We start from the raw sequence: 281780 nt of genomic DNA, 5'->3' as shown, positions 1-281780 counted from the left end.
GCTTATTTGATAACTAATTGCTAAATAATCTTATATGCTTTATGTACTTTTCTGTATTATTTCACAACAGAAAAGAATCTACTCCCTACATATTTCAAATACCGCATTTCCATATCTAAATCATATATGGTATGTGAAAAATAACCAAGAACAGCTGCTATATGGGGCTGTTTTTTAACCACATGTGGCAAACTATGTGAATACAAAAAGTCAAACCTGGGAAGTCATAAAAAATTAAGAAATATACTATCCCTTTTTCAGCTGCCAATCTATAGGCTAAACTTAGGACAATGCCCTTAATCATTAAGAGATATAGGGAGGGGCATCGGTTCTAGTTCCTGCTGCTCCACTTCGGATCCAGCTCTCTGCTATGGACTGGGATAGCAGTAGATGGCCCAAGTCCTTGGGCTCCTGCACCCATGTGGGAGATCCGGAAGAAGCTCCTGGTTCCTGGCTTCGGATCAGTGCAGTTCCACCATTGCGGCCATTTCAGAAGTGAATCAACGAATGGAAGACCTCTCTCTTTCTCTGCCTCTCCTCTCTCTGTGTAACTCTGACTCTCAAGTAAAAAATAAATAAATCTTTAAAACAAAAAAGAGAGAGAGAGAGATAGGGAAAGGTTAAGATTGAAAAGCAAAGTAACAAACTTCATAATATGATTTCTAAAATTCTCACCATTTAGGAATCAATGGACATTGCACATAACAATGACAATCAATTCATTTAAAAAATTTTGTTGCATTTTAAAGTGTAAACATTTAAAAATAAATAGTAAGATATCCCAATTAGAGATGAATGCACACTCTCATCCCTATATGTATACGTGGTAAATTTATTTTACTTCTTATTTCTATTAATTTAGAAAATCTTAACTATAGTTTGTCAGAAGGGCAGCAATGTCTGGTCATGGTTCTATCAAATAGCTACGGATATGTACATAAAAATCTCATAGGTTCTCCCTTCAAAATACTTCGGAACCAAAGCATTTTATGTTCCCATCCTAGATCATCTAGCCATCATCACTTGTTCTGCCCTAGATTACTGAAACAGCCTCCCAACCTGTCTCCCTGCTACATTTGCTACCCCTTCACATTCCAACTTCATATTATCTTCAAGATGTAGCTGGAGTCATCTTGAAAAGTCAAGATCACGTCATTTTTAAAAAAAATTTTTTTTAAGATTTATTTATTTGAAAGAGTTTCACAGAGCAAAGAGGCAGAGAGAGAGAGAGAAAGGGAGAGAGAGAGAGGTGCTCCATCTGATGGTTCACTCTCAATTGGCTACAATGGCCGGAGCTGCGCCAATCCGAAGCCAGGAGCCAGGAGCTTCCTCCGGTCTCCCACATGGATGCAGGGGCCCAAGGACTTGGGCCATCTTCCACTGCCTTCCCAGACCACAGCAGAGAGCTGGATCGGAGGTGGAACAGCTGGGACTTGAACCAGCGCCCATATGGAATACCGGTGCTTCAGGCCAGGGCGTTAACCACAGCACTGGCCCCCATCATATCATTCTTCTTAGAATTCTGAATGCTGCCCATCTCACATCAGAGAAAAGGTAAAAATCTTTACAATGGCCCACCCAGGTTGTCTAATCTCTAATACCCAATTATCTCTCTCCAATAATTCTCCCTCCTATTCTTGTCATACTGGCCTTCTTGTTCCTCAAATACTCTATGCTTTCAACTCATGGCCTCTCCTGTTCTGTTTCCAGGCTGCTCTTACCCTGAATAGTTATACAGCTTACTCATTCAGAAGGTGACATTTGAATAAAGTCCTTCCTGACAACCCAGTTAAAACTGCAACTTTCTCCTGTGTACTTACTTTCTCCTTAGCATTTAGCATCATTAGTATACCACAGATTTATTATTGATTTTATTTCTTATCTGTCTTTCCCCTCTAGACTGTAAATTTCATGAAGCTAGGACTTATTTGGTCCATTGTTCTATGTTCAGCACCCTAGTCATGGAACAAGAAAGCTTCCATTTAAATATCTGTTAAACAATTAAATCTAATGTGGACCAGATTAGGAGAGAATTCTTCACTGTAGGATTCCTTCAATACTGTTAGATACTTCAGAGTACATGCAAATACTATATTCAAGGGTACTTCTCCTTTGGAGCTCCCCTCTTAACTGTTGCAGCAGCAGGTTTCTCACTTAAATAAATCTTGTTTTGCTCACTGTCACTGTCCATATGGAAATTCTACTTGAGACAAGAACCGAGATGCCCTTCTTTGTCCTGTAACACTGGCATCTCATATGAGTGCTATTTCAAATCCTGGCTGCCCCATGTATGATCCAACTCCCTGCTAATGCACCTGGTAAAGCAGGGGGAAGATGGGCCAAGTGCTTGGGCCCCTGCCACCCACAGGGGAGACCTAGATGGAGTTCCTGACTCCTGGCTTTGGCCTGACCCAGCCCATCTCGGACATTTGGGGAGTGAACTATTAGATGGAAGATTTCTTTCTGTCTCGCTCTCTCTCTCTCTGTCACTCTGCCTTTCAAATAAAAGAGAAAAATTTTTTGAAAAATGTTTTAAAAAACTTTATATAAAAAAGCTGTACATAGATATAATAATGGCCAGATGGCCTACAAATAAGATGACTTTGAAATGACAACAACCAAGACTAACTCCTATAAAATCACAGTCCCAATTATCTTCAAGGTCTCAAGTCTTGGCCTCAATCTGGGCCCATTTCTACTCTCTTAGGAAGTGTATTTCTGGGACTGGCGATGTGGTCTAATAGGTTAAGCCTCCCCTGGCAAAGCCGGCATCGCATATGGGCACTGGTTCAAGTCCCAGCTGCTCTACTTCCTATTCAGTTCCCTGCTGATGGCCTGGGAAAGTAATGGAAGATGGCCTATGTGCTTGGGCCCCTGTACCCACATGAGACCCAGAAGAAGCTCCTGGCTTTGGATTGGCCCAGCTCCAGAGGTTGCAGCCATTTGGGGAGTAAACCAGCAGATGGAAGACCTCTCTCTGTGTGCAATTCTGCCTCTCAAATAACAAATCTTTGAAAAAAAAAGTATATTTCTTTTTCTATAATAAACCTTTGCAGTTATTAAAAAAGGAAAATACCACATTGAAAATGAATATTTTAATCTAGAAGATACAATAAATACATTTTTAATCTACCCTTGTTGCATTTCATTTTAATTTACAGAATTCAAAAGCCATCTTAAATGTGCCAAATAAGTTATCAGTCATGCATATGTATTTTCAGAGCCACATGGTCCTTTATAGTCAGACCAAAATAACCATTATCTTGAAATACTTTGAGTACTTAGTTCATGTCAGTTTGGGGATTAGAGATACTGGCCTTGAGTTCAACAGAGCAATCTGGTTACAGATAAATCTTACAGCATTATATAACATAGCTGAAGACTTCAAGTCATAGAAGTATCTGAGATTGTCCTAGGAGAATATGAATAGTAAAAATAGAAAAGAAACAAGGCAGAAAACATGAGGACTACTAAAACTTATATCAGAGAGAACAGAAAAGTGTGAAGAGCTGTATCAGAGAAAATAGTGCCATGAGTTGAATAGGACTTGGCTCACCAACCACATGCAAAATTTGAACCCCAAACTCTTATGTTAATAATTAATGAAAAAAGCTGATGACTGATGGATAAGAGTGGAGGCTGGGACAGGCACTGTGGCATAGCAGGTAAATCTGCCACCTGCAGTGCTGGTATCTGATATGGATGCTGGTTTGAGTTCCAGTTGCTCCACTTCCAATCCAGCTCTCCGCTATGGCCTGGGAAAGCAGTACAAGATAGATGGCCCAAGTCTTTGGACCCCTGCACCTGCATGGGAGACCTGGTTCAGGAAGCTCCTGGCTCCTGGATTGGCACAGCTTCAGCTATTGCGGCCAATTGGGGAGTGAACCAGAAGATGGAAGACCTTTCTCTCTCTGCTTCTTCTTCTCTCTGTGTAACTCTGACTTTCAAATAAATAAATAAATCTTAAAAAAAAAAAAAAAAGAGGACCAGCATCGCGGCTCAATAGGCTAATCTTCCGCCTGCAGCGCCGGTACCCCAGGTTCTAGTCCCCGTCAGGGTGCTGGATTCTATCCCGGTTGCTCCTCTTCCAGTCCAGTTCTCTGCTGTGGCCCAGGAGTGCAGTGAAGGATGGCCCAACCCTGCACTCATGTGGGAGACCTGGAGGAAGCTCCTGGCTTCAGATTGGTGCAGCTCTGGCTGTTGCAGCCAATTGGGGAGTGAGCCAGAGGATGGAAGACCTCTCTCTCTCGCTCTCTTAAGTCTGACTTTCAAATAAATAAATAAATCTTTGGAAAAAAAAAAAAAGAAAGGACTGTTATGTCAACTAAAAATGGACAGTTGTGGGGAGTTAATGATAAAAAGCAAATTTTTCATTATCTAAACATTGGTAGAGTTTCACATCTTTCATCACCTGCACACTTTACAATTTCAAAACAAAGGCCAATAAATATGTAATAGAGGAATTTGTATTTATAAGAATATATTCATACATTGTGACAAGAGAATATTACTCCAACAACAAAAAAACAAGCTAAGTTAACTAAATAATGGTTTTATGATATATCAAAGAAATGACAAAAATTCTAACGAATTAAATTCTAAAAGTTTGGCGAGCACTATGGCATAGTAAGTAGGTTAAACCTCTGTCTGCGGCACCAGCATTCCATCTGGGTGCCGGTTTAAGTCCCTGCTGCTCCTCTTCCAATCCAGCTCTCTGCTTACGGCCTGCGAAGGCAGTATAAGATTGCCCAACTGCTTAGGCACCTATACCTACATGGGAGACCTGGAAGCAGCTCCTGACTCTTGGCCATCAGATCAGCCTAGCTCTGGCCGGTGTGGACATTTAGGAAGTGAACTAGCAGATGAAAGCCCTATCTCTGTGTCTTTCCCTCTGTCTGTAACTCTGACTCTCAAATAAATAAATCTTTAAAAAAAAAAAAAGATTCTAAAAGCTGATAAACCCTTTACAGAAGAGGCCCTCCACTACTCTCATCCCTGGTGCAGCAAACATGCACTGCACACAGAGATGAAAAGAAGCCAGGCTTTTAAAATTTTTAATGGTTACATGTAGGCCAGTATGGCAGCCTAGATCTCTGAGGAGCAGTGGGGATAAGGTTTAGTTGTCTAAAGTGCTAGATTAAGAATTACAAGGAGCCCCAAGCATGGAATGAGTCAGTACTCACCACCAATTCTCCCAATAGGTCTTAACTGAGTGCATAGGTAGCATGCTGAAGTTCAGGGATAGAGCAGCGAGCTGAAATAGATCCCTCTTGAAGTCTGTGAAATACTGGGCAGTCATCTTACAAAGGAGACTGGTAAACAGAAAGAAATTGATCTGAAGCACTCCCAGTTTTTTACCAAGAGCTTTGGATGAGGCAGGAAAGCAGAGAAAAATCCCTCTAAAGCTTTCCAGGCCTTCACAGGACGGAAAACTACTCCCCACAGGTGAAGGAAGGGCAGCAACAGCAGAAGGCAGGAAGCAGGACTAACAAAGAGAACCTAAAAAGTGACCTAAGAAGCTAGCAGCTGGGTTGCAAAACAGATCTCTGGAATTCTGTCAGTGCTCAGATCTCAAATTCTGCTGAAGAGAAAGTCTTAATTCTGTCCCAAAACACTTGAACCTAATGGTGAAGTATATAAAACTAAAGTGACAACAAAGGAGAATCAAGTTACTTCTAAATAAGACATTCAGTTTAGTGTCCTGATAATGGTAAATACTAAATAAATAATAAGTAAACTTCAGGCACTACTGTTGTTTTATATGCAAGTTGTCTGCTATACAAAGAATATGAGACATATAGAGATACAATCAAAATAAGCAGACCCAGAGATGGTCCAATGTTGGAATTACCTAACAGGAACCTTTAAATAACTATGATAAAATTTTAAATGATGCAGCAGGAAAAATGGACAACATGTGTGAAGAGGTGGGGGATTTCAACAGTGATGGAAACTATAAAAAAGAAATCAGAGGACAGAAAACAGTACACAAGAAACAGCTGAAAACAGTCATGAAGATAAACATCAACCAAACAAGTCTAAAAAGGTCAGATGAAGCCCAAGCAGGATAAAAAATACACTAGAGAAAGAACCTAACAAGATCACAGAGTGATATGGATCAAATGATCACCTGAAAGAAATGGCTTCAGTTCTTACTAGTATTTGTGGAGTCAGGGTCAAATCAATCTATTATCTAGACAGTCTGTTCCTAAAGAAACCAGGGAGATAAGTTTTAATTCTATATCTTGTGTAGCAAAGAATTTAGCCTTGGCCAAAGAAAGGTCTTGCCTTTGCCCTTGGCTTCTGGGAGGTAATCTACGTCATACCTGACAGGTATGTCCTTGTTTAGGGTGGAGCCAGACAGTCAAAGAAACAAACCATGTGATTTAGGGTGGAGGCTTTGAGTCCTGTCATATCCATCTGAATCCAACCTGGAAACTCAGTTTAACCCTGTGGGCAATCCATCAATCAGTGTCTATGAAATGAAGTTCCAATTTAAAAAAATCTAGATACTTAAGCTCAGATGACTTCCCTTGACTGGCAATAATGCAAAGTGTACTGTCATAAATTGATATCCAAGAGAGTAATGAATGCAATGAATGCTGTCTCCACAGGGAGACAACACCAGAAGCTCCATGTTTGGAAGCCCCTGGACGATGTTCTATGAACTCCATGAGTATAACAGAGTATGATAGAGTATGATAGAGCCATGAGTATAATAGATTTAATGAGTCCTATGTGTCCTTCGAGCAAGCAAAACCCCTAAGGGTGGTTTTGGGAATCCCTATTCCAACTTGCAATTAGTGTCAGAAGTGAGGGAGGTCTAATGGGAGACTATATCCTCAAACTTTGAAGTCTCACAAACTCTGAGCATATCTCCATGAAAGACTTAGGTTCAGTTAATGGTGAAAGTTAACCAAATAAGCAGGTCTAATAAAATGTAAGGAACCATCTATTTGGTTAAGTACATGTTTTACACAAGAGTCTTAAAAAAGTTCACGGAGGGGGCAGGTGTTTGGCCTGACAGTAGAGACAACTGTTGGGAAACCCGTATCCCATGCCAAAATTTTCTAGGATAGAATCTTGGCTCTGCTCTGATTCCAGCTTCTTGCTAATATTCAACCTAGGAGGCAGCAGGTAATGGCTCAAGTAAACCGGTCCCTGCCACTCCCATGGGAGACCTGGATGGAGTTCCTGGCTCCTGGCTTTGAACAGGCCCCAGTCGTGGTTGTTCCAGACATTTGGGAAATTTAACCAGCAGATGGAAGACTGATAACTCTCTCTGTGCCCTTTAAGTAAATAAAATAAAAAATTTTTAAATCCAAACTATTCTCCCCAAAAATAATTCTCCATCACCGATAAAAACTTTTATAATTAAACTTCATATACTTGGGGAAAGGAGAATATAATCCTTTACTAAATTATTAGGTATAATAGAAAGCCAAAAGTGGATTTCAAATTCAGGCATTCACGTGATCTGATTTACAGTGTTCAAAGATCCCTATTGCTTGGTGGAAAATACACACAAGAAAGCGAAACTGGAAACCAAGAAACCAGTTAACAGGTAACTGAAATAAAAAAGCCAGCAGGCAGTGACCTAGTCTAGGATGATACCAGGAGAAATGTAAATTAGTGATTTTACTCAAACAAGTAAACAAGCATAAATTTAGATAGGAAATTAACAGAAAACAATAATGTGACATAGAATGATTACCTGGAGGAACATTTTGTAACATTTATTTGAGAGGCAGACTGACACAGAGGGAAAGAGCTCCCATCTGTTGGTTCACTCTCCAAATGCCTGCAACAGCCACTGGCTGGGGCTGAACCTGAGAGTTAGAAACTCAATCTGGCCGGCAGTGCAGCAGCTCACTAGGCTAATCCTCTGCCTGCGGCGCCAGCACCCCAGGTTCTAGTCCCGGTTGAGGCGCCGGATTCTGTCCCGGTTGTTCCTCTTCCGGTCCAGCTCTCTGCTGTGGCCAGGGAGTGCAGTGGAGGATAGCCCAAGTGCTTGGGCCCTGCACCCCATGGGAGACCAGGAAAAGCACCTGGCTCCTGGCTCCTGCCATCGGATCAGCGCGGTGCGCCGGCCGCAGCGCACCAGCCGCGGCGGCCATTGGAGGGTGAACCAACGGCAAAGGAAGACCTTTCTCTCTGTCTCTCTCTCTCTCACTGTCCACTCTGCCTGTCAAAAATAAAAAAAATAAAAAAATAAAAAAAGGATTATGCTTTGTAAAAGAACTACAAATATATTAATTAAATATATACAAATATATATACAAATATAAATATATACAAATATATTAATTAAATATATCTCTCTCACTGTCCACTCTGCCTGTCAAAAAAAAAAAAAAAAAAAGCAATGACTACACTTTAGTCTAATGTACCCTAGCATTCGTTATTCTACCTTTAAACCTTAGGAGCAACATTCTGTACATAAAAGACTGATAACTATGGCCAAAACAAAGTGTTTGCATTTGCATATGTCTATCACTATATGTGTCTTGGAGCAGGACAAAGGAAGGAAGGATTTAGTCATGAGAGGTTCTTATGGGAAAGACATTTTGCTGACCAAGCAGTTTTCAATCTAACTCAAAATCCCAACAGTAGTACTACTTTGTTAAGATAAATACTGAACTTTGGACTACTTTACTGTTCATTCATTTCACATGAGTCAGTAGACATACTTTGACATTACCCCAGTTCCAACACGACAAGTAACAGTGAAGCTTCTGTGCTAAGTGATATGATACATGCTCGCAGGTTCATGTGGCTTACGTCAGTGAAAAAATTAAACTGAGTAGCAATAATGACAAAAACAAAAACAGTTCACAAACTGTTCTTCAAACTCCATCAATTTCTATGGCTAAAAGAGAACTCTTAATGGCACATGACATCAGCATTTGCATGAAGATAGTTTATATAAAAAAAATTAAATATAAATAAAAGGTTTACAAAAGGACAAGAGAAAGAAAAAAGTAGTAGCAAGATGGGCTCAAATATCAGACCTTCCTCTTATTTACTGTACTTTTATTTTTTAGATTTTTTTTTTTTAAGATTTATTTATCTATTTGAAAGGCAGAGCGGTAGAGGAAGAGAGAGAGAAATCTTCCATCCACTGGTTCACTCCCCAAATGGCCGCAATGGACAGAGTTGAGCTGATCCAAAGCCAGGAGCCAGGAGCTTCTACCAGGTATCCTACATGGGTGCAGGTGTCCAAGGACTTGGGCCATCCTGTACTGCTTTCCCAGGCCATAGCAGAGAGCTGGATCAGAACAGGCAGGATCCGAACCGACACCCATATGAGATGCCAGCACTGCACACAGTGGCTTTACGCCACCAAGCTTGCCTCTTAACTGTGTTATTTTAAGCAAAGTACTTAATCTCCCTTTGTCTTTAGTGTCCTCATCTGTAAAAGGTAGTCATAGTGTTTTCAAGGTTGAATAAAATTATACATATGTGTGTGTATCACATACACATATATAAAATGCTTACTATATAGACTGTTAAAAATACATATGTTGGGGGCCGGCGCTGTGGCATAGTGTGTAAGGCATCTCTGCAGTGCCAGCATCCCATATGGGCACGAGTTCCGATCTACCTCTCTGCTATGGCCCGGGAAAGCAGTGGAAGATGGCCCAAGTGCATGGGCCCCAGAACCTACGTGAGAGACCTGGAAGAAGCTCCTGGCTCCTGGTTCCGTATCAGCACAGCTCCGGCAATTGCACTCATCTGAAGAGTGAACCAGCGGATGGAAGATCTCTCTCTCTCTGCCTCTGCCTCTCTATAACTCTGCCTTTCAAATAAATAAATAAATCTGTAAAAAAAAAAAAAAAAAAAAAAGAAGAAAAAAAAAAACATATGTTGGGGGGCTGGTAGTATAGCACAGGTTAAGCTGCCACTTGCCATGACAGCATCACACAAGATAGTGCCAGTTTGAGTCTTGGCTACTCTACTTCTGACCCAGCTTCCCACTAATGTACCCAAGAAGGCAGCAAAAAATGGTCCAAGGATCTGGGACCCTGCCCCCATGGGGTAAACCAGGATGGAGTTCCTTGTTGCTGGCTTTGACCTGGCCCAGACTCGTCTGTTCCAGCCATCTGGGGGTATAAACCCCCACCACTCCCCACAACCCAGGCAATCCCTCTGCCTTTCAAACAAGTAAACAAATCTTTCCAAAAAATCACATATGTGAGGAGGCGGGCATTTAGCCTAGTAGTTACGATACCCATGTCCCACACTAGAGTATCTGAATTTGACACTGAGCTCCTGACTCCAGCTTCCTGCTAATAATGTCCACTCTGGGAGGCAGGGGTGATGGGTCACATAATTGGCTCCTTGCCACCCATGTGGGAGACCTGGATTTAGTTCCTGGCTTCCAGTATTAGTCCCTAAGCCAGGGGTCACTCTGGGCATTTGGAGAGTGAACCAGTAGATGGGAACTCTCCCCCTCTCCTACTCAAATAATAAAAATATAAAAATACAAATTTGGCCAATTATTGAAATAAACATCAATATGTTTCTACGATTTAAAAAAGCAGCTTATTGCCAACGACTGCTTCAAAAGACAAAATTAGTCATTAGGAAAATACAAATCAAAAACAATGAGATACCCCTTTGAATCTACTTGCATGGATATAGCTAAAAAAAAAAAAAAAAAGAAAAGAAATGAAAATGATAGCGGGGCCACAGGGGGCCAGCATTGTGACATAGCAGGTAAAGCGGCAACACCTGTAGTGCCAGCATCCCATATGGGCTGCTCCACCTCTGATCTAGCTCTCTGCTATGGACTGCGAAAGCAGTACAAGATGGCCCAAGTCCTTAGGCCACTGCACCCGCCGGGGTGAGGGGGGTGGGGGGACCAGAAGAAGCTCCTGGCTCCTGGTTTCAGATCTGCGCAGCTCTGGCCGTTGCAGCCAATTGGAGAGTGAACCAGTGGATGGGAAACCTCTCTCACTCTCTCTGCTGCTCCTTCTCTCTCTGTGTAACTCTTTCAAATAAATAAATCTTTTGTTTTTTTAAAGTGATAGCAAGGATACAGAGAAATTGGAACCCTTTTACTTTGTTGGTAGAAGAATGTAAAATGAAGCCACTTTGAAAAGCACTTTGGTATTGCCTCAAAAAATTAAAAACAACTACTCTATGACTCAAATATTCCACTCCTAGATATAAATCCAAAAGAACTAAAAACAGAACTAAAAACAGGGATTCAAATATTTATACACTAATGTTTCTAGCAACATTATTTACAATAGCCAAAAGGTAGACATGTCCAACAAATGAATATAAAATGTGGTAATATATTTAATGGAACATTATTCAGTCACAAAAAATTGACAGGTGCTGCAATACAGACAAACCTCAAAAACATTATGCTAAGTGAAATAAGTCAGACATAAAAGGACAAATACTGCATGACTGCACTTACATATAAATATCAAGAACAGATAAATTCAAAGGAAAAAATAGGTAAGTGTTTGCTAAGGGTTAGAGGGAAGGGGGAATGGTTAGTTACTCCTTCACGGGTACAGACTTTCTGTCTGCAGTGAAGAAAATCTTAGAAATAGTGGTGATAAGTTCACAACATTGTGACTCTAATTAAGGTCGTGGAACTATGCACTTAAAAATGATTAAAATGACAAATTTTGTGATATATAACCTACCATAATAAAAGTATCACAAAGCCATCATCCTGACAAATCTTCAGTTTCCCACTTCCAAAAAACTTAATTCTAGAACCCTGTGGTTTTGACAATGAACAAAAAATAGCTTGTATACATAAAAAACAAATAGGATAAAACCAGGTCCAGGGTCCACAAAAAAATTTCTTTATTCACATCACAATTTTTCTATAAACTTCCTAAGAAATAATTTACTTGAACAGGCATTAGGGCACAGTGGATAAAGCCGCTGGTTGGCACACCTGCATCCCACATCAGAGTGCTGTTTTGAGTTTGGCTCCTGTTTCCAATCCAGCTTCCTGTTTATACATCCTTAGGAAGCAGCACATGATAGTCCAAGTGTGTGGGTCCCTATCACCCATATTAGAGACCCGGATAAAGCTCCTGGCTTCAGCCTGGCACAAAGCCACTGTTGCAGCTATCTGGGGAGTAAACCAGCAGATGGATGATCCCCCTCACTGTCTTTCCCTCTCTCTCTGTAACTTTCACTTTCAAAATAAATAAATCTTTTAAAAATAAAATAAAAATAAGTTATTTTACAAAGAGGCCTCTTACTGAATCTCAAAAGTATGCTAAATCAAAGAATTCAGACTCAAAAGGTTGTATACCACATGATCCAATTTATATGACATTCTGGGAAAAGCCAAAGTACAGGGATACAAACAAATCAGTTGTTGCCAGGACCTTGGGGTAGACAGAAGAGATTAACTACAGAGGGACAGAAAGAAACTCTGAAATGATGAAAATATTCTAAATCTTAATTGTGTTGTTGGCAGTTATACAACCATCCTTGTTTTTTTTATAATTTACAAATCATACACCTAAAACAGGTGAATTTTACTACATATATAGCACAATAAGTATGACTTTAAAAAAGAATCCTAAACAACTGTAATTTCATGTCATGCTTTATAATAGATGCAGAATTCTAGTCTGGTAAATGTCATTATGAGATCTGGTTGGATGAAACTAGGCTATTCCAAATTTCTTAAAGCCAAAGAGTACCTTATTTCAACTAAACTGTAAAGAGATTTCAGAGCAGGTATACATTACAGTATGAATACGTAAGATTCGGTTTCCAAGCTCATATAGGACTTTATTTTTTTATATATATTTTTATTCATTTAATTGAAAGGCAAGCAGATACAAAGAGAGACAGATCTCCTATCCACTGATTCATTTCCCAAATGCCAGCAACAGCTGGGACTGATCCAGGCCAAAGCCAGGTGCCAGAAATTCATTCCAGGTCTCCCACATGGGTGATAGGGACCCAACTATTTGAGCCATTACTTGTTGCCTCCCCTGGTACTCATTAGCAGGAAGCTGGAATTGGGAACAGAGCCAGGACTTGAAACTAGGCACTCTGATATGGGATGCAGACATACTAAGCCCCAAATTAACCATTATCTCAATACCCACCTTTCATATAGGACTTTAAATACCAAGTCATAAGTTAATGGTACTCAGCTGAAACTTAATCCAATTAAGGTGTTTAGGAGGTGAGTCCAGTGGTACCTGAGGGCATACCCATAGAGGGTAGGGTCTAGGGAGAGGGTTGGTTATAAAAGGTGAGTTGAGCCTAGCCTCTCTGTCTCTCTCTCTCTGCTTCCTGGTTCACCATGTGATGGTTCCTTCACACAAGCTCCATTACTGTCACCCTGTGAGCCTCACCAGAAAGCTAAACCAATGGGCATGAGGCTCAGGTGGCCTTGGACTGTGAACTTCTAAAAACATGAGTCAAAATAAACTTCTTTGTTTTATAAGTGGTTTCTCTCAGATATCATGTTATAGTGATGAAAAACTATCACAAATGTACATAAAACATTTGAAGACAGTATTTTCCTGTTCCCTTAGACTGACATTTTCAAAACTCAGATATTTCTTTCTCCCATCAACATTCATGTTCTTTTCCTACCTCATCACAAAGTACTGATTTCCCTTTGTAGTTTCCTCTCACTCATTTCCCACTTTTCCATATTTTATTTGAGAGACAGACAGGAAGAGCTCCACCCCACAGTTCATTCCCCAAATGCCTGCAGCTGGACTGAGCCCATGGCCAGAACCAGGAACCATAGCCAGGTCTCCCACTTGGGTGGCAGGGGCCCAACAACTTGAGCCATCACCTGCTGTCTCTCAGTATCTGCACTGGCATGAGGCTGGAATCAGGAATCAAACCCAGGCACTCTGAGACAGGAAGCCAACATCTTTCTTTCTTTCTCTCTCTCTTTTTTTTCCCCCCAAACATAAAGTCTCTCACCTTAACAATCTTTTTTGTTATTATTTATTTTATGCATCTGAAAGGCAGAGTGACAAAGAAAGGACATCTCCTAGTTCACTCTCCAAATGGCCATAACAGCCTGACCAGACCAGAGCCAGGAGCTGGGAATTCATCCAGTTCTCCCACATTGGAGGCAGGGGCCCAAGGACTTAGGCCATCTTCTACTGCTTTACTAGGCACATTAGCAGGGAGTTGGATTGGAAGTAAAGCAACCAGGATTCCAATATGCGATGCTGGCGTCACAGGCAGTGGCTAAAGCTGCTGCACTATGATGCCCTCCTCAGAGATGCCAGCATCTTAACCAGCAAGTCAACTGCTAGGCCAAATACCCAACCCTCATTTTGATCTGTTTGCTTTTCCTTCTCATTGAACAACAGATCTTAAATAATATTCATTTTCTTTTTTTTGACAGGCAGAGTTAGTGAGAGAGAGAGAGAGAGACAGAGAGAAAGGTCTTCCTTCCGTTGGTTCACCCCCCAAATGGCCGCTACAGCCGGCGCACTGTGGCCGGCGCCCATCTGAAGCCAGGAGCCAGGTGCCTCCTCCTGGTCTCCCATGCGGGTGCAGGGCCCAAGCACTTGGGCCATCCTCCACTGCACTCCCGGGCCACAGCAGAGAGCTGGACTGGAAGAGGAGCAACCGGGACAGAATCCGGCGCCCCAACCGGGACTAGAACCCCGGGTGCCGGCACAGCAGGCAGAGGATTAGCCAAGTGAGCCGCAGTGCCGGCCATAATATTCATTTTCTTTCTGCTTCTACTGCTAGTTTCTTAGGGTAAACTGGTAATTTCTGTTTTTATAGGAAACTACTTTTTTGAGTAATAGTCAATTGCCATTAGGTTTCCCCATATTGCAAAAATTTTTTTAATATTTATTTATTTACTTGAGAGGTAGAGTTACAGACAGAAGGAGAGACAGAGAGAGAGGTCTTCTATCTGCTGGTTCACCCCCCAAATGACTACAACAGCTTTACCAATTCGAACCCAGGAGCCAGGAGCTTCTTCTGGGTCTCCCAAGCAGGTGCAGAGGCCCAAGCATTTGGGCCATCTTCCGTTGCTTTCCCAGGCCATAGTAGAGAGCTGGTTCAGAAGAGAAGCAACCAGGACTAGAACCGGTGCCCATATGGGATGCTGGCATGCAGGCAGAAACTTAGCCCATGCTACACCACAGTGCTAGCCCCTTGCAAAATTTTTAAAATCTATTTTATCAGCACTGTCTATACCTTTCTCTTCCCACACTCAAACTCCTTATCAAGTCCCTACTTACTTCACAAGAGGAACTAGCATTATATTGCTGCTCATTTATAGTCACCAGCCTCTATTTCAGCTCTTTGAAATACATATCTTCCATATAGACTAGATTAATAAAGCTACAATGAATTAATAGCCTGAGATAAGATTTCCTGAATCATCCACAGGCAAAAGCTCCTAATAGCAGAAAATAAGTATTATTTAATACAGAGTCCAAAAATCTGATACATAGTATATATCTTAACATTCAAATACCATAAAATATTACATGAAAAGTACATTGGGCATAGCATTGTAAAACACAGATTCAAGCAATGCCTCTCTTACATTATGCTAAACAAGTCACAATGTCTTTGGATCCCATTTTCCTTGCTCTATTTACTTCTCAGGTAGTAAGGTCTGGGGGTGCGAGGGAAGTATTAATTAATTCAGAATCATTAATCACGCAAGTATAAGAAAATTATTTATTTTATTATTGGCAGTCATAGTGCTTTTGTCTAAAACAAGCCTATAAGTTGTTTTTTAAAAACTAAGCTCAATGCACAATAAATAAAGTGAATCAACACTGTATATTATTAGCAGTATCTACAATCTAATTCTTGCATTATAAGACTAACCGTAGGGAGCCAGCACTGTGGCATGGTGGGTAAAGCTGCCGCATGCAGTGCTGGCATCCAATATGGGTGCCGGTTCAAGTCCCCGCTGCTCCACTTCCCATCCAGCTCTCTGCTATGGTCTGGGAAAGCAGTGGAAGATGGCCCAAGTCCTGGGGCCTCTGCACCCACATGGGAGACCCGGAAGAAGCTCCTGGCTCCTGGCTTTGGATCAGTACAGCTCTAGTTGTTGTGGCCATCCAGGGAGTGAACCAGTGGATGGAAGATCAATCTCTCTCTCTCTCTCTCTCTCTCTGCCTCTCTGTAACTCTGCCTTTCAAATAAATAAATAAATCTTTAAAAAAAAAAAAGACTAACTGTAAGCCTAACATTTAACAGTACGAATATTAAGTACACACTATCTGAGAGCATTCTCAAAGTTAAAAGACAAATATTTGCTACTAAGCCAACAAGCTCTTTCTAATCTATTGCAAGTGCTTTAAAATCATGTTTTTGCACCCAAATGTCTACATTTTAAAGAAAGCCAAAAGTAATTCACAATCCTTTTAACTGCCTAAAGTGTCTGTCATTCTTTTGAATCCATTATGCTAGAATCAACAGATTACAATGAGAAGTAAGGGTTTAAATATAAAAAGATGCATGAAATAAAAATATCAAAAATGGACTTATGATTAGAAACTTTTCTAGCCCCAAATAACCTAAACCCTACCAAGAGCAATATTTCCAAGTATGATTACAATATTCACACAAGGAACATCATGTATGAATAATAAAAAATTATACATTACCAGTAATACATTTCTCATAGGAGTTGCTTTTCCTTTTCAAGCAGGAACCAAAGATCAGAACAGTAGAATTTTCATACTTTAATTTTACATTGTTCACTACGGTAGGTATTAGCCACATGGTGGCTATCCTGAGTTGAGATGCGTCCCAAGTATTTAAAATACACATTCGATTTCAAAGACTTAGGGGAGAAATGTAAAGTCTCTTACATATGTGAATTCCATTCCTGGCTCATATAACGGTTCTACTGGACAGCAGTACATTACATATAGTCAAATCTTAAATAAGAAAACAGATACCAGAGGTAATAAGCAGTTTGCTAAATTATCTCACTGCTTGGTACCAGTAGGGCGAAATCTAGAACCTGATCACTTTTATCCACTCCATCCTCATTAATAGAAGGAATTCATCCTTTAAGCCTCAATTGCAGTATTATCTTCTTCATCACATCCACTTCCTCTCTATCTCCCATCATTTCAGCACTCTGGATCTACCACAACCTTTATAAGCCCACTGATATAATTTGTATGTTTGTCTACCCAGACAAATTACAGAACTTCTTCTATCCCATTCACTTTTCTATCCCTGGAACCCTTGTGGTGCCGGAATTCTGACAGGCCCTCAAGAACTCTAAGATTTTTCAGAGGGTTACATTTTAGCTCTCCTCAGGTATAACTATCCAATCAAATCACCCACTATGTGACTATACTGCACTAAAACACTATCATTTAACTGCCTCAAATTCTTTTTGGATTATGCTAAACTAATAAAATGGATCATTTATGTAATGAAAGCCACAAAAGTTTTTTCAAGTGCCTTACACTACTGCTGCTCCGAAAAGTTGGTCTGATGTTCTGATAAGGATTTGAGCTCTTGGGAAATTCAACACTCTGTAGGTGTAAGTTCACTTATCCAATGTGTTTATTTACAAAGTATACAACATTGTGCTAGATTAAAGAAAACTTCCTGAACATGAGAACTGATGCAGCAATCTTCAATTAGTCAAAAATTTTAGAGCTGTGACTAGGAGAGGGAAGGAACAAAGAATCATACACTTAACACGGTTAACCATAGAAAATTATAGTTCCTACAAATCCTAAATGCAAGCAGTTATTCCATGAAATACAAAAAAGTGAAACCTGTGAATAAATATATGCAAAGAAAACTTCAAGCAGCACACATACAAAACACAAATAGCACATAAAAACCATGTAAGAAAATCTGTTAATTTAGTCAACAGTTATGGAATTTGTGGAAGAAGCTCCGTATGCCCCCTGTACCAACACAAAATCACTTTGGAACTAAATTTGAGTTAACAAATACTAAGATCTCTACTCTTATTATGTTTTTCAGTACTCAAACACTGTCTTAATATTCAACAAGTCGATTATCTCCAAAAATCTGTTTACCACAACTAAGTCATTTCCATCTAATTTGCTACCATAAATAAGAGCCAACCATGCAGAGCCATGAAAGCAGCCTCTTGTAGACACTGAACCATAAGCCAAGGAGGCAAAGGTACAAAGTCTCTCCTGGACTCCGTGTTTCCGGCTGTCTGTGCAGCTTCCCCCTTTATGTCTTCACTACTAGCTTTCTTTTGCATCTTTTCTACTCCGTGGCTTTGATGCTCCAACAAATTAAACAATTTTCCCAACAGAGCTTTTCTGCCTGACACCCACTCACCTAGAAAGATATTAGTTAGGATCTCTCTTTAATCTTGTAATCGCGTTCAATGAGAAAGGCCTCGCTTCAAACATCTACCGTTCAAAGGAAAACTTTAATTTCAACTTCTACCAGGCCAACATAGGAAAACAACCATCCCTGCTCTCTTCCACCTTCTTTATCTCCATCTTTCCTCCTCACTTAGTTTTCTCCTTCTTCATTTCCCTCTTGAATCCCTGCTCCCCCCGGAAAAAATTCCACAGCTGGAGAATCTAGTTTCTAAAGCCAAACAATTTAGCGAAGATAATAAGTATGTGGTTTTTCTTCCTTCAATTATTTACTGTTCCTCCATCACTCAGAAGAGTTAAGCAAATATTTTTAATCTGACTGCCCACCCAGAAAGATGATGAGCTAAATTCACACTGAAATAATACTATTTTCCCAAGGCAAGTGGATTCGCGGCAAAGAAGAAAAAAAAAAAAAAAAAGGAAAGCAACAGGGAGGAGAGTAGGAAGTCCAGGGAGAAGAAAGAGGATCTTCAGTCCCCAAAGCCGGAGACCGGACAGGAGGTGAGAGAAGGGCCATCACTGAGTGTGCAGCTACACACTGGCCGGCACTAACAACCTGACCAGAGAATGCGACGGGTCCCGAAGGGACCGGGGCGGGGTGGGGGGTGGCTTCCCCTCCCCCTTTGGGACCTAACCAACCTCAGGCGCACTCCCGCCACCTACAAGAGGGGCCTGGTGGGGGCGCGGGCCCCTCGCACCTCCCGTGGGGCAGTTGCCAATAGCCCGGGTGGTGGCAAGACCCGGAGGGTGGTGAGTCGGGCTGGGCAGCAACAAGACTACGGGATGGAGGGTCAGAGGCGGGCACCCAGGGGACTGGGGGCCGCGACAAGGGATCCTCCCATCCTGAGATCCCTTTACAACCTCGCAGAGCAGGACCCGGTGTACCGGCCCCAGGCGCACAGACAGCTCCTCACCTCACGCCGCCTGAGCCTCCACCTCCACCACAACCGGAGCCGCTGCAGCCGCCGCCACGGTCTGAGCCATTTCCCTCTCAGCTGGCTCAGCCGCTGCCGAGAGCTTCGGCCGACACCGCGGCCAGCCAAGCACCGCACGTCACTTCCGGGAGCAAGCACCGCCTTCCGCGCCAAGCTTCTAGAGGATTGGCTGGAGAGGACGGCCTACCTGCGGTGGTGGGCGGGGCTAGAGCGCGCCCCCAGAGGCTTGAGCAGAACTCTGGCTCCGCCTGGGGATCGCCGGGCGTACCGTGGCCGTCCTCCTGTGCAGCCCCATCCTGGGCGAGGTGGCTCTGTGCACACCCCTAAGCGGCAACCTCTCCAGTCCGGCGTCTGAAGCCTCGCCAGCCGGCATACCCTATTGTTCCCGTACCCTCTGCTGGCGCCCCGCACCCGCCTCCATCCGGGCTGCGGCTCCCAGATTTGTGGTCTTGGCCCCAGGCCGCTCGGAGACAGTCAGTGATTGGAAGACTGAAAGGAACAGGCAAGACTTAAAATCGTTCGCTCCAACCTGCATTTACAGATTCCTTATGGTGGCTCTCGTGCCGTAGGGTGTGTAATTTAGCCCATCACGTGGGCCGTGCAAAGTGCTTGATAGTAAGTAAGGCGCTCTGTCGTCTGTCGGGTTTAATCCTCAAAACAGCCAGGTAGGGAAGGTAGCCCGACCGCGGTAACTCACTGCCAGACGGCTCATTTTCCATTACAAAACGTTTTCACATACAATCTCCATTATAATGATACCTTCCTCAAGCGAACTGAATGGGATTATGCTTGTAAAGCATTTAGCCCTCAAATGTTAGATTTAAAGATTGTATAACCGTGTGGGGCAGATAGGAAAATTACCCCCATTTTCAGATGGTTGAGGTACAATCAACGTTATGGACAGAAGTACGATTCAAATTCGATTCCCTTAGATAGTAAGAGGGTCTGTACCTCTCAGAATTTCAGTCTACCATGGTGGTCGCCCTTTCTCCCACTTTAGAGGTCTGTGTGTAACTAGTTTGTGTAGTGAGAAAACTCTTGGAGAAGTAAAAATTTACCTCCAGTAAATAACAGCGGGAAAAATCTGTTTTTTTCTTTTTGGGGTTGGGGTGGGGGTGGCAGTGTGGGGAGGCCCAGGAATGTGGAGTTGAGGGGCCCCTCTGGTCTCTCTCCCTGGAAATGGGGAGATTGCATGGAGTTTCTGTTACATGGGAGGGAAACCTAGAAGCAACAGTGTGGTTATTCCCTCTGGCTGTGACTAGCAGCTCCTGTCCACCACCCTTCCTACTCCTAGCTTTCCCCACCCCCACCCCACCTCCTGTACACACACACTTCCAAGCAAGCCTTACACACCCTAGAAGAATGTCCCTTAGGAATCCACTTAGTTCCACCGCATTGTTCTGCTTTATCTTCTGATCAAAGGAGGAATTTCTAGAATTGGCAGGCAGCTCTTTTACAAGATTAAAAGGGTGGTGGGAGGGGGCAGTTTATCTGCTCGCTAGTTCCTTAGCTTCTGCTCCAGAACTGAATGTGACTTCACCGAAGGAAGAGGCCTGAGAGAACACTGAGTCTTCAGGGTAGATTGACTGTGTTTTTGTATCTTTCCTATACTTATCAATGAGAAATATTTTCCCAAGGCCCCAGGAGCAGATGGCCCTAGTCCTTGAGTTAGTCCCTTGTTGCAGTTCTGCCTTCATTATTTTATTACAGCTTTTGAGTGGCCGGTGCTTAACAGGCTCTCATCGAGTAGAAGGGATCCAACTGGGGAAACAGGAAAAAAAGGAGTCTGGTGGTTTTCCAGGTTCGAAAAAAGCAGCATTCACAAATTGCTGGGTGTCAAGAATCTGAACAGGTGCCTGGCAATGGTTTATGAAGATGTATGTGTACTCTGAGACAAAGTACAACTGGAGCCAACTAGAACATAGCCGGCAACTGCTTCCCCTCTCTCTTTTCTCCTACTGGCTTCAATTTAACACTTAAAGATAGAGAAAGGGATTGAGAAGGAAGCATTACGTTTTAAATGTTTCAATCCTAAATTCCTCACAGAGAACTTTACCATAAATATTCCCAAACTTCTGCAAGTAGCAAATGAGAAATGGCCAATCTTCCTTTTTTTTTTTTTTTTGTTAATTATTTTTAACCACAGGTAAAAATGGTGACTGACATTTATTGACATTTATTATTTATTACTGACATTTGTTGAACAATTGCTAATGAAGTAGGCAGGCATACAGGTTAAAATTGGTCAGATTTGTGAACTGGAAGACCACGCCCCTGTGTGGCCTCACTCCCCTACCTGGCCACACCGGGGTGCCCACCAGCCAATCAGGTTAATTAACCACTCCCCTTTGGAGTGGGTTAAAAGCCTGGGGCACAGTGTGCTCGAGGCTTTTGCCCTGCTCTTCTTCCCTGGCCTCTTGCCGGGACAGGGCTTGCTGTAGCCCTGTGCCTCCAGGGCGCATGGCCTTCGGGCCAGGTGTTCTAGGCTTTTCCTGGCCTAGATGCTCATCCACAGGGCTGGTTCCTGGTGCTCGGTATGAACCCCTACTCACCTCTCTCCCCTAAATAAAGCTCTCACTCTCTGATGCACCTTTCTTACTAAATAAAAGCTTAAAACGTACCATGCTGCCGGTATTTAGAATTCTTCTCTAAATATTAGGCAAGAACCCTCTCGGGCTTACTAATATCGGGGATTTAGTAATAAGCCCATGGTGAAATCGTAAGGCACCCCAAATTCCGGTAGCGCATGTGACACCCCGGATAACATTTCTATGGAACTTTAAAGGACCACATTTCAGGGTAAATTTTAGGGGGTCTTTTCCGATTTCACTAAGGCCAGGCTCTCTTCTTAGTGTTTATGAGTATTATCTCACTGAATTCCTCCAATAACCATATAAATAGTATCTTTTTTCAATATTTATTTATTTAAAGGCAGAATTAAAGAAAAAAGGAAAGACAGAGAGAGCTTCCTTCCAGCGGTTCACTCCCCAAGTGGCTACACCAGCTGGGACTGGGCCAAGCCAAGGCCAGGACCTTCATCAGGATCTTCCCATGGCAGGGGCCCAAACTCTTGGGCCATCTTCTGCTGCTTTCCCAGGTGCATTAACAGGAAGCTGGATTGGAAGTAGAGCAGCCAGAACTCCAACTGGTGTCCATGTGGGGTGCCTGTGTTGCAGGCTGTGGCCTAACTCTCTATGCTACAAAAATTACCTTTCTTATATCCTCATTGTAGAGCTGAGGAACTTGAGGAACAGAGAGGAAAGTAACTTGCCCAAAGCCACAGAACTAGGAAACAACAGAGCAGGGATCCGAACCTGGGCCTGATTGCACAGCCCATGCAGTTTTAACCTTACTCTGCCCCCCACAGGCTAAGGATATCTTAAGCCCATTAATAAGTAGTTCTGTTCCTCTTTCCTTCCCCAATGCAGTGTCCCTACCCCAGTAGGAGGACTCTGCTGAGTATGATATTACACAATTTAAAACTTGTGGTCTTGGGGCCAGCTCTGTGGCACAGTAGGTTAATCCTCCACCTGCGGCGCCGGCATCCCATGTGGGCGCCCCTCTTCCAATCCAGCTCTCTGCTATGGCCTGGGAAAGCAATAGAAGATGGCCCAAGTGCTTGGGCCCCTGCAGCTGCATGGGAGACTGGGAGGAAGCACCTGGCTCCTGGCTTCGGAGGCACATCTCCGGCCGTTGCAGCCATCTGAGGAGTGAAGCAACGGAAGGAAGTCCTTTCGCTCTGCCTCTCCCTCTCACTGTCTGTAACTCTACCTCTCAAATAAATAAATAAAATCTTAAAAAAAAACTTGTGATCTTTACCCCTCAGAGTTTATCACCTAAAACAGTGTCATAGAGCATGACACTCAGAAAATTGATGAGAGGATGTGAAGTTTGTAGACGGAATAAGAAATGTTTGTCTTACAATTGATTCAGAAAAAAGAAAATATATTGATCCTCTTTCTTCCTTTCTTTTTCTCTTTTAATTTATTTGACAGCACGGCAGAGAGAAAGAGTTCCCAACTACTGGTTCATCCCTACAACAGCTAGCACTGAGCCAGGCCAAAGCCAGGAGCCAACAACCCACTCCAGGTGGCAGGGTCCCAACCACTGAGCCATCACCTGCTGCTTCCCAGGGTGTGCATGGAAAGCAGAGGAACCAGGACTTGAACCTAGGCACTCCTACATAGGATGCTGGAATCCAAGTAGCTTAATTGCTAGGTCAAATGCCCACTACGATATACTGCTTTCTATATGTCAGGCAATGTGTCCCGTGCTGGGAAGCAGTGGTCACCAAGACAAGGTGTCTGCTCTCTGGGAGCTTAGAGTCCCACAGGGGAGAAAAACATTTAACACCTAAATAAGCATTTAATCTCAATTGTGATAAGCAATGTGAAGGCAGGAAAGCCTTCCCAGAGGCAGTGACATTGAGCTGATACTGAAAGGATGAGTGAAGATGGGGGGAGATCACCCTAGGCCGAGGGAACAGTGTCTGCCAAGACTGGAGGGAGGAAGGCACAGGGTTCATCTGAGGAACTGAAAGGCCGCCTTGTTGTTGTGCTGGGAACGAGGGGGAAGTGCCGGTAGCTGCTGCAGTGAGGCCTGCAGCTCAGGCTGGGCCAGAGAGGCTGTGTGAAGAATTTAGGTCTTTATCCTAAAAAGAAGGAGGAGGGTTTTAAGCTCTCAAATGCTGAGAATGGCATTTTTAAAAGATTTCCTGGGGCTGGGGTGGAAATGGCTTAGAAAGGGGCTAGAGGAGGCTGTTCAGACTGGAGATTATTGCAACTCTCTAGGGAAGTGCTGGTGGCAACTGGAACTTTGTGAATAACATCGTAAATGTGAGAATACTTCAGGAAACTCTTGGCAAACTAGAATTAAAGAATAATACACATTTTCCATGAACTTTCGAAAGCACCCATCTGAAGCTGACTGAGGTACGGTTCCTTTCCTTGGAGAAAATCAATGAGGGAGAGCAGTCTAGAAGCAAAGGATTGTGTGTGGTGAGCATTACTTGAAATAACGCCCAAATAACTGGAGAGGCTCCAGGGAGAGAGAGCGTGAAGATGAAAGGTACATTACTGACCTGTTGCCACATTTACTCCAGAATGGAGCAGTGTAAAGTAACATTTACTATGTCACAGTTTCCGTGGTCCCACAATGCAGGCCTGGGAGCTTCTTCCACAAAGTCTCAAGAGGTTGTAGTTAGGTTGTCAGCTGCCTGATCTAAAGGCTTGACTGGAGGGAGATCCACTTCCAAGTTCACTCATGTAAATGTTAGAGGACTTTGCTGCCTCCTTGCATGGGCCTCTCCCCTCAGCTGTCTCACCAAACAGTAGCTGGCTTCCCTTCACGTGAATAACCAAGAGAGAGAGCAAGGGAACAAGAGTGTGGCAGAGAAAACACCCTTGGACAGAAAACATAGACTTTTATAACTTAATCTCAGAAATGATATGCCATCACCTCTGCCATACTCTATTGGGAGTCAATAAACCTGGTCTGTAATCAAGGAAAGGGAATTTCCAAAGGTGTGACTACCAGGAGGTGGGAAACACTGACGTTCATCCTCGTGGCTGCCATCCATCCATAGAGAAGGCAAACCCTTGAAGTGATTGTGTTGGAGTTCCCCTGGAGCACCTCAGGAGGAAGGACATTGCAGGTAATACCAAGGGCATGTGCAAAGATACTGAGGCATGACAGAATTCCATGTGTTCAGGGGTGTGCTGTAACCAGATGAGAGGGGCCTGGGAATATCAATGATTCAAATGAGGAAAATGTCATTGGTTGAAAAGTTGAGAAATTTACTTCATTGAATTCTACCAGTATACCTGCATCTTGGTGGGAAAAATGTATATCTAAGGATATTCATTGAAGCATCATCGTATTAGTTTGCCAGGACTGTCATAACAAAGTGTCACAAACTGGGTGGCCTAAACAAAAATTGTACTGTGTCACAGTTCTGGAAGATAGAAGTCTGAGATCAAGGTGACAGCAGGGGTCCTCTAAGGTGTGTAAGAGAAATATCTGTCATAGTTTCTCTCTTTGCAGATGATCGTTGTCTCCTTGTTTCTGGATATCATCCACCTTTCCTCTTTTCATAAAGACTCCAAGCACATTGGATCTGGGTGTACGTTAATGATTTTATTGTGATTATCTCTGTAAAGACCCTCAATAAGGCAATATTCTGAGATATTAAGGGTTAGGGCTTCAGCATAGGAACTTGGAGGCGAGTTGTACATTTCAACCCTTAAAAATCATCACGTAGGAAAAGAGTGAAAACAACAGGAAATAGATTAAATTGATTATAGTGTGTCATAAAATGCAATGCTATGCAGCTGTTCATAAGGAGAAAATTCCAATGTAGAAAAGATATATATAAAAAGATATATATATGTCTTTTAATAATTTTTTATATATATGTATATATACATATGTATATGTATATATATAAAAGATATATATAAAAAGATAAATATATATGTCTTTTAACGATTTGGGGGCCAGTGCTGTGGCATAGCGGGTAGAGCCGCCTTCTGTAGTACCTGCATCCTATATGGGCACTGGTTTAGGTCCTGGCTGCCCCACTTCTAATCCAGCTCTCTGCTATGGCCTGGGAAGGTGGTAGAGGATGGCAGCTCCAGCCATTGTGGCCAACTGGGTAGTGAACCAGAGGATAGAAGACCTCTCTCTCTTGCTCTCTCTCTATCTGCCGCTACCTCTGCCTCTGCCTTTGCCTCTGCCTCTCTGTAGAGTTACAAAGTAACACACTGATGCTAGCATGTTTTAATTGGAATGCTGAATGATCAAAAAAATAAAAGAAGGAAAAGAAAAAATATAGTACCAAGTAATTAGCCTAATGGTTGGCATATCTGGGTCCCAAATCAGAGTATGTAGGTTTGTTTCCTGGCCTTGGCTTCTGGCTCCAGCTTCCTGCTAATGCAAACCCTGGGAAGCAGCAGTAATGGCTCAAGTAATTGGATTCGTACTACCCACGTGGGAGAGCTGGCTCATGTTCCTGGTACTTGGCTTCAGCCTGACCCAGTGCCAGCCATTGTAGGCATCAGGGTCATGAAGCAGCAGATGGGAGTGCTCTCTAGCTCTAGCTCTATTTCCCCCTCCCTCTCTCTCTCTACCTCTAAAATGAAATGAAACATACCAGGTTTGTTTGGAAATGACATGAAGCAGCTCAGGATGTACATATAGTTGTACAGACTCAGAGGGCCTGGTGAAGGATGGCACCCTGATTTGTAGCTCTCACCTTATAAACCTGTTATAAAGTTGCAGTGGGTTAAGTTATCGGTCCTTCCAGAACTTGTGTCCAGAATTTTCTAGCATAGTTCTAATACTAGATTCAGTTGCGTTCAATAAACATGAAGGTCAGCCAGCATCTGGGCTGGGTACAAGGGAAACAAGATGGATAGAATTATGACCCTGCCCTTGAAAAGCTTTTAGGCTAGTCAGTGTGGAGACAGCATAGAAAAACACAAAAGAGAAACAGAAAATGTCAGTACGATGTTGGCTTCCCAGAGTAAGTAGCCCTGAGGAATGAATAGGAGTTAGCCAAGCAAAGGCGGAAAACCATACTTCAGGCAGAGGTTAAGAGCCCAAGCAAGGGTGCAAAGGCCTTAATGTGACTCCGGGTATTTGGGGATACGTGGAATTGAGATATTTGCAAAATGACAAGAGATTGAGTACATGACTGAAAGTCATTTAAATCTGTAGAGCTTTGCACATTCTTTCACATCAATATAGTAACACATTTGTTTTAACCCTTTGTCTTATGGTGGGTCTTGATGTTTAATGGAAAATAGTTACTATGGTTGACAATAATCTCTCCATTTTCTGAAATTGTAACATCTAATTACTAACTCAGCTTCATCCTTAATTACCTCTCTTAGAGTGTTTTCTAATCGTTTTGTAATTACAGCTTCCTTTCATCTACTGAGCTCCTCCTAAGTGTGAGGCATTGTGCTCAACATTACATGCATTATTTCATTTCATTCAAAGCCTCACTTTTTTAACCACTACTATCCTTAATTTCTCCCAGACAAGATCATTACCTCCCTGAGGGTGGAAACCAAAGCCTATACTGCATTTTCCTTTCTCACAGATTCCCTACGTAGTCTCTCCCCACTTAACTCCCCCACCCCAAGCATAACTTCCCACTCTTCCTTGGTCTTATACCCTCTTCAGCTTCTGCCCCCTTCTCTACTTTTTATTCTAACAAAACTCAAAAGAACTACCTATCTAATTGTTGACTCTTTCTCATCTCATTAGGGCTTTATCTCCTTTAAAAAACTGAAATGTCTTTGGACCGGCACTGTGGTGCAGCAGGTTAAAGCCCCTGCCTGTAGCGCTGGCATCCCATATGGGCACCAGTTCTAGTCCTGGCTGCTCCACTTCTGGTCCAGCTCTCTGTTATGGCCTGGGAAAGCAGTAGAGAATGGCCCAAGTCCTTGGGACCCTGCACCAGCATGGGAGACCTGGAGGAAGCTCCTGGCTCCTGGCTCTGGATTGGCTCAGCTCTGGCCATTGTGGCCATTTGGGGAGTAAACCAGCAGATGGAAGACCTCTCTTTCTCTGTGTCTCTATCTCTCTCTGTAACTCTTTCAAATAAATTAAAATAAATAAATAAGTAAAGATTAAAAAAAAAAAAAAAGGAAGTGTCTCTTAGCAAGTCAGTAATGACCTACAACTTGCCAGTCAGGTCCGCTCTCTATCCTTATCGTTCTGTACCATTCAGCAGGTTTTGAGTTTAGTGACCACTTCTTCCTGGTAGTGCTTAGTTCTCTAGGATTCCAGAATGCCAGGTCTCCCTAGTTTTCCTTCTGCCTCCTATCATCAGCTCCTTTCCCTGTATCAGACCTTCAGAAATAGGAGAGCTCCAAGACTTCATCTTCAACTTTTTTCCTTTGTTTATACTAACTAGATGAGCTCATCAAGTCTTACCATCTGAAGTACCATTCCTAGACCCATGATTATTAAATTTACATCTTCAGCCCCTGACTTCTTCTCTTAACTCTACACTTATGTAACTGTCTACTCAATATCTCCATTTAGATGATTGATAGACAACTCAAAATTAAGATGAGTACAATTTGAGAACTTTATCACTTTACACCTGTGCCCACTCCCCTACCCCTTCATCTCCCTAAGATTTACCCATCTTGGTGATTAGTACCATCGGTCAGCCCAGTTTCATAGCTGGATCAGGGTTCATCCACAACTCCTCTCAATCTCTCACATCCCAGTCAGAAAGTCTTACTGACTCCGTCTCCAAAATATAACATAAGGCCTAACCTGGCCATTCTTGCCATCTCACTCTTGTAACACCAGTCCAAGCCACCATCTAACTGGTCTTCCCACATTCAATTTTGCTCCCCCAAGTTTGTTTCCCATGCAATATTCGCACTGATTTTAAGTGGTAAATCAGATCATGCCACTAACTGGTTAAAATTCTCCAAGAACTTTCTGTCGATCCTAGAGTAAACCTTTCCTTTACTCACAGAGCCCAGTATAATTGATCCTATTGACTTCTATATCACTGTGGCTTTTGATCACTGTGTTTCAGACAACTGTGGCCTTCTTTCCAGTCCTGAACAGCTAAGACATGGAAGGCCAGTCCTGCTGTGATGACTTTGTATTGGCTACTGGCTGGCTCCTTTTTGTCCTTCAAATCTCTGCTTAAATATTAGTTCCTGCCAGTGCTGCGCCTCAATAGGCTAATCCTTGCCTGCAGCACCGGCACCCCAGGTTCTAGTCCCGGTCAGGGCACCGGATTCTGTCCCGGTTGCCCCTCTTGCAGGCCAGCTCTCTGCTGTGGCCAGGGAGTGCAGTGGAGGATGGCCCAAGTGCTTGGGCCCTGCACTCGCATGGGAGACCAGGAGAAGCACCTGGCTCCTGGCTTCGGATCAGCGCGGTGCACCGGCCACGGCGGCCGTTGGGGGGTGAACCAACGGAAAAGGAAGACCTTTCTCTCTGTCTTTCCCTGTCTCACTGTCTACTCTGCCTGTCAAAAAAGTAAATAAATAAATAAAAATAAAAAAAATATTAGTTCCTGAGAACTAATTCATCACCACTTGGTGCCTTTGTATTAAAGTACTTCAGAAAGTTGTGGAGAAACAGAATTAAAATATTAGTTTATTTTGTTGCCAAAAAATGGAATCTATGCATAATTTTATCACAATGTATTTCCACCAATTTTCTGAAAACCCCTCATCACTTTTTAAAAACTCTCCCTCCCTCCCTCCCTCCCTTCCTCCCTCCCTCCCTCCCTCCCTCCCTCCCTCCCTCCCTCCCTTCCTTCCTTCCTTCCTTCCTTCCTTCCTTTCTTTCTTTCTTTCTATTTGTAAAGCAGAGAGAAAGACAGATAAACAGAGATCTTCTATCCCCTGGTTCACTTTTCAAATGCTGGAAAAAGCCAGGCTGAGCCAGGCTGAAGCCAGGAGCCCAGAACTCAATCCCAGTCTCCCATGTGGGTGGCAGGGACCCAAGCACTCTAGCATCATCTGCTTCCCAGAGTGCACTTCAGTAAGAAGCCAGATGGGAAGCAGAGTAGCCCCGGACTCCAAACTGGCACTCTGATATGGATCGTGAGCATTCCAAATAGCTGCTTACCTTCTGTGCCAGATGTCTGCCCTATACACTTTATTTTAATGCTCTATGAAGCATTGCTCATTTCCTGAAACTTTTTCTTGTTTATTTTAGTTGTTTGCCTTCCCATATTAGACTGTAAGCTCAAGGACAGTAGGGACTTTGTCTGGTTCACCAACTCCTCTGCATTTAGAGCAATGGCAGGAGCAGAGCAGGAAGTTAATCATTGTTGAGTGAAATGACTTGCATTTATATTTAATACCTTCTCCTCCTGAGTTAAAATGGCACAGGCAACATTCACCTCTTAAAGGGTTTAGAAATGAGCATGAATATGAAAGACTTAAGTTATTTCAGTGGAAACCTGTTTTGTAAACCAGTGGAAAGAGCATTTGTATTGCTACTGAAGCTGTTTCTTTTTTTTTTTTTTTAAAGATTTATGTATTTATTTGAAAAGCATAGTTACAAAGAGAGAGACAGAGAGAGGTCTTTCATCCCCTGGTTCACCCCATCAAGTGTCCACAATAGCCATGGCTGAGCCAGGCTGGCCAGGAACTTCCTCTAGGTCTCCCACATGGGTAGCAGGATCCCAAACACCTGGACCACCTTCTTTTGCTTTTCACAGGTAATGAGCGGAGAGCTGGATTAGAAGTGGAGCTGCCGGGACATGAACCGGCACCCATATGAGATGCTCGCGTGGCACCTGATAGCCTTAACTGTTACGTCACAATGCCAGCCCCTGAAGTCATTTTTAAAGTTCAGTTGAAAGTTACTATGTAAAACATAAGTTTAAACTGGAAAATTTTCAAAGAACTATCAACTATTTCTTCTATGTGCTTTTAAAAAGGATATCTATTTTGTGCATCATAAAAGTAATATGTGTAGGCTGTGACTCCCAAAAGGAATAGCTAATGTGTTCTTTTCTTTCTTCTTTCCCATCCCCAGAAATATCATAAAGAAACAGCTGTGACAGGGATTCGGAAGAGCAGATAACATTTGTTTGGTGCTTACTGCATGCTAGACACTAAGATATTTAAGAGATTAATTCATTTAATCTTCACAACAAACTTATGAGGAATAATTCTGATTCCCATTCTATAGATAGGAGGCACAGAAAGGTTGAGCAATTTGCCCAAGTCACACAGTTAATAATTGGTGGAGCAGGGCAAGCCCATTCCAGTGCCTGAGCTCTTAATCATCTTACCATGCTCTCTGAAGGAATGGCATTTCAATGAGTCCGAATGTTTGTAGCCAGTTTTCAGTCCTTGCAGGACTAAAGGATTAAAGAGGAAGGTGAATAAGCAAAAAGCAAGCAAACAAGCACCACGGCGAGTATGGAGGCAAGTGTCAAATAACCTGGTGTTTTCATTTTTTACACCGTAAGTTCTTTTGGAAGTCAGATGAAGTATACAGATTCTCCTACGCAGAGTAATCTTTTCACATGCAGAGCTAAAATACAACTGGAAAGCAGTTATACTGAGATGTAGTTCTTAAAATATTAACTCAGTATGTGGTGTGTAATATATTTCTTTTTTATTCATATGTTAAAAATAAAAATATCTGGGATGGGCATTTGGTGCAGCAGTTAAGTCATCACTTGGGATTTCTGCATCCCATTTCAGAGGTCCTAGTATGAGTTTGGGCTCTTCTGCTTATTTTTTTTTTTAATGATTTATTTGTTTATTTGAAAGTCAGAGTTACACAGAGAGAGGAGAGGCAAAGAGAGAGGTCTTCCATCTGCTGGTTCACTCCCCAGATGGCCGCAATGGCCGGAGCTGCGCTGATCTGAAGCCAGGAGCCAGGAGGTTCTTACGGGTCTCCCACATGAGTGCAGGGGCCCAAGGACTTGGGCCATCCTCCACTGCTTTCCCAGGCCACAGTAGAGAGCTGGATGGGAAGTGGAGCAGCCAGGACTCGAACCGGCGCCCACATGGGATGTCGGCACCACAGGCGGTGGCCTCACCCACCACGCCACAGCACCGGCCCCCCCTCAAGTTTTTTTTTTTTTTTTTTTTTTTTTTTTTTTTTTTTTTTTGACAGGCAGAGTGGACAGTGAGAGAGAGAGACAGAGAGAAAGGTCTTCCTTTGCCGTTGGTTCACCCTCCAATGGCTGCCGCTGCAGCCGGCGCACCGCGCTGATCCGATGGCAGGAGCCAGGAGCCAGGTGCTTTTCCTGGTCTCCCATGGGGTGCAGGGCCCAAGCACCTGGGCCATCCTCCACTGCACTCCCTGGCCACAGCAGAGAGCTGGCCTGGAAGAGGGGCAACCGGGACAGAATCCGGCGCCCCAACCGGGACTAGAACCCGGTGTGCCGGCGCCGCAAGGTGGAGGATTAGCCTATTGAGCCACGGCGCCGGCCTCAAGTTATTTTTAATTGCTTTAATTTAGCCCAGAAATATCTGAGATATCTATTGGAGACAAAATTATGGATATTGCTAATATGACTATCACTTGTTGCTGCAGTTGTAAGGGAAAGAATTGCTAAATTTTTGTTAGAGGCTAGTAAGACTAAAGATGTGATTTTTTTCTTCATCCATCCTAACCTCCTGCATTCCCTCCATGGAATTCTTCAGGGGTTTAGGGTTGGAAGGATAGCTCTGTGGAGCCCTGGCTATGGATACCTGCTTGCCCATCCTAGGAGCAGTTTCTGGATAGACTCGAAGTACAGTGATCCTGTGTGTGGACAACAAGTAAAAGAGGAAATCCAGGCAACTGATCAAGATTTCCTGTGAAGAAGGATTCAGTGGTGTGGACTGATAATCCCTTCCCATAAACCTGATAACTGATGAGGGAGAATGGAAAAATAGATGAAATAAAATTTGCTTCCTAAGAGTAACTCTTTAAATGTATTTTTAACACCTCCCCAAATGCACCTGACTATTGGACAACATTTGAAAATGAAAAGCAGATTTGGAAAGCCCAAGATACCAGTGGATAGGGTCTATCTTGAGGATGCCAAATGAGAGGCAGGACTCCTAGATAGGATTAGCAAGCCTGATTCACTCTGCCACGCCCATCCCCCACTCCCCATTAGCTTCCGTTCTACTGAGGTTGAAAAATCAGAACAATTTCAGAGCACCTGTGGGACAATGCAAGGTGCCCAGAAACATGCTGAAGCTCTACAGTGATGGGAACGTAGATCAGCGGTGCAGGTAGTAACACAAATGTGGCGTCATGTGTAACTACAGTTTGACGAGTCAGAAGAAATGGAACCTGCCTTGTGCTGCGGGGAAGGCTTGCGTTAATAATGATAGCTAACACAGATTGGTGGCTGTGTGTCAGGCACAGTTTGAAGCACTTTATGTTAATGCTTAGAGCCATCTTATAAGTAAGCACTCTTAGAAGCTTCATTTTACAGGTGAGAAAACCAAGGCACAGAGAACTAGAACTATATTCTTGACTGTGTTAGTTCAGTGCTATGGTGACTGTATACTAGCTTCTGTGACCATAAACTTGGAAATCTCAATGGCTTACTCCAACAGTTCATTTCCTTCTTATATACACTCAATAAGCGGTTGGGTGTTACAGGACTCAGACTGATGAAAAATCATCTTCAATACAGCCAAGATGACTCTGAGGTTTCTTGCACCAGGCCTAAAGGTAAAATACGTCCAGTTGCACTGCCTAGAACTCACTTTCCGTACCTAGGCCAGGAAATGTAGTTAAACTGTGGAACCACAGAGAAAGGAAACAGTTTGGTAATCAGCCAGCCGTTCATTGTCTTGCCAGCAGATCAGATAACTTTGTGATTTCAAAAAGAAAGCTTCCTCCTTTTTCAAAATGTGCTCTTTCATGAACTGGAACCACCTTTAGATGAGCTTAGTGAAAGGTCTTTTGTTAGGAAGGGAAAGGTTATTTGTCTTGATGTTGTGGATGTCGTATTATCACCACTCAGCAGGCACTGAGTTTTTCTATGTAATTATTTTCAGAAAGCATGGCTTGAGATCAACTCTTGTTACATTCCAATGTTGTGTTTGGTGACTGGCCTCCACTATTTAGTTCACTGGTTGTCAAAAAAAATTACATAGCACATATTATCTGGAAAGTAAATTTCTTTTCCTAAATGTTTATTTGAAAGGCAGAATAAAAGAGAAAGAGCACAAGTACTTCCTAAATGCCTGCAACAGCCCATGGGACCAGGTCGAAGCCAGGAGCCCAAAACTCCATCTGGATCCCCATGGGGATGGCAGAAATGGAAGTAACTGGACCATCATCTACTGTCTCCCATGATGTTCCTCAGCAGGAAGCTGGAACTAGAAGTGGAGGCGGGTCTGGATCCCCAGGCACACCTGTATGGGATGTGGACTTCCCAAGTAGCATCTTAACCTCAGCCAAAAGCCTGCCCTTAAGGTAGTCTCTTAGCTACTTGGGGCTAGAATGACCTTGATGACACTTGTAAAGAAGAACTTTGAGCCGGCGCCGTGGCTCAATAGGCTAATCCTCCACCTTGCGGCGCCGGCACACCGGGTTCTAGTCCCGGTTGGGGCGCCGGATTCTGTCCCGGTTGCCCCTCTTCCAGGCCAGCTCTCTGCTATGGCCAGGGAGTGCAGTGGAGGATGGCCCAGGTGCTTGGGCCCTGCACCCCATGGGAGACCAGGAAAAGCACCTGGCTCCTGGCTCCTGCCAGGATCAGCGCGGTGCGCCGGCTGCAGCGGCGGCCATTGGAGGGTGAACCAACGGCAAAGGAAGACCTTTCTCTCTCTGTCTCTCTCTCACTGTCCACTCTGCCTGTCAAAAAAAAAAAAAAAAAAAAAGAACTTTGGGGCCTGACTCATCATCTGTCTTTGTGTTCAAATGGGTTCTGGTTTATTTTGCAAGGAAAATCTTGTGTTTGCACATATAAACTTCTTAGGCCCGTGTCCCAGTGATAATAAAATGGTTCTAGCTTTGAGCTATTGCACTATTAGATCCTCACTGCTCTGAAAAGATGGCAGTCTTACCTTTAGCTCCACTGGTTGTCAAAACAACTCTTCTATTCCATTCTAATTTCTTACCAGAGAAATATCTTTAAATTATTTACTGTACTGTATGCATCAAAAACTCAGGTAAAAGAAATAATATTCATTGAGAATTGCTTGAAGGATAATCAATCTCTTTCTCCAGATAATCTAAATATCCCTGATTTACAGCTATTATAGTAAGCTGTGTAGCTGGCTTGCCTCTAGTGCTTTATAGAATTGCTTCGGCTGAGTTGCTGTTTTGGTTTTATGCATTGAAACTAGTAATAAGAATTGGCCTAAGAATCTTCTTGTTGTATTTATTGTAGGGATAGTGTTGAGGATCTTGACCGCTATGTTATAGAGTGACTCATAATCAGAGAATATTTCTCTTGAGTCTCATTACTAGGGAGCTATATTTCTCTTAAGAATAACTTTAGGGGCCAGTACTGTGGCATAGTGGGTAAAGCTACTACCTGTGATGCTTGCACTCCATATTGGTGCCAGTTTGAGTCCTGGCTGCTCCAATTCTGATCCATCTCTCTGCTATTGTGCCTGGGAAGGCGGCAGAGAATGGCCCAAGTTGGGCTCCTGCACCCACATGGGACACCCAGAAGAAACTCCTGGTTCCTGGCTTTGGATCAGTGCAGTTCCATTTGGGGAGTGAATCAGTGGATGGAAGATCTTTCTGTCTCTTCCTTTTTCTCCCTCTCTCTCTCTCTTTGTAACTCTGCCTTTCAAATAAAAAGAAAATCTCTTTTAAAAAAGCTTCATTTTTGCCATAGAGAGACTGAATCTCAATGTTGTTCAGACTTCCTTACAGCTTTATCCCTGTAAGTTCAGAATCAAGTATACAGCTATGTATATGTTTAAGACTGTATGAGGTAACTTCAACAAGTTGATGGAAATAGACTTAAAAGATAAGCTTATTTTGGTACAAAAATATTTTAAATCCATGCATACATGGAATCTTTGGGAACTTCATGAAAAATACATATAATGAAAAAAAATGTGCATGGATTTCAAAAATATTTTGCACCAAAATAAGATCACCTTTTAATTTCATTTCCCCACCAACATTTTGAAGTACCTTGGTACCATATGCACTTTTGAATGCCATGAGAACAGCTGGCTTTAGCTTATTTTCCTTTTCTTTAGCTTATTGACTTCTCACCTCTACCCCAATTACTTAATTCATTAATTTATTTCATATTATGTTTCTATAAATGTCTTTGAATGCAGTAGATTCAATCCATATAAACAGTATGCTAGAGCATGTATTTATATGCATTTATTAATATATAAAGTGATGCTCAAGTATTTGGCATAAAAGATGAAAGATGTTGATCGAAATGTTTAAATACTGTTGTCGAACACTTTTCATATAAACAAGTTTCACATTGGAGTTTGTGTCTGTTTCTCTTATACTCAGCTGCTTCTAACATTTGTCCTCCCATCTCTGCTGCAAGCCTGCCCCACCCTTGCTCTTTCTCAAGCTGTTCTCCACTTCTTCCTGTACTTATTGCCAAGTCTTTCTCCAGGGGCTTCTGCACTTGCCTTGTTCTCTCAGCCTGGAATGTTCTTCCCTGACAGGTTCCTTCTGGATGGCTCCCCAGAGGCATCCTAACCCTAACTCCTACCCTCTCTAAGGCTGAGGCTTGTCTCCTGCCCACCGTACCTCATAATTCTCACTGCACCCTCTTTATTTTCTTCACGGACCCACATTCTGTTGTATTTTGGGCCTCCCCTAGCAGAGCATGAACTCCCTGTGGGCAAGCGCTATGTCGCTGGCTTTATCCCCCTTTCAGGATGCCTCAATGGATGGTTCTGCCCAAGAACTGCAGGAAACTCTTCTGGCTCTGCGACCCTATCGTTAATTCCCTCTTCCAAGCTGAATGTATTGTTTCTGACCAGTCTCAGCTTCCAAAAGCATTCATTCCTCTCTGTTTCATGTTTTGGGGTGGATTTCCTCAATTACATTATTAAGTTTTTAACTATTTGGCTAATGGATTAGAGGAAGACTGAAGGTAAAGGCAGTAAAATCTGGATTTCAGCAAGGATTTAAATAGTCTCTTGTGAAATTCATGAGGGTGTGATGTTCATGTGTGTCTGAAGACACTTGAGATTCAGTAAACTCAGAAAAAGGCCTTCTCAGAGCCTCCCTTATCTGACTAAAGGCAGAAACTGCTTGAAATTAGGCTACCATGAATCCTCCCTCTGGGGACAGTGTTAAGATCAGAAGAAGACAAAAAGACCACCCATACTTGTGAGCACAAATACTATCACAAACTTTCTTATCTCTTATTTGTGCTTCTGAAAACTCATTTGTCTCTAAAAAAAAAAAAAATTAAAAAAACCACCCATTTGTCTTTCCAATGAGAGTTTCCTTCCTTCTCCCATTCCTCTACTAAATTAGGTAGGTAAACCCCACATTCCAACTACCACTTGGAGTTCCTTTGTCTTTGGGCCTTCCTGCACAGGTAGACTGTCTTACTCTTATTAATGTATCATTTCTCAGTTTAATTTGCAGACCTCCAGCACTTAACCACCAGAGGGTAGAAGAAAAGCTTTTCTCCCCTACAAGGGCAGTGGTCACAGAAAGGTAAGAAGGGGAGGTAGAAAGGGAGCCTACATTTATTGAGAACCTTTTAGGTTAAGGAAAACAAGAACCAGTGAATGTGAGCCTTGAGGAGGTATAGTTAAATTTGCTAATGACAGAGACAGCAACAGTAGAATGAGTTTCCTTGAGTGGGTTATTTACTCAACAAAATGTACTGAGCACGTTTCATGTGTCACATATAATAATCCTAAGAACTAGGGATAGGGCAGAGGTAAGATTTGGTCCTTCTTCTCATGGTGTTGACAGTCTAGTGGAGGCTGGAAAGAATCCATTGTCAAAAATATTCTTTTGGGCCTGGAATCAGAGAGTCTAGCTCTGTGCCGAAGCTGGACTTAGGGATTAGAAAACGAGTGAGCATTTGTTGAGGGCTTGCTGTATGTAAAGCACCATGCTAAGCATTGTACACAACCTCCACTTTCTCTTAAGACCCTCAGATCCTTGAAGAAAGAACACTGTGGTGCTTTTGGGTTTTCCCAGAACTCTGAAAATTGCTGTGCACATAGGAGACACAGTCAACTGCTTATTGATATAATTCAAGTGACTGAATGATAATGGGAAATTAATAACACTTTTTTTTCTTAAATATTTTATTTATTTGAGAGGTAGTTATAGACAGTGAGAGTGAGAGACAGAGAGAAAGGTCTTCCATCTGCTGGTTTACTCCCCAAATGGCTGTAATGACCCAGAGCTGAGCCCATCTGAAGCCAGGAGCCAGGACCTTCTTCTGGGTCTCCCACGTGGGTACAGGGGCCCAAGGACTTGGGCCATCTTCCACTGCTTTCCCAGGCCACAGCCGAGAACTAGATCAGAAGAGGAGCAGTGAGGACTAGAACCAGTGGCCATATGGGATGCTGGTGCCATAGACAGAGGATGAACCTACTGTGCCACAGCACTGGCCCCTAGTAACACTCTTATGCTCTTAACACAGATGGTAAAACAAACAAATGAACAAACAAAGAAAACTACTTTATTGACATATCTACATTTTACAATTATCATCAAGCTGGACTTCCATGCAGGACTTCCTGGTCTGTAGTCCTGAACTTGGATTTCAAAGTCACACCTCTTCCTCCAAATACATGAGGTAACTGTCATTGTTATGCAGCTAGTCATTATAGGAATGTTGGATTATCTTAGCCACAGCTATGCCACCTGTAATAAGAACCTTGATGAAAGCGCTACATAGTATTTTAATTGTTTTATTTATTTGAGAGGAGGTAGCAAGTGAGCTCCCATCCACCGGCTCACTCTGTCAAAGCAAAAAGATGCCCCAAGTCAGGGCTGGAAGCCAGAGCTGGGGACCCAACACAGGCCTTCCACAAAGGTGGCAGGAACCCAATCACTTGAGCCATGACCTCTGTCTCCAAGGGTCTTCATTAGTAGGAAGCTGGAGCCAGATATCAGACCTACATACTCTGATGTGGGGCACTGCTGTCTTAACACACAGCTTAACTGCTCGATCAAACCTTTACCCCTAGATATGTAACAAAATTTTCCTGCCATTGTATTGATTTTTAAAGCACCATTTTAGGGGCCGTTACTGTGGCATAGTAGTAAACATTTTCTGTGTGATCTGCTTCAATTAAAAATCTCAAAGAGGGGTTGGCACTGTGGCGTAGGTGTAGCGGGTAAAGTGTTTCGGCCCTTGCAGATGGAAGACTCTGTCTCTGCCTCTCTCTATCTCTGCCTCTCAAATAAATAAATAAATAAATAAATCTTTAAAAAAAATTAAAAAGCACTATTTTACTTTAGACCCAGCAGGGGGAGTAAGGTCCATGTTGATTGAAGGCAAAACAAAAGCCAAAACAATTTTAAAAAGTTTAAAATTCCAAAACACTGAAAAAAATAATAGGGAGGGGGAGATTACTTTCTCAAAGCAAATGTCTTCTAATTTCTGAAGTATTAGTCCCTGAACTATCTTCTTTGAGACTTTTTAAAAAGATTTATTTATTATTTGAAAGGCAGAGAGGCACATCCGCTGATTCACTTCCCAAATGGCCACACGGCTGGAGCTGTGCCAATCTGAAGCCAGGAGCCAGGAGCTTCTTCCAGGTCTCCCACACGGGTGCAAGGGCCCAAGGACTTGGGCCATCTTCTACTGTTTTCCCAGGCCACAGCAGAGAGCAGGATTGGAAGAGGAGCAGCCGGGACTGGTCCCATATGGGACTGGTGCCCATATAGGATGCCTGCACTGCAGGTAGCAGCTTTACTCACTAGCCACAGTGCCGCCCCTCTTTGAGACTTTTTTTTTTTTTTTTTTTTTGGACAGGCAGAGTGGACAGTGAGAGAGAGAGACAGAGAGAAAGGTCTTCCTTTTTGCTGTTGGTTCACCCTCCAATGGCCTCCGCGGCCAGCATGCTGCGGCCGGCACATCGCGCTGATCTGAAGCCAGGAGCCAGGTGCTTCTCCTGGTCTCCCATGGGGTGTAGGGCCCAAGCACTTGGGCCATCCTCCACTGCACTCCCTGGCCACAGCAGAGAGCTGGCCTGGAAGAGGGGCAACCGGGACAGAATCCGGCGCCCCAACCGGGACTAGAACCCAGTGTGCCGGCCCCGCAAGGTGGAGGATTAGCCTAGTGAGCCGCGGTGCCAGCTCTTTGAGACTTTTAATTGAAGCAGATCACAACAGAAAATGTTTGTTTGTTGAGGCTCTTTACAGATAAAAAAAATGCCAGTATTCTATTTACTCATGTATCCATGTGACAAGCATTTCTTACTACCTGCCCTGCCTGCTGGGCTAGGATGGGAATGGGAACAGCCAGACTGGGAAGGGGCCAGACTGAAGATGGGCGATGGAGCAGCCAAGAGGAGAGAGTAGCTACCCTCAAAGAGGAAGGGACCTCTGAACTGGATCTTGAAGAATAGTTAGCATTCCTCAGACAATCACGATTGGAATTGGCATTGCAGACTATGGGTATAACACAAGCAAGGAACAGACGCAGTGTATTAGTACGGTTACAGATACTATAGGAGCATGGTTGAAGAAAAGTTAGATAATTCTGGAAAGGTAACCTAATGAAATGGGATTTATTTCAAGAATTTTGACATTATAGTAGGAACAACTAATATTTGTGTTAAATAAAAGTATCTAGTATTTAATAATTAGCATTTACCATGTCTCAAGTGCTGTTATTAGCATATGAAAGGTCTTTACTGATTTACTTCTTATACACTCTTTTATGCCCATTTTCAAAATGAGGAAACTGGAGAAAAGTGAGATTGAATAACTTGCCTAAGGTCACACAACTTGAGGAGTTAAGTCAGGAAGTCTGGCTCTGGAGTCTCAGCTACCGAGCTCAGATCTGCATGGTCTCCTTTAACCCTCGGAAGTCAGTACCATCACTGTTCTCATTTTGTTTATGAGGAAAGAAACACAAGGTTAACTCATTTCCCTAAGATCACACAAGTAGCAAGTGATTGAGAAAGGCTTTTTTTAAGATTTATTTATTTCTACTTGAAAGTCAGAGTTACACAGAGAAAGGAGAGTCAGAGAGAGAGAGAGAGAGAGAGGTCTTCCATCTGCTGGTTCACTCCCCAATTGGCCGAAATGGCTGCAGCTGGGCCAATCCAAAGCCAGAAGTCAGGAGTTTCTCCCATGTGGGTGCAGGAGCCCAAGCACTTGGGCCATTATGTACTGCTTTCCCAGGCCATAGCAAAGAGCTGGATCAGAAGTGGAGCAGTCGTGACTTGAACTGGCACCCATATGGAATGCCAGCACTGCAGGTGGAGGCATGACCCACTATGCCACAACGCTGGCCCCTGTAGTTTTTAAAAGTCTATTCATTTGAGATAGAGAGAGAGAGAGAGAGAGAGATCGCTCCTATCCACTGGTTCATTCCCCAAATGCCTGTAGCATTCAGGGCTAGGCTGGGGCTGGAGCAAGCAGACAGGAACACAATCCAGGTCTCCCATGTGGCTGGCAAAAACCCAGCTGCTTAAATCATCACTGTTGCTTCCCAGGGCCTGAATTAGTAGGAAACTAGATTCAGATTTTGGAATCAGGAGCCAGAATCAGGTATCAAACCCAGGTACTCTGATGTGGAATTTGGACATATACTTGTATCTGTAATTTCAACAGAAGTTGTCTAACTGCTTTTTGTAGAGGCTTTACTGATATACAAGGGGACCTCAAAAAGTTCATGGAAAAAATAGAATTAAAAGATAAATTGATTTTAATGCAAAAAAACTTTGAAATCCTTGTGTGTTTTTTCATAATAAACATTTTCTATGAGCTCTTTAAAGACCCCATGTACAGTACCCTCCCACAACATAAACGATTGTCCTCTCCATCACATCTAAGTGTACATTTATCTCAGTGCAGATTTCATTTGCACTTCTCTTAGTGAGATTGAACATCATCCCCTTTGTTTATATTGTTTTTCCTTTGGACCATTTAATCACATTTAATCACAACGTTTGACCGTTGTTGATACATATTTAGATGAACAAACGAGTTCAGCACCTGGCCCAAAACCTGCATGTGCTTTCTCAGGCACAGCTGTGGGCAATTCCAAAGGGTTTTCCCGGCAGGCCCCGCAGGGCAATGTTGCCTCCTCCGACCACATGTGTAGTTTCTGAAGGGAGCTGCGATAAAGACACAGGCCCTCTGGCTGACTATGGCCTTAAGCTAAGTGTGTGCCTAAGCCCTGAGCCTTCGTTCAGAGCTCTCTTTATCTGGGGCCTTTTTCAGGGGCCTCTGTAGAGCCAGGACTGGGGAGTGAGGAGAAACTCAAGGATCCTTTTCTCCACTCTGGCTCCACACTTTAATTCCAGACTCAAGCACATTTCCACTTCGAGCTCCCCTGTCTCCTGCTTCCCTTCCAGAGTACTTAACGTGCAGGGCTCCCCAGCAGTAAGACGGCTAGACTCCCATGACCTCTCCAGGTCTGGGTCCTGCCCTTTGGTGTTTTGTGGGGAAAATGGTCCCGGAGGAAGTCAGCACATTTTCCGGTTTTAGCCCCTTGCTTGTGCGTACTCTGATACTAAGTGATTAAAGGCCTGACAGATACCTTTGTTTTTAGCTTGTTGCTCCATAGTTGATGTCTAGGGACTTTCCTTCCAACTTTCTTAGCTTTAGGATTCCAGCAACTTTTACAAATTCTGAGCAAGTTAGAATTTCACGTGAAAAACATTTGACATCAGTTAGCTTTGGATGAATACTGCTGGAGTTCTTGGGATGGTGCATTGTAACCCTATTCATTCCCGCACATGCTCTTCACGAGGGTGCTATTCCCCATGGTTCTAAGAGTTACACCATAGCACAGTATGCTCATTACAGAATAGTTGGAAAATGCAAAAATGTGGAAAGAATGAGTCAAAATAACACCAACCCTTTCATATTTCCACAACCAAAGACAGCTATATTAACATGTAAAGAAATAATTTATGCATTTATTTATTTTCACTTTATTTGGAAGTAGGGAGAGAGAAAGATCAATTTTCCATCTGCTAATCTTCTGGTTCACTTCTCAGATACCTGCAATGGCTGGGGCTGGCACTGGGCCAGACAAAGCCAGGAGACTGAAACTTAGTCTGGGTCTCCAATGTGGGTGGAAGGGACCCAAGTCCTTGAGCCATCACCTACTGCCTCTCAGGGTGTATATTAACAGGAAGCTGGAATGGAAGTGGAGCTGGACTTGAATCAAACATTCTGATATGGAATACAGGCAGCCCAAAGGGGGATTCTTAACTGGCTGTAGCAAGCAGAAGCGCCACCCCACTTCCATTAACATTTTTATCTCTTTTCTTCCTGTTATGTCTTTTTAAAATAGAAAGCCTTTATTTAATAAATATAAATTTGATAAATACAACTTTTCAATTATAGCAGTTACCATTATGTTTTTAAACTAGATTTTGTGCGTATATTTGTTGTGATCATGTTGTAGATCCATTTTTATGTCTGGATTTTTAAATGAAAGTGTTATATAAGTGTTTTTCTAAGGGTTTATAAATTATTCAGAAACTTTTAAAATTATTTCTTAAATTTTTTATTATTTATTTTTATTTTATTTGAAAAAAGAAAAAGAGAGACAGAGACAGAGGCAGAGACAGAGACAGAGACAGAGACAGGAAGACAGAAACAGAGATCTTCTTTCTATTGGCCCATTCCCCAAATGCCAGCAAAAGCCGGGGCTACACAGAGATGAAGCAGGAGCCTCAGACTCCATCTGGATCTCCCAAGTGGATGGCAGGGAACCAGTACTCCAGCCATCATCTGCTTCCCACAGTGTGTGTTAGTGTGAAGCTGTATAGGAAGTGGAACAGCCAGAACTCCAGCCAGGTACTTCGTTATGGGGTACAGTTGTCCTGAGTGGGGAGGACTTACACTGCAGGGCCAAACACCACCCCAGAAATGTTTTTAAAATAGCTGCATAGCTGTTCCACTTGAAACCGCGAGGCCCGGCACTCCCCAGGGGATGCAGCCGAAGTCTCGGCCTGGTGGTGCCTGCAGCCCCGGGGCAGCAGTGCTGCCGGGCCGTCTTCCATCTCTGAGTTTCTGAGCCATGCTGGGCGGCCCCCGGGGGGCTTCTCCTCCGGGCAGACCGCTCAGGGGATGGCTGGAGGAGCCTCGTCCCGTCCCTGTAGGCCACACCTGTGCCGATGCCGCTGCACCTTTCTTGCCGGTACACACACTATGCCAAAAAAAAGAAAACCACGTTGCATTTTTGTATGACATTTTTGCTGTGAGATGTTCAGTGGGAGAAGGCATTCGCCGACTCCCTGGCTGCTCCTGGTGGTCTTCGAGGCCGACGCAGAGGTCTCCCTGCAGCAAGCAGGGGAGTGTGGGGTGGGGGGAGGTGAGGGCAGTGGCCTGGGAGAGAGCCTGGCCTTTGGAGACGCTAGAGTGCCCTCCTCTCCTCGTTAGCAGGGAGCCGAGGGTCCCGGGTGCTCGGGCACCGGTTCCTGTGACGGCTGGGCCGTGCAGGCTCGTCCCGCCTGCCACCTGCTTGGTCCCGAGCCACTTAGCATAAGACAAGTGTCAAGGAGCCGCAGGGCTCCCGCCCCGCGCATGTATCACATGGTGCCAAATTGCATTGAACACGCATGTGCACGTGCGGCCATGGCTGCGCACACACGCACGCGTGCACTTGGACACGTGCAGGGCGAGGGGGCTGGCCAGAACCCCTCCTGCCATTTTCACGACTCCAGGAGAAACTGTGCTTTCCAATACAGATCTATTTTACTACAGTTCACACGGCTGAGTGAGATTTTTATACTCTTGTATTGGTGGGCAGGGTGGCCTGTGTGGGGTCACGTGGTGCCGGATGGGTGCCTCCTGGCTTGCCGCGTCCATGTGGCCACGTCCCACGTCCGCTGCTGTCTTTCTCTTCTTCACGAATGGGTTTGCGTTCAGTGTCACGGGAGGGTGTGAGAGGCTGGACCTGGGGACAGCAGCCCACGTGTCCGGAGCTGAGCGTGCCTGGACCAGGGAGGACCATCCGACGATAGTGAGGACAGAGAAAAGTGTTTGTCTTAAATACGCCTCTGTAGTTTTCCTTCTGTACGAAGCATTAAACTTGATGGATGATTGCAAAAAAATAAAAAATAAAATAAAATAGCTGCATAAAGATAAAACACAAATGAAAACAAACAGAAAATACGTATGCAATAGCCCTTTCCATTTAAATATCAATCATAATTAATAGATCATTTCTTTGGGTAGCTCTTAATATTGTCATTTCTTTAAATTGTTACTGATTTTCCACCATTACAAATAATGTTTTGGTAGATAGTTTGTCATAAAACTTTGAACATCATTGGGAGTCTTTCCTTCAGATAGAATTTTATGTAGTCAAAGAGTATGGATGCTGTTAAGGCTGAAATTCAATTTTTCTTCAAGGATGCATAGTCAGAGACTGAAACTCTTATACCCAAATGATCATGACACTTTTGCCTCTATTGGCTGTATTTGAATACAATTTGTTACCTGTGATAGTAAATGAGAATTAGATCGTTAGCCATCCAGAGTCAATTACATAAAGTTCATGACAGAAAGGGAAAGTCTTGGAAGTGAACTGCCTATGTTTCTCTAGTATAAAAGTCTTAGAAGATGCTCAGAACAAAATGACTCAAATGCTACCAGAAAGATCACATAAGTGTAGTACTCAGCTCAGAAATGCTCTATCTTCTGGCACACGGTAAAGAAACAGCCTACTGGGAAAGCAGTGGAAGATGGCTCAAGTGCTTGGGCCTCTGCACCCAAATCAGAGACCTGGAAGAAACTCTAGGCTCCTTGCTTTGGATTGGCCCAGTTCCAGCCTTTGTAGCTATTTGGGGAGTGAACCAGTGGATGGAAGACCTCTCTCTCTGCCTCTGCCTCTCTGTAACTCTGCTTTTCAAATAAATAAATAAATATTAAAAAAAAAAAAAAAAGGAAAGGAACAGCCTGTGCTCTGGACCTCTTTTCATTCTCTCTCCTTCTTCCCCCAATACATTATCTATGGAGATAAGCCATTTGTTGAGCATGCGCTTTATCCATGGACCATTTCAGACTCTTTACACATGTTTTCTCATTCAATTCTTACAATAATCCTACATAGTAGGTGTTGTTATTATAGCTGAGGAAGGTAAGGTGTGAAAGTACAGAGGGAGAGGTGCAGATGGCATCTGCCCTGCCGTTCACCAAGCTGGCAGCACAGCACAAATAAAACTGGCTGCAAATTTGCCAAGAACTAGTGTCCCAAGGATGCCAAGAACCCACTGCAGCGACAGTGTCATAGTTATCCTTCTTTGAGTGGCTACACTTTTCCTACTCACTGAGAGACCTTGGTTTCTAAAATCATAAGCAAACAGAAAGTTTGAAATTGTCTCAGTAAAAGGGAAACATCCTACTTCCACTTAGAGGTTCTGAGTCCCTTTGCTAAATAGGGAAGCTGCCTTGATCTCCAACTTACATGCTGCGTTTCAGATAAATTTGGGACATAACATCCCATATCTGTCTTTACAGCATCCGAGGAAAACATCATCCTTGGTCCATCTCACATTAACCTGCTTATAAGTAGTCCCGCTTCACTCTGAACCTATTTAAAAATACCACTTCCCTCAATTATACCCGAATTCTGCCCTTTCCCTAGAGTTTTTGATGAGATGCCCCATTGCTCCTGTAGTGTAGGCTCTCGCTCATAGCAGTAGGACATTAACCTGCCTTTGATACCCATCAGCTTGTCCCTGATGTTTTAGCCTGATTGGGCTAGGACACATTTGAATCTGGGTTTTCCTATAGCTGGGTCTAACATTGCAACCCCAGGTTTAACTGGGTCTTACCTATTATGAATGCTCTCTAGCCACAGACTGTCAGGAACACTCCCATATTTGGCCAAGTCTGATTTATGACTCATTGCAGTAGAAAAGAACACATACTGGGGAATCATGGGTACTCAGTATGAACAACTCTCTCCTGCTAAAGGAGTCACTGAGGAGCTGAGCTTTGGTTGGGTGATTTGGGGAAGGATATAGAGAAGAGGAGTTTCACTTGGGATTGGGGGCTGTCTGAAAGCAGGAGCAGTTCTGTTTGGGTAGCTCAATACATCTTACCTAACAGGAAGGCAGACCACAGTGAGGCTAGAGCTGTGATTTTTTTTTTTTTTTGGAAAGCTTTTATTTAATAAATATAATTTCATGGGTACAGCTTTTTGGAATAGAGGAGTTCTTCCCCCCATACCTGCTCTCCCACCCCTACTTCCATCTCATTCTTCATTAAGATTCATTTTAAATTATCTTTATATACAGAAGATCAACTCTATACGAAGTAAAGAGTTCAACAGTTTGTACCCACACAGACACACAAAGTATAAAGTACTGTTTGAAGACTAGTTTTACGGTTAATCTATTAATTCTCATAATATAACTCATTAAGAACAGAGGTCCTACATGGGGATCAAGTGCACAGTGACTCCCGTTGTTGATTTAACAATTGACACTCTTATTTATGATGTCAGTGATCACCCGAGGCTCTTGTCATGAGCTGCCAAGGCTATGGAAGCCTTTTGAGTATACAAACTCTGACATTTCTTAGACCGGACCATAATCAAAGTGGAAGTTCTCTCCTCCCTTCAGAGAAAAGTACCTCTTTCTTTGATAGTCCCTTCTTTCCACTGGGATCTCACTCACAGAGATCTTTCACATAGGCCATTTTTTCCCACAGTGTCTTGGCCTTCCATGCCTGAAATGTAGAGCTGTGATTGTTAAAGCAACTTCCATCACTCATTAGGCAGGGGAAGAGTACATTTGATGTTTTGGGCTTGGACAGTGTTTGTGTTTTGTCTGTGTTCAGATATGATTATGGAGTGGTCTTATTCTTGTCTTGATCTGTCATGGTCACAGAGTGGCCATGTCTGATGCTGATGGCCTGTGCAATAGTTTATGGTCGATAGGAGGACATCAGAAACCAGCTGTGAGTGCCAGGCCTGTTCCCAGATGCCATCTGAATTCCCATCTATTCATGTGTGTATGTATGTGGGCACATTTGTGCATATGTATAAATGCATATCTATTAAAATCACTTGAAATTTCAACTCAAATTAAGACAAAAGCAAATGTATTTGGGATTTTTCTATTTAATTAGACATGGCACACACATTTAATTGGTTATGGGTTATATTGTGTTTTGTGTGTGTTTATAGTCATACATTTATTTTATTGAATATATAATAAATACACATGGTTTAGAAATATATTCTAAGTATACAAAATATCTTTTCTATTCCCATCCTTCATCTGTTTAATTCATATACTCCACCCCAACCTGATAGGTAACTACTATTATTAGTTTCTTATTTATCTTTCCAGAGATATTTTCTTTACATAGGCAACATTCCTACATAGGAATGTGACTATGTTCTCCTTGTTGCTCTTTTTTAAACTTAAAGAGGACAGGTAAACACAGTTTTTCATCTTGCTTTTCTGCTTTTTTTTTTTTTTAAAGATTTATTTATTTATTTGAAAGTCAGAGTCACTCAGAGATGGAGAAGCAGAAAGAGTCTTCTATCTGCTGGTTCATTCCTCAGATGACTGCAATGGCCGGAGCTGCGCCAATCCAAAGCCAGGAGCCAGGAGCTTCCTCTGGGTCTTCCCATGTGGGTACAGGGTCCTAAGGACTTGGGCCATCTTCTACTGCTTTCCCAGGCCATAGCAGGGAGCTGGATTGGAAGTGGAGCAGCCGGGACTCTAACCGGTGCCCATATGGGATGCTGGCACTGCAGGCAGTGGCTTTATTCGCTACGCCACAGCACCGGCCCCTTCATCTTGCTTTTCTACTGATGCATTTGGGAGATCTTTCCGTATAAATTTACGAAGAGTTTCCTCATTCTCAAGGCTGTTTTGCTTAAACAATTATTTAAAGATGTACAGTTCATCTGTTTTCAGTCTTTTGCCACCACAAAAAATCATTGCAGTGGGAGCCTTTGCACATGCATTATTTCATGCACAGAAGTGTATATTCTCAGAATAAGTGCCCTCAAGTGAAACTGTTGCCTCAAAAGGGCACGTATTTGTAACTTTGTGAAATACTGCCAACTATTCACTTTGTATTGGGTGATAAAAGTAATGTAGATGATTTAAAATATGCAGGAGTTGCATAGATTACACACAAATGCTGAAACATTTTATACAAAGGACTGAGTATCCACAGAGTTTGGTACCCGTGAGTGCCCTGCTACCAATCCTCCATGGAAACCAAGGGGGCACTGCCTTGGGAATTATACAGCATGTAGCCCTTTCAGATTGGCCCCTTTCACACAGTAATGTACACTTGAGGTCCCTCCATGTCTTTTCTTTTTTTCTTTTTTTTTTTTTTTAATTTATTAATTAATTTATTTTTTGACAGGCAGAGTGGACAGTGAGAGAGAGAGAGAGAGAGAAAGGTCTTCCTTTGCCGTTGGTTCACCCTCCAATGGCCGCTACGGCTGGCGCACCACGCTGATCCGATGGCAGGAGCCAGGTGCTTCTCCTGCACTTGGGCCATCCTCCACTGCACTCCCTGGCCACAGCAGAGAGCTGGCCTGGAAGAGAGGCAACCGGGACAGAATCCGGCGCCCCGACCGGGACTAGAACCCGGTGTGCCGGCGCCGCAAGGTGGAGGATTAGCCTAGTGAGCCGCGGCGCTGGCCTCTTTTTTTCTTTTTTAAAGATTTATTTATTTATTTGAAAGTCAGAGTTTCACAGAGAGAGGAGAGACAAAGAGAGAGTTCTTCCATCTGCTGGTTCACTCCCCAGAGGCCGCAATGGCTGGAGCTCTGCAGATCTGAAGCCAGGAGCCAGGAAGTTCTTACGGGTCTCCCAGATGGGTGCAGGGGCCAAAGGACTTGGGCCATCTTCTACTGCTTTCCCAGGCCATAGCAGAGAGCTGGATGGGAAGTGGAGCAGCCGGGACTAGAACCGGTGCCCATATGGGATGCTGGCACTTCAGGCCAGGGCGTTAACCCACTGCACCACAGCGCCGACCCCCTCCATGTCTTTTCATAGCTTGACAGCCCATTCATCTTAATGTGGAATAATATTTCATTGTCTGGATTACCACAGTTTATTTATCGTTTCATCTTCTTGATTTATCCTTTCGTCTTCTTTGCTGCTTCCATGTTTTTGCCGGTAGGAATAGGCTGCTGTAAGCATCCGTGTACGTGTTTTGTGTGGACATAAATTTTCAACTCATTCAAGTAAATATCAAGGATATGATTGCTGAATCATGATAAGAGTATGTTTAGTTTTGTAAGAAACTGCCAAACAATCTTCATTTTACTTTAAAGATGCATTAATTTATTTGAAAGGCAGAGTTACAGAGAGGAAGGGAGACACAGGGAGAAAGATCTTCCATTCACTGGTTCACTCTCCAAGTCTCCACAACCCCTGGGGCTGGGCCAGGCAGAAGCCAGGAGCCTGGAACTTCATCTTCTGCTGCTTTCCAAAGCACATTCAGAGGGAGCTGGGTTGGAAGCCAAACAGCTGGGACTTGAACCAGTGCTCACATGGGATGCCAACATTGCAGGTGGAGTCTTTTATTTTTATTTGATTTTATTTTATTAATTTATTTGACAGGTAGAGTTATGGTTCACCCCCAGACAGCCTCTACAGTCGGAACTGCACCGATCCGAAGCCAGGAGCCAGGTGCTTCCTCCTGGTCTGCCATGCGGGTGCAGGGACCGAAGCACTTGGGCCATCCTCCACTGCCCTCCTGGGCCACAGCAGAGAGCTGGACTGGAAGAGGAGCAACCGGGACTAGAACCCGGCGCCCATATGAGATGACAGTGCTGCAGGTGGAGTCTTAACCTGTTGCACCACAGTGCTGATTCCCAGTCTTCCAAAGTAGCCATACCATTTTACATTCTCATCAGCAATGAATGAAGAGTTGCTGCTCCACATGCTCACTAGCATTTATTGTCAGTGTTTGGAATTTTTGGCTATTCTTGTAGGTATGGTGTAGTAATATCTCATTGTTTCAATTTGCAATTCCCTGGTGATCATATTTTCATATGCTTCTTTTCCAACTTTGTGTCTGATGAGGTGTCTGTCTGGTCTTTCTGAGTTTTAAGAGTTCTTTGTAGGGCCGGCGCCGTGGCTCAATAGGCTAATCCTCCACCTTGCGGCGCCGGCACACCGGGTTCTAGTCCCGGTCGGGGCGCCGGATTCTGTCCCGGTTGCCCCTCTTCCAGGCCAGCTCTCTGCTATGGCCAGGGAGTGCAGTGGAGGATGGCCCAGGTGCTTGGGCCCTGCACCCCATGGGAGACCAGGAAAAGCACCTGGATCCTGGCTCCTGCCATCGGATCAGTGCGGTGCGCCGGCTGCAGCGGCGGCCATTGGAGGGTGAACCAACGGCAAAGGAAGACCTTTCTCTCTGTCTCTCTCTCTGTCCACTCTGCCTGTCAAAAATAATAATAATAATAAAAAAAAATTAAAAAAAAAAAAAAAGAGTTCTTTGTATATTTTGGATAATAGTCCTTTATCAGATATATCTTTAGGAAATATTCAAGGCTGTGGCTTATCTGCTCTCTCTCTCTTTTTTTTTTTTTTTTTTTTTTTTTTTTTTTTTTTGACAGGCAGAGTTAGACAGTGAGAGAGAGAGACAGAGAGAAAGGTCTTCCTTCCATTGGTCACCCCCCCCCCCAAAATGGCCACTACAGTTGGTGGGCTGCTCCGATCTGAAACCAGGAGCCAGGTGCTTCCTGCCCTGGACTTGGGCCATCCTCCACTGCCTTCCCAGGCCACAGCAGAGAGCTGGACTGGGAGAGGAACAACCGGGACAGAATCCGGCGCCCCTCCAGGACTAGAACCTGGGGTGCTGTCACCGCAGGCGGAGGATTAGCCTAGTGAGCCGCAGCGCCGGCAGTATCCCTTCTCCTTTTCTTGAAGGATGAGTCTTAGAGAGGGCATATAGCTGAGTGGTTAAGATGCTTACGTATCACATGGGAGAGCCTGGGCTTGATGCCCAGCCCCAGGCATGATTCCACGTTCCTGCTGAGAGGCAGTGATAATGGCTCAAGTATTCCATGCATGTAGAATATCTGCATTGTATTTTGGCCCCTGACTCCTGCCCTGGCTCAGCCCAGCTGTCTATTGCAGGCATTTTGGGAGTGAACTAATGGATAGGGAGGAGCTCTCTCTATCTCTCTCTGATTTTCAAATATTTTTGTAAAAGATTTGTTTATTTATTTGAAAGTCAGAGTTACAGAGAAAGAGGCAGAGGCAGAGAGAAAGAGAGAGAGAGAGAGAGTGAGAGAGAGAGAGAGAGAGAGAGAGATTGTCTATCTGCTGGTTCACTCCCCAAATGGCTGCAATGGTCAGGGCTGGGCTAGGTTGAAGTCAGAAGCCAGGAGCTTCATCCACATCCCCACTGTGGGTGCAGGGACCCAAGGACCTGGGCCATTTTTCGCTGCTTTCCCAGGTGCATTAGCAGGGAGCTGGATTGGAAGTGGAGCAACCGGGACTCAAACTGTCCACTATATGGGATGCTGGTACTGCAGGCAGCTGCTTTACCTGCTGTGCCACAGTGCTGGCCCCATCAAATAATTTTTTTTTTAAGTTTAGGCATGAGTCTTTTTTACATATGGTAAAGAGCTATTTCTAGTTCTTTCCTGTGAGCTGTTTGTTCAAATCTCTTGATGGCCTCATTTTAGAGCCATTGGTTATTACAGTTGAGTAGAAATTACATCTTTCTCGAGTTTCTATGTTCCACTCACAAATCCCTCCAAACTGGAGTCTCAATTCAAAATATCCTTTGATCTTTATGATATCTGGAAAGCTAATTCTAAATGAAATGGAATGTACTGGTAAAATTGTCTGTGGCGGGCCGGCGCCACAGCTCACTAGGCTAATCCTCTGCCTAGCGGTGCCAGCACACCAGGTTCTAGTCCCGGTCGGGGCGCCGGATTCTGTCCCGGTTGCCCCTCTTCCAGGCCAGCTCTCTGCTGTGGCCAGGGAGTGCAGTGGAGGATGGCCCAAGTCCTTGGGCACTGCACATGCATGGGAGACCAGGAGAAGCACCTGGCTCCTGCCATCGGATCAGCACGGTGTGCCGGCCACAGCGCGCCGGCCGCGGCGGCCATTGGAGGGTGAACCAACGGCAAAAGGAAGACCTTTCTCTCTGTCTCTCTCTCTCACTGTCCACTCTGCCTGTCAAAAAAAAAAAATTATATGAACAAAAAGTAAGATACATTGGATTAAGAACAAAGGCAAAAGAGTGATCAAAACTCATCACTTCCACATCAGGCATTTGGCTTATCACTTAAGATGCTACTTGGGATGGATGAATCCCATGCTGAAGTGCCTGGGTTCAAGTCCCAGCTCTGCTCCTGATCCCAGCTTCCTGCTAATGGGCACCCTGGGAGGCAGCAGGCTCAAGCACTTGGGTCCCTGCCACCATGTGGAAGACCTAGATTGAGTTTTCAGCTCCCAGCTTTCGCCTAGCACAGCCCCAGTCAATGGAGGCATTTGGGGAGTGAGCCAGCTAATAGATTGTGCATCTGCCTGCCTGCCTCTCTGCCTCTCAAATAAACAAATAATTTAACATCTCATCACTTCCTAATTATTTTGCTACATTTTACTATTATCTATGTTTTGGAGGTTATTTACCTCTACTTTATATAGGGTGGAAATCCTATATTGTGGTGTGCAGTAGTTGCACTTCTCCACCCAGTTCTGCACTCAGTGACAGGGCAAAATTGGCAATGATGGAAGTATTTATCCCTGCAAATGCTGCAGGTCAGGGCTTCCCTCGCTCTCTTCTATTCCCAGAAGGCCAGTTGTTAACCATTAACCAGCCCTGCTGGCATTGCTGATGCATTGGTTAGAGGGCAGGCCAAGCATATCACTCAACTGAAAACCAAGAGCACAGAGTGTTTGGAAATCTGACTCTAAATTGCTTCAGTGTGTTAGTTCTGAGAAGATGGAACTGAAACTTCAGCAAATTCTTTTCCTAGAAAGTGACTTTCGAGCACTGTATTGGCTGCATACCTTGGAGAAATCTTTGAACTCACAGCACACAAAGCAGCGCACCAGTCTCAAAGGATGTGTGGTTTGCACAGCCTGGGCCTTCAATATTTTCATCTCTCCACTAGGCAAGTTTTCCTATGCAGCCTCGGCAGGAGAGTGTGTCAGAGGGATGACAGTGTCAGCAGCTCCCCAGGGACCCTGCTGCCTCCGTTTCTCCAGGCCGCCCACCACTCTGATTAGGCAAGCTTACCAAGAAGATGCCTACTGTACAGAAAACCTTCTTTTCATTCCCTTTTTCACTTTCAGATCTCAAGTCACTCCCCTGTGATTGCTTTCTAGAATTGTACACGTTCTTTTTGCTCCCACTTTTGAAAATCTTAATGATGTATCTCTGTTTGATGAATTTAGGACTTGTGATTTTGTAGCCTAATGAGCCCAAATCTTGTTTTTCTTTAGTCTTTTGTGTTGAAAAAAAGATAACATTTGAGACAATTTTGAAGAAACTGAATGAAAGAAAAAGAGCTACTCCAGATTTTAACTCCATCCCCCATAAAACTAAAATACTCTCGATATTTCCTTCTCCAGTATTTGTCCATATGCACACCTGTTTTTAAAATAATAATTTCATTTTTGAAATAATGGCATATATTCTTTTTCATAGTCTTACCTGAAATGAATTTGTTAGGAAACATAAATATCACAGACACCAGGACTGGCATTGTGGCTAGCAGGTTAAGCAGCTGCCGGCAGCTTGGGCATTCCATGTGGGTGCTGGTTTGAGTTCCAGCTGCTTCACTTCCGATCCAGCTCCCTACTAAGGTACTGGGAAATCAGTGGAAGATGACCCTAGTGCTTAGGCCCCTGCACCCATGTGGGAGAACTGGAAGAATCTCCTGGCTCCTGACTTTGGTCTGCCCCAGCTCTGGCCATTGCAGTCATTTGTCTGCCTCTGCCTCTTACTCTGTGTAACTTCACCTTTCAAATAAAAAAATGTTTAAAAAAAAATCACAGTTTCCCTTCTAAAATGCCCTGTTTTTCGTGAAAAAAAAAAAAAAGTTACCTTATAGGGCAATAGAATGTAATATTTTGAGTCATCTTTTTACGGAATAGAAATTAATTGTATTTCTACTGAACAAAGTTCATATGCATTCACATGGACAATAATGATCTGCATTACCATCAGTTTTCTTTTCTTTTAAAAAAATTATTTATTTTATTTGAAAGTCAGAGATGGCCAGCACCATGGCTCACTAGGCTAATCCTCCACCTGTGGCGCCGGCACACCGGGTTCTAGTCCCAGTTGGGGTGCTAGATTCCTTCCTGGTTGCTCCTCTTCCAGTCCAGCTCTCTGTTGTGGCCCAGGAAGTCAGTGGAGGATGTCCCAAGTGCTTGGGCCCTGCACCCGCATGGGAGACCAGGAGGAGGCGCCTGGCTCCTGGCTTTGGATCGGCACAGTGTGCAGGCCGTGGCCGCCTTTTGGGGAGTGAACCAACGGAAGGAAGAGCTTTCTCTCTGTCTCTGTCTTTCACTGTCTAACTCTGCCTGTCAAAAAAAAACAAAAAAAAAAAAAAAAAGTTACAGAGAGAGAGGGAGAGGCAGAGAAAGTGAGGTCTTCCATCTGCTAGTTCACTCCTCAATTTGCCACAATGGCCAAGGCTGGGTCAGACCAAAGCCAGGAACCTGGAGCTTCTTCCAGTCCCCAAGTGGGTGTAGGGGCCCAAGGACTTGAGCCACGCTCCACTTCCTTCCCAGGCACATCAGCAGGGAGCTGGATTGGAAGTGGAGCAATCAGGACATGAACCAGCGCCCATATGGGATGCCAGCATTGCAGGCAGTAGCTTAACCCACTGGCCACAATTCCGGTCCTTACCATCAGTTTTCTACAACCTGACCTCCTGAAGAACTGTAAAATAGTTTTAACAACAGACAATCTAATATGCACATTCTATAGAACCCAATTTTCTTCAATTGGTTTTCTACACTGTACCAGCATACTACACTTAAAGGAGACCAATAATCCTTTTTTACTGATTTTCAAATCTTGGCAAGTTTTTCTAGATGCTTGTTTATGCAAGGTTTTACAATGTTTATGTGTTTAATGGCTGTACATTGTTCGAGTAATTTGAAGTACCCCAATTTTCTAATATACTCAACTCTTTCTTGTTTAGTATATTAGATGGTATTTTAGTATTTCATGTAGACTTTTAAAATTTATTTTTAAATTTTAATTATTTTCATTTAAAAGGCAGAGAGCCAGTATGGTTCGGGCTGTGCAGCCAATGAAGGTCTGAACACTGACTTTGGTATTTATTGTCTGGGTGACTTGGGATGAGTTGCTTAATTTCTATGTCATTTTCCTCATCTGCAAAATAGGAATGATAAGAACACAGTTAAATGAGATAGTTTAAGCAGACTGTTCTGAATGGCATCTGGCACATATAGTGTATGAGCCAGCTTTTGTCACTACAAATACGTGACTAACTTTGTAAATAGAAAAGGTGTATTCAGCTCACAGTTTTGGAAGTACAGGTCCAAGATGGGGTGGCTTCATTGGTTTGCCAGCAGACAGCTGTGGCAGAGCACGTGCAGAGGGTCTCACTGGGAGCCAGGAACAGAGAGAGCAGCTGGGCCCAACACAGGGTTCAACAGCCATGTCTCTCTCACTGCCTTCCAGGGCATGCCTCTAGCGAGCTGAGGACCTCTTCCTAGACCCAACTCCTAAACACCATAATTGAATTAGGTTTCCACCCTCTTACTACCATTAACTTAGGACTTTGGGATTTTTTTTAAAAAAAGATTTTATTTATTTTATTTGAGAGTTAGAGTTATAGACAGTGAGAGTGAGAGACAGAGAGAAAGGTCTTCCTTCCGTTGGTTCACTCCCCAAAGGGCCACAATAGCCGGAGCTACGTCAATCCAAAGCCAGGAGCCAGTAGCTTCTTCTCAGTCCCCCACGTGGGTGCAGGGGCCCAAGGACTTGGTCCATCTTCTACTACTTTCCCAGGCCACAGCAGAGAGCTGGACTGGAAGAGGGGCAGCCGGGAATAGAACCCATGCCCATATGGGATGCCGGTGCCACAGGCGGAGGATTAATATACTGTGCCACAGCACCAGCCCCGGACTTTGGGATTTAAACTGCTGCATGAGTCGGGAGCAAAGTCATTTTCTTTCTTTCTTTTTTTTTTTTTCATTTTCGTAAAGGTCTATTTCATTATTGGTGGGTAGTGCATTTAACAATTAAATACATTTAAATAATGTATAGGTGACTATGCAAAATCATTTCAAACCATGGCACATAGTAAATGCTTGAAACATTATTATATATTATATAATATATTAATATATCATATAATATACATATTCTAATGTATACAAAAACATAGGAGGCATTTTTTTTCATTCTTTTTTTTTTTTTATTTTTATTTTTATTTTTATTTTTATTTTTTTTTTTGGCAGTCAGAGTGGACAGTGAGAGAGAGAGAGAGACAGAGAGAAAGGTCTTCCTTTGCCGTTGGTTCACCCTCCAATGGCCGCCGCGGCCGGCGCGCTGCGGCCGGCGCACCGCGCTGATCCGATGGCAGGAGCCAGGAGCCAGGTGCTTTTCCTGGTCTCCCATGGGGTGCAGGGCCCAAGCACCTGGGCCATCCTCCACTGCACTCCCTGGCCACAGCAGAGGGCTGGCCTGGAAGAGGGGCAACCGGGACAGAATCCGGCGCCCCAACCGGGACTAGAACCCGGTGTGCCGGCGCCGCTAGGCGGAGGATTAGCCTAGTGAGCCGCGGCGCCGGCCTTTTTTCATTCTTTTAATTGAAAATTTTCAAACTTAAAGAAAAGTAGAGAGAATTGTTTAATGAGTCCCTGTGTGCTTACCCACTAGCTTCAACAATTATCAACATATAGTCTTATTTCAACTGTATACCCAACCATTTTGGGTTATTTTGAAGCAAGTCCTGGCCATCACATAGTTTTATTCAATAGGATCTCTGAAAGATAAAAACTCTTCTAACAGTGCATTAACTCATTTAAAGCATTTAAGTTTTTATTATTTATTTATTTGAAAGATACAGTGACAGAGAGGGAAAGACAGAGAGAAATCTTCTACTCGTCAAATGCCTGCAACAGCAGTTTGAGTTGGTCTGCAATCAGAAGCCAGGGACTTCATCCAGGTTTTCCACATGGATGGCAGGAACTCATGTACTTGGACTGCCATCCACTGACTTCCAGGTGCAGAAAACTGACTTGGAAACAGAGGTAGGACTTGATTCCAGGCACTCAGATGTGGAAGTCCTATGTGACAGTTTACTTTGCTGTACCAAAACAACCACTCCTTAACCCATTTTCACTAGGAAAATTAACTAAGGCTGAGTGAATTTTTAAGTAATATTCCCACAGCAACGTAGCTGGCAAGTGTTTGTACCAAAATTGAAATACAAGACTTTTTAATTTGGTTTCCTCTGCTGTTTACTAATATAAATATCTATGATCTGAAATTTAGGCAGCAAAACTCTCAATTCCAACAACAAATCTTAGTATATTAAAACTTATAAAGAAATCAGAACAGAATAAAACCATAGGCATTCAACAGCCAGCAGCAATAGACCCACAGATTAAATTCCCTTGGATTTATTTTTATTCTTGCTGAAAGGATTTATCTTGATCTTTGAAGTGTGAAAGCAGGGCATGAATTGTTCAGATTTTGTGCTTGGTGAATAACTGAGCAAAATGCCCTCCTCCCCCAGCTTCCCACACTAAAACAAATGCCTCAGCATTTGTGTGTGGCTTACTTCAGTTTCGAAAGGAAATGTAATATTCTTAGAAATGTGATCATTTAAGAAAGAGTATTCAGGCAGAAACTGCACGTGGAGAATTACAATTCAATTGCCTCAGACCATGAAAGCTTTAAACAACTCTTAATTGGTGATGATGAAAATGATAGAAATCACAGTGATGAGGCTGACACATGACACATGAACCACACTCAGAAGCAGGAAAACAGGTCACACATCTGCAAATAACAGGTTGTAAGGCAGCTTTGGAGCTTGCCTGAGGAAAAGGCCAGAGGGGTGGTGTTTATACTGCAGGCTCTAAAACCACGGGGCTTCGGAGCAGGCTCAGCTTCTGACCTCCCACTGCCAAGTGTGTGGCATTACACAAGTTACTCAACATGTCTGAGCCTCAGTTCCCTCATTTGTAAAATGGGCAGAGTAGTACCCCTGGCAAGGTGTTGCTGAAGACCGAAGATCATCTCTATGGCTGTTAACACAACACTGGGGGGACTTTCAGGAGATGCCTCCCCAACCTTGTAAAAATGAGAGACATAAAAACAGCTTTTCCGAAGCAGAAGCAGAAAATAGATGTGGGTCCAGGCTGGTAAGACTGTAAACGCCATAGAATGCTTTAAGGTCTCCAGAGAAATACGGCCATTTAGGAAGCAAGCAGGTAAACATTCCAGGTTCTCCCGGGAAGCGGAGGCAGCTCTAGCCTTCTAGGTGAGCCAATAGAGAGAAAGGAGGGCATCCAGCCTTCAGGTGTGTCTCTCTGCCGATGAACAGATTGGCATTTGGGGTTTGGCTCCTGTGCATTTTGGGTCGCCCAAGTCTGTCTGGCAGGCTCTGGTGATCCTGGGGTACTACCAAGGAAAGTTGGAGTCAGACTTTCTTAGACAGTGTTTTGAGCAGAGTTGTATTCCCTACCCCCTTAAATTCACATGTCAAAGTCTAACCCAAGTACCTTATACCATGACTGTATTTGGAGATAGGGTCTTTAAAGAGTTGATCTGGTTAAGACAAGGTTACGAGAGACCACAAGCCAATCTGATTGAGGCTTTACAAAGAGGAGATTAGGCCACACAGAGAGACACCAGGGATTCATACACACGGAGAAACATGTGAGGACACAGGCAAGGCAGCCAGAGAGGCCCCAGAAGAAACCTCGACACCTTGATGTTGGACTCCCAGCCCCTAGAAGTATGAAAAGTACGCATCTGCTGTTTAAGTTACCCAGTTTGTGGTGTTTTCTTATGGCAGTCTTAGCAGTCTAAGACAGACAAGGCTCACAGAGATGGCCTGGGTGGGGGATCTTACTACCATGTAGAATCAGATGAGTGGGTCTGAGGTGAGGCTTGAGGCTCTAACTAGCTCCAAGGCACTGCTGGTGCTGCTGGTCCTTGGAACACACCTGAAGCAACGCAGCTGCAGACAACCAGCAGCACTACCTTCAATAAGGGTCCAACAGTATTTATTACCCCCTCTGTTTGACTTGCTTCCTTTGTCTCTGTCCCTTTGTACCTAGTCAGGGGTCAGAATAGAGCTGTAATGGGTGTACCAATCTCCTCTCTATTTCAGGGCAGGTCTGGCAAGCGCCCTGGCTAAATAGCTGCTGGAGCAAGGTGTCCTTGACTGCATCTGAGAGAGAGGAGTGGATGAACACAGGTCCTCGGGGAGGCCCAAAGGCAAGGCAAGGAGAAGCTTTTCTTTTTTCTTTTTTTCTTTTTTATTTTTTGACAGGCAGAGTGGACAGTGAGAGAGAGAGACAGAGAGAAAGGTCTTCCTTTGCCGTTGGTTCACCCTCCAATGGCCGCCGCGGCCGGCGCGCTGCGGCCGGCGCACTGCGCTGATCCGATGGCAGGAGCCAGGAGCCAGGTGCTTTTCCTGGTCTCCCATGGGGTGCAGGGCCCAAGTACCTGGGCCATCCTCCACTGCACTCCCTGGCCACAGCAGAGGGCTGGCCTGGAAGAGGGGCAACCGGGACAGAATCCGGCGCCCCAACCAGGACTAGAACCCGGTGTGCTGGCGCCGCTAGGCGGAGGATTAGCCTAGTGAGCCGCGGCGCCGGCGGCAGGGAGAAGCTGACTTGGAACTGACTGATGAACTTACTGGCCAGGGGTTGGGGGAGCAGGGAGAAGACTGAGAGGGTGGTGAGTGGTCACTCTAGAGCTGGTTTGGAAAGACAGGGTCCAGTAGACACTGACTGACAGCTAGCTTGATAGTGTCATCACTCCCCTATAGGTGAGATTAAATTTGGATTAGAGGCTACTTGCAGGCCATAGTCAGACATGGATGGGCTGAAATAAGGAATAAGTCATGTGGAGCTTTTGAGAATATCTTCTTTTGCTTTTAAATGTATTTTTAAATACATTGACTGACAGGAGGGAGGGAAGGAAAGAGAGAGAGAAATCCATCTTCCCATTTCCTGGCTCTCTCTCCAAGTGCCCATTACAGCTAGGACTAGTCTAAAGAGAAACCAAGAGCCAGGAACTCCATCTGGTTCTCCCATATGTACAACCCAAACCCAAGTACTTGAACCTTGAACCATCATCTGCTGCCTTTCAGGTGCATTATCAGGAAGCTGGATTGAAAGCACGGAATAGCCAGGACTTGAACCCAGCACTCCTGTGTGGGATGTGGGCCTCCCAAGCAGCAGCTTGACCAGCTGCACCACAACATCTGTCTCCAAGAGTATCTTATTTCCAAAAATTCTGATTAGCTCATCTGAAAAGTGAAAGAGATAAATTGGATGTTCAGGTGAAACCTAATTATAGACAAGTTTAAATTCATCTACAGTATTTAGATGAATGGTATTTATGCAGGAATAAATAACATAATGCGGCAGAGGAACCTTAATTACCACTATGTTAATAAACTGTCTCTTAATTATCAAAAAAGTCTCTTTAAATCCTGAAAACTTTCTCTTATGGTTTTTTCTCTCACAAGGGAAACCATGTTATGAATCTTAAGTACAAATAAAACTATTTTATATCCCCTCCTTTTTTTTTTTTTTTTTTTGACAGGCAGAGTGGACAGTGAGAGAGAGAGAGAGAGAGAAAGGTCTTCCTTTTGCCGTTGGTTCACCCTCCAATGTCCGCTGCAGCCAGCGCGCTGCAGCTGGCGCACCACGCTGATCCGAAGCCAGGAGCCAGGTGCTTCTCCTGGTCTCCCATGTGGGTGCAGGGCCCAAGGACCTGGGCCATCCTCCACTGCCTTCCCGGGCCACAGTAGAGAGCTGGCCTGGAAGAGGAGCAACCGGGACAGAATCCAGTGCCCCCACCAGGACTAGAACCCGGTGTGCTGGTGCCACAGGCGGAGGGTTAGCCTATTGAGCCATGGCACCGGCCTATCCCCCCCTTTTTTAAAAAAAAGATTTATTTATTTATTTGAAAGTCAGAGTTACACAGAGAGAGGAGAGGCAGAGAGAGAGAGAGAGAGAGAGAGAGAGGTCTTCCATCCACTGATTCACCTCCCAATTGGCCGCAACGTCCGGAGCTGAACTGATCTGAAAGCCAGGAGCTTCTTCTGGGTCTCCACGTGGGTGCAGGCGTCCAAGGACTTGGGCCATCTTATGCTGCTTTCCCAGGGCACAGCAGAGAGCTGGATCGGAAGTGGAGCAGCCAGGACTTGCACTGGTGCCTATGTGGAATGCCAGCACTTCAGGTGGCAGCTTTATCAGCTGTGCCACAGCGCCGGCCCCTATATCCCCTTTTTTCTGCATGCTAAGCTTCTTGCTGAATTATAAAATTAAAGTTTCATCTTCCAGAAAGTTTTTTTTTATTTTTTTATATCTCACAAATAATGTTGAAAGCTTTTCAAAGTTTTTAATGATTAAAAACAACAACTTAAGATAAAAGCTTGTAGTGCCTCAAAGCAAATCACAACAAATGCAAGGACTTTGTTTTCTTCAAAGGGACTGTCTAAATAAAGTAAGCTGTGTATTAAGCTGGGCACAATATTGTTCGCTGTTACATAATAACTCACAGGCACACAATGGCTTGGATTCTAGCAAAGGAGCCTAATTCTCCATCCTCTAGTCTTGACTTTGATCTTAGCAGGATGTCTGACCTTGGTGAGCCACTTTATCACTATTATCCTCAGTGTTCTCTGTAAAGTGAGGGACTGGGCTTGCTGGTGTCCAGTCCTGATGTTTCATTGATTCAGCAGAAACCTGCTTTTCATCATGAGAACATCAAAACTAGTTGCCACCAACAAAAGCATCAAAGAGTAGGTGGAGACCCAGAGAGGTGTAGCAACTTACCCCCACTGCTAGCTAGGGATACTTTCCACAATGTCATGCAGCTTAAAATTCTTTCTAGAAACGAACTTCTCTGCTATAAGTAGGATAATGTAGCCAAGTAAATCACAAAAGCCATTGGGCTAACTAACATAACTTTGTCTATGAAAATGGTTCTTTTTCTGGATGGTTTAATGTAAGTCATAGCTGACTGCTTGTGGTCAGAGATGTGGGTGCAATTATGCTAGAGAACCGCATGAAAGCAGAACATGTTATCATACACTGCAAAAACAACTGGAGTCAGGATCACGTGGCCAAGATCTCCTGGTGCATGAGTGACCTCAGGCAGAGGTCGTACTTGGCTCATTTGTGTGGTTAGCAAGGCATCAAGTACAGGGCCTGAGGGTAGGATGAAGACAGAGTACCCACGATATCTGGTGAGGGACTGGACACCAACATGAGCCGGTCTTCTGCACAGGCACAGGAGTAGACATCAGGTGTCCTCAATGGGCGTTCAGTGTAACCAGGGCAGGTGGAGGGGTGGTGGTGAAAACTATCTCCCACCTGTGTTTTGTACATACACCTTCCCACCCCCCTTTCTTCCTTGGAGAAAGTTTTAAAGTAGTTATATAGTTCACATTAGTGTAACTAAATGTATTACTTGAACATGAATAAACTAGATGGTGAAATTATTCATATTTAAAAACTCATGATTTTGAATATGTCTCACACAAAGAAATAATACATGTTTGAGGGGATGAATATGCCACTTACCCTGATCTGATCACTGTACAATGTATACATGCATTGAAATGCCACACTGTACCCTATAAATATGTACAGTTAATATGCATCAATTAAAATAAAAATATTTTTAATTTCCCATGGTGTATATATTTATGTAATATTTGTATAACTCTTAATATGGCAAGTCAGTTGTAAGACTTTTCAAATAAATGTTAACTCATTTAATCTTCATACCAACTCAGTGAGGAGGGAACTGTTATTAACCCCATTTTACAAATGAGGAAATGGGCACAGAGAGATACGCAGCTTGCCCATGGCCATGCAGCTAGTAAGTGGCAGAGGCCAGGCAATCCGCTCCTGAGTCCATGCTTTTTTCTTTTTTTCAAATTTTTTAAATTAAAAAAAAATTATTTATTTATTTATTTGAAAGGCAGAGTTACAGAGAAAATCTTCCATCTGCTGGCCCACTTCCCAAATGGCTGCAACAGCCAGGGCTGGGTCAGGCTGAAGCCAGAAGCCAGGAGCTTCTTCCGGGCCTCCCATGTGGGTACAGGGGCCCAAGTACTTGGGCCATCTTCCGTTGTTTCCCAGGCAATCAGTAGGGCGCTGGCCCATGTTCTTAACCATCAAGCTTGCTTTCTCCTTGAGAAAGAACCAGCCAATAAGAGGTTGTTGTGTTCTGGATTGCCCAGATAGAAAGAACCAGTGAGACTCACCGTAATGCAAAGAACAAAGGGACTTTATTTGTAGGTCCAGCATGCTGGGGCCTGACCTCCCGTTCGGTGTAGTGCTGGGAGACCAAGACCCCCTTCTCTTTGTTCCTGGGGTTTTTATAGTTCCTAGGCAAACAAGTATTTACGTCCGCATTCCTTCCTTCACCTGGCCCTGCAGGACCAAGGTTGGCCCACCTTATTGGTTGCCTCCACCTAGTCCTGCAGACAGGACCAAGGACTGCCCGGTGTCAGGTTTCATCTTCTCACACCAGGCGCATCCTGGGCCTAGTCAGTTTTTTTGTCTTGTGAGAAGCCTGTCATGGTGTGGCTCTGGCCTCTCACAGGGTCAGAGTAGACATTTGTCCTTTTGGTTGCTCAGCTTCCACATTCACTTCTTATGTTAGGAGAAATGTGGGACTAATGGAGGCCGAATTGCTTCTTATACTAAAAGCAGAAAACAGCAGATGCTCATGTTCCTGGACATGCTCAGGGGCAGCTATTCAGATGAACAAAACAGTTCGAATCTGGAGATGATGCAACCAGAGAGCTCAGGAACTCCACTCCGGAGGCAGTGGTAGCCATGGTATTGGAGCTGCTTTAAGCTCTGCAGAGTAGAATGCACTGGTTAACAGGGTGGGCTTTGGGGCAGGCATTGTGGTGCAGCAGGTTAGCTTGGGATGCCTACGTCCTATATCCGTTTGAGCCCTGACCAGCCTGCTTCTGACCCAGCTTCCTGTTAATATATTCTGGGAGGTAGCAGATAATGGCTCAAGTACTTGGGCCCCTGCCATCCTTGTGGGAAACCTAGATAGAGTTCCTGGCTCCTGGCTGCAGCCTGACCCAGCCCGAGCTGTTGAAGGCATTTGGGGAGTGAACCAGTGGATGGAAGATCTCTCCCTGTCTCTCTGTCACTTTTTCTTTCAAGTAGATAAAAATAAATAGACATTAAAAATTTTAAAAAGAGGTGGGCTTTGGAACTGGAGGCCTGGCTTTGAGTCCTGGCTGTCACCCTGGAGCAGGATGCCTCACCCTCTGTGCTTGGGATTTCTCATTGGTAGAATGAGGGGATTTAAGGAGCTGACGATTGCAGGCTTTATTGGCAGACACCTCTGTTCCTGGCACTATTTTACTGGAATATTTGCACAAAAATCTGAGATGACTTACATTATTCTCACTTTAAAGATGAGGAAACTGACACCCAGAGAGGGAAACTAGTCCAATAACAGGATTCAACAAAGTGAGGGAGTTGGCGCTGGTGTTGGGTACAGCAGTTAGGTCGGCACAGGGACACCCTCATCCCACCTTGGAGTGCCTTGCTCAAGTCCTGCCTACTTCACTTCTGATCAAGCTTCCTGCTAATGTGCACCCTGGGAGGCAGTAGGTGATGGCTCAAGTGCCTGGGTCCCAGTCATCCAACTGGGAGACCCAGATAGAGTTCTAGAATCCCAGCTTGAGCCTGGTCCAGCCCTGGTGGTTGTGGGCATTTGGGGAGTGAACCAGTACATAGGATATCTCCCTCTCTCATTCTTTCTCTGTCTCTGCCTTTTTGCATTTCAAATAAAATGAAAAAAAAAATTTTTTTTAAGTGAGGGAGTTTAGGTAGCCACAATTCAATTAATAGAGCAGTGAAGTATTATAGTGTCTGAGTGATGGTCACTCAAGCATTTAATTAAGTATCTTGACTTCAGCCAGTCAGCTATGAAAGGCTTTCATGGTTCTGTTGGTCAAGATAGACTGGTCTCTGTGTCACATTATAAGAAACAGCTAGCAATCAAAGTGTAATTAAAAGTGGAACACTAACAGAAGAAAAATCTTTACATTTCTGTCTCCCCATCTTGCTACACTCAGCACACTTCACCATTATGAAGCTGCTGCCCGATTTTCCCCTGACCCTCAACTTTGAACATGAAACAACAGAAATCTAGTTTGTGTAGCTGAAGGCTCCTCTGCCTCTAGCCTTTTCTTTCGTCTCTTTTCAATATTCTCTGCAGCAAGAAGCTTTCAGTCTTGAAGGTGTTGATTCCTCATCCTTCAACTGACTGTCTACTCTGCTTGAGTCTGCAACTCAAAAACCTAGGAGCCAACCTGGGAAAAAATGAACTCTCAATAGAGGGTGGGAGAGGGGAAGGTTTTGCATTAAACACTAATAATTTTTGCAGGCATCACTCAGGCAGGGTACGTGCAGCAGTAAGAGAGAGAGAGAGTTTCATGGACATCTAAGAGCTGCCTACCTTCCAAACACAAGCTTATTGTCGCTTGTTAGTTATTGCCCTGGTAATGGCATTTTGCTTTTCTGTTTCTCTATGTGTCTTTTCACACGCCTTCCCCCTGCCAGCTGGTGACTCTCTTTCTTTCTTTCTCTTTCTTTCTTTCTTCCTTCCTTCCTTCCTTCCTTCCTTCCTTTCTTTCTTTCTTTCTTTCTTTCTTTCTTTCTTTCTTTCTTTCTTTCTTTCTTTCTTTCTTTCTTTCTTTCTTTTCTTTCTTTTTCTTCCTTCCTTCCTTCCTTCCTTCCTTCCTTCCTTCCTTCCTTCCTTCCTTCCTTCCTTTCTTCCTTCCTTCCTTTCTTTCTTTCTCTCTCTCTCTTTCTTTCTCTTTCTTTCTTGCTCTCTTTCTTTCTCTCCTTCTCTCTTTCTTTCTCTTTCTCTCCTTCCTTCCTTCCTTCCTTCCTTCCTTGTTAAAAGTATTAGAATCTGGCCAGCGCCACAGCTCAATAGGCTAATCCTCCACTTAGCAGCGCCAGCACACCGGGTTCTAGTCCCAGTTGGGGTGCCAGATTCTGACCCGGTTGCCCCTCTTCCAGGCCAGCTCTCTGCTATGGCCCGGGAGTGCAGTGGAGGATGGCCCAAGTGCTTGGGCCCTGCACCCGCATGGGAGACCAGGATAAGCACCTGGCTCCTGCCTTTGGATCAGCTTTCTCTCTGTCTCTCTCTCTCACTGTCCACTCTGCCTGTAAAAAAAAAAAAAAAAAAAAAAAAAAAAAAAAGTATTAGAATCAAGGACCTCCAGCTGGAGCAGCATAAAGGGGTCTTCCAAGAGAGGGAAGAACCCAAAGGGACTGTGGTTGTGGGTTTTTTTAAGTACAATTTTGGGGACTGGCACCATGGCTCAGTAGGTTAATCCTCCAGCTGCGCTGTTGGCATCCCATATGTGCACAAGTTCTAGTCTCAGCTGTTCCTCTTCCAATCCAACTCTCTGCTATGGCCTGGGAAAGTAGTAGAAGATGGCCCAAGTATTTGGGCCCCTGCACCCATGTGGAGACCAGGAAGAAGCTCCTAGCTGGTGATTTCGGATTGGTGCAGTTCCAGCCATTGCGGCCATTTGGGAAACGAACTAGTAGAAGGAAGACTTTTCTCTCTGTCTCTCCCTCTCACTGTCTGTAACTCTCAAATAAATAAATAAAATATATTTTTTTTAAAGGTACAAAGGAAAAACTTGACAATCAGGTTGACATTCACTTACCAGGTGTGGACAAAAACCCATCAAAAGGCCTGATTTACAATTCTCCATCCTGTCTGGCCTGCTAAGGGTAGGATAGGTAACTTGCTTTCACAATAAGCTGTGAGCTCAGGAAGAGCTCCCTTGCCATTCTCGTGGTAAATTTGGAGATTCCAAAGGAAGGAGGGCAGGGCAGCCTGTTTATTCTTGCTAAAGAAACCTTTTGGGGAAGGAAGCAAATATTTTACATCCCAAATTCCATTGGGATCCCCTGACTACCTGTTAACCCATCTGACTCCTCACATCCCCACCTAACATCTGTTAGGGGGAACTGGGCGGTCATCGCTCTGGCTGCTTCATGCTGAAAAGGGGCATCTTTGGGAAGAGGAGTCAAGACAGGATTCCAGCAGGAGGTGGCTTCTCCAGGGGGATGCAGTGCCAGCTTGCAGAAACTGCTTTCATTGGAGGTTTCATTTTCATGGCCACCTAGAATTTTACTTTTTTAAGTTCAGAGAAAACGAATCTAACAAGCAGTTTAAACTCACAGTATCTAAAACCGAGGCTAGAGTCATTGTTGGAGGCCCTAAGAAAGGTGTCTAAATCATGAGCAAGTTTTTTCATTGAGAGGTAAATACAAACTGACAGAAAGGGCATGAAAATAATCAGGTGGGCTTAAGGCCTTGTCAGTTATGAGGCTCAGACCTCTATCTATTTCTTCACACGTGGTGCATCATAAGGGAGGCACCCTATTGACTTCCATTACCTAGCTGGCCTGGGAGGAGAGCTGGCTCAAAGAGAAGGTAGGTGCCGGCACCGCGGCTCACTAGGCTAATCCTCCGCCTAGCGGCGCCGGCACACCGGGTTCTAGTCCCGGTCGGGGCGCCGGATTCTGTCCCGGTTGCCCCTCTTTCAGGCCAGCTCTCTGCTATGGCCAGGGAGTGCAGTGGAGGATGGCCCAGGTGCTTGGGCCCTGCACCCCATGGGAGACCAGGAGAAGCACCTGGCTCCTGGCTTCGGATCAGCACGGTGCGCCGGCCGCAGCAGCCATTGGAGGGTGAACCAACGGCAAAAGGAAGACCTTTCTCTCTCTCTCTCGTCACTGTCCACTCTGCCTGTCAAAAAAAACAAAACAAAACAAAACAAAAAAAATACAAAACAACAACAACAAAGAGAAGGTAGGTGACATTTCTTAAAGGAAAACATTTTAGTTAATATACAGTTCTGCCTGCAATGTTGTTGACCCTACTTGGCCATCCCCTCTACAGCAGTGGTTACTTTGGAAGCTGGGCTGAGTGAAAGGCTTTTCAGCTTAGAGAGAACAAGGTCTGTGGCTCTGATTTGGGGCCCTTCAACTCCAGGGGAGGTCTCTTTGGTGAATCTTTCAATGTTTTCCCAGATTTCAGGTTTCAGAGATAGAGAGCTTAAATAACTTTCATTATGCCCACTGGTCAGAGCTTTGACTGAGCCATCTCATAGGTCACAAGTCAGTCTGTTTGTGTGTGTTTTGTAACGTAACTGTAGGATATAACTCTTTTCTTAATGTTGATTTATTAATTTTAATTTTATTTAAAAAGGAGAGAGAGAGAGAGACCTTCCATTTATTGGTTCACTCCCCAAATGCCTACATTCATCTGGCACTGGGCCAGGCTAAAGCTAGGCGCCTAGAACTCTATCCGGCTCTCCCTCATGAGAGGCAGGGACCCAAGCATTCAAGCCATCATCTGCTGCCTCTCAGGGTGTGCATTAGCAGGGAGCTGGATTGGAAGTGGATGAGGGACTCGATCTCAGGCACTCCAATATGGGATGTAGGTATCCCACACAGCAGTTTAACCCATTGTACCACAATGCCCATCCCAGTTTATGGTTCTTGCATCAGGTTCTATGGTTTGTCCAACTGGAGCCACTTCTGTTTATGCAGTAGCCTTGGCTCCCATACCTCCTTTAGCAAGGGGTTGTGGGCAGGACAGTAGGAATGGAGCTAGGGATGTGAAGAAGCACAGTTGTGTGGAATCTCTTCTAGTGAGGTGGCTATGGGACCAGAGCTCCATGCAGATCCAGGTCCAGTGTCAGGGATCCATGATACAAACTGCAGTGCTGGGCCTCATGGTAGCAGTGCTGTCTTCATTAGATCAGCTCATCAGTGTCATCTGCCTTGGGGCAGAACCTCCAATACTGTTTTTTTCAGCCCTCCTGGAGATTCTGTGAATTACTAGAATCCCTGTAATCAAGTTCTTTTATCTCAGTTGAGTTCTGTTCTTTGTAAGTAAGAACATGACTTACTCAGGGCATATGTTATAGAGGGCATCTAAAGGTCAAAAGGTGTTCTTTCTGGCCACATCTGTGGCTTCCCTTTACTTCTCTCAAGTCCATGACTCCAAGTAACTTGCATAGTCATTATTAAAACCTCCAACAACGATGGCCCAAGTGCTTGGGCCCTGCACCCCCATGGGAGACCAGGAGGAAGCACCTGGCTCCTGGCTTCGGATCGGAGCAGCACGCTGGCCGCAGCGTGCCAGCCGTAGCAGCCATTTGTGGGGTGAACCAATGGAAAAGGAAGACCTTTCTCTCTGTCTCTCTCTCTCACTGTCTAACTCTGTCTGTCAAAACAAACAAACAAACAAACAAACCCTCCAACAGACCTCTTGATTCTCTCGCTCTTTTTTTTTTTTTTGACAGGCAGAGTGGACAGTGAGAGAGAGAGACAGAGAGAGAAAGGTCTTCCTTTGCCGTTGGTTCACCCTCCAATGGCCGCCGCGGCCGGCATGCTGCGGCCGGCGCACCGCGCTGATCCGATGGCAGGAGCCAGGAGCCAGGTGCTTTTCCTGGTCTCCCATGGGGTGCAGGGCCCAAGCACCTGGGCCATCCTCCACTGCACTCCCTGGCCACAGCAGAGAGCTGGCCTGGAAGAGGGGCAACCGGGACAGAATCCGGCACCCCGACCGGGACTAGAACCCGGTGTGCCGGCGCCGCTAGGCGGAGGATTAGCCTAGTGAGCCGTGGCGCCGGCCAGACCTCTTGATTCTTAGCCCAGCTGATCTCCTGTGAAAAACCTTGAGGGCCTGCCTTACACTTGACAGTCAACTCATGTTTTTTTGAATTTGTTGTGTTTGCTTGTCCTTGCCTATGATTCTTGAATGTGTAGGATCTCAAAAATTCACTTAATGGATCTAAAATCCAACGGGTTAGGTGGTAGGTGGTGACAGCCATCACCCAAATGGCTCCCATCACCCAGATGTGAGCTTGAATAAATGTCCACTGTAAATGGGTGTTAGTAAAATGGTGCAGTCTTATCTATGGTGCGATCTACACCCCATACACCATCCTAGGCTCTAGCCCCCGCCACCATTGCTGGAAGCCATGTGGTCAGATGGCCCAACCACCAGTGTCAGCCCCACCCCCATCCTAATGGAATTGGCTGCTCTTACATCCCTGCCTGCCTCCTCACCCACCGCGAAGTTTTAAATGGACCTGTTCCTGAACACGGTGGCTCTCTCTCTTTCTCTGTCTCTGTCTCTCTCTTACGCTCTCCTTCTCCCTCTTTTCCTTCTTTGCCCCTTCCTTCCAGTCTGTCGGGTTTCCCCCAATAAGCCCTTTTTCTTACTCCGGTGTTTGGTGTGTTTTGTGGCAGTCTTACAATGGGAAGACAGGGCGTATGGGCAGAGAGAGACATAGGTCAGTTAGTAGATTTCTATTGGTGGGAGGATGTGGAAAATCTTAAAAATAAGTTTCTTTAATTTTCTTTGTGAAACAGAAAGTATTCCTTAGCTTTGAGTGGGGGTAGGGAAGGGATGTTAGAGGTTGCAATGAAGTGGTTTTCTTGGGGAATGTGTGGGTGAATTTGACTAGGGAGGTTAGTAGAGTGGCTGGTTACCACTGAGGGCCCACTTGGGGATTGTGGTCACATATTTAAAATGAGATCAGTTAGTATGCTGGTATATTTTTCTCTAGCCATATTCATACAAGATAATTATAATTCAAGAGATTAAGGAACTGAGAAACTAAAGTGTTGGATGAATCATCAGCGGCAGCAGGGAGGGGGTGGGCAGGTGTTCACAACCAGCAACGCGTCTTAGATATTTTTCTGCCTCTTTCTTTTCTCACTTAGTGATTTACCTTGGAGATGTTACACATCAGATCTGCCTGATACTTTTCGTTGGCTGCAGAGTATATGGTGTGCTCATCCCTGGGAGGAAATGGAGGCCCAGGGGTGAATGGAGCTTATCGGTAACGTCTTAGCCAATGTCTTGTTTACACATGCACGAAGTATGTGTGACACACAGTAAGTGCTCCTATCTTCTTTAAATTCTTGACACATGTGCTTACCCAGTCCTTCTGGGCACCATGCCTTTGAAGTCTAGCACAGAATCAGCTCTCAAAGACAACCACAGCCAGTATGCCACAGATTCAGGGTTTCCTCAGCCCTTGTTAGGAACTCCAACGGGCCACTCGCCCCACAGATGGCAGCTGTCCCAGGCTTGCAGATGTAGCTGAGCTCCCCTCTGTGAAGCTAAAGAAATATTCTGGAGGCCTAGGCCTATGTTCTAGCTGCTGCTTTTCTTGAGCGTAGTAGCTCATAATAACCAAATACCTGTGGATTCTCTTCCTAACACAAAGGAAAGGGAAAATCAGACACGATAGAACTTTCATAACCTTAGGAAACTAAGTTCTCCAGACCAAGAGAGTCATGCTACCCTTCAAGTTACTTGGTTCCAGTCTGGGTACCAAGAATTGCATAAGCACAAATCCTCTGCTCCGAGACTCCAGACATTGGAGTTATTGGATCTCAAAGGCAGCTTCCATGTGGTTCACTCAAGGCTTTACTTACGCAATGTACCCAGCCTATGGCCCTGACCAGAGCTAACTAGGGCATCCTCCAGGGTAGGCCTAAGTGCCTATGGCTTCATGGGCCTTGTAAAAATCTACATGTGCTTTTTTATATATTTATTTGAGAGGCAGAGTTACAGACAGAAAGAGAGACAAGGAGACAGAGAGGTCTTCCATCCACCAGTTCACTCCCCAAATGGCCACCATGGCCAGAGCTAGGCTGATCCAGAGCCAGGAGCCAGGAGCTTCATCTTGGTCTTCCACATGGGTGGCAGGGACCCATGCACTTGGGCCATCTTCCACTGCTTTCCCAGGCCATTAGCAGGGAGATGGATTGGAAGTAGAACAGCCGGTACTGTAACCAGTGCCCATGTGCAATGCCAGCACCGCAGGCAGAGACTTAACCTACTATCCCAGCACTGGCCCCTCTATGTTTGTTTTTAGCTTGCCTCTTTCACTCTATTAGTGAAGCCAAGACAGTAGTGAGTGCCAAGGGGAGGCTGCTTAACAGCATCAGATGCTTCCAAGAGGCCAAGAAGGATAGATTGCACAAAGGGTGGGTCTGACGAAATGAGAAGTTATCATGAGATATAGAGAGGAGGCTTTGGGAGACTTTAGTCAACAAAGACTTCTTCCAGAGGACTCACTGTGAATTTGTACTTGGTGAATCTGAAGAATAGGAATCAATAAAGAGTAAAAGAATCTTAGGCAAAGTGATAGGTTTAGGGAAAAAGAAGGAAGACTGAGTAAACTTGGCTTTCAAGTACAAGGTTTTACTGCCGAGGAAGGTGCTTGAGGTAATACAGCAGAGTTGGTGAGACTGGGAAGGGAGGCAGTGGCTACCAGGAGACCGTGAAGGCTCTCAGAAAGAGTCTGTCCTGGTGTGTGGGTATTTTGAAGTCACTATAGAACCCTTTGGGGTTCTTATTCCAGAGCTGAAATAACTACTGACACAACACCATTGAAGCCTGAAGGCATGAGAATCAAACCAAACCAGGCAAGCCAAGAAGGGAGTGTTTTCTATTGGTTAAGTCAATATAGTATAATTCTAAAGCAGAACTCATGTGTAGTATACAGGAATGAAGTCATTAAGAGGCTGACATGGACCCAAAAGACTGCTGATGTCTGCAGTGGCAAACCAGACTGTATCTAGCCAGCCCTGCCAGCCCATCATGCTCCCATGAACACCTGATACAAGTCTTCCCCTTCCTGACCCCTTGGAGAAAGCCCAAGTTGCCAGTGGTTTGGTATTGCCAGATTCATGAATTGCTGTGAATTGCTCAAGTCAACTTTTTAAAGTTTTAATGTGATCAAGCATATACTGTAACACACATTGGAGGCATATAGAAGAGGATTGTGACAGCTAAGGCCCAACTTAAGATCCCCTCCCAGCACCCAAGAACTGATGCTGATCCTTCCTACTTTTAAAATTTTATTTGAGGGGCTGGCGCTGTGGTTTAGCAGGTAAAGCCTATAGTTCTGGCATCCCATATGGGTGCCGGTTCAAGTCCCAGCTGCTCCATTTCCAGTCCAGTTCTCTGCTATGGCCTGGGAAAGCGGTGGAAGATGGCCCAACTCCTTGGACCTCTGCACCTGCATGAGACCTGGAAGAAGCTCCTGACTCCTGGCTTCAGATTGGTGCAGCTCCAGCTATTGTGACCAATTGGGGAGTTAACCAGCTGATAGAAGACCTCTCTCTCTACCTCTCCTTCTCTCTGTGTGTAACTCTATCAAGTAAATAAATAAATATTAAAAAAAAAAATACCATCCATCCATCCACCCATCCACCCATTGACCTAAGAGGGGAGTTCAAAAAATTAATGGAAAATTGGAATTAAAAGGTAAGCTAATTTTATTGCAGAGGCAGCGGCAGAGGCAGAGGCAGAGAGACAGAGGTCTTCCATCTGCTGGTTCACTCCTCAAATGGCCACAATGGCCGGAGCTGGGCTGATCCAAAGCCAGGAGCCAGGAGTTTCATCTAGGTCCCTCATGTGGGTGCAGGGTCCCAAGCATTTGTGCCATATTACATTACCTTCCCAGGCATATTAGTAGGGAGCTGGACTGCAAGTGAGCAGCCAGGACTTGAACTAGCGCCCACATTGGATGCCTGCTCTGCAGACAGCAGCTTTACCCACTACACCACAGCCTCTGCCCCCAAATTTTTTCATAATATGCATTTCCATGAACTTTTTGAAGGTTCCCATATTTATATAAAACTGTGGATTCATATTTGTTATTCTATTTCCAATTCAAATACTATTCTAGCCTTCTTCCTTTCTATATTTTTACTCTTGTCTGACAGCAATCTGAAAATTATTCACATATATTTACTAATTTTCTCTAACCTAAAATTTGCCAGATGGTTTTAGAATTACCAACTTATTCCAGGCAGGAAACACACTACCTAATGAGATTTTAAGATCTGCTATGAGGGGTGGGTATTGTGGCACAGCTGGCTCCTGGCTGTTTGGGCCACCAGCATCCCATAGCAGAGTGTTGGTTCGAGTCCCATCTACTCTGTGCTTCCAATCCAGCTTCCTGCTGATGTGCCCGGGAGGCAGTGGATGATGGCCCAGGTACTTGGGTTGCTGCCACCTTTATGTGAGACCTGGATGGAGTTTCTGGCTCCTGGCTTTGGCCTAGGCCAGTCCTGGCTGTTGAGGGAGTGAACACTTTTTCTGTCTCTCCTTCTCTCTCCCTTTGTCACTCTGCTTTAAAATAAATAAGTAAATCTTAAAAAAAAAAAAAAATATGCTAATATCAGTACAAGCACACCAGTTCAGATCAGGTGCCGATCCTGTCAGATCTCAGCCAGTGTTATCTGAATGCAAAGTGGAACCCAGAGTTTTATTGACATAGACAACTACACTTGACCTCAACTAAGGAATCAGCCCATCCCAGAACACAGTTACCATAAGTGCCAATCCAGCTTGACATAAAACTAAATCACTCCAGACCAACCCAGATCAGATCTGAAGCTTGATTTAGGATGGCTGAAAACCCAGGATATGCTAGCTAGTTCAGTCCTAGATTCACTTGTTCATTAATTTCTTTCTTCGTTAACTATTCACCGTAGGCCTACTGTGTTCCAGGACTGTGGTAGGTGCTGAGGTTTAGCTGGATGTGAGATGATTTCCTAGGAGCTTGCAACACCCAGTGTTCTACCTGCAGGGCCCAGATCCTCTTTCTGTTGTAGTTAGCACTTCCAGACTAGTGTCATCAGATAAGTGTTCATAGATTTTCCTCATGACATCATATTCTGCTGCATCCCATCATAAAATTTATGACAAATTTTATTACATAATCATATGTCCCTTACTGGCCCCACACTACAATCTTGAATAGGACTTTTTAAAAAATTTATTTTCATTTTATTTGAAAGGCAGAGAGAGACAGAGATCTTCCATCTGCTGGCTTACTCTCCAAATACCCACAACAGCTTGGGTTGGACCAGGCTGAAACCAGGAGCCAGAAACTCCATCAGGGTCTCCCTTGCGGGTGGGAGGGATCCAAGTACTTGACTCCTCATCTACTGCCTACCAGGGTGAGTACCAGCAGGAAGCTGCATTGGAAGCAGGGGAGCCTGAACTCGGATCAGGTACTCTGACCTGGGATGCAGGCATCTTAACCACTGGGTTAAACACCCACCCCAGACCTAGGAGATTTCTATACCTGCTTATAACTATTCATCCAACAAATATTTGTTAATGTCTTTAGATTGCCAGGATTTGGAGACATGAAAATGCTGTCTTTAAGTAACTCATAATCTTTAATTCCACCAAAGGCAATGGATAATTTTTTTAAAAAAATCTACTACAGTGTGAGAAATTCTATAATAAATTTATTTTCAAAGTTCTATCGGAGCCGGTGCCGCAGCTCAACAGGCTAATCCTCCGCCTTGCAGCGCCGGCACACCGGGTTCTAGTCCTGGTTGGGGCGCCGGATTCTGTCCCGGTTGCCCCTCTTCCAGGCCAGCTCTCTGCTGTGGCCCAGGAAGGCAGTGGAGGATGGCCCAAGTCCTTGGGCCCTGCACCCCATGGGAGACCAGGATAAGCACCTGGCTCCTGGCTTTGGATCAGCGCAGTGCGCTGGCCGCAGCACGGCGGCCATTGGAGGGTGAACCAACAGCAAAAGGAAGACCTTTCTCTCTGTCTCTCTCTCACTGTCCACTCTGCCTGTAAAGAAGAAAAAAAAAAAAGTTCTATCGGAGCCCAATGGAGTTGTCTTTCTTTCTTTTCTTTTCTTTTTCTTTTTTTTGAAAGGCAGAGTTAGTGAGAGAGACAGAGAGAAAGTTCTTCCTTCTGTTGCTTCAACCCTCAATGGCCCCTACAGCCATTGTGCTGCGCTGATCCGAAGCCAGGAGCCAGGTGCCGCAGGCGGAAGATTAGCCTAGTGAGCCATGGTGCCAGCCATGTTTCCTGCTTTTAAGAACCAGAATGAAGGTCAGAGTGATCTTCCTGAACCTGTTGGGCTTAATTTCTTTTTTTTAAATCTAAGTGCCCTTTATTTAAAAATAGCCATATGCGGCCAGTACTGGGGCTCACTAGGCTAATCCTCCACCTGCGACACCGGCACCCCGGGTCCTAGTCCCGGTTGGGGCGCCGGATTCTGATCCAGTTGCTCCTCTTTCAGTCCAGCTCTCTGCTGTGGCCCGGGAGTGCAGTGGAGGATGGCCCAAGTGCTTGGGCCCTGCACCCCATGGGAGACCAGGAGAAGCACCTGGCTCCTGGCTTCGGATCAGCATGGTATGCTGGCTGCAGCGCGCCGGCCGCAGTGGCCATTGGGGGTGAGCCAATGGAAAAAGGAAGAGCTTTCTCTCTCTCTCTCTCTTTCTCTCTCTCACTGTCCACTCTGCCTGTCAAAAAAAAAAAAAAAAAAAAATAGCCATATGCCATACCAATGGATTCTGGCGCCTTCAACATAACAGAGACAAAATGCTCTAAGAGATCCTAGTATCAGATCAGAATATTCTTGGGGTTAAAATGGCAGGATATAAATATCCAGCTGCTTCTGTTTCTGTCACAGTGGATGTTCAAAGGTCTGCATACTTCGGTCATACATCACCTTTTCCTCCTGAGACACATTTCCCAACAGTGACTCACCTCTGTTATACAGAATTCCCCAAACCAGTGTCACAAATGCCTACAAGTGCTAGGCAGACAGTATGAGTAAAGGTGGCTCAGTGAGGACTGCGGTGAACCTAGGCTATCTGCCTTGTCCAAAGAAGGAAGCTGTTTGCTACAGCCTGCGGGTGCCACGTAAGAACACAGGCCAAGGGGTGTCAAAACTCAAGCTTTCTCAAAAGAAGCCAGAAATCCTGCAACATCTCTTATGCAGGCCAACAGAATATCTTTTTTTTTTTTTAAAGATTTATTTTATTTCAAAGTCAGAGTTATACAGAGAGAGGAGAGGCAGAGAGAAAATGAAGTCTTCCATCCACTGGTTCACTCCCCAGATGGCTGCAACAGCTGGAGCTGTGCCGATCTGAAGCCAGGAGCCAGGAGCTTCTTTCGAGTCTCCCATGCGGGTGCAGGGGCCCAAGGACTTGGGCCACCTTCTACTGCTTTCCCAGGCCATAGCAGAGAGTTGGAATGGAAGTGGAGCAGCCAGGTCTCGAACTGGCGTCCATATGGGATGCCGGCCAGGGCTTTAACCCACTGAGCCACAGTGCCGGACCCTAGAATATCTTTATGGGCCATATTCTATCCTGGGCAGCAATCTGAGATCTTTGGCCTAGGACTTTGATCCTTTTCTGTGTTATCATACATGAAGGAATGAGTGACTGTTGCATCTCTTTATGACATCAGTGGTTACTGATTTCCCAAATATGAATCCTGCCCTTCTGTTGTGCACCACCTACTGGTGATTCCAGAGTCTGTCCATCTCTTAGGATGTCAAGTTTTTTACTGACTGAGTTTGTGGCTCCTGGCTTCAGCCTGACCCAGCCCTGGCTGTTGCAGGCATTTGGGGAGTGAACCAATGGATGGAAAACCTCTCTCTCATTCTCTCTCTCTCTCTCTGCCTTCCAAGCAAATACAAATAATAAATAATTCTTAAAAGATTTCAAGATTCACTCCTCTACTTGTGATATCATGAACTATAGAAACAATCTTCTTCACTCTTGAAGGTTGCTTTGCCACACCCTTTATGATAGCATGAATTTCTCTAACACCTTGAAATAACAACTCATTCCTTCATCCTACTGAAATCCTGTGTGTATCATCTTTTTGTATCATCTCCCAGTGATATCAACCTCATTCCAGAACTGCAACCTGAGGTGGGGAGTGGAAAGATACAATCTACATGGCATCACAAAAGGATGAAGTGGGGGCTGGCATTGTAGCATAATGGGTTAAACCACTACCTGAATGCCAGCATCCCATATTTGCACTGGTTTGAGTCCCAGCTGCTCCATTTCCAATCCAGCTCCCTGCTAATGTGCCTAGGAAGTCCACAGAGGATGGCTCAAGTCCTTGGAGCACTGAACCCACATGGGAGACCCGGATGAAGCTCCTGGCTCTTGGCTCCTGGCTTTGGCCTGGCCCAGCCTCAGCCACTGCGGCCCATTTAGGGCGTGAACCAGCAGATGGAAGATCTCTGTATCTCTCCCTCCCTCTCTGTAACTCTGCCTTTCAAATTAAATAAATAAATATTTTGGAAAAAAAAAAGAAAATGTCTGCATAAAAGCTTTTAAAAGGGTCGTACAGGGGCAGGTTTTGTGTTGCAGTGGGCTAAGTTGCTGCTTGGGATGCCTGCCTACTATATTGGAGTACCTGGAATTAAGTCCCACCTCTGGTTCCAATCCAGTTTCCTGCTAATGAACATGGGAGGCCGCAAATGACGGCTAGAGTGCTTGAGTCCCTGCCACCCTTTCAGGAAACCTATATGGAGTTCCTGGCTCCTGGCTTCACCTGGTATAGTCCTCATTGTTTCAGGTATTTGGTGGGTAAACCAGCAGATGTAATTCTCTCTCTCTCTCTCTCTCTCTCTCTCTCTCTCTCTCTCATTCTCTCTCCCTCCGCCTTTCCAATGAATGAATCTAATAGAAAAATAAAGATAGTGTTTTCAAGTAGTGCTGTTTTAAAGGATTGCCTGACCTCTGGTGAGTGGTTCATAGAGGGCCAAAGTGGGAATAGGACATTTATTTGGAGGCTATTTGTAGTTTTCCATTGAGAAATGATGATGATTTGGACATGGTGGGGGTGGATAGAGAGGTATAGTTTATGTATTTTGAAAGTAGAACTTGTTGATTGACTAGATGTGCAGGAAAACAGAGAATTAGAATTGGCTCACCTGGTTTTAACTTGAGCAACCGGTGCATTTACTAGATGAGAAGGATAGAGAGTGGTGAGTAGGTTGTCTGGGAAGCAGATGTTTAGACAGTGTTAGGAGCACAAAAGGCTTATCAGGGAATAATAGCTGTGACAGGAAACGTGGCAGAAGCAGAATTGTGCAGGAGCAGCCCTCAGACAATGACACACACTGGACAACATCTCTGCTGGCCTAGCACGGAGCTGCAGAGCAAAAATTGCCAGTTAGAGTTTTCTGTTGCACTAGACCTAGGATTATCACCTGGCCTAAGGCGAACATGGCTTAAGTAGGCCACCCCCTGAGGAGAGGGGCTGTGAAGCTGAGGTAGACCTGAGACAGGTGACAGCCAGAGGCTGTCAGTTAACTGCACTGCTCACAGCTGGGCAGTCAGGTCTTTCTTCAAGTGGAAGCTGAGTAGATTTCCATGTTTCCTGCAGGGAATAACAGACAGAAAAGATTAAGAATTTAGTTTTAGACAAGAGGGGTGCTGATAGTTAACTGAATCATATATTCATTAAAGGAGTACTATGCTTTCACCATAGGCCATCCAAATGGAAATGTAGATAGTTGCAGGCAGTCTAAATTTCATTAAGAGATGTTTGGGCCAGAGATGTTTGAGTATTAGCATATACACGGTATTTAAGGTCATGGACTGCCTGGCGTTATGAAACGAGACACAAGATGTTTCTAAACCTAGAGAAGAATCACTTTTCTAGAGATTATCTACAAGCAATTTAGGTCATCACATTGACTGCTGGGACCAAGGAACATCCCTGGCATTTGATGGGCAGGGTCTAGGTATGTAAAACCTTCTGCCCAATAAAGAGATGTCTTACATAAAATACTGAAGGTGCCCCTGTGATAAACTGGCTGTAGTTGGAGAGGACGTTTCAAAGCCAACCCTTGAGGCATTCCATCCTGGGTATTGGCAAAGAAGCTGGAAAGGAGACTGGAAAGGAGTATTCAGGAAGGTAAACAGAGAGCTAGAAGAAGGCGGTGTCAGGTGTCAAGAGAGGAAAGTGTTTCCAGGAGGGGGAAGTTAACAGCAACCAAAGCTGCTGAACAGTTGAGTACGATGAGGACAGAAGCTTCTCCACTCACAGGTGGCCTCGGCCAGAACAATCTCACAGAGTGGTGGATATTGAAGCCAGACTGGCATAAACTGAGAGTCAAAAAGTGCGAGCAAGGAGACAAAGGAACTTTATGAACAAATTTGGATAATTAGCAGGGCTGCAATTTGGAGGATGATTTGGGGTCAAGGAAAAGATTTTATTCCTCACCTTACATCGGGAAAGTTTTAAGCATACAGCAAACTTGGAAAGAATTTTGCAGTAAAATCACTAAATTTGACAACATTTTACTCTACTTGTTTTACCACATGTCTTTATCCACCAGGAAGGAATTTTTAAAGATGGAAGACACTCCTGTAGCATGTTTGTACATCAGCCTGAAATGTGATTCCATCGCCAGGGAAAGATCAACCGTTCGAGAAAGAAAGGAAATAAAGGAATCAAGTCGCTAAGAGGTGAGGGGGTGGAATTTAAGGCACAGGCAGTGGGACTGCCTATTGGTGTTATGGAGAAGAAAGAGTGAAATAAGTAGGGAAATATGTAGGTTTATGGATTTGATATTGGAAAAACGTGGCAAACACAGTGTCATTGCCTAACTAACAGCTAGGCTCTCTTATTCTTTGTTGACAGAACCCAACGTTTGGTGTGGGGGCAGCAATGGGCCCAGAGTGAGGGGATTAATCCTGATTGATCTAAGCCAACATGACTGCTTTTGTCTCCTTTGCCAGACATTAACTTTCCTATCATAGCTGTAGCTAAGAGAATGGTTGCATAATATATTTCTAGTCAATGAAACTTGAGGGGTGTTTACTGGGGCTGGGATGGTTGTGTTTTGGGGGAGTTTCTGTGAAAAGTTGTCCTTTGCTGATAAAAGGAGATTGAGCTCCTCACATAAAAGGTCAGCCTCTTTTTCACCTTCTTCTCCCATCTCCTACCCTATGTATTTCCTGTTTTAAAAAAGCAAATTTATTTTATTTGAAAGGTAGACACACACACACACACACACACAAACACAATTTCCACCTGATGGTTCACTCCCCCAATGGCTGGCAGCAGCCAGGACTAGGTCATGCTGAAGTCAGTAGTCCAGAACTCCACCCAGGTCTCCCACATGGGTGGCCAAGGACCCAAGTACTTGAGCCATCATCTGCTACCTCCTGTGATGCATATCAGCAGGAAGCTGAGTGGGAAGTAGAAGAGCTGGTACACAAACCAGGTTCTGCAATATGGGATGTGGGCAACCCAAGCAGCAACTTAACTGCAGTGCTAAACCCACATCCCTATTTCATATATATATGTATTTTTTTTTAAATTTATGTATTTATTTGAGAGACAGACAGTAAGGGAAAGAGAGTCAGACAGAGTGCTCCTGCCTTCTGGTTTACTAATCAAATACTGGCAGCAAGCATGATTGGGCTGGGCTGAAGCCAGGAATCAGAAAGAGCCATGTGGGTTGCAGGACCCCAATTACTTGAGCCATTACTACTGCCTCTCAGGGTCTGCATTAGACCCCAATTATTTGAGCCATTACTGCTACCTCTCAGGGTCTGCATTAGCAAGAAGCTGAAATCATAAGCCCAAAGCTAGGAATCAAACCCAGGTACTGTGATATGGGTCAGGGACATCTTAACTGCTTGGGACTCCATTAGCCCATGTTGGAATGACTGAGTTCAAGTCCTGGCTCTGCTCCCAATTCCAGCTTTCTTCTGATGTAGACTCTGGGAGATGGCAGGTAATGGTTCAAGTAGTTGAGTCCCCACCACTCACATGGGAGACCTGGACTGAGTTCCTGACTCCTAGCTTCAGCCTTAGCCCAGCCTGAGCTGTTGTGTACATTTGGGGAGTAAACTAGTAGATGGGAGATCTTTCTGTGTCTCTATGTCCTCTGACTTTCAACAAAAAATATGGAATGGATTGGAGAATGGGATAAAGGTGAAAAATTTTTGCACTGAGGATACTGCAAATATTATTATGGGTGAATTATCGAGACCGGGGGTTAGTAAGTTTTTTCCAAGCCACACAGTCTCTGTCTCAGCTACTCAACTCTGCCACTGTGGCACAAAATCAGCCAGAGACAACACATTACACGTGTGACTGTTGAATGTGGCTGTGTTCCAATAAAACTACCTGCAAAAACAAGTAATGGATTGATTTGCCCCATTGTTTGCTGATCTTAATAAATCTTAAGTTTTGGCTACCATGTAGAGTTTATCATTGAGTGTTCTTGTTTCTGACTACTTACTGTTTATTCCTCCTTCTTCCCTCTTAGCAACATAATGAAGAACTTGCTTCAGTAACTAATCAGCCAGTTGATGTTCTGTAGGATCCTGGAAGAGGAAGTAAGAAGGGAATAAACTGAAGTATTAAAAAGGTTAGAATTTCCTTAACATCATTTCCACTCCCGCCCCCACCTTGAGATTAATATAGGGCAGAGTTCACATCAGCTGATTCTCTGGTGTTGTGTTCCTGTTATTCAATCCTAGCCTTCAGCAAACTCATTCTGAGTTTCTCAGCTGAACCAAATCAAAAGGAAATCAAAGAATTTTCTTGGAATCAAGGAAACCAAGGAATCAATTGCTTAAACTAAGTTGAGCATGGCCGGCGCCGCGGCTCACTAGGCTAATCCTCCGCCTAGCGGCGCCGGCACACCGGGTTCTAGTCCCGGTCGGGGCGCCGGATTCTGTCCCGGTTGCCCCTCTTCCAGGCCAGCCCTCTGCTGTGGCCAGGGAGTGCAGTGGAGGATGGCCCAAGTGCTTGGGCCCTGCACCCGATGGGAGACCAGGATAAGTACCTGGCTCCTGGCTCCTGCCATCGGATCAGCGCGGTGCGCCGGCCGCAGCGCGCTGGCCGCGGCGGCCATTGGAGGGTGAACCAACGGCAAAAGGAAGACCTTTCTCTCTGTCTCTCTCTCTCACTGTCCACTCTGCCTGTCAAAAAAAAAAAATAAAAAAAAAATAAAAAAAAATAAAAAATAAACTAAGTTGAGCAATAACCTCTTGAAGGCAGTGGCAGTGGCAATCAGACAAGGTTTCCATGGGAACAGGGTGGACTTAGGAGTGGGGGGGGGGGAAATAAAATCTGTAAGCATCTTCTCTCTAGCACCTTGTACACATCCTCTGAACCTTTACATTACTTATGATCACAGGATACAGATGGAGCAACTGAGACACACCATCCACCCTCGATACTGTATTAAACATGAGGGGCAGGCATCTGGCTTTGCAGTTAAAGCACAGGTTAAGATGCCTGTGTCCCACACTGGAGTACCTGGGTTCAATTTCCGGCTGGCTCAAGAGTCCAGCTTCCTGGCAATAAACACATGGGAGGCAGCAGGTGATGGCTCAAGTAGGTGGGTCCTTACCACTCACATGGAGGACCTGGATGGACTGGGTTCCTGGCTCCCAGCTCAGGCCCCAGCTCTGGGAGCTGTTTTTCTGCCTGCCTCTTAAAAAAAAAAAAAAGTTAATGAGCCATGCACCCTCTGCTTTACAAATATAAATTCATTTAATCTTCAACAACCCTATGAGGTGGGAATTATGATTGCCTTCATTTTATAGATAGAGAAACCATGTGATGGAGACAGGTTTAGTAGCTTGTTGGAGGATGTTGGCTAATATGGGTGGAGCTGGGTTTTTAATCCAAGCAGAACAGCTTCATTGTCCATGCTCTTAAGCACGGTGTGTCACCACTCAGAAGGATTCGCTCATTCAATACTTGTTGGACAATGACTCTGCCAGAAAACGCTCCAGCCTAGAGTTAGCTAACTAACTCAAGACCAGACACAGATCATAAGCCATAAAGCCGGGGATGGAACTCAATTCTGCTTGGAAACCCTGTGTTCTTTCTCTGTGCAATGCAGTGACTATGAGTATATTTTCCTACTCTCCTTACCCTGGGAAGTTCTCTGTCAGCACTAACTTCCCCAAGTTCTGGGTTTTACTTCAGTAAAGTGGTATTTCTTTGCAAGTCTCTAGGAAGATAGCATATTTCTAGATCTTACTATCAACATTCCTCTTTTTCTGTACCACTAAGCAGTCTTTATTAGTATATCAGCTGCTGTTCTGTTTTACATGCACATGACCTTCTGAAACAATTTCCTTCTAATCATGGATCTTGCTGTTTCATTACCATTTGCTCTGACTTCCTTGTCCCTCCCCGCCCCTACCCCTGGATATTGCTGAGAATAATGTCATCATCTCAGTCACCAACAAAGTGTTCATTATCCTTTTCATTTTATTTATTGCATTGTTGCACTAGTTCAATCTTTTCATTTTTCCAGGTGTTATTCATCTCCATTGGATTTCTAGGAATAACTCAGATAGATTGTTATCAGATCTCCGAAGGTCTACCCTTAAAGGGTCTATCCCACATTTTTTTTTAAAGATTTATTTATTTATTTGAAAGTCAGAGTTACACAGAGAGAGGAGAGGCAGACAGAGAGAGAGAAAGAGAGAGAGAGAGAGAGAGAGGTTTTCCATCTGGTGGTTCATTCCCCAACAGGCCACAATGGCTGGAGCTGGAGCTGTGCCGATCTGAAGCCAGGAGCCAGGAGCTTCTTCCAAGTCTCCCACATGGGTACAGGGGCCCAAGGACTTGGGCCATCTTCTGCTGCTTTCCCAGGCCATAGCAGAGAGCTGGATGGGAAGTGGAGCAGCTGGGTCTCAAATGGGCGCCTATATGGGATGCTGGCACTTCAGGCCAGGGTGTTAACCAGCTGTGCCACAGCACCAGCTCCCTATCCCAAATTTAAATGCCTAATTCAGGCACTTTGTGTTGTCCCCTGTGCTAGATTACAGGTAATAAAAATGTGCAAGAGGGGCTGGCATTGTGGCACAGGAGGTTAAGCCACTGCCTGTGATGCTGGCATCCCACACTAGAGTGTTGGTTCCAGTCCTAGCTGCTCTGCTTTGGATCCAGCTCCCTGCTAATGCACCCCCAGGAAGGCAGTGGAAGATGGCTCAAGCACTTGGGCCCTGAATCTCGTGTGGAGATGTGGATGGAGTTCCAGACTCTTGGTTTAAGCCTGGCCTAGTTCTGGCTATGGGGGTCATTTGGGGACTGAACCAGTGGGATGGAAAATCTATTTTTCTCTCTCTGTTCCTCTGTCACACTGCCTTTCAAATAAATAAACTTATTTTTTTAAATGTGCAAGATAGTTGTTACTTTCAATGTTTACAGTCTAGTATTTCCTGCAGTGTTGGAATGTGGTACCACCTGATTTGTCACTTTAACAAGGGTTACTAATGATACTAATATTTTCTATGTTTTTCTTTTCTTTTTTTTTTTAAGATGTATATATTTTTTGAAACTCCAAGTAACAAACAGAAAGAAAGAAATATCTTCCTTCTGTTGTTCACTCCCCAGATGGCCGCAATGGCCAAAGCTGGGCCAGGCTAAACCAGGAGCCATGAGCTTCTTCCAGGCCTCACACATGGGTGCAGGGGCCCAAGGACTTCAGCCTCCCTCTGCTACTTTCCCAGACACATTAGCAGGGAGTTGGATCAGAAGTAGAGTAGCCAGGACTTGAACTGGCACCTATATGGGATGCCAGCACTGTAGTTGGTAACTTTATTCACTATGCCACAACACCAGCAGTCCTTTTCCTGTATTTTAGTTTTTCAATTTAGTGCTCCTACACCCTAATCTCCAGAATGTCTTTTCCTTTCTCAAGTACCTTTACTCTTTAATCTCTCCATTGGGGCCGGCACCGTGTCTCACTAAGCTAATCCTCCGCCTGTGGCGCCGGCACCCCAGGTCCTAGTCCCGGTTGGGGCGTTGGATTCTGTTCCGGTTGCTCCTCTTCCAGTCCAGCTTTCTGTTGTGGCCCGGGAGTGTAGTGGAGGATGGCCCAAGTGCTTGGGCCCTGCACCTGCATGGGAGACCAGGAGAAGCACCTGGTTCCTGGCTTCAGATCAGCGCGGTGCGCTGACCGAAGCGCGCCGGCCGCAGCGGCCATTGTGGGGTGAACCGATGGAAAAAGGAAGAGCTTTCTCTCTGTCTCTCTCTCTCACTGTCCACTCTGCCTGTAAAACAACAACAACAACAACAACAAAAACAAAAAACAAAAAAACCTCTCCATCAGAACTGATTATGACTATTTTTCTTACATTTCCTCTGCCATTAACCCTTCAGTGGAGGCAGAGCCAAAGCATCTGGTCTGCTTTCACAATGATGGTAAGATAAGCAGGGACAGATTTTGACTTAAAGACTGTGGACGAGTGTCCTCTTCTGAACCTCAAAACAGCACTTGGAGTTGCTGGCCCAAGTCTGTGGATGAGAGATGTTTTAAGAATGACGATAACTGGTCTTGGAAGCCAGAAAGTTGACTTAGAGTTGTAGCTCAACCACTAACTTGAGCATGGCTAGCTGGTATTGAATACTTACAATGTATCAGTCTGTTTCCCATCATTTGGTCTACTGTAGAAGGGTACTATAGGGTCCCCATTTTTAGGCAAAGAAACAAAAGCACACTTGTCCCAAGCCATGGAATCAAGGGCAAGTAGAGTCCAATTTTACAAGAAAGGCAGTCTTACCCCAACGTGGATACCAGTAGCCACTGGCCTGTATTATTTCTGATGACAGAATCTTCCATTTTAGCCCACTTCTGAGTCCATGAGTAAAGCACCATGGTTCAACCACCTGTGGTATGAAAACGCTTGAAAGGAAAATTGTGTCTGTACTAAACATGTATTAACTTTCCCCTTGTTGTTTAGTGTAAACAATATAACAAAAATCGACATAGCATTCATGGGGTTCTCAGTATCATAAGCAATCTAGAGATGATTTAAAGTATCCTAGAAGTATCCAGGAGGGATATGTAAACCCTAGGCCAATTTATATAAGGGATTAGAGCATCTCTAATGTTGGAACAAGGGGTCTTGGACCCAAACCCTCATGGATACCAGACACTGGGCTGAACTCACACACTAGGGAGCAGGTTCTTTACTGTTTTTCTTTTTTTTAAATTGTTATTTCACCTCTTCTTTACTAACCACCCAAAAGTAGAAAAAAAAAGCCTTTTTTTTTTTTCAGGTGAAAAAAGCTAAAGCTCAGAGATGCTATTAAGTGGTCGACTCAGGCTTTGAACCTGCCCAGAGCTCCAGAAGGGTCTGTGAGCCTTGAGCCCCACACATCGATGAGCCTCAGTTTCCCTGTCTTCCACGTGAGGACTTTGGCGATGTGTCTGCAGATGGGCGCCAGAGGTAGGGGAAATGCGACCAGGACCCAGGCACCGAGGGCCCAACAAGACGGGGTGGGGTGCGGTTGCCATTGCGCATGATTCCCGCCAAAGAGGAGGTCCAGGTGTTGGAACGGCTCGAGGCCTGTGGGCGGGAAAGGGCCCGATGGTCCCTCTCTGACCGCGGGGGCGCAGCCGGCGCCGGCCAGACGTCTGGAAGGAGGCCATCCCAGGGGTTCTCTTCGAGTCTCGGGACAGTATCTCACTCGCCCAACTCCTGCTCCACAGGCTTCTCCAGGAAAGACCGGGAAGGAAGAGGCGCGGCCTAGCAGCCCGCGCCGCAGAGCGCCACGTCCCTCTTGGCTCAGCCTCCCCCAGGCTCCCTCGCGTTTGCACCCCGCACCGCCCACCTCTCGGCTCGTCGGCGGGGCAGCCTGTCTGCCCCTGCCAATCGGCGGCCTCCGCGATCCCGAGTCGGACCAATCCGCGGCGGCAGAGGGTGGGGCCTGTCGCCATGGCAGCGAGGGGCGGGGGCGCGCGCGGTCGGCGGCGGGGCGGGGGCTGGAGAGACAGGTCTGTGTGCTGGAGGCATTCGGCGGGCGGAGTCTCACGCGCCGACACCCGACAAGGTAAGGCCGGTGGCCTCGCGGCGGGTGCCGATGGGCGAGGTTGGGGGGCCGGGGCGCCTCTGGAAACAAGGCTCAGGTCTTTCCTGCCCTGCCAGGGCAGTGAGGATGGCTGGGGCTGCATAGAGGGCGGGCGTCGGGAAGGGGGTCTCTCGGCTCCCGTCTGAGGCACGGGGTCCCCTCCTCCGCCCCACTGGCTGCAGGGCATCCTGGCTTTCTTCGGGGCTGTTGAGGGAGGCGGGCTCTTGGCGGCTACCGGGCGAGGGTAGGTGCAGGACCGTGACCCGGGCGGGGTCCAGCTTGGTGCTGGCAGGTCGCTAGGCGAGGGAAGCGCCCCCTGGTGAGGAGGGTGCACCCACCCGTGCGGGGCTGATGCTCAGCACCCCCAGCGCCGCGGGGCGCAGCTAGGCCCAGGGATCCCGCCTTTCTGCCGCTACTGTTCAGCCTGGGAACCCTGACACTTAGGAGAAAGTTCGTGCCGGCGCGGTCGATTTCCCCCTAAGTGGCAAACGAGGCGCAATATGAGCACTTTCAGTTTTAGGGGATGAGAAAATGTTACTTCCTGGTTGCACCTGCTAGATGTTAACTCAGTGAGCAAATGTGGTTATTGCGGTTGGTGGTGGCAACGGCCTCAGAAGGCAATTATTTTACATCAGAGGAGCGGGAAGAGGAGAGAGAGAGAAATAACTGGGGAGGGAGAGGATGAGCATGACTATGAAGTAGTATTCTGATTTGGGCGAGACAGACCCTCTTGAAATCCTCAGTGTCCACTGAACTCCTGAACTGCATAGTGAACGTTTTACACAACTGAATGAGTGCTGCCTTCCAAGCCTTTTATTTACGCTCCGTCAAATCCATGGATGACTGTGAACACTAAGTGATACTGTATCTTGGTTAAAACAGGAAAGACTTGCAAATGTTTCTGATAGTCAATTTTGTTGAAGGAGATTGTGGCCTGGAGGAAAGCTTAAGGAACTGATGAAGCAGCCGCTTGAAGGAGCTGAGAGCCGTGTGACTAGGGGTATAACAGATCTGGACGGGATAACACGTAGCTTTTTGTTTTTAAGGATTTGTTTAAACCATTTGTTTCTTAAGGCCTTCCCTTGTGTGGTTTCTGTTGAATAATTGGATTCTGGTGATATCCACATGCTGGCTCTTGTCCCGTAGACGTTGTCTGAGGATTTACCCTGATTTAAGCTGAGAGTAAGTTCTTGTTGTACACAAGTTCCAAATGTCAGACAAACATTTTCCCAGATGCTCTTCAGTTATCAGGGTCAACGATTAAAATAAAATCATGGAAATTTAGAATTTTAGAAATAAAATCTCAAATGAGGTGAACATGAAACTTCTGTTTCTCATCTTGATCTCCAGACTGTTCGTTACCTGGACTTACTGTCTCGTGTGAGTCAGAAATGCATTTCTGTTTCATGTGGTTACTCTTACTCTGCACCTTAAGTTTATCTTCCAATGGTTAAGACCCATTGGGTTTCCCTTCTCTGCTCTCTCAAGATACTTGTTGTTCATATCATACATTCTACATAAACCTTTTCAGCATGCTTTTGTGCCAAGTTGGTTTGTGCTTCAGCTGAAATGAAATGCACAATTAAGGAAATTAGGGCACTTTGAAAAACACTAATTAATTTTGAGCTCTGATATAGAGTGTCAGTATCATGATCAATTCCATTGTATTTTTTTTTTAAAGATTTATTTGTTTTGTGTGAAAGGCAGAGTTACAGAGAGGCAGAGAGAAGAGAGAGAGAGAGAGGTCTTGCATCCAATGGTTCACTTTCCATATGGCCACAATGGCTGGAGCTGTACCAATCCAAAGCCAGGAGCCAGGAGCTTCTTCTGGGTCTCCCACATGGGTGCAGGGGCCCAAGGACTTGGGCCATCTTCTACTGCTTTCCCAGGCCATAGCAGAGAGCTGGATTGGAAGTAGAGCAGCCAGGACTCAAACCAGTGCCCATATGGGATGTCAGCACTGCAGGCTGTGGCCTTACACACTTTGCCACAGTGCCGGCCCCTGTATTTGTTTTTGAATATGTTACATATCTACAGAGATAGATACATTCATTGTATGTTATTTAGAAAATTTTGTATTAAAATTGCTTCCTATCTTCTAAGGACCCTCTTGATGATTGGGGTGTACAAAATATGCCTTTGAGTATTAGTTAGCTGGAGGAGGCAAATGTAGGATTTTATAGTGTAATTGATAGTAATCCTTAGGGTAGATACTGTGATTAATTGAGTTGACTCTACTTGATGTGCTGAATGGTTAGCTTTTCTAAACAACTGAAGTCTAGGAAGGGGAAATTTGCTGTTTTTGTGTTTAATATGTGAAATTAGTTATAGACTCTAAGAAACAGGCTTCTAACAATTTCAAATAATTTGTTCAAGGAAAAACCTCAATAATTTAAATTATTTTTAAAAAATATTTTCTTTATTTATTTGAGAGGTAGAGTTAAAGAGAGAAGGAGAGACAGAGAGAAAGGTCTTCCACCTGCTAGTTCACTCCCAAATTGCCTCAATGGCCAGACTGAGCTTATCCAAAGCCAGGAGCTAGGAGCCTCCTCTGGGTCTTCCACATGGGTGCAGGGGCCCAAGGACTTGGATCATTCTCCACTACTTTCCCAGAAACATCAGCAGGGAGCTGGATTGGAAGTAGAGCTGCTGGACCTGAACTGGTGCCCATATGGGATGCCAGTATAGCAGGTGGAGGCTTAGCCTACCGTGCCACAGCACCGGCCCCACTTTTAATGCTTTTCAATATGAAATTTACATAACTACAATATGGTGAAATAGAATTTCATGACTAGATCCAATCCTGGTTCTGACAAATGATCTTGGCTAAGGCAGTTAATTTCCTTATGTTTTTCAAACTTTCTATAAAAGTAGAGACTGAAGCAGATTACCTTTGAGAATATTGTTGGTCTCAGAATTCTCCAATTCTAAAATTCTAAAGCAATCTAATGGAAATTGAGATAGCAGTCACGTGCTTTTATCTTTGCCAGAGCTCTTTAAAAAAATTTTTTTTTCAAGATTTATTTATTTGAAAGGTAGAGTTACAGAGAGAGAGGTGAGATCCTCCATCTGTAGGTTCACTCCCCAAATGACCACAATGTCTGAAGCTGTGCCAATATGAAACCAGGAGCCAGGAGCTGCTTCTCAGATGGCAGCTTTACTTGCTACATCACAGCACTGGCCTGTGTTCCTGTCTTGTTGGAAGTGTTTACTTCAGTGACCTCCAGCTTCACCAGGGCTTTGGCCATGGTGATGATCAGAGGAGAGCTCCAGTGAAAGTTTTCAAAACTGGTCTTACTTTTTAAGATCTAAACCTTGGGTGTCTCCAGAACATTTTTTCATATATGTTTGTGTCTGTATATATATATGCATATATATATGTGTGTGTTTATATATATGTGTATATATAATATATATTTATATATGTATATCATTTTCAAGATAAGAAGGACATTGATATTTCTGAGTATACTGTACTAGTTACTTGATGTTCATTCTTATTTCCTTCCCATCAACAAACCTATGAAGAAGCATTAGTTCAAATTTTAGGGGTAGGAGAAATTAAATGGGAGAATCTGCAGCTGATTTTGTTTTAACCATGCTGGGTTAACAAAAGTCATATACCTTTCCAAAATGTAATATGCACGTGATCACTCTTCTGCATAGATTTTATGTTAAAAACAATATCCAAAAGATAAATATGTAAGTTTTTAAAATTTCAAAATACTATTTGTTTATTTATTTATTATTTTTTTTGACAGGCAGAGTGGACAGTGAGAGAGAGAGAGAGAGAGAAAGGTCTTTCTTTTCCGTTGGCTCACCCCCTAATGGCTGCTGTGGCCAGCGCGCTGCGGCCAGCGTGCTGCGGCCAGCGCACCGTGCTGATCCGAAGCCAGGAGCCAGGTGCTTCTCCTGGTCTCCCATGCGGGTGCAGGGCCCAAGGACTTGGGCCATCCTCCACTACACTCCCGGGCCACAGCAGAGAGCTGGCCTGGAAGAGGGGCAACCGGGACAGAATCCGGCGCCCCGACCGGGACTAGAACCCGGGGTGCCGCACCGCAGGCGGATGATTAGCCTACTGAGCCGTGGCGCTGGCTTATTTATTTTTAACTTATTTGAAAGGAAGAGAGACAGAGAGGTGATAGAGAAAGCGAGAGAGAGGGAGAAAGACAGGGAGGTATGTCTTCCATCTGAGAGAGAGATGTACGTCTTCCATCTGCTGGTTCATTCCCCAAGTACTTTAATTTAATTTTTTTTAAGATTTTATGTATTTATTTGAGAGGTAGAGTTACAGACAGTGAGAAAGAGATACAGGGAGAAAGGTCTTCCATCCATTAGTTCACTCCCCAAATGGCCGCAATGGCTGGAGCTGCGCTGATCTGAAGCCAGGAGCCAGGTGCTTCTTCCTGGTCTCCCATGTGGGTGCGGGTGCTCAAGAACCTGGTCCATCTTCTACTGCTTTCCCAGGCCACAGCAGGGAGCCGTATCAGAAGAGGAGCAGCCGGGCCTAGAACTGGCGCCCACATGGGATACCAGTGCTGCAGGTGGAGGATTAACCTCCTGCGCCACGGCACTGGCTCCCCACCCCCCAAGTACTTTTAACAGCCAGGGCTGGGCCAGAACGAAGCCAGGAGCCTGAAACTCCATCTGGGTCTCCCTCATGGGTGGCAGGGGCCCAGGTACTTGAGCCTTCACCTGCTGCCTCCCGGCATGTGCAGTCACAGGAAGGCATTGGGAGGGGAATGGAGACTCAAATCCAGGGACTCCAATACAGGATGTGAACTTCCCAAGTGGCAACTTAACTGCGTGTCAAATGCCTTCCCCTAGAAATACTTTATTTTCTACTTTCTTTATAGATTTCTTAGAAATAATTGATTATGTTCATTAATGAGTTTGCTTGTAAGCTAGTTGTCTTGTATTTAATAGTTAGGAGGTGGGGTTTCAAAAAAGAATTTGATACATTTTGTCTTACCACTGATTTCTATGTCAGACTGGAACCAAGATGAATTTTTTTAAGTGGTGGTAAGAGTAAAGAAGATGCTAGTTAAAGATTTAACAGGAAAGGTTACCCTGTATTTTGAAGTCTTATTGCTGATAAAAATAAGCCTTTAATTATGAATTCTTCTGGGTTATTTAAGAGGACTATGTATGATAAAACTTGGTTATAATAAATCAGTCTTTGTTCTCGTCCTTGATTCTGTTTATTTCAGAAATATCTCCTCCCCTCTGAAGTATAATATAATTTAGTCTACTTCCACATCATAAAAATGTGGTGCTGTTTCTTTACATGCTATGTGACGAATACTTGCGCTGTCATGTCTACTAAGGCTACATTTATTTTTGTGTGTGTTACTTTTTTTTATATTTAGAACGTGCTAAGAGTCAGTTTCTGGGGAACAAACATTGGACGAGGAACCAAGACCCTCCTCTTCACTAAATTGATGTTGTGTGAATCATCTTACCTCTCCTGATCTCAGTTGCCTCATCTGTAAAAGGAAATAAAAATTCTGTACCTGTCTGAAGGTAAGAGCCCAGTTCAGAACTGCATTTGTTTGGGGAAGAAAGCCAACAAACAAGCTATTACTACCAGTAACAATAAAACATAAAAAGGAAAAAAGCAAAAACCAGACTTAATGCTTGTTTAAACACATATTATTTATTTTTTCATGTAAAGAGTTCTTGAAGTGGGCAGCCCAGGACAGGTGTACTGGCTTCATGAGGTCATCAGAGACCTAAGCTGCTTCCTGTTCTTTGATCTGCTGTCCCTAAGATGTGGCCCTGGTCCTCATAGTCCAAGCTAGCTGCCAGAACCCTAACCGTCACAGCCACATTGCAAGCAGCAAAACAAAAACAAAGAAGGGTGTAACCTGTCCTATTAAGGAGACTTCCTGAACCAAAGTGCTGGCTACAGGGGAACGGGGAAATGTGGCTGGATGCATGATTGCCCCAAAAAGCTTGAGCTTTTGTTCCTGAGGAGGAAGGGAAGATTTGGATTGGCAGGCGTAGAGAAGGCTCTCTCACAGTACGGACCTCTTTCTCTGAGATCGCACGCTATGATAACCACTTAGGGAAGCTTCAGCAATTTGCCATGGCAGAGCTTTAAGTCTGACCGTTGCTTACAGAAGAAGATCACCTCTGTGTAATATATCACGTTTCTGTTTTTATTTTTATGCCATGATTCATTACAGAAGTCTTTCTCTGTCATTTGAGGATTTGGCCTGGTTTTGTAAAAAAATTATCCATAAATGCACCGTAGATGTTTGTTGTGCACTTGATGGTTGTGTTAAAAAGAGCTAGCATTTATTGAGCCCTGTGCTAAAAGCAAGGCACTAAAATGACAGAAATAAGCTATCCCAAAGGTATCACGTAAGTAATCATTAGGAAATAAAGTTATGTTGGAAAGTATGAGCCATCCCAAGATATATTTAATTTTTGTGTGGTCACAAGAGGTACACTTTTACCTTCTTGCTACTTAAAAGTAGTTTTTAACCACTTAACTGCTACAAGCCCTAGGTTACTTTATTTAGGCACACCAATGTTTTATTTCCTCATAGACAGTTCTTTGTAAATATTGCATTTCTCATGCAAAAGTGTTCAGGTGTCACTGTTTCTGTAGAAAAAGAGAAGAAGATGAACTGAAATAGCTTTGAGAAAAGGAAGCTGAAATTCAGGGACTGGAAACTGAAATGGGGAAGAATATTTAAGATTTTGTTATTCCTTTAAAATATTTTTAAAGGCGATAAGGAGCAAATTAAGATCTTATTTCAACAAAATATATTTGAATTGTTGGAAGATTTTGCATGTTTTTCCTGTTATGTAGGTATTGATTTAATTTTTTTTAAAGATTTATTTGAAAGTCAGAGATACACAGAAAGAGGAGAGGCAGAGAGAGAGAGAGAGAGAGGTCTTCCATCCGATGATTCACTTCCCAATTGGCTGCAACAGCCGGAGTTGCGCTGATCCGAAGCCAGGAGCCAGGAGCTTCCTCTGGGTCTCCTACACGGGTGCAGGGACCCAAGAACCTGGACCATCCTCCACTGCTTTCCCAGGCCACAGCAGAGAGCTGGATTGGAAGTGGAGCAGCTGGGTCTCAAATCGGCGCCCATATGGGATGCCGGCGTTTCAGGCCAGGGCATTAACCCGCTGCATCACAGAGCCAGCCCCACAGTAATTGATTTATTTTCAGTGCCTCTATTTCATTTTCCCTTCCATCTAGAATTATTGACTCCAAATTAAAAAAAAAGAATCAAGAGCCTTTTGAGTATAAGAACTCCCTAATTTTGTTTCCAAGAGACAGTTAACAGGGGCTGGCTTTGTGGTGGAGCATGTTAAGTCTCCGCCTGCAACACGGGCATCACATATGGGTGTCGGGTTCCAGACCCAGCTGTTCCACTTCCGATCCAGCTCCCTGCTAATGCACCTGGGAAAGCAGTGGAGAATGACCTAAGTCTTTGGGCCCCTGCACTCACATGGGAGACCCAGATGAAGCTTCTGGCTCCTGGATTCAGCCTGGCCCAGCTCCAGTCATTGCAGCCACTTTGGAAGTGAACCAGTGCACGGAAGATCTCTTTGTCTCTCTTTCTGACTCTCCTCCTCTTTCTACAACTCTGCCTTTCAAATAAATAAATAAAAGAGACAGTTAGCATTCTAAGTCAGCTGACTGGACATGTCTATTTGCTGAATATCATTTCAATAACTTTTAATTTTTTTCAGTGAACAGAAATCATGCTGTGTCTTGTTCTGTAAGCAGGTCTCTTCACGTTGCAGTTGCTTATTGAATAACCTGCCTTCTGCATTAGATTGAAACACTCTGAGGGTAGGGAGCACTTCTCTCTCACTCTTTTGTCTTCTAGTATTCTGTTAGGTGCATAGTAAGTCTCTTTACTTCAACGAATACGTCTGTATGGGAGATTAAAGAATGCATACTTAAATTCAACCTTAAACTAAAGGGAAAGAATAGCAAGAGGAAAGGTTTGAGGGAAGGAGAAAAAGGCTGTGAGGGAGGAACAAAGAACTGTTCACAGGGAAAGAGAGAGGCAGACTAGTTTCAGTTTTCTGCAGTCTTTTTAAAAGATTATTTTTTATTTATTTGATAGGCAGAGTGACAGAGAGAGGGACACACACACACACACACACACACAGAGCGAGAATGAAAGAGAGAAATCTTCCATTTGTTTACTCTCGAATGGCTGCAATAGCTAGGGCTGGGCCAGACCAAAGCCAGGAGTGAAGAGCTCCATCCGGGTCTCCTATATGGGTGGCAGAAGCCCAAGTGCTTGGACAGTCTCCTCCCACCCTCTGGTGCATTTGCAGCGAGCTGGATCAGAAGCAGAGCAGCTGGGACACCGGCATCACAAGCAGTGGGTTAATCCACTGCAGCACAACGCTGGCCCCAAGTTTTGTATTCCTTCCATCCTTTTTTCAAAAGTGTTCATATTTGAGAGGCAGAGAGAAAGAATTCCCATCCATTGGTTCATTCCTCAAATACCCACAACATCCTTCCCCATCCTGACTAAATCCAGGTCTCCCAAAGTGGGTGGCAGGAACCTAATCTCTGTGCCATCACCATTGCCTCCCAGGGTCTACATTAACTGGAAGCTGGAGTCAGGAGTGGAGCCAGTGGCAAACCCAGGAGGTCTCACTTGAGATAGGGAGTCAGCTACTGGACCAAACACCTGCTCCAACCGTTGTTTTTAGCCAGTTTTGGGATATCTTGCCCCACCGTCAGACTAGGAAACTGTCATATGCACAAACACACGCACACACACACCACCACCACCACCACCAGCAAGAGCAACAAGTAAACGTGATATGGATAACTACTGATAGGAAATTCGCTGCTGTGAATGGATAGGAATTTGATTTGGCAAGACAGAGGGAAGGAGATAAGCTTCCTTTTAGGACTTGGAAATTGAGGGAAATTATTTTGTACCTACTGAAAACTAAGAGCAGCTCATGAACCCTGCTTAGCTTGTCACTTTGGCTGAGGTTCCGATGTATTTGGGCTCAGGGTTTCCATGTGTCTCCAAGTTGCATGCTTTAGGATTGCTTTCTCTTTTTAAAGATTTATTTGTTTATGTATTTGAAAGGCAGAGTAACAGAGAGGGAAGTAGAGACAGAGCCAGAGAAGACAGAGAGAGAGAGGAAAAAAATAAGATATTCCATCCACTGGTCCACTCCTCAAGACACTGCAAGTCATGTCTGAGCCAGACCAAAGCCAGGAGCCAGGAACTCCATCTGGGTCTTTCACGTGAGTGGCAGGAGCCCAAGTACTTGGGCCATCTTCTGCTGCCTTCCCAGGTTCATTAGCAGGAAACTGAAGCAGGACAGCTGGGTCTCAAATTGGCACTCTGATATGGGCTGCCAGCATTGCAAGTGACGGTTCATCCTGCTGAACCACAATGCCAGCCCTGATGTAGGATTTCTCATCATCCTGCTTCAGAGAGTAAATGATCATCCTGCCCTGGTTCAGATCCGTCTACTATTTCAGCGTAGCTCAGCTCAGTGTCTCCTCTTTAGGTCTCTATCTTTCTTATGGAAGAAGAGGGTGATAAGGGAAGGGAGAGGCTGTTCTTACTGACTCAAGAATGGAAGCAAAGTAGGTCAGTCTCCCCTTCTTCCCTTTGCCTCTGCTTACCACTCCTCCCTCCTTCTTTCCTGTTGATATTCGTGTACTTTGCAGTTCGTGAAAATCTGTAAACCTATCTCTGACACATTTGACATTATCTTGGTATTTAAAGAGATTTTAGTGTCATTGATTTTCTACCTAATGTACCAGAGCACTTTCCATTTTTTGTTATGATAACAGTTGATATTTATTGAGGACTTACTAAGGAGTAGAGTAAATGTTTAAGTTAATTTGTCCTGGTTATAAGCACTAAAAGATTAGAAATTAGTAGAGGGGGACTGGTGCTGTGTTGTAGTAGGTTAAGCCTCATCCTGCAGTGCTGGCATCCTATATGGGTGCCGGTTCGTGTCCCAGCTACTCCTCTTCTGATCTGGCCTGGGAAAGCAGTGGAAGATGGCCTGAGTGTTTGGGTCCTTGCACCCATGTGGAGACCTGGAAGAGACTCCTGGCTCTTGGCGCCAAATTAGCCCAACTCTGGCCTTTGTGGTCATTTGGGGAGTGAACCAGCAGATGGAAGACCTCTCTCTCTGTCTCTCCATCTCTCTCTCTGTAACTCTGCCTCTCAAATAAATTAATAAATTAAAAAAATTAATATGGGTAAAGGTATACCTAAACATTCTTCATCAATCTAATACAAAAAGGCAAAGGAGGAGAGGAAATATATACTAAAGAGGCAGGATAAATGGAAGGCTTTAAAAAAGATAGTAAGCTCTTGGCTCCTGGCTTCAGATTGGTGTAGATCCGGCCATTGCGGCCAGCTGGGGAGTGAACCAGCGGATGGAGGACCTCTCTCTCTGTCTTTATCATACCCCCCCGCCCCCGTCTCTACCCCTCTCTGTAACTCAGTCTTTCAAATAAATAAAATAAATCTTAAAAAAATAAAGAACATGGTAGATTTCAAAGTCAAGATATGGTCTTTCCTTACCTCTTCTGTGTTCACTGCGCAAATGACCACAATAGCTGAGGCTGGTCCATGCTGAAGCCAGGGGCCCAAGTGCCTGGGCCAGCATACCTACTTTTCCAGGTGCATTAACGGGAAGGAGGATGAGAAGCAGAGCAGCCAGAACTTGAATCAGCAATCTGATTTGGGTTGCTGGCATCTCGAGTGGTGGCTTAACCTACTGTGCCACAATGCCAGCCCTGTGATGTGTTTTCTAACCTGTTATGTTCTATCAGTCTCTCTATTACCTTTAACATTAGTGTATCTTTTTTTTTGACAGGCAGAGTGGACAGTGAGAGAGAGAAAGACAGAGAGAAAGGTCTTCCTTTGCCGTTGGTTCACCCTCCAATGGCCGCCGTGGCCGGCGCGCTGCTGCTGGCGCACTGCACTGATCCAATGGCAGGAGCCAGGTGCTTTTCCTGGTCTCCCATGGGGTGCAGGGCCCAAGGACTTGGGCCATCCTCCACTGCACTCCCAGGCCACAGCAGAGAGCTGGCCTGGAAGAGGGGCAACCAGGACAGAATCCGGCACCCCGACCGGGACTAGAACCCGGGGTGCCGGTACCGCAAGGCGGAGGATTAGCCTATTGAGCCACGGCGCCGGCTAGTGTATCTTTTTTTTTTAAAAGATTTATTTATTTATTTGAAAGTCAGAGTTGCACAGAGAGAGAAGGAAAGGCAGAGAGAGAGAGAGAGAGAGAGAAAGGGAGGTCTTCTATCCAATGGTTCACTCCCCAATTGGCCACAATAGCCGGAGCTGTGCCGATCCAAAGCCAGGAGCCAGGAGCTTCTCCCGGGTCTCCCACTTGGGTGCAGGGGCCCAAGGACTTGGGCCATCTTCTACTGCTTTCCCGGGCTATAGCAGAGAGCTAGATCGGAAGTGGAGCAGCTGGGTCTTGAACCGGCACCCAAATGGGATGCTGGTGCTTTAGGCCAGGACGTTAACCTGCTGCACCACAATGCCGGCCCCTAGTGTATCATTATGAGGCACGTAAACAAACATTAGGATTTTGCCAGAATTTCCAAATGATTAACATCAGGTTTGATTTTTTTCTCATGAAATTACATGTTGCCAGAAGTTAGTACATTTCTGTTCATTAATAGGAAGTTTCTGACAAATTGACATTCACCTTAAAGATACATGAATCCATCAAACCAGATTCATGTTCCTTGACATTTTTTTTGCACATTGGAGGCAACGTCAGGTTTTGCTGCCTTTGTTTGCTGAGGAGTGACCTGGCTGAGTCTCAGGGACAGTGTAACACAGCTTTGTTCACTTGCCTGAGGTGTGGGGAAGCACTCATTTACGCCTTTATAAGAAAACATCAGAGGCTGGTGCTGTGGTGTAGCAGGTAAAGCCACCGCCTGCAGCACTGGCCTCCCATATGGATGCTGGTTTGAGTCCTGACTGCTCCACTTCCAATCCAGCTCTCTGCTATGACCCAAGAAAGCAGTGGAAGATGGCCCAAGTACTTGGGCCCCTGCACCCACATGGGAGACCTGGAAGAAACCCCAGAGTCCTGGCTTCATATCGGCCCAGTTTGGCCATTTGGGGAGTCAATCAGTGGATTGAAAATTTTTCTCTCTGCCTCTGCCTGTTTGTAACTCTGCCTTTCAAATAAATAAATAAATAAATCTTTAAAAAAATCAAATGTTTTTTTCCTGTAATATCAAATATGTGCTTCACTAACATCTGCTGATTGATTTCTATGCTTACAAAATGACTTTCATTTTCAGGTTAATTCATAGCTTAATCTTGTTAAAGCTATTTAAAATGGTAATTACAAACCATCAACACAGAAACTCAGAGTTATGACAGTAGGAATAATTATGATAAAGTACATATACGTGTAGATACTAGAGATCTCTGCTGTTGCCGCTTGCCCAATCACAGTTTTAATATTTTATTTATTGAAAGGCACTCTGATTTCAGAGATGTTAAACTGAGGAATTTTAGAATTTTAGAATTAAGCATATTATCAACAAAGCAATTATTACATGTAAACAAAGAAAATATTCCATATAGATGGCAGAGATTATCAGACTGGATAAAAAAGTAATATGTATGGGTGTGCATGGATAGGTATAGATGTACATGTGTACATATACTCATATAATAATAAGAAGAAAACTGGATTACTATATGATATCAGATAAAATAGGCTTAAGACAAGTTGGGATATAAAGGTCACTCAAATGTCATAAAAGGTCAAGTCTAGCAGAAAGCTAGAAAATCTCAGCTATATCCAAAATCATAATGTAAGGTTTTTTCACATTTTTCTAGCAATGGTAGAACAAGCAGACAGAATTAAGAATATAGAAAATTGATAATTATGAAAAAATTATGAAGCTGGTGGATGATTTTAAACTTTTTGTTAAAAGATTTATTTATTTAGGGGCCAGTGCTGTGGCATAGTGGGTAAAGCCGCCACCTGCAGTGCTGGCATCCCCTATGGGCACCAGTACATGTCTCGGCTGCTCCACTTCTGATCCAGCTCTCTACTATGGCCTGGGAAAGCAGTGGAAGATGGCCCAAGTCCTTGGGCCCCTGCACCCATGTGGGAGACCCGGGAGAAGCTCCTGGCTCCTGACTTCGGATCAGTGCAGCTCTGGCCATTGCAGCCAATTGGGGAGTAAACCAGTGGATGGAAGACCTCTCTCTTTCTCTCTGCCTCTCCTTCTCTCTCTGTGTGACTCTGACTTTCAAATAAATAAATAAATTTAAAAAAATATTTATTTATTTATTTGAAAGGCATAGTTACAGAGAGGTAGAGAGGTAGAGAGAGAGAGAGAGAGAGGTCTTCTATCCACTGGTGCACTCCCCAGATGACCACAAAAGCCAGAGCCATGCTGATCCAAAGCCAGGAGCCAGGAGCTTCTTTCGAGTCTCCCATGTGGGTGCAGGGGCCCAAGCACTTGGGCCATCTTCCACTGCTTTCCCAGGCCATAGTAGAGAGCTGGATCAGAAGTGGAGCAGCCGGGACACGTACCGGTGCCCATAGGGGATGTGGGCACTGCAGGTGGCGGCTTTATCCCCTACGCCATAGCGCCGGCTCCTGTTTTAAACTTTTTTATCTTCACATTTTATTTTATGAGCTTGGATTTTTGCTCTATTTTTATTCCTTTAAAAATTGAAGTATGAAATAAAGGTTAAAAAAAAACTTAAAAAACAAAAAAAAATTGAAGTATGATTCAGATATCATAAAATTCATCCTTATATTTTTTTTAATGATTTATTTATTTGAAAAAGAAGGGGAGACACACAGAGAGAGAGAGAGAGAGAGAGAGAAGTCTTCCATCTTCTGATTCACTCTCCAAATTGTCTGCAACAGCTGGGGCTAGGGCAGGCTGAAGCCAGAAGCCAGAAGCCAGGAACTCCACATTGCTTTATCATCCAGCCTGATAATCTCCCGTGTGGGTGGCAGGAACCGAAGCACTTGAGCTACCATGTGCTGCCTCCCAGGTACACTTGCAGGAACCTGGGTTGGAAGTGCAGAGTAGCTAGGACAGGCACTCCCGTATGGCAGCTTAACCCCTTGCACCACAGCGCCCACTCTGAAAATTCACCCTTTTAAAGGTGAATTTTTAGGATGTTCAAAAGGTCATACAGCCATCTCTACTATCTAATTTTGGGACTTTTTCATCACCTCCTAAGAAACTCCATACTCATTAACACTTATTTTCTCCACCCTCTACTAATAGCCCTAGGCAGCTACTAATCCATTTTCTATTTGGATTGTCTATTTAGGATTTCTTATAAACTCAATCATATAATATATATATCCTTTTGCTTCTGGCTCTATTGGTTGTTAATGTGTTTTATTAAATTTGATTTTAAAACCAAGTTCTTCCTTCAAAATTTCAGTTTTTTGTCATCTAAAATAATCAGAAAGTGAAACAGTTTTTGGTTTTTAAATGGAAATGGGGCGGATACTGAGGGGTAGCAGAGTAAGCTGCCATCTGCAGCACTGGCATCCCATATGGGCCCTGGTTTGAGTCCGGCTGTTCCACTTCCAATCCAGCTCCCTGCCAGTGCACCTTGGAAGTCAGTGGAGGATGATGCCCAAATTTTTGGGCTCTTGCACCCACATGAGACACCCAGATGAAGCTCCTGGCTCCTGGCTTTGGCCTGGCCCAGCCCTGGCCATAGCAGCCATCTGGGGAGTGAAGCAGCGTGTGGACGATCTCTCTTCTCTCTTTGTCTCTCTCTCTCGCTGTAACTCTTTCATAAATAAATAAATCTTAAAAAAAAATTTGAGGAAAAATTGAACCTGTGCTGAACATGTACAGATTAAAAAAAAAATGGCCATAACAATTTATTGTCTCCTTCCTGTAAACAAAGGTTTAAAATAAATCCATGTTAAATAAAATGCAAATCTAAGGATCTCTAAACCTCAACTTTATTTCTTCTTTCACAGAAGCAAGGTGTGTTTGATCAGAGGACATAATGTTTCACACTCCAACATGTGAAACTTTACCTCTTTTGTATTGTATCTAATTATAAACTTCTTCCTTAATTGATTTTTGTTATTATTACAGTTAATATTTGTATCACAGGGCCCAGACTTGCTTCTTGCTCTACCAGTATAATTTTTTTTTTTTTTTAAAGATTCAGTCATTTATTTGAAAGGCAGAGTTACATAGAGAGGGAGAGAAAGAGATCTTCTGTCTACTGGTTTACTCTCCAAATGGCTGCAGTGGCTGGCACTGAGCCAAGGCAAAGCCAGGAACCTGGAATTCCCTCAGGGTCTCCAAGTGTGTGGTAGGGTCCCAAGCACTTGGGTCATCATCTGCTGCCATTCCAGGCACATTAGCAGGGTGTTGGCTGGGAAGCAGAGCAGCTGGGACTGCAACCTGCACTTATGGGATGTTGAGGTCACAGGCAGCAGCTTCACCTGCAGTACTACAGTGATGGCCTCAACTGCCAGTGGAATTTTCAACGGGCAGAATATACTGTTGAAAGGCATTTATGGGGCTGGCATCATGACGCGGTAGGTTAATCCTCAGCCTGCGGTGCCGGCATCCCATATGGTCGCCAGTTATAGTCCCAGCTGGTCCTCTTCCAATCCAGCTCTCTGCTGTGACCTGGGAAAGCAGTAGAGATGGCCCAAATGCTTGGGCCCCTGCACCCACATGGGAGACTGGGAAGAAGCAACTGGCTCCTGGCTTCAGATTGGCACAGCTTGGATCAGCACAGCTCCACCGTTGCAGCCATTTCAGGAGTGAACCAATGGAAGGAAGACCTTTATCTCTGTCTCTCCCTCTCACTGTCTGTAACTCTACCTCTCAAATAAATAAAGAAAATATTTTTTAAAAATAATTTAAATTATTGAGGTTTTTCCTTGAACAAATTATTTGAAATTGTTAGATAAATCTTAAAAAAAAAAAGTGCTGACCTATTAAAAAAAAAGAAAGGCATTTATATGTGATAGACCTTAATCATTTAATTCAATGGTATGGATATAAGCAATTTTATTAATATTTCTGATTAAGTAACAGCAAAGATCTGTACTTCACTAAAAAGAATAAGTGGATAATAGAATTTAAGCACTAAAAGAATACTAAGATCTAGTTAACTTTCCTCTGAAAATTGTTTTTTTTTTTTTTTTTAAGGATTTATTTATTTGAAGGCAGAGTTACAGAGAGGAAGAGGGAGAGAGTGAGAGAGACAGAGGTCTTTTTTTTTTTTTTTTTAAGATGTATTTTATTTATTTGAAAGAGTTACAGAGAGAGGTAAAGACAGAGAGAGGTCTTCCATCTGCTGGTTCACTCCTCAATTGGCTGCAATGGCCAGAGCTGCAGGGTTCCAAGGGCTTGGGCCATCTTCTGCTGCTTTCCCAGGCCATAGCAGAGAGCTGGACTGGAAAAGGAGCAGCTGGGACTCGAACCGGTGCCCATATGGGATGCTGGCACTTCAGGCCAGGGCATTAACCCACTGTGCCATAGCACCAGCCCCCATAGACAGAGTCTTCTATCTGCTGGTTCATTTCCCAGATGGCTGCAACAGCCAGAGCTTCAAAGATCCGAAGTCGGGAGCCAGGCGCTTCTTCCGGGTCTCCCACGGGTATGCAGGGGCCCAAGGACTTGGGCCATCTTCTACTGCTTTCTCAGGCCATAGCAGAGAGCTTGGAAGTGGAGCAGTCAGGACTCGAACCAGTGCCCATGTGGGATGCCAGCACTGCAGGCGGCAGCTTTATGCACTACACTACAGCGCCAACCCCCTGGTATTTCTTAAAGTTGAGCATACTTGAACTTGGTGTAGAATTGCCATAGAAACCATGAGGCATGGACATACATTCAGGGCAGCACCATCCGCATCAGGTCCAAAGTGCAAACAATCCAAATGTCCTTCAGCAAATAGAAGGGACAAAAGATTGTGGTCCATTTATATAATGGAATACTATACAGCAATGAAATTGAATGAGCTACTGCTGACCACACAACATGGATGAATCTTTTTTTTTTTAAAGATTTTATTTCTTTTATTTTATTATATTTTTTTGAGAGGTAGAATTACAGACAGTAAGAAGGAGAGACAGAGAGGAAGGTTTTCCATCTGCTGGTTCACTCCCCAGATGGTTGCAATGATCAGAGCTGAGTCAATCTGAGGCTAGGAGCCAGGGGCTTCTTCCAGGTCTCCCACATGGGTGCAGGGGCCCAAGCATGTGGGCCATCTTCTTTACTTTCCCAGACCATAAGTAGAGAGCTGGGTCAGAAGAGGAGAAACTGGGACACAAACCGATGCTCATATGGGGTGCCAGCGCCGCAGGTGGAGGCTTAGGCTACTGTGCCACAGTGTCAGCCCCAACATGGATGACTCCTAAAAGCAAAAAAGGCCAGACACAAAAGAATACATTCCACATGACTCATAAATATGCTATTTGTTTTATATAAAACTATACCACAACAGGATGAGACTTCTGCTTGCTCCATATCCATTTGTTCATTATATATACTACAACTGTTTTTCTCTGTGGATGAACAGAAGATCTGAATCTAAATGTAGTTGAGTTGATCCATCTTTTTCTTCATAGTTAGTAGCTTTGGGGTCTTGTTTAAGAAGCCTATCCCTAACCCAGGTATCCTGTGTCCTAGAAATTTTATTGTTTGCTGTTCACAGAACTTATATTCATCTAGAGTTGACTTATTTTGGTCTGTGAGGAAGAGATCCAATTTTACTTTTTCATATGGATGTTTCACTCAGTCGCATGGCTCTGGAGAGCTACTTTGACATAAATCAGGTATATATATATATATATATATGTCCATTTCTGGACTCTGAATATGCTCTGTTGGTCTACCTACCCCGTATCAATACCACACCATCCCAACCACTGTGGCTTTAAAACAAATCTTGCTATTTGGTAATAGGAATGTTTTGGCTATTCTTGGCCTCTTATCTCCAGTGTCATTTAGTTCCATAGGAAAGTCCACTGGAATTTAGATTGAGATCATACTGAATCTACAGATCTGCTTTAGAAGTGAGATCCTCACAATACTGACTCTTGGAACTTTGAATCCACTATGAGCCTCCAGTTCCTAAAAAGACATCTTTTAAGGTGTTTCTCCATAAAATTTTGTGATCTATCTTCCTTCCTTCCTTCCTTCCTTCCTTCCTTCCTTCCTTCCTTCCTTCCTTCCTTCTCTCTCTCTCTCTCTCATTCTTTCCCCTCCCCTCCCCTCGCCTCGCCTCGCCTCTCCTCTCCTCTCCTCTCCTCTCCTCTCCTCTCCTCTCCTCTCCTTTCTTTAGCAAAGCAAGGGTTATTTAAGTCAAAAACTTCCAGCAGCAGCAGCCAAGGGCAGGGGGGTGGCTCTGAGAGAGGAAGACTGTAGTTTTCTAATTAGTGTTCTTGGATATCTCTCATATGATTTATTTTTAAGTAGATCAAGCTTTTTAAAAGCAAATGTATCAGTACTTTAAATTGAAGACAGTATTGATTTTAGAAGGTCATTGTGAGATTTAACTGCATTAATATATAAATATTTAACATACTCCTTGGTACATGGCAAATACTCAATAGATGGTTTCTATTGTCATTTATGATAAACTTAGGGATCAGTTAAATATTTGTGAGCCATAAATTCAGTCAGTGTTTTAGAGTAGGTTCCCTTAGGCTTTTTGTGACTTTGTCATTTTGAGATGGTGTCAGGGTATATATATACACACACACACACACACATTAATATGTACGAGCACATTCATTCTTGACCTGCTTTCTTATTCACAGTAGACTTAGTAGAAGAGTGAGGGAGCAGCAGAAATGACAATAACCCATTGAGGGGAAGTGGAGAAGTCAGACTCTCATCTGCTGCTGGTGGGAAAGTAAAATGGCACAGTTGCCTTGGAAAACAGTTTGGCAGCTCCTCAAAATATTACCCATAGAGTTACCAAAAGGACTCAGCAGTTCTAGTCCTAGGTATGTAGCCAAAAGGATGGAAACCTATTAACACAATAGCTTGAGCACAAATCTTCACTGCAACATTGTTCACGATAGCCCACAAGCAGAAATAACACAAATGTCCATCAACTTACGAATGGATAAAATGTGGTGTATCCAAACAATGGAATATCTATAAAGTGATTAAAAAAAAAAAAGGAACAAATTCCTGATGCAAAATGAGTGAATCCTAAAAACAAAATGGAAAAAGCAAGATACAAGAACCCACACTTTGTATGGTTCCATTTGAATGAAATGTCCTGAGTAGGCAATATACAGACAGGAAGATGAGTGGTTGCCAGGGGGTGGGGAAAGAGAGTGGGATGTGACTGCAGATAGGTATGGAGTTTCTTGTTTGGGTGATAGAAATGTTCTAAAATTAAACAGTAATGGTTCCACAGCCTTGAGAACATACTAAAAAACATTGACTTGTACAATTTAAAAGGGGACATTGTAAGGCATATGAATTGTATCTCAACAAAAAATTAAAAAACACACCCACATATGTGGGCATGAACAATGAATGAGAAATAAACTTTAGTTGTCAGAAAAATAATTGTGGGGGAGGAGGAGGAACTTCATATTGGGACGATATTATTTGGAGAAATAAACCGTCCTCTTAGAGATTCGTGATGTACAGAAGCCCATCACAAGTCTTGCAAAAATAACTTAGTTAGCGTTATTGAGCTGTCATCTTTGAACAACATTTACTCACAGGCCGACACTGTGGCACAGTAGGTTAATCCTTCACCTGCAGCACTGGCATCCTATATGGGCGCCAATTCTAGTCCCGGCTGCTCCTCTTCCTATCTAGCTCTCTACTGTTGCCTGGGAAAGCAGTAGAAGATGGCCCAAGTCCTTGGGCCCCTGCACTTGCGTGGGAGACCTGGAAGAAGCACCTGACTCCTGGCTTCGGATCCGCCCAGCTCCAGCTGTTGCGGTTATTTAGGGAGTGAACCAGCAGATGGAAGACTTCTCTCTCTCTCTCTCCTCTCAGTGTCTGTAATTCTACCTTTCAAATAAATAAATAAATAAAATATTTTAAAAAATTTACTCACAGCACTAGTTTGTAGGTAATAGTGGGGTTCAGTTCACATAGGATTCACCTGGAAATTTGCTAAAACAGATTAACCCCAGAGCCCTACTTCAGAGGTCTTGGGTATAACCTGAAAATTTACATTTCTGACAAGTTCCCAAATAATCTTATCTTGTAGGTTTGAGAACAAAACTTTAGGTAGTGTCTTTACAGATTAGAAAATGCTATACTTTAAATGGGTGAATTTTAAAAAAATATTTATTTGAAAGGCAGAGCAACAGAGAGAGAAGAGGAGAGGGAAAGGTTGAGGGTAAGGGAAGGGAAAAGAGAGGCAGGTCTTCCATCCCATGCTTCATTTCCCAAATGCTCACAACAGCCAGGTCTGAGCCAGACAGAAGCCAGGATCCAGGAATTCCATCCTGGTCTCCCGCATGTGTGGTAGGGGCCCAAATACTTGAGCCATCATCCAGTGCTCTCCTAGGTGCATTAACAGGAAGCTGGATGGGAAGTGGAGCAGCTGGGACTTGAACTGGCACTCCAGTGTGGGATGCTAGCATCACAGGATGCCTGGAGGGGGCCACGCAGGCCTGATCCGCAGAGGCGCCTCCTGGAGAATGCGTGGGTGGGGGGCTGGCCTGGTCCTGAACCGGGGTGAAGACCTGGATTCTTGGCACTGCCAGGAGGAGCTGAGTGTTCTTTGACCGGTTGGGCAGTTGTCGGTATTTGTTGGCTGATTATGAAAAACCTTCTCTTGGACTTATCAAAGAAGATAAGATGAAGCCAGAAGACTGTATACCGGATGTACCAGGCAATGAACATGCCCAGGAATTTCTGGCTCATGCGCCAACTAAAGGACTTGGGATGCCCCCGGGGAAAGAAGTCAAAGTGACGCAACGTTGATGTTGCAAATGTTATGATCACCAAACGGGCGACACAGAATGTCCTTTCTTTATCAAAGGCAACCAAAAGTTAGCACATGAAGTTCCCATGTATGACGTCATTCAGGAGAATAAAAGACATGAAAAGGATGTAAGGATCCAGCACTCAAAATAGTTCCTGGAGGGTTCTACGTCAGACGAAGAAGGGAGCAACTCCAGTTCCTCAAAATGTTAAGAGAAATGCAAGAAAAAGGAGAAAGAAAAGGAAGAAAGAAAAAAAGAAACGGAAGCATAAGTCTTCCAAGTCAAATGAGAGTTCAGACTCTTGAGTGACAAGATGTTGACTTGTTCAACATTCTCTTCTCAAAAGCAAACACTGCAGCCAGAGAACAGGGGGAGCTGCCATCTGAGAGGGGCAGGATCCAGAGACCAGAGAGAGGAGGGTCTTGGGCATCACGGCTGTGAATTCTCAGCACCATCCGGTGAAGAGCTGACCCGCAGGACAGTGAGTGGTCTCTTCCTAGGAACCAGCGCTGAACAAGCAGCTGACATCGCACAGACCAGAAAGCTTGTCCAGAGCCCTTCTCCCTGCTGGTCACCTGAGTGTGCCATTCCTGTAATACCTCCCGTGAGGTGCAGGACTGAAGCACTGAGGAAGCTCTTCTGGCTTCTGGGGCAACTTTCGCCCTCCATCATGGGGTGACTCAGGTCCTGTGGACTTCCGAATCGCCCCTCTCTGCTGTTGAAGAGAATTAAACTTTATATTTTTTAATTGTAGTTATTGATGAATATGTGCATGTGGTCCAAATTTAAAATGTTTGTGTGGTTTAATTATGAAAGCTTCCTTCTTCCTCTCTTACCACAGTTGTTTCCCAGTGACTCTCAGTGTTACCACTTTCTTTTGAAGGCTTCCAGAAATTAGTCATATTTCACAAGTATGGGACACTGTGTACACACACTCAGTAGATGTTCACCTGCACATAGTTACTTTTTTAACTTTACCATTTAAAGTGACTGTCTTTATAGGGAGTACCTTTGGCTTTGCTGCCCTCCCTATAAAAGGTATATGTTTATAGTGAAAAAAAAAAAAACCATGATTTTTACCCTTTTCCTAGAATTTTTTGTTGTATTAAGCCTTTTAGGATTGAATACATTTTTAATGTGACACTGGGGATGCATGTATGTAGTTTTAGGACATCTTTTTGGGATTTTACTCTAATTATTCTTTTATTTCAGATGCGCTGGAGGACCATTCTGCCGCAACATTGTGTTCTCATGGTTACCTGTCTGGTTACTGTCCTTGAAGCCGTGCCTATAGACATAGACAAGACCAAAGTACAGAACACTCAACCTGTAGAAAGTGCAAAGATAGAGCCACCAGTAAGTAAAACGGGATTAATTGTAGCTAAATGGATTACAATTACAACTAAATGAAGTGAAGCGAAATGAAGTTATAACTTAGTGAAGTGGAATGAGACAATCATTGCTTAAACTTCACTATTGTTTATTACTTATAAAATTGAACATTCAGGATTTATTCCTTAAATAGCAGTAAAAAAAAAGTATTGGACAAGCATATGCTGTTTAACATTAACCAATGCTTGTTTACTATAGTTAGTACACAGAAGAATTAATCACAATTATTTCCAATGTATGAGTAGAATGGAACAGCCAAGAAAACACTGTTATATTCAAAGGAGAGACAGATGGCAATGGAGAGAAACCAACTGATATGGTGACTTGAATCCTCATTGTCTAAGTCACATAGGAAGTCTGCCTTTATATAGTAATTAAACACAATATTGGTTTAGATACAAAGCTCCTGGAGAAATATTCCTTTTTCCTTTTGTTGAAGTCATCAAATTGGACAGGTCTCAGTGTCATTTTGCTAGAGACAGTTCATCAGGATTGAGCTCTTTAGATTCGCACAGAAAAAACTTCCAGAAGCGTCATTGTTTGATTCTTGCTTTGAAGGACACTGGGCTTTATTATGATGAATACCTCAAGCAAGTGATTGATGTGCTGGAAACAGATAACCATTTCAGAGAAAAGCTCCAAAAAGCAGACATAGAGGAATTAAAGGTAAATGCTATTAAAGAAATAATTATTACTTAATTATAAATATTAATTAACTATTATGTAATTAAATAATTAACAACATTTGAGCAAGCCAGACACTGTGCTAAGTCCTGGGCATATAAGATGAGACTCATTCCTAATTGTTAAGGAATGCTCCAAAGAAAGTCATATCCAGAAAGAGATGATTAGGATGGATATGTGATGAGTGTATAACATATTAGAGAGGGGTTGAGGACAGACAGAATCCAGGATGAAGCCGTGGGGAAGGGTGGAAATTCAGTCTCCCTGGTAGAGCTTACGCCAGCATTGATGATGTAACTGAGAAAAGGGATTTGCTTGTTCTGGACATTTCATATAAATGGAATCCTATACTATGTGGTCTCTTCTGTCTGCCGTCTTTCACTTAGCATAATGTTTTCAAAGTTCATCATGTTGTTGCGTGTGTCAGGATTCCATTCCTTTTTATGGCTGAATAGTATTTCCCCGTAACGGTCCTGTATATTCATTCCTCAGTTGTTGGCCATTTGATGTTTTCTACTTTTTGGCTGGTAGGCCTAATGCTGTCATGAATGTGTATGTTCAGATTGTTGTATCAGTATGTCTGTAGTCCTCTTAGGTATATGTCTAGGAATAGAATTGCTGGGTCGTATGCTAACTCTGTGTTTAACTTTTTGAGTAACTGCCAAACAACTGGTTGTACTATTTTTTTAATACTACTTTTTGAGTTTCTCCTTTGTGGTTTAGTTATGCTTTCTGAATTACATGGCATTTAGACATCATGCTTTCAGAATTACAAACAGCATCTCTTATGAAAGAAATGTTTTTTTAAAAAGATTTCCTTATTTATTTATTTGAAAGTCAGTGTCAGAGACTAGAAGAGAGCGAGAACTAGAGCGAGAGTATTAGCCAGAGGGAGACAGACAGAGATCTTCTTCCATCTGCTGGTTCAGTTTCCAAATAGTGGCAACAGCCAGGGTTAGGCCAGTCCGCAGCCAGGAGCCTGAAATTTCTGCCTGGTCTCCCACATGGGTGGCAGGGGCCCAGGTACTTGGGCCACCTTCCACTGTCTTCCCAGGCGTATTAGCAGGGAGCTGGATTGGAAGTGGTACAGCCAGGACTCGAACTGACACTCCCGTATGGCTATCCAGTATCCCAAGCAGCTTAACACTCTATGCTACAATGCTGGCTCCCCGAAATTTTTTTATAATAATAAATTTTTTTATAATGATTAATTTATCTAAGTCAAAAGTATTTTATTCATTATTTACTTATTATTTATTAAAACCCTAGCTATAATGTGTTGCATCTCATCTAAAAATGGATTGTTCCAGATACAATTAATTTATTAATTTTGTTGATAGAGTGGGAGGTTAAGCAAAGAACTGGATTTAGTAAGTCATCATGTAAGGACAAAGCTTGATGAACTGAAAAGACAAGAAGTAGGAAGGTTAAGGATGCTGATTAAAGCTAAATTGGATTCCCTTCAAGGTAAGTGCTAAAGAAAAGGTAGGAAAATCTCAATATTTGATTGCTGAGCTCAGTTAACATATGACATGTTCTTGTCAAAATTTTGTTACTAATGATTTCACATCTCTTAATTTTTAAAATTTAACTGATTTCTTGAATAGGTAATATATACATAACATTCAAAAGAAAAATGATTACTCTTAAATAATATATAGATGAAAAATAATGAATTAAGTCATTTATTCATTTTATTTATTAAAAGATTTATTTATTTGAAAGGCAGAGTTACAGAGAGGGAGAGAGAGATCTTCCATCCACTGGGATGCTGGCACTGTAGGTGGCAGCTTTACCTGTTATGCCACAGCACTGGCCCCCATTTATTTGTTTTAAAATTAGATATTTATTTATTTGAAAGGCAGAGAGATAGTGGGTGAGGACAGCAGAGCTCTGAACCCCTGCTTCACTCCCCAAGTGCTTGCAAGAGCAGGGGCTGGGCCAGATCATAGCTAAGAGCTCAGAACTTAATCCAGTTCTTCTGCATGGGTGGCAGGGACCCAGCCACTCGAGCCATCGCCTGCTGCCTCCCAGGATGTGCATTAGCAGGAAGCTGGAATCGGAAGCAGAGCCAGGACTCCAACGCAGGAACTTCAGTAAGGGATGTGAGCGACTAACTTATAATAGGAAATATAACATCTTAGGAAATCCAAAAAAGCAGAAAAAGAAAATTTAGTTAGAATGATTTCCTGTACATAGAATAGAAAAATTGTCGGAGATCTAGTGCCACAAAAAATGACAGGCCCAGAGAGTTATATAAGGGTATATGGGATGCCGACAGTCTGGATGGCGGCTTAACCTGCTGCGTCACAGCACTGGCCCCCATTTAATATACATTTTTGTTAAATATTTTTATATAAATATTTAATAATAATAAATTATTAAATATTAAATATACATTTAATATACATTTTTGTATTAGTACACACAGACAGTATTCATTTTTTCTAAAAGATTTATTTATTTTTTTGAAAGGCAGAGATACAGAGAGAAGGAGGGAGAGAGAGAATCTTCCATCTGCTGGTTCACTCTGCAAGTGGCCACAATGGCTGGGGCTGGGCCAGGCTGAATCCAGGAGCCAGGAGCTTCTTCTGAGTCTCCCACATGGGTACAAGGGCCCAAGCACTTAGGCCATTTTCCACTGGTTTCCCAGGTATATTAGCAGGGAGATGGGTTGAAAGTGAAGCAGCTGGGACTCAAACTGGTTCCCATATGAGATGCCGGCACTGCAGGCAGAAGTTTAACCTTCTGTGCCACAGTGCTGGCCCTGACAATATTCATTTTTTATAGCTACATAGAATTCTATTATATGGATATAACATAATTTATTTAATCATATTGGTGGCCATTTGGATTCTTTTTTTTTTTTTTTTTCTTTTGACAGATAGAGTTAGACAGAGAGACAGAGAGAAAGGTCTTCTTTACGTTGGTTCACCCCCTAAATGGCTGCTACGGCTGGAGCTATGCCAATCCGAAGCCAGGAGCCAGGTGCTTCCTCCTGGTCTCCCATGCCAGTGCAGGGGCCCAAGCACTTGGGTCATCCTCCACTGCTTTCCCGAGCCACAACAGAGAGCTGGTCCAGAAGAGGAGCAACTGGGACTAGAACCTGGCGCCCATATGGGATGCCAGCGCCGCAGGCAGAGGATTAACCAAGTGAGCCACGGCGCCGGCCCCTTGGGGTTATTTCTAGTGAACAATCTTATATGCGCATAACTATATCCATATAAGATTATCAGTAGGATAATCTATCTAGGTTCTTCAACTCACTTGCAAATATCAATTGACGACACCAGTATGTGCCATTGGGAGGTTATGCTTGAGCACAAGAGAGACAGCACAGTGGGAAGAGGTTCCAACAGCTGGGCCAATAAGGGGAACCTGGCAGGGGTTTTTATAGAGTGGGAGGCAAGCTAGTTCCCCTGAGCACTCAGCTGTGGTCTGCACATGACTCTGCCTCTGGCTCACACCCCTTGGCACACCACCCTTCGATTTGCTTGATGTCCCTTTTCTGCACGTGACATGCTCAAAATGGTGGTGTTTCTCACTACTGCCACTCAGGGAAGATCAGGTATTCATCATAATGGGCTATTCTGGGCATGCACACAGGTTGGGGAGTACCCAGTGGGGCAGGAGAGGGTCTTTTGCTGTTAATATCTGGGTGCTCCTTGCTCCTGGTTGGTTTGGAGCTGGAGACGGATACAATGTCAGGTTGAGAGGAGCCTGGTATAAAGAGTCCTGGTTCTAGCCTGTCTCAGTTTACCAAGTGAAATTGCAAAATCAAAAGGTATGTGTATTTGTAATTTTTGGTAGATATGGCCACATTTGCCTCTGTAGAGGTCGTGTCAGTATACATACCCACAGCAAAAATTCCCACAGCCTTGCTAATGGTATGTGCCATCAAATATGAGGAGTTGTACTGTACTGTTAGATAGCATAATATGTATTTCTCTTATTTTGAGTGAGGGTAACCTCTTTTTATATATTTCACTGTCTGGTCATGTCCTTTAGGGTCAAGTTTTTTTTTTTTTTAAGATTTATTTATTTATTTGAAAGGCAAAGTTACAGAGAGAAAGAGAGGGACACATACATACACATACACAGAGAGAGAGAGAGAGAGAGGAGAGAATCTTTCTTCTGGTTCACTCCCCAAATGGATGCAACAGCCAGGGCTGGACTAGGCAAGAGCTTGGAGCCTAGAACCCCATCCAAGTCTTCCACATGGGTGTAGGGCCCCAGCACTTGGACCATCATCTGCAGCTTCCGCAGGTGCATTAGCAGGGAGCTGGACCAGAGGTGGGGCAACCGGTCCTCAAACTGACATTGTAGGCAGTGGGTTATCCTGCTATGTCACAATGCTGGCCCCAGGGCTAAGTTTTACCACATGTATTTTTTCCTAAGTAGAACTCCTAGTTCCATGCCATACTAAGAATTCACCAGAAACTTGGTTGTTCTAACTTGAGCAGTTCTTTGCTTTCTGGCGTAACAATTTGTTCCCAGGCTGATCTTTACCTGTTCTGCCTCAGGCCTGGAATCGGCTGTTTCTCTGAGGAGCCCTGGTTGTTTTTAGTGGGAAATGATGTTATAGAACAAGGGCTGGTGCTCCAAGTTCTCCTTGCTACTGGAGTATATTTTCTCTTCTGCACTTTCATCACCCTGAGCTAGGAAGTATATCCGTGTCTGTACTCAAATACACACACATGCACGTGCACCTAGGAGGACGCTTTGAAAAGTTTGTGAAAAATGCAATTAAAAGATGTTTAGTTTGCGGCAAAACACTTTTTTTTAAAAAAAGATTTATTTTATTTATTTGAAAGAGTTACAGAGAGAGGTAGAGACAGAGAGAGAGGTCCTCCATCCGCTGGTTCACTGCCCAGATGGCCACAATGGCTGGAGCTGTGCCAATCCGAAGCCAGGAGCCAGGAGCTTCTTCTGGGTCTCCTACGTGGGTGCAGGGGCCCAAGGACTTGGGCCATCTTCTACTGCTTTCCCAGGCCATAGCAGAGAGCTGGATCGGAAGAGCAGCCAGGACTAGAACCGGCGCCCACATGGTATGCTGACTCTTCAGGCCAGGGCGTTAACCTGCTGCGCCACAAGGCCAGCCCTAGGGGCAAAACACTTTTGAAATCCATGTTTATGAGAGGCTTTTAAAAAATTAATGGAGGGGCTGGTGTTGTGGTATGGCAGGTAAAGCCACTGCCTGTGACACCTGCTTCCCATATGGATGCTGGTTTGTGTCCCAGCTGCACCACTTTCCATTCACGCTCCCTGCTAATGACCCAGGAAAAGCAGCAGAAGATGGCCCAACTATTTGGGACCCTGCCACCGATGTCAGAGGCCCAGATGAAGCTCCTGATTTCAGCTTGGCCCAGCACTGGCTATCATGGTGTCTGGTGAGTGAACCAGCGGATGGAAGGTCTCTCCCTCTCTCTTTGTAACTCTTTCAAAATAAATAAATCTTTAAAAGAACTGATAGAAGCTAATATGAAAAAACTATGCATAGATCTCATTTTTTTGCACCAAAACCAAATGTCACCCTTTAACTTAATTTCCCACAAACTCTTTTTTTTTTTTCAAAAGATTTATTTTATTTATTTGAAGTTAGAGAGATCTAGAGCCAGAGAGAGAGAGGTCTTCCATCTGCTGATTCACTGCCCAAACGGCTGCAACAGCCAGAGCTAAGCTGATCCGAAGCCAGGAGCCAGGAGCCAGGAGCCAGGAGCCAGGAACTTCCTCCCCATCTCCCATGCAAGTGCAGGGGCCCAAGGACTTGGGCATCTTCTGCTGCTTTCCCAGGCCATAGCAGAGAGCTGGATTGGAAGAGGAGCTGCTGGGACTAGAATTTGCACACCTATGGGATGGCAGCGCTGCAGGCCAGGGCTTTAACCCACTGCACCACAGCGCTGGCCCCTCCCACAAACTTTTTTTTTTTTTTTTTTTAGGAGGAAGTGTGAGTCCACAACTACCCCCTCTATCTCCGAGTGCTATTTTTTTTTTTTTTTTAAGATTTTATATATTTATTTGAGAGGCAGAGTTACAGTGAGAGGGAGAGACAGAGAAAAGTCTTCCATCCGTTGGTTCACTCCCCAGATGGCTGCAGTGGTCAGAGCTGCGCTGATCTGAAGCCAGCAGCCAGGTGCTTCTTCCTGGTCTCCCCATATTGATGCAGGGGCCAAAGCACTTGGGCCATCATCTACTGCTTTGCTAGGCCAAAGTGGAGAGCTGGATTGGAAGAGGGGCAACTGGGACTCGAACCGGATGTGGGCACTGCAGGCGGAGGATTAACCTACTGCTCCATGGAGCCAGCCCCTCCTACAAACTTTTAAAAGTACTCTTAGCTGTGCCAGCACACCGGGTTCTAGTCCCGGTCAGGGCGCCGGATTCTGTCCTGGTTGCCCCTCTTCCAGGCCAGCTCTCTGCTGTGGCCAGGGAGTGCAGTGGAGGATGGCCCAAGTCCTTGGGCCCTGCATCCCATGGGAGACTAGGATAAGCACCTGGCTCCTGCCATTGGATCAGCGCGGTGCGCTGGCCGCGGCGGCCATTGGAGGGTGAACCAACGGCAAAAGGAAGACCTTTCTTTCTGTTTCTCTCTCTCTCTCACTGTCCACTCTGCCTGTCAAAAAAAAAAAAAAAAATAAATAAATAAAATAAAGTACTCTTAGGGGCCAGCGCTGTGGAGACCCAGAAGAAGCTCCTGGCTCCTGGCTTTGGATCGGCACAGCTCTGGCTGTTGTTGCTGCCAACTGGGGAGTGAACCAGATGGAAGACCTCTCTCTCTCTCCCTCTCTCTTCCTCTCTCTCTCTCTTCCTCTCCTCTCTCTGTGTAACTCTGACTTTCAGATAAATAAATAAATCTTAAAAATGTGCACATGTTCATGTTACCTGTACATATTTTAGAAACTCTGATGTCATACAGATAGTTCTTTTTTTTTTTTTTTTTTTTTTAATTTGCTTTGCTTTTTATTTTACTTGAAAGACAGATATAGAGCTTCCATCTGCCGATTCATTCCCCAAGTGCCTACAACAGCTAGGGCTGGGCCAGGTTGAGGCCAGAAGCCTGGAACTCCAACATGGTTTCCCACGTGGGTGGCAGGGATCCAGTTACTTTTGAACCATCATTTGCTGCCTTCCAGGATGCGTATTAGCAGGAAGCTGGATCAGAAGTGGAGGAGCTGAGATTCAAACTATGCATTCCAACATGGGATGTGCATGTCCCAGGGTGACTGCTGTGCCGGTTGCCTGCCCCATGCAGAGTTCTATTCCCATCCCTCTCCTTGGATTTCTTTCTTGCCCTCTACCCTTCCATGTTGTGCATTCTTTCTTTCTAAGCGCAAACCCTGACTTCTAGTAATGTTGTCACATGTACCCATTTGCTCAGTTCTATAATACAACTGACAGTCCAGTTCAACTGCAGTAATTTGTAGCCTGTTTCTACAAAGTGTTTTCAAAGACAAACAATTGATATTTCTTTAAGTCAAACTGCAAATGAATTTGTTTGTATCTGAATTAGATTTGTATTGTTCCATAAAGGATTCATTGTAGCAGTATACAGATAAAGCAGGGTCAACTAGCCTTTCTGTATCCAACATTAAAATATGCTTACTAATTGTATTCCATTCTAGATTCCAGGACATTACCTTTGCCTAGAATAACAATGTAATTTAAACTATTTTTGAAAAGGAAATATGAACTCTTATTCTAAAACTTTACATTTTCTCATACAATCCTAGGGAATAAATATGAATACTTTTACTCATGTGTCATTTTGATTAATGTTTCTAGCATCTAGTAACTGATGGCTTACAGTTTTTTTCATTTTCTTTCAGATGTAGGCATGGACCACCAAGCTCTTTTAAGACAATTTGATCACCTAAACCACATGAATCCTGACAAGTTTGAATCCAAAGATTTAGATATGCTAATCAAAGCGGTGAGAGTAATGCCAAATGTCTTTATTATATTTTTGAGGTTTTGCAATATGACAGGTCAACTCAGTGAAGTGGAAGTATAACTTTTGGATAGTCTCTGCAATATTTTAAAGGGAGATAGCTTGACTCTTACTAGTAGAGACATTAATATAGACATACAGGTTTACTGTTCCTTATCAAAAATTCCAAAATCTCAAAAATGAAACTTGACCTGAACTAACCAATTATAGTAATGCTATTTTTAGATTTTATTTAAATTACCTCGTGTATTTATAGATTTTTGTTAAAGAAATACTAATCTGTCTTATTATAGATACCACAAAGATGTTCCATAGAATGGCATATATGCCATATTTCCTTCCTAAAAATCTAGAAAATTCTGGGGCAAGCATTTGGTGGGCAGTTAAGATGCCGCTTGGGATGCTGGATCCCATGTCAGAGTGCCTGAGTTCAAGTCCAAGCTCTGCTCCTGATTCCAGCTTCCTGCTAGTGTGTACCCCGAGAGGCAGCAGGTGATGGCCCAAGTAGTTGGATTCCTGCTCCCAGATGGAGTCCTGGATTGAGTTCCTAGCTCTTAGTTTTGGCCTGGCCCAGCCCTGGCTATTGGGTATTTGGAGAGTGAATCAATGAATGGGAGCTCTCTTTTTCTTTCTCATGGTATCTCAAATAAAATAAATAAAAACAAATACAATATTTAGAAAATTCTTAAGCACATCTGGCTTCAGGGGTTTTATTTTATTTTAAATTTTTATTTACTTATTTGATTTATTTGAAAGGCAGAGAGAGAGAGAGAGAATCTTCCATCTGCCAGTTCACTTCCCAAATGCCCACAACAGCTGACGCTAGATCAGGCCGATGGTTTCAGGAATTGTAGATGAGAGTTTGTGCACCTCTCTCGTATCATGGAAGAACAGAGTTCCCAAACTCGAGGTTCTAGCCTGGCAGTTATGAGGTCCAGTTCAATGGCTGGCAACCCTTCTAGCTTTCTATACAACGCACTTTTCATACAGCCCCTTCCTTCCTCTTTTTAAAAGAAAGTTTTGTTTTGTATTATTTGCTTATAGGGAACTTCATAACGTTGAAACTAGCTTTGAACTTTTAGTTTATTTCAGTGCCTACATCTCTGACGACAATAATGGCTAAAATATAATGGTGGACTTATATTTTTGCTCTTCTATTCCAGTGTATTTTGCTCTCCTATCCTACCTCCTGTTAGAGAGTGTGCTTTATTCAAGAAGAGCCTTATTTGTATTCGTATTTTGAACTACATCTTTATATTTACTTTAAATGAATGATTGTGTTCTAGGCGACAGCTGATTTGGAGAACTATGATAAGACTCGGCATGAAGAATTTAAAAAGTATGAAATGATGAAGGAGCATGAAAGGAGAGAATATTTAAAAACACTGGATGAAGAAAAGAGAAAAGAAGAAGAATCTAAATTTGAAGAAATGAAGAAAAAGCATGAAAATCATCCCAAAGTCAATCATCCAGTAAGGATTATGACTTTAGATGGAGATACTTCTTTGTGCCAATAGCAGACTTTTCCCATAAGTTATTAGTACTTAAGTCTTGATTCTGAATTCTGCCACTTTCCTCAAATTCGTATTTTATTTTGAGTCTATACACATAGATTATATTTAGTTTTGAGCAGTTTTTTAAAATTGGTTCACAGGGAAGCAAAGATCAACTAAAAGAGGTATGGGAAGAGGCTGATGGATTGGATCCCAATGACTTTGACCCCAAGACATTTTTCAAATTACATGGTAATAGATTTGATACAATTATTAATGTCTGTTTCTGCTGTTTGAAAATTATATTTGCATTGATCAACTGATTTCTGACAGGATTTCTTATTGAACCCTCCTGCTAGTAGATGCTTAGAGCTTATCTCTAGGATATTAAGATAGTCTGTATGGCTTATCTGCAGCATAAAATAATTCAGGTCAGTATCTGTGTTTTTATACGGCTTTTCCTGTTGAGTTATTATATGACTTACTGCAAGTTTCTTTGTAAACTTAAGGTAGTTCTCTGACCAGCTAGGTTATATCTATCAGGCTTTTTAATGCAATACTAGCATTTACTTTACTGGTAGAATATTTGCTTTATATATTTATAGAAAAATACTTCAGATTTATAAATAAATTTAGAGTTGACTCAGGCTGCTTAGAAGCTTCATAAAAAAAGAGCCTTTTTCTTTAGCGTATGTACTGATCTTTCATGTCAGTACCACTTTTGCAAACCACTTATAAATAACTGCGTGTTAATTATTTATTTTCTAAGGCCTTAAAATCTATTTTTGCATTTGTAACTCTTAAACTTTAGATGTCAATAATGATGGCTTCCTGGATGAACAAGAATTAGAAGCCCTGTTTACAAAAGAGGTAAACGAGTTTATTAAGTATTTGTTCTTGTTCTCTCTCTTTCTTCTGGTGCCTTCTTTTCTTTCATGTTGGTTCTGAAATTTTCATTTCAGTTGGAGAAAGTGTATGACCCCAAAAATGAAGAGGATGATATGATAGAAATGGAAGAAGAAAGACTTAGAATGAGGGAACATGTAATGAATGAGGTATGTTTTCAAAGTTTACATGTTATTTTTAGTGATTATTTAAGTTATTGCAATAAATCTTATCATAAGATGGAAAATAAACACATAGTATAGGTATTTAATTGGATTTTGCATTTTTGATCCAGAATATTATACTAGATTCCCTTATTATAAAATTTTTATCATAAATTTAAAAATATTTTTTGGCAGTGAGAAATAATAAAGTCCAGTATTTGATATTTTAAAAGCCTGATAGTTTTACTAAGAAATAGCACAACTCCAATACCTTAACAGATTGCAGCAACAAATATTTATTTCTTGTTGGCGTTATGTGAGCTGTAAGGGTTGATTGCATCTAGACGTGGCTAGGCTAGGCTGGCTTGGCCAGGTTGCACTGTGGCTGGGCTTGGCTCTGTATGCCCTCCCGTTCCTGGACTAGGAATTCCTAGGAGCTATCTCTGTCTGGGTGCTAGGAGGGACATGAGAGACCCCAAGCCAAACCATGTCATAGTATTTAAGACTTAAGCTCAACTTGGCCGGCTGCCTTAGGTCCACTTAAAATTCCACTGGCTAAAGCACAGGTCAGAGCCCAGGCCAGTGAGGAGGGGATGTGTAACTCCTACAGGATGTTCCCTAAATCATGTGACACTGGGTGGGGGTACGTGATCCTATTGCAGGAGGGAGCAATAGTTGGAAACAATAATCCAAAGTCTCACAGAGCCCTAGCATTTTAATTTCTGTCCTTTTCAAATATATATATATATATATATATATATATATATATATATATATATATTTAAAATTTATTTGAGAGGTAAAATTACAGACAGGGAGAGTGAAAGTCAGAGAGAAAGTTCTTCCATCTATTGGCCCACTCCCCAAATGGCCGCAATGGCTAGAGCTGGGCCAATCCAAAGCCAGGAGCTAGGAGGTTCTTCCGGGTCTCCCACATGGGTTCAGGGACCCAAGCACTTGAGGCATCTTCCACCGCTTTCCCAGGCCATAGCAAAAAGCTGGATTGGAATAGGAGCAGCTGGGACAAACTGGTGCCCATATGGGATGCCAGCACTACAGGTGGAGGCTTAGCCCGCTATGCCACAGTGCTGGCCCCAGTTTCTGTCCTCTTCAAAACAACTGATCATTTTTTCAATTTGGTTTATCCAACTCATTTTTTCCCCCTTCTGACTTGGGTCTCCAGGCAAGCAATGATGCATGTTACTTGTTAAGGAGGTCATAGAGGATGCCCTTTGCAAATAGAGTAATGACTGTCTAAGCACATTGTTTGTGCTAACTCCTGAGCGTATCACTCTGCTCTGTTAGCGCAGTGGAATTTGACCGGAGATGGACATAGAAAAAATTCTAACTGGGCTCACGTCAGTCTTACAAGCTCAAATTGCCAGCTGGCCCTCTGCTGGACAATTCTAGATTCCCCTGGACGGGTCACTTCTCCACTCCGAGTCTGACACTTTCACTTATTCTTTCCTCTCCTTCATCTTCACGACATTTCCTCTCTCTCCTCTGTCTTTGCCTCTCATTTTCCTGAGGAAATGGATTCCATCAAGAGAATTCTTCATCCTCCCACTACCACATTCTGCCTCGTGTGCATTTATTTTGCCTTGCCTTCTGTTCACTGAAACTCCTCCTTCCAGGGGTCCACAGTCTTGTAGACTCCTCGGGCTCGTCACCCTTGACCTCTTAACCAGTGTCAGACGCAGTCACTGGCTCCCTTTTTCTCAGAGTGCATCTTCACCTGGATTTTGGGATACCACTCCTCCTTCATTTCCTCATATGCCACTCACCCAATCTTCAGTCTCCTTTGCTGGCTGTCCCTCCTCTTCCCAAGCTCTTAATGTCATAGTGCCCTGGGCCTATCGCTTGGCATGGTTTCCTCCCTACCTTCATTCTTTCCTTAGGTGATATTGTGGAGCCCCAGGTTTCTATATGTGCATGTCATGCAGGTGAATTAAAAATGCTTAATGCGGGCTGGCACTCTGGCGTAGCAGGTAAAGCTGCCGCTTGCAGTGCTGGCATCCCATATGGGTGCTGGTTGAAGTCCTGGCTGCTCCACTTCCGATCCAGCTCTCTGCTATGGCCTAGGAAAGCAGTAGAAGATGGTCCAAGTCTTCAGACCCCTGAAGCAGTGTGGGAGACCCAGAGGAAGCTCCTGGCTCCTGGCTTCAGATCAGCACAGCTCTGGCCATTGCAGCCAGTTGGGGAGTGAACCAGTGGATGATATACCTCTCTTTCTCTCTCTCTTTGCTTCTCCTTTTCTCTCTCTGTGTAACTCTTTCAAATAAATAAATCTTAAAAAAAAAAAAAAAAAAGAAACTTACATCCAACTACTTTCCCTCACCTGGGCTCCAGACCCTTAGCCCACCTTAAGATATATAAGGCCCTTGGCCGGTGCCGCGGCTCACTAGGCTAATCCTCCACCTTGCGGCGCAGGCACACCAGGTTCTAGTCCCAGTCAGGGCACTGGATTCTGTCCCGGTTGCCCCTCTTCCAGGCCAGCTCTCTGCTGTGGCCAGGGAGTGCAGTGGAGGATGGCCCAAGTCCTTGGGCCCTGTACCCCATGGGAGACCAGGATAAGCACCTGGCTCCTGCCATTGGATCAGTGCGATGCACCGGCCGCAGCGCGCCGGCCGCAGCGGCAATTGGAGGGTGAACCAACGGCAAAAGGAAGACCTTTCTCTCCGTCTCTCTCTCACTGTCCACTCTGCCTGTCAAAAAAAAAAAAAAAAAAGATATATAAGGCCCAGCCCGCTGAAGATTGTACCCTCTGCCACGTGTTCAGTCTGTGTGCACGCCTGCAGTTGGCCACCTACCTCTGGGAATTTATTCTTTTGAATAAATTTATTCTGGCTGTTGAGTCTGTATCCTGTCTCCTCTCTGTTCTACAACTTTTTTCCTTACAGAATATACTTGCCTTTCTCTGCAGTCCTTGGCCTCTGCTCCTCCTCTAAGCAAAAGCTTCTAACAAAGACATCCTGTGCAGGGTAGCTGAAGCTCGCTGGTTTGCTTGAGTGCATTGCACCTGAATATCTGCACTGTGAGTGCTGCCTTGGCGTCCTTATTGACTGCGGTCACTGCCAGGGTCAGGTGCATTCCTTTGACCATGATGGAGTTCGCCTTTGTAACTCAGTTTGCCACAGCCTAATGGAACCATTGAAGAGGATCTGGAGAGGTTGTCAACTTTAGTTTTGATTTATTTAGGTAGCTTTGAGGAAAAAATGTTGAGAGCATTTTAACTTAAACTCCCTTAAACTTGGTGAAAACAGCTCTCTTTTTGGAATGGTTATTCTTCTAGCCCAAGCACCTGCCTTTGAGAGAGATTATGCATATTATAGCAAGGGAAGAAAACAACGTTGGCCTAACCAGTCTGATCAGCTGACTCAAACGTGGTGGTCTTTGGAGTATCAAATTTATAGGTCTCTTTTTATCTTCAAAGTTGAATTGTATAGAAGAGAAAGATGTCTGTTTTCTTTTTAAAAAATATTTATTTATTTGAAAGGTAGAGTTACAGAGTGAAAGAATGACAGAGAGATAGAGATCTTCCATCTGCTGGTTTGCTTCCCAAATGGCTGCAATGGCTAGGGCTGTGCCAGGGTGAAGTCAGGAGCCAGGAGCTTCTTCTGGTCTCCCAAGTGGGTGCAGGGGCCCAGGGACTCGGGCCATCTTCTACTGCTTTCCCAGGCCATCAGCAGGGCACTGGATCGATAGTGGAGCAGTCGGGACTCAAACTGATGCTCACATGGGATGTCGGCACTGCGGGCCGTGGTTTACCCTGTCTCGCCACAGTGCCAATCCCAATATCTCTTTTCTGATTCTGGTCAGGTGTTGAGTGTTGCGTTTTTGTTTTTTCCTCTAGTTGCTGTGGATGTTAGGCTAGTCCTACTTGCTATGTGTTTGTATAGTAGCATGTATTAGAAGAGAGTTGCTAGTGTGTAAAGAATGTAAGAAAGAATTCTTTTATATGACACTTGCATTTTCTTTTAATCAGGTTGATACTAACAAAGACCGATTGGTGACTCTGGAGGAGTTTTTGAAAGCAACAGAAAAAAAAGAATTCTTGGAACCAGATAGCTGGGAGGTAATAGAACCTACTTCAGGTGGGATGGATAGTTCAGGAAATTCTACATCAGTCTATTCTGCTTTTAAGTTTTGTTTACCATTATGTTTGCATGTATAATCTACTATTTTGGCTTTTTATATGAAATTGAAATGTCACTGCAGGTTGAGCATCCCTAATCCAAAATCTGAAATGTTCCAAAACTTTTTGAGTATCATGCCACATGAGGGAAATTCCATATTTGACCTCAAGTCAAAATGCAGGCACACTAAAAATATTGAACAAAATTACCCTCAGGCTATGTTTATAAAGTGTATAAAACATAAATAAATTTTGTTTATACTTGGGTCCTATTCCCAAGATATTTCATTTTGTATATGCAGATATTTCAAAATCAGAAAAAAATCTGAAATCTGAAACAGTTTGGAACCTAATCACTTCAGGTAAGTGATAATCAACCTGTATAAAAAAATGTATGAACTTAATTCCTTTCAAAGATTATAGCATTTGCGTGGCCAGGGAGTGCAGTGGAGGATGGCCCAGGTGCTTGGGCCCTGCACCCCATGGGAGACCAGGAAAAGCACCTGGCTCCTGGCTCGTGCCATTGGATCAGCGCGGTGCGCCGGCCATTGGAGGGTGAACCAACGGCAAAGGAAGACCTTTCTCTCTGTCTCTCTCTCTCACTGTCCACTCTGCCTGTCAAAAAAAAAAAAAAAAAAAAAAAAAAGATTATAGCATTTGGGGGCCGGTGCTGTGGCGCAGTGGGTTAAATCCCTGGCCTGGAGTGCCAGCATCCCATTTGGGCACTGGTTCTAGTCCCGGCTGCTCCTCTTCTGATCCAGCTCTCTGCTATGGCCTAGGAAAGCAGTAGAGGATGGCCCAAGTCCTTGGGCTCCTGCACCCACGTGGGAGATGGTGGAGGCAGGGGAGCACTCCTGGCTCCTGGTTTCTGGCTTCTGATCAGCCAGCTCCAGCCGTTGTGGCCATCTGGGAAGTAAGCCAGTGGATGGAGGACCTCTCTCTCTCTCTCTGCCTCTCTCTGTAACTCTGTCTTTCAAATAAATAAAATAAATTTAAAAAAAAATTATAGCAGTTGAAATCTTATTTGTGAGCACACCATGTATAATTAGAAGTCTTTTAAAAATTATATTTTTTCTAAATATAAAATAATTTTCATTGTTGAAAATTAGAAATACAGACATAATTAAAGAATAAATCACAGAGGCTGGTGCTGTGACTTAGTGGGTAAAGCTACTACCTGCAATGCCAGGATCCCATATGGGCACTGGTTTGAGTTCCAGCTGCTCCACTTCTGATCCAGCTCTCTGCTATGTCCTGGGAAAGCAGTAGAAGATGGCCAAGTCCTTGGGCCCCTGCACCCACATGGGAGACCTGGAAGAAGCTCCTGGCTTCGGATTGGAGCAGCTCCTGCCATTGCAGCCATTTGGGGAGTGAACCAGTGGATGGAAAACTTCTCTCTCTCTGCTCTGCCTCTTTCTAACTCTGCCCTTCAATAAATAAATAAATAAATCTTTAAAAAAAAGAATAAATTATAAGTTATCTGTAATTCTAATATCCAGAGGTAGACATCTAACTTTTGCACTATATTATGCCAATTTGCATTAGAATGCATTTTGTATATACAGTATGTGCATATATGGCACAAGTAGGTAAATAGTGTATTATCCCATATGTAATAAGTATACATACATATTCATATTTATATTATATTTATATTTAAAAATGGCTTCATACTATATAAATGATTTTGCATGTTCATGAAATACTTTTTAAAAATTTAATAATATTTCATGAACATTTTCCAATTTCATTCTTCAAAAACATTTAAAAGACAACTATACATGCAGTTGTATAGCTTGAGTATAATTTATATACTCATTCCTCCAGATGTAGACAGTCTGGGCAAATTCCAATATTTTCTTGCTATAAATAACACTGTGATGACCATCAAATTGGCCTATTTGTGGGCAATCTATAATGATTCCCCTGGGACTAATTTCCAGGAATAGAACAATTCTCAAAACTGACACATTTTTTATAAAGATTTATTTATTTATTTGAAAGAATTACAGAGAAAGAGAGAGAGAGATCTTTCATCTGCTGGTTCATTCCCCAGTGGCCACCACAGCCAGGCTGAGCCAGGCTGAAGCCAGGAACCAGGCAGCAGGAGCCAGGAGCTTCATCTGGGTCTCCCACATGGGTGCAGGTGCCCAAATATTTGTGCCATCTTCTGCTGCTTTACCAGGTGCATTAATAGGGAGCTGGATTGGAAGTGGACCAGTTCGGACTTGAACCAGCACCCATTTGGGATGCTAGCACTGCAGACAACGGCTTAACCCACTATGCCATAGGACTGGCCCCTGGACACATTTTGTAATGTTTTTCATTATATCTTAATTATAATTACAGTCATTTATTATATATCTATATATAAATAGATATGTAATTATAATATAGATACACACACACACACACACACACACACATATATATCAATATACCTTGGTGAATTGCCCCAGAGAAGTATACAATACCATGGTCAACTGTATAAATGCACACACCACACAACTTTAAAAGAATAACTGAGAGGTACCAACCAAAATAAAGAACACTGTCTTTTTCTACTTAAAAATAAATAGATAACATTTAAATTAGATTTTTAATTGTCCAGAAATTAGTTTGAGATAGAGTGAGCGACTGTCCTGGTTTGCTCAGGACTGAGGGTTTCCCAGGGTGTGGAAGTTTTTATTGCTAAATTTCACTGGGCAAATTGGGAATGGTATGTTGCTTTAGTCTGAGATCATAGAAATCAGCCTCTTTCTGTTTTCAAGGTTTGGTTTGGTTTGGTTTGGTTTCGTTTCTTTTCTTTTCTTTTCTTTCTTTCTTTTTTTTTTTTTTTAGCAGTGGAGTGTTTTATTCTACTTATTTATTAGAGAGAAAAACAGAGAGGGGGAGGGAGAGAGAGAGATCCATCCCAATCATGTGTATACTCCCAAATGCATCCGACCTCTGGGGCTGGGCTGGGCTGGGCTGGGCTGAAGCTAGGAGCTCGGAACTCAGTCCAGGTCTTCCAAGTGAGTAGCAGGAACCTAATTACTTGAGCCATCACCTGCTACATCTCAGGATCTGCATTTGTAGGAAGCTGGAATTAGCACTGGAGCCTGATATCTAACCCAGACACTCTAATATAGGATGCAGGCATTCTGACTGGAGTCTTTTTTTTTTTTTTTTTTTTTTTAAGATTTATTTTATTTTTTTGAAAGAGTTACAGAGAGAGGTAGAGACAGAGAGAGAGGTCTTCCATCCTCTGGTTCACTCCCCAGATGGCCGCAACGGCTGGAGCTACACCTATTCGAAGCCAGGAGCCAGGAGCCTCTTCTGGTCTCTGACATGGGTACAGGGGCCCAAGGATTTGAGTATACTGCTTTCTACTGCTTTCCCAGGCCATAGCAGAGAGCTGGATTGGAAGAGGAGCAGCTGGGACTCGAACCAGCACCCATATGGGATGCTGGCACTGCAGGCAGTGTCTTTACTTGCTATGCCACAGCACCAGTCCTTCATTGATTTTTGTGTTTCCTGAATAATGTCCTTTTTAACAAAAGAAAATCCAAGTCAGTCTTTAAATTCAGTTGTAATGCCTTTTTGGCTTCCTGTAAATCTGAAACAATTCCTCAGTCTTTTTCCTACTTCCCAGTATTGACTTTTTAAAGATTTATTTATTTATTTGAAAGACAGAGTTACAGAGAAGCAGAGGCAGAGACAGAGAAAGGTCTTCCATCTGCTGGTTCACTCCCCAGATGGCTACAATGGCTGGAATTGCGCTGATCCTAAGCCAGGAGCCAGGATCCTCTTCTGCGTCTCCCACACGGGCACAGGGGCCCAAGCACCTGGGCCATCCTCCTCCACTCTCCCAGGCCATAGCAGAGAGCTGGATCAGAAGTGGAGTAGCCAGGACTTGAACCAGCGGCCATATGGGATACCGATACTGCAGGTGGTGGCTTCACCCACTGGACCACAGCGCCGGCCCCAGAACTGACATTTTAAAGACCAGTTATGGGGCCGGCGCCGCAGCTCACTAAGCTAATCCTCCGCCTAGCGGCGCCGGCACACCGGGTTCTAGTCCCGGTCGGGGCACCGGATTCTGTCCCGGTTGCCCCTCTTCCAGGCCAGCTCTCTGCTGTGGCCAGGGAGTGCAGTGGAGGATGGCCCAGGTGCTTGGGCCCTGCACCCCATGGGAGACCAGGAAAAGCACCTGGCTCCTGGCTCCTGCCATCGGATCAGCGCGGTGCGCCGGCCGCAGCATGCCGGCCGCGGCGGCCATTGGAGGGTGAACCAACAGCAAAGGAAGACCTTTCTCTCTGTCTCTCTCTCTCACTGTTCACTCTGCCTGTCAAAAAAAAAAAAAAAAAAAAAAAGACCAGTTATGTTGTGGAGTGTCCCTTGAATATGGCTGACGAGGTGCTCAGTGGATACTGTTCATGAGTCCTGGAACTGGCACTGTTAACTTTCATCATTTGATTAAGCTAGTATCTACCTAATTTCCCTACTGTAAACTTACTGTTTTACCTTAAAAAATCTGTTTTTAGACTAGTTAATTAATTTTTTCATATTTTTATTTTTAATTAACATGATAATTGTCCATATTAATGGAGTACAGACTGTTTTATTTCTTGTGATTCAAGAGTGTGTTTTCTAGCCCACCCTGCAATCAGAAACAAAAAGTTAGCTTTTTAAAAAAATCTACTCAATATGATATAAAAAAAGCATTTTCATATAGTATTTCTTAAGTATTACTTTGCTAGCTATGGGGGTACATAACCAGTTTCTCAGGGTTAGACATTTAGTTATTTCCAGTTTTCTTTACTGTTATTTACAAAAGAAAATGCCACCATCAATAAATATTTTATGTAAAACTTTTTAAATGTGTGTAGAGTTGTTTTATAGGTTGAATTCTCAATGTGGCATTATTAGAACAACTCTAAGGCACTATTTTTAAGGCTGTGTAAGAATATTTTCTTTGCCGAAGTACTTTTCCAAAGATTTGTACCATTCTACATTTCTACCAATAAAAAATGAGTGTACTTTGTTAAAAAAGGTATCTTGTGGGAGTATGCTTTGAGACATGTAAGTGTCTCAGTATCTACTGGTTTTAGCATCTGCTCATGGTGCTGAACAGAATCAGTTGTTACTGTGATGACTGACAAATGGTGATTTCCTGATCTCATCATTCCTTCTATAGTTATTGGTTGGTTTTCTGCTGAAAGGAAAAGCTATCCCTGCTCCTTGTCTGTGTATGTCAGTGGAGAATCATGGCTTCTTATTTTACTCAGTAGGCTCTAATCCTCACTATCATTTATTGCCATGCTCAAGTTGTCCTAGATCTGGCCAGTGGGAGGTTTTTCAAATTGACTGTTATGTACTTTTTTTTTTTTTTTTTTTTTTTTTTGGACAGGCAGAGTGGACAGTGAGAGAGAGAGACAGAGAGAAAGGTCTTCCTTTTGCCGTTGGTTCACCCTCCAATGGCCGCCGCGGCCAGCGCACTGAGGCCGGTGCACCACGCTGATCCGATGGCAGGAGCCAGGTGCTTATCCTGGTCTCCCATGGGGTGCAGGGCCCAAGCACCTGGGCCATCCTCCACTGCACTCCCTGGCTACAGCAGAGAGCTGGCCTGGAAGAGGGGCAACCGGAACAGAATCCGGCGCCCCGGCCGGGACTAGAACCTGGTGTGCCGATGCCGCAAGGCAGAGGATTAGCCTATTGAGCTACAGTGCCGGCCCTGTTATGTACTTTTATATCTCTATTGTTCTTTGAGGATGTCCTTACCTTTATTTATGTATGTATGTATGTATGTATGTATTTGAAAGTCAGAGTTACACAGAGAGAAGAAGACACACACACAGATCTTCCATTGCTGGTTCATTCCCCAGATGGTTACAACAGCCAGGGCTGAGAGCCTAGAGCTTCTTCCATGTCTCCCATGTGGGTGCAGGGGCCATCTTCCACTGCTTTCCCTGGCACATTAGCAGGCAGCTGGATCAGAAGTGGAGCAGCTGAGACTCAAACCAGCGCCCATGTGGGATGCTGGAGCTACAGGTGGAGGCTCAACCTAGTATACCACAAGACAGCGCCAGCCCCAGCTTACTTTATATGTGTATATATATATATTATATATGTGTGTGTATTTATTGTAAAGATTTATTTATTTATTTGAGAGGCAAAGTTAGACAGGGAGAGGCAGAGAGAGAGGTCTTCCACCTGCTGGCCTCAACAGCTGAAGCTGAACCCATCTGAAGCCAGGAGCCAGGAGCTTCTTCCAGGTCTCCCATGAAGGTTCAGGATGGCCCCTTGGGCCATATTCTACTGCTTTCCCTGGCCATCAGCAGGGAGCTGAATTGTCAGTAGAGTAGCTGGGACTTGAACTAGCACCCCATGGGATGCTGGCACGGCAGGCAGAGGCTTAACCTATTATGCCACAGTGCTGGCCCCCACCTTACTTTTAATATGACAAGAAACTCCAAGTTCATCTTGTTCTTTCCCTGCCCCATCCATGGAATCAACCATTTTTCTAAGGAGATTGACTTTACAGACCCAAGTCAGCACTCAGTGGGTCCCTTGCTACTGGATTACCATTGCTTCCAGTGCTTCCATTACTTTTAGATGATAGAAGTGGGGAATGAAAAAATATATATAGTATAAATAAAATAGAAATTATATATATATAATGTGTCGTATGTAGTATGTGTCCATGTGTGCACAGGCACATACGCATATACATGCACACTTAAGCACTTTTCTGTTCCTTTATATATACCTATTAACATATATTACAAGTCATGAGGACACACCAGTATCTCCAGTTTCAACACCTCAGATTGCAACACAGCATTTCATCTTTTACTCTTTCCTTTTTTCGTGTAAAATCTAACTGCCATTTTCCATACAAAATTCTGCAAATCTCCTCCATCCTAGAATGTACAAAGAGTTGCAGAATTGCTGATGCATGCCTCTGCAAAATAAGAATTTGTGTAGATTTTTTATTTTTAACCTGAGATCATATTTTAATATGGTTGAAAAACTGCGAACTAAAGTGACTTGGGTTAGTTCTTTTTCCCCTTCCTCTTCTGTGAGTTTTCTTATTCATTTTAAATGAAAGTACTGTTATTTGCTTCTGTTTTTACATTCCAAATGTTGGGGTTTTCCTGTCCTTGTGGATTTTATTTGATTTCTTTTGTGTGTATGAAACATTAGCATGCTTCCAAAAAGTGGAATCTGTACAAAAAAGATATATTCAGAGAAATTTTACTTCCCTTCCCACTCAGTTCTTACTTTTGGGTTTGATTTTATTTATTCTTTAAGGATTTATTTTTACATTTATTTGAAAGACAGAGTGACAAAGAGGAGAGACAGAGAGAGAGAGATCGTCCATTCGCTGGTTCACTCTCTCAAATGACTGTATCAGCCAGGCCTGGGTCAGGATGAAACCAGGAGCCAGGAATTCTGTCCAGGTCTCCCTTGGCAGTGGCCCAAGCACTTGGGGCCACCTTCCCTTGCTTTCCCAGGCTTGTTAACAGGGAGCTGGATCTGAAATGGAGCAGCCACAACTTGAACCAGCGCTCACATGGGATGCCGGTGTTGGAAGCAGCGGCTTAACCTGCTGTGCCACAATGCAGCCCTAACACTTAGGCTTTAATACCAATCTCATTAGCCTCCAGATTTTCCTTCCTGTTTTCTCCTTCTGTTCAAATAAGTACATAAATATACACTATCTTATTTCTCTTTTCTTTTTTTAAAAAGATTTATTTTATTTATTTGAAAGACAGTTACAGAGAGAGGTAGAGACAGAGAGAGAGGTCTTCCATCTGCTGGTTCACTCCCCAAGATGGCCGCAATGGCCGGAGCTGCACCAGTCTGAAGCCAGGAGCCAGGAGTTTCTTCCGGGTCTCCCACATGGGTGCAGGGGCCCAAGCACATGGGCATCTTCTACTGCTTTCCCAGGCCACAGCAGAGAGCTGGATCGGAAGAGGAGCAGCCAGGACTAGAACCGACGCCCATATGGGATGCCGGCGCTTCAGGCCAGGGCGTTAACCCACTGTGCCACAGCACCGGCCCCTTATTTCTACTTTCTTACACGAAAGTTTAATACTACAGATACTCCTCGTACTTTACTAATCACAGTTTTGAACCTGAATCAGACATTATTGTTTTTTTTCCTCCTAAGATTATTCTACCCTCATTTGTTTCCTTTTAGACATTGGATCAGCAACAGTTCTTCACAGAGGATGAGCTAAAAGAATATGAAAAAATTATCTCCTTACAAGAGAATGAACTTAAGAAGAAAGCAGATGAGCTTCAGAAACAGAAAGAAGAGCTGCAGCGGCAGCATGACCAGCTTGAGGCGCAGAAGCAGGAATATCACCAGGTAAAAGGGTTACGGCACCAACACAGATCGTACATGCTTTGTTGAAAGCCTGTGTTTTGTAATGTAATATTCCAAGGTACTACCAGCTATAGTATTTTATTTAATGAATTTATTTGAGAGGCAGAGAGACAGAGAGATTGAGAGAGTGAGAGCTCCCATCTGCTGGTTCACTTGCAATGGCCAAGGTTGGGCTGTAAAGAAGCCAGAAAGTGGGAGTTCAGTCCAGGTCTCAGTGTGTGGCAGCGACCCAACTACATGAGCCGTCACCTGCTGCCTCTTATGGTGCACGTTTGCAGGAAGCTGGAACTGGAGCAGAGCTATGACTCCAACCCAGGCACTCTGCTACGGGATGGAAGCCTCCCAAGTAGTGTCATAATCTCTAGACCAAATGCCGCTGCTGAGGTATATTGTCTTACATTTTAATATTCTAAAAAAATGTTTTGTTGAATATTAATCTAAATTTTAGAATTTGACTATCTTCATTTTAGAAAACAATTTCAGTTAGCTTGTCACACTTCATCAAAGGTCATCTTTGTTTTTGGACAGGCAGAGTGGATAGAGAGAGAGAAAGGTCTTCCTTTTTGCCATTGGTTCACCCTCTAATGACCGCCGTGGCCAGCGCACTGCGGCCAGCACATCGCGTTGATCCGAAGGCAGGAGCCAGATGCTTCTCCTGGTCTCCCATGCGGGTGCAGGGCCCAAGCACTTGGGCCATCCTCCACTGCACTCCCAGGCCACAGCAGAGAGCTGGCCTGGAAGAGGGGCAACCGGGACAGAATCCGGTGCCCCGACCAGGACTAGAACCCGGTAGGCTGGCACCGCAAGGCGGAGGATTAGCCTAGTGAGCCGTGGCGCCGGCCCATCAAAGGTCATTTTATGATAGAAAATCAAATAAAACTTAATTTTTAAAAAGATCTATTTATTTATTTGAAAGGCAGAGTTACAGAGAGGCAGAGGCACAGAGAGTGAAGTCTTCCATCCACTGGTTCATTCCCCAAGTGGTGGCAACTGCAGGAGCTGTGTGGATCCGAAGCCAGGAGCCTGGAGCTTCTTCTGGGTCTTCCACATGAGTGCGGGGGCCCAAGGATTTGGGCCATCTTCTACTGCCTTCCAAGGCCATAACAGAGAGCTGGATTGGAAGTGGAGCAGCCAGGTCTCAAACCAGCACCCATATGGGATGCAGGCACTGCAGGCGGCAGCTTTACCCATTACACCACAGCGCCAGTCCCACAAAACTTAATTTTAAGATTTTCTTTTTTCCATCTCACCAGGTTGTACAGCAGATGGAACAAAAAAAACTACAACAGGGAACTCCTCCATCAGGGCCAAATGGAGAATTGAAGTTTGAGCCACGTATGTAATTTTGCTTTTTTGTTTATTAGTTTGAGAAAACATACCATTGTAAATTGAAATATTTATTACAAATATAATATTTCAAATCATTAAGATTTGTGTTATTTTATATATACTGTTTAAATAGAAAAATTGCAGTATAGATAAATGAAAGGCCTCTAAAGTTTTACTACCAACATTTTCAAATGCTATATAATGTGATAACCATATTTATGGTGAAATGACTTATTTCAACATTATCCATAATTATTTACAATCAGTTATATCAATCATATCAGAGAAGATCTTTTTAAGTTGATTATTATAAGACTAGCTAAGTGTAATTTTAAAAGTAAACACTAGATATATCTGTAAATAAAAGAAAATTCAGAATAAAGGAAGATACCTTTAAAATGAGAGTATATTTTTTTTGAACAGACATTTAAAGTCCGAAGGCCATCAGAACTTGGAAGAAAACTGTTAACTCCACATCTATTTCATCTTTTTACCTCCTGTCATTTTTCTCTGCTCAATAAATATTTTAAAGCATATTTGGAATAAAGGAAAGTACCTTTAAAATGAGATGCATTTTATTGGTCACAGATAGTTAAGGTTTGAATTTTACTGGATCAAGAAGAAAACGAACTCACATTTATACCTTCCTTCTTTTTTCTTTGTTCTCCTTTAGTGATTTGATTAAGTGGCCTTGGGCCATGATTTAGGGAAACCAGCAGTAAGTGAGAAAGCTCTGCCTATTGCCTTTAAAATAAATTGTGCTCACTCATAAAGATAAGTATTATTTCACAGGTGCTTATCATCTCTCTCAGTAATGTCTCTTTGGTAGTAACAGTTCTGAAGAGGCTGTAGTATCTTTTCCCTAGTGTTTCCTGGAAACTGCCCCCCACTTTTAACAACCTTCTGTGCCAGTCATTCTTCCACCAAAACGCTTTTGCTCCGCTTCAGGCCATCTCTCGTTTACATGTTTGCTCCAGTCCTTTGAGGCAACTTCCCAGAGGCAGCAGCTGCACTTGAATTTCATCCCCTCGGTGAGAATTGAGCTCCCGGGGAGGCAGAGAAATTCATGTGGCAGTGTGATTCCTCTAAACTAAGAAAGAGGGAAGTGGGGACATTTGTCAGGCAACCTTCCGTTTTTGCCCCTGTCAGCATGCTGGCTGCCTGCCTGTTTCTGGCACTCACTTGTCCCATCCCCAAGAGGAACCACCGAAAATGCGGTCCAGTTTCACACATGAGCTCAAGGATCATGGTATCTGGGTGTTGCCCTGTCCATCAGGTTACGTGTGACTCCTTGTGTTCTGGCCCCCTACAAACTAAAAGGCAACTGTTCTGTCCCAAGAGCAGCACATACATAGGGCGTAAATGTAGGAAAAGGATAGGGAAGAATTCAAAAATAGTGGTTACTGATCCATAGCGATCAGAAAGCGCTGCTTACAAAGAAACACTCATCTCTTTGCTCTAGTACTTTTTGTCCCTGCCTCGTTTTTCTGAGAGCAACTGCCTTAGGCATTGTCCTCCCGGGCCCTTGGCTTTGCCTTCTAGGAGTTTTTTCTTGTCCATGAATTTTCAAGGGACATATCTGGCTAGGTGTTGTAAAGTAGGCCCTTCTTGGAGGCTGGACAGTCTTAGCAGTTCACTTCCTGTTATTGTGGGCTCGGAGCTCACAATAGTTAACAGCTACAGGCTCTTCCAGACCGAGTTTGAATCTTTATTTGTTTTGACCAAATGCATTCCTAAAATTTAGTAAGCTTCTGGTCTGTTTTCTTTAATCACTTTCATGAATAACCACAGCCATGGTTTTTACATAATTTGAAGATACCATTTGAAACAAAACACCCCATCATTTCCTTTCTAGCCTCTGTGCCACTCCCTGCCCTTGTGCTGGCCTGAGAACTTTCAGACTCGAGGCTGGGGTTGAATGGTGGCGGGCTGGGCCTGGTCTTTGGCCCTGGGACGGCTCCTATTACTAGCAGAAAATTCTTACAGGAAGGTTCTTGAAAAATGTTGAGGAGGGTTTGGTGGCTTCCTCAGCCTTTCCTTAAAACTGTTTCAGCTTGCAGTACAGCAGTCTTGACTTTTTCAGTTCTTCAAGGCTCACAATTTGGGATTTTGTCAGTTTTTATTGTAGGAAGAGAGCAAGGCCCTCAGCAAAGTTACATTGCCTTCATCTCTGCAGACTTGACATTAGCCTGAGTCACATTTCTCTTGGAGGACTTTGCTGAAAGGGGCAAGAAGCAGCCTCCATATGCTAGTGCTACCACCACCTTCTCTGATAGCTCTCCCTCGGTCTCATGGCCCAGACACCTGTTTCCTCAGTAAGCAAACCTCCCCATTCAAGTCTTTGCACCACTTGCTGCACCTTTCTTCCAGCTGGGGTCAGGATTCTTGGTTGGAGGTAATGGAATCTTCTTAAAGAAGATTCTTCTGTTTCCTTAAACAGAAAGACATTGGTCAAGGAATATAGATAGCTCACAGGATGTTTAGAAGGGTGGGGAAAAAAATAGACATAGGCTGAGCTTCTAGGAACTCAGTTGCAAGAGTGGGCTGATCAAGAAGCTGCCTGCCACATCAGGAAGCCACCTGCTGGATTAGGAAGCCTTGAACAGTTGCCGGCTCTGGAGCTGCAGCGTCTCTGCCGTGCTTTGTACTGATGAAGACGGTGTCTCGTGTCCTGCCTCTTCCCTGATGGAACTCAGCTCTGAGTGAAAGTCTCCAGTGAGTGCACCATTTGATTGGACCAAGCACATCTGGAACCCCAGCTGCAATGGAGGTTGGGAAGTATCCTACAGTGTTTAACTTTACTACCTCTGTGTTACAGGAATACCTATTAAAGGCTATGGAGGTAAACCAATCCACCAGAGTATCTCCTTGTTTGACATTAAGTTCTGTCTAACATTGATAATTTTTAAAATCTTAATCCTTATATTACAATTTTTTTAAAAAAAAAGATTTATTTATTTGAAAGACAGAATTACAGAAAGGCAGAGAGAGAGAGAGAGGGAGGGAGAGAGAAGTCTTCCATCTGCTGGTTCACTCCTCAAATGGTTGCAATGGCTGGAGTTGTGCTGATCTGAAGCCAGGAGCCAGGAGCTTCCTTTGTGTCTCCCATGTGGGTGCGGGGCCCCATGGACTTGGGCCATCTTCTACTGCTTTCCCAGGCCACAGCAGAACGCTGGATTGGAGCTGGAGCAGCCGGGACTCAAACCGACACCCATATGGGATGCTACCACTGCAGGTGGCAGCTTTACCCACTATGCCACAGCGCTGGCCCCATATTAAAAATTTTAAAATTATCATTGTATGTCTATCCAAACATACATCATATTTTTGTTAAATCAAGAATTTCAAAATTAAATATAGCACTCTAGAAAAATTCTTATACAAAGTTTTAAACACACACACACTCAAAAACCAATCAACATAGTGCTAATGCTATGTCTTTTTAGAGATGGAGAATTCTTATCTCTATTAGATGAAGTTCAGGCAATGTAGAAAAATGGTTTGCAGTATCATTTTGTTGACTTAATATCCATGACCAAAAACTAATAGCACAGGCATTCTCTTGGGAAAACTGTTTTAGTTAGTGAACTGGGGAGAAACTGGAAAGTTACCAGAGAACTTACAGCAATTTTTTTAAGTGTTTTTTGGTGTGAGTAAATAATGCATGGATATTAATGTATACATACCTCAGAGTTTCCAGCAAATTATTATAATTTATATTATTCAAAAAAGAATCATTAAAACTAAAAGTATTTATAGACTTAAGGAATTCCAGTTCTTATGAATACTGGTCATTCAGGAGTGAATATTATTTCTGAGAAAGTTGCGAATAGTATTCTTTCCAGCTCCTTTTGAAAGCATTGGTGCTGTGTTTGATTTATACCTTTTTTTTTTTTTTTTTTTTTGTATTTCTTTGGCTATTTGTCTTGGGTTTAGCTGATTTAGTGGTATGTAATATAATTTAGTAATTTGGAGTTTTATTTAGCATGTGAATTTTCATGAAACCTGTAAATTTTATAGTATACTTAGGTATATATAATTAAAATTGGAGTTTTAAAACATGATGGGTGTATAGAATATTAAACTCTCTTTAAAGAAAACCATAGCACCGGATTCTGTCCCGGTTGCCCCTCTTCCAGGCCAGCTCTCTGCTATGGCCCGGGTGTGCAGTGGAGGATGGCCCAAGTGCTTGGGCCCTGCACCCACATGGGAGACCAGGAGAAGCACCTGGCTCCTGGCTTCGGATCAGCACGATGTGCCGGCAGTGGCGGCCATTGGAGGGTGAACCAATGGCAAAAGGAAGACCTTTCTCTCTGTTTCTCTCTCTCTCTCACTGTCCACTCTGCCTGTAAAAAAAAAAAAAAAAGAAAAGAAAAAGAAACCCATAACTCAGAAGTGGTGGTAGAAGGCCAGCACTGTGGCTTAGTAGGAAAGCCACCGCCTGCAGTGCCGGCATCCCATATGGGTGCTGATTCAAGTCCCATCTGCTCTTCTTCCGATCCAGTTCTTTGCTATGGCCTGGGAAAACACAGAAGATGGCCCAAGTCCTTGGGCCCCTGCACCCATGTTGGAGACCTGGAAGTAGCTTCTGGCTCCTGGCTTCGGATCAGCACAGCTCTGGCCGTTGAGGTCATCTGGGGAGTGAATCAGCAGATGGAAGACCTTTCTCTCTCTCTCTGCCTCTGCCTCTCTGTAACTCTGCCCTTCAAGTCAATAATAAATAATAAATCTTTAAAAAAATTAAATAATAATAAATAAATACAGAAACCAGAGCTGGGAGAATAAAAAAGTGGTGGTAGAAAAATCCTCTGAGACATGGCTATATGCTTCTTTTTTTTTTTAATATTATTTATTTATTTATTTGAAAGTCAGAGTTACACAGAGAGAGGAGAGGCAGAGAGAGAGAGAGAGAGGTCTTCCATCCGATGGTTCACTCCCCAATTGGCCGCAACCGCCGGAGTTGCGCCGATCCAAAGCCAGGAGCCAGGAGCTTCTTCCGGGTCTCCCACGCGGGTGCAGGGGCCCAAGGACTTGGGCCATCTTGTACTGCTTTCCCAGGCCATAGCAGAGAGCTGGATTGGCTGTGGAGCAGCCGGGTCTCGAACCAGTGCCTATATGGGATGCCGGCGCTTCAGGCCAGAGCGTTAACCTGCGGCGCCACAGTGCCAGCCGGTTATATGCTTCTTAAAATATATTTATTTATTTTAGTTGAAACTCAGAGATACAGGGAGAGGGAGAGACAGAGAGATCTTCCATTGGCTGGTTCATTCCCCAGATGGCCACAGGAGCCATGGCTGGGCCCAGCCAAAGCCAGGAGCCAGGAGTTTCATCAGGGTCTGCCACGTGGATGTGGGGCCCACACACTTGGGCCATTCTCTGCTGCTTTCAGAGCCATTAGCAGAAGTAGAGCAGCCAGACATGAACTGGAGCCCATGTGGGATCTCTGGTTTTGCAGATGGCAGCTTTACCTACTCTGCCACAATGCCAGCCCTCGATAATTTTTTAACTAAGATTTATTTACAATGGCATTTTTTTCCATGATTATTGAACAGGATTGTAATAGCATAAGCCTAAATGTGAATGTTTTTCACATAAAGAAAGACAAAGAAAATTTTGTTTTGTGATAATGTGATATTTAAGATAGCCTAGCTTATAATAGAGGAAGCAAGAAATCTATTTTCCTTGGGATGAAATTTTGACAAGCTCAGCTCTGGTTAGTGCATAAATTTTCATCTTTGTTTTACAGCTATGTGATACAACCAAGAAGAAATTGGAAAGGAGCCAGAATTAGACAATGGGGTTCATCATTTCTGTGCAAGATTTATGTCCTTTGGAGAACCTGCTAGGGAAGCCACCTCCACCCTTAATCACTGGTGCCTCAACTGCAGACGTTTAAAATTCACTTGTTTTTGTTGAATTTGGGAGACTAAAACATATTCAGTAAAATGCAAAGTTTACTGTTTTTCCTTGTGGGTGATGGCAAGACAGTAATGACAATCCTGTTTTGACATGTAAGATTTGTAGAAAAGCAGATCTTTTCTGTGCTTTTTAAAAAATAATGCAACATTGGCAACAGCTTGCCAATGCTTCCCTCCTGCCTGTTATATTGCCTTTTTAAATGAATAGTTAGTTATGAGGATGTAACCCTTTCTTAGAGAACCCAAGAACTGAGCCAGACCCCGTGGCCACAGCAAGGGGTGAAGTCACTGTATTGAGAAATCTGTATTTACCATTTCCAGCTCTGCCAACTTGATGGTTGATACAAAAGCAAAGCAAAAAAATTGAGAGTCTTTCATTTTACAAATTGAAGTGTTTTCAAATATTGCCTATAGAATTATGTGAAAAAAAACACACCTGCGTCTCATGCATACAGATGTTTAGTTTTCACTGTGGCGCTTTCAGGATTCGTTTTAGGTGATGTTGGTCATGCGCTCGGTGACTGCCGTGTGCCAGCTTGCTCGTCAGCCAGTCTTTGACAGTGTGTTTCTCCCTTCCTGGTTGCCCTCAAAGCTTTGTCTGCCTGTGTAAACAAGTTGTGTGTGTGTGTGTGTGTGTGTGTTTTAACAAAATTTGTTTACAGTCTGTTGCAAACAGTATTTGACTTTTGCTGTGCAAATGTGCTTATTTTATTTTAATTTGTGATTATACATATGTGTATCACAAAAGCAAAGCACTAAAATTGGGGCAGGCAGTTGGCACAGCAGCATAAGTACCTGCTTGGGACACTTGTTTATCTCATTGGAGTCCTGACTGCTTTACTTCTGATCCAGCCTTCTGCTGATGCACAGAAGACAACGGCACAAGTACTTGCGTCCTTGACACCCACATGGGACATCACGGTGGAGTTCTTCTGAGTTGACCTGGACCAGCCCTGGCTGTTGTGGAATAAATTAGTGGGTGGAAGATCCTTCTGTTTTGCTCTTTCTCTGCCTTTAAAAAAAAAAAAAGTATGAAAATATTTTTGTACTAGTCCTATAATTTTGCAACTCCATAGAATTTTAAAATGAGTAATAATTTAATTTTCACATGATTTCAAAAGTTATGACTTGTCTGAGTGATTTAAAAGTGAGAGAAAAAAAATAAAATTCCGTCTTACTCTTTGCCTTCTCTATTTTTTGTTCAATTTTGGTCCATTTTAAGTGTTCCCTTTTAGTGACATCGGAGTATATACCATTTAATTAAGTCCCTGCCTTCACTGTCAATCCCCAGTGTATGACGTGTAACACTGAGTAGTGCCATGCCTTGTTTTACACCATGATGCTTTACCTTTTTTGCTATCTGTGACCTTTCAGTTGGTAAAGTGACTTGGGTTTGTTTTACTTTTGTATTTTATCCTTTCTGTACTAGGTAATGCTACTTTCTAAATATTTCTTTTTTTTCCCCAGAAAACTTTTATTTAAGCAATACAAACTTTATGCTTTTTATAAATACAACTTTAAGAACATTGTGATTCTTTCCACCATGCCTGCCTTCTCACTCACACTCACACCCCTCTTCCTCTTCCCTCTCCTATTCCCATTTTTATTTTTTATTAAGATCTATTTGCAATTAACTTTATACACATATTAGTTCAACAAATTGTATGAAAAAAACTGTTCCTCAACAGTCGAGACAAGGGCTGTTCAAAGTCATTGCAGCTTGAAGCGTTAATTTCACTTCTACAGATTACCTTTTAGGTGCTCTGTTAGTTATCACAGTCAGGGAGAACATATGGTATTTGTCCTTTTGGGACTGGCTTATTTTGCTAATTATGTTTTCCAGATTCATCTGTTTTGTTTAAACAACAGGATTTTTTTTTACTGCTGTGTAGTATTCCATAGTGTACATATCCCATAATTTCTTTATCCAGTCTTCAGTTGAAAGGCATTTGGGTTGATTCCAAATCTTAGCTATTGTGAATTGAGCTGCAGTAAACATGGGGGTGCAGATAACTCTTTCATTTGCTGATTTCATTTCCCTTGGTAAATGCCCAGGAGTGGGATGGCTGGGTCACATGGTAGGTCTATATTCAGATTTCTGAGGTATCGCCATACTGTCTTCCATAGTGGCGGTACCAGTTTACATTCCCACCAACAGTGGATTAGGGTACTTTTCTCCACATCCTTGCCAGCATTTGTTGTTTGTTGAATTCTGTATGAAAGCCATTCTAACTGGGGTGAGGTGAAACCTCATTGTGGTTTTAATTTGTATTTCCCCAATGGCTAGTGATCCTGGACATTTTTTCATGTATCTGTTGGCTATTTGGATTTTCTCTTTTGAAAAATGTTTGTTTAAGTCCTTTGCCCATTTTTTAACTGGATTGTTTGTTTTGTTGTTGAGTTTCTTGATCTCTTTATATATTATTATTAATCCTTTATCAGTTGTATAGTTTGCAAATAATTTCTCCCATTTTGTTGGTTGTCTCCCTTCACTTTCCTGAGTGGTTTTTTTTTTTCAGTGCAGAAACTTTCCAATTTGTTGTAATCCCATTTGTCAATTTTGGCTTTGATTGTGTCTTTGGGGTATTTTCCAAGAACTCTTTGGCTATGCCAATGTCTTGCAGGGTTTCCCCAATGTTTTCTAATAATTTGATGGTGCCAGGTCATTGATTTAGATCTTTAATCCATGTTGAATGGATTTTTGTGTAAGGTATAAGGTAGAGGTCTTGCTTTGTGTGGAGGTCATTTCCCCAGCACCATTTACTGAAGAGACAATCCCTTGCTCCAGGGATTGAATTAACTTCCTTATCAAATATAAGTTGGTAGTAGATGCGTGAGTTGATTTCTGGCATTTCTGTTCTGTTCCATTTCTACAAGTCTTTTTTTTTTTTTTTTTTTTTTTTTTTTTTTTGTGCAAATCCCAGGCTGCTTTGATTATAGTTGCCCTTAGTATGTCTTGAAATCTGATATTGTGATGCCTCAGCTTTGTTTTTGTTGTATGAGATTTCTTTAGCTGTTTGGGTCTCCTGTGTTTCTATTTGAATTTCAGCATCATTTTTTCTATATCTGAGAAGATGTCCTTAGTATTTTGATTGGGATTGCATTGAATCTATAAGTTGCTTTTGGAAGTATGGACATTTTGATGATAAATTGATTCTTCCAATCTGTGAACATGGAAGACTTTTTTCATTTTTTTGTGTGTCTTGTTCTATTTCTTTCTTTAATGTTTTGTAATTCTCATCATAGAGACCTTTGACATCCTTGGTTAAATTTCCAAAGAAGTTGATTTTTTTTATAGCTACTGTGAATGGGATTGATCTCAGTGGGAATACTTATAACTTTTCCCCCTTCAGTAGGACACTGGCCATGGCTTGTCATATATTGCTTTAATTATGTTGAGAAATGTCCTTCTATTCCAAATTTGCTCAAGGTTTTCATCATGAAGGGATGTTGTATTTTGTCAAATGCTTTCTCTGCATCTATTAAAATAATCATATGGTTTTTGTTCTTCAGTTTGTTTATGTGACGTATCACACTGATTTGCAAATGTTGAACCATTCCCTGCATACCAGGAATAAATCCCACTTGGTCTGGGTAGATGATCTTTCTGATGTATTGTTGGATTCAGTTGGCCAAAATTTGGTTGAGCATTTTTGTGTCTATGTTCATCAGGAAAATTGGTCTGTATTTCTCTTTCTCTATTATATTTTTTTCAGGTTTAGGAATTAAGGTGATGCCACCTTCAAAGAAAGAATTTGGGAGGATTCCCTCCCTTTCAGTTGTTTTGAATAACTTGAGAAGAATTGGAGTTAGTTCTTCTTTAAATGTCTGGTGGAATTCAGCAGTGAAGTCATCTGGTCCTTTGCTTTTCTTTGTTGGGATTCAATTTCTGTCTTGGTTATGGGTCTGTTTAGGTTTTCTATGTCTTCCTGTCAATTTAGGTAGATTGTATGTGTCAAGGCACCTGTCCATTTCTTCTAGGCTTCCCATTTTGCTGGTGTACAGTTCTTTAGTAATTTCTGATGATTCTTTTTATTTCTGTGTTGTCTGTTGTTACATTTCCTTTTTTCATCTCTAATTTTATTATTTGGGTCTTTTCTCTCTATTTATTGGTTAGTTGGGCCAATCATTTGTCAATTTTGTTTATTTTTTCAAAAACCAGTTCTTTGTTTAACTGATCTTTTTGTATTTTTTTGGTTTCAAATTTGTTGATTTCTTCTCCAATTTTAATTATTTATTTTCTCCAAGAAATTCTTCATTTCAGGTATTTCATTCTAGCTTCTATTTAATATCTCAATTTCATGAGAAAACTTTTTTCATTTAGTTTGTGAATTCACTTCTGATTGCTTCTTTGTAGTCTGGTGGTTAATTTTCTGAATTCCATTTCTGGCAAATCTCAATCTCTTCTTACCTTTCTACTACTGAAGTGCTGTAGTGTTCCTTTGAGGGACTCATGGTGTCTTCCTTATTTTTTTTTTTTTAAGATTTATTTATTTATTTTAAAGGCAGAGTTACATAGATGCAAAGGGAGAGGGAGAGGGAAACGGAGAGGGAGTAGAGAGAGGAGAGGAGAGGGAGGTGTCTTAAATCTACTGGTTCACTCCCCAAATGTCCACAGTGGCCAGAGCTGTGCCGATCTGAAGCCAGGAACCAGGAGCTTCTTCCAGGTCTCCCGCGTGGGTGCAGGGCCCTAGGACTTGGGCCACCTTCTACTGCTTTCCCAGGCCATAGAGAAATGGTGGCGGCATTACCTGCTACATCCTTTGCCTTCTGCATCTGTGTGGTTTTTGTTGTTGTTGTTGTTGTTGTTGGTTTCTCTCTCTCTCTCTCTCTCTCTTTCTTTGTTTTTGTCTAGTTGCTTTTCTATGGGAACTTTCCCATTTGGCAGGGTTTCCTGTGTTACGAGTTGCTATGGATCTGTGTGTGGTGAGCAGGCTTTAGAGCCCCTCCTGCTGGTGCTGGGTTAGATTTTCAATGGTGGTGGAGCGGTTAGGTACTTTGAATACACAGGGCTTCCCCTTGAATGCTCAGCCTGCATGGTGGGGGAAGAAATTCTTCTGGATTATTGTAGCCCTTGTTCTTGGGTGGGGAGTGAGGTGAGGTGACCCCAGCAGTTGATGGGCACATGCACAGGAGGCAATGGCTGCAGGCCCCTACTTTTGTAAACAAATCATGGGGCAAGATGTCTTCTCATCAGGCTGCAAGTGCATGTCGGGGGAGGGGGTAGGGAGATGGGGGTAGAAGACCTCTCCACCTGTTCCTCAATATTTGTCCTCACCTTCTGTTTCCTGTGTGGAACTTCAACAGCAGTTCACCAGGCTCTCCCTCTCACTGCTATTCAAAGCTCTGCAGGACCACAAATTCCTGTCTCACCTGGTCCTCCAAGAGCTGGCGCCGACCTCCCAGGTCTGAGCCCTTCACACTTGGCTCTCTCGGCGTGGACCTGGGCAACCTCTGCTGTCCTCCTGGGTTTTCTGCTGTGAGTTTCCCACAGCCCTATCTCAGATGGGTGTTTTCTCTCCTCAATTATTAATTTTGCCCAGCATGATTCGGATCATCCTGCCACTATACCACCATCTTGCCCTCCCACTGTTATTTCAAGTCTATTTTAGCACACATATTTAATCATCGGGAAATCTTGGAGGAGTGTAGGATGTTGTAGCACCATTTTCAGTCTTAATGCCTTAATAAAAGCCCAGCTGCATGGGATTCACTAGGCCTTTCAGATAAATTCATACATTCCGTCACTATCCCAAACCATTCCTCTTTTCTCTGTGAGAGTCACTGTATTTCTCAATACAATCAGGTGACTATATTAAAAGAGTTATTTTCTAAAAGATAAAATAGGTTGGGGCCAGTGCTGTGGCGCAGTAGGTTCATCTTCCACGTGTGGCACCTGCATCCCACATGGGTGCCGGTTCTAGTCCCAGCTGCTCCACTTCCCATCCAGCTCTCTGCTGTGGCCTGGGAAAGCACTGGAAGATGGACCAAGTGCTTGGGTCTCTCACCTGCATGGGAGAGCCAGGAAGCCCCTGACTTCTGGCTTCAACTTGGCCCAGCTCCAGCAATTTCAGCCACTGGGGAGTGAACCAGCAGATGGACGATGTCTCTCTGTCTCTCCCTCTGTCTATAACTCTACCTATCAAATAAACAAACTCTTATAAAAAAAAAGCTGGGATTTTGCTTTAAACCATGTGAGGCCAGTGAATACCCAGAGCCATGGTTTCCTTCTTCTAAGCAGGTTCGGGCGGCCTTGGGCCCCTGCACCTGCGGGGCACACCTGGATCCTGGCTCCTGGCTTCATATCAGCTCAGCTCTGGTTTTTGTGGTCATTTGGGGAGTGAACCAGTGGAATGGAAGACTTCTCTCTCTCTGTTTCTACCTCTCTCTGTAATTCTGTCTTTCAAATAAATAAAATGAATCTAAAAAAAAAAAAAAAAGAATAAAGAAATCACCTGGGCCTTATGCCGGCTTAATAAAAGACTGCTTCGTGGTAAGAGGCCTTGGTGTGTTGTCTCGGTGCAGGCATCCTGCTACATGCGTACCAAGTTATGTGGCCTCTAACTGAAGGAACAGCGTTTTGGGTGGGATATGTGTGTGTGTGTATTTATATGCTTGTGGCTAGAATAGGTCTGTATAGAAGACCATCAGTGTCTTCTGGAAACAAAATTGCACCTGCAATTAAGCCATGAAAAAACATTTCCATCACTGCTTTTCCTTTAAATGAAGGAAGCTGGGGCCAGCGTTGTGTCACAGCGAGTTAAAGCCCTGGCCTGAAGGGTCGGCATCTCATGTGGGTGCCTGTTCTAGTCCCGGCTGCTCATCTACCAATCCAGCTGTGCACTATGGCCTGGGGAAGCAGTAGAAGAGGGCCCAACCCTGCACCCACGTGGGAGACCCAGAAGAAGCTCCTGGCTCCTGGCTTCGGGTGGGCTCAGCTCTGGCTGTTGTGGCCATCTGGGGAGTGAACCAGCAGATGGAAGACCTCTCTCTGTGTCTCTACCTCTCTCTAACTCTTTCAAATAAAAATTAAATAAGTCTTTAAAATAAATAAATAAATGAAGGAAGCTAGTGTTTTAGGAACCATTTAATGTGAAGGCTACACATCCTAATTTAAAGTCAGGATTTTAAGGACCTTTGATTTTATTATCGCCAAGTTGGAGAAAATTTTAAAATTTTTTCTATTTAAGTGCTGAGTTATAGAAGCAATCTTTATAAGTATGTGACTGAAAATGCTTTGTTAATTTCTAAACAGGAAAAATTTTGATTAGCCTGAAGATATTTTGATTTGTTTTTGGCTTATTTAGAGTTTGACTGTTTTTCAAACTACAAATAACGGGATTTCAATTTGATAGAGAATCAGAAAGACAGATTTTACACTACAGTTGTTATACTTGGATTCCTTTTATGAATGTTCCATCAATTTTTCAGGGTAAGTTTTTGTTAACACTATTATTCCAGTTATTGTGTGCAGGGATTCATCTTTAATTACGGCACACGTAAAACCCGAAAAATATGTAGTATTTGCCTTTTCATTCCGTGGGGGAGAAGACGTTTGACAAAGTGGGAAGAATGCAGGGCGGGTGAGAAGCCCATATGGGAGTCCTGGGTTTGAGCTCTGGCTGAGCCAGCTTCCTGCTGAGAGGGAGCTGGGGGACGGGCACGCTCTGCTGGTCTCTCACCTCCAGACATCTCTCTCTGCCTCTCGGGGTTTAGAGACCTCCAGGAAAGGAGCTGTTTCCAGTGGAGTGAGCGCCGCGGCGTCTACCGCCCCGCTCTGCCACTCGGCCCGCCCCGCCCACCGGCCCGCTCTGCCACTCGGCCCGCCCCGCCCACCGGGCCCTCTGCCTACAGGCCTCCCGCGGCTTCCGGCCCGGCTAGCCGAGCACTCCGGTCCGCACCACCCAGGCCGCCGCGCCCGCCACCTGGCGCACTGGGTTTCCCAGCTCAATTATTGCGAACAGCGCCTCAGGTTCGGAAGTGCCGTCCGGATCACCTCTCCAGGTCGGGGGCTCTCCGTGGGTGATCCCAATTTCGGCGAGCCGCGAACATCCACGGAATCGTAGTCACCTGCTCACCTGGCTCCAGGCGCCGCCGGCTACTCCAGAGGGTTTCCAGAGTTTTTTCTAACTTCGCGGTTGCGCACACGGCTCGCGTCCGCGGCGGGAGAACGGTCTCCTCTCCCGCCCCCGGCTTGGGAAGCAGCTGACAGGGCAGCGCTCTGCTCACCGTCCATCACCCGCGAAGGGGACGGAACGCAGAGCGGCTGAGTGAATGAATGGCGACCGGGCTGGGAGCGCCGCTGCTGCTGGCAGTGTGGGGCACGCTGGGGGCGACAGGTACGGCCAGGGAGCGGAGGGGACGGTGCGGTGTGGGGGGCCCGGGGTCTGGGGTTTGGGTCTGGGGAGAGGGGGTGGGAACGGGACGCCGCCGTCGCCAGCCCGGCTCGGAGCCCTGCTTCGTGAAATACAGACTCGGGTAGCGATTCCACAGGTGACTGTCATGAAGGCATTCTGTGTGCCGGGTGACAGCCCCGAGACTGTGTCCTAAGAGTGCGCTTTAGGGGTCGCCCGATCGCCCAGACCTTCTGGGTGTGGCGAGTGCGCGCGCGCGTGCGCGCGCCCGCGCGCGCGGGGGGGGGTAAGGGGGGGGACGGCGGCGGAGGCTTCCGGAGGCTTCCGGAGGCCAGGGGCTGCCTACCTGCAGGCTTAGAACTCTGGCAGATCTTGAAGGCAGAGGAAAGGCTTTGTGCCATAAGCGTTAGTGCCATATACACACGCGACATGTATGTGTGTAAACGCATATGCTATTTCCCCAAGTTTGAGAAACAAAAGTAAGTTCTAAAGAGAGTAAAAATGGGGGTTAAAGCCACGGCCTGCAGCTCTGGCATCCCACGTGGACGCCGGTTTGAGTCCTGACTACTCCACTTCTCATCCAGCTCCCTGCTAATGTGCCTGCAAAAGCAGCAGAAGATGGCTCATTGCTTGGGCCCCTGCACCCACGTGGGAGACAAGAAGCTCCTGGCTCCTGGCTTCCACCTGGTGCTGCTGGGTCCTTTGCATTCATTTGGGAGAGTTTACCAGGCAATGGAAGACCTCACTCTCTCTCTCTCTCTCTCTCTCTCTCTGCCTTCTCTCTCTGCCTTCTCTCTCTCTCTCTCTCTCTCTCTCTGCCTTTCAAATAAAAAAATGCAAAAATGTAGACATTAAACAGAATAGTTGATGATGATATCAAAAAGAATAAATAGTATTTCTAAGCATTTGAGTGCACACCCTGAAAATAAAGTTAAGAAAGCAATTTCATGTACAACAGCTTCAAAAAGAATAAAAGCCTGCCGTGGCCCAGTCCTGCGTGGATGTCCTTTGCAGCAGTGGGCGGCGGCTTCTGTCCACCTGCTCTCCTAGCTTGGTGCACGCCTCTGCCTCGTGGAAGATTCGGTGGACATGGACACGAGGCCCCAGAACTCTTTCTGGTTGTGAACTAAAGGCTAACAAAGATTCTCACTTTGAAGTGGACAGTGACAAAATCAGCACCAGTTATCTTTAACGATGTCCAGTTAGGTGCTGGTGCACAGGATGCACGTCACATTGTTGAGGCAGAAGCAATGAATGATGCGGCCAGTCCAGTTACAGGCACCCTGGCAATTTTGGAAATGTACGGCCAATGGTTTCCCTGGGTGGCTTTGAAATAGCACCACCTCTGTCTTCAGGCTGAAGTGTGGTTCAGGGCCTGTGCATGTGAGTGGACCGCCCTTAGTGGCCAGGGAGGAAGACGTGGACTCAAGAAGAGGAGGACGTGAGACTGTTAAGCACACCTGGAAGGCAATCTGCTCCTAGGGGTGCAGCAAGGTACCTCAGGAAAAGCAAAACCTGCCGCTGATGGAGGTGGTGGCAATGGAGATGACGATGAGGAGGAGACTGAAGAAGCAGCTGTATAGGAGATACCCCAGCCAAAAGTCACAAAATCCAGCCAGCATGGGAAGGGCTCAAAACCATGAACCCAACATCAAAAGGTCAGCAATCCCTCAAAAAGCAGGAAACACTCCTAAAGCACCTAAAGGACCTGGTTCTGTAGAAGACATTAAAGCTGACATGCAGGCAAGTGTGGAGAAAGCTGGTTGTCTTCCCTGGGTGGAAGATGAGAAATGCTTCCAGGGACTGACCAGGAGGCCAAGCGAGATCTCTCCGTGGAGGACGCCTCTGAGAAGACAGGTCATGCAGTTGGTGAAAGTTTTCCATGTGACTTCATTTCTGTAACAGTTGGTATTGGACTGCCCTTTTTATAGTGGAGGGTGAGAAGTTTCCCTTTTGTGTTGGATCATGTTGTCCATATTCGATGGCCAAGAATGTGTTGATCAAAATGCCTGTTTAGGGGGTCAGTGCTCTGGGGTAGCAGGTTAAGCGGCTGCATGCAGTGCTGGCATGCCACGTGGGCACGGGTTCCAGTCCCAGCTGCTCTACTTCTGATTCAGCTCCCTGCTAATGCACCCGGGAAAGCAGCAGCAGATGACCCAAGTGCTTTGGCCTCTGCACCCATGTGGGAGACCTGGCTGACTTTCCCATCCCTTCTCCTTTCCTTGGGGAAGTACAATGAATAAATGAAGACTGATTGGTACTGAAAAAAAAAAGCTTACCATTAAAAATAAATTAATAAATAAATTTGTGGAAGAGTCTGTAGAAAAGTGCACTCAGGTGCCAAGGCCACGCAGAAGGCCAGGTGGCTGGATCTACTGTGGAAGGCAATCCCCACCTCCTCCTGCAGAAGGCCCCAAGACAGAACCTGTTCTCCATCCAAGAGGAAGCCTAATGGGAGGAATAGGACACGAGAAGGCAGGATGAGCTGACCACACAAGAAGTGCTTTCCTTGAAAAGTCCATGGCCAAATTTTCCAGTGGTATAAAACCCCCAGATGACTTCCTTTCACAACTTTTTCCTGGGAAAAAGCTCCTCCTGGTTGTTTCACTGGGAACTTTGCCCCTTAGCTTTCAGTCCCTCTGTACTTTTCAATAAAATACTTTGCTAGCAATCAGCTCGTTTGCTCGTTCATCTGCCTCATGCTTTCTCGTGGATAGACCAGTTCCTGGGCTTCATATCAGCAGGAGCCATCTTGATGTATGGGCGGGGGTCGAATCCTCCACTTACCACTGTAACAGGGCCATGGACAAAGGACCCCTGTCCTGAGTCCTTCCCTATCCATGCCCTAAAGGAATTTGCTTGCCATTCATGTGGTTGTGTTTGAGCTGCGGGCCTGTTATTTGCCAAGGGGCTCCTATAACTGAGTTCTCCTGTCGCCACAGGTTTTCTGAAAGTGGAGATGGCAGGGAAGACTCAGGTCGTGTTCCTCAATGAGGACGTCACCATCTACTGTAAGATCCCCGGTTCCCTACTCCTGGACAGCAGCATCATGGGTGTCATCTGGTTTCGGAAGATTGGAGGATCGGAAATGGAAGCCAGGCTGTATGAGTATTATGGCGGTCACCAAGCAGCATTCCGACCTGGAGCCAGCGTGCCTCTTGAGCTGCTGGAGAGGGGAGACGCCTCACTGCGGCTGCCTGGCATCCAGCTCAGGGAAGCCGGAGAGTACCGCTGTGAGGTGGTGGTCACCCCCCAGAAGGCAGAGGGCGTAGTCCAGGTGGAAGTTGTGGGTGAGTGTCCTAGGGCAGCGCCCTGCGGTTCCTTGCCCTGGTGCTGGGGCTCGGGTGGAGCAAGGCTTAGAGCAGGGGCCCGGGGATCAGACGTGGGTTGAGTCCTGGGCTTTGGTAGAATTAGACAACCTTGGGCAAGCTATTAGGCATTCTGAATCTCAGTGCCCTTTTGTCTGAACAAGGGGAGTCGTCTGCCCGGGAGGGCTGTTGGGAAGATGCCATGAAAACACGCAGGGGAAGTGACTGTCAGGGCACAGCTTCATTCCCTGTGCGTGGGCAGAGAAAGGCGGCCATGGTGATCATTACGTTATTCCCATATGGGGTGGGAGTCAGTCTCACTGAAGAGGTACCTCGGAAAGGAGAGGGAAGCTGGGCTGTGGCTCTCAGAAGTGACCCCCATGCCAGCTCTTTGCTTCCACACTGAGTGCATCTGTCATTTAATATCTTTGGGCCTGGATTTCCCAATGCGAAATGGGCCGTGTGATAGGACAACAAGTGCAAACCTCTAATTGAGTGCCTGAAGTGAGGAAGAAAAGTTCCCAGGACAAAAACATCCCCTGAATCCATCCTTGAGCTCCACTATCTTCCATTACAAAAAGGCCTGATGCACCCTGGTGAGAACGTAGAGAAAAGGGAACCCTGACACGCTGTTGGTGGGAGTCAGTTACCATGGCCATTAAGGGGACCAGGGAGGAAGGTGTTCAGAGAAAGGCAACACAGGCCAGGGTTTGGCTTAGCGGTGAAGATGCCCACATCTGGGGCCTGGGTTGTATCACAGTGGGTTTTGCCACTGGCATCCCATATCCAGAGTGTTGGTTCAAGTCTGGCTGATCCACTTCCATTTTAGCTCCTGGCTAGTGTGCCCAGGGAGGCAGTGGAAGATGGCCCAAGTGCTGGGGCTCCTGCCATGCATGTGGGAGAACCAGGATGGAGTTCCTGGCTCCTCGCTCTGGCCCAGCTTATCCCGGGCTGTTGCAGTAATCTGGGGAATGAAGCAGTATATGGAAGCTCGTTCTTGCTCTCGCTCTCATTCTCTCTCTCTCTTTCTCTTTCCCCATCCCTCTCCCTCTCCCTCTTTCTCTGTTGTTTTGCTCTTTCATAATACATAAAGAAATCTTTAAATGAAAGGATGTAATGCCATGTGCAGCCAAATGGATGGACTTGGTGGCAATTATGGTAAGTGAAATAAGCCAGACACTCACAGATACTGCATGTTTTCTCTCATGTGTGAAAGTTAGAATATATTTATATATATATTTTGGAAAAAGTGACCTGCTAATATGTGGAGGGACTTAGTGGGTATGTTGCTGGGGCTGCCATAATGAAACACTAGTGATTGGGTGGTTCACACAACAATCTGTGGGTCCCTATTTCCTCGTTTGCTAAGGACCCCAGTCAGATTAGATGAGGACCTACCCAAGTGTTCTCATTTAAGCTGAGTTTTCTCTTTAGTACAGTCTCATTCTGAGATGCTAGAAATTTGGGGGACATGGTAATTGTAGAGGGACACAGTTCAGTACTAATAAGGGAACACTGTCTGTGAGCCCTCCATGACTGTACATAAGACCTTGAATATTGTGACATATTGACTTTGGGAGTGGGGATATATGTTAGTTAGGATTCATTTCCTCTGCACCAGATAGAGAACCAAAAACAATGATTTTTGAAAAAATAATGGACTTTATTTTTTTCTAGGAGAGTTTTACATTTACTAAAAAATTAAGGCACCGGCCGTGGGATATAGTGTGTTAAGCTGATGCCTGCCATTTGCACATCTCATATGAGCACCTGTTCAAGTCCTGGCAGCTCTAGTTCTGATCCAGTTCCCTGATAACATACTTGGAATAGCAGCAGGAGATGGCCTAAGTTCCTGGGGGCCCTGCACCCAAGTGGGAGACCTGGAAGAAGCCCCTGGGTCCATGCTTTGGCGTGGACAGTCCTGGCTTTTGTGGCCTTTGGGGAGTGAATCAGCTGATGGAAGCTCTCCCTCTCTGTCTTTGTAATTCTGCCTTTCGAATTAATAAATCTTAAAAAAACAAAAACCAACCTCTAGAATGCATAGCAATTAGTTTGGTGTCATTTCAAATCTGTAAAGCTAATCCCCAGCCCTTGCCATTATTGATGTCTTGTGTTAGTATGGCACACTGTTAAAGATGTATGCAGGCAGCTGGGTCAGAAGTGTAGCGGCTGAGCCTGAAACTGGTGCCCATATTGGATGCTGGACCACAGTCAGCAGCTTTACTCACTACACCACGATGCCAACCCCAGTGTGATACATTTGATACAAGTTTTTTCATTGATACTAATGAGCTGTCATTCACTGGTTCACTCCCCAAATGCTCCCAATGGGTTGAGAGAGGACCGCAGCCAGGGCTCCCATGTGGGTTCAGGGACCCAATTGCCTGAGTCATCACTGCTGCCTCCTAGGTGAAGGGGAGAAGGATGCTGAAGGGGAACGGGAGCGACGGCCACGGCCCTTTTCTTCAGGACACACTTCTATTTAGGCAGGCTTTCTGCAAGTTGCTCTTGCCACTTTTGATTGTGCCTGGAACCCTCAGACCCTAATTCACATGGCCACGCTGACTTGCAGTGGAAGCTGGGTGATGTAGCTTTAATCTGGATGTGTTACATCTAACCAAAAACACAGACTGGAAATTAGGCAGCAGTTAGGAGTCTGTACCACCACAGTGCTCCATGATTTTCTGCAGATTCTCCAAGGTGTGCACGATGCAAAATAGCTAAGAGACTCATGGAGCGCTGGCATGATGACGGTTAGGTGAATGTGAGTGCCATCAGTTCACTCCCCTCTCCTGCGGTCATGCTACGTGTCAGACCTCAGGCTGGTCATAAACTTGTGCTTGCCTCCCTTCAGGGAGCCACTGTCTGGTGTGGTACATTAGTGCTTCGCAGCATGTCAGGACTGGCATGGCTGCAGAATTACCCAACCTCGGTCTCGGTCTTTAAGCAGAGTGGCCATCTCGTGGATCTGGTCCCGTCTTGGCCAGTAGCAGTGATGGACAGATGTGTGGGCACCAGGGAAGTCAGTTAGCAGAAGCTGTGAGGACAGGAAAGGATGGCTGAGCTCTGGGCCTGAGGCTGTGTGACTCTTCTCTCCTGGCAGCTTCCCCAGCTGGCAAAGTAACTCTGGACCAAGCCCCAATGAAAGAAAACAGATATGCATGTGTGGTGTGCAAGACATCTGGGTTCTACCCTGAATCCATTACCATAACTTGGGAGAAGTGGACCCAGAAGGCTCCCCAGCACCTACAGATTTCTGAAGGCGTCTTCACTGGCCCTCCGGTCAAGAATGAGGATGGGACATTTAATGTTACTAGCTACTTGACACTGAAGTCCCCAGTGGAAGCTGATGGGGCCATCTACCAGTGCGTGGTGGGACATGTATCCTTGCACACGTCCCAGCGGTTCAGTCTTCCAGCGATTGAGACAGGTAAGCATCTTTCTGGACATGGCGCTTCCCGCCACCTTGAGGGAGTGTAACTTAAATTGTTGGATGCCTCAAGGATCTTTTCTTGGGATTGACAGGGAAGGAGAGAAAGCTTGGGCTGGAGGGAACAAGCTGGGGTCAGGCCCTGCCCAGCTCCGAATCAGCAGCCCAGACTAAGTCCCTACACCAGATGTCTGGTCAGTAGAGAGTGGTGATAATAGTTGTCCAGTCGAAACAGGGCTGCTCATCAGCTTATGGCACCTTCAGGGTTAGGTCTGGATGGTCTGTGTGTCTTGGAGTGGGAAGCTGGCCTGATGATGGGGGATGGGGACAGGATCCTGCCCAAATCCCCTGCAGAGAAGGGGCTAGCAGGGGCCAGGAACCAGCCTGCAACATCCCTTCCAGCAGGATCCAGATCTACTATGAACTGTTGGCTGGCAGAGGCCACATTAGTGGTCCTGTCTCAAGGGCTGAGTCCCCAGGATATATGGCCATTGTGGAGGGGTCCTACAGCTGCCTGGGGGTTTACCCAGGCCTAGCAGATCCTTAGGACAACACAACTCAGGACAGAGCCCCTCCTGCTGGCAAGGTGGGAGGTTTTTGACCTCATCCGGGGTGACCTGATCAGGTCTCTAGTGTTGGGTAGGAATGACTCTGCTGGGCAGGTGCATCTTCCGGAGCTAGGAGGGGTAGGGAAGGCAGAGGTCCTGGGGGGATGTTTGTCTAGGTGTACCAGATGGGACCTTGCGTGCTCCTAGAGGATAAAGGAATTATTCTTGGAAGTAAGGGTATGTATGAGTGGTGTGTTCTAGATGTGTGCATGCAGGTGTGTGGGAGACAAGTGAATAGGAAATATGCTGTGTGTGTGTGTGTGTTTGTGTGAGGGGTTGGGGAGGTATGTGTGTAAGTGAGAGAAGATGAAGTGGTGGCTACAGAAGCTCTGAAGATGCCTGTGGCCCGTGTCCGTGGTGTGCTGTGCCCGTATTACAGTGCATTTCTGACAAGGGATGAAACAATGATGTGTCACGGTGTATGTGATAGGATTGGTGATGCTGAGGCATGTGGCAGAGGGCAAATGACACAAAGCACACAGGTCCTAGCAGCAGTTGGGTTGTCTTACTGGCTCTTGCAATTCGCTTTCTCTTAACGTTCTTCTCTTCCTCTCAGCAGAATCTGCCATGGATAATGACTTTTGGATTTATGTCTTCTCTATTGCTGTGGCAGTTGTATTTATTGGACTGATTTTCTTCCTTTGGAAAAGGTAAAGTGCTTCCCAGCAAGCAACGTTTAGCTCTGTGTCTTGGAGTTGACACCAGGAGGATCCGGCCAGAGCCACTGAGTGTTGTTAGTGTGTTCTCAGGATAGACGCTGGGGTGTGGTTAGTGTGGGTATGGTTTTCCTCATGTTGTACTGGGGAACAAGTTTCCCATGTGACCTCCGTGTGGTGGTTTGTGACCCTAAGGAGATGCATGGTGAAACCGCCCGCGGTCTCTCTATGCTGTACCAGTCTCCCTGTGAATTGAACCTGACCTTGTTCAGGCCAGGCCTTGGCACTGTGTGTGAGTTGCACTGCTGTTGCTGTTCTTACACATTAGGGGCCCTTGGCTAGGAGAGAGTAATTCCTTCTCCCAGTTGCTCATATTTTGCTAGTGCTGCAATGAACTTACCACAAGATTTCACTGGTTTGACTGGGAATTTGTCACCTTCATTATTTTTCTAAAATATATTTCCATGTGTTGGTTGAAAATGTTCTAGATGATAGAAGTGCCCTCAACAGTGGATAGGCCTGCCAAGGTAAAATCTGTGAAAGAGCTAACCATCTCATTGTAAATGCTTTGTGGGTAGAGGATGGTGGTGTGACACAGCGGGTTAAAGCCCTGGTCTGTGGCGCTAGCATCCCTATTGGCGCTGGTTCGAGTCCTGGCTGCTCTACCTGTGATCCAGCTCTCTGCTGTGGCCTGGCAGTGGAATGTGGCCCAAGTCCTTGGGCCTCTGCACCTGTATGGGAGATCTGGAAGAAGCTCCTGGCTCCTGGCTTCAGTTTGGCTCAGCTGTGGCTGTTAGAGCCATTTGGGGAGTGAACCAATGGATGCAAGACCTCTCTCTGTTTCTGGCTCTAACCTCTCCTATAACTCTGTTTCTCAAATAAATAAAATTAATCTTTTCAATGAAATAAATGCCTTAGGGAAATTGGAATAATCACTTCCTAAAGAAAAAAAGCTGATTATCTAATGTCGGTCAGCTGATTCATGAGACTTATTCTGCTGGTTGGAGCTAAGTCACTAAGTAAACTGGATATAAAGTATTTTTCAAATGCTTCTTGTGTCATTTGTGGTTGTTTTCATATTTCTTGTCCTTTCCTGGTTCTGTTACCCAGGAGCTGTCGGAAAACAAATGCATCCAGCAGTGATATTAGTTGAGAAAGAAGAGCTGGGGTTGTGACAAAAGGGGTTAAGGTGCTACTTGCAACACCAGCATCCCATATGAGAATACTGCACTGAGTCCTAGCTGCTCCACTTCCAACGAGCTCCCTGTAATGCTCCTGAGAAAGTAGCAGAAGATTGCCCCTGCACCATGTGGGATGTGGTAGAATGAGAAGGCCATGCCAAGATGGCCGTGAGCAAGCGAGCATCAGTTACTCAGGAATGGCTTCGGAACCCACCTTGAAAAGGAGCCTTCCTGGCAACAGGCAGTGATTGGTTAGGGCATAAACTACTTCTTGACCGGATTGGCTACCTTGGCTATATAAGCTGCTGTACCAACTGAAATAAATGAGTCTGCGGGCTGCTTGCCTCTGGCCTGCTTTCACCCGACTCCCGGTGTCTATGTTGTGACTCCATGCCTCTTGCCCCTACTGTGCTCCTCCTCTCAGAAGGAATCAACAGCAACAATAGGAGCCCCAGAAAAAGCTCATGGCTCTTGGCTTCGGCCTGGCCCATCTTCAGATGGAAGATTCTCTCACTCTTCCTCTCCTTCCCTCCACCCCCAACTCTGCCTTTCACATAGATAAATATTAAAGAACAACTGGATTTTTTAAAAACTTTTATTTAATAAATATAAATTTCCAAAGTACAACTTTTGGATTACAGTGGCTTTTTCACCCCATAACTTCCCTCCCACCTGCAACCCTCCCATCTCCCGCTCCCTTTCCCATTCCATTCACCTCAAGATTCATTTTCAATTATCTTTATATACAGAAGATCAATTTAGTATATATTAAGTAAAGATTTCAGCAGTTTGCACCCACACAGAAACACAAAGTGTAAAGTACTGTTTGAGTACTAGTATAGCATTAATTCACATTGAACAACATAATAAGGACAGAGATCCTACATGGGTAGTAAGTGCACAGTGACTCCTGTTGTTGATTAACAATTGACACTCTTGTTTATGGCGTCAGTAATCACCCTAGGCTCTTGTCATGAGTTGCCAAGGCTATGTAAACCTTCTGAGTTCACTAACTCCGATCTTATTTAGACAAGGTCATAGTCAAAGTGGAAGTTCTCTCCTCTTTTCAGAGAAAGGTACCTCCATCTTTCATGGCCCCTTCTTTCCACTGGGATCTCACTCACAGAGATCTTTCATTTAGTTTTTTTTTTTTTTTTTTTTTGCCAGAGCATCTTAGCTTTCCATGCCTAAAATACTCTCATGGGCTCTTCAGCCAGATCTGAATGCCTTAAGGGCTGATTCTGAGGCCAGAGTGCTTTTACAACATCTGCCATTCTATGAGTCTGCTGTGTATCCTTCTTTCCGTATTGGATCGTTCTCTCGTTTTAATTCTATCAGTTAATATTAACAGACACTAGTCTTGTTTATGTGATCCCTTTGACTCTTAATCCTATCATTATGATCAATTGTGAACAGCAATTGATCACTTGGACTAGTGAGATGGCATTGGTACATGCCACCTTGATGGGATTGAATTGAAATCCCCAGCATGTTTCTAGCTCTGCCATCAGGGGTAAGTCCGAATGAGCATGTCCCAAACTGTACATCTCCTCCCTCTCTTATTCCCACTCTTATATTTAACAGGGATCACTTTTCAGTTAAATTTAAATACCTAAGAATAATTGTGTGTTAATTACAGAGTTCAACCAATAGTATTAAGTAGAACAAAAAAAATACTAAAAGGGATAAAGTATTAAGTTGTTCATCAACAGTCAGGACTAGGGCTTATCAAGTCAATGTTTCTCATAGTGTCCATTTCACTTCAACAGGTTTCCTTTTTTGGTACTCGGTTAGTTGTCACCAATCAGGGAGAACATGTGATATTTGTCCCTTTGGGACTGCTTTATTTCACTCAGCATAATGTTTTCCAGATTCCTCCATCTTGTTGCAAATGACTGGATTTTGTTGTTTTTTACTACTGTATAGTATTGTATAGAGTCCATATCCCATAATTTCTTTATCCAGGGTAATGTTGATGGGCATTTAGGTTGATTCTAGGTCCTAGCTATTGTGAATTGAGCTGCAATAAACATTAAGGTGCAGACAGCTTTTTTATTTGCCAATTTAATTTCCTTTGGGTAAATTCCAAGGACTGGGATGACTGGGTTTTATGATAGGGTTACATTCAGGTTTCTGAGGAATTTCCAAACTGTCTTCCATAGTGGGTTTACCAGTTTGCATTCCCACCAGCAGTGGGTTAGTGTCCCTTTTTCCCCACATCCTCACCAGCATCTGTTGTTGGTAGATTTCTGAATGTGAGCCATTCTAACCGCGGTGAGGTGAAACCTCATTGTGGTTTTGATTTGCATTTCCCTGATTGCTAGTGATCCTGAACATTTTTTCATGTGCCTGTTGGCCATTTGGATTTCCTCTTTTGGAAAATGTCTATTGAGGTCCTTGGCCCATCTCTTAAGTGGGTTGTTTGTTTTGTTGTTGTGGAGTTTCTTGATCTCTTTGTAGATTCTGGTTATTAACCCTTTATCTGTTGCATAGTTTGCAAATATTTTTTCCCATTCTGTCGGTTGTCTCTTCACTCTCCTGACTGTTTCTTTTGCAGTACAGAAACTTCTCAATTTGATGCAACCCCAATTGTTAATTTTGGCTTTGACTGCCTGTGCCTCCGGGGTCTTCTCCAAGAAGTCTTTGCCTGTGCCTATATCTTGCAGTGTTTCCTCAATGAAGAACAACTGGAATTGATCAGATGAAATAAGGAATAAAGTTAGGCAGAGCTGAACTCAAAGTTTGGTTTGCCAAATTGGTAGAAATTACATATAACTGTACTTTTTTATGATATTACGACTGTTTTAAAATCTCTATAGTGAAACTGAACACTTGTTCATTTGATTGTTATTTATAGCCCTAGCCTATTTTCTTCTGAAAATCTACTTAACTATTTAGTAGAACCCTTAAGACTTTGACTATAATATAAGTGCAAATATGTTGTCTCGAGAAAGTCATAGGGATTTTGCTTCCCTTGGAGCCCCCTCCATGCCACTCTGGCTGGAGGTCTCTCACTCTAATAAATCTTGCTTTTCTCTTTGCCTTTCTGTTTGGAAATTCTTCGATGTGAGACAAAGAACCAAGGTAATAATATTTTTGCTGCCGCCATCTCACCCCTACATTTTGGTGCTGTGACTTGGATAGCAACTCTAACATGAGATGGATCCCACTCAAGTTCAACTCCAACCAGTGTCAGGGTCATCCCCCCAGACTAGTGAGCATGTGGACAGCTCTTGCTTTTGTTGGTGTATTTCACTCTCCTCCATAGAAACTCTCATTTTCTCAAAAACCAGGTCCCGATCAGCCATTTAAAAGCGATTAGCATGGCTGCCATACTGAAGACTCATGGCTCAGGCTTGCTGATTAAGGCCAGAGCAACCCCCTGGACTCGGCTAGGGCCTGAGTTCTTGGGAGGCCCTGGCTGTCTGACACCTCTGGGAGGTGGGATAAGGCCTGTTCTACGGGACTGGATGGGTCTCAGGAGAGGGAAAAGGTCCTCTTTCCACCAGGTCTACGACAAATCTTGGGCCCCTGCTTGTCAATTCCTCTGCCCCAGGATGCCTCAGTGGGCAGGACCATCCTGCCCAAACCTCAGATTCTTAGACCTTGCTGGAGCCCAGAGGGGCATTGGGTCTCCAGTAGTTGGGCAGGTGTCCTGGCAGACCAAGAAGCACACGCCACCCTGTGCAACCTCTCTTGCCCACTCTGGCCACTCTATTCTAACCCCTCTCTTCTCTGGTGTAGATTGGCCCCTTGTGAGGGACTGGGAGAAGGCCTTGAGACAACTGACAGATTCTGGCTGGGGCTACACTCCAGTGCTTCCAGAAGGTCTCTTGCAGGCACAGGCCCCGACAGCTGGAATGGTGTTGGGCTGGGAAATGCACTTTGCTGCAGGGAGCAAGTCCCCTGCTCTTCTAGAGTCCTCACAAGCTGCAGAGCCCAAGGCTCCACTCTTCCTACTTCTCATCTCAGCTCTGGGAATGTTGATGTGGTCCAACTCAGCTTCCTTTCACGGGGATCGGCCTGGCGGCCATTAGGGTGTTGGCCAAAAACGGCATTCTGTCCTTCCATCCTTGGAGGCTAATTCGTCAGTGATACTGGGCACAGCTTGGAGCGAGGCTGTGGGCTCTGTGCTCCATGCCTCAGTGAGTTTTTCCTTTACCCCAGATCCCGGCAAGATCTCCACCTCTCTGCTCCTCTAAATGCTTTCTGCACGCTGCCAGGTTACCTGAGTCTTACAAACTCGAATTCTTGGTCCCATTAGTAGGCATTTTGTAGGTATTTTGTTCATTAGCTCTGGGTTAAAGTTCAATGATCCTTTTTGCAGGCCAGTAGCTTTTCAATCTAGAGTCCCATTAGATGCAGCTCCCCACATGATCAGAGCTTGTGCAAATAAGTCTCAGCATGTCTCTGGTATTCCCTACCTTCCTCCTTCCTATGTAGCTCATACCTCAGAGGAGGTTTACTGGGAGAATTTTTATTCCCCCACTCTGCTTCTTTATCCCTTCACCCACCTAGTCACCAACCTAGGTGGTAACCAGAACTGGTAACGTCTCTCCACACTCTAGCTTGAAGCACCTTTGTTTGCTAAGGCTCTTGCCATGAAGGCTCGTTGTCAAAATCTGGCCTGATAGAGAAGACTCAAGGTTAAGAGGCATAGAACAACTATTTTTCTTCATGTAGGAGAACAAAGCGATAATATATATTTGACCAGTCAGTGGCTCAATCTAGCACACCATGAGTAAAAGGAGCTGATCACTCCCTGCATGTTTTACTATATACCTGAGGTTACAGGAGTGACAGGCTGAGGGAGCATGGGTAACACGTACTAATCCCATCCTCACCCTCTCCCCTTCCCTGTGGGCTTCAGGCCACTTCTGGAAGCCACAGGCTTTGGGAAAGTTCTGAGAGACATTGTGGAATGAGAATGCCGTGTGAAGATGCCTGCTGGCAAGCGAGCGTCAGTTACTCAGGAATGGCTTCGGAACCCACCTGGCCAAGGAGCCTGCCTGAAAACAGACTGTGATTGGTTAAGGAATAAACTGCCGCTTGACCAGATTGGCTGCCTCGCCTATATAAGCTGCTGTACCAACTGAAATAAATGAGTCTGGGAGCTCATCGCCTCTAGTCTGCTTTCACCCGACTCCCAGTGTCTGAGTCATGACTCCGCTTCTCTTGCCTCCACCATGCTCTTCCTCTTAGAACGAATCCACAGCAACAAGGCATCTCAAACTCAGGAGAGGTAAGAGCTGGTGAGGCATCTATTTTTATACTGTCATTGCAGGAGGCATAGGCATTCTGTGGGGATGCATCCTTAGACTTTGGGACTCTTTTTACCCCTGAGCTTAAAGAAAAATGCCTCATCCTTTTCCACAGCACCATCTGGCCTGCTTACAAGCTAGAGGATGGAGAAGTTAGCCTAAATGAGTTGTGAAAAGTGCCAGCCCCTCTACTCTGACTGCCTGACTCAGAAAGACCTCTGCTCCCTAACTGGCTCCTTGCCTCTATTTCCCTGCATGTGCTCCAGTATGCATTAAACAATTTTCCAGACTGTCACAGGTCCTTAGGTCTATTTTGAGCTAAAAGTTCCTTCTGTTATCACTTTTGACCTCTGTTGAGGCTTTTAATCCCAGTGAAGGAGAGTTTTTGGCCAGTGACCATTACCCACTGTTGTAATTTAGTCTGGGTGGGGGGTGTGATGATTTCTAGGCATGAATCTGGGCCCTAAAACCTCATATGCTATTGAATATATATGGATCAATCCACATGATGAACTCTTGGGCTTCTTGAGATAGCTCTAACGTGACTCCTCATCCCTGGGGCTGGTTTGACTGACAGCCCGATCAGACACTTCCAGGATTGGCTTTTGGTTTTGGGGTATAATGTTATTGTCTCTTTGCAAGGCCTCCAGTTTTTCTCCCTCTACCCTGCCTCTTCATGGGCTCTCACAGAGCCTCCTTGTAGGTCATTGCCCTTTATTCTGCCTCCTTAGGAATCTCTGGAGGGGTGTTCAGCTGCTCTGATGGGTGTCCTCTCCCCTTAAACCTAACTTAATGTGAACAATGTCCAGTGGGAAACTAGACTCAAATTCAATTAAAACCTAAAAAGATGTCTTTGGTAAATAACAATCTCATGCCTGAGAATTTTAGTTCAGCTGCAACTGGACATTAGGTATAAAGGAATTTATCTTTTTCGAGTCTAGGAAGATCACTGCCTTTAAAAAATATTGCTTTGTAACTTGACAAACTTGTTTTCCAACTTGACTTAACAGATCCAGCTGCAATAGCAATAGATGATCAGTTCTTGTCAGCCCCTAAAGTGGATTTTGCAGTCTCTGTTTTATGTCACTGATTTCTTTTTTTTTTTTAATTATTTGACAGATAGTTAGACAGTGAGAGAGAGAGACAGAGAAAGGTCTTCCTTCTGTTGGTTCACCCCGCCTCCCCAGTGGCCACTACAGCTGGAGCTACGCTGATCCGAAGCCAGGAGCCAGGTGCTTCCTCCTGGTCTCCCACACGGTTGCAGGTACCCAACCACTAGGACCAACCTCCACTGCCTTCCCAGGCCACGGCAGAGCTGGACTGGAATAGGAGCAGTCGGCACTAGATCCGGCTGCCCATAAAGGATGCTGGTGCTGCAGGTGGAGGATTAACCAAGTGAGCCACGGCGCTGGCCCCTATGTCACTGATTTTTAACTAGAGTTTTAGAAAAAGGAGTAATATTCCATATAAATGTAATTTTGACCTTAATTCAGATAGAGTTATGATATAATATCAGTGTCTTAAGTCAGCTAGGTGTAATTGCTAATTGTCAATTGGGTACAGGTAAATGAGATAAAAGTGTCTAAATGTAAACTTTGGTACTCTTAGCACCTTATATTCTATGGAACAGCTATTTGGGGTTTTAAATATGTTTTCATATGCTATCTACGAAAATAGTTCAATACCACTTGAAAGTAACTAAGGTGGGGCCAACACTGTGGTATGGTGGGTAAAGCTGCTGCCTGCAGTGCCAGCATCCCATATGGCCACAGGTTCAAATCCTGGCTGCTCCACTTGCAATCCAGCTCTCTGCTATGGCTAAATTCTGGACCCCTGCCCCCATGTGGGAGACCTGGAAGAAGCTCCTAGCTTCTGGCTTCAGATCAGCCCAGCTCTGGCTGTTGTGGTCACTGTGGAGTGAACCAGCGGGTAGAAGATATTCTCTCTCTCTCTCTCTCTCTCTCTCTCTCTGCCTCTCAGTAACTCTGCCTTTCAAATAAATAAATCTCTTTTTAAAAAGCAACTAAAAGCTCCTTTGGCCTCCGTACTTCTCTGGGGCCAGCAGCCGCCCGACTTGGGGCCCGGGGCCGCGGGCTCTGCCGACGACCATGGGCTCCGTGTCCAACCAGCAGTTTACAGGTGGCTGCACCAAGGCGGTGGAGAAGGCGCCCGAGGAGGCACCGGAGGATGCGGCCCGGGCGGTGGACGAGCTGCAGCTGCTGCACCGGGCCAGCATCTGTAAGTGATTCAAGGTGAGCATGGGGTTTAGCCTCCTGTACATGACCACCCGCGCTGGGGCGGTGCTCGACCCCCCCGACCCCCCGCCGCCGCCCCGTGGATGTCTTTGTGCACCAGAGTAAGCTGCACATGGAGGCCTTCCGGAGCCTGAAGGAGGGTGAAGCAGTGGAATTCACCTTCAAGAAGTCCGCCAAGGACCTGGAATCCATCCGTGTCACAGGGCCTGGTGGGTGTTCTGTGGTGGCAGCGAGAGGCGGCCACAGAGGCAGAGCATGCAAAAGCACGGATCTAAAGGAGACAGGTGCTACAACTGTGGAGGTCTAGACCATCATGCCTAGGAGTGCAGGCTGCCACCCCAACCCAAGAAGTGCCACTTCTGCCAGAGCATCAGCCATATGGTGGCCTCGTGCCCCCTGAAGGCCCAGCAGGCCCCCGGCTCCCAGGGAAAGCCAGCCTACTTCCGGGAGGATGAGGGGGAGATCCACAGCCCTGCCATGCTCCCCGAGGCCCAGAATTGAGCCACAGGGGGTGGGGGCTAGTTTTTTGGCTATCAAGAAGTTTCAAGGGGCAGGCATCAACTGCAGAGTAAAGAAAGTGGGGACAGGGTGGGTTGGGAAGAGCTGGCATTGCCATGTATCCCAGGCTGGGGTTCACAGCGTCACCTCTTTTCCCCTCTTGCCGGGAGGAAGGAGTGAGGCAGGGAATTCCAACCATGCTGTATCCAAATGCAATTAAGGGTTTTGGGGGGTATTACCCTGTAACCTGCATGCTTTACCTGAGGCCCCGTGTGCCAAATCTCTTGCTTTGGAAAGTCGTGTGGATGGGGGAAGTTTTCCTTTGAAGGAAGGATATGGAATAATACTTCCCTAGCCAGGGTGAGAAACTTGGTTGTGGGACCAGATTCCTGGACCCAACCCCCAAACCACTATGTCCTGTGGGAGGGACTCTCGGGAGTAAGGCAGGGTTTTCCACATCTTGTTTCCTCATAACTCAATCCTGGGACAGGGTGCTAGGAAGTGTCCCAAGCAATGTGTTGTGACGATCGGCAAAAAGGGTGGCTAGGGGAACAGTCACAGACCCGCTGCTCCTGAGCTCACTCCTGACCCCATTCTGGGCCAATGTGATTTATTTATTTGCTCCCTTGGATAACTGCACCTGGGGTCCCACTTTCTCCAGGATGCCAACTGCACTAACTATGTGCAAACGACGTATCTTGTGCATTTGAACTTCTTGTTTTTTTTTTTTTTTTTTAATATAAACAGTCTGGGTTTGTATTTTTGTATATTTTAATCAAAGGCCCTCATTCCTGCACTGTGTTCTCAGGTCCATGAGCAATCTCAGGGATAAGTCCGCAGCAGCTCCAGGTCTGCACAGCTGGAAGGCTTTTTGTTGTTTTTTATCACCATGGAGAGCAACCATCAACCAATTGTTTTGCAATCAATTAATGATAATTTAAAAAAAAAAACAGCTAAGGACTTTAAGAAGCTATTACTGATGTTATACATATGTACATGTTTTATGTCGACATGGGAAAATTTATTGAAAGCTTTCTTTTAATTGGCCTATAGATAAAAGATTGCTCATAAATTTTAACTGCTAAACTAACATGAAACCTTGGACAGAAGCAGTTTCTGCAAGCTGGCACTGCTTCCCCGACCTGTGGCTGGAACCCTGTCTTGACTGTGACTCTGCCCTATTAGCTTGAAGATGCCAGAGAAGTCATCGCCCAGTTCGACTAACAGAAGTTAGGGTCGATTCCTCTGGGGGAGGGGAGGTGGGAAGCCAGACAGGGTAGTGGGCAGTCAGGGTGGTCCCAGCGCAGGTTTATGGTGCAAAATGCTTGTTTTCCTCAGAAGTTATCTTTTGCAAAGTCAAAAGTACTTACCTGGAGCCAGCGCTGTGGTGTAGCCGGTAAAGCCGCTGCCTGTAGTGCTGCATCCCATATGGGTGCCGGTTCTAGTCCCAGCTGCCCCACTTCTGATCCAGCTCTCTGCTGTGGCCTGGGGAAGCAGTAGAAGATGGCCAAAGTCCTTGGCCCCTGCCCCATGTGGGAAGCATGGAAGAAGCTCGTGGCTCTTGGCTTCAGATTGGTGCTGCTCGAGCCATTGTGGCCAGTTGGGGAATGAACCAGTGGATGGAAGACCTCTCTCTCTGTAACTCTGACTTCCAAATAAATAAATTAATAAATCTTTTTTATAAAAAAGTATCTGAAGGTTTTGCTTTAAACCATGTGAGGCCAGTGAATACCCAGAGCCACGGTTTCTTTCTTCTAAGCAGGTTCGGGTGGCCTTGGGACCCTGCACCGGTGTGAGAGACCTGCAAGAAGCTCCTGGCTTTTGGCTTCCTATAAGCTCAGCTCTGGCTTTTGTGGTCATTTGGGGAGTGAACCAGAGGAATGGAAAAGCTCTCTCTATGGCTCTACCTCTGTATGTAATTCTGTCTTTCAAATAAATAAAATGAATCTAAAAAAAAAAAAAAAGAATAAAGAAATCACCTGGGCCTTATGCCGGCTTAATAAAAGACTGCTTCGTGGTAAGAGGCCTTGGTGTGTTGTCTCGGTGCAGGCATCCTGCTACATGCGTACCAAGTTATGTGGCCTGTAACTGAAGGAACAGCATTTTGGCTGGAATATGTGGGTGTGTATTTAAATGCTTGTGCCTAGAATAGGTCTGTATAGAAGACCATCAGTGTCTTCTGGAAACAAAATTGCACCTGCAATTAAACTATGAAAAAACATTTCCATCACTGCTCTTCCTTTAAATGAAGGCAGCTGGGGCCAGCCTGTGGTGCAGCGAGTTAAAGCCCTGGCCTGAAGTGTAGGCATCTCTTATGGGAGCCAGTTCTAGTCCCAGCTGCTCTTCTTCTGATCCAGCTGTGCGCTGTGGCCTAGGGAAACAGCAGAAGATGTCCCAACCCTGCACCCATGTAGGAGAGCCGGAAGAAGCTCCTGGCTCCTGGCTTCAGATGGGCTCAGCTCTGGCCATTGTGGCCATCTGGGGAGTGAACCAGCGGATGGAAGACCTCGCTCTGTGTCTCTACCTCTCTCTGTAACTCTTTCAAATAAAAATAAAATAAGTCTTTAAAAAAAATAAATGAAGGAAGCTAGTGTTTTAGGAACCATTTAATGTGAAGGCCACACATCCTAACTTAAAGTCAGGATTTTAAGAACCTTTAATATTATTATTACCAAGTTGGGGGGAATTAAAATAATTTTCTCTTTAAGTGCAGAGTTACAAAAGCAATCTTTTTTTTTTTTTTGACAGGCAGCATGGACAGTGAGAGAGAGAAAGGTCTTCCTTTTGCCGTTGGTTCACCCTCCAATGCTGGCGCACCACGCTGATCCGATGGCAGGAGCCAGGTGCTTCTCCTGGTCTCCCATGCGGGTGCAGGGCCCAAGCACTTGGGCCATCCTCCACTGCACTCCCTGGCCACAGCAGAGAGCTGACCTGGAAGAGGGGCAACCGGGACGGAATCCGGTGCCCTGACTGGGACTAGAACCCCGGTGTGCTGGCGCCGCAAGGCGGAGGATTAGCCTACTGAGCCGCGGCGCCGGCCCTACAAAAGCAATCTTTATAAGTATGTGACTGAAAATGCTTTGTTAACTTTTAAACGGAAAAATTTTGATTAGACTGAAGACATATTGATTTGTTTTTGGCTTATTTAGTTTGGACTATTTTTCAAACTACAAATAACGGGATTTCAATTTGATAGAAAATGAGAAAGACTTTACACACTGCAGTTGTTATACTTGGATTCCTTTTATGAATGTTACATCAATTTTTCAGGGTAAGTTTTTGTTAACACTATTATTCCAGTTATTGTGTGCAGGGATTCATCTTTAATTACGGCACACGTAAAACCCCCAAAATATGTAGTATTTGCCTTTTCATTCCGTGGGGGAGAAGACGTTTGACAAAGTGGGAAGAATGCAGGGCGGGTGAGAAGCCCATATGGGAGTCCTGGGTTTGAGCTCTGGCTGAGCCAGCTTCCTGCTGAGAGGGAGCTGGGGGACGGGCACGCTCTGCTGGTCTCTCACCTCCAGACATCTCTCTCTGCCTCTCGGGGTTTAGAGACCTCCCAGGAAAGGAGCTGTTTCCAGCGGGGTGAGCGCCGCCACGCCCCCTGGGTCCCGCCACGCCCCCTGGGTCCCGCCCCGCGCACTTGCCGCCGGCCAGATCCCCTGGCTCACTGGGTTTCCCAGCTCAATTGTTGCGAACAGCGCCTCAGGTTCGGAAGTGCCGTCCGGATCACCTCTCCAGGTCGGGGGCTCTCCGTGGGTGATCCCAATTTCGGCGAGCCGCGAACATCCACGGAATCGTAGGGAGGCGTGCCGCACAGTCGCGCGGCGCATCTAGCGTCATCGTAGTCACGTGCTCAACTGGCTCCAGGCGCCGCCGGCTACTCCAGAGGGTTTCCAGAGTCATTTCATACTTTGGGGTTGCGCCCTGAGCTCGCGTCCGCGGCAGAAGAACGTTCTCGCCCGCCGCTGGCTGCGGAAGCATTGACAGCAGCGCTTTGCTCAGCGGCCGGCACCTGCGGAGCGGACGGCAAGAGGACGGAACGCAGAGCGGCCGAGTGAATGGCGAGCGGGCTAGGACCGACGCCGCTGCTGCTGGCAGTGTGGGGCACGCTGGGGGCGACAGGTAGGGCCAGGGAGCGGAGGGGACGGTGCGGTGTGGGGGGCCCGGGGTCTGGGGAGAGGGCGTGGGGAGAGGGGGTGGGAACGGGACGCCGCCGTCGCCAGCCCGGCTCGGAGCCCTGCTTCGCGAAATACAGACTCGGGTAGCGATTCCACAGGTGACTGTCCTGAAGGCATTCTGTGTGCCGGGTGACAGCCCCCAGACTGTGTCCTAAGAGTGTGCGCTTTAGGGGTCGCCCGATTGCCCAGACCTTCTGGGTGTGGCCAGAGCGCCGGTGTGTGTGTGGGGGGGAGTGGGGGGGTAGCGGCGGTGGCCGGAGAAGCCCGGACCCGGCGAGAGCGCCGGTGTGTGTGTGTGTGGGGGGAGGGGCGGTTAGCGGCGGTCGGTCGCGGGAGAAGCCCGGAGCCGGCGAGAGCGCCGGTGTGTGTGTGTGGGGGGGGCGGGGGATTGGTGGCATTCGCTGGAGAATCTCGGAGCCGGCGAGTTCGCCGGTGTGTGTGGGGGGTGGGGGGCGGCGGGGAGTTTGGTGGCGGTCGCCGGAGAAGCCCGGAGCCGGCGAGTTCGCCGGTGTGTGTTGGGGGGGGGGGGGGGCGGGTGTTGGGGGGGGGCGGGTGTTGGGTGGCGATCGCCGGAGTAGCCGGGAACCCGCGAGAGCGCCGGTGTGTGAGTGTCGGGGGGCGGGGGGGGGGGGGTTGGTGGCGGTCGCGAGAGAAGCCCGGAGCCGGCGAGAGCGCCGGTGTGTGTGTGTTGGGGGAGGGATAGCGGAAGTCGCGGGAGAAGCCCGGAGCCGGCGAGTTCGCCTGTGTGTGTGTGTGGGGGGGGGGGTTGGTGGCAGTCGCCAGAGAAACCCGGAGCCTGCAAGTGCACCATGGGGGTGGGGGGGGAGGGTGGCGGCGGTCACCGGAGAAGCCGGGAGCCTGCAAGAGAGCCAGTGGGGGTGGGGGTAGAGCTGCAGCGGCTGAGGCTGGCAGAGGCCAGGGGCTGCCTACCTGCAGGCTTAGCACTCTGGCAGATCTTGAAGGCAGAGGAAGGGCTTTGTGCCATAAGGATGTATGCCATATACACACGCGACATGTATGTGTGTAAACGCATATGCTGTTTCCCCAAGTTTGAGAAACAAAAGTAAGTTCTAAAGAGAGTAAAAATGGGGGTTAAAGCCACGGCCTGCAGCACTGGCATCCCACGTGGACGCCGGTTTGAGTCCTGACTACTCCACTTCCCATCCAGCTCCTTGCTAATGTGCCTGCAAAAGCAGCAGAAGGTGGCCCAGGTGCTTGGGCCCCTGCACCCACGTGGGAGACAAGAAGCTCCTGGCTCCTGGCTTCCACCTGGTGCTGCTGGGTCCTTTGCATTCACTTGGGAGAGTGAACCAGGCAATGGAAGACCTCACTCTCTCTCTCCCTCCCTCTCTCTCTCTACCTCTACCTAGACCTCTCTCTCTCTGCCTTTCCAATAAATAAATGCAAAAATGTAGACATTAAACAGAATAGTTGATGATGATATCAAAAAGAATAAATAGTATTTCTAAGCATTTGAGTGCACACCCTGAAAATAAAGTTAAGAAAGCAATTTCATGTACAACAGCTTTAAAAAGAATAAAAGCCTGGCGTGGCCCAGTCCTGCGTGGATGTCCTTTGCAGCAGTGGGCGGCGGCTTCTGTCCACCTGCTCTCCTAGCTCGGTGCGTGCCTCTGCCCCGTGGAAGATTCGGTGGACATGGACACGAGGCCCCAGAACTCTTCCTGGTTGTGAACTAAAGGCTAACAAAGATTCCCACTTTGAAGTGGACAGTGAAAAATCAGCACTTGTTATATTAACGATGTCCAGTTGGTGCTGGTGCACAGGATGCACGTCACATTGTTGAGGCAGAAGCAATGAATGATGCGGCCAGTCCAGTTACAGGCACCCTGGGAATTTTGCAAATGCATGGCCAATGGTTTCCCTGGGTGGCTTTGAAATAGCATCACCCGTGTCTTCAAGTTGAAGTGTGGTTCAGGGCCTGTGCATGTGAGTGGACGGCCCTTAGTGGCCAGGGAGGAAGACGTGGACTCAAGAAGAGGAGGACGTGAGACTGTTAAGCACACCTGGAAGGCAATCTGCTCCTAGGGGTGCAGCAAGGTACCTCAGGAAAAGCAAAACCTGCCGCTGATGGAGGTGGCGGCGATGGAGATGACGATGAGGAGGAGACTGAAGAAGCAGCTGTATAGGAGATACCCCAGCCAAAAGTCACAAAATCCAGCCAGCATGGGAAGGGCTCAAAACCATGAACCCATCATCAAAAGGTCAGCAATCCCTCAAAAAGCAGGAAACACTCCTAAAGCACCCAAAGGACCTGGTTCTGTGGAAGACTTTTTTTTTTTTTTTTTTTTTTTTTTTTGACAGGCAGAGTGGATAGTGAGAGAGAGACAGAGAGAAAGGTCTTCTTTTTGATGTTGGTTCACCCTCCAATGGCCGCCACAGCTGGCGCACTGCGGCCGGTGCACCGCACTGATCCGAAGGCAGGAGCCAGGTGCCTCTCCTCGTCTCCCATGGGGTCCAGGGCCCAAGCACTTGGGCCATCCTCCACTGCCTTCCCGGGCCACAGCAGAGAGCTGACCTAGAAGAGGGCAACTGAGATAGAATCTGGCGCCCCGACCGGGACTAGAACCCGGTGTGCCGGCGCCGCTAGGTGGAGGATTAGCCTATTGAGCCGTGGCGCCGGCATGTAGAAGACATTAAAGCTGACATGCAGGCAAGTGTGGAGAAAGCTGGTTGTCTTCCCTGGGTGGAAGATGAGAAATGCTTCCAGGGACTGACCAGGAGGCCAAGCGAGATCTCTCTGTGGAAGACGCCTCCGAGAAGACAGTTCATGCAGTTGGTGAAAGTTTTCCATGTGACTTCATTTCTGTAACAGTTGGTATTGGACTGCCCTTTTTATAGTGGAGGGTGAGAAGTTTCCCTTTTGTGTTGGATCATGTTGTCCATATTCGATGGCCAAGAATGTGTTGATCAAAATGCCTGTTTAGGGGGTCAGTGCTCTGGTGTAGCAGGTTAAGCGGCTGCATGCAGTGCTGGCATGCCACGTGGGCACGGGTTCCAGTCCCAGCTGCTCTACTTCTGATTCAGCTCCCTGCTAATGCACCCGGGAAAGCAGCAGCAGATGACCCAAGTGCTTTGGCCTCTGCACCCATGTGGGAGACCTGGCTGACTTTCCCATCCCTTCTCCTTTCCTTGGGGAAGTACAATGAATAAATGAAGACTGATTGGTACTGAAAAAAAAAAGCTTACCATTAAAAATAAATTAATAAATAAATTTGTGGAAGAGTCTGTAGAAAAGTGCACTCAGGTGCCAAGGCCACGCAGAAGGCCAGGTGGCTGGATCTACTGTGGAAGGCAATCCCCACCTCCTCCTGCAGAAGGCCCCAAGACAGAACCTGTTCTCCATCCAAGAGGAAGCCTAATGGGAGGAATAGGACACGAGAAGGCAGGATGAGCTGACCACACAAGAAGTGCTTTCCTTGAAAAGTCCATGGCCAAATTTTCCAGTGGTATAAAACCCCCAGATGACTTCCTTTCATAACTTTTTCCTGGGAAAAAGCTCCTCCTGGTTGTTTCACTGGGAACTTTGCCCCTTAGCTTTCAGTCCCTCTGTACTTTTCAATAAAATACTTTGCTAGCAATCAGCTCGTTTGCTCGTTCATCTGCCTCATGCTTTCTCGTGGATAGACCAGTTCCTGGGCTTCATATCAGCAGGAGCCATCTTGATGTATGGGCGGGGGTCGAACCCTCCACTTACCACTGTAGCAGGGCCATGGACAAAGGGCCCTTGTCCCGAGTCCTTCCCTATCCATGCCCTAAAGGAATTTGCTTGCCATTCATGTGGTTGTGTGAGCTGCGGGCCTGTTGTTTGCCAAGGGGCTCCTATAACTGAGTTCTCCTGTCGCCACAGGTTTTCTGAAAGTGGAGATGGCAGGGAAGACTCAGGTCGTGTTCCTCAATGAGGACGTCACCATCTACTGTAAGATCCCCGGTTCCCCACTCCTGGACAGCAGCATCATGGGTGTCATCTGGTTTCGGAAGATTCGAGGATCGGAAATGGAAGCCAGGCTGTATGAGTATTATGGCGGTCACCAAGCAGCATTCCGACCTGGAGCCAGCGTGTCTCTTGAGCTGCTGGAGAGGGGAGACGCCTCACTGCGGCTGCCTGGCATCCAGCTCAGGGAAGCCGGAGAGTACCGCTGTGAGGTGGTGGTTACCCCCCAGAAGGCAGAGGGCGTAGTCCAGGTGGAAGTTGTGGGTGAGTGTCCTAGGGCAGCGCCCTGCGGTTCCTTGCCCTGGTGCTGGGGCTCGGGTGGAGCAAGGCTTAGAGCAGGGGTCCGGGGATCAGACGTGGGTTGAGTCCTGGGCTTTGGTAGAATTAGACAACCTTGGGCAAGCTATTAGGCATTCTGAATCTCAGTGCCCTTTTGTCTGAACAAGGGGAGTCGTCTGCCCGGGAGGGCTGTTGGGAAGATGCCATGAAAACACGCAGGGGAAGTGACTGTCAGGGCACAGCTTCATTCCCTGTGCGTGGGCAGAGAAAGGCGGCCATGGTGATCATTACGTTATTCCCATATGGGGTGGGAGTCAGTCTCACTGAAGAGCTACCTCGGAAAGGAGAGGGAAGCTGGGCTGTGGCTCTCAGAAGTGACCCCCATGCCAGCTTTTTGCTTCCACACTGAGTGCATCTGTCATTTAATATCTTTGGGCCTGGATTTCCCAATACAAAATGGGCCATGTGATAGGACAACAAGTGCAAACCTCCAGTTGAGTGCCTGAAGTGAGGAAGAAAAGTTCCCAGGACAAAAACATCCCCTGAATCCATCCTTGAGCTCCACTGTCTTCCAGTACAAAAAGGCCTGATGCACCCTGGTGAGAACGTAGAGACAAGGGAACCCTGACACGCTGTTGGTGGGAGTCAGTTACCATGGCCATTAAGGGGACCAGGGAGGAAGGTGTTCAGAGAAAGGCAACACAGGCCAGGGTTTGGCTTAGCGGTGAAGATGCCCACATCTGGGGCCTGGATTGTATCACAGTGGGTTTTGCCACTGGCATTCCATATCCAGAGTGTTGGTTCAAGTCTGGCTGCTCCACTTCCAGTTCAGCTCCTGGCTAGTGTGCCCAGGGAGGCAGTGGAAGATGGCCCAAGTGCTGGGGCTCCTGCCATGCATGTGGGAGAACCAGGATGGAGTTCCTGGCTCCTCGCTCTGGCCCAGCCTATCCCGAATGTTGCAGTAATCTGGGGAATGAAGCAGTATACGGAAGCTCGTTCTTGCTCTCGCTCTCATTCTCTCTCTCTCTTTCTCTTTCCCCATCCCTCTCCCTCTCCCTCTCCCTCTCCCTCTCCCTCTCCCTCTTTCTCTGTTGTTTTACTCTTTCATAATACATATAGAAATCTTTAAATGAAAGGATGGAATGCCATGTGCAGTAAATGGATGTTCTTGGTGGCAATTATGGTAAGTGAAATAAGCCACACATTCACAGATATGCATGTTTTCTGTCGTATGTGAAGTTTAAATATATATATTTGGAAAAGTGACCTGATAATATGTGGATGGACTTCGTGGGTATGTTGCTGGGGCTGCCATAATGAAACACCTGTGACTGGGTGGCTTACACAAGAACGTGTGGTTTCTCGCGGTTCTGAAGGTGAGGTGTCACGGGTGTTGGTTTCTTTTGGGCCCTCTCTCCTTGGCTGTTCTCTCCCTGTGTTCCTGTGGTTTCCCTCTGTGCATTGTGTCTGGGTCCTGTTTCCTCGTTTGCTAAGGACCCCAGTCAGATTAGATGAGGACCTACCCAAGTGTTCTCATTTAAGCTGAGTTTTCTCATTAATACAGTCTCAGTGTGAGATGCTAGAAATTTGCGAGGCATAGTAATTGTGGAGGGACACAGTTCAGTACTAATAAGGGAACACTGTCTGTGAGCCCTCCGTGACTGTACATAGGACCTTGAATATTGTGACATATTGACTTTGGGAGTGGGGATATATGTTAGTTAGGATTCATTTCCTCTGCACCAGACAGAGAGCCAAAAACAATGATTTTTGAAAAAGTAATGGACTTTATTTTTTTCTAGGAGAGTTTTACATTTACTAAAAAATCTAAAAAATTAAGGCGCTGGCCTGGGGATGTAGTGTGTTAAGCCGCTGCCTGCCATTTGCGCATCCCATATGAACACCTGTTCAAGTCCTGGCTGCTCTAGTTCTGGTCCAGTTCCCTGATAATATACCTGCAATAGCAGCAGGAGATGGCCCACGTGCTTGGGGCCCTGCACCCCAGTGGGAGACCTGGAAGAAGCCCCTGGGTCCAGGCTTTGGCGTGGACAGCCCTGGCTTTTGTGGCCATTTGGGGAGTGAATCAGCTGATGGAAGTTGCTCTCCCTCTCTGACTCTCCCTCTCTGTCTTTGTAATTCTGCCTTTCAAATTAATAAATTTAAAAAAAAAACAAAAACCAGCCTCTAGTATGCATAGCTATTTAGTTTGGTGTGATTTAAAAACTTGTAAAGCTAATGCACAGCCCTTGCCCCATTATTGATGTCTTGTGTTAGTTTGGCACACTGTTCGTTAAAGATGTATGCAGGCAGCTGGGTCAGAAGTGCAGCGGCTGAGCCTGAAACTGGTGCCCATATTGGATGCTGGACCACAGTCAGCAGCTTTACTCACTACACCACGACGCTGGCCCCAGTGTGCCACATTTCATCCAAGTTTTTTATTTGATAGCAGTGAGCTGTCACTCACTGGTTCACTCCCCAAATGCTCCCAATGGGTTGAGAGAGGACCGCAGCCAGGGCTCCCATGTGGGTTCAAGGACCCAATTGCCTGAGTCATCACTGCTGCCTCCTAGGTGAAGGGGAGAAGGATGCTGAAGGGGAATGGGAGCGACGGCCACGGCCCTTTTCTTCAGGACACACTTCTATTTAGGCAGGCTTTCTGCAAGTTGCTCTTGCCACTTTTGATTGTGCCTGGAACCCTCAGACCCTAATTCACATGGCCATGCTGACTTGCAGTGGAAGCTGGGTGATGTAGCTTTAATCTGGATGTGTTACATCTAACCAAAAACACAGACTGGAAATTAGGCAGCAGTTAGGAGTCTGTACCACCACAGTGCTCCAAGATTTTCTGCAGATTCTCCAAGGTGTGCACGATGCAAAATAGCTAAGAGACTCATGGAGCGCTGGCATGATGACGGTTAGCTGAATGTGAGTGCCATCAGTTCACTCCCCTCTCCTGCGGTCGTGCTACGTGTCAGACCTCAGGCTGGTCATAAGCTTGTGCTTGCCTCCCTTCAGGGAGCCACTGTCTGGTGTGGTACATTAGTGCTTCGCAGCATGACAGGACTGGCATGGCCGCAGAATTACCCAACCTCGGTCTCGGTCTTTAAGCAGAGTGGCCATCTCGTGGATCTGGTCCCGTCTTGGCCAGTAGCAGTGATGGACAGATGTGTGGGCACCAGGGAAGCCAGATAGCAGAAGCTGTGAGGGCAGGAAAGGATGGCTGAGCTCTGGGCCTGAGGCTGTGTGACTCTTCTCTCCTGGCAGCTTCCCCAGCTGGCAAAGTAACTCTGGACCAAGCCCCAACGAAAGAAAACAGATACGCACGTGTGGTGTGCAAGACATCTGGGTTCTACCCTGAATCCATTACCATAACTTGGGAGAAGTGGACCCAGAAGGCTCCCCAGCACCTACAGATTTCTGAAGGCGAATTCAGTGGCCCTCCGGTCAAGAATGAGGATGGGACGTTTAATGTTACTAGCTACTTGACACTGAAGTCCCCAGTGGAAGCTGATGGGGCCATCTACTGCTGCGTGGTGGGACATGTATCCTTGCACACCTCCCAGCGGTTCAGTCTTCCAGTGACTGAGACAGGTAAGCATCTTTCTGGACATGGCGCTTCCTGCCACCTTGAGGGAGGGTAACTTAAATTGTTGGATGCCTCAAGGATCTTTTCTTGGGATTGACAGGGAAGGAGAGAAAGCTTGGGCTGGAGGGAACAAGCTGGGGTCAGGCCCTTCCCAGCCCCGAATCCGCAACCCAGACTAAATCCCTACACCAGATATCTGGTCAGTAGAGGGTGGTGATAATAGAAACAGGGCTGCTCATCAGCTCATGGCACCTTCAGGGTTAGGTCTGAATGGTCTGTGTGTCTTGGAGTGGGAAGCTGGCCTGATGATGGGGGATGGGGACAGGATCCTGCCCAAATCCCCTACAGAGAAGGGGCTAGCAGGGGCCAGGAACCAGCCTGCAACATCCCTTCCAGCAGGATCCAGATCTACTGTGAATGTTAGCTGGCAGAGGCCAAATTAGAGGTCCTGTCTCATGGGCTGAGTCCCCAGGATATATGGCCATCATAGAGGGGTCCTACAGCTGCCTGGGGCTTTGCCCAGGCTCACCGGATCCTTAGGACAACACAACTCAGGACAGAGCCCCTCCTGCTGGAGGTTTTTCCTCATCCGGGGTGACCTGATCAGGTCTCTAGTGTTGGGTAGGAATGACTCTGCTTGGCAGATGCATCTTCCTGGAGGTAGGAGGGGTAGGGAAGGCAGAGGTCCTGGGGGATGTTTGTCTAGGTGTGCCAGAGAGGACCTTTCGTGCTCCTAGATGGGAAAGGAGTTGTTCTTGGAAGTAAGGGTATGTGTGTGTGGTGTGTTCCAGGTTGTGCATGCTTGTGTGTGGGAAACAAGTGAATAGGAAATATGCTGTGTGTGTGTGTGTGTGTGTGTGTGTGTGTGTGCTGGGGTATGGGAGGTATGTGTGTAAGTGTGAGAAGATGAAGCGGTGGCTACAGAAGCTCTGAAGACACTTGTTGCATATGTACGTGTTATGCGGTGCCCCATATTACAGTGCATTTCTGACAAGGGCTGAATACAATGATGTGTCAAGGTGTGTGTGATGGGAATGGTGATGCTGAGACACGTGGCAGAGGGCAAATGACACAAAGCACACAGGTCCTAGCAGCAGTTGGGTGGTCTTATTGGCTCTTGCAAATAGCTTTCTCTTAACGGTCTTCTCTTTCTCTCAGCAGAATCTGCAATGGGAAACGTCTTTTGGAATAATTTCTACTCTATTCCTGTGGCAACTGTAGTTATTGGACTGATTTTTTAAATTTTTTATTTTTATTTTAAAAGATTTATTTATTTATTTGAAAGTCAGTTACAAAGAGAGAGGAGAGGTGGGGGGGGTCTTCCATCTGATGGTTCACTCCCCAATTGGCTGTAATGGCCGGTGTTGCGCTGATCTGAAGCCAGGAGCCAGGAGTGTCTTTGGGGTCTCCCAGTTGCTGTCAGAATACCAATGCATGCAGCAGTGATATTAGTTGACAAAGAAGATGTGGTACAAGGGGTTAAGGTGCTACTTGCAATGCCAGCATCCCATATCAGAGCACTGCATTGAGTCCCAGCTGCTCCACTTCCAACCTGCACCCATGTGGGAAACTCAGATGGAGTTCTGGCTCCTGGCTTCAACCTGGCCCAGAGCATGTAACTATGGTGCCTCGCAGTCATGGACTGTCCCCTTCACCCTGGGGTCAGCCACATGACTTGCTGCAGCCTATGCAATGATCCAGTAGTGAATATGTGCTGGTTCCAAGCCCGGGCCTCAGAAGGCCTTGTGCATTTTTCCTAGAGAAGGACTGACCCAGGCTTGTCCTCTGGACGACAAGAGAAACAGGAAGCAGAGCCATATCATCCAAATTGCAACTCACGGACCCGGGCCTCGTTCAGAAGACAACTCTCCAATGCCATGTGAACAAATGTACTGAAATCAGCAGAGCTGACAGAGCCAACTGTCAGAGGCATCAGAAACATTTCTTTAAAAAGCCAGTGCTTCAGGTTGGCTTGTTATCCAGCACAAGTAACTGATACAGCTCCTCAAGAAACAGTATTTGACCAAAGGAGTATGGTAGCCACAGAGGTGTGGCTTACCGAGACCCTGTTTGGGAGGCAGCCTGCTGGGAGCAGCGTAGTCAGCCAACGTGTGCCAGCCATAGCACCTCAGGTCTGCTGCAGTGTTTGAGCTGAAGCCACATCCACTCTGGACAGCTCCAGCTCCACGCCAGGAGCCGCCTCTTGGAGTGGCCCAGGTGGTCTCTAGCTATAGCCTGAGGCCCTTTCCCCTCAGTCTTCCCTCCTGCCTTCTGCCTCTCTTCACTCCCATATTGGTCTGAGGCTTTTTCTTCCTACTTGCTCCTCCCTTTATGTTTCACAGGAATTACCCTCAGTAACTCTCCATCTGCAGAACTGCTTCCCAGAAGACCCAGTGTGAAATACTGCAGTGGGGGAAATGATGAGTGCATGGCTTCTTTGAGGTGAAGGCCATGGGCAGGTCTCATCCAGACAGGTGGCAGAGACCAAAAGGTTTTAGAGAATGCAAAAGTAGTTCAAATGGCTTTTTGCAATAACCCAGAGAACCTGCCCCAGTGGGGACTGCTCAAGCCGCCCTCTGTGAGGCACAACTACAGAAGACTTTCATTCTTCTACTTCCAAGATGGGTGGGAAACCAGAGGCACAGTAAGAACTGAACAAAATACAATGAGAGTCTCAGTCAGAACTGGACTGTATTTCTCTGGGTTATCTGGCGACTATCTCCCTACCTCCAAAACGATGGTGCTATAAGAACAACTCAGGGGCCCGGCATTGTGGCATAGCAGGTAAAGCTGCTGCTTACAATGCCCGTATCCCAGATGGGTGCTTGTTTGAGACCCAGCTGCTCCGCTTCCAATCCAGCTCCCTGCTAATGCTCCTGAGAAAGTAGCAGAAGGTGGCCCCTGCACCCATGTGGGAACCCCGGAAGAAGTTCCTGGCTCTTGGCTTCGGCTTGGCCCATCTTTAGATGGAAGATTCTCTCACTCTTCCTCTCCCTACCCCCCAACTCTGCCTTTCATACAGATAAAAATCTTAAAGAAGAACTTGAATTGATCAGATGAAGTAAAGAATAAACAGAGGCAGAGCTGAACTCAAAGTTTGGTTTGCCAAATTGATAGAAATTACATATAACTGTATTTTTCATGATATCATGACTGTTTTAAAAATCTCTGTAGTGAAACTGAACACTTGTTCATTTGATTGTTATTTATTCCCTAACCTATTTTCTTCTGGAAAATCAACTTAACTCTCTATTTATTAGAACCCTTAAGACTTTGACTATAATGTAAGTGCAAATATGTTGTCTCGAGAAAGTCGTAGGGATTTTGCTTCCCTTGGAGCCCCCTCCATGCCACTCTGGCTGGAGGTCTCTGACTCTAATAAATCTTGCTTTTCTCTTTGCCTTGTCTGTTTGGAACTTCTTCTTCCATGTGAGACAAAGAACTGAGGTAATACTATTTTTGCCACCACCATCTCACCCCTACATTTTGGTGCTGTGACGTGGATAGCAACTCCAACACGACATGGATCCCACTCAAGTTCAACTCCAACCAGTGTCAGGGTCATCCCCCCAGACTAGTGAGCATGTGGACAGCTGTCGCTCCCCGTCTTCGTGGAGGAACGACACAGGACCCTGCGCTGTTCTTTTGTCTGCTCGGCCCTCCCCGGGTTTGCTGCTGGTTCTTCCCGGGTTGGCTACCGTCCCTTCCACCTCCGTGGAAGGGCGGTTCCCCCTGGCCACTTTCCCCACTTCCGCGGGGGAGCGGCACACCGCCGGCCGGCTCTCTCGGGGGCTGCACAGGTGTTCCTTCAGATGTTCCCCTTAGATGTTCCTGGTGCATGTTGTCTCTCTCCTCCTTTATAGTCCTCTTCCGCCAATCCCAACTCGGCTACCCACACGCCGAGTACGCTGCTCTCCTCCAATCAGGAGCGGGATCAGCTCCTGGAGGTCATCACTCAAGTTGGCAAGAGGCAGCTGCGTAGAAGCTGTTTTCTCCTCTCCCAGCGCCATATTGTGGGAGGGCAGATGCATAGAATAAGTCTTAATTCCAGTAACTCAGTCCAGTCCGGGTTGCTCCCCACAGACAGCTCTTGCTTTTATTGGTGAATTTCACTCTCCTCCCTAGCAACTCCCATTTTCTCAAAAACACCAGGTCCCGGTCAGCCAGTTAAAAGTGGTTATCATGGCTGCCATACTGAAGACTCAGGGGCCAGGCTTGCTGATTAGGGCCAGAGCAATCCCCTGCAGCTGAGACTCTCTTCTAACTCCTCTCTTCTCCGGTGTAGATTGGCCCCTCGTGAGGAACTGGGAGAAGGCCTCGAGACAACTGACAGATTCTGGCTGGGGCTACACTCCAGTGCTTCCAGAAGGTCTCTTGCAGGCACAGGCCCCGACAGCTGGAATGGTGTTGGGCTGGGAAATGCACTTTGCTGCAGGGAGCAAGTCCCCTGCTCTTCTAGAGTCCTCACAAGCTGCAGAGCCCAAGGCTCCACTCTTCCTACTTCTCATCTCAGCTCTGGGAATGATGATGTGGTCCAACTCAGCTTCCTTTCACGGGATCGGCCTGGCGGCCATTAGGGTGTTGGCCGAAAACGTAATTCTGTCCTTCCCTTCTTGGAGGCTAATTCGTCGGTGATACTGGACACAGCTTGGAGCGAGGCTGTGGGCTCTGGGCTCCATGCCTCAGTGAGTTTTTCCTTTACCCCAGATCCCGGCAAGATCTCCATCTCTCTCTGCTCCTCTAAATGCTTTCTTAACCTTGCCAGGTTACCTCAGTTCTTACTTGAATTCTTGGTCCCATTAGTAGGCATTTTGTAGGTATTTTGTTCATTAGCTCTGGGTTAAAGTTTAATGATCCCATCTGTAGTCCAGTAGTTTTCAATCTAGAGTCCCATTAGATGCAGCTCCCCACATGACCAGAACTTGTGCAGATAAGTCTCAGCATGTCTCTGGTATTCCCTACCTTCCTCCTTCCTATGTAGCTCATACCTCAGAGGAGGTTTACTGGGAGAATTTTTATTCCCCCACTCTGCTTCTTTATCCCTTCACCCACCTAGTCACCAACCTAGGTGGTAACCAGAACTGGTAACGTCTCTCCACACTCTAGCTTGAAGCACCTTTGTTTGCTAAGGCTCTTGCCATGAAGGCTCGTTGTCAAAATCTGGCCTGATAGAGAAGACTCAAGGTTAAGAGGCATAGAACAACTATTTTTCTTCATGTAGGAGAACAAAGTGACAATATATATTTGACCAGTCCGAGGCCCAGTCTAGCACACTGTGAATAAAAGGAGCTGATCACTCCCTGCATGTTCTACTATACACCTGAGGATACTGGCATGGCAGGCTGAGGGAGCATGGGTAACACGTGCTAACCCCTCCTCAATTCTTCCCTTTTCTGAGGGCTTCAGTCCACTTCTGGAAGCCACAGACAGCGGGAAGATTCTGAGAGACATTGTGGAATGAGAATGCTGTGTGAAGATGCCTGCTGGCAAGCGAGCGTCAGTTACTCAGGAATGGCTTCAGAACCCACCTGACAAAGAAGCCTGTCTGGCAACAGGCAGTGATTGGTTAGGGCATAAACCGCCCCTTGACTGGATTGGCTGCCTCGCTTATATAAGCTGCTGTACCAACTGAAATAAATGAGGCTTCAAGCTCATTGCCTCTAGTCTGCTTCCACCTGACTCCCGGTGTCTTTGTCTCTTGCCTCCACCATGCTCTTCCTCCTAGAACGAATCCACAGCAACAAGACATCTCAAACTCAGGAGAGATAAGAGCTGAGGGACGCTTCCATTTTTATACTCTCATCGCAGGAGGCATAGGCATTCTGTGGGAATGCATCCTTAGACTTTGGGACTCTTTTTACCCCTGAGCTTAAAGAAAAATGCCTCATCCTTTTCCACAGCACCATCTGGCCTGCTTACAAGCTAGAGGATGGAGAAGTTAGCCTAAATGAGTTGTGAAAAGTGCCAGTCCCTCTACTCTGACTCCCTGACTCAGAAAGACCTCTGCTCCCTAACTGGCTCCTTGCCTCTATTTCCCTGCATGTGCTCCAGTATGCATTAAACAATTTTCCAGACTGTCACAGGGTCCTTGGGCCTATTTAGTGAGCTAAAAGTTCCTTCTGTTATCACTTTTGACTACTGGTGAGGCTTTTAATCCCAGTGAAGGAGAGTTTTTGGCCAGTGACCATTGCCCCCACTGTTGTAATTTTGTCTAGGGGTGGTGGTGGTTGTTTCTAGGCATGAATCTGGGTCCTAAAGCCTCATATGCTATTGAATATATATGGATCAATCCATATGATGAACTCTTGGACTTCTTGAGATAGCTCTAACGTGACTCCTCATCCCTGGGGCTGGTTTGACTGACAGCCCGATTAGACACTTCCAGGATTGGCTTTTGGTTTTGGGGTATAATGTTATTGTCTCTTTGCAAGGCCTCCAGTTTTTCTCCCTCTACCCTGCCTCTTCATGGGCTCTCACGAGTCTCCTTGTAGGTCATTGCCCTTTATTCTGCCTCCTTAGGAATCTCTGGAGGGGTGTTCAGCTGCTCTGATGGGTGTCCTCTCCCCTTAAAGCTAACTTAATGTGAACAATGTCCAGTGGGAAACTAGACTCAAATTCAATTAAAACCTAAAAAGATGTCTTTGGTAAATAACAATCTCATGCCTGAGAATTTTAGTTCAGCTGCAACTGGACATTAGGTATAAAGGAATTTATCTTTTTCGAGTCTAGGAAGATCACTGCCTTTAAAAAATATTGCTTTGTAACTTGACAAACTTGTTTTCCAACTTGACTTAACAGATCCAGCTGCAATAGCAATAGATGATCAGTTCTTGTCAGCCCCTAAAGTGGATTTTGCAGTCTCTGTTTTTTTTTTTTTTTTTTTTTTTTTTTTTTTTTTTTTTGACAGGTAGAGTGGACAGTGAGAGAGAGACAGATAGAAAGGTCTTCCTTTTGCCGTTGGTTCACCCTCCAATGGCCGCCGCGGCCGGCGCGCTGCGGCCGGCGCTCCGCGCTGATCCGGTGGCAGGAGCCAGGAGCTAGGTGCTTTTCCTGGTCTCCCATGGGGTGCAGGGCCCAAGCACCTGGGCCATCCTCCACTGCACTCCCTGGCCACAGCAGAGAGTTGGCCTGGAAGAGGGGCAACCGGGACAGAATCCGGCGCCCCAACCGGGACTAGAACCCGGTGTGCCGGCGCCGCTAGGCGGAGGATTAGCCTAGTGAGCCGCGGCGCCGGCATGCAGTCTCTGTTTTATGTCACTGATTTCTTTCTTTTTTTTTAATTATTTGATAGATAGTTAGACAGTGAGAGAGACAGAGAAAGGTCTTCCTTCTGTTGGTTCATCCCCCCTTTCCAGTGGCTGCTACGGCCCGAGCTACGCAGATCTGAAGCCAGGAGCCAGGTGCTTCCTCCTGGTCTCCCATGCGGGTGTAGGTACCCAAGCACTTGGGCCAACCTCTACTGCCTTCCCAGGCCACAGCAGAGCTGGACTGGAATAGGAGCAGTCGGTACTAGAACCAGCTGCCCATAAAGGATGCCGGCGCCACAGGCGGAGGATTAACCAAGTGAGCCACGGTGCTGGCCCCCATGTCACTGATTTCTAACTAGAGTTTTAGAAAAAGGAGTAGATTCCATATAAATGTAATTTTGAACTTAATTCAGATAGAGGTATGATATATTTATATTATATATTATATTTATATTATATATTATAATATGTATTATATATTAATGAATATTATAATATTCACTAATATAGATTAATTATATATTATATAATATATTATATAACATATATTATAATATGTATTATACATTAATATATAATATATTATAATATATCATTATATATTATAATATATTATATATTATATTTATGCTACAAAGAATGACATTTCATGAGAGGAGTCATGTGACTCAGAGACAAGGGTTAGCTGAGCTGATCAGCTGAAGAAAGCTCAGAACGGCTCTGACGCGTGCCTTGCACCTGTGTGCTGTTGCTTCTCCTGCTGGCCCCACAGGATCTCGTCGGCCAGGTAGGAGGTGGGGCCTGGGTGGTGATGCCTGTGGTTTCCACCACTCCCTCCAGGATGACGATGATCATCCTGCCACTGGTCATTTGGGGAGTGAACCAGTGAAATGGAAGACCTTTCTCTCTCTCTCTAGCTCTAACTCTCTCTGTAATTCTGTCTTTCAAATAAATAAATTAATCTTAACAAAAAAAACAAAATCACCTGGGCCTTAAGCCGGCATAATAAAAGACTGCTTCCTGGTAGGAGGTCTTGGTGTGTTGTCTCGGTGCAGGCATCCTGCTACATGCGTACCAAGTTATGTGGCCTGTAACTGAAGGAACAGCATTTTGGCTGGAATATGTGGGTGTGTATTTAAATGCTTGTGCCTAGAATAGGTCTGTATAGAAGACCATCAGTGTCTTCTGGAAACAAAATTGCATGTGCAATTAAACCGTGAGAAAACATTTCCTTCACTGCTTTTCCTTTAAATGAAGGCAGCTGGGGCCAGCCTGTGGTGCAGCGAGTTAAAGCCCTGGCCTGAAGTGTAGGCATCTCTTATGGGAGCCAGTTCTAGTCCCAGCTGCTCTTCTTCTGATCCAGCTGTGCGCTGTGGCCTAGGGAAACAGCAGAAGATGTCCCAACCCTGCACCCACGTAGGAGAGCTGGAAGAAGCTCCTGGCTCCTGGCTTCAGATGGGCTCAGCTCTGGCCATTGTGGCCATCTGGGGAGTGAACCAGCGGATGGAAGACCTCGCTCTGTGTCTCTACCTCTCTCTGTAACTCTTTCAAATAAAAATAAAATAAGTCTTTAAAATAAATAAATAAATGAAGGAAGCTAGTGTTTTAGGACCATTTAATGTGAAGGCTACACATCTTAATTTAAAGTCAGGATTTTAAGGACCTTTGATTTTATTATTACCAAGTTGGGGGGAATTAAAATAATTTTCTCTTTAAGTGCTGAGTTACAAAAGCAATCTTTATAAGTATGTGACTGAAAATGCTTTGTTAATTTCTAAACGAAAAAATTTTCATTAGCCTGAAGGCATTTTGATTTGTTTTTGGCTTATTTAGAGTTTGGACTGTTTTTCAAACTACAAATATTGGGATTTCAATTTGATAGAGAATGAGAAAGACAGACTTTACACTACAGCAGTTGGTATACTTGGATTCGTTTTATAAATGTTCCATCAATTTTTCAGGGTAAGTTTTTGTTAAAACTATTATTTCAGTTATTGTGTGCAGGGATTCATCTTTAATTACGGCACACGTAAAACCCGAAAAATATGTAGTATTTGCCTTTTCATTCCGTGGGGGAGAAGACGTTTGACAAAGTGGGAAGAATGCAGGGCGGGTGAGAAGCCCATATGGGAGTCCTGGGTTTGAGCTCTGGCTGAGCCAGCTTCCTGCTGAGAGGGAGCTGGGGGACGGGCACGCTCTGCTGGTCTCTCACCTCCAGACATCTCTCTCTGCCTCTCGGGGTTTAGAGACCTCCAGGAAAGGAGGTGTTTCCAGTGTTGTGAGCGCCGCCGGCCCGCCACCACGCCTACAGCGGGGACCGCCGCCCCGCCCGCCCGCTCCCCACCCCCACCCCCGCGGCCAAGCTCAAGGCCGCCGGGCGAGCCGCTCCGCCCCCTGGCGCTGGGTTTCTGAGCTCATTCGTTGCGAACAGCGCCTCAGGCTCGGACCTGGTGCCCGGAGTCCCCTCTCCAGGTCGGGGGCTTTCCGTGGGTGATCCCAAATTCCGAGAGCCGCGAGAGTCCACGCCAATCGTAGGGAGGCGTGCCGCAGAGCCGCGCGTCGCAGAGCCGCGCGCCGCGTCTGGTTGTCAGCGTAATCACGTGCCTCATCTGGCTCCAGGCGTCGCCGGCTACTCCAGAGGGTTTCCAGAGTCGTTTCATACTTGGGGGTTGCGCCCTGAGCTCGCGTCCGCGGCAGAAGACCCGTCTCCTCTCCCGCCCCCGGCTGCGGAAGCATTGACAGCAGTGCTCTGCTCAGCGGCCGGCACCTGCGGAGCGGACGGCAAGAGGACGGAACGCAGAGCGGCTGAGTGAATGGCGAGCGGGCTCGGACCGACGCCGCTGCTACTGGCAGTGTGGGGCACGCTGGGGGCGACAGGTAGGGCCAGGGAGCGGAGGGGACGGTGCGGTGTGGGGGGGCCCGGGGTCTGGGGAGAGGGCGTGGGGACGGGACGCTGCCGTCGCCAGCCCGCCTCGGAGCCTTGCTTCGTGAAATACAGACTCGGGTAGCGATTCCACAGGTGACTGTCCTGAAGGCATTCTGTGTGCCGGGTGACAGCCCCCAGACTGTGTCCTAAGAGTGTGCGCTTTAGGGGTCGCCCAAGTCAGGCCCCGCTCCTTGGGTTCCGGTGAACTGTGTGCCCGGCTCTGCTGCACGACCCACGGCGCCGCCAGCTGCACGACCCACGGCGCCGCCAGGAGGCGGAACGACTGAAAATGGAGTACTCTAAGGCATGACTAACTGGAGACCAGGGCTGAATAGGAGAGAGAACAGAACACGGGCCAATGGCCAGAGAGGCTTGGCGATGCTAGGTGGTGGTGATGGGGAGTGGGATGAGGGAGACCCTCTGGGTGTGGCCAGTGGAGAGGAGGGGATGGGGGGTGGGTGGGCGGGGCCGGCTGTGGCCTCCAGAGAGCCAGGGGCTGCCTCAACTGCAGGCTTAGCGCTCTGGCGGGATCTTGAAGGCAGAGTGAAGAGAGGAAAGGCTTTGTGCCATAAGCGTTTATGCCATATACACACACGCGACATGTATGTCTGTAAACGCATATGCTGTTTCCCCCAGTTTGAGAAACAGAAGTAAGCTCTAAAGAGAGTAAAAATGGGGGTTAAAGCCACAGCCTGCAGCGCTGGCATCCCTGTGGATGCCGGTTTGAGTCCCGACTACTCCACTTCCCATCCAGCTCCCTGCTAAGCCTGGAAAAGCTTGGGCCTCTGCACCAGGGTGGGAGACTGAAAAGCTCCTGGCTCTTGGCTTCCACCTGGTGCAGCTGGGTCCTTTGCAGCCATTTGGTGGAGTGAACCAGGGGATGGAAGACCTCTCTCTCTCTCTCTCTCTGCCTTTCAAATAAATAAATGCAAAAATATAGACATTAAACAGAGTAGTTGCCTGATGATAACAAAACGAATAAATAGTATTTCTAAGCATTTGAGTGCACACTCTGAAAATAAAGTTAAGAAAGCAATTTCATGTACAACAGCTTCAAAAAGATTAAAAGCCTGGCGTGGCCCAGTCTGCCCGGCTGTTCTATTGCGGCAGTGGGTGGCTGATTCTGTCCACCTGCTCTCCTAGCCCAGTGCATGCCTCTGCCCCGTGGAAGATCAGTGGACATGGACACGAGGCCCCAGAACTATCTTTCTGGTTGTGAAGTAAAGGCTAACAGAGAGTCTCACTTTGAAGTGGACAGTGAAAAATCAGCACTTGTTATATTAACGATGTCCAGTTGGTGCTGGTGCACAGGATGCACGTCACATTGTTGAGGCAGAAGCAATGAATGATGCGGCCAGTCCAGTTACAGGCACCCTGGCAATTTTGGAAATGCATGGCCAGCGGTTTCCCTGGGTGGCTTTGAAATAGCACCACCCGTGTCTTCAGGCTGAAGTGTGGTTCAGGGCCTGTGCATGTGAGTGGACGGCCCTTAGTGGCCAGGGAGGAAGACGTGGACTCAAGAAGAGGAGGATGTGAGACTCTTAAGCAAATCTGGAAGGCAGTCTGCTCCTAGGGGTGCAGCAAGGTACCTCAGGAAAAGCAAAACCTGCCGCTGATGGAGGTGGCGGCGATGGAGATAACGATGAGGAGGAGACTGAAGAAGCAGCTGTATAGGAGATACCCCAGCCAAAAGTCACAAAATCCAGCCAGCATGGGAAGGGCTCAAAACCGTCAACGCCAACATCAAAAGGTCAGCAATCCCTCAAAAGGCAGGAAACACTCCTAAAGCGCCCAAAGGACCTGGTTCTGTAGAAGACATTAAAGCTGACATGCAGGCAAGTGTGGAGAAAGCTGGTTGTCTTCCCTGGGTGGAAGATGAGAAATGCTTCCAGGGACTGACCAGGAGGCCAAGCGAGATCTCTCTGTGGAGGACGCCTCCGAGAAGACAGTTCATGCAGTTGGTGAAAGTTTTCCATGTGACTTTAATTCTGTAACAGTTGGTATTGGACTGCCCTTTTTATAGTGGAGGGTGAGAAGTTTCCCTTTTGTGTTGGATCATGTTGTCCATATTCGATGGCCAAGAATGTGTTGATCAAAATGCCTGTTTAGGGGGTCAGTGCTCTGGTGTAGGAGGTTAAGCGGCTGCATGCAGTGCTGGCATGCCACGTGGGCACGGGTTCCAGTCCCAGCTGCTCTACTTCTGATTCAGCTCCCTGCTAATGCACCCGGGAAAGCAGCAGCAGATGACCCAAGTGCTTTGGCCTCTGCACCCATGTGGGAGACCTGGCTGACTTTCCCATCCCTTCTCCTTTCCTTGGGGAAGTACAATGAATAAATGAAGACTGATTGGTACTGAAAAAAAAAAGCTTACCATTAAAAATAAATTAATAAATAAATTTGTGGATGAGTCTGTAGAAAAGTGCACTCAGGTGCCAAGGCCACGCAGAAGGCCAGGTGGCTGGAACTGCTGTGGAAGGCAAACCCCACTTCCTCCTGCAGAAGGCCCCAAGACAGAACCTGTTCTCCATCCAAGAGGAAGCCTAATGGGAGGAATAGGACACGAGAAGGCAGGATGAGGTGACCACACAAGAAGTGCTTTTCTTGAAAAGTCCACGGCCCAATTTTCCAGTGGTATAAAACCCCCAGATGACTTCCTTTCACAACTTTTTCCTGGGAAGAAGCTCCTCCTGGTTATTTCACTGGGAACTTTGCCCCTTAGCTTTCAGTCCCTCTGTACTTTTCAATAAAATACTTTGCTAACAATCAGCTCGTTTGCTCGTTCATCTGCCTCATGCTTTCTCGTGGATAGACCAGTTCCTGGGCTTCATATCAGCAGGAGCCATCTTGATGTATGGGCGGGGGTCGAACCCTCCACTTACCACTGTAGCAGGGCCATGGACAAAGGGCCCTTGTCCCGAATCCTTCCCTATCCATGCCCTAAAGGAATTTGCTTGCCATTCATGTGGTTGTGTTTGAGCTGCGGGCCTGTTATTTGCCAAGGGGCTCCTATAACTGAGTTCTCCTGTCGCCACAGGTTTTCTGAAAGTGGAGATGGCAGGGAAGACTCAGGTCGTGTTCCTCAATGGCGATGTCACCATCTACTGTAAGATCCCCGGTTCCCCACTCCTGGACAGCAGCATCATGGGTGTCATGTGGTTTCGGAAGATTCGAGGATCGGAAATGGAAGCCAGGCTGTATGAGTATTATGGCGGTCACCAAGCAGCATTCCGACCTGGAGCCAGCGTGCCTCTTGAGCTGCTGGAGAGGGGAGACGCCTCACTGCGGCTGCCTGGCATCCAGCTCAGGGAAGCCGGAGAGTACCGCTGTGAGGTGGTGGTCACCCCCCAGAAGGCAGAGGGCGTAGTCCAGGTGGAAGTTGTGGGTGAGTGTCCTAGGGCAGCGCCCTGCGGTTCCTTGCCCTGGTGCTGGGGCTCGGGTGGAGCAAGGCTTAGAGCAGGGGCCCGGGGATCAGACGTGGGTTGAGTCCTGGGCTTTGGTAGAATTAGACAACCTTGGGCAAGCTATTAGGCATTCTGAATCTCAGTGCCCTTTTGTCTGAACAAGGGGAGTCGTCTGCCCGGGAGGGCTGTTGGGAAGATGCCATGAAAACACGCAGGGGAAGTGACTGTCAGGGCACAGCTTCATTCCCTGTGCGTGGGCAGAGAAAGGCGGCCATGGTGATCATTACGTTATTCCCATATGGGGTGGGAGTCAGACTCACTGAAGAGCTACCTCGGAAAGGAGAGGGAAGCTGGGCTGTGGCTCTCAGAAGTGACCCCCATGCCAGCTCTTTGCTTCCACACTGAGTGCATCTGTCATTTAATATCTTTGGGCCTGGATTTCCCAATGTGAAATGGGCCGTGTGATAGGACAACAAGTGCAAACCTCCAGTTGAGTGCCTGCAGTGAGGAAGAAAAGTTCCCAGGACAAAAACATCCCCTGAATCCATCTTTGAGCTCCACTGTCTTCCAGTACAAAAAGGCCTGATGCACCCTGGTGAGAACGTAGAGAAAAGGGTACCCTGACACACTGTTGGTGGGAGTCAGTTACCATGGCCATTAAGGGGACCAGGGAGGAAGGTGTTCAGAGAAAGGCAACACAGGCCAGGGTTTGGCTTAGCGGTGAAGATGCCCACATCTGGGGCCTGGGTTGTGTCACAGTGGGTTTTGCCACTGGCATCCCATATCCAGAGTGCCGGTTCAAGTCTGGCTGCTCCACTTCCAGTTCAGCTCCTGGCTAGTGTGCCCAGGGAGGCAGTGGAAGATGGCCCAAGTGCTGGGGCTCCTGCCATGCATGTGGGAGAACCAGGATGGAGTTCCTGGCTCCTCGCTCTGGCCCAGCCTATCCCGGGCTGTTGCAGTAATCTGGGGAATGAAGCAGTATACGGAAGCTCGTTCTTGCTCTCGCTCTCATTCTCTCTCTCTCTTTCTCTTTCCCCATCCCTCTCCCTCTCCCTCTTTCTCTGTTGTTTTGCTCTTTCATAATACATAAAGAAATCTTTAAATGAAAGGATGTAATGCCATGTGCAGCCAAATGGATGGACTTGGTGGTTATTATGGTAAGTGAAATAAGCCAGACACTCACAGATACTGCATGTTTTCTCTCATGTGTGAAAGTTAAGAATATATTTATATATATATTTTGGAAAAAGTGACCTGCTAATATGTGGAGGGACTTAGTGGGTATGTTGCTGGGGCTGCCATAATGAAACACTAGTGATTGGGTGGTTCACACAACAATCTGTGGGTCCCTATTTCCTCGTTTGCTAAGGACCCCAGCCAGATTAGATGAGGACCTACCCAAGTGTTCTCATTTAAGCTGAGTTTTCTCTTTAGTACAGTCTCATTCTGAGATGCTAGAAATTTGGGGGACATGGTAATTGTAGAGGGACACAGTTCAGTACTAATAAGGGAACACTGTCTGTGAGCCCTCCGTGACTGTACATAAGACCTTGAATATTGTGACATATTGACTTTGGGAGTGGGGATATATGTTAGTTAGGATTCATTTCCTCTGCATCAGATAGAGAACCAAAAACAATGATTTTTGAAAAAATAATGGACTTTATTTTTTTCTAGGAGAGTTTTACATTTACTAAAAAATTAAGGCACCGGCCGTGGGATATAGTGTGTTAAGCCGATGCCTGCATTTGCACATCTCATATGAGCACCTGTTCAAGTCCTGGCAGCTCTAGTTCTGATCCAGTTCCCTGATAACATACTTGGAATAGCAGCAGGAGATGGCCTAAGTTCCTGGGGGCCCTGCACCCAAGTGGGAGACCTGGAAGAAGCCCCTGGGTCCAGGCTTTGGCGTGGACAGTCCTGGCTTTTGTGGCCTTTGGGGAGTGAATCAGCTGATGGAAGCTCTCCCTCTCTGTCTTTGTAATTCTGCCTTTCAAATTAATAAATCTTAAAAAAACAAAAACCAACCTCTAGTATGCATAGCTATTTGGTTTGGTGTGATTTAAAAACTTGTAAAGCTAATGCACAGCCCTTGCCATTATTGATGTCTTGTGTTAGTTTGGCACACTGTTTGTTAAAGATGTATGCAGGCAGCTGGGTCAGAAGTGCAGCGGCTGAGCCTGAAACTGGTGCCCATATTGGATGCTGGACCACAGTCAGCAGCTTTACTCACTACACCACGATGCCAACCCCAGTGTGATACATTTGATACAAGTTTTTTCATTGATACTAATGAGCTGTCACTCACTGGTTTACTCCCCAAATGCTCCCAATGGGTTGAGAGAGGACCGCAGCCAGGGCTCCCATGTGGGTGTCAGGGACCCAATTGCCTGAGTCATCACTGCTGCCTCCTAGGTGAAGGGGAGAAGGATGCTGAAGGGGAACGGGAGCGACGGCCACGGCCCTTTTCTTCAGGACACACTTCTATTTAGGCAGGCTTTCTGCAAGTTGCTCTTGCCACTTTTGATTGTGCCTGGAACCCTCAGACCCTAAGTTCACATGGCCACGCTGACTTGCAGTGGAAGCTGGGTGATGTAGCTTTAATCTGGATGTGTTACATCTAACCAAAAACACAGACTGGAAATTAGGCAGCAATTAGGAGTCTGTACCACCACAGTGGTCCAAGATTTTCTCCAGATTCTCCAAGGTGTGCATGATGCAAAATAGCTAAGAGACTCATGGAGCGCTGGCATGATGACGGTTAGCTGAATGTGAGTGCCATCAGTTCACTCCCCTCTCCTGCGGTCGTGCTACGTGTCAGACCTCAGGCTGGTCATAAGCTTGTGCTTGCCTCCCTTCAGGGAGCCACTGTCTGGTGTGGTACATTAGTGCTTCCCAGCATGTCAGGACTGGCATGGCTGCAGAATTACCCAACCTCGGTCTCGGTCTTAAGCAGAGTGGCCATCTCGTGGATCTGGTCCCGTCTTGGCCAGTAGCGGTGATGGACAGACATGTGGGCACCAGGGAAGCCAGATAGCAGAAGCTGTGAGGGCAGGAAAGGATGGCTGAGCTCTGGGCCTGAGGCTGTGTGACTCTTCTCTCCTGGCAGCTTCCCCAGCTGGCAAAGTAACTCTGGACCAAGCCCCAACGAAAGAAAACAGATACGCACGTGTGGAGTGCAAGACATCTGGCTTCTACCCTGAACCCATTACCATAACTTGGGAGAAGTGGACCCAGAAGGCTCCCCAGCACCTACAGATTTCTGAAGGCGTCTTCACTGGCCCTCCGGTCAAGAATGAGGATGGGACGTTTAATGTTACTAGCTACTTGACACTGAAGTCCCCAGTGGAAGCTGATGGGGCCATCTACCAGTGCGTGGTGGGACACGTATCCTTGCACACGTCCCAGCGGTTCAGTCTTCCAGCGATTGAGACAGGTAAGCATCTTTCTGGACATGGCGCTTCCCGCCACCTTGAGGGAGTGTAACTTAAATTGTTGGATGCCTCAAGGATCTTTTCTTGGGATTGACAGGGAAGGAGAGAAAGCTTGGGCTGGAGGGAACAAGCTGGGGTCAGGCCCTGCCCAGCTGAATCAGCAGCCCAGACTAAGTCCCTACACCAGATGTCTGGTCAGTAGAGAGTGGTGATAATAGTTGTCCAGTCGAAACAGGGCTGCTCATCAGCTTATGGCACCTTCAGGGTTAGGTCTGGATGGTCTGTGTGTCTTGGAGTGGGAAGCTGGCCTGATGATGGGGGATGGGGACAGGATCCTGCCCAAATCCCCTACAGAGAAGGGGCTAGCAGGGGCCAGGAACCAGCCTGCAACATCCCTTCCAGCAGGATCCAGATCTACTATGAACTTTTGGCTGGCAGAGGCCACATTAGAGGTCCTGTCTCAAGGGCTGAGTCCCCAGGATATATGGCCATTGTGGAGGGGTCCTACAGCTGCCTGGGGGTTTAGCCAGGCCTAGCAGATCCTTAGGACAACACAACTCAGGACAGAGCCCCTCCTGCTGGCAAGGTGGGAGGTTTTTGACCTCATCCGGGGTGACCTGATCAGGTCTCTAGTGTTGGGTAGGAATGACTCTGCTGGGCAGGTGCATCTTCCGGAGCTAGGAGGGGTAGGGAAGGCAGAGGTCCTGGGGGGATGTTTTTCTAGGTGTACCAGATGGGACCTTGCGTGCTCCTAGAGGATAAAGGAATTATTCTTGGAAGTAAGGGTATGTATGAGTATGTGTTCTAGATGTGTGCATGCAGGTGTGTGGGAGACAAGTGAATAGGAAATATGCTGTGTGTGTGTATGTGTTTGTGTGAGGGGTTGGGGAGGTATGTGTGTAAGTGAGAGAAGATGAAGTGGTGGCTACAGAAGCTCTGAAGATGCCTGTGGCCCGTGTCCGTGGTGTGCTGTGCCCGTATTACAGTGCATTTCTGACAAGGGATGAAACAATGATGTGTCACGGTGTATGTGATAGGATTGGTGATGCTGAAGCACGTGGCAGAGGGCAAATGACACAAAGCACACAGGTCCTAGCAGCAGTTGGGTTGTCTTACTGGCTCTTGCAATTCGCTTTTTCTTAACGTTCTTCTCTTTCTCTCAGCAGAATCTGCCATGGATAATGACTTTTGGATTTATGTCTTCTCTATTGCTGTGGCAGTTGTATTTATTGGACTGATTTTCTTCCTTTGGAAAAGGTAAAGTGCTTCCCAGCAAGCAACGTTTAGCTCTGTGTCTTGGAGTTGACACCAGGAGGATCCGGCCAGAGCCACTGAGTGTTGTTAGTGTGTTCTCAGGATAGACGCTGGGGTGTGGTTAGTGTGGGTATGGTTTTCCTCATGTTGTACTGGGGAACAAGTTTCCCATGTGACCTCCGTGTGGTGGTTTGTGACCCTAAGGAGATGCATGGTGAAACCGCCCGCGGTCTCTCTATGCTGTACCAGTCTCCCTGTGAATTGAACCTGACCTTGTTCAGGCCAGGCCTTGGCACTGTGTGTGAGTTGCACTGCTGTTGCTGTTCTTACACATTAGGGGCCCTTGGCTAGGAGAGAGTAATTCCTTCTCCCAGTTGCTCATATTTTGCTAGTGCTGCAATGAACTTACCACAAGATTTCACTGGTTTGACTGGGAATTTGTCACCTTCATTATTTTTCTAAAATATATTTCCATGTGTTGGTTGAAAATGTTCTAGATGATAGAAGTGCCCTCAACAGTGGATAGGCCTGCCAAGGTAAAATCTGTGAAAGAGCTAACCATCTCATTGTAAATGCTTTGTGGGTAGAGGATGGTAGTGTGACACAGCGGGTTAAAGCCCTGGTCTGTGGCGCTAGCATCCCTATTGGCGCTGGTTCGAGTCCTGGCTGCTCTACCTGTGATCCAGCTCTCTGCTGTGGCCTGGCAGTGGAATGTGGCCCAAGTCCTTGGGCCTCTGCACCTGTATGGGAGATCTGGAAGAAGCTCCTGGCTCCTGACTTCAGTTTGGCTCAGCTGTGGCTGTTAGAGCCATTTGGGGAGTGAACCAATGGATGCAAGACCTCTCTCTGTTTCTGGCTCTAACCTCTCCTATAACTCTGTTTCTCAAATAAATAAAATTAATCTTTTCAATGAAATAAATGCCTTAGGGAAATTGGAATAATCACTTCCTAAAGAAAAAAAGCTGATTATCTAATGTCGGTCAGCTGATTCATGAGACTTATTCTGCTGGTTGGAGCTAAGTCACTAAGTAAACTGGATATAAAGTATTTTTCAAATGCTTCTTGTGTCATTTGTGGTTGTTTTCATATTTCTTGTCCTTTCCTGGTTCTGTTACCCAGGAGCTGTCGGAAAACAAATGCATCCAGCAGTGATATTAGTTGAGAAAGAAGAGCTGGGGTTGTGACAAAAGGGGTTAAGGTGCTACTTGCAACACCAGCATCCCATATGAGAATACTGCACTGAGTCCTAGCTGCTCCACTTCCAACGAGCTCCCTGTAATGCTCCTGAGAAAGTAGCAGAAGATCGCCCCTGCACCATGTGGGATGTGGTAGAATGAGAAGGCCATGCCAAGATGGCCGTGAGCAAGCGAGCATCAGTTACTCAGGAATGGCTTCGGAACCCACCTTGAAAAGGAGCCTTCCTGGCAACAGGCAGTGATTGGTTAGGGCATAAACTACTTCTTGACCGGATTGGCTACCTTGGCTATATAAGCTGCTGTACCAACTGAAATAAATGAGTCTGCGGGCTGCTTGCCTCTGGCCTGCTTTCACCCGACTCCCGGTGTCTATGTTGTGACTCCATGCCTCTTGCCCCTACTGTGCTCCTCCTCTCAGAAGGAATCAACAGCAACAATAGGAGCCCCAGAAAAAGCTCATGGCTCTTGGCTTCGGCCTGGCCCATCTTCAGATGGAAGATTCTCTCACTCTTCCTCTCCTTCCCTCCACCCCCAACTCTGCCTTTCACATAGATAAATATTAAAGAACAACTGGATTTTTAAAAACTTTTATTTAATAAATATAAATTTCCAAAGTACAACTTTTGGATTACAGTGGCTTTTTCACCCCATAACTTCCCTCCCACCTGCAACCCTCCCATCTCCCGCTCCCTTTCCCATTCCATTCACCTCAAGATTCATTTTCAATTATCTTTATATACAGAAGATCAATTTAGTATATATTAAGTAAAGATTTCAGCAGTTTGCACCCACACAGAAACACAAAGTGTAAAGTACTGTTTGAGTACTAGTATAGCATTAATTCACATTGAACAACATAATAAGGACAGAGATCCTACATGGGTAGTAAGTGCACAGTGACTCCTGTTGTTGATTAACAATTGACACTCTTGTTTATGGCGTCAGTAATCACCCTAGGCTCTTGTCATGAGTTGCCAAGGCTATGTAAACCTTCTGAGTTCACTAACTCCGATCTTATTTAGACAAGGTCATAGTCAAAGTGGAAGTTCTCTCCTTTTCTCAGAGAAAGGTACCTCCATCTTTCATGGCCCCTTCTTTCCACTGGGATCTCACTCACAGAGATCTTTCATTTAGTTTTTTTTTTTTTTTTTTTTTTTTTTTTGCCAGAGCATCTTAGCTTTCCATGCCTAAAATACTCTCATGGGCTCTTCAGCCAGATCTGAATGCCTTAAGGGCTGATTCTGAGGCCAGAGTGCTTTTACAACATCTGCCATTCTATGAGTCTGCTGTGTATCCTTCTTTCCGTATTGGATCGTTCTCTCGTTTTTAATTCTATCAGTTAATATTAACAGACACTAGTCTTGTTTATGTGATCCCTTTGACTCTTAATCCTATCATTATGATCAATTGTGAACAGCAATTGATCACTTGGACTAGTGAGATGGCATTGGTACATGCCACCTTGATGGGATTGAATTGAAATCCCCAGCATGTTTCTAGCTCTACCATCAGGGGTAAGTCCGAATGAGCATGTCCCAAACTGTACATCTCCTCCCTCTCTTATTCCCACTCTTATATTTAACAGGGATCACTTTTCAGTTAAATTTAAATACCTAAGAATAATTGTGTGTTAATTACAGAGTTTAACCAATAGTATTAAGTAGAACAAAAAAAATACTAAAAGGGATAAAGTATTAAGTTGTTCATCAACAGTCAGGACTAGGGCTTATCAAGTCACTGTTTCTCATAGTGTCCATTTCACTTCAACAGGTTTCCTTTTTTGGTACTCGGTTGGTTGTCACCAATCAGGGAGAACATGTGATATTTGTCCCTTTGGGACTGCTTTATTTCACTCAGCATAATGTTTTCCAGATTCCTCCATCTTGTTGCAAATGACTGGATTTTGTTGTTTTTTACTACTGTATAGTATTGTATAGAGTCCATATCCCATAATTTCTTTACCCAGGGTAATGTTGATGGGCATTTAGGTTGATTCTAGGTCCTAGCTATTGTGAATTGAGCTGCAATAAACATTAAGGTGCAGACAGCTTTTTTATTTGCCAATTTAATTTCCTTTGGGTAAATTCCAAGGAGTGGGATGACTGGGTTGTATGATAGGGTTACATTCAGGTTTCTGAGGAATTTCCAAACTGTCTTCCATAGTGGGTTTACCAGTTTGCATTCCCACCAACAGTGGGTTAGTGTCCCTTTTTCCCCACATCCTCACCAGCATCTGTTGTTGGTAGATTTCTGAATGTGAGCCATTCTAACCGCGGTGAGGTGAAACCTCATTGTGGTTTTGATTTGCATTTCCCTGATTGCTAGTGATCCTGAACATTTTTTCATGTGCCTGTTGGCCATTTGGATTTCCTCTTTTGGAAAATGTCTATTGAGGTCCTTGGCCCATCTCTTAAGTGGGTTGTTTGTTTTGTTGTTGTGGAGTTTCTTGATCTCTTTGTAGATTCTGGTTATTAACCCTTTATCTGTTGCATAGTTTGCAAATATTTTTTCCCATTCTGTCGGTTGTCTCTTCACTCTCCTGACTGTTTCTTTTGCAGTACAGAAACTTCTCAATTTGATGCAACCCCAATTGTTAATTTTGGCTTTGACTGCCTGTGCCTCGGGGGTCTTCTCCAAGAAGTCTTTGCCTGTGCCTATATCTTGCAGTGTTTCCCCAATGAAGAACAACTGGAATTGATCAGATGAAATAAGGAATAAAGTTAGGCAGAGCTGAACTCAAAGTTTGGTTTGCCAAATTGGTAGAAATTACATATAACTGTACTTTTTTATGATATTACGACTGTTTTAAAATCTCTGTAGTGAAACTGAACACTTGTTCATTTGATTGTTATTTATAGCCCTAGCCTATTTTCTTCTGAAAATCTACTTAACTATTTAGTAGAACCCTTAAGACTTTGACTATAATGTAAGTGCAAATATGTTGTCTCGAGAAAGTCATAGGGATTTTGCTTCCCTTGGAGCCCCCTCCATGCCACTCTGGCTGGAGGTCTCTCACTCTAATAAATCTTGCTTTTCTCTTTGCCTTTCTGTTTGGAAATTCTTCGATGTGAGACAAAGAACCAAGGTAATAATATTTTTGCTGCCGCCATCTCACCCCTACATTTTGGTGCTGTGACTTGGATAGCAACTCTAACATGAGATGGATCCCACTCAAGTTCAACTCCAACCAGTGTCAGGGTCATCCCCCCAGACTAGTGAGCATGTGGACAGCTCTTGCTTTTGTTGGTGTATTTCACTCTCCTCCATAGAAACTCTCATTTTCTCAAAAACCAGGTCCCGATCAGCCATTTAAAAGCGATTAGCATGGCTGCCATACTGAAGACTCATGGCTCAGGCTTGCTGATTAAGGCCAAAGCAACCCCCTGGACTCGGCTAGGGCCTGAGTTCTTGGGAGGCCCTGGCTGTCTGACACCTCTGGGAGGTGGGATAAGGCCTGTTCTACGGGAGTGGATGGGTCTCAGGAGAGGGAAAAGGTCCTCTTTCCACCAGGTCTACGACAAATCTTGGGCCCCTGCTTGTCAATTCCTCTGCCCCAGGATGCCTCAGTGGGCAGGACCATCAGTGCCCAAACCTCAGATTCTTAGACCTTGCTGGAGCCCAGAGGGGCATTGGGTCTCCAGTAGTTGGGCAGGTGTCCTGGCAGACCAAGAAGCACACGCCACTCTGTGCAACCTCTCTTGCCCACTCTGGCCACTCTATTCTAACCCCTCTCTTCTCCGGTGTAGATTGGCCCCTTGTGAGGGACTGGGAGAAGGCCTCGAGACAACTGACAGATTCTGGCTGGGGCTACACTCCAGTGCTTCCAGAAGGTCTCTTGCAGGCACAGGCCCCGACAGCTGGAATGGTGTTGGGCTGGGAAATGCACTTTGCTGCAGGGAGCAAGTCCCCTGCTCTTCTAGAGTCCTCACAAGCTGCAGAGCCCAAGGCTCCACTCTTCCTACTTCTCATCTCAGCTCTGGGAATGTTGATGTGGTCCAACTCAGCTTCCTTTCACGGGATCGGCCTGGCGGCCATTAGGGTGTTGGCCGAAAACGTAATTCTGTCCTTCCCTTCTTGGAGGCTAATTCGTCAGTGATACTGGGCACAGCTTGGAGCGAGGCTGTGGGCTCTGGGCTCCATGCCTCAGTGAGTTTTTCCTTTACCCCAGATCCCGGCAAGATCTCCACCTCTCTGCTCCTCTAAATGCTTTCTGCACCCTGCCAGGTTACCTGAGTCTTACAAACTCGAATTCTTGGTCCCATTAGTAGGCATTTTGTGGATATTTTGTTCATTAGCTCTGGGTTAAAGTTCAATGATCCTTTTTGCAGGCCAGTAGCTTTTCAATCTAGAGTCCCATTAGATGCAGCTCCCCACATGACCAGAACTTGTGCAGATAAGTCTCAGCATGTCTCTGGTATTCCCTACCTTCCTATGTAGCTCATACCTCAGAGGAGGTTTACTGGAAGAATTTTTATTCCCCCACTCTGCTTCTTTATCCCTTCACCCACCTAGTCACCAACCTAGGTGGTAACCAGAAATGGTAACATCTCTCCACACTCTAGCTTGAAGCACCTTTGTTTGCTAAGGCTCTTGCCATGAAGGCTCGTTGTCAAAATCTGGCCTGATAGAGAAGACTCAAGGTTAAGAGGCATAGAACAACTATTTTTCTTCATGTAGGAGAACAAAGCAATAATATATATTTGACCAGTCAGTGGCTCAATCTAGCACACCATGAGTAAAAGGAGCTGATCACTCCCTGCATGTTTTACTATATACCTGAGGTTACAGGAGTGACAGGCTGAGGGAGCATGGGTAACACGTACTAATCCCATCCTCACCCTCTCCCCTTCCCTGTGGGCTTCAGGCCACTTCTGGAAGCCACAGGCTTTGGGAAAGTTCTGAGAGACATTGTGGAATGAGAATGCCGTGTGAAGATGCCTGCTGGCAAGCGAGCGTCAGTTACTCAGGAATGGCTTCGGAACCCACCTGGCCAAGGAGCCTGCCTGAAAACAGACTGTGATTGGTTAAGGAATAAACTGCCGCTTGACCAGATTGGCTGCCTCGCCTATATAAGCTGCTGTACCAACTGAAATAAATGAGTCTGGGAGCTCATCGCCTCTAGTCTGCTTTCACCCGACTCCCAGTGTCTGAGTCATGACTCCGCTTCTCTTGCCTCCACCATGCTCTTCCTCTTAGAACGAATCCACAGCAACAAGGCATCTCAAACTCAGGAGAGGTAAGAGCTGGTGAGGCATCTATTTTTATACTCTCATCGCAGGAGGCATAGGCATTCTGTGGGGATGCATCCTTAGACTTTGGGACTCTTTTTACCCCTGAGCTTAAAGAAAAATACCTCATCCTTTTCCACAGCACCATCTGGCCTGCTTACAAGCTAGAGGATGGAGAAGTTAGCCTAAATGAGTTGTGAAAAGTGCCAGCCCCTCTACTCTGACTCCCTGACTCAGAAAGACCTCTGCTCCCTAACTGGCTCCTTGCCTCTATTTCCCTGCATGTGCTCCAGTATGCATTAAACAATTTTCCAGACTGTCACAGGTCCTTAGGTCTATTTTGAGCTAAAAGTTCCTTCTGTTATCACTTTTGACCTCTGTTGAGGCTTTTAATCCCAGTGAAGGAGAGTTTTTGGCCAGTGACCATTACCCACTGTTGTAATTTAGTCTGGGTGGGGGGTGTGATGATTTCTAGGCATGAATCTGGGCCCTAAAACCTCATATGCTATTGAATATATATGGATCAATCCATATGATGAACTCTTGGACTTCTTGAGATAGCTCTAACGTGACTCCTAATCCCTGAGGATGGTTTGACTGACAGCCCGATTAGACATTTCCAGGATTGGCTTTTGGTTTTGGGGTATAATGTTATTGTCTCTTTGCAAGGCCTCCAGTTTTTCTCCCTCTACCCTGCCTCTTCATGGGCTCTCACGAGTCTCCTTGTAGGTCATTGCCCTTTATTCTGCCTCCTTAGGAATCTCTGGAGGGGTGTTCAGCTGCTCTGATGGGTGTCCTCTCCCCTTAAAGCTAACTTAATGTGAACAATGTCCAGTGGGAAACTAGACTCAAATTCAATTAAAACCTAAAAAGATGTCTTTGGTAAATAACAATCTCATGCCTGAGAATTTTAGTTCAGCTGCAACTGGACATTAGGTATAAAGGAATTTATCTTTTTTGAGTCTAGGAAGATCACTGCCTTTAAAAAATATTGCTTTGTAACTTGACAAACTTGTTTTCCAACTTGATTTAACAGATCCAGCTGCAATAGCAATAGATGATCAGTTCTTGTCAGCCCCTAAAGTGGATTTTGCAGTCTCTGTTTTATGTCACTGATTTCTTTTTTTTTTTTTTTTAATTATTTGACAGATAGTTAGACAGTGTGAGAGAGAGACAGAGAAAGGTCTTCCTTCTGTTGGTTCACCCCCCCTCCCCAGTGGCCACTACAGCTGGAGCTACGCTGATCTGAAGCCAGGAGCCAGGTGCTTCCTCCTGGTCTCCCACACGGTTGCAGGTACCCAACCACTAGGACCAACCTCCACTGCCTTCCCAGGCCACGGCAGAGCTGGACTGGAATAGGAGCAGTCGGCACTAGATCCGGCTGCCCATAAAGGATGCCGGTGCCGCAGGTGGAGGATTAACCAAGTGAGCCACGGCGCTGGCCCCTATGTCACTGATTTCTAACTAGAGTTTTAGAAAAAGGAGTAGATTCCATATAAATGTAATTTTGACCTTAATTCAGATAGAGTTATGATATAATATCAGTGTCTTAAGTCAGCTAGGTGTAATTGCTAATTGTCAATTGGGTACAGGTAAATGAGATAAAAGTGTCTAAATGTAAACTTTGGTACTCTTAGCACCTTATATTCTATGGAACAGCTATTTGGGGTTTTAAATATGTTTTCATAAGCTATCTACAAAAATAGTTCAATACCACTTGAAAGTAACTAAGGTGGGGCCAACACTGTGGTATGGTGGGTAAAGCTGCTGCCTGCAGTGCCGGCATCCCATATGGCCACAGGTTCAAATCCTGGCTGCTCCACTTGCAATCCAGCTCTCTGCTATGGCTAAATTCTGGACCCCTGCCCCCATGTGGGAGACCTGGAAGAAGCTCCTAGCTTCTGGCTTCAGATCAGCCCAGCTCCGGCTGTTGTGGTCACTGTGGAGTGAACCAGCGGGTAGAAGATATTCTCTCTCTCTCTCTCTCTGCCTCTGCCTCTCAGTAACTCTGCCTTTCAAATAAATAAATCTCTTTTTAAAAAGCAACTAAAAGCTCCTTTGGCCTCCGTACTTCTCTGAGGCCAGCAGCCGCCCGACTAGGGGCCCGGGGCCGCGGGCTCTGCCGACGACCATGGGCTCCGTGTCCAACCAGCAGTTTACAGGTGGCTGCACCAAGGCGGTGGAGAAGGCGCCCGAGGAGGCACCGGAGGATGCAGCCCGGGCGGCGGACGAGCTGCAGCTGCTGCACTGGGCCGGCATCTGTAAGTGATTCAAGGTGAGCATGGGGTTCAGCTTCCTGTACATGACCACCCGCGCTGGGGCGGTGCTCGACCCCCCCCACCCCTCGCCGCCGCCCCGTGGATGTCTTTGTGCACCAGAGTAAGCTGCACATGGAGGCCTTCCGGAGCCTGAAGGAGGGTGAAGCAGTGGAATTCACCTTCAAGAAGTCCGCCAAGGACCTGGAATCCATCCGTGTCACAGGGCCTGGTGGGTGTTCTGTGGTGGCAGCGAGAGGTGGCCACAGAGGCAGAGCATGCAAAAGCACGGATCTAAAGGAGACAGGTGCTACAACTGTGGAGGTCTAGACCATCATGCCTAGGAGTGCAGGCTGCCACCCCAACCCAAGAAGTGCCACTTCTGCCAGAGCATCAGCCATATGGTGGCCTCGTGCCCCCTGAAGGCCCAGCAGGCCCCCAGCGCCCAGGGAAAGCCAGCCTACTTCCGGGAGGATGAGGGGGAGATCCACAGCCCTGCCATGCTCCCCGAGGCCCAGAATTGAGCCACAGTGGGTGGGGGCTAGTTTTTTGGCTATCAAGAAGTTTCAAGGGGCAGGCATCAACTGCAGAGTAAAGAAAGTGGGGACAGGGTGGGTTGGGAAGAGCTGGCATTGCCATGTATCCCAGGCTGGGGTTCACAGCATCACCTCTTTTCCCCTCTTGCCGGGAGGAAGGAGTGAGGCAGGGAATTCCAACCATGCTGTATCCAAATGCAATTAAGGGTTTTGGGGGGTATTACCCTGTAACCTGCATGCTTTACCTGAGGCCCCGAGTGCCAAATCTCTTGCTTTGGAAAGTCGTGTGGATGGGGGAAGTTTTCCTTTGAAGGAAGGATATGGAATAATACTTCCCTAGCCAGGGTGAGAAACTTGGTTGTGGGACCAGATTCCTGGACCCAACCCCCAAACCACTATGTCCTGTGGGAGGGACTCTCGGGAGTAAGGCAGGGTTTTCCACATCTTGTTTCCTCATAACTTAATCCTGGGACAGGGTGCTAGGAAGTGTCCCAAGCAATGTGTTGTGACGATCGGCAAAAAGGGTGGCTAGGGGAACAGTCACAGACCCGCTGCTCCTGAGCTCACTCCTGACCCCATTCTGGGCCAATGTGATTTATTTATTTGCTCCCTTGGATAACTGCACCTGGGGTCCCACTTTCTCCAGGATGCCAACTGCACTAACTATGTGCGAACGACGTATCTTGTGCATTTGAACTTTTTTTTTTTTAATATAAACAGTCTGGGTTTGTATTTTTGTATATTTTAACCAAAGGCCCTCATTCCTGCACTGTGTTCTCAGGTCCATGAGCAATCTCAGGGATAAGTCCGCAGCAGCTCCAGGTCTGCACAGCTGGAAGGCTTTTTGTTGTTTTTTATCACCATGGAGAGCAACCATCAACCAATTGTTTTGCAATCAATTAATGATAATTAAAAAAAAAAACAGCTAAGGACTTTAAGAAGCTATTACTGATGTTATACATATGTACATGTTTTATGTCGACATGGGAAAATTTATTGAAAGCTTTCTTTTAATTGGCCTATAGATAAAAGATTGCTCATAAATTTTAACTGCTAAACTAACATGAAACCTTGGACAGAAGCAGTTTCTGCAAGCTGGCACTGCTTCCCCGACCTGTGGCTGGAACCCTGTCTTGACTGTGACTCTGCCCTATTAGCTTGAAGATGCCAGAGAAGTCATCGCCCAGTTCGACTAACAGAAGTTAGGGTCGATTCCTCTGGGGGAGGGGAGGTGGGAAGCCAGACAGGGTAGTGGGCAGTCAGGGTGGTCCCAGCGCAGGTTTATGGTGCAAAATGCTTGTTTTCCTCAGAAGTTATCTTTTGCAAAGTCAAAAGTACTTACCTGGAGCCAGCGCTGTGGTGTAGCCGGTAAAGCCGCTGCCTGTAGTGCTGCATCCCATATGGGTGCCGGTTCTAGTCCCAGCTGCCCCACTTCTGATCCAGCTCTCTGCTGTGGCCTGGGGAAGCAGTAGAAGATGGCCCAAGTCCTTGGCCCCTGCCCCATGTGGGAAGCATGGAAGAAGCTCGTGGCTCTTGGCTTCAGATTGGTGCTGCTCGAGCCATTGTGGCCAGTTGGGGAGTGAACCAGTGGATGGAAGACCTCTCTCTCTGTAACTCTGACTTCCAAATAAATAAACTAATAAATCTTTTTTATAAAAAAGTATCTGAAGGTTTTGCTTTAAACCATGTGAGGCCAGTGAATACCCAGAGCCACGGTTTCTTTCTTCTAAGCAGGTTCGGGTGGCCTTGGGACCCTGCACCGGTGTGAGAGACCTGCAAGAAGCTCCTGGCTCTTGGCTTCCTATAAGCTCAGCTCTGGCTTTTGTGGTCATTTGGGGAGTGAACCAGAGGAATGGAAAAGCTCTCTCTATGGCTCTACCTCTGTATGTAATTCTGTCTTTCAAATAAATAAAATGAATCTAAAAAAAAAAAAAAGAAAAAGACATCACCTGGGCCTTATGCCGGCACATATATGGGCGGGTGAGAAGCCCATATATGGGAGTCCTGTTTTTGAGCTCTGGCTGAGTCAGCTTCCTGCTGAGAGGGAGCTGGGGGATGGGCACGCTCTGCTGGTCTCTCACCTCCAGACATCTCTCTCTGCCTCTCGGGGTTTAGAGACCTACAGGAAAGGAGCTGTTTCCAGTGGAGTGAGCGCCGCCAAGCCCCCTGGGTCCCGCCACGCCCCCTGGGTCCCGCCCCGCGCACTTGCTGCCGGCCAGATCCCCTGGCGCGCTGGGTTTCCCAGCTCAGTTGTTGCGAACAGCGCCTCAGGTTCGGAAGTGCCGTCCGGATCACCTCTCCAGGTCGGGGGCTCTCCGTGGGTGATCCCAATTTCGGCGAGCCGCGAACATCCACGGAATCGTAGGGAGGCGTGCCGCAGAGTCGCGCGGCGCATCCAGCGTCATCGTAGTCACGTGCTCACCTGGCTCCCGGCGCCGCCGGCTACTCCAGAGGGTTTCCAGAGTCATTTCATACTTTGAGGTTGCGCCCTGAGCTCGCGTCCGCGGCAGAAGACCCGTCTCCTCTCCCGCCCCCGGCTGCGGAAGCATTGACAGCAGTGCTCTGCTCAGCGGCCGGCACCTGCGGAGCGGACGGCAAGAGGACGGAACGCAGAGCGGCTGAGTGAATGGCGAGCGGGCTAGGACCGACGCCGCTGCTGCTGGCCGTGTGGGGCACGCTGGGGGCGACAGGTACGGCCAGGGAGCGGAGGGGACGGTGCGGTGTGGGGGGCCCGGGGTCTGGGGTTTGGGTCTGGGGAGAGGGCGTGGGGACGGGACGCTGCCGTCGCCAGCCCGGCTCGGAGCCTTGCTTCGTGAAATACAGACTCGGGTAGCGATTCCACAGGTGACTGTCCTGAAGGCATTCTGTGTGCCGGGTGACAGCCCCCAGACTGTGTCCTAAGAGTGTGCGCTTTAGGGGTCGCCCGATTGCCCAGACCTTCTGGGTGTGGCGAGAGCGCCGGTGTGTGTGGGGGGGGGGGGGTGGGGGGGTAGCGGCGGTGGCCGGAGAAGCCCGGACCCAGCGAGAGCGCCGGTGTGTGTGTGGGGGGGGGGGCGGGGGATTGGTGGCATTCGCTGGAGAATCTCGGAGCCGGCGAGTTCGCCGGTGTGTGTGTGGGGCGGGGGGGAGGCGGCGGGGAGTTTGGTGGCGGTCGCCGGAGAAGCCCGGAGCCGGCGAGTTCGCCGGTGTGTGTTGGGGGCGGGCGGGTGTTGGGTGGCGATCGCCGGAGTAGCCGGGAACCCGCGAGAGCGCCGGTGTGTGTTGGGGGCGGGCGGGTGTTGGGTGGCGATCGCCGGAGTAGCCGGGAACCCGCGAGAGCGCCGGTGTGTGAGTGTCGGGGGGCGGGGGGGGGGGTTGGTGGCGGTCGCGGGAGAAGCCCGGAGCCGGCGAGAGCGCCGGTGTGTGTGTGTTGGGGGAGGGATAGCGGAAGTCGCGGGAGAAGCCCGGAGCCGGCGAGAGCGCCGGTGTGTGTGTGTTGGGGGAGGGATAGCGGAAGTCGCGGGAGAAGCCCGGAGCCGGCGAGTTCGCCGGTGTGTGTGTTGGAGGAGGGTTTGGTGGCTGTCGCCGGAGTAGCCGGGAGCAGGCAAGAGCGCCGGTGGGTGTGTGTGTGTTGGCGGGGCGGTTAGCGGCGGTCGGTCGCCTGAGAAGCCCAGCCGGCGAGAGCGCCTGTGGGGGGGGGGGGCGGGGGATTGGTGGCATTCGCATGAGAATCTCGGAGCTGGCGAGTTCGCCTGTGTGTGTGTTGGGGGGGGGGGGGGTTGGTGGCAGTCGCCAGAGAAACCCGGAGCCTGCAAGTGCACCATGGGGGGGGGGGGAGGGTGGCGGCGGTCACCGGAGAAGCCGGGAGCCTGCAAGAGAGCCAGTGGGGGTGGGGGTAGGGCTGCAGCGGCTGAGGCTTCCAGAGGCCAGGGGCTGCCTACCTGCAGGCTTAGCACTCTGGCAGATCTTGAAGGCAGAGGAAGGGCTTTGTGCCATAAGGATGTATGCCATATACACATGCGACATGTATGTGTGTAAACGCATATGCTGTTTCCCCAAGTTTGAGAAACAAAAGTAAGTTCTAAAGAGAGTAAAAATGGGGGTTAAAGCCACGGCCTGCAGCGCTGGCATCCCACGTGGACGCCGGTTTGAGTCCTGACTACTCCACTTCCCATCCAGCTCCTTGCTAATGTGCCTGCAAAAGCAGCAGAAGGTGGCCCAGGTGCTTGGGCCCCTGCACCCACGTGGGAGACAAGAAGCTCCTGGCTCCTGGCTTCCACCTGGTGCTGCTGGGTCCTTTGCATTCACTTGGGAGAGTGAACCAGGCAATGGAAGACCTCACTCTCTCTCTCCCTCCCTCTCTCTCTCTACCTCTACCTAGACCTCTCTCTCTCTGCCTTTCCAATAAATAAATGCAAAAATGTAGACATTAAACAGAATAGTTGATGATGATATCAAAAAGAATAAATAGTATTTCTAAGCATTTGAGTGCACACCCTGAAAATAAAGTTAAGAAAGCAATTTCCTGTACAACAGCTTTAAAAAGAATAAAAGCCTGGCGTGGCCCAGTCCTGCGTGGATGTCCTTTGCAGCAGTGGGTGGCGGCTTCTGTCCACCTGCTCTCCTAGCTCGGTGCGTGCCTCTGCCCCGTGGAAGATTCGGTGGACATGGACACGAGGCCCCAGAACTCTTCCTGGTTGTGAACTAAAGGCTAACAAAGATTCTCACTTTGAAGTGGACAGTGAAAAATCAGCACTTGTTATATTAACGATGTCCAGTTGGTGCTGGTGCACAGGATGCACGTCACATTGTTGAGGCAGAAGCAATGAATGATGCGGCCAGTCCAGTTACAGGCACCCTGGCAATTTTGGAAATGCATGACCAATGGTTTCCCTGGGTGGCTTTGAAATAGCGCCACCCGTGTCTTCAGGCTGAAGTGTGGTTCAGGGCCTGTGCATGTGAGTGGACGGCCCTTAGTGGCCAGGGAGGAAGACGTGGACTCAAGAAGAGGAGGACGTGAGACTCTTAAGCAAATCTGGAAGGCAGTCTGCTCCTAGGGGTGCAGCAAGGTACCTCAGGAAAAGCAAAACCTGCCGCTGATGGAGGTGGCGGCGATGGAGATGACGATGAGGAGGAGACTGAAGAAGCAGCTGTATAGGAGATACCCCAGCCAAAAGTCACAAAATCCAGCCAGCATGGGAAGGGCTCAAAACCATCAACGCCAACATCAAAAGGTCAGCAATCCCTCAAAAAGCAGGAAACACTCCTAAAGCACCCAAAGGACCTGGTTCTGTGGAAGACTTTTTTTTTTTTTTTTTTTTTGACAGGCAGAGTGGATAGTGAGAGAGAGACAGAGAGAAAGGTCTTCTTTTTGCCGTTGGTTCACCCTCCAATGGCCGCCACAGCTGGCGCACTGCGGCCGGTGCACCGCACTGATCCGAAGGCAGGAGCCAGGTGCCTCTCCTCGTCTCCCATGGGGTGCAGGGCCCAAGCACTTGGGCCATCCTCCACTGTCTTCCCGGGCCACAGCAGAGAGCTGACCTAGAAGAGGGCAACTGAGATAGAATCTGGCGCCCCGACCGGGATTAGAACCCGGTGTGCCGGCGCCGCTAGGTGGAGGATTAGCCTATTGAGCCGTGGCGCCGGCGTGTAGAAGACATTAAAGCTGACATGCAGGCAAGTGTGGAGAAAGCTGGTTGTCTTCCCTGGGTGGAAGATGAGAAATGCTTCCAGGGACTGACCAGGAGGCCAAGCGAGATCTCTCTGTGGAGGACGCCTCCGAGAAGACAGTTCATGCAGTTGGTGAAAGTTTTCCATGTGACTTTAATTCTGTAACAGTTGGTATTGGACTGCCCTTTTTATAGTGGAGGGTGAGAAGTTTCCCTTTTGTGTTGGATCATGTTGTCCATATTCGATGGCCAAGAATGTGTTGATCAAAATGCCTGTTTAGGGGGTCAGTGCTCTGGTGTAGCAGGTTAAGCGGCTGCATGCAGTGCTGGCATGCCACGTGGGCACGGGTTCCAGTCCCAGCTGCTCTACTTCTGATTCAGCTCCCTGCTAATGCACCCGGGAAAGCAGCAGCAGATGACCCAAGTGCTTTGGCCTCTGCACCCATGTGGGAGACCTGGCTGACTTTCCCATCCCTTCTCCTTTCCTTGGGGAAGTACAATGAATAAATGAAGACTGATTGGTACTGAAAAAAAAAAGCTTACCATTAAAAATAAATTAATAAATAAATTTGTGGATGAGTCTGTAGAAAAGTGCACTCAGGTGCCAAGGCCACGCAGAAGGCCAGGTGGCTGGATCTACTGTGGAAGGCAAACCCCACCTCCTCCTGCAGAAGGCCCCAAGACAGAACCTGTTCTCCATCCAAGAGGAAGCCTAATGGGAGGAATAGGACACGAGAAGGCAGGATGAGGTGACCACACAAGAAGTGCTTTCCTTGAAAAGTCCACGGCCCAATTTTCCAGTGGTATAAAACCCCCAGATGACTTCCTTTCACAACTTTTTCCTGGGAAGAAGCTCCTCCTGGTTGTTTCACTGGGAACTTTGCCCCTTAGCTTTCAGTCCCTCTGTACTTTTCAATAAAATACTTTGCTAACAATCAGCTCGTTTGCTCGTTCATCTGCCTCATGCTTTCTCGTGGATAGACCAGTTCCTGGGCTTCATATCAGCAGGAGCCATCTTGATGTATGGGCGGGGGTCGAACCCTCCACTTACCACTGTAACAGGGCCATGGACAAAGGACCCCTGTCCTGAGTCCTTCCCTATCCATGCCCTAAAGGAATTTGCTTGCCATTCATGTGGTTGTGTTTGAGCTGCGGGCCTGTTATTTGCCAAGGGGCTCCTATAACTGAGTTCTCCTGTCGCCACAGGTTTTCTGAAAGTGGAGATGGCAGGGAAGACTCAGGTCGTGTTCCTCAATGACGATGTCACCATCTACTGTAAGATCCCCGGTTCCCCACTCCTGGACAGCAGCTTCATGGGTGTCATCTGGTTTCAGAAGATTGGAGGATCGGAAATGGAAGCCAGGCTGTATGAGTATTATGGCGGTCACCAAGCAGCATTCCGACCTGGAGCCAGCGTGCCTCTTGAGCTGCTGGAGAGGGGAGACGCCTCACTGCGGCTGCCTGGCATCCAGCTCAGGGAAGCCGGAGAGTACCGCTGTGAGGTGGTGGTCACCCCCCAGAAGGCAGAGGGCGTAGTCCAGGTGGAAGTTGTGGGTGAGTGTCCTAGGGCAGCGCCCTGCGGTTCCTTGCCCTGGTGCTGGGGCTCGGGTGGAGCAAGGCTTAGAGCAGGGGCCCGGGGATCAGACGTGGGTTGAGTCCTGGGCTTTGGTAGAATTAGACAACCTTGGGCAAGCTATTAGGCATTCTGAATCTCAGTGCCCTTTTGTCTGAACAAGGGGAGTCGTCTGCCTGGGAGGGCTGTTGGGAAGATGCCATGAAAACACGCAGGGGAAGTGACTGTCAGGGCACAGCTTCATTCCCTGTGCGTGGGCAGAGAAAGGCGGCCATGGTGATCATTACGTTATTCCCATATGGGGTGGGAGTCAGTCTCACTGAAGAGCTACCTCGGAAAGGAGAGGGAAGCTGGGCTGTGGCTCTCAGAAGTGACCCCCATGCCAGCTCTTTGCTTCCACACTGAGTGCATCTGTCATTTAATATCTTTGGGCCTGGATTTCCCAATACAAAATGGGCCGTGTGATAGGACAACAAGTGCAAACCTCTAGTTGAGTGCCTGAAGTGAGGAAGAAAAGTTCCCAGGACAAAAACATCCCCTGAATCCATCTTTGAGCTCCACTGTCTTCCAGTACAAAAAGGCCTGATGCACCCTGGTGAGAACGTAGAGAAAAGGGAACCCTGACACACTGTTGGTGGGAGTCAGTTACCATGGCCATTAAGGGGACCAGGGAGGAAGGTGTTCAGAGAAAGGCAACACAGGCCAGGGTTTGGCTTAGCGGTGAAGATGCCCACATCTGGGGCCTGGGTTGTATCACAGTGGGTTTTGCCACTGGCATCCCATATCCAGAGTGTTGGTTCAAGTCTGGCTGATCCACTTCCATTTTAGCTCCTGGCTAGTGTGCCCAGGGAGGCAGTGGAAGATGGCCCAAGTGCTGGGGCTCCTGCCATGCATGTGGGAGAACCAGGATGGAGTTCCTGGCTCCTCGCTCTGGCCCAGCTTATCCCGGGCTGTTGCAGTAATCTGGGGAATGAAGCAGTATATGGAAGCTCGTTCTTGCTCTCGCTCTCATTCTCTCTCTCTTTCTCTTTCCCCATCCCTCTCCCTCTCCCTCTTTCTCTGTTGTTTTACTCTTTCATAATACATAAAGAAATCTTTAAATGAAAGGATGTAATGCCATGTGCAGCCAAATGGATGTTCTTGGTGGCTATTACGGTAAGTGAAATAAGCCACACATTCACAGATATGTATATTTTCTGTCGTATGTGAAGTTTAAATATATATATTTGGAAAAGTGACCTGATAATATGTGGATGGACTTCGTGGGTATGTTGCTGGGGCTGCCATAATGAAACACCTGTGACTTGGTGGCTCACACAAGAACGTGTGGTTTCTCACGGTTCTGAAGGTGAGGTGTCACGGGTGTTGGTTTCTTTTGGGCCCTTTCTCCTTGGCTGTTCTCTCCCTGTGTTCCTGTGGTTTCCCTCTGTGCATTGTGTCTGGGTCCTGTTTCCTCGTTTGCTAAGGACCCCAGTCAGATTAGATGAGGACCTACCCAAGTGTTCTCATTTAAGCTGTGTTTTCTCATTAATACAGTCTCAGTGTGAGATGCTAGAAATTTGTGAGGCATAGTAATTGTGGAGGGACGCAGTTCAGTACTAATAAGGGAACACTGTCTGTGAGCCCTCCGTGACTATACATAGGACCTTGAATATTGTGACATATTGACTTTGGGAGTGGGGATATATGTTAGTTAGGATTCATTTCCTCTGCACCAGACAGAGAGCCAAAAACAATGATTTTTGAAAAATTAATGGACTTTATTTTTTCTAGGAGAGTTTTACATTTACTAAAAAATCTAAAAAATTAAGGCGCTGGCCTGGGGATGTAGTGTGTTAAGCCGCTGCCTGCCATTTGCGCATCCCATATGAACACCTGTTCAAGTCCTGGCTGCTCTAGTTCTGGTCCAGTTCCCTGATAATATACCTGGAATAGCAGCAGGAGATGGCCCACGTGCTTGGGGCCCTGCACCCCAGTGGGAGACCTGGAAGAAGCCCCTGGGTCCAGGCTTTGGCCTGGACAGCCCTGGCTTTTGTGGCCATTTGGGGAGTGAATCAGCTGATGGAAGTTGCTCTCCCTCTCTGACTCTCCGTCTCTGTCTTTGTAATTCTGCCTTTCAAATTAATAAATTTTAAAAAAACAAAAACCAGCCTCTAGTATGCATAGCTATTTAGTTTGGTGTGATTTAAAAACTTGTAAAGCTAATCCCCAGCCCTTGCCATTATTGATGTCTTGTGTTAGTATGGCACACTGTTCGTTAAAGATGTATGCAGGCAGCTGGGTCAGAAGTGCAGCGGCTGAGCCTGAAACTGGTGCCCATATTGGATGCTGGACCACAGTCAGCAGCTTTACTCACTACACCAGGACGCTGGCCCCAGTGTGCCACATTTCATCCAAGTTTTTTATTTGATAGCAGTGAGCTGTCACTCACTGGTTCACTCCCCAAATGCTCCCAATGGGTTGAGAGAGGACCGCAGCCAGGGCTCCCATGTGGGTTCAAGGACCCTATTGCCTGAGTCATCACTGCTGCCTCCTAGGTGAAGGGGAGAAGGATGCTGAAGGGGAACGGGAGTGACGGCCACGGCCCTTTTCTTCAGGACACACTTCTATTTAGGCAGGCTTTCTGCAAGTTGCTCTTGCCACTTTTGATTGTGCCTGGAACCCTCAGACCCTAATTCACATGGCCACGCTGACTTGCAGTGGAAGCTGGGTGATGTAGCTTTAATCTGGATGTGTTACATCTAACCAAAAACACAGGCTGGAAATTAGGCAGCAGTTAGGATTCTGTACCACTACAGTGCTCCAAGATTTTCTGCAGATTCTCCAAGGTGTGCATGATGCAAAATAGCTAAGAGACTCATGGAGCGCTGGCATGATGACGGTTAGCTGAATGTGAGTGCCATCAGTTCACTCCCCTCTCCTGCGGTCGTGCTACGTGTCAGACCTCAGGCTGGTCATAAGCTTGTGCTTGCCTCCCTTCAGGGAGCCACTGTCTGGTGTGGTACATTAGTGCTTCGCAGCATGACAGGACTGGGCATGGCTGCAGAATTACCCAACCTCGGTCTCAGTCTTTAAGCAGAGTGGCCATCTCGTGGATCTGGTCCCGTCTTGGCCAGTAGCAGTGATGGACAGATGTGTGGGCACCAGGAAAGTTAGTTAGCAGAAGCTGTGAGGGCAGGAAAGGATGGCTGAGCTCTGGGCCTGAGGCTGTGTGACTCCTCTCTCCTGGCAGCTTCTCCAGCTGGCAAAGTAACTCTGGACCAAGCCACAACGAAAGAAAACAGATATGTCCGTCTGGTGTGCAAGACATCTGGCTTCTACCCTGAATCCATTACCATAACTTGGGAGAAGTGGACCCAGAAGGCTCCCCAGCACCTACAGATTTCTGAAGGCGAATTCAGTGGCCCTCCGGTCAAGAATGAGGATGGGACGTTTAATGTTACTAGCTACTTGACACTGAAGTCCCCATTGGAAGCTGATGGGGCCCCCTACTACTGCGTGGTGGGACACGTATCCTTGCACACGTCCCAGAGGTTCAGTCTTCCAGCGATTGAGACAGGTAAGCATCTTTCTGGACATGGTGCTTCCCGCCACCTTGAGGGAGTGTAACTTAAATTGTTGGATGCCTCAAGGATCTTTTCTTGGGATTGACAGGGAAGGAGAGAAAGCTTGGGCTGGAGGGAACAAGCTGGGGTCAGGCCCTGCCCAGCCCCGAATCAGCAGCCCAGACTAAGTCCCTACACCAGATGTCTGGTCAGTAGAGGGTGGTGATAATAGTTGTCCAGTCGAAACAGGGCTGCTCATCAGCTCATGGCACCTTCAGGGTTAGGTCTGGATGGTCTGTGTGTCTTGGAGTGGGAAGCTGGCCTGATGATGGGGGATGGGGACAGGATCCTGCCCAAATCCCCTACAGAGAAGGGGCTAGCAGGGGCCAGGAACCAGCCTGCAACATCCCTTCCAGCAGGATCCAGATCTACTATGAACTGTTGGCTGGCAGAGGCCACATTAGAGGTCCTGTCTCAAGGGCTGAGTCCCCAGGATATATGGCCATCATAGAGGGGTCCTACAGCTGCCTGGGGCTTTGCCCAGGCTCACCGGATCTTTAGGACACAACTCATGACAGAGCCCCTCCTGCTGGCAAGGCGGGAGGTTTTTGACCTCATCCTGGGCGACCTGACCACGTCTCTAGTGTTGGGTAGGAATGACTCTGCTGGGCAGATACATCTTCTGGAGCTAGGAGGGGTAGGGAAGGCAGAGGTCCTGGGGGATGTTTGTCTAGTTATGCCAGAGTGGACCTTTCGTGCTCCTAGATGGGAAAGGAGTTGTTCTTGGAAGTAAGGGCATGTGTGTGTGGTGTGTTCCAGGTGTGCGCATGCAGGTGTGTGGGAGACAAGTGAATAGGAAATATGCTGTGTGTGTGTGTGTGTGTGTGTGTGTGTGTGTGTGTGAGGGGTTGGGGAGGTATGTGTGTAAGTGAGAGAAGATGAAGCGGTGACTACAGAAGCTCTGAAGACGCATATGGCGTATATACGTGGTATGCGGTGCCCCATATTACAGTGCATTTCTGACAAGGGCTGAATACAATGATGTGTCAAAGTGTGTGTGATGGGAATGGTGATGCTGAGACACGTGGCAGAGGGCAAATGACACAAAGCACACAGGTCCTAGCAGCAGTTGGGTGGTCTTATTGGCTCTTGCAAATAGCTTTCTCTTAACATTCTTCTCTTTCTCTCAGCAGAATCTTCGACAGGAAACGTCTTTGGGAATAATTTCTACTCTATTCCTGTGGCAGCTGTAATTATTGGACTGATTTTTAATTTTTATTTAATTTAATTTTAAATATTTAATTTAAACAATTTTTAATTTTATTTTTTTAATTTTAGAGATTTATAAATGTAAGATGCTACTGATACAAATGTCCAAAAGTTACAAAAGTCTGATGGTCTTGTGTTGTTATCAGACATGATGGTTATCTTAATGAGAGAGGCCCAGAGGCCTAAAAGGGATAGATGTTTTATAAAATTCTACAGGTGCTTTCAAAAATATTGTGTGGAGTAAACAAGTGGTTCTTCTTGTTAGTTAATGAGTTTATACTTTTAAACAGGGCTATGTAAAGTCTTTTGTCATCCACAGTTTTGTACTCAATTGATGATACTTTAAAGAAAACAGCTAAGGACTTTAAGAAGCTATTACTGATGTTATACATATGTACATGTTTATGTTGACACAGGAAAATTTATTGAGAGCTTTGTTTTAATTGGCTTATAGGTAAAAGATTGCTCACAAATGTAAACTGCTAAATTAACATGAAACCTTGGACAGAATCAGTTTCTGCAAGCTGGCACTGCTTCCCCCACCTGTGGCTGGAACCTGTCTTGACTGTGACGCTGCCCTACTAGCTTGAAGAAGCCAGAGAGGTCATTGCCCAGTTCGACTAACAGAAGTTAGGGGTGATTCCTCTGGGGGAGGGGAGGTGGGGAGCCAGACAGGGTGGTGGGCAGTCAGGGTGGTCCCAGCGGAGGTTTAGGGTACAAAATGCTTGCTTTCCTCAGAGGTTGTCTTTAGCAAGGTCAAAAGTACCTGCCTGGGGCCAGTGCTGTGGCGTAGTGGGTAAAGCTGCTGCCTGCAGTGCCAACATCCCACATGGGCACCAATTCGAGTCTCAGCTGCTCCACTTCTGATCCAGCTCTCTGCTGTGGCCTGGGAAAGCAGCAGAAGATGACTTAAGTCCTTGGACCCCTGCCCCCACTGGGAGACCTGGAAGAAACTCCTGGCTCTTGGCTTCAGATCGGTGCAGCTCCAGCTGTTGCAGGCAACTGGGGAGTGAACCAGTGGGATTGGACCTCTCTCTCTCTCTCTGTCTCTCCTTCTCTTTCTCTGTAACTCTGACCTCCAAATAAATCTTTAAAAAAAAAATCTTTGGGCCGGCGCCATGGCTCAATAGGCTAATTCTCCACCTTACGGCGCCGGCACACCAGGTTCTAGTCCCGGTCGGGGCACCGGATTCTGTCCCAGTTGCCCCTCTTCCAGGCCAGCTCTCTGCTGTAGCCCGGGAGTGCAGTGGAGGATGGCCCAAGTGCTTGGGCCCTGCACCCCATGGGAGACCAGGAGAAGCACCTGGCTCCTGGCTTCGTATCAGTGCGATGCACCGGCCGTGGTGGCCATTGGAGGGTGAACCAACAGCAAAAGGAAGACCTTTCTCTCTGTCTCTCTCTCACTGTCCACTCTGCCTGTCAAAAAAAAAAAATCTTTAAATCTTTTTTAAAAAATAGTATCTGCCTGCCCACTCCTTAGAAGCTTCTGGTCTTACCCTGAGAAAAGCAAGAGGTGGCGATTCCTTCTGAGCTCCTAGTTTACTGTAAAGCAAATTAGGTATCCCACCCTTCTGAAGGCTCTTTTTGTTTTATCATGATCATGCCAGACAGGATAAAAGATTGCAAATCAGGTCTTTTGGTAGGTTTTGTCCCCACCTTGTAACTGAATGTCAGGTTTCTTCTTCCCCAAGATTGTGCTTAAAAACCCCAGTACATGGGGCCCTTCAGTTTTGCCTTTCTTGGAGCCCCCCTCCATGCTACTCTGGCTGGAGGTCTCTGACTCTAATAAATCTTGCTTAAACCTTTTTTTTTTTAAAAGATAATAAATCAAATACTAAGTTAAAAAGAGTCTGGTTTGCTTCAGCTGGGATGCTGATGGTCAGGGGATGAGGAAGTGGAGACGTATTTATGCTACATAGAATGACATTTCATGAGAGGAGTCATGCGACTCAGAGACAAGGGTTAGCTGAGCTGATCAGCTGAAGAAAGCTCAGAACGGCTCTGACGCGTGCCATGCACCTGTGCACTGTTGCTTCTCCTGCTGCAGGAACCAAACCGTGGAGCTGCATATGCTCTTTGTTTCATTGGTCAGTGCCCGGAAAGAAGTGGGGTAGGGCCCGGCTAGGGTAGAACTAGACTGGGGTGTAGGCTATACCTGCCTCCCCAGAGAATTTGCCAATAACCTCAACTCCAGTGCAATGAAACTGAGTGCTGGTCCCAGTTCAGACTTCAAACTCACTTTGCTTCTTTTCCCCCAGCTCATTTCAGACTGGAGTGTTCTTTAGCCATGCCTTAGTCTAGGAGTTGGGCTGACTGTCATGTATAGGATCCATGTCTTCCCCAAGTCTTCTGCCTGGCACCGTACAACCTAGATACGCCTGTGAGAGCAGGATCCAGCAGGGAGGAGCTGAGGTGGAGAGCTGGGAGGATGCCACTGTAGGTCCCAGCGGGTCTTGTAGAAGCTGGCTGGGTCACCCCCAGAAGGGTGAGGGGAGCATCTTCGTGGAGCACATGCGGGCCTCGTGCTGACTGACTGGAGATGCCAAATCCACAGGCGCGGAGGCCTTGGCAGTTTTCCAGGATGGCCAGTGGGTTAGTTTTTCCAGACTAGCGGTTTTGGTACAGGAAGAGAGTGACCTGGCTTCCCTCCCCTGTGGAGTTCAGGACTGAGGCCCAGAATGCGCGTCATACCATTGAGGTGAGCTGGGAACAGATGGAGGATGCGCCCCATCAGCTTGCCCCGCGACTGGACTGGCTGGAGGAAAGGCACCCAGATGGCAAGGAGCCCAGTCCTCCTGCAAGACTGCGCCATGCACATGGGCCAGAGCAAGTGCCCGTGAGGTCCTCTGACTCTGGATGTGTTGTGCTTAAAGCTGCGGCTCTCACAACACGGCTGGGCACACTCTCAGTCTCAAATCAGAGACCTCAAGGAAGCTCCAGGGTTCCCTAAGTACACTTTCCTCTTGTTCTTGTGGGGCAAGGAGGGCGTGGTCCAGCTACCCAACTTTCCCATGTCTGGAACTTGCCAGCTTCCCCTCTGCTAAGGATCTTCCTTGGACCGGGGCGGGGCGGGCGGGGGAGGGGGGGCGGGAGCCTAGGACCAGTGGCCCCGATTTTCCTGGGATCACGTCGATCTGCTCTGTAGCCAGCAGGTGGTGCTGGGCCCTCAGTTCTGCCAGCTCTGGGCTCCGTCACCAGCAGTTTCAGGTCTTCCTTCGCTGGCGTGGAGGAAGGTAACTCTGGATGGGACTCCAGGATGCTGCTGCCGCCTCAGGCTCCTCATTAGTGACTCCTACCCTTCCCTCAGCCTTAGGGACAGCTGAGCTGAGTCCTGAGAGCACTGGGCTGACTGCGTAGCTTTTTATTTCTCCCTCCAAATTAGAAATGGGTCAGCCCTGTTAGGAAGGGAATCAACAGTGGGGCCTGTGTGGGTGCAGGGAGAGGACAGCTTAGCTCTCAGATCACCAGTAGCAGCTTCTTGGTCCCCTGGGCCCTGCCTCTGGGGCATCTTGGAAAAAAACCCTCCCTGATCTGGCTCAAGCACCTCTCACACTGTAGCGGCCCTGGCTTCCTGTTGTAGGCATCATTCATTCATTCATGCATTCAGCACCTGTTCATGGACTTGTGGATGGGGGAAAGGCTCATAAACACAGGCAAAAAGAGAGTGCTGAGGGCAGAGGAGTGAGGGAGCATCTCTGTTCAGAGAAAGCTGGAGAGGCTTCAAGGAGGCATCATTTGGACTGGAGTTTTTTTTTTTTTTAAGATGTATTTACTTATTTGAAAGTCAGAGTTACAGAGAGAGAGAGAGAGAAAGAGAGAGAGAGAGAGAGAGAGAGAGAGAGAGAAAGAGAGAGAGAGGAAGAGATATACAGAGAGAGAGAGGGAGGTCTTTCATCTGCTAGTTCACTCCCCAAATGGCTGCAAGGGCCAGGGCTAGGCAAGGCTAAAGCCAGGAGTCAGGAGTCCTCCCCAGGTCTCCCATGTGGATGCAGGGGCCCAAGCCTTTTGGCCACCCTCCGCTGCTTTCCCAGGTGCATTAGCAGAGAGGTAGATGGAAGTGGAGCACCCCGTCCCAAACCAGCACCCATATAGGATGTTGGCGTCACAGGTGGCAGCTTTACCTGCTGTGCTACAATGCCAGCCCCTGGGCTGCACTTTGATGGATTTCAACAGAAAAGAGATGAGGCCTGGATAGTCCAGACAAAAGGAATAACATAAGTAAAGGCTCAGAGGCAGGAAGCTTAATGTCACGTACAAGGAGGGGTCAGGGAGGCTGCCAGGGAAGTGAGGGGCGGGTGCCCAGGGTGCTGGCGACAAAACAGTGAACCATAAGCCTAGAAAGGCAGTCAGGGCTGAGAGGGCTGGCTAGGAAGTGAGCCTTGGCTAGGAGGCGGTGGGGGCACCCCTGAAGGTGCCTCACAGGGGCAGGAATGATCGTGACCCCTGGAAGACCACCGCAGCGGCTGCGAGGCAGACAGAGACCAGGAGACCGGAGCATGGGCGTCGCCACAGCCCCTGCAGTCACGGACTGGGCTGGGTAGAAAGTAAGACGGAGCAAACAGAGGTGTCACGGAGGGCAATGGGGAAAGACTCTCGCTCTCTGAACCCTGGCTTGGATTGTTTTCTTGCAATGTGGCTGACTCAACAGCTGTGACGAGTGTCAACACGAGCACTGACTATAGACCAGGCATTTTGCAGGTGCGACACCTGCTCCCCCAGCATTTGGTGAGGTAGGCGCGACACGTGGAGGTGAAGCACCTGAGACCTAGGTTAAGTCCTCAACCGAAGCTGTCTAGCTGCAGCCGGAACAGACCCGGGCTGTGCTCACTGCTCGGGTGCAGAAGATGCCCCTGCCCCCTCCCTGAGCACCCCAGCTGCCTCTCAACAGACCCCCAGGAGTGCAAGCAGCACCAGGGCTATGCAGCCTGGTGGGTGCCCACAGGCTGGGACGGCCTGCTGGGCCACCAGGTGCAGAAGCTGGGGGAAGAGGAACCTCCCACAGGTCTTCTTCCTGGCTCGCTGCGGGGGCCCATGACAGCTCCTGAATGCGGGGCGGCAGCTGCCAGGCCCTGCCCTCCCTCCCCACCAGCCTGCTCGCCGCCTGCCTGGAAGAAGAGCCCAGCACTTAGGTCACGAGGAGGTGGCTTTATTGACAACAGAGAAGCCAGAATTCCAGGCCAGAACTCACAGCATGGTCCCGAGAGTCCGGGTTCAGGGCAAGCCCATCAGGACCAAGGGCCTCTGCACCACCTCACTCACCACCACCATTCGGAACTTTTCAACAAGTTTTCCAGCAACCAGAGACACACCCCACCCTCCACCCCCACACCCCGGTCACCCTCTGGACAGAATGAGTCCCAGTTACCACTAGGAGGCCAGGAGCAGAGTGTGTGGTGGGCACAGGAACCCCTCTCCCCAGCCTCCCTCTACTTGGCATGTCAGTGTCTGCCCTGACCCACTCCAGCCTCCCAGGGTGGAGACAGAACGGAGGCAGACAGGTGCAGCAGCTCTTACCCAAAGAGCCTTCTCAGCAGAAGGCTGGCGTTGGGGGCATGGGGACAGGGCGCCAGGCCCACCTCCTGCTCTCTGTGCCTGAGCAGGGCCCAGCAAAGTGGAGCTGCCTTAGGTCATTCCCCCTGCAAGCCTGCCCCACCGCAGGGAGCCCCATCAACCTCTGCCTGTCTGTGCAGCCTGCGCAGCATCAGTCCTCCAGCAGCAATGCACCCCTCATCCACTGCCCCCCTTGGATGGCCGGCCCCACTCAACCGCTTTTCCAGAACCAAGGGTGCTGGAGCCCGACAGCGGGCATTTCTTGGGGCCGCAGAAACATTGGCAGGGACTGTGCTTGGCCAGCCACCTGTGCAGCTCGTGGCAGGCTGATTGCAGGGGCCCAGGACTGGCCAGGGATCCAGCTTTAGTGGCCAGCACCTCCCACAGGCTCCCCAGTCTGGGGCAGGGGGAGAGGGGTGAGCCAGTCCTAAGCTGGGACAGGGAGAAGCAGGGATAAAAATATCCCAGTACAGGCTCCCGCTGAGGCCAGAAATAGCGTAGTGACAAGTGCTGTGTAACACCCTGGGTAAGCAACAGCCAGAGGCTGAGGGGCCCCAGCCTCAGAGCCAGCCCCGGGCCAGGCCAGGGGGCTCGCAGCACGTGCACTCTACATACCAGGCCACACCATCCGTCACGCGCATGTCTGCAACTGTGGGGGGGCCGAGGGACCACGGCTCAGGATAGGGAATCCGGAGAGATGCTAAACTTGGGCTTGGCCTTGGCGACGGCCACGCTGCGCTTGCGTAGGGGTCCTCGGGCGGAGGTGAGCGTCAGGGCGTCCAGCAGGCTGCGGTCCTCGTCCAGCTGGCGGGCCGTGCAGAGGGGCGTGGGCACTTTCACGGTGTTGCCAAACTTGGAGTAGTCCACGGAGTAGCGGCCGTCCTCCTCGGCCACAATGGGCACGAAGCGCTGGCCCCACAGGATCTCGTCTGCCAGGTAGGAGGTGCGGGCCTGGGTGGTGATGCCCGTGGTTTCCACCACGCCCTCCAGGATGACGATGATCTCCAGGTCCTGGTGGTGGTGCAGGTCGCTGGGCGCCAGGTCATACAGTGGACTGTTGGCGTCGATGACGTGGTGGATGATGAGCGGGGCCACCAGGAAGATGCTGTTGCCGCCCACGCCGTTCTCCATGGGGATGTCCACCTGGTGCAGCGGCACCACCTCACCCTCGGGGCTGGTCGTCTTGCGCACCACCTGCATGTGGATGGTGGCGCTGATGATCATGCTCTTGCGCAGGTCGCCCACGCGCAGCATGAAGCAGAGGCGGCCTTGGCGCAGGGCGATGACGGCATGCTTGCTGAAGATGAGGGTCTCGGCGCGCCGGTGGGCCTGGGCGGTCTTCATGAAGATGCAGCCCAGCATGATGGCGTTGATCATGAGCCCTACGATGTTCTGCACGATGAGGATCAGGATGGCCAGGGGGCACTCCTCCGTCACCATGCGCCCGCCGAAGCCAATGGTCACCTGGACCTCGATGGAGAAAAGGAAGGCGGAGGAAAAGGAGTGGATGCTGGTGACGCAGGGCACGGCGGCGCCCTCGCCGGGCGCCAGGTCGCCGTGGGCGAAGGCGATGAGCCACCAGACCATGGCAAAGAGCAGCCAGCTGCAGAGAAAGGACATGGTGAAGATGAGCAGCGTGTGCGGCCACTTGAGGTCCACCAGCGTGGTGAAGACGTCCTGCAGGAAGCGGCCCTGCTCGCGGATGTTCTTGTGGGCCACGTTGCAGTTGCCTTTTTTGGACACGAAGCGGGCCCTCCGCTCACGGGCGCGGTACCTGGGCTCGGCGGGGTCCTCGGCCAGCCGCGTCAGCACATACTCCTCCGGGATGATGCCCTTGCGGGACAGCATGGCTCCGGTGACCCCAGGGAGGGGCTTCGCCCATGGGGCGCACCCCTCTGGCCTGGCCTAGGGCCTCCCCGCGGAGTCCCCTGCCCGGGCACCCTCCCACCCTCAGCCGGTGCCGCTGGCCTCACTGTGGGAGCCGCCTGGCTCTCGGGATCCTGCTTCACTTTTTTCCCCACTGCTTCACACTTCAGCCCACCTGCCCATTGCCGGGCGAGCCCCCCTGGCGCTGCGGACGCTCCACCTGCTCCGGGATCCTCTCCCAGCCCTCCTCCTGTCTGCTCGCCCTCGGCCTGCCGCCAGGACCCTGTGGCCCCCCTCCCAGCCTGCCTGCTTTCCCAGCCACCTCAGAACCTGGCCCCTGGGATCTCACCAACTAAGTAGACCGCACGCCTCTCCCACCGCGCCTCCCGCCTCCCCCATCTCTGCCCCCTTTCCCTCCAAGCTCCAGCTTCACGTCCTGGCCACCCCCGGCTCCGCTCCACAAATGCCCCTGCTTCCTACCCCACCCATCCCGCAGCGCCCCCGCCGCCCTTCGGATCCCCCTTCCAGTCCTCGTCCTCTCAGTCTCCTTGGGATCCTGCGCCCTCCGGAGTCACCACCCCGCCCAGCTTAGCCCCCGGCGCGACCCCACCGAGCTTGGCCCCTGCGAGTCGCGGCCTCCGGGTCCCTGCCGGCCGCACGCCCGGAGCCCTGTGCCCGCCCCGCCCGCGCGCCGCCGCCGCGGCACCTGCTCCAGCTCGTCAAGCCGCAGCCGCCGCTCCCCCTCCCGCCGCCCGGCTGCGCGCGGCCGGCAGATTTCCAGTCACCGTCGGTCTGTCGGTCCTGGCAGGACGACCCGTGCCAGGTGGGGGTTGGGGGCGCCCGGGAAGTGGGGAGGGGGCACGGAGACCGCCAGGGGGAGCCCGACCCGTTCTTGAGCTGGAGAGGAGGCGGGCACAGGCTCAGGCCCCGCCCACCGCCGTCTCTCCGCCCCTCCCCACCCCTCTTTTGCTATCTCCGACTGAATCTGGCCTTGGGGTTTGTCCCATTAGGTGGACCAGACGAGGTCCCTCGTGCCCCGCTCCGTAAAATGGGGCGGGGGGACGAGACGGCCCTCCTGGGATGGGGTAGCTGCTCCGGTGGCACCGGCCGCCCTCCCTGGTTTTTCCCGTCCGCAGTTGGGTCGGAGCGCTGGGTTCCCGGGATGGGAGGGGCGGAGGGGCGGAGCGCCCCAGGCCAGGTGGAGTCAGCGGCCCGAGGACCATTCAGCGTCCCTTTAGGGGCTGCTCCCGGTCTTCTCTCCGTCTCGGCTCCTCTGAGAACCCAAGGAAAGCCCGGATTCCCCCCTGGTTTAAGAAAAAAAAGTGCCTTAGTAGGCGCAGGAGCGCAGTGCACCCCTGCAGGCGGCGCCGGGCGGCCGTCTTCTCCCGCTGCCCGCTGTGCATTCGTTTTGCGTAGCACACACGCCTCATGGACTTTCCGAGGAGCCCTTTTAATCCCATTTTCCAGACTTTCTGAAGTACCCTTGTATCAACTCAGGCGCAGGACCTGGGGCAGAGAGGGGCAGATGGGAGGAGCAGATTGGGACGCTCCAAGGAGCAGGGCCCCGGGGTTGGGGGCGGAGGAGGGCAGAGGGCTGGGCTGGGGGCTCTGGTTCCACCTGTGAAGCAGTGGGCTCTAACGGGCAGCGGCGACCCTCGGCTGTGCTGTACCCAGGGCAAGGTCGGGGGCCATCGGGAAGTCTCTAGGGGAGTTTGGGACAGGATGGCCTTGGACACCCCGCCAGGCTTCAGTGTGGGCCCTATCCTGGCCCGCCGCTTCCCTTCACTCCTGGGGGTGTGGAGGACTGGTAGGTGGGGAGAGTCCTCTCCCTCCTCCATCTGCTCCTGGGAAAGCCTGAAGGGCCCCCCCTCCCCGTGGGGGAGACGTGGTATATCCGAGCTGGAAGACTGGGCTCCGGCTTGAGGCTTCTGCTATTCCTTTTCTACCTTCCAGGTGGGTAGGTCCCCTTCCCCAGGGGCTCAGCTTCCTGTTCTGCTCCCTCCTGCACTTGCTCATCCCTGTGTCCGTGTCTCCCGAACACTGAGCTGGTGGGTCCCTGCCTTGCTCAACAATCTTTTGCACTTCCTGTCTGCACACAGGCCTACCTCACACCCCTTGTCCGCTGTCACGGCCCTCTGATCCGTTCCCTTCCCTGCTGCCCTCACCGCGGCCGCATCACCTCCCTGACTGGCCCACAGGCCTAACCCACGTGCACCTTCACTCCTCAGCTCCTGCGGCCTGCGGCACCTCCGCTGTTTCTTCTAACCTTCCGCCCATCCAATCCCAACTCCTTCCACGCCCTCCTTAAATCCTGCCTTTCCCAGGCAGCCTGCCAGGCCTCACAGAGCTCACCTTTTTCTGAGCTCCCCTGGCTTCTGGAACCTTCAGAAGGGTCTGCACTGGACCTCCTTCCAGTGATTGGGGGTAGGGAGCTTCCTTATGTTGGGGGGCTCTGATCCCCTTGAACCCAAGAGGAATGCAGGCCCAAGACCCCTAGGCTTGCACTCCAGGGCCTGGTAAGCCAGTACTGCAGACAACATGTAAGTGACAATAAGGTGGTATGTAAACAAGCACCTGCCATTTCTTGGCCAAGGGCAGGCGTGCACTTGTGTTTGGTGATGCAGATGGAGTCAGGACAGCTGTTGTTTCGGCCTCCCTAGTGTCTGGATCCCAGCATCGCCCAGCCACCACCTGGCTGGCTTGTGGTACAGGCATTGTGTGTTCTGTCTGAAGAAGCACCTATCCCCCTATCTGAATGCTCTGCTTGTAGGGGAGAAACGGGGGCCTCTGATCCAGGGGGCACCTGATCCGGGTGTAGCTAGTCCCTGTAGTCCAGCTGTCTGGCCCCAGGCGTTGGGTAGGAGTAGGGAGGGGATTCAGGTGGGTGCAGTGAGTTTGCTCCCGAGATTTTTGCTGGAACTTCTGGGAACGAGCATACCTCTTTCTCCTCGGGTTGCCCAGGGACAGGATGTGAGCTATGTGGCCATCTGTCATCAGAGAGGGAAACAACAATGCAACCCAGAATGGAGGTGGATGTCAGACACCTGGATTGTGCTGTACTCCAAGTAGCACAGTCTTACTCCACAATAACATCACAGTTTCATTGAAGCCACTTTGAGTTGCATTCCTGTCACTCACAATGGTGACAGCAACATTTCAGGGCTTCCAAATCCCATGATTTCAGTCCAAGAATGAAAGTGGCAAGGAAGGGGACCAAGCTGTGTGGAGGTTATCTTGATGCAGTCAACACAGAAACACCATCAGCATGCTGTGAGCTGAATGGCAGCCCCTTCTCTCCTACTTTGTAGGTTGCAGCCCTGACAGGAACTTGGAGACAGGGCATGTGCAAGGGTCATCAGCGTCAGTGAGGTCACAGTGGTGGATCCCCAATCCAATATGACTGGTGTCCCTTTTTTTAAAAAGATTTATTTATTTGAAAGGCAGAGTTACAGAGAAGCAGAGGCAGAGAGAGACAGGTCTCCCATCTGCTGGCTCACTCCCCAAATGTCTGCAAAGGCTGAGCTGGGCTGATCTGAGGCCAGGAGCCAGGAGCTTCTTTCAGGTCTCCCGTGTGTGTGCAGAGGCCCAAGGACTTGGGCCATCTTCTACTGCTTTCCCAGGCCATCAGCAGGGAGATGGTTTGGAAGTGGAGCAGCTGGGACTCAAAGTGGTGCCTGTATGGGATGCACTGCACAGTGCCAGTTCAGATTGGTATCCTTATAAAGAGAGAGAGAGAGAGAGAAAGGGAGAGAGAGAGCGAGCGCCAGCCCAGAGACGGGTGTGCACAGCAGAAAGGCCACTTGAAGACACAGTGTCTGTCTGGAAGCCAAGGAGCATGGCGTCAGGAGAAAGCAAAGCTGCAACACCTTGATCTTGGACTTGAGCCTGCAGAACTGTGAGATCCAAGCTGCTGCTGCTACAGTCCCCCAGTAGTTTGTCATAGCAGCCTGACAAAGGCAGCCCTCCTTTCACAGACATGGAAACGTGCTTCCGCCCACGCTCATACGGCTCCTTCAGGTCTGCCCCGTGCCAAGGACAGGCACCCGCCATCCACTGCCAGCCCCAGCCCACCAGACAGGGGGCCTCCAGCAGCAAAGACGGAATCTCTTTATTTACAGGCGATTGGCAGTTAGAAAACCCAGGCGGGGCAGGGGGGGGGGCAGGCGGGGCAGGCGGGGCCGGCGTGGCAGGAGGCTCTGGCGGGTCACTTGTCCGCTCTCACAAAGGAGGCAAAGACGCTGTCCTGGCGGCTGAGCAGCTTCTCGGGCTTGTCGAACTCGAGGATGGCGCCTCGCTTCAGGACCATCACCAGGTCGGCGCTCAGGATAGTATGCACGCGGTGCTGGGCGGGCAGGAGGGGCCAGTCAGGGCGGCGGCCGGCCCCGAGCCTAGGTGTGCTCAGGATGTCCTGTCTGTGGTCACTGCCTTTCCTGGGTGGCTGGGATCCGAGTCCTACATCCATGACTACCACCCTCTCCCCTCGCCACGTCTCAGCTCCACCCCCATAGCCTCCCAACCCCCACTTCCTATGGAGAAGTAACTCCAGCCTTGGGACAGGGGGAACCCTGGAATCTGGAGAGAGAGAGAGAGGAAGCAGAGGGAAGTGCAGGTGCACACATCCCCCATCCCCGGTCCCTGCCAGCTCTCCAGACTTCTTGTCCTGAGCTGCTCCAGGGTCTTTTTTGTTTACCAGGAAGAGGGAAACCCAGGGGCTGCAGCAGGCCAGCCCTCTCTCTGGGTGTCCCTGTGCACCCCTTCAACAGGCCCCTTACCGCGATGGTGACCACAGTGCGGTCTGCGAAGGCCGTCATCACCACCTTTTGGAGGATGTTCTCCTGCCAGGTGGAAGCAGCAGCTGTTGGCTCACCTGCCCGGCGGGAGGCGGGGCCCGGGTCCCCAACCGCAGCCCCACCCCCACCCTGTATCTGACTCCAGTCCCCAGGAGTCCAGCCAGGTTTCCAGTATTCGGGGGCTGACTCAGCCTGTTGGGAGCTCAGGTGAGTGTCTGCATGTGCTATGTGGTGGACGACAGGCGTGAAGTCTGTATACGGTTGTATGTGTGGTTGTGTATGGTGGTGTGTGCATGTGTGTGGTTGTGTATGTGTGGTTTTATGTGTGGTTGTGTGTGTGTACATGTGGTTTTGTGTGTGTACGTGTGGTTTTGTGTGTGGCAGTGTGTATATGTGTGGTTGGGTGATTGTGCAAGTGTATGGGTGTGTGTGTGGTTTTATGTGTGGTTGTGTATGTGTGAACGTGTGGTTGTGTGTACATGTGGTTGTGTTTGGCTGTGTGTGTGTGTGTGGTTGTGTGTGTACATGTGGTTGTGTGTATGTGTGGTTGTGTGTGTACATGTGGTTGTGTGTGTGGCTGTGTGTTTATGCCTGGTTATATGTATGTGGTTGTGCGCCTGTGTAAGAACGTTCCCCGAGACTACAGGGACTCAGGGTCTGAGTCCTTTGCCCTCTGGGTCACACACAGCCCGCGCTGTTAAAGGCAACGTGAGCCTCAGCACTACCGTGTGCACACCTGCCTCTACCGCCCCTCCCAAGTCCCTGGAAGGCCTGCGTCCCGGGACCGACCGTGGCCATGTCGATAGAAGCTGTGGCCTCGTCCATGATGAAGATGCTCGTCTTCCTCACGAAGGCCCGAGCCAGGCAGAACAGCTGCCTCTGGCCCTGGCTGAAATTCTCCCCGCCTTCGGTGATGATGGCATCTGAAAAGAGCCCCCGGGACGGAGAGCAGGGCCGAGTTAGTGGGGCAGAAGGGAAATGCGTGGGTGTGAGTCAGTGTGCTCAGGGGTGCGCGAGGTGGGTGCACCTGACACGTCACAGATGCCGTTTACGTGGGCTGTGGTGAGCTGTGAGCTGCTGCGGCCCTGGGCCGTCCTGGGAGGGGGCATGCGCTGTGGGGGCCTTGGCGCCGAGTGAGGGAAGCTGAGTGCTGGGGTGGTGGCGGGGCCCTCGCAGCCTTGACTGGTGCCTGTGGTTTCCCAGCCTGTCTCCTCCCCAGGGCAGAACGGGGCAGGCGGAGAGACGGGACAGGGCCCGGCTGAGGACACTGCTGGGACAGGGCCTGGCTGAGGACACTGCTGTGCTACTGGGAACTTGCAATGTCTTTCACAGGGACCCTCCCAAACGTCCCACTGTGTCCACAGGAGGGGCCAGACCCTGGACTGCGGGGCTCCCCTGAGCTCCCTGGGTACTTGAATGGGGAGAGGACGGACTAAATGGCCCTGGGTGGGGGGGCGGGTCTCGCCGGGCCCCAGGCTGCAAACTCAGGGCACACCTAAGACATGGATTCAAGCCTGCCCTCCCTGGCCCCTAGGGATCCTTCGGTGCCCACCGCCCCGCATTCAGCCACGAGTGCTCACCGAGCCCTCCCGGCAGTGCCTTCACCACCAGCTTCAGCTGGGCAATCTCCAGGGCCTCCCAGAGCGTGCTGTCGGAGCACTTCCTCTCGGGGTCCAGGTTGAATCTGGAGGGGCACGGGAAGCCCCCGCGGGGAGGACAGCAGGGGGCAGAGATGGGAATTGACCTGGGCCCTGGGGGCCTGGCTGGGCGGGAGCACTGCAGAGGTGGCAGTGCGGGGGTGGGGGGGACTTGTCACCAGGGCCTGCCTAGGTCCACTGGGCACAAGAGGGACCCTCCGGTGAGCTGCCTGCCCCGCCCCCACCCCTCTGTGCTCCACCTCCGAGGGGCGGGGGCGGCGATGCTCACCGGATGGTGCCGCTAAAGAGGACGGGGTCCTGCAGGATGATGGAGAGGCGCGAGCGCAGGGTGTGCAGTGGCAGTTTGGCGATGTCGATGCCATCGATGATGATGCGCCCTGCACGGACAGGATGGCACAGGTGCGGCCGGTGCCGGGGACGGGTTCAGCCTGGGGCCGGGCGCCCGTGAGGACGCACAGGAAGGCAGTGACATCTGGCCACGCGCCAAGGCTGAAGTCCCCTCTGCTGGCTGTGGGCCCATGTGCGGCGCGCCATGCGGCTCACCTTCGAACATGTCCAGCATGCGGAAGAAAGCCAGCGAGAAGGAGGACTTGCCACTGCCTGTACGGCCGCAGATGCCGATCTAGAAAGAGGGAGGCAGGTGGGTCTCGGAGGCCTCTGCACTGGCCCCCGGGGTGTTTGTGTGTGGGTTGGGGAGTCTACAGCGCCCCCTCTGTGCCCATCTTCTGCCCAGCGTCTCTTTGGCCAGGGCTGGCTTCAGGTTTGGGCTTGTTTCCTGCACTGAGTCCAGAAGGGGCTCCCACGGGCACCCGAGAGTGAAGTGTAAGGTGAGGATGTCCCTGTGGCTGCGGACTGGGGTGGGTCTGGGTGTGCCTGCTGTGCCTCCATGAGCAATGGGTGTGGCGAGAGCTCATGGGCACGGCCAGCTGTGGCATGCCGGGATGTGTCTGTGCGCCCCGCTTAAGCTGCAGCCGTCTCTGCACTGCCTCCTAGCTCTTGGATACTGGCAGAAATCATAATACGGGGGTGGGTATATGGCACAGCAATGAAGATGCTGCTTGGAACACCTGCATCCCACGTCAGAGTGCCTGGGTTTGGGTCTTGGCTCTGCTTCCAGTGCCAGCTTCCTGAAACGTGCACCCTGGGAGGCAACAGCGGTGACTCAAGCAGTTGGGTCTCTGCCATCCTTAGGGGAGACCTGGATTGAATTTCTGCTCCTGGCTTTGGCCTGGCCCAGTCATGGCCATTGCAGGCATTTGGGGGCTGTGCTAGCAGATAGGAGATGTTTATCTTTCTGTCTCTTTCACATAAATGGAAAATAAATTATAAAACCAAGAAATTACAATAGCGGGCCAGTCCAGAGACAGGACGGATGGGAGGGGGTGGAGCAGAGCAGAAGTGCATGTGGCCACAGTGAGAAGGACAGTCGCAGACAGCGACAGAACGAGAGACAGAGCTGGAAGGAGAGGGCAGCGTCAGGGAGATGGGGCTCTGGGGCGGTCAGGAGGAGAGCTGTGGGGGGTGGGGAAGAGCGCCAGCTGGGCTCGCTCTCTGAGGACAAGGGCAGCTCAGCTGTGTGCTCCAGGGAGACCCGCAGAGCACCTGCAGGGAGGGAGACCCTGAGCACGCCGCTCTGAGTCCAGGTCATCGTCTCCCAGGTGGACGAGTGGGGAGATGAGCCAGGAGGAAAGGGGCAGGGGAAGACGGCTGGGGCCTGGGAGCAGGGCGGGAGGCAGGGGGCCCCGACCTTCTGTCCGGGGGAGATGAGGGCGTTGACGTGCTTCAGCACGGGCTTCAGGGAGCTGTCGTAGCGCACGCTCAGGTTCTGGATCTGGATCTTCCCTTGGTCCGGCCAGTTCTTGGGTATCAGCGAGGGAGCTGGGGGCCGGGCTGGGGGTCAGCCACGGCCAGAATCCAGGGTGCCCTCCTCTCCCTCCCCTGTGCCCTTCCCCCTTGTGCACTCTCACCCAGCAGCCCCTCGTAGCTCTCGGCCTCAGCGAGGGAGCTGGGGGCCAGGCTGGGGGTCAGCCACGGCCAGAATCCAGGGTGCCCTCCCCTCCCTCCCCTGCGCTCTTCCCCCTCGTGCACCCTCACCCAGCAGCCCCTCGTAGCTCTCGGCCTCGGTTTTCAGGAGCCCGTGGATCCGCTTCACAGCCCCCAGCTGGATCTCCATGTCCGCCAGGTTCCTCACCATCCAGTTGAGGTAGTTGGAGACCTGGGGGGAGTGGGTCACTGGGTTCTGTCCCCACCCCTCGGGATGGCTCTTCTTACACCGGAGGAGGGCCAGGGCTCCCAGACGCCCGTGCTGCAGGGTCACAGTGATGTGGCCTGTCACCTGCCACCAGCCTGGGGTCTGGGCCCTGGGGCTTGAAGGCAGCCTCCCTGCTTGTAGGGCTCCTCCGGCATCAGACTCAGTTCAGCCGGGGCCTAGACCTGAAGTGGGCCACGTCTCAGCTGGGGAAGGACCCCTCCCTGCCCCATTCCTGCTCACTCACCATGAGGGCGTAGGTGAGGCCCAGGCCCACCAGGCCAGCAGAGAGCTCCCTGTGCAGGGAGTTGGAGATAGAGGTTGCTGCCGCGATGAGTACTACGCATGCGCCAATGTACTCCTGCAGAGGGAGAGCAGACGGTCTGGGCCCTCAGGAGCTGGAGCCACAGCCCCCCATCCTCACTCCCTTCCAGGGCAGAGAGCTGCTCAGCTGAGCCCTGGCCCTGGCCCTGCAACTCACACACACATCATCAGGTGCAGGAGACCGAAGGCTGGGGCGCCGGAAGTCAGTCTGTGCCCATTCCCCAGCAGCTTGCACACCCCTGAGCAGGTGTGCCTCACCAGTTGGCCCATCATGCATACAACATATGTGTGTCATGGGACCCACCCTCACACATACACATCACAGTTGCACATACAACCATGCTGGCTCCTGGCATGGCCAAGCCCTCAGGCAGTGAGAGGCAGCAAAGACGATGAGAGGCCACCAGGCCTGGGAGAAGCAATGGCTCAGTGTGCACACAACCTGGCACCCGCCCTCTGGTCCACGATCGGCCCTGGCTCTGGCTCCGCAGCCCTGGGAGAATCCCGGTCCCGTGGCCTGGGGTGGCACTTGCCATGCGGACTTCCAGCCACCTGTTGGCAGCCGTGAGGAAGAGCGAGGCGATGTTGTTGGAGTCTGTGTATTCCAGGAGCTTCTGCTGGAACCGGGCCTCGTACCTGCGAGGGGAATAAAGGCTCTGGGAGGCCCATGGGACACCTGGACTCTCCAGCCCTACAGAGGGGCCCCCGGGGCCTCAGCAAACCCGGGACGAGTCATCTCTGCCCCGTTACCCACGCCATTCCCCTCTGGAAGCCCCTGGCTCCCTTCCACGATGCAGACCTGCCAAGAGTCCCATCTCCCTCACACTCTTGCTTCCCCTCCAGGACCTGTTCTTCTCCATGTCTTCCTCGTTGCAGTAAAGGGTGCCTCCATCTCTTCACGCAGCTGCTCAGGCCAGAAACCAGGGGTCACCCGCCTCCCTCCAGCTCCTCCGCAAGTCCTCTGATGTCTACTCCACAACAGTCCTTGCTCTGCCCGGCTCTCTCCTGCCTCCTGCCCACCGCAGACTCTCCCCTGGACTGCCACATCAGCTCCCTGCTAGGTGCACCTGCTGGCTCCCCAAGTCCCCTTTACACAGCAGCCAGCATCGCCTTTCTAAATCACGAACCCCATTCCGTCTCTGTCCTGCTCAGAGCGTGAACAGTCTCATGTTTGTAGAATGAAGACCTGCCTCTTCACCAGGGGCCTCCGTGAGCTGCTCCTGCAGCCTCGTCCTCTGCCTCAAGTGGCCCTGCTTACTATGCTGCAGCCGCCCCAGCCTCTTACAAACTTTGTGACAATATGGAGTTCTTCCGCATCCCAGGACCTTTGCACATGCTGTCCCCTCTGCCTGGAATGTTTTCTCCCTCTGCTCTTCACAAGGCTGGCTTCTTCTCAACTTTCAGGTCCTACCTTAAGTGATACTTCCTTAAGAGGCCTTTCCTGGCCTCCCTTACCCACCCCCATCATCCTCTATCTTTGTAATATGCTTGCTTCAGAGTGTCTGCTTGTATATTCATTTCTCTAGCTCTTTATCAACCATCCCCTTCCCTGGAAAATCCATGACAACAGAAACCAGGTCCATTTTGTGCACCCTGCACTGTCAGTAAGTATTTGTTGAATAAATAGAAGCTCCTGACCCCCTATGGTAGATGAGACGTTTCTATGCAAAGAACTTTGTAGGTTTCTTTCCCACTCTCATGTCCTTGTCACGTTCTCCCCTGTGTTACAGTGCAGGGACCTGCCTCCTCTCTCTGACCAGCCTAGACTCCTTGCCCGCCTCTCTCAGACCTTGCTGGCATGGGCTGGCAGGTGGTGGTGGGGATGCTTTTGGGTGATGCCCGAAGGGATGGATGAAAAGCTGCCTCAGGGACCGGTGCTGTGGCTTAGTAGGTTAAGAATCCACCTGCAGTGCCAGCATCCCATACGGGCGCCGGTTTGCATCCTGGCTGCTCATTCCGATCCAGCATCCGTGCTGATGGCCTGGGAAAGCAGTGGAAGATGGTTCAAGTGCTTGGGCCCCTGTACCCATGTGGGAGACCCAGAGGAAGCTCCTGGCTCCTGGCTTCGGGTCAGCCCAGCTCTGGCTGTTGCGGCCGTGTGGGAAGTGAACAGCAGATGAAGGACCCTTCTCTCTGTTTGTAACTCTGCTTCTCGAATAAATAAATTTATCTTTAAAAAAATAAAAAGAAAAGCTGTCTTGTCACCACCAGTCTAATGAAGACCAAACTCAAGGGACTCAGAGGGACCCAAGAGGTATCTTGTTGGGTATTTGCTTTTCCCTTCTGGGAAGTGCTTGTTGGCCTCTGATCATTTCTGGGTGGAGCGCGTGGGCTGAGGACACTGGAGTGAGTCTCAGGGCTGTGAGAGAGCGTGTGATTGCACAGCCGTGGAGTGGCTCTGGGCGAGTGGGTGATGTGTCAGAGGCAAGTGTAGGATTGTACATCTGAAGGGTATCAGCAGTTGTGTTGAGGATGTGGGTGTGTGAGCACGTGTGTGCGAGGGGCCCTGCAGGATGACCGTGTGAGAGGGGAGCTCCTGCCATGGGTGGGCGGGGAGTCCCAGCTTTGGAGCTGTGCAAACCCATGTTACGTGACTGGATTGAGCCTCCGTTTTCCTCATCAGCAAAATGGGATTATTAGTTCTGATATGAAACAACCTCTGATCCCAGTGCTGGGCACTCCTGAAACTCTGGAGGAAGGAGCGAAGACTTCTGGGAAAGTCCAGGAGGTCAGACAGGCCTGGGTTGCACGCACTGGCTCTCAGAGTCTGTGTGGCCTGGGCTGGGTTCCCCGCCTGTGTGGGTCTCGGTTCTGCGTGCCCTGGGGGTCTCTGGGGGGAGGGGTTAAAAGCAGTGATGCACATGCAGCACTTAGCAGGGTTCCTGGCACGTGGTGCGTGTGCAGGCAGTAAAAGCAGCTAGCTCTCAACAGGGCCGCGTGCTGGGCTAAAGCCAGGAAACGGAATCCACTCAGGGAGGATTAAAAAGCCTTTTGTCACATTTAAGAATCATTTGTTATGTCAGTGCGGCATGGGGGGAGGAGGGTGGGGCTGGCTGGGCAGCAGCTCCTCCAGGGGACAGGACGCTGGAAGCCACCCACGAGAGGGTCTGGCTCCCTGCCCCCGTCTCAGCCTGGAGCCCTCTGGGATACCAACTTTGAGTGGCACATCACCAAGACCTAGGGCAGAGGCTGGGCCTGGGGTGTCTGGGGATTGGGAAGTGAGAGGCACTGGGGAAGTCCAGGCTGGAGCACAGGAGGCTGGGGACTCCAGGGGCTTGCACGGGGCCAGGGGAAGTACAGGGGCCAGAGCCAAGGCCAGGGGGAGCTCGGCTCGGCTCCGCTTTGCTTCACTCCCACACGACCCCTAGGAGGGCATCTCCCAGCAGCCCCGGGGAGTAAGTGCTGAGTACAGTGTCGCACCAGGGCCTGGCACCTCCCGGGACTGATACTGGACTTCAGGGGTTAGCGGAGGAGATGCCAGCCTCTCAGGGCCCTTGGCTGGTCCTGCAGTCCTAAGGTCACTCCTGGACCCAGGGCTTGGTGTCACATGTAATTGTCACACCCCTCGCAGCTGTACCATCCTAAAAATAGCCCATTATCACTCGCTGGGTGAGGCTCAGACACCAGAGCCCAACTCTCTGAGCCAAGGGTCTCTGGCCCGCGTGGCTGGAGGAGTCGTGCCCAAAGACCCAGGCGCTCCCATCCTACCCTGCCTGGGGCAGCAGCACCTCCTCACCCCCCAGGCAGCCACGACGCTCCAGTCCTGCCCAATGTCACTGAGCAGCGTGGCGGGCAGATGGCAGAACACTGATGTCTTTGGGAAACTCTTCCAACCTGGCGAACATTTAGCCTTAGACTCCTTTGAGTCTAAGGTCTGATGGTGCCTCTTGCAGGAAGCCCTCCGTGACTGTCTCCGTTCTGTGCTCCCACAGCCCTGCTCCTGTCCCAGGGTGTGTCCTGGCCTGCTTGAAGTCCAGCCTATGAATGCCTCCAGGGAAGTGGCTCACCGACTCAGTTTTCAGTGCCTGGTGTGGAAGCGATGGTGAGTGCTCAGAGAATGACTGGTGAATGAGCCGGTAGGTTCCTGTCTGAGCTTTGTGGGACCCTACTCAGAAAGTTCTACAGTCTCTCTGTGCCTCAGTTTCCTTATCTGTGCACTGGGAACAGGCATGCTCACCACCCAGGGGCACCATGGAGAATGAATGAGAGTAGCACTCAGGGTGCTCAGCGTGATGGACTTGATGGAAGGAGGCCTCAGGCTGACCCAGGTGATCTAGAATTTTCTAGCATCGATACTTGAAGCCTTGTCCCAGCCTTCTTCCTTTTCATGTTGTGCCTTAGCTCACAGACACCCTGGGCTTGTCTGCAAGGCTGGAGAGCTCCTCTCTGGATGATACAGCCGGTGCCCACCTGGCCTGGCCCAGCTGGTGGACATCGCCTTGGGGCCTGAGGAGGGACCCTGAGAGTTGAATCTTGTGACCTGTGACCTGGCCCCACCCCCATGCCACACCTAGCCTGGGGGAAATGTGACTGGTACCTGAAGGCCCGGATGGTGGTGAGGCCCTCCACGGTTTCCGCAAAGTGAGAGAGCAGCGGGAGCTGGGTGGTGTCATCCAGCTGCTGCAGGTCCCTGTGCAGGGGACAAAGAGAGCAATGATTAAGGGCACAGGCTCAGGGCCCAGTCCAAGCCTAAACCTAGCTCGACCCATCGCTAGTGTGTGGGCAAATGGCTTCACCACTCTAGGCCTCAGAGAGAGGGAGACAACAGCAGCTCCCATAACACTGTTGCTTCAGATCGCGTGTGCCATAGGCTTCAACACTGCCCTGAAGGCGCAGGTGCTGTCAGCCTGGGCGTTGCTGGGGCCATGTCTAGGCCTGTGTCCGCGCGCGTGCGCACCTGCTGCACAGGCCCCCTGTGGAGCTGAGGCTGGCCAGGCAGTGGAGTCCCATCTTCCAGAGAGCAACCTGAACCCGAGACTCAGCCCTTTCAGCGCCTCCTTCCCCAATAACTGCAATAGGTTTCAGCACATCACTGGAGGGGACCTAAACAGCCTCTCAAGGGAGGAGTGGCCAGAAGTTTCCATGGCAACAGAACGGCCTCCTGTCTCCTACAGGTGCATGCTGACAGGAGTGCCAGCGTCCAGGAGGCCAGGCTGGGATGCAGGAAGCAGCTTTTCTGGACCAACCATCTCCAGGGCCAGAGGACCAGGGAGAAGAAATGGACTGTGTGGGGCAGCTCATGCAGTGTTCCACAGGCACCTGTCACTGTGTTGAGAACCAGCAGCTGGAAACTGTGTGTGTGTGTGTGTGTGTGTGTGTGTGTGTTTCTCCCTCTTTCTCTCTCTGTCACTCTGCCTTTCAAATAAAAGGGATGCTGATTGTGATCCATGACATGACTTCACACCATCGAGGGGCAGTGATTGGGAGTTTGAGAAACATTGGCCTAAATTTCCCCTGCAAGTTTTGAATCTGTTAGTCTCACAGCATCCCTCCCTAAAGGGCCTGTCAGAGAAGGTTCTGAGGACGCTCTGAGCGGGAAAGCAGTGTGCATGGCTCCAGGGCTCACGAGGGCAAATGCGGCCGGTCGGTGGGGATGGCAGGGAGAGGCTCTCTCTGGTCCAGGTGCCCAGCCCCGCTCTGCACCCATGCCCCAGTGAACATTTTGGCAAAATGAATGACGGGCTGAGGCCTGGGCCTGGTCTCTGACCTAGCACCTTCCCTGACGATGCTCCCGAAGAGATGATTCAGACACGGCCGCGTGTGTGTGCGCTGACACGTGGGTGTATCAGGGCGGTGAGGTACGGGTATCAGGGGAGCGGGACTCTACCGCGGTCACGACTGTTCTAGTAAGTGAGCCAAGCTGTCCACTGCAGAGTGCCCCTCCCCCCACCACGGAGGCTGGCAGACACTGCCGTCACCTGGACGCCACCCGGAAGTACTTCTGGATGAAGTAGCACACGACGGCCAGGGGCAGGAGGGCCACGAGGAACACAGGTGTGACGTAGGAGATGACAGCCAGGGCTGAGACGCAGAGCAGGGTGGAGCGGCTCAGGCACTCCAGCGTGGAGGGGATGTGCTGCGGGAGGCGGGGGGGGGGGGAGAGCGCCAGGTGAGCTTTGGTGTTTGATCGTCACCTGCCCCACACCTGCCCCACACACCTCAGGCTATACAATACGCATCTCTAGCTATGCAATGAGCTCCCTGCAGGCAGGAATCACGCCTCTGTTTTCTCATCATCTAGGCTGGTGGTGGACAGGGAACACAGACTGGGTCGGAAAGCACGTTCCCCACCTGGTCTGCCATCCAGGTGCAGGAGAGCCGGAGACTTCCTAGCACCAGCCTGTGGGGGATGGGCCTGGCTATTTCCTCCTTATTCTGTAGGTCTCATGGGGTGGCTCCAGGCCCTTAGGCAGCTGATGGGGGCCGGTGGGCAGCGCTGTGGCACAGCAGGTTAAGCCAACACCTGCAGCGCCGGCATCCCATTTGGGCACTGGTTCTAGGCCTGGCTGCTCCACTTCCCATCCAGCTCCCTGCTAATGCACCTGGGAAAGCAGAAGAGAGTGGCCCAAGTCCTTGGGCTCCTGCTACCCATACGGGAGACCCGGATGAAGTTCCTGGTTCCTGAGTTCAGCCTGGCCTACCCCTGGCCATTGTGGCCATTTGGAGAGTGAACCAGTGCATGGAAGACCTTTCTCTCTCTGTCTCTCCCTCTAACTCTGCCTTTAAAATAAATAAAATAAATTTAAAAAAAACCAAGCTGATAGGGGACCCCAGTTCCTTTAATGGGGCTCTGATCACCTGCCCCAGGGACCCCAGCATCTGAGAGGAGAAGCCCCCAGGGCCTGACTGGCCCCTCCAGCCCAGCGCAGATGTGGCATGGTGCTCTGTACCTGGTCGATGGTGTTACAGTCGGACGAAAATCTGTTCAGGATGCTCCCCAGGGGCGTGGTCTCAAAAAACCTAAGATGCAAGCAGAAGAGGAGTTCCTCCTCCGCATACTGATCCACTGCCCGCTGACTGAGTGAGCACAGTATCCTTCACTCAGCGTCTCGGGGGCCAGCCCCGGGCCCGGCTTCCTGGGAGGAGCTGCCTCCGCGGGTCAGCAGACACCTGACCTGCGTCCCCGAGAGTTCCTGCAGCTGTGCAAAGATGAGCGACAGGCTGGCCTCTCACTGGCTCGCTGACTCTCAGGCCCCATCTGTGACCACTGCCACTGCCTCGGCTGCCCGCTGGGCCTGACCCACTCCAGGACACAGAGTCCCCTCCAGACAGACGGCCTGCCACTGGCCAACCCTGCCGGGCCACCTTGGCTGTTAGCTTTCCCGCGGTGACCCAAAGTCAGCCCACCCCCAAGCAGAGGGTCTCAGAACCACAGACTGGGGGGCAGACAGAAGGGGAAGGAAGTGTGGAGGCCACAGAGAGCTCACGGAGCTGCGAAGTAGGGTGCAGCCAGGTGGCGAGGTCTGGCATCGACGAGGGGCCGGGTCACTGTGTTCCCAGCTGCAGAAGCTGCAGGCTGGCCGAGGGAGACGAGGTACCTCATGGGAGCCAGGATGATCTGGTTGAGCAGGCTGCGGTGCAGCCTCTTGGCCACCTTCAGCCCCGTCCACTCCACGGTGACAGAGGTGACGAGGCACAGCACGATGCCCAGGCTGCAGAGCACCGTGAACACCATGGCGTAGACAGTCTGGTCCAGGGTGCACTCCTGGGTGGGAAGAGAACCAGGGGGTCCCGGGTGCCTGCGGGCTCAGCCCTCTCCCCCAGCCCCACCCTGCTCCCTGCTGCGGGGGCTGCAGGCCGCACCTGGCTGAGGGAGCAGTTCCTGGCCGTCGGGTTCAGGGTCAGGGCACTGTCTGTCCACTTGGCCAGCCAGTAGTCGATGGCCACCAAGACCATGTGCTTGAGCAGCTGGGAGAAGACGAGCAGCGAGAGGAGGAGGACGCCGGCCGAGGACAGGTACTTGGCACAGGCCTGCCACGGGATCTTGGCGCGCTGGTGCAGCACCGAGGACAGGCTGTCGTCCTCCTCGCTCTCGGCCACCTCCTCTGCAGGCCCCGAGAACCCACCCCACAGCGTCACGCTTCACAGCCCTCTGAGGGTGAACCACGGGGCACATCACCCCCACTTACAGATGGGGAAACTGAGGCCCGTGACCTCAGCCAGAACCCCTAGCCTTAGGTCTCCCCCCGTGCGATGGGACCTCGGGCCGTCATTTCGGTCCCGCTGTCTGTACCTTCCTCGTCTTCCTCATCCTGCAGAAGGCCGTCTCTGGAGGACATGGCCCGGGGCAGGCCCTGCGATGGCTCCGTGGCTTTTCTTTCCATGACGGTCTCCTGAAAGACAGACGGGGTCCGGCCACCTTCAGGGATGCCCAGTGTTAGGTTTCCAGTCCCTCCTGCTTGAGAGATGTTCCAGATGGACGTGCATTCATTTTGCCAGGATTTACTCCTTCATCTTCATCAGCCAGAAGTGCTCCAAGGTCCCTGTAAGGAGCTACCTCTCCCATATTTGTAGTCTCTGTGATTCAGGTGGGACTAGCTCCATGGCCGGGCACGTGACCCAGGACCAGCCAATCCTCACTCCACGGGCGGGCACATGACCCAGGACCGGCCAGTCCTCACTCCACAGGTGGGCATGTGACCCAGGACTGGCCAAACCTCACATTCTACATCCCTGGCCCCCCTGATTTGCTCAGGGATGGGGAGTCAGCCCTGGGACTCCGCTGAACCACCGTGACAGAAGCGCCCTCTTTGTGGCAGTGTCTTGAGCAGGGAGATGTGAACCTGAGACTGCTGCTGGCCCTCACCATCGCCAGGAGAAGGAAGCCAATCTGCGGGGAGCAGAGGCAGGAGATGGGGAGCCAGAGTGGCTGATGGCACCGTGTGACCACCTGGATCCAGTGACACTCGAAGCTAGGATGCAGTCGGGCCTCTTGGCTCCCCAATTTTTTTTTTTTTTTTTTGCTTACCCAGTTTGAGTTGGTTTTCTAGAACTTTGCAACTAAATGCTCTCTCTCTCTGGATAAGAGAAAGGTGCCCAGCTGATTCTGCCCTGGGTGCCTGGCACAGATTCGGGCTTCTTTGTGGTAGGAGCAAGTTCACGCCCCACTCCCACACCTGTCCTCAGGGGGCTGCCTGGGACAGGAAGGCCTTCCCAAGCTCAGCTTCCCGCAGGGCCCTCTCATCCCGGGAGGCCGCCTGGCCCCCGGCGGACTCACCTTCTCCAGCTCTTGGTCCTGCCGGTTCATGAGGGTCTTCCAGTGCTCAAAGAGCTGGCACTCAGACCTCTGGAAGTCCTTGAGGGTCCCCTCCCTCTGGATGGTGCCGTCCTTCATAGCTATGATCTGCAAAGGCAGAAACACACCCGGCTTGGGGGCTGGCTGGGGGGCAGGCGTGGCAGTTGCACCCAGGCCTGACCACGAGTCTGAGCTGGAGGTGCACATCCCCTTCCTCCTCCAGAAACGGCCTCTGGCTCGTCCATGGCAGTGGGGCCTTTGTGAGAACCCCTCACCCACAGGCTCCCAGGACTTCAAGTTTGGCACAACCCAGGGTAGATCTCAGTGGTCAGGTTGCAAAGCAAATGAGTGCATCCTGGTCAAGCTGACGGCTCAGCCACCAGGAGCCACCAGCGGCCATTGTGTACACTTGATGGGCCACTTCAGGCCACCCTGGGCTGCTCCCGATGGCGGCTCTCTTAGATCCCACCAGTGGTCGGCAAAGCGCCGGCTGGTCTGTCTGTGTGATCACGCCTCTTCCAAACCAACAGAGCTGTCCACTGGAAACACTCAGTGATACCACCATGTGGGCTCGCCATTAGTGGACACCCACCTCTGCTCCCCTCTCCCCAGCCCACCCCATCCTGGGGTATACAGAGGATGCCCGGGAGTCCTGCTCCCTGACACCCCAAAGAAGCAGGCACCTCAGTGTCGGGATTGCCCTGAACGACCTTGCCAAGGTCACTACATTCTGCACCTGTTCTAGTAACTTTGAAAAAAAAAATCTGGAATCTCCTTGGTTTTCAGAGTAGAGGAGGGTCTCATCACACATGGAAGGAAGACTCCTTTGGTGGGGGTGGGGGGGCAGGACACAGGCCTGCAGCTCAGAGAGGGCATCACATTTTGGCTGCTGCTTCCAGCAGAATTTCTAGAGGAATGGGAAGCACTTACGCATAGAAAGTCACAGCATCACTATCTTAAAAATTAACATGATTAATGGAAAAGTAGTGACGTTCTAGCTCCCATAGAGCATGGGGTTGAGGCAGCGTGGGGGTTCATAGCGCTGCAGCTACGGAGACACCTGACTGGTCCCTGCCTGCCTGCCTCTCTCACTGCCTCCGCACCCCCATCTAGCCTCTCACCCAGTCGGCATGGGGCAGGTACTGCAGCTTGTGGGTCACCAGCACCACCGTCCTGTTGTCGTCCCGAAGCAGCTCCAGGATCCCCGCCTGCATCAGGTGGTCGCTCAGGTGGACGTCCAGAGCCGAGAAGGGGTCATCCTGCCCAGGGCGGGGAGGACAGGGGCAGGTGTGAGGGGAGGGGTCACAATGAGTGGGCAACCTGTCAGCGTTACAGCAGCTCTGCTTTTGGGACTGACGCCAGCCGGCTGTGTGGCCTTGGACAGTAGGAGTGCTCATGTGTGTGTGTGTGTGTGTGTGTGTGTGTGTTGTGGGGAGGGAGGAGAGAATAAAGCTGAGATCAGAGATCTGAGTTTCATTCTTCCAACTCCCTGTCCAAATGGCCTCCCTCTTCCCTTCTGTTTAATGGACTCACCAAGGCTCTCCTCCAGGAAGCTCCCCCTGATTACTCCAGCCCTCACAGTCATCTCCCTGGACAAGGTCTCCCATAGTCTGTGCTGCATGGTTTGGCTTTGAACTTGACTGTGCCTCCTGAGTATGGGTGAGTCTTTTCTCCCTAATCAAACTCTCAGTTTTTGAGGCCAAAGGCCGAGTCTTAGCAGTTTTCAGTAACAACCAAGGTACTGACACAGAGCGTGGCATCAAGAAGGGCAGGGATATCCAACAAGTTTCATCTCATGTTTGATAACTTGTAAGATTCTCTAGAGAAGGATTCTGGGTTCCATGGGAAATAATACCGTGATCAATTAGTAATGTCTGCTTTGGGTATAAAATGGGAAGCAGCAGCATGAATTACAAATACTTGCCATCCCGGTGACCAGGCTGTATAAGTGCTGATAGGTCGCAGCTGTCAGAGAGAGGCGGTCTGGCACTACTTGTCTCCCTTCCTGGCTACTACAGAGCTCAGAGTGAGTTCTGCAAGGGCTCATCTGTGCTATTCTTGCTTGCACTGGCCACCCTACGGAAAGACGAGCAGGACATGTCTCCGGTAGGAGTGGTTTGCTCCTGGTGATGGTCGATGGGTGACAGATTCTGGGTATCTGGGTGTGTGTGGGCAGAAGGCCAGGGAGGTGGTCAGAGACCAGAGCCCCAGGGGAGGTGCCCACTGGTGCACTCACCAAGAAGACGACGTGGGTGTGCTGGTAGAGCGCACGGGCCACACTGATTCGCTGGCGCTGACCACCAGACAGGTTGATGCCCTGTCACCAAGGAGGAGGAACAGCGACTCAGGACAGACCATCCTGGCTCCTCCCAGAGGGTGAGCTCATGGGACAGAGGCCTGGCTCTAGCCATGTGGACGGAGAAAACCTGTACATGTCTACCAAATCCATTCATGCAGAAAAGGCATGGTCCCCAAGTCATTGAAGAGTCATCATGCAGGTAACAGGGACCACCTGACCAGCGCACACCAAGGCAGAGGAAGTGGGCGTTAAATCACACACGAGGAGGGTGGTCATGGGAGAATCCTGGTTGTCCACGCTTACAGAGGGGGTCCCTGGAGAACGGACAGGAGTAACCCAAGCCTGTACTAACCCGCTCCCCAATCTGGGTCTGGTCTCCGTGGGGCAGGATGTCGATGTCTGGCTGCAGTGAGCAGGCTTCGATGACCATCTTGTACCTGGAGCAGGTGGAGGCGGGGGAGGCAGCCCGTCAGCCTGGCCAGACCTGGGCCTGAGCACTTGCAGAGGGTCGATCCTTAGCATCTGGGGACCTGTGCCCAGGGCGACATTGGCTTCAATGGGCCTCCCGCTTGGGTACAAGCAAACACCACGTGAGCTTGGAAAGAGCTGAGGTCGGCACCTCCCACAACTGTGGGGAAGGTTAAATATTTGAAGGATGAAATTGGATGGGAGCAGATATGCTGAGTAAGTGCCCAGAGGGGACCCATGGCCCCGGGGTGGTGGGAAAAGCTGCAGCCAGAGCCCGTGCTCAGGCGGCTGCCACCTGGGAAAATGACCGCTGGCTGCTTGTGGCAATAATGATGATGGCTGGGCAAATATTTGCCCAGCCTATAACTCTTGGCCAGCCCGGTCACCTGGGTGGAAGCCAGCCAGGGTCCATGGAAGCACCTGAGTGTCTTGGTGATAAGCTGTACTGAGGAGTCTGTTGGCCACTTTTGGATTTGAGATCCGTTGTGGTCACTTACTGGCTGTAGACGGACTTGGGCAAGTACCTAACCTTTTTTTTAACCCTACATTTTTATATATTTAATTCATTTGCATAGCAGAGAGACTGATAGAGATCTCCCATCTGCTGGTTCACTCCCCAAATATATGTAACAGTTGGGGCAGGGCTGGGCCAGGCTGTAGCTAGGAGCTGAGAAGAGGCAGGGACTCAACTACTTGAGCCATCATGCTGCCTCCCAGGGTGCACACCAGCAGGAAGCTGGAATTAGCAGCAGAGCTGGGACTTAAACTCAGGTATCCCAACATGGAATGCACGTGTCCCAAGTCGCGTCTTAACCACAAATATCCACTTCTACCTAATCTTTCTGAGCCTTGGCTTCCTCATCTGTAAAGTGGGGACAACAGCAGGTGCCAGCGGCGGCGGTTTTGAGCATTAGAGGAACACAGGTACACAGGGCTTAGCGCGCTGCCTGGCACCTGCTAAGAGCTCAGTCGATGCTGGCTCTTGCTATCTCTGGAGAGAAAACAGCGCCCACATCTCGGAACTGGGGTGGGAACTGCAAGAATGGGACGCCCTGGAGAGAGCGGATCCACCCTCGAGCCCGCCTCCTGCCCCGCCCCCACCACTGGAGCCTCTCCAGATGGACCATATGGAGTTGGCTGGAGAGCAGCAGCCTGGAAAGCAGGGTATGGGAGAGGGGGGAGGGGCAGGGCTACGCGCTGAGGCTCAGGCCTCCCCTCCCCCCACCCGCCTCCCTCCCTCAGGCTTTTACCGCTGCTTGTTGAAGGGGCTCTCGAAGGTGATGTTCTCCTCCACGGTGGCGTTCAGCAGCCATGGCTTCTGAGACGCATAGGCCACAGGGCCTCTCTTCCTGGAAAGAACGGGGCGGGGTGGTGGGGGCCTCCTGGGGGGCTCATCCTCAGAGGCAGTCGTCCAGCAGAGCGTTAGACCAGCGCAAGGGGTTGGGGGCAGTGCCCAGATGGGAGGTGGTGGTGTTGGCTGAAATCTGCCGTGTGCGACTTCTGGTGGTCTCCTCCCCTCCCCACCAGGGCCTGAGCCACTTTTGGGGGGCCTGGCCCAGACAGCCAGCGGGGAGCGCAGAGTGTGCCCAGCCAGGGGCTCACGTGACCCGCCTCTCTTCCTGCTGAGGTGTCCAGAACTTCCCCCCACCATGGAGGAGCACGTTTGTATGAAGCGGAGCCATGGACGTCAGCCTGATGTCTTTAGGACCCCTGACCCCACACTGATCTAGGGGCAGGGAGCAGCTAAATGGACAGAAGCCACCAGCTGCCTGACAGGGATCCTCCCCAGCACCCCAGGGGCTGGGGGCCGGGGCCATCCTCCAGGGTCACATGGGCAGTTCTCCCAGCCCCTGGTACCTGACATCCGAGACGGCCGCGTTCTCCCGCTCTGGGCTGCAGCAGGGAGGAAAGACACGCGTCAGAGTCCCCCAAGAAGGGCGTCCTGCACAAAGATCTGGAGCTCCCTCAGTCCCCACCTGACTCGAATGGACCTTTATCATCCCTGCGGCCAAGTCCACAGCCACAAAGGCTGCACAGAGAGGTGTGGGGAGGGTGTGGCTGGCTGTGGGTGTGTGAGGAGACCCAGGGTCCTGCCTGAGAGGGACAGAGGGAGCAAGGCACCCTTGTGCAGGCTCTGAGTGGGGTGGGGGGGTCTGCTGGGTCAGAGGAAGATAAGTCCCAGTAAGTGGTCCTGTCTGGCCCAGCCTCTGCACGTGGGCTCAGAGGAGGGTCTCTGGCAGACAGAGCCGCACTGTGGCTGGGGCAGGGAGTGCTCCCAGGCTGGGCTGGGCTGGGCTGACAGCAGCACCTGCGCTTGGTGGTTGGGAACTCCCAGCTGACAGAGCTGAGAAGGGCTCCGGGCGAGATCTGCAGCTGCATGCACTGTGGCCCCATCGGGCGAGATCTGCAGCTGCATGCACTGTGGCCCCATCAGAAGGCAACAGTGGCATCTGAGGCTTCTGCCAGGGAGGCCATGTGAGCCGTGGGGCCCAGGTGCCCTGGGCGGCCCTGAGCTGCCCAAGTGTCAAATGTCCTGTCACTTTGTTCTCATAGCCCAGCCTCGCATTCGTCACATGCCATGCCTGATTTTCGCCTCGAGAAACCCTGTCACTGTGACTCGCCAGGCCGGGCTGTCATCACACCCCGGCACTTGGGGACAAGGTGCAAGAAAGGGCAGAGAGAACACCAGGAGGTGGGGCATGTTTGGTGTTGAAGAGGAAGTGGGGGGGACAGGGATGGTGGCGGTCAGACCTATTTACAAGAGCCAACCAGCCCTAGCAGTCCTGACTGCTCGCTGCCCGGGGTCTCTGTGCCGTCCTTGGAGCTACGAGGGCAGGAGGATATTCAGAGCCTCATCAAGCCAAGTCGCTGGTGCTTTTAGGCTTGTGCATTGAACAAAGCAGCAAAGCCAATTCTCTGTGCGGCCTGAGGGGCACCTCCCTCCTCTTCTGATTGTCTTGTTCCTTAGCCTCTTAAGAGTCTTCCCCAAAGCCATTTTAATATATTTTCTAATCATCCTTTCTCTGACACAGTTTCTTTACAGTTCAGGAGTTTTTAATGCATTGATAGGCTGTGTGGCATCACTACCATCTAGCTCCAGAACAGGTTCATCCCCCTCCCCCCATCCCCCGCCATGCAGTAGCAGCCCCCCCCCCGCCCCGACACCTCCACCCCCCCGCAACCTCTGATTTACTTTCTGATTCTACCCACCGTGAAATGTTAATCCCACAGATACCCTGACACCTGTTCATGTGCTACAGCCCTTTAGATGGGCACAAAGCATCATAATGTCCAATTTTTTCTCCCCGCTCAGGCCCCCGTTGAGAATGCATTCCCTTAGCCTCATGCCTCTGGAAACACGCAGGCTGCTCCTCGCCCCGCCCAAGCCCCCACCCCCCGCCAGCCCCTTCCTTGCACCGGGACCCACTGCTAACCCAGCCCCAAGCCATACCTGTGGTCATCTCCCGTCTCGCTGTCAGGAAGGCTGCTGGGATACAAGGGAGAATGATCAGGAGCCCTCACTGCCCGTCTCATTGCCTTGCCATGAGAAAGAAGCGATCCCCACCCCTCCCATCCTCACACCACCCCTGATCTCCAGCGGCTTCCTTGGGGCAGGAACTATTCCTCTCAGCCCCCTTCCCCCCACAGCACCTGGCCAGGCGCCCTCCAAGTGCTCTAAGAGGCCCTGAGGCAGAGCAGCAGTGAGGCTGCTGGGGCACCAGTGTTGCTTTGTTGCGGGGAAAGCTAAACTCAGAGAGGGAAAGTGGCTCTCCCAGGGTCACGATCATTTCACACACTGCCCAATAATGGGGTGAGTCGTTGCCCAGCACTGAAACAGGGGCAGAAAACGCCTGTGTGTGCTGATGTGGTTAAGATCAGTCTTACCTTTTGTGGATCAGGTTCCTGTTAACTCACCCGGGCATGAATAGAGTGCTATGGACTGCATCCCACACTTACAGTAGGGACATCTTTGGAAAATACCAGGCGAGGTGACCTGAATTGTGTTCCAACTTTGCCAGCGCTCCTTCCCCTGCCCCCGGGCCACCACCTTCCAGAAGCCAGTGAAATGTGTGCTCCTGACATGCACACGGTGGTGGTGGGGCACTGGGTGAGACTGCGGATCTTATTTTCATCACAGTGAAAACAGCCAGCAGTTACGGAACTTCCTAAGCTCTGAGGCAAGACTGGCACGGGGTTATCTCTTTTTAAGTTTAAGTACATGAAGGTTTATTTTGATTGTCCTCTCTTTACAAAGCAAGTGAGGCACAGAAAGGTTAAGTCATTTGCCCAAAGTCACACAGCCAGCAAGTAGCAGAGCAAACAGATCTGCCTCCAAAGCTTCATGTTCCGGACGTTCAAGCTGCGTGACTTCCCTGCGGCTCCCCACGCTGCCACAGTGCAGAGGATGCATCCTTCCTGTCCGGGCAACACCAGGGACAGGGAGAAGCCTGATGAGATCCCCCTCCTGCTGAGGAGCAGGACTGGATGCAGAGAGCCCAGGGGATGTGTGGTTGCCAGGCCCCTGCGTTCCCGTTCTCTGATCTTTGCGGTCTCGCTGCTTCCTTCTCTCAACCCATCAGCAGCTCGCATTCATCAGCCACCAGATTGCTGCAATTTACAATTTACAGACAAGCTGGTAACATGAGACAGATAAAACCCTGAGGCTGACAAATTCCAGCTCTGTGGCCACAGCCCGATAAGCGTATCTCTGGAGACCTCCTGCCTTGACTGCTTCCAGGGTAGCAAAGCTGTTATTCCAGCCTCCGAGCCTCCGTGGCTACCAGACAACAAGGCTGCAGCCGGCCCTAACTCTGGTGCACCCCTATTGCCCTCCTAATGGACCACCTTGCTCCCTAATGAGCTGCTGGGTAGGGTAGGCCTGTCACCCCAGGGCATGTCAAGGCTGGCAGGCTGTCCTTTTCGGCCCCCATGGTGCTCCGCACAGGACTGATCTGTAACAGATGGAGGCTGTGGACCCACACAGCAATCATTCAGGAAGAAGGAAGGAAGAGAACTAACACTATGCAAAGTTGCCTGCACTCCCATCTCCTTCTTACCACCCTCCCTCACTTTACAGAGGGGGAAACCGAGGCTCAGGGTTTGCATAACCACCTGATATGACAGCACCAGGAAGCAGGGAACCTGGGGTGTGAAACTGGTTCATACTCTCTTTCCAGGCTGTGTGCGTCTACTTAAGCAGAAAAGTGAACAATGGAATAACTGGCAGGCATAACTGGAACAAATGGGATAACTCTCCTCTCAAGTGAGTGCTGAGTTCTTAAATGGGTGGTGAGAGCATTTCATTCTTCCTCTGCCTGCACTTTTCGGACCAAGCACTGGGTCAAAGGGACCGTTCCCCCTGGTTCTCCAATCTCACAGCATTCCAGCCAGCCAGCTAGGAGCCGGGCACCTGTGCAGCAACCTGCATCAGGGCACAGAGCCTGCCCTGCAGGGGCTCACAGCCCGGTAGAGCAAATCGGACAGGTAAAGAAGTCAGAAAGTTGTAGGAGCCAAAAGGGAAGTGGGACCCACAGGGCATTAGAGAACTTGTCTGGGAAGTACACACAGGCACAAACGCACAGAGAAAAGACCGGAAGCTTCCGGTGGCAGGACACCAGGTGGTTTCATCTCCTGTATGCAGGTGTATTTTTTCAAGTTCAATGGGCATCCTTGGGGAAGCAGAGAAAAATGTGATTTAAAAGAGTAGTTTGGAGGACGAGGAAATCTACGAAAATAAGGGAGAGCTGGCAGACAAATTCACAGTTGGGAGGGGTCCTGATGGGTGGGAAGAACTGGGGCAGTGGAGGTGGAGGGAGGGGACGGGGCTGGAGACGGACACTGCACGGGTAGACGGACACTGCACGGGGAGAAGTGGGGGGAATGTGGGTTCTGGAGTGCGTATGCGCAGGCTTCTCGGCAAGCTCCCTTACTTAGAGAAGCCCCTGTTTGCTTATCTGTAAAATGGGAGTGAAGCTCAAACCTCACAATGACACAGAGAGTGTGAGTTCCGCAGACAGCTGGTAGCTGGCTGGAGGGAAGTCGGTGGGGCCTGAGAACTGGGGGCACCATTCTCTCAGCTTAGCGTGGGGTCCCCAAAGTGCATGCACAGAGAGAGTCCAATGATCTCACCACTCGCTTAAGACCCCGGTGATAAACAAAAAGCAGGAGGTAGAAGCTGAGAGTAAATTAGCACTGCCAGAGCTCCACTGTGCACTCACCCTGCCAGGCAGCCTGTCACCACCCTGGAACCATACCTGTCACCATAGCCCTTTCCGCTCCGTGTCATTGGGTCCCAAGGCCAATGGGAAGGAAAAGGAGACTGAGTCTCAGAGAGGTGATGAAACCTGTCCAAGGTCACAGAGCTAGCTCCAGGCCCTTTGCCTCCCAGGCCAGGCTTAGTCATCATTCCCGCTACGGGTTCCTTCTCCTGTCTGTTCATTCTCTGCCTTCCCACACCTGCCTCCTCTCCTCCAGGAAAGCCGGGTGCACCTGATCCCCTGCAGCCAGCTCCCCACTGGCTCCAGGAACTGCACAGGCAGATCTGACCCTGGGGACATCCGAATCAGGGGTCTCAGCAGGCTGCTGTCACACCAACTCCCACAAGGCAACAGGTTCGGGGACAGGCCCCAGGCCTGCAGAGTGGGTACAGAGAGACAGGACAAGCAGGGAGCCTCAGTGAGCTGGGAGGTGCAGGTCCTCACAGGCAAGCAGCCCTGAGCAGGTTCCTCGGCCCTTTCTGCCTGTTGGCTCCCTGGGGGATTTAATGTCATTCCACTGCGCAGACTGATGGCCTTGGTCTCTGTTCCCAATGAAAGAACTTGATCTGAATGTATTCCCTAATATTGACTTTTTATTAAAATGCTTTCCTCTTAAGATGGCCCAAGTGCTTGGGCCCCTGCCACCCACATGGGAGACCCAGATGGAGTTCAGGGTTCCTGACTTTGGCCTGTATCCATCTGGGGAGTGAACCAGTGGATGAAAGATCTCTTTCTCTCTTGGTCGCTGTCACTCTTTCAAATAAATAAAATAAATCTAAAAAAGAGTAATGGTTTCCTCTGAGGATTCTAGGGGCCATTTTCAGATTCCCAGGTAGACAAGTCATTGGTACATGGAGCTAGGCAGGGCAGGCGACCCTTCTTAAAGGAATGCCTGTGAGCCACGTGGCTCTGAGACCTGGATTCAGGCTCCTGTAGGCAGGACCGCAGCCAATGGACCCTGCGTGCTCCCCCTGGGGCTCTCTGCCCACACCCCTGTCTGCTTCAGCCTCAGGAGCAAGGGCATTGACCAGGTCATCTGCTCTGTAGCCTACCCAGGGCAGTTCCACTGGGACACATACCCCAGAGTCCCGAGGGAAGCAGACTCATTAGCAAATTGTCCCAACACAGGGTGAGCCAGCAACTGCCAGGACTCGCTTACTCCGAGCCTTGATGGAGAGGTGGGGTGGAGGAGTTGCTGGGCTTGGGAAGCCGGGCAGAGGTCCGTATTTATAAAGGCAGGCAGCGTCTTGAAGGCTGTAAGTTGCTCCAGGTTCATTCTTTCGGCAAATGAACTCAATTAGCAGAGGCACGATGGCTATACAGAGATGCGGTCCTGTCTCCAGGGAGCTCACTGAAGCCTCTCCTGGGAGACAGACTGGAGTGCAATTAAAGAGCAGTAGTGGGATTCTGTTGTCGGCAAAGAAGAATGCTGCCAAGTAATAATATTTACAGGGCACTCACTCCGTGCTTGGAGAATCTGGACCCCGTCGGTAAGAAGGGGAAGCAGGTGCCCACAGAAAGCTCATGGAATGTTCCAGAACACAGCCCTGATCTGAACCTGGCAGCTTGGCTCTAAGGCCCCAGCTCCTCCCTGCCCAGCCATCCTGCTCACTAGGTCACTGCAGGAATAAATAAAGCCTTGTACAAATAAATCAAACCCCTGCTCCCCAGAGCATTCTCTGTGTTCACCTCCCAACTCTGCCTGGTGCCTCCTGGGACTCTGGCTGGTCGCCTGGTTACCGGGTCTTGGCCCTGGTGTGGGTGAAAACCACAGTAGTGGCCGGGGCATCACCCTTGCCTCTGACCACAGAGGGCAGGGCTCAGGGGGTCCAGAGCGATTTGCTGTTGGTTCACTTTGCTGGAGCATCATCTCCCTGCAGAACTGGGCTCAATGGCAGCTCAGACGGTAACAGGGATGGGGGGACCCCTGCATACAGCCCTTGTGCCTCACTCACTGACCAGGACGAGTGGCCCAGCAGAGCTGCAGGTGTGCCCAGGATTTTGAAGGGCAAACAGCTGATGAATCCAACTAGCTCCCGTCTACCTAGACTCCTTCTCCTAGCCACTGGAACGAGTTCCTAACCACTCTCCCTTCCTCGTTCCTACAGTCTCTCTCTCTGTGTCCCCCTCTCTTTCTCTCCCTTCCTCTCCCATCCACCTTCGTTTATCACCAGCACACTTCTGCTACAGCCTTTGGGTGGAATCTTATTTCCTGGGCCTTTCGGATCAAAGTCAAGTTCACTTCCTCAGTCCCATCTCCCACCCCTGTACCGCACACACCCTGTGCTCCAGGTACGCAGAATCAATAGCAGCACGCCTCCGCCACGCCGGCACCCCTGCCTGCAACGCCTTCCTCTCCTCTTCCAAGCCCCCAGGCCAGGTCCACAGGGAGCCTTCTCTCCCTGACAGCAGAGCTCACAGCCGCTCCTCTGCGCTCCTAGCACGCACGGCGCTGATCACCTTTCCCCGCCTTAAAGCACGAGTTGTGTCTTAACCGTTTTTGCATTCCTGATACTGGGCACGCAGTGGGTGCTCAGTGGATGCTGGGGGAGTGGATACATCAATGGGGAGAAACTGGAGCTCCTGGGTTGGCTATGAGGAGGAGGGAGCTGGGCCACAGGGGAGAGCAAAGCGGATCCAGCGGATCCTGGATAACTGAGAACTTCTTCACTCCTGCCCCCTCCCAAGGCTCAGACAGAGCCAGGAGCTGGGGCCTGGGATGCCTGGGGACAGTGGGTGTTGATGAGGACAGAGCTGAGGAGGCAGATGTGCGCGTGTCACAGTGACAGCAGCCACCAGCTCCTCACAAGTCTTGTGCACCAAGGGGAAAGCCCTTGTATTCGAGCAACTGGCACAAATCCCACCTCTGCCCCTGAAGAGCTGTGTGGCCCTGGGCAACTCAGTTTCCTAATCTGTCAAATGGGATAACAGTCACGGCCACCTTAGTGCAGACCGCAGCAGGGAAGTGCCTGGCACAATGCGCAGCACACCAGAGACTCAGTGTCTGCTGCCCTGGAGGGGCCCCCGTACCCCCTGGGTGGGGGCAGAGGTCAGGCCTTGGAGAAGAGGAGGGGGCTGAGGCAGGAGGCCGAGCCCCTGCCACGTATGACTGTCCCCTCTGTGGAGGACGAGGAGAGGTGCTGATGCTGGCATGGGGGCACCAGCGGGTGAGGGTGTGGGGAGGAGCCAAGAAAGAAGGCAGTGGAAGCGGCAGGCATCGGAGGAGCGGGTCAGAAGCTACTTGGGATGCCAGCTTGGGAAATCAACAGAGTGCTGGTCTCCCGGCTCCTCTGCTTCAGAACCAGCTCCCTGCTAATGCGCACCCTTGGGGCAGCCGAGGATGGCTCAAGCACTGCGTCCCTGCCACCCACATAAGAGGCCCAGATGGAGTTCCAGGCTCCAGGCTTCAGCCGGATCCAGTCCTGGCTGTTGTGGGCATTTGGGGAGTGAACCAGTGGACTGGAAATCTTTGTTTCTCTGTCTTTCAAATAAAGTGAGAATAAATAAACAAAAACACACAAGAGAAGAAAGAAGGCAAAGGGACCAGGGTCAGGGGTTTGGACCTTGGTGCTGGGCAGGAGCCCAGGGGTAGCTGCAGTCTCTGGGCTCTGCAGCCCCCTCTAGGAAAGGCCGGCCCTGGAGGAGGGCATGGGTCCAGCCTGCCCTCGGCGTGCAACTCAGAGATGAATCCCTGGGCCTAGGATCCCCGGGACCCAGCTGAGGCAGCGGCCAGCTTGAGGGGAAGAACCTGGGCGTAGGGCCCTGGCTCCACGCACTGACCCGTGTCACCCAGCCTCTCTAGGCCTCAGTTCATGCTTCTGTGAAATGGGTAAGCGCACGCAGCTCCGAGGCTGGATGGGAGGCCTCAGTGAGCTCCTGCTTACAATGTGCTCAGCACAGGGCCCGGGCCGTGGCAAGCACTCAAGACTACTGGCAGCTCTCTCCAGTTCACCGTTCATGGAGGGCTCCAGTCTTGCACTAGACACGCAATCAGCCAACAGGCAAGAGGTTCTCACTCCAAGCTTTCAGGGTCAATTGACAGAGGGACTGGCAAAGTGGCCACAAACCCAACGCCTGAGTCTTCCCGTTAGGCTGTGCTGAAATTCTCCCAGTAAGACGCAGGATGGAGGCAGAGAGCCCTGTGGCCCTAAACCCCCCATGGAATTAAAGCTAAGAGGCCGACTGAGGCCTAGGAGAGCCCAGGGGCTCACCTGGCCGAGAGGGGAAATGCACTGTTCACCCATTGTGGGCAGCACTCGGGAGTAGCAGGAAGTGGGGGTGCCTGCTGGTGCTCAGACGCACGGCCCGGGATCTTTCTCTCTGCTCCGTTCTGCGTCACACTGAGTAAAATGTGGCATCCGAATGAGGCTTTTCCCCGAGAAGTGACCAGTAGGGCAGGCCTGTCCTGCAGAATTGGCTGCGACCTTTATTCCCGAATGAGAGCTGCAAACCCCGACCAGATGTCCACTCCCCTTGGCTACGGGAGGCCTGGGAGCCAGGCTTCGTGTTAACGGCTTCAGCTGTCCTTTGCCCAGCTTCCAAACACCGGGCACACCCTCCTCATGTCTCAGCTCCTCTTTTCTTAATTTTTGGAGAGGTTCTATTTTATTTGCATCATTTATCAACGAGTTTCAAGTGCTTTTTGGAAGTAGATGGGTATGAATAATAGATTTATGATTGACTCAGCCCGAGCTTCTGGCTCTTTAATTAAGATCATGATCTCTGCCCAGAAACCACCATTTGTCTGGGCTGCCTCTCGCTCCTGCACACACCCGCTGACTGGTTGGTGTCACTTTTGCCATTGCCCTCGCTGGAAATCAATGGTGACGCTGCAGTCTCCTACCCTGGGAGGCACAGCCACTCCGCAAACATGGGATTTGGAGTCAAACAGGACTGAGTTCTAATTCCGGCTCTGCCACCTGCTAGCTGTGTGGATTAGGCCAAACAGTATAACCCTCATCCACAAGGTGAGAACTGATAATAACCTTTACTTTGCTGGGTATCAGAAGGATTAAAGAAAAATGGCATGCTGAGGACTTAGCAAAGAACCTGGCCCATAGTGAGGTTAGAATCGGTACTAACGATGATGAGGAGAGCAACTTGCGGCATTTATTGAGTCCTCACTGAACACACAGTGGACGCTGAGCAGGACGACGGGATGAAGGGCCCCCGCTCACTGCGGATGCGTGCCTCACCTGTTCCAGAACACAGTCCCCGAGATCTTCTGCATCTCCCCCAGCGTGGCGAGCAGCAGCGAGGACTTGCCGCAGCCCACTTGCCCCACGATCATGGTCAGCTGGCCTGCAGGGAGGGCGGGTGGCAGACAGAGGAGGGCCGGGGAAGCATGAACAACCACCATCCAGACAGACAGACAGACACGGACACCCAGTCCTATCCCCAGAATCCCTAAGACTTGCTCTCCCCCAAGAGCCGTCCCTCCCCGAAACCCACACCCTCCTCCGGCTCCCCAGGCCCCTCCTCCACTCTGTTCCCTGGCCCCTTCCTCCCTCAGCACGCCCTCCTCCTTTCCAGCGCCCCACCAGTGAGAGCCCAGCTCCTCATGCTCCCAACCAGGGCATCCTGGTTCCCAGCCTCCTCCTTGGCTCAGGGCACTGCTCCTGGCCCCAGGGACCTTGCTCATTCTCAGAAACCCCACCTCCCCCGCAAGCCTCTCTTGGCTGTTCCAGTCGGCTCATTTGAGAACTGAGGGCCCCCCTGTCCTGCCCTGTCCTTGCTGCTGCACTTGCCCCTGGCACAAGGTCACGCGAGGACACAGCCCTCTTTCTCCTGTCTTGCGCCCCCCAGAGGGAGCAGGGAGCAGCGACTCAAGAACTGTGGATTTGTCTTTCCTTGTCAGTGAGACGTGGGGAAGGGCCTGGTGGGGTGTGCTGGGCATACCTCGGGGGATACGGATGGTGATGTTGGACAGCGTGGGGATCCCATCCGGGGTCCACGTGAAGAAGCCTCCGATGATCTTTGTTGGCCACACCCCACCGTGCAGATGAGAACAGAAAGGCAGCTGGGGTCTCAGTGTGTGTGCTTAGGTGTCTCTTGCTTCCTCACCCCCACAAAAGCCAAAAGACACCGATTCCAGCTCCCAGATCACTTCCCGGGCAGGTGATGGGGGCACTGACTCTGTCAGGCTGACCCCTGCCCAAGGCACCCTCCCTAGAGGATGGCTGAGTGTCCCCTGGCTCGGTGGAGTGGAAGCATTGTCTCTGGTTTCAGGGCTCCTAGGGACCCTACAGGCAGGCAGGGAGACCTGTGGAAGGAGGACCCAGCACCTCGGCCTTCCAGGTGCTGTGTAGCCAGCATGGGGGTGCAGGGCCTCGGGCTCACCTGGACACAGCAGCTGTTGGCATCTCCATCCGCGCTGGGGGCCAGCCTTTGCAGGGGGCCCATGAGGTCCCGACAATCCTCCCGGGCCGGGCGCTTGCGGTTCACCACCTTGAGGGGCTGGGGACGGTTAGGAGGTGAGGGCCCGCTGGGGCGGGAGCTGTGCCAGCAGGGAGGAAAGGCTGAGGCTGGTCGGAGAAGGGTCCACGAGCAGCCAGGGAGGCCGAGCACTCACCACCGCCTGGTACTTGCTGGCTTGGCTCTGGGGTGCGGGCTCACGGGGAGCACTCTGCTCCTTGCGGATCTCTGCACTTGACAGGAACTCGCTCAGCTTCTGCACACTGCAGGGGATGCACAGAGACCCCCTCACCCCTGCCAGGGGCAGAGGGGAGGGCAAGGGAGCAGGGTGTATGTGGCATGAGAGAGAAGCTCCCAGAAGGGTCCTGTCCTGAGGTGTGGCCCCCACAAAGCCCACGCCGGTGGGGATGGACCTGTGGGCACCCCCAAGGGGCAGGTCATAGGCATTGTCAAGGTTTGTGAGCATGGAGCAGGATCTGCACAAGAGGTGGGGCTGGTTAGATTGAGGGTTGGAGGTGGTATGGGTTAGTCCGGATTGTTGAACTGAAGCATGGTTGGTGCTGGCCGTGGTTAGCTACTGTCACAGCCAAGGCTGACCTGTGTTCAAATTCACTAGGTTTAGGATTGGTTATCAACAATAGCTAATGTTTTGGGAGCATGCCCTACATGCCAGACACTGTATTAATTGCTTCCTAAGTAGGATACAAAGTCCCACCGCAACCTGCGGGGCTGGGAGCAGGTGTTACGATTCGTGGAGGGGACCCTCCCCTTCCCCCCACTGCCAACCGCCCTGTGGATGCTGCTAAGGCCCTGGGCCTTTCCTTCTCTCAATTCTTTCTTTCCCATCCTGGGGGTTGGGAGCCGACTGCGAAGCTTGAGACTGGTCTGTGTCCCTGTTGTCTCCTTTTTGCTAAACCTGTAAGAGGCTTGGGGCAAAACAAGCCATCCTACCCCTAAGGTAGGAATAGTCTGGGGCTGCAAGCAAGCTGTGGCCTGGGGGTCTTCATTCTGTGCACCTGCTGCCCCTCAGAGGGGCAGACACCAGGCCTCTCTGTCCCCATCCTCCCTCTCTGGAGCTCTCCCTGCAGTTTTGGGGATGGAGAAATGTGGAGCTTCAGGCTGCTTCTCACTCCCACCCTGAGCCCACAGCCTGTGCTTCCTCCTTAAAAAGCCTTCGGCTCCCTTGGTGTTTCATTCTTGGAAACAACAGAATTAAACCAACAGTGCTTAAAAATGTGAGTGCATTGGGTAGGCCCAGTGGATTTCCAGCAGGTGCAGCAACCTTGAGTCTTTGATTTCTACATCGAATCCCAAGGCTGGAGCAGAGGCGGCAGGGAGAGGGACGATGACTGGAAGTCACGATGCCATGGCCCATGAACTGAGTCAGGACAGTCGAGCCCGGATATGTGAGCTCATCACACTGCCGGCCATATACTCCCTGGATCACTGTCTCCCTTCTGTCTTTGGGCCACTGCTAGAGCTGCCTCCTGCAAGTCACCCCTCCATGGGCTGCTTCATTCTGACAGCTGCCCAGGACTCCCACCCGACCCCCACAATCAGGGTCCCCCAAGACAGGGGTGTCACTTGCTTCTAGGCTGAGGCACAGGCCATTTGTTAGCAGGTGCCCATAGCACAGGAGAGGACAGGCAGCCTCCCCTCACCTCACCAGCGCTTTGACTGTCGAGCGGACCACACTGGACAGCAGGAAGAGCGGGGTGACCAGGATGTGGAAGAGGGACAGGGAGGCAAAGGCCACCGATGGCGAGAAGTCGGCCCCTTTGAAGAAGCTGACGTGGCCCACGAAGGTCTATGGACAGAAGCGTGGCTCAGGACGCAGGCCCCTCCCACCCAGAGAGACACACTCATCATCCGTCATGTTGTGGAAACGTCCCCAGCAAGTGCAGGACCTCGAGCTGGAGGGCAGGGACTGGTCCTCCTCCTCCCCCAGCCCTGCCTCCCCCCAAGCTGCCCCTTCCCTGGCAGGAATGACTGGACAGGGGCTCTTGGGTTAGGCCAGTGCCCTCCCTCCTTAAGCAGCAGCCAGACTGCCTGCTTCCCCAGCCCCCAGTGGGAGCCAGTGTAGACACAGGAAGTGCACAGCCAGCTCCCAGCCATGCCTGACCCGGCTACCTGGCCAGCTCAGGGCCCCTGTTACCCACAATTCCCCAAAGAGCCAGGCCAGAAAGCAGCCCAATAAATCAGGTTGCAAGTGAATTCCAAGAGCGCCTGACAGGCTGTGAACCCGACAGAGCTCAGGGATACCAGCCCCAAGGGAAATACATTCTCTTTTTAAAGAACCGCAGTGGTCACAGAGCCATCCTGGGGGCTGGGGCGAAGGGCTGTGGGCTGGTGGGGGGCTGGGCCTTTCTGGAGCAGCTCTTTGGTTGCCCCCACCCCTGAGCTCACCCACAGCTTTGGTCAAGCTCGCTTTAAAAAAGCACATCGTGCTATTTCACGACATGGAGAACTGGGCATGGCAAGGTCTCAACTTCAAAAAAAAAAAAAAAAAACTGGTTACAAAACTGTGTGGCAGAACCCTATTTCGGTAGGGATGACTTAGCCTATGTCTTAAAAAAAGACTGCAAAGAAACGCACCGAAGACACGGCCAGCGGGATTGTGGGCGATTTCAGTTCCCCGGGTGCCTTCCCCTCTGGGTTTCCCATCATCTCTACAATAATCACGCCTCGCTCTCGTCTTGAGCACGCTGGGTAGCTAATCTTGCCCAGAGGGTTTCATTTCTCGAACTTCCAGCCTCCAGTGACACAGAGGCCCCCGCAGGTCCCAGGTGAGGGGGGGACCCGAGGTCCACCGCCCTTCCTGTTCTCTGTTTTCCGTCCCGCTGCGGAGTCGCCCTCCAATGTCCCCACGCAGAACCCGCAAGCCTGAGCAGCCTCTCGCGACAGCCGCCCGCCCCCTCCAGCCCTCCCCAGAGTGGGGGCACATGTACTCACGATGAGGACAGCTGCGATGGGGATGGCTGTGTTCATGAAAACTGTGGAGGAAGCACATGGGCGTGTTCAGTGGGAGGCGGGCGACAGCCGCCGAGGTCCCAGGCGCAGCAGCCTGCAGGGTGACGCTGGGGTGGGACACCTCCAACTCCTCCCCCTGTTTCTCAGGACCCCCGTCCCACGTGCCATAGCTCCTGTCTCTCCGACACTCAAGGAGAAAATGCTGGAACTCTGTTCCATGGGACGGGGGTGGCTGTGCCCGCGGAACGTGGTGGGGGAAGAACTGGGGAGCTGCTGACTGCCCGTGGCAATCTGGGGGCGGCAGTAGAGGTTTCGGGGGCACTCCTTTCTCCTTCCTTAAGCCCCGCATCCTCCCAGGCCAGGCTCTCGCTCAGACATAGGGGCTTGCTGATCTCCCCAGGCTCTGCGGAGGGATTTCATACTGGTTCGCGCTGGGCCAGGCACACGGAACTAAAGCTGGCGAAAGTAGTGCCTCCCTGAGATCCGAGGTTTAGCGTCCACGCTTGGTGGGGCGCAGATCTTTCATGGCATGCGCAGAGTAAAGAGAGCTGGACTTTTAACTCAGAAAAGGGAGGAGGTGGAGTTCCTGTATTGTAACCTTGGGCATGTCGTTCCCCACTTGATCTTTGCAGCCTCATACATAATTCCACTCTTTGTGAGGCCGGGGGCCATCACGTCAGCGGCAGGGTCTGTGCACCCTCAGCGCTGCCTGATTATCACACAGCACGGAGCACTAGCTCACCCTGCTTCCCAACTCACCTGTCTTCTGGCCCAGGGGGAGATGCCCAAGACAGCCTAAAGCCCAGGTTTGAACTTCCAGAGAGGGAGAGAGAGAGGAGCTCCCTGGAGTGAGAGGCGACCAAGCCAACTGCTGCCTTCCCATCTCGTCCTCCTTGCTTCCAGAATCTTCCGGGCCAGCCCAGAAAGGAGTCTGGTTCTGTAATGAGCCCAGTGGAGGCCCAGGAGCGAGGAGCCCAGGAACCAGACGCCAAGGACTCAGCCTGCACACATGGCCACTGTCTAGTGGATGGCAAAGTCTGTGACATGCCGACGAAGCCTAGCCGGCCAGCCCCGGGCCAGGAAGCTGACTGCCCACTGGTCCATGCAGGTGTCCACTGGAGATGTGGCCCCCAACTTCAGGGAACCTCAGCTGTGTGCAAGAACATGGCTCCTGTCCCCAGGGAGTTTGCAATCTGAGTTAGGAGACAAGAACTGTACTCTCAGGAAGACCCTGATATCACGGGGAGACATAGAACATGCCCCAGGGAGGGTCCCAAGCAGATAGGAAGGACATTGACCCCATCTCTGGGGAATTCCTAATCTGATGGGGGAGGCAAGGCCCCTGCCATTGGAGAGTATATGGTTGGAGCCTTGAAGCATTGCTAATCTCTGACCACAAGGCTTCTTATCGCTACTGAATATCATTCACGACTGTGCTCCGACTGCCCTTTCCCATGGAGGCCGGATGGCCTCTGCATGCCTACCACAGTGCCACAGCCTCCCTCACAGTGCCTGGCAGGCAGCAGTATAAGGCCTATGGGCTCTACCCACGGTATAGGAACCCAGATCTGGGACGGAGGACACGGTTTGGCCATCACTGGCAGGGGAGAAAGAAGGGGAGGGGTGCCCATCAGGCCTGGGCCCTTGACCATGACCAGCCAAAGTGCTCTAAGCACACATGGCCCTGCCCCCGCCCCAGGACCAATTATTCCAGGGAGTCCCACAGGGCAGGGCCTCCCGTCAGCTCCTGGCCTGCCCAGGGCCACAAATGACCATCGAGGAGAGGTTCCCGTGACGGAAGGCACCGTGCACCACCCTTGAGCCCTGCCCCACACTCTAGGGCCCGACTCCCAGCTGGAGTGGGCTGGGAGTCGGACCGCCCATGGCACGACTTGCGTGGAGAACAATCTGGTGCCTTGTAGCTCAAGTACCAGAGAAGTTCAGACCTTCTGATCCTATAATCCGCCTCCTGGGAACATCTCATAAATAATCATTGCAGAGAAGCACAGAGCGAGCAGCGAGCAGCTCTCCGCCACAGCCGAATCAAACCGCAACCACAGCAACAACCCAGCCCCAGATGAAGTGAACGGGAAGCATCCGACGGGAGGGGTTGCTCCCCTGGAGGGCAGCACATCCCTTCTCGGGGAGATTCGGAAAATGCGTGATAATCGGCATTTTATTCCACGGCATGTTCTCCCTCGTCATGATTGTCTTTATATATATATATTTTGTTTTATTGCCTTTATTCTTGGAGCTGCCTGAACTCCTTTGAGGAATAAGGCATACTATAAATAAATTTTAAAAATGAACATTTCAACTCTGAGGCAGCAACACGGAACATGCTTATGGCATAAATTACTTTCTACCCTGCTCTGGCTGCTGCATGGGGATGCTGGAGGGAAAAGGTGACTGCTACTCCCCTCACCCTCTCCTGGGATGATGGCAGGTCCCTACAGGTGGCATGGGAGCACTGGGACCCCATGGACTCTCTAGAGATCACCTCATCGGCCCTGGGGCGCATGCGGCTGGAGCTGGGGATGCCAGGGCTGCAGACCAGGGGGCTTGGAGCTGCAGGGGGCTCTAGCTCCTGACAGTCCTGTGCCCACTCAGAGAGTGACGGGGCCATGGAGCCGACGTCCAGCTGTCATGGGTGGGAGTCTTGAAGCCTTGTCCCATTTCCCTGACCCATGGGAAGCTTGCCAAGATTCTTGGGTGGTGGGAGGGGTCGGACACCTGCTGGAGAGCAGACTCCTCACAGGGCAGTGGGAGGGTGGGGGATTCACCTGGATCTGATTTAGAAAAACAAAAACAAAATGCAGAAAATGAAGAGCACTGTGGGGAGCAACTCGGACTAGACTAAGTTACTGGAATTAAGATTTATTCTATGCATCTGCTCTCCCACAATATGGAGCTGAGAAGGGAGTAACAGCTTCTACACAGCTGCCTCCAGTTCAACCAATAAACTGTAGGACCTGCTCCTGATTGGAGGAGAGCAGCGTACTCGGCGTGTGGGTAGCAGAGTTGGGATGGTGGAAGAGGACTATAAAGGAGGAGAGAGACAACATGCACCAGGAACATCTATCTGAAGGAACACCTGAGCAGCCCCCGAGAGAGTCGGCCGGCGGTGTGCCGCTCCCCCGCGGAAGTGGGGAAAGTGGGGAAAGTGGCCAGGGGGAACCGCCCTTCCACGGAGGTGGAAGGGTCGGTAGCCAACCCGGGAAGAACCAGCAGCAAACCCGGGGACGGCCGAGCAGACGAAAGAACAGCGCAGGGTCCTGTGTCGTTCCTCCACGAAGACGGGGAGCGACAGAGCACAACCCTGCTCAGATCCTGAGTGCCAGGGAGCACAAAATGCCACCTAAGTCGTGTAAATGAAACAAGATTGCAAAACGGTGTGTAGGCACCATGGCATTCTGGGAAGGTTTGGTGGCAGGTACACGGGTCTGAGAGGCCACTGGCCACAGTGCAGAGACACAGGCCCTGGGGTTTCATTCCCTCCAAAAACATTCTGGAGCTGTTCAATCACATATGATTTTTTAAAGGTCTTCTCCTCCTCTGTCTCAGGTGTGGTGTGTGCCAGCTTTTCATACCGCCCTCAAATAAAGCAAAATCACAACCCACACCCAGGCAGAGCTCACATTACCTGCTCTCCCCGGGCCTGTGCAAGGAATGCTGTCTGACCTCGGCGCCAGCGGTACCAGCAGCTTTGCATTGCCAAAGCACTGATAAATATTTCAGAAGCCATGTGTCCAGGAGGCAGCGCCAGCCTTTGGTGCCGCTGGGTAACTTCAGTTCTGTCTCCGAGGAGGGACAGTGGAGGGGCTGTGGGCTCACAGCCTGGGCCTGATTCTGGGCTGCCTCTGCAGGAGCGGAAATGGGTTTTAAAGTGCACAGGGTTATTTCCCACTCAGTCCCACGGTCAGGGCCGTAAGCAGAGAGGGAGGGGAAGCAGGTTCATGAGGTGTGTCTGCGGCCAGCGACTGAGGAAGTGGGGCGGGCGGCCCTGCAGTCGCACTGATTTCTGCCTCCGCCACTGATGAGCCCCCTGACTCCCCGCCAGCCACCCTCCCCTGCCAAACCAGGCCAGGAGACGCATCAGCAACCTGCTGCCGCCGCCGCACCAGCTGGCGGAAGGAAGGGCAGATGCTCAAGGGAATTCTGGGGAAGCTAGAGAAGGGGACCAGGCAGGGAGGGCACCTGGACCCTCCACCCAGGGCCTCCAGCAGCGAGCAAGGGGCTTGTGGACAGGCGCCATGCTGGGCGCCCTGTGTCTGGGGTTGGCCAGTACAGCCGTGTCCCCTGCCCCCCTTGGATGGTTAGCTGGGGGTGTCTGGTTAGTTTCTGAATCATCTGTTTGTGTTTTAGGACACAGCACGAGGCCGGTCACAATCATCCAAGGAGGTCCCACGTGACTGTGGTTCAGCCCTCTGAGCACAGAGCACTGAGGATGATAGCGAACACCTGTTTCCCTCACTGTGCCTGTCCACGTGGCTCCCGCGGCTGCAGCAGGAAACCCAAGGGTTCGGACCCAGCCCACAGGGTGCTGCCTGAGTTGTTCCCTGTCCTCCTGGATTAGGCTTGAGTCCTGAACACAACAGATCTCCCGCACCTGCAGCCTTTGTGGCTGGGGGCTTCTCCCCTCCTCCCCTCCTCCGGCTGCCCCGGGGTCATCCTTGGGCACTCAGCTGTGGGCCTCACCTCTGAGGAGCCTTCCCTAACCCTCATAACTCTCCTGGCTGCCGTGAGTATCCCTTTCTGCTCTTGTCTTCAAGACACCGCTCCATGTCTGCCTTCCCTAGCAGGCAGGCGGTAAGCAATCTGCAGGCTGGGACTTACTGTGTCTTCTCACTACTGCATCCCCAAGGCCTGGCACATAGTAAGTGCTCAGTTAAATAAGTGGCTGAGAGAAGGAAAGAATCCAAAGACACAGGGCCAGGCGAGTCTCACAGAAAGACAAACAGAGGCATTTGGAGCAGACCCCATGCACAGCCATTGGTCATGGGCACAGCCAGCCACCTGTAAGACTGTGAGCGCCAAGCGCCAGGACCATGCTCACTTCCTCTTTAATGCCCTTGCCCTCTGCAAGGCCTGGCACAGAGAAAGGGCTCTGGAATGCGAGCTGCACATGGACAGAATGGACTGGCAGCATCTTAGTTGGCTGACTGGTGGATCTAGAGCCCTTTTGTCACCTCTGCAAAGTTGGTCCTCAAATACAGAGGAAACCCTTGGAGTTACTGCTTCTGCATGGATTAGGGATCAAACGGACTTCGAGAGGGAGGGGCCACAGCACATGTCGCCAGCCTTCTCGCACTTTATCTTTCACTCGTCAACACCCTTCATGCACGATGCAGCCCAGTGGTCGCCTGCGTGAACCTCTGTGTGCACTTCCAGCCCACGGGCTTCTTGCTCGGTGCTCTGCCATTACTGGCTGAGACCTCGGTGAGGCATTTCACGGGGGCCCCAGTCCTGGCTGCTGTGAAATGGGGCAGGAGAGCAGCACATCTCAGAGTTGTGACGAGGACGAAGCGCCATCCGATTTGCTAGGCAGCCGGCCAGAGCCCACTGCCACCGTAATCCGTGCATGCCAGCTCTGACTTCTTGTTGAGAGTGGGAGGAACATCTTGCTGTCCCTCGCAGCCTTCCTGGTGCTTCGCACAGGGCGCTGCACACACAGGGGCTCACTTGCCATCCTCCGAGGAACTACGGACTCCAGATTTTGCTGTCGGGGATACTAGGGATACCAGTGTCCTGCAGGGCTTGGGGCTCCATACCTAAGAGCTCTCAGGGCTCCTGCAGGCAGACAGAGGGCTGGAGGTCAACTCCTCCGCCCGACAGTCTGCCTCCAAGGTGCACAGACAAGCAGATGGAGGACCCGCACACCGCACCAGGACAGGCAGACCAGGAAATGTGACTCCAGGGCTCCTCTGCGGTTTGCACCCTGTGACTGGCGCCAGTGGAAGAACATGAGACTCCCATTACTTTAGCCTTAATGACCTGTGTCCTGAGCCCTGGTAACAGAGGAACGGAAGTCCAGGAGGAGGGAAAGGAACACATACACGAAGCAGGTGCAGCCGGGAGGTGTCCCGCCCCCTGCCCCTCTGTCCCTCTCCCGCTGCTGCCTAGCAGAAAGGAACACATCCCAGGAAGAGCAAACACCCTGAGCAAACAGCACTTGGCTCCCACAGCTCGCCCGGACAGTTCTTTCCTTCCCTTGCCTTTGCTTCCCCACACCCTTCTTCCAGGGGCCAACCTGGCTGCTGGTGGATCCCTCCAGGTCCCCTGCACAGGTGACAGGCCCTGGGCAGCTGCCTGCTTGGTGGCTCCAGAGCCCCCTTGCTCCTTCCAGAGTCATCCAGCTCTGGATAACGTAAAACCTCCTGTGCTCAGGTCCTGCTGGCCCCAGGCCTGTCATGGAGCTGTGGCCTGGCCTCTGAGGGCCTCCGTGGGACAAACAGCATGGGCTATATAGGTTCTGATGGGCTAGCGTGGGCACCTGGGCACATTGAGTTGTTGTTTACATAGGAAAACTTGTCCCAGACTGCCACTGGGAAGGCAAGAAGTGAGTGCAGAGCTCCCCAACCCCAGGACTCTTGGGGACACAGTGCCCCTGATTACCTTGCTGCTTCCCTGCCCTCTCCATCTCAGCAGCAGTGAGCCTGCCGACCCCAGCCTGCTGTGCGCGTGCTGAGACAGGAAGTCCCCTGCCTATCGGGGAAGCCAGTTGTTCCCACTGCTGTGGCCCTCAAGGGACTGTCCACAGGAATAAACAGTGGGGCGGGACTGGCGCTGCGGCATAGCAGGTAAAGCTGCCGCCTGCAGTGCCGGCATCCCATATGGGTGCCAGTTTAAGTCCTGGCTGCTCTTCTTCCCATCCAGCTCTCTGCTGTGGCCTGGGAAAGCAGCAGAAAATGGCCCAAGTCCTTAGGCTCCTACACCTGTGTGGGAAACCTGGAAGCAGCCCCTGGCTCCTGGCTGTAGATTGGTGAAGCTCCAGCCATTGTGGCCATCTCAGGGAGTTAACCAGTGGATGGAAGACATCTCTCTCTCTCTCTCTCTCTCTCTCTCTCTCCCTCTCTCTCTCTCTCTCGGCCTCTCTCTAACTCTGTCTTTCAAATAAAACAAACATCTTAAAACAAAACCAAACCAGTAGGGCTACGGCTAGTAGAACCAGCCCTCAGGCGACCGCTGACAGGTGGGGACCCTGGCTTTTCTGGGCTCCCTAAATGTTCTTACTGCATTTTCCATCTTACAGAGTGCATAGCCTGGGAGCAGCCCAGGGCCAGGGATGAGGATAAAGGGGAGAGACCCAGAACTTGGAGTGTCTTGGTGGTGAGGAACCTGGGAAGCAATGGCTGTCGGCCGTGCCCATAGCCCCGGTCTCAGAAAATCAACCCTGGCAAGACTTCCTGCAGAAAGACCCCACGGCTTGTGCCATGCACAGTGGAGGGCCTTGTGCCTGACAATGACTGGACCAGGGTCCCCACTAGAGCCATGGGACACCATGGTCTGGCTGGATTCAGGGAGGCCCAACACCTGGGGTGCTCAGTGGCAGCCCTGCCCTGTGGGAACCCCTGTGTTGGAGGGTGGCCCTCGGCTCCATCCGACCCTCCCTCTAGGCAGCATGGACACCTGGAACACACAGAAGACCTGAGCGGCTGTCTCATTCTTCATGAGGCTTCAAGCCTGCCTGAGAGACAGTCCCAGCACTGCCCACCCACTACTGCCCTCCCACCTGCCTCACGGGTGACTCTTCCCAGCACAGCTGGGGAAGGTGGTCAACAACCTTTCCTAATTTCCCCCTCTATTCCCATTCTGAAAGAGCCCAGGTTAAGTAAAACCAGCCTCCCAAGGGTGTCCCTTCGTGCTCAGCTCATGGTGGAAAAATAGCACTACTCTGGGAGTTGGGAGGCATCAGAGGATCTCATCTGAGCATGCTGCTAACCTCAGGAGTGACCTTGAGAAACACCCCCCCTGCCGCCTCTGGCCTCAGTTTCCCATTTGTAAAATGGTCCTTGTAGATGGCAGAAAGTCTTGCCCACTTTCTCTCCTTGCCACCTTCTGTGTAATTCCCACAGACCTGTATCCCAAATAAGAAATTCTCTCTTCAGCTATGTCTGTTCATTTCCTCTGCATGCTCTCTCTCTCTCTCTCTCGTCCACTGGGCTTTCTGCCCATTACAGCTCTTACGCTGGACTGTCAGGGGACCAGCATGGGATTTTGGAGCTGCTACATCTCCACACACCCACTGCGTGCTTGGGAGGTAACCGCCAGGGGATGGGTCTGTGAAGCCAGGAGACCAGCTGTGATGACCCCACGGACCGCCTGACCTCCAGAGGCTCTCACTCCGTCCACTACTTCCTTAATGAATTTCAGTAACTGAAGTTTTAACTTATGGAAGCTCATTTGATGGTTTTATCCTCATACTTTCCTAGCTTGCCTTATGGATTTTATATCTACTTTTTGCTCTTTAAATAGGCTTATTTCATTCTTTCTTTTAGACGATGCTATCATCTCCAGATATTGAGGGACTAGTTCTCTGGGGAGCGTTGTTCTCTGAAGGAGTTTGATTCTTTATTGTTAGCTCACTGCTAGAGGAGTCCCACAGTGCCTGTGACGTAGTTTTAACATCTGTCTCCTGGGACCCTAGGAACCTTACCAGCGTTTCCTTGGCTTAGGGCTCCTCAACCATTTGGTTAATATAAATTCAGAGCCCACACTTGAGAGGCCCCCAGCGTGGGCTTCTGATCTTTAAGGATGACTGAAGTTTCTTCTGCAGGGTTCATGGACACAGAAACTCCCTCGTAGCTACCCAGGGCAGGGGCAGCTCCATCTGACTTATGAGAAGTCCCCACTGTTAGTGCAAAACCATGGCTGTGTATTTGCTGGCTGCTGCCTGGCCATCCATATCAGCTGTGGGGCGCGGAGACCTCGTGTGTTCTCCTCCCCAGCGTATTCTGAATGCCAGCACAGTGCTCAGTATGTAGCGCAACTCAGTACCCGTTTTGCTGGATAAATGAATGGGGGACACTGTGATTTCGGGGGGCTCAGCTACCCCCTAGGGTTTGATCCCCAAAGCCTCCTGCACTCCTGTCACCCAAACCCTGGCTCCCTATCCCAGCAGCAGCCGCAGCCAGGACTCACTGGAGATGGAGGTGTAGACAGCGAAGGCCTTGAGGCTGGTCATCTCCTTCCTGCGGGTCAGCTCCACCCGAGTGCAGAAGATGTTCTCCCAGGCGTACAGCTTGAGCAGCTTGATGCCACGCAGCATCTCGTTGGTCTGCTTCAGCCTCTCGTTGGAATACTCCTGTGGGCGATGCCGCGTCAGAGGGAAGCGTCGTCCGCCCCGCCCCGCCCCCCAACCCGAGAGGGAGGCACCAAGTCAGTGCTCTCGCCGCCCCCCAGGGATGCACCCTGCTCCTTCCGTGAACCCCATTTCCCAGGCCTGGCCCGTGAAGGGACTTACCAGAGGTCAGCAGGGGTGTGACCCGCTGCTGTCAGTGGCAGGGGGGCAGGCAGACCCGGGGCGTGGCTGGGATAAGAGGACATGCGCACTCCCTTGCACACTCACCAGGGTGCTCCGCTGGGCTTGCGAGAGCTTGGTGGCCACGAAGTACTGGACGGGGGCCAGCAGAATGATGACCGCTGCTCCAATCAAGGCGCTGACTCCCAGGATGTAGTAGAGGAGGATCACACCCACGATGATCTGAGGAAGGGGCCGGGCAGCGTTCCCTTCATCTGGCTGCTGCCCTGGGAGGCTGGCAACATGCCCCCTTTCCCAGGCCCCAGAGTGGGATATGCCTGGGTGCCCAGGTTTTCCCAACTGCCTTGGGGAGGGAGCAGGGGAGGGGGTGAGGGAGCGATTTGGGAAGGAGGGTTCGTGAGATGGGCTCTGGCCACAGCCGAGTTTCTGGGCTGGCACCAAGCCTGGTGACTGCCTCTCTGCGAGGCTGGCTGAGTGTCCGTCCGCTCTCTCCAAGTCTACTTCAAAGACGGAAGTCGGCACCGTGAGGGTGACAGCTGGCTGTCAGGGCCGACTTTCCACTGTCACTGGGGCAAAATGACACAGGAGCAAAGGGGCAGAGGCCCTGCATCCGGGCCTGACCAGCAGCCCGGGGTCGGAGAGACTGCTCTTCCCTCTCAGGCTCCTGGCCTCTTCACTTTCTCAGTGAATCTGAAGAATGTTTTGTTTCTAGCTTTATGTAAATGACTGCCTACTTGTGAATATTTATGGGAAGTGTAACTGACTCTCACCAGTGCCCACAGCACGGCACCGGGATGACGGCTTCTCAGGTTGCCTTCAAAGACAAGCATCTCTAAAGACAGGGATTCTTCAAGGACAGACGTGCTGCGCTCTCTGGTTTATAAAAGAGGGGAAAGGGGCCGGTGCTGTGGTGTAGCAGGTAAAGCCACCGCCTGCAGTGCCAATACCCCATATGGGCGCTGGTTCAAGTCCCAGCTGCGCCACTTCTGATCCAGCTCTCTGCTGTGGCCTGGGAAAGCAGTGGAAGATGTCCCAAGTGCTTGGGTTCCTGCACCCACATGGAAGACCTAGAAGAAGCTCCAGGCTCCTGGCTTTGGATTGGCCCAGCTCTGGCTGCTGCAGCCATTTGGGGGGTGAACCAGTGGATGGAAGACCCTCTTTGTTTCCCTCTGTCTGTAACTCTGCCTCTCTAATAAACAAATCTTAAAAAAAAAAAAAAAAAGAGGAAAAAGGCCTCCTGACTTGGCCCTGCTATTCCTGAGCCCCACACCAGCTTCACAGTGCACTCCCTGCACCAGCTCAAGGACGGAGGTGTGGGTGTGGGTGGGGGCTCTACACTTGGCATTCATTCCAGAAAGCCTCCTGCCTTGGCAGGAAGCTGAGAGGTTGGGAAGCAACCCCTCCACCACCTGCCTCCCAGGGCTTAACTGATGTTAAATGCAGGCCTGCTTGGGCAGAGAGTGCTAGGAGATGAGGAACCTCCCACCCCTGCTGGCCAGCCCCATCCACCTTCTGGAAAGTTCTCCTGGAATACAGTCCTTTCTTAGCTTTGCTTAAGCGGAGGCAACAGGGGATGCTTCAGCTGGCAGGGGCTGTGCTGGACAAGGAGGCTCCTGGGGCCACTAACAGGGCACCTCCGGGGATCAGTGCTTGTGCCTGTATCACCTCCAAGGGCCCGGCGGTGGCTGGGGCAGGGGCCCACCCTCCTGCTCCCCAGACTCCTTGGTCCATTCATCTTCTCTGCAGGAGTCTGAATGGCTCTCACGGGGAGAATGCCAGAAATCAGAGATTCCCAGTGCGCAAACAAAGGTGAGGACCTGTTTTGTCTCCTATTCATGGACTAGGAAATCATGGTCCCTGGAGTCTACGGCTCTGGGTGCGAATGCAGCCTCAGTACCCATCAGTAGTGCAGCCGTGGGCAAGCTTCTTCACCTTTGCAGTGGCGGTTATGAGGCTCAGTGTGCAGCACTGCTGTGAGGTTAAACAAAGGTCTGTGCCGAGCGCCTACAATGTGCCTGGCATAGAGCTGGAGGAACAACGCAGCTGAGCCCCCGTAAAGGGACAAAGCAACAAGTCTCAGGAGAACCTGCCACAGGGAACCGCAGAAAGGGGCCACCTAGCTGTGGTGCGGCTCTTGGCTCACTGTGGGGCCCAGGGTAAGATTCCTGCCTTATCTGGGCCCCAGAAGCCCATGGATATGGAAACACAGAGGTGGCCACCACCGCCGAGTGTCCTTGATAAACTTCGGAGGGGCTCCTGAAGCCCCCCTAATTGCAGGCACGCGTGTGAACAGCATTGGCTTTTCTGAGAAAGTTTCATCAGATTTTTCAAAAGTGTTTGTAGGGACTGGTGCTGTGGTGTAGTAGGTAGGCTAAGCTTCCACCTGCAGCACTGGCATCCCCTATGGGCACCACTTCGTGTCTCAGCTGCCCCTCTTCCGATCCAGCTCTCTACTTATGGCCTGAGAAAGGTCTCCCTGCACCTGCATGGGAGACCCGGAAGAAGCTCCTGGCTTCGGATCAGCACAACTCCACCATTGCGGCCAACTGGAGAGTGAGCCAGCAGATGGAAGACCTCTCTCTCTGACTCTCCTCTCTCTGTGTAACTCTGACTTTCAGATAAAATAAATAAGTCTTTAAAAAAAAAAAAAGAAAATGTACTCAATTTGTGCTGATGGCAGCAAAACTCTGTGAATATTCTGAAAGCACTGAATTGTACAGTCTCTACATGAGTGCATTCTATCTCAACAATGCTGTTCTTAAAAAATGTATGTGTCCAAGAAAAAGATAAGGAACCAAGGAGAGTCCTTGGGGCTTGCACCGGAAAGGGGCTCCGGAGCTAACTGCGATGAGAAAAGGCTGTGTGTGCCTGTGGCCAACAGGGCTGCAGGCAGAATCCTGGCCAGGCACAGCCTCTGCACTGGGATAGGGATTGTGTCCACTCACAGTAGCAGCACTGGATCTTCGATGTGGGTCAAATTTCTAAGTTGCAAAGATAGAGCCTTTGATGAATTAAAAATGCCAAAAGCAACTGATACTTCATGAATAAGCAAGGTCAACTCTCAGTGGAGGTAAAAACCTCCCCACACACCCCAGCCCCTGGTTGTGGGGTCAAGCAACACAGGTGAGAGGGGCCGGGGTAGGGCTGGCACAGGCCAGGGGTTGGCAGTCAGTCCCATCCGCAGAGACACAGGTGCAACAAACAATGGTCAGGATCTCAGTGCAGCAGGCTTGGTGGATGAGGTTGGATGAGACGGGTTGTTCAGGGGCACGATAGATAGAGTAGTCTTGGCGCTAGAAGGCTGTGAGCCTATCTGATGAGCTTTCCAGGCCTTTGGACAGCTTCTGGGGTCACTGATCTATCTATCTTGGCAGCATGGTGAGGGGTCAGGCTGGATGTGGGATGTCACATACGCCCATCCTTGTGCGAATGGACATCAGCTGCCTTCCCCATCTAGCCCATTTAGCCCAGTTTTCTCCCTGTGTGAGTCTCTCCCATTTCCCTTAAATATCTTCTAATTCTAAGCCTTACAGGTAAAGAGGACCAAACTTGCCTCTCAAGAAGCAATGGGTTCTGGGTTGGCACAACTTCGCTCATTCCAAACACGTGCACAGGAGCGGGAACTGGCACTTCCTGAGGGACCCCTCTGCTGGGCACGCCACTCTGAGTCAGCACAGCAAGTTCAGAGTGCAGGAAACATCCCCATGTCACAGATGAGAAAACTGAGGCTCGGAGAGGGTAAAGACTGGAGTCGGTCAGTCCTGTGCAAGTGTGGACACTCACTGCTACACTGGAGTGGAACCTGGAGGCTCTCCAGGAATAAAGTCTGGGTTTCAGCTTCTGATTCTCCCATAGCACCGGGGGACAAAGTGCCTCCTCCTGAGCTGGCCCAAAAGCTTGCCTGCCCTTTGAAAATATCACTTGCACATTCCCCCAAATAATCCATGTTTCCTGAAGACTTTGGCAACACAAAGAAAATAAAAATGACTTGTAACCCCAGCACGCAGCCTTCTTGTTCTTTTCTCCGTGGGAAGCTGTGCAAAGGTATACAAACATGAATTCCAATTTAGGAGGAATTGCACACTGCACACGCTATCTTGTAATTCACTCTTTTTGCTTCAGATATGTCACAGACACTTCTCAATGTAATTAAGTATTTTGCAGCAATGTAATTTCTAATGTCCACGAGAGTGCTCTGCGTATGATTTTGCTATAGTTTAGTTATGGATGGTTGCATTCTACAAGTCTTAATAAGATGGGCTTCTCTGACCACCAAGAGAGATGATGATCATTATACCCTGCCTGCAGGGGAGGGGAATGTACAAGGACCCAGGGGTGCACCCCATGGAGACCCCACGGGGATGGAAGGTACAGGTAAGGATGGAATGGAAGATGCTGAAATGCAGGGGGGCTGCAGTCCTCCCCCTACCTCCCACCCACCACAAGCCCACACTGGGTACCTGTACTGGCATAGCCCAGAGGTTTGGGCACAAGAAGAAAAACCACATGAGCTGGTTGGTGTCGATGGCCACCAGGTTGCAGATCTGCCCAGCAGTCATCTCCCCCATGGACAGGTTGGAGGTGGACAGGTGCATAATTTTATTGTAAATCTTGGTCTGGAAATGAGAGCAGAACATTTCACATTTGTCACCATCACCACTGTCCTCAGCACCCTGGGGGGCTTCTCAGATATCACCCCACCCAGCCCCACAGAGCCCCTGGACAGCGCCGCTGGGGGCACTGGATCACAGTGGTGCTGGGGAAGGCAGGGAGACTCAGGGGCGTAAGGGGCTTTGTCCAAGATTCAGGAAGCCCAGGAGGCAGCATTTGGGTGAGGACCCATGCCAGCATGGCAAGCTACTTCCTCAGCCAGCGAGGCCTCTCCCCCGGGGGATGGGACTTAATTAGCTCTTAAATCTTCAAAGCAGATCTTCATGTCCAGTTGTATTCTTGATTTATGAGGGGCTGGTGGAGAACACACTTCAGAGCCATAAGAATGATGAAGTGCGGGTGGCCGGCGGGTTTACTGTGGCCATCACCTCCCCCCGGGGAAGGGGTCCCTGCTGGAGCCACGAGTTGTCACAGTTGAGCCCTGCGATAATGCAAGGCTTGCGCCTGGTTGATGGGAGACTTGGCCTTGAGTGTCGATCACCCCAGCGCCTTCCTGGAGTCCAGGCAACCCCAGGGCTGCCACAGGGCAGCCGGGGTGCAGCCATGGTAGTGGCTTTCCCTGAGCCTAAAAAACCCAATCATTCTGCACAGAGTGACTGTGCCTCCCAGGGAGATTTTCAGGCCATGTGCACCTGAACAAGGGAAAATGCATTCCTGGCTTAAATGTCTGAGGGGTGCCTGCTCTTGAATGAAATCCGCCTGGTGTAAAGTGGATTGCCAGCCCTTGATTCATCTTTTGTGTAACCCGGGCTTTTGTGTGCATCAGGTTTTCCTGAAGCATGAAGCTATTCTATATTTTGATGAGTTGATATGCACCACGGGCAAGCTTTAAAATAATGGTAATGGCGATAGTATTTTGGACAAATCTATGCACCTCCTGGGTCGTGCAAGACCAGACTTCAAAGGCTTGTCCCCTGGTTCACTGTAGTAGGGACAGGGAGACATCTATCAAATGGAGCACTATTAAGTAATGCCACATGGAAATGCATAACCAAATGGTAGCTGGTGTATTTTTAAAAATATTATATGAAACTCAGTAATTTTGCTTAATCACTTTTCATGCAAAACGCATGATTATTCTTAAACTCATGAAGAAACAAACTCTCCTTGATAAGGGTAAATTTTCTGTAAATAATTTTCTGGAAATCTCTGAAGGGAAGAAAGTTTTCTCTTTCCTAATCTGTTTTCATAATTAATGCTAGTATTTCCTTTTGGTGGCAGGTGAATTAGTCTCTCTTATTAATGCAAAAGATTTAAACAGTTTGATAAAGCAATTATAGTCTAACACATTAAAAAAACATTTTTGGCTCTTTTAGTGTAATTGGAAAATGCTGGGTTGGTGCGTGATTTATGACTTACAAGTACAAAGTAGGTTTCATCACAGAACTGCCCAACTTCAAAAGTGGCTGCTGGACTCATAGAATGGCGGATGTCCTAAACAGCACTCTGGCCTCAGAATCAGCCCTAAACGCATTCGGATCCGGCTGAAAAGCCCATGAGAGTATTTCAGGCATGGAAAGCCAAGACACTCTGGCAAAAAAAAAGGACCTAAATGAAAGATCTCTGTGAGTAAGATCCCAGTGGAAAGAACAGGTCTTCAAAGAAGGAGGTACCTTTCTCTGAAGGGAGAAGAGAACTTCCACTTTGACTATGACCTTGTCTAAATAAGATAAGAGTCGGTGAACTCAAAAGGCTTCCATAGCCTTGGAAACTCATGACTGGAGCATAGGGAGATTACTGATGCCATAAACAGGAGTGTCAATTTGTAAAGTCAACAACAGGAGTCACTGTGCACTTACACCTCATGTAGGATCTCTGTCCTTAATGTGCTGTACATTGTGATTTAATACTATAACGAGTACTCAAACAGTATTTTTCACTTTGTGTTTCTATGTGGGTGCAAACTGTTGAAATCTTTACTTAGTGTATACTAAACTGATCTTCTGTATGTAAGAAAATTGAAAATGAATCTTGATAAGAATGGAAGGGGAGAGAGAGCAGGAAAGGGGAGGGTTGCAGGTGGGAGGGAAGTCATTGGGGTGGGGGGAAGCCAATGTAATCCATAAGCTGTACTTTGGAAATCTATATTCATTAAATAAAAGTTGAAAAAAAAAAGTGGCTGCTGTCCGTGCTGTGTGAGTCTGCCTGACTGAAGGGGTCTGAGCGGAGGCTGGAATTTTTAGAGAGCATTTCTATACTGAGAAATAGTTTGATGCCTCCTGTCTCTGAGCCCCCACAGATCTTACAGTGTCTTACATTTTTTTGGGCTCATTCCACCATCCTCATATGATGATATCCTGAGGAAATGTTCGCTTCTCCCATGAAAAACCATTCGTATGGGCGGTGCTGTCATGTACAGCTGTACAGGTTGTGCGCTGTCCAACTTCAGGGGCCACCATTCACAGGGACTGTACACTGAGATAGCCAGAGCTGGGTTCCTGACACTGTCTCCAGTCCAGGCTAGCCCCTTTTCCTCTGGGTCACTTTTCTGTAAAGTCTTTGATCTTGGCTCCCACAGGAGCAGTCAATGTTAATAATTTTGAAGAACGTTTTTAAACGAGGTAGCTTTGGGATCTTGCCTCAACTTTATAGCAGTCCCTGAGTATGGCCGAATCTCCAGCTACCCCTCAACATCCATCCTCCCTTTTGCACCACAGGGATTTCTAGCAGGGGATATGCATGAGTGTCAAGAATAGAAACTGCACCTTCCAGCCTCTGGGCCTGGACTTCCGGTCAGTTTCTCACCGCTGGGGTGAGACAGGGTATGTGCAACTTCCGCATCAGGATTTTAAAAGGGAACAGTATTCGACCCTACACCTGCCCCGAAACAAAGGAGCATCATTCGCTCCTCTTGTCCCTTCTTGCTAGTTTCAATGCAAACGTGACAGCAACAGTTCCAGAGCCACCCTGCACCATGAGACAAAAGTCACCTAAGAAGGCTGACAGAGGCGCCCGTGCTGTGGTGCAGTAGGTTGAACTGCTACCTGCAGGTTCAGGCCCTGGCTGCTCCACTTGTGATCCAACTCCCTGCTGATGTGCCTGGGAAAGCAGCAGAAGATGGCCCAGGTCCTCGGACCCCTGCATCCATGTGGGAGACCCATGCTGTGGCTACAGCATGGCCCAGGCAGCCACTTGCGGATAGAACCTCTCTCTTTCCATCCTTCTCCCTATCTCTGGACTTCAGCCTTTCAAATAAATGAATAAATCTTAAAAATAAATAAATAATCCTGGAAGAGCAACATCAGGGAAAGAGCCTGGGTCTCGGATGACTGTGCAGCTGCTGGACCAGCCCTGACTCAACGTGAAAAATTAACAAACTTGTATCCTACTGAAAGTATTGTCATGTAGGGTCTCTCATAGCTGACCCAAAATTCTAGTGCAAACACTGAGATTTGCACAACTGCCATCACCACCTGCTCCCAAGGAACCCTGAACATGCTTGGATTTTGCTCACCCTTCCAACCGACTCTAAGAACGAAGCCACAGATGGCAAGACCAAGAGCCTGGCCCTCCAAGGATCTGTCAGGCCAGACACAGTCCTCAGGGACCCAATGGTTAGGCAGTAGAGGCCATGTAGACCTGGCATGTCTTTCACAACTCTAGTTTTGCACCTAAGGAAGACTGGCTGGTAGCAGAACTCTGGAACAGTATCTAGAGAAGGATTCTGAGGTTGCATCTGCACTCACAGGGAAGGGTGCTGTGATGGATTGGTGATGTCTGCCAGGTCCAAGGGTTAGGCAAGGAGACATCTCAGATCTGGTCCACAGCAGAACCAGGGCTTGAGCTCCTGCGTTTCCCAAGCCCAGCCCAGGACGCTCGCCATTGGCCCACACTGCTTTGCCTATGGGTATTGTTCCAAGGCATCGTCAAAGGACAGTGAGAAAGAATCTCACAGCAGAATTACTCTTAAGGGTCCAAGAAGATGAATAATGTGGCTTTCGTGAAGTGAGAGAACTGACACCTGAGTACCTGGATGGCGCCACGCAAGTTGATCCCGGTCTCGATGGCGACGTAGTAGGATGCCTGCAGGAACGTTCTCTGCAGCAGGAGGGCGAGGAAGAGGAGCACGGCTAAGACGTAGGCATTCGCAAGGAACTCTTGCGAGGAGACGAAGTAAACCCCGAGAAACTGTGTCTGTCGGAAAGATGAGTTCAGAGGCAGCTGTCATTGGCAGCCACATGGCACCACGGTACCCCTGGCCGTACACACAACTGTGCTAGCACACACCCACCATCGGTACACACGGCTGTGCCACAAGGACCCGGAGACCTGCAAGACGCTCCCTGCCTATAAGCCTGCGCAACTGTCCACAGGCGAAAACCCCACTCAGCATTCTTCTACCTACGGGGGTTGCCTATATTCCCCTCCCTCTTCCCACTTAGGGGACCAGAAGGGGATCCACTTCTAGCCCAAGGCCCATGGAGGTGACTCTCCGCACTGTGGCCACCAAGCCCA

At 48.3% G+C, this 281780-nt stretch overlaps 8 protein-coding genes, 1 long non-coding RNA gene and 3 pseudogenes across 32 annotated transcripts in view; 9 read left to right on the top strand and 3 right to left on the bottom strand.

Moving 5' to 3' along the window:
• PIK3C2A (phosphatidylinositol-4-phosphate 3-kinase catalytic subunit type 2 alpha) overlaps positions 1-19487 on the bottom strand; it is a gene marked incomplete in the record, with an annotated part of 105340 nt that extends 85853 nt beyond the window's left edge. The window contains 1 exon segment of the mRNA XM_070072856.1: positions 19256-19487.
• Positions 19488-88484: 68997 nt separating this feature from the next.
• Positions 88485-143212, top strand: NUCB2 (nucleobindin 2). 16 transcript variants are annotated; one of them, XM_008275101.4, is made up of 16 exons: positions 88485-88747; positions 94135-94288; positions 106453-106573; positions 110921-111064; positions 111659-111766; positions 113125-113251; positions 119608-119711; positions 121016-121201; positions 121384-121474; positions 122034-122092; positions 122185-122277; positions 126257-126346; positions 134595-134765; positions 136037-136118; positions 136786-138827; positions 141859-143212. In XM_008275101.4, exons 3-15 carry the CDS (start codon positions 106520-106522, stop codon positions 136791-136793), a joined length of 1317 nt encoding a protein of 438 aa, XP_008273323.1. In that variant the 5' UTR covers positions 88485-88747; positions 94135-94288; positions 106453-106519; the 3' UTR covers positions 136794-138827; positions 141859-143212. The 16 variants fall into 16 exon arrangements, with proteins under 16 accessions (XP_008273323.1, XP_017206383.1, XP_008273322.1 ...); XM_017350894.3 differs by having other exon boundaries at positions 136786-138882; XM_008275100.4 differs by having other exon boundaries at positions 136786-138954.
• Positions 109370-110147, top strand: LOC108178972 (retinitis pigmentosa 9 protein pseudogene; annotated as a pseudogene).
• A 6677-nt stretch (positions 143213-149889) lies between the features above and the next one.
• LOC103352451 (natural cytotoxicity triggering receptor 3 ligand 1) lies at positions 149890-159932 on the top strand. 2 transcript variants are annotated; one of them, XM_008275104.4, is made up of 5 exons: positions 149890-150369; positions 153327-153674; positions 156796-157122; positions 158290-158380; positions 159497-159932. In XM_008275104.4, the coding sequence occupies exons 1-5, from the start codon at positions 150309-150311 to the stop codon at positions 159537-159539; spliced, it is 870 nt and encodes a 289-aa protein (XP_008273326.2). In that variant the 5' UTR covers positions 149890-150308; the 3' UTR covers positions 159540-159932. The 2 variants fall into 2 exon arrangements, with proteins under 2 accessions (XP_008273326.2, XP_051689940.2); XM_051833980.2 differs by having other exon boundaries at positions 158287-158380.
• A 6908-nt stretch (positions 159933-166840) lies between these two features.
• Positions 166841-167660, top strand: LOC100341217 (protein lin-28 homolog A pseudogene; annotated as a pseudogene).
• A 3585-nt stretch (positions 167661-171245) lies between these two features.
• LOC138843073 (natural cytotoxicity triggering receptor 3 ligand 1-like) lies at positions 171246-182983 on the top strand. The gene is made up of 4 exons (XM_070072808.1): positions 171246-171709; positions 175634-175981; positions 179261-179587; positions 180744-182983. Exons 1-4 carry the CDS (start codon positions 171646-171648, stop codon positions 180821-180823), a joined length of 819 nt encoding a protein of 272 aa, XP_069928909.1. The 5' UTR covers positions 171246-171645; the 3' UTR covers positions 180824-182983.
• Positions 182984-189229: 6246 nt separating this feature from the next.
• Positions 189230-206310, top strand: LOC138843203 (natural cytotoxicity triggering receptor 3 ligand 1-like). Its single transcript, XM_070072780.1, has 5 exons — positions 189230-189706; positions 192790-193137; positions 196266-196592; positions 197757-197847; positions 198964-206310. The coding sequence occupies exons 1-5, from the start codon at positions 189643-189645 to the stop codon at positions 199004-199006; spliced, it is 873 nt and encodes a 290-aa protein (XP_069928881.1). The 5' UTR covers positions 189230-189642; the 3' UTR covers positions 199007-206310.
• On the top strand, positions 206303-207047 carry LOC138849391 (protein lin-28 homolog A pseudogene; annotated as a pseudogene).
• A 2062-nt stretch (positions 207048-209109) lies between these two features.
• NCR3LG1 (natural killer cell cytotoxicity receptor 3 ligand 1) lies at positions 209110-219604 on the top strand. 5 transcript variants are annotated; one of them, XM_017350897.3, is made up of 4 exons: positions 209110-209749; positions 213914-214261; positions 217513-217839; positions 219019-219604. In XM_017350897.3, the coding sequence occupies exons 1-4, from the start codon at positions 209686-209688 to the stop codon at positions 219111-219113; spliced, it is 834 nt and encodes a 277-aa protein (XP_017206386.2). In that variant the 5' UTR covers positions 209110-209685; the 3' UTR covers positions 219114-219604. The 5 variants fall into 5 exon arrangements, with proteins under 5 accessions (XP_017206386.2, XP_017206384.2, XP_051689944.2 ...); XM_017350895.3 differs by having other exon boundaries at positions 219016-219604; XM_051833984.2 differs by lacking the exon at positions 209110-209749 and adding an exon at positions 210467-210523 and having other exon boundaries at positions 219016-219604.
• Positions 219605-225318: 5714 nt separating this feature from the next.
• KCNJ11 (potassium inwardly rectifying channel subfamily J member 11) lies at positions 225319-226495 on the bottom strand. Its single transcript, NM_001082017.1, is given in 1 exon segment — positions 225319-226495. A coding segment is annotated over 1 exon segment (1173 nt). The 5' UTR covers positions 226493-226495; the 3' UTR covers position 225319.
• Positions 226496-229916: 3421 nt separating this feature from the next.
• Positions 229917-281780, bottom strand: part of ABCC8 (ATP binding cassette subfamily C member 8) — a 74620-nt gene continuing 22756 nt past the window's right edge. Inside the window, exons 7-39 of one of the 4 annotated variants that reach the window (XM_070072741.1) lie at positions 281295-281459; positions 277115-277270; positions 272742-272876; positions 272315-272477; positions 263156-263196; positions 261865-262010; positions 260361-260466; positions 260129-260245; positions 259688-259763; positions 258985-259090; positions 250984-251019; positions 249390-249425; positions 248783-248881; positions 247417-247501; positions 247002-247082; positions 245887-246024; positions 244748-244873; positions 243764-243863; positions 243334-243575; positions 242958-243235; positions 242421-242490; positions 241449-241606; positions 240068-240160; positions 236064-236166; positions 235454-235567; positions 235053-235173; positions 234706-234836; positions 233502-233580; positions 233227-233335; positions 232881-232984; positions 232090-232223; positions 231283-231345; positions 229917-230852 (exon numbers count right to left, since the gene is read on the bottom strand). In XM_070072741.1, coding sequence (XP_069928842.1) covers positions 230715-230852; positions 231283-231345; positions 232090-232223; positions 232881-232984; positions 233227-233335; positions 233502-233580; positions 234706-234836; positions 235053-235173; positions 235454-235567; positions 236064-236166; positions 240068-240160; positions 241449-241606; positions 242421-242490; positions 242958-243235; positions 243334-243575; positions 243764-243863; positions 244748-244873; positions 245887-246024; positions 247002-247082; positions 247417-247501; positions 248783-248881; positions 249390-249425; positions 250984-251019; positions 258985-259090; positions 259688-259763; positions 260129-260245; positions 260361-260466; positions 261865-262010; positions 263156-263196; positions 272315-272477; positions 272742-272876; positions 277115-277270; positions 281295-281459 — 3849 coding nt within the window. In that variant the 3' untranslated portion in view covers positions 229917-230714. The remainder of the gene's footprint in view (positions 230853-231282; positions 231346-232089; positions 232224-232880; positions 232985-233226; positions 233336-233501; positions 233581-234705; positions 234837-235052; positions 235174-235453; positions 235568-236063; positions 236167-240067; positions 240161-241448; positions 241607-242420; positions 242491-242957; positions 243236-243333; positions 243576-243763; positions 243864-244747; positions 244874-245886; positions 246025-247001; positions 247083-247416; positions 247502-248782; positions 248882-249389; positions 249426-250983; positions 251020-258984; positions 259091-259687; positions 259764-260128; positions 260246-260360; positions 260467-261864; positions 262011-263155; positions 263197-272314; positions 272478-272741; positions 272877-277114; positions 277271-281294; positions 281460-281780) is intronic. The other 3 variants (XM_070072745.1, XM_070072749.1, XM_070072755.1) reach the window with 3 other exon arrangements.
• LOC138849385 (uncharacterized) lies at positions 239098-240914 on the top strand. Its single transcript, XR_011388193.1, has 2 exons — positions 239098-239572; positions 240645-240914. It is a non-coding gene; the product is annotated as an uncharacterized lncRNA (long non-coding RNA).

Source organism: Oryctolagus cuniculus, chromosome 1 (assembly GCF_964237555.1).
Source record: "Oryctolagus cuniculus chromosome 1, mOryCun1.1, whole genome shotgun sequence".
NCBI lineage: Eukaryota > Metazoa > Chordata > Mammalia > Lagomorpha > Leporidae > Oryctolagus > Oryctolagus cuniculus.
This window is presented reverse-complemented; position numbering and strand designations above follow the sequence as displayed.

Bases quoted from the DNA above. Each gene is read 5' to 3' on its own strand.
- NCR3LG1 (XM_017350895.3), top strand. From the start codon at position 209,686: ATGGCGAGCGGGCTAGGACCGACGCCGCTGCTGCTGGCCGTGTGGGGC. The intron at 209,750-213,913 runs GTACGGCCAGGG...CTGTCGCCACAG, and splicing joins GGGCACGCTGGGGGCGACAG to GTTTTCTGAAAGTGGAGATG. The intron at 217,840-219,015 runs GTAAGCATCTTT...TCTTTCTCTCAG, and splicing joins TCTTCCAGCGATTGAGACAG to CAGAATCTTCGACAGGAAAC.
- LOC103352451 (XM_051833980.2), top strand. From the start codon at position 150,309: ATGGCGACCGGGCTGGGAGCGCCGCTGCTGCTGGCAGTGTGGGGCACG. The intron at 150,370-153,326 runs GTACGGCCAGGG...CTGTCGCCACAG, and splicing joins GGGCACGCTGGGGGCGACAG to GTTTTCTGAAAGTGGAGATG. The intron at 158,381-159,496 runs GTAAAGTGCTTC...TCTGTTACCCAG, and splicing joins ATTTTCTTCCTTTGGAAAAG to GAGCTGTCGGAAAACAAATG.
- NUCB2 (XM_008275101.4), top strand. From the start codon at position 106,520: ATGGATGTTTCACTCAGTCGCATGGCTCTGGAGAGCTACTTTGACATA. The intron at 106,574-110,920 runs GTATATATATAT...CTTTTATTTCAG, and splicing joins GCTACTTTGACATAAATCAG to ATGCGCTGGAGGACCATTCT. The intron at 121,475-122,033 runs GTAATAGATTTG...CTTAAACTTTAG, and splicing joins GACATTTTTCAAATTACATG to ATGTCAATAATGATGGCTTC.
- LOC138843073 (XM_070072808.1), top strand. From the start codon at position 171,646: ATGGCGAGCGGGCTAGGACCGACGCCGCTGCTGCTGGCAGTGTGGGGC. The intron at 171,710-175,633 runs GTAGGGCCAGGG...CTGTCGCCACAG, and splicing joins GGGCACGCTGGGGGCGACAG to GTTTTCTGAAAGTGGAGATG. The intron at 179,588-180,743 runs GTAAGCATCTTT...TTCTCTCAGCAG, and splicing joins TCTTCCAGTGACTGAGACAG to AATCTGCAATGGGAAACGTC.
- LOC138843203 (XM_070072780.1), top strand. From the start codon at position 189,643: ATGGCGAGCGGGCTCGGACCGACGCCGCTGCTACTGGCAGTGTGGGGC. The intron at 189,707-192,789 runs GTAGGGCCAGGG...CTGTCGCCACAG, and splicing joins GGGCACGCTGGGGGCGACAG to GTTTTCTGAAAGTGGAGATG. The intron at 193,138-196,265 runs GTGAGTGTCCTA...CTCTCCTGGCAG, and splicing joins AGTCCAGGTGGAAGTTGTGG to CTTCCCCAGCTGGCAAAGTA.